At 41.7% G+C, this 288,358-nt stretch overlaps 6 protein-coding genes across 6 annotated transcripts; 5 read left to right on the top strand and 1 right to left on the bottom strand.

Annotated features, from left to right (window-relative positions):
• The first annotated feature begins 38,157 nt into the window (after positions 1–38,157).
• LOC128059630 (solute carrier family 7 member 13-like) lies at positions 38,158–54,362 on the top strand. The gene is made up of 4 exons (XM_052652036.1): positions 38,158–38,842; positions 40,766–40,897; positions 49,819–50,180; positions 54,072–54,362. Exons 1-4 carry the CDS (start codon positions 38,158–38,160, stop codon positions 54,360–54,362), a joined length of 1,470 nt encoding a protein of 489 aa, XP_052507996.1.
• Positions 54,363–57,319: 2,957 nt separating this feature from the next.
• LOC128059572 (solute carrier family 7 member 13-like) lies at positions 57,320–74,066 on the top strand. The gene is made up of 4 exons (XM_052651993.1): positions 57,320–57,986; positions 66,331–66,462; positions 69,474–69,835; positions 73,800–74,066. Exons 1-4 carry the CDS (start codon positions 57,320–57,322, stop codon positions 74,064–74,066), a joined length of 1,428 nt encoding a protein of 475 aa, XP_052507953.1.
• A 13,776-nt stretch (positions 74,067–87,842) lies between these two features.
• Positions 87,843–132,847, top strand: LRRCC1 (leucine rich repeat and coiled-coil centrosomal protein 1). Its single transcript, XM_052651833.1, has 19 exons — positions 87,843–87,950; positions 90,887–91,092; positions 91,364–91,429; positions 97,365–97,532; positions 99,442–99,617; positions 99,712–99,918; positions 105,210–105,406; positions 105,678–105,825; positions 106,917–107,065; positions 114,257–114,461; positions 115,211–115,350; positions 116,265–116,466; positions 117,049–117,234; positions 118,202–118,376; positions 119,310–119,473; positions 125,752–125,960; positions 126,048–126,185; positions 130,741–130,876; positions 132,693–132,847. Exons 1-19 carry the CDS (start codon positions 87,862–87,864, stop codon positions 132,813–132,815), a joined length of 3,084 nt encoding a protein of 1,027 aa, XP_052507793.1. The 5' UTR covers positions 87,843–87,861; the 3' UTR covers positions 132,816–132,847.
• Positions 132,848–141,157: 8,310 nt separating this feature from the next.
• On the top strand, positions 141,158–174,431 carry E2F5 (E2F transcription factor 5). Its single transcript, XM_052651605.1, has 8 exons — positions 141,158–141,295; positions 167,373–167,482; positions 168,314–168,475; positions 169,741–169,784; positions 171,414–171,478; positions 172,730–172,997; positions 173,508–173,555; positions 173,726–174,431. The coding sequence occupies exons 1-8, from the start codon at positions 141,158–141,160 to the stop codon at positions 173,833–173,835; spliced, it is 945 nt and encodes a 314-aa protein (XP_052507565.1). The 3' UTR covers positions 173,836–174,431.
• A 37-nt stretch (positions 174,432–174,468) lies between these two features.
• RBIS (ribosomal biogenesis factor) lies at positions 174,469–181,880 on the bottom strand. The gene is made up of 4 exons (XM_052651606.1): positions 181,736–181,880; positions 177,084–177,200; positions 174,868–174,984; positions 174,469–174,603 (listed from the first exon to the last, which is right to left on the bottom strand). Exons 2-4 carry the CDS (start codon positions 177,195–177,197, stop codon positions 174,532–174,534), a joined length of 303 nt encoding a protein of 100 aa, XP_052507566.1. The 5' UTR covers positions 177,198–177,200; positions 181,736–181,880; the 3' UTR covers positions 174,469–174,531.
• Positions 181,881–206,426: 24,546 nt separating this feature from the next.
• Positions 206,427–243,936, top strand: CA13 (carbonic anhydrase 13). The gene is made up of 7 exons (XM_052651788.1): positions 206,427–206,463; positions 212,102–212,299; positions 222,954–223,072; positions 229,506–229,601; positions 230,865–230,927; positions 231,445–231,600; positions 243,817–243,936. The coding sequence occupies exons 1-7, from the start codon at positions 206,427–206,429 to the stop codon at positions 243,934–243,936; spliced, it is 789 nt and encodes a 262-aa protein (XP_052507748.1).
• The last annotated feature ends 44,422 nt before the right edge of the window (positions 243,937–288,358 follow it).

Here is a 288,358-nt window from a genome sequence, read left to right as displayed (position 1 = left end):
GTGGTTGTTACTGATCTTAAAAGAGCAGTTTTGGTGAAATGTTGAGAACAAAAGCAAGAGAAGGCATAATCAGAGCTTTCAGTCAGAGTTCTTAGCCTACTTTCAAGAACCCTATTGTAGGAGGGAAAGAGATGGAAGAATAGCTTCCATCAAGCTATGTCAAGGGAAGATGTGTGTCTACAAGAGAGAAGAGAGTGGAAAGGGAAGCATTTCAGTGGCAGAAAAAGAGACAATAAAATATTCGAAAGACAAGGGCCAGCATCAGGACACAGGGGTAGGGACCATGTTTGTGAAAAAGGAGAAATATTTTTTCCTCAAGTAGGAATAAATTATCAGTAGACTGGAGAAACAAAGGTTAACTTTATGGCAGAGAGAAGATAAAGTCCCAGAAGCTGTCACTTAGGTTCTCATTCTTGATAAAGAAGACAAAAGGACACACGGCGATTGAATTGTCACAGTTTCCAAGAATTTTTCCGATTTTAGCGCTGAGCGTTCCACTTTGTGGGAGACCCAGGCAAGCAGGGATGGTTGGTAACCGTAACTGTGTGTCAGTTGAGTGCCGCTGATGTCAGGTGGGTGCGGGTTAGTATTGTTGAGATTAAGGGAAAATTTTCAGAATAATTTGATGGGGAAACTTGATAGGAGTTCATTGAAGATGGATGAATAGAAGCCTGAGCTGCAGGGACAGACTGTCTCACGTCACATCAGAGGACAGGAATCTGTGATGTCATTCATTAGAGGCGCTCAGCTGCACAGGCTGGTGCCTGGCGGTGAAACAGCATGAGCAGTAAAAGAGAAAGCAGAGGAGGGCATGGAGGAGGGCGTGGCAACCCATGCCAGGATTCGTGCCCAGAGAGTCCCACGGACAGAGGAGCCTGGCGGGCTACAGTCCATGGGGTCGCAAAGAGCCAGACACGACTAAGTCACTAACACACGCACACACACACACACACACACACACACACACACACACACACACATACACAGGAGTGCAGTGCAGTGCAGTTTAGGGGATTTGTTTCAGCTTATTGTAGGTAATGCACATAAATTCTCATGACTGTCTTCAAATGTGGGAAAGCGCCAGTTTCTTCTGTATATGAGCTGAAAGATTTTGAAGAATGTTTGCCAGTTAATTTCTGGCTCTGATGATTTTCCACTTTTTCCTCCTCTACCTTTCTCCCTCTGATGTTGAGCACCAGAGGACCGGTTCACAGCACAGCGTGACTCCTGGCCTTAGAGTTTCATGCGTTGCTAGTCAGTGAACTACTTCTGTGGATCGTAGCATTCCTGGAAGTCACTCAGACAGTGAACAGAAACTTAGCTGTACACAGAAATGACTGTGAACCACGGAAGCTTACTCCACTTTAGTCAGATAAAAGGCATGCCCAACTCTTCTTCCTCGGGGCCAGATACAAATTCCCTGTGAACCTGCACCACCACCCAATCCGGGAAATACAACGAAGCCGAGTCAGGATGAAAAGAGGTCATCATGTTAACCAAATGCGGTTAAAATACTTTGGCAACATTTATGCAAACACACAAGCTTCTAAGCACATTGATAAGGCCTCTCCCCAGGCCTTTGGAAGGCGCTCATGTGACCGAGGGATGCTGAAGCTCCATGAGCTTATGCTCAAATCGGCACCAGGGCACCAGGTTCGTGGCCAATGCTTGGAGCAATGCTGCCTTACACGCACATGCAGAACTTATGGTTGAGCCTTATTAAAAGTCTATGGTTTCTAAAATAACCTTATTCCTTTATGCCTTTACACAGATGGCTGCTTCTCTCTCAGAGAGTTTTCTAGGAGTCTGCTTTCCAGATGAAAGGAACAGCAAGTAGAAAGCCCCTAAGGAGGACACAGGTTTGGTGAATACGCGGCTTGTCCATTTGGGGTTCAAGGAACAACAAAGAAGCCACTGCTGTTGGGAAAACACGAGAGGAGAGTGGGACAATACGGAAGCAGAGATAGGGCCAGGCGGGACCTGTCTCCCTGTGGACACTGCAGAGACCTTGACTCTTACTCCAAGTGAGCTGGGAAGCCAGGGAGAGTTGTGGGCAGAGTACTGACATGAACTGACACGTGATTTTAAAGTATCACACGGTTGAGAATAAACTCTGGCAACAAGAAGAAGAGTTCTAGCTTATTCATCTCTGAGGTAAGGGTGGTGAGGGAATATTATTTTTAAAGCTGGCAACAGATTTCCTCTTGAGGGGAAAACATTTGTTTAGAAAAATAAAGCCCTGGGGACAAAGGCCACAGTGAACTCAGACAAAGGTACCAAGGACTGAGTGGTTCCACGTGATAGACTTGGAGAAACAGCGCGCGCTGGGGGATGCGGGAGATGGAGGTTCCTGGGTAGGGAGCCTTTGGAGAGAGGAGGGCAGCCCAAGGCAAGAGGACAGACGATTCAGGAACGAAGCTTCCTGCAGTGGGAGGAAGAGGGACACTTAGGAGGAAAATATGAAATAATCCGTTTTGGATCATCTGAAACACGATCCCCTGATTAGGAAACCCTTCAGAAGAAACATGATCCCCTGATTAGGAAACCCTTCAGAAAACAGTCTAACTCACACAGGTGCTTTCTGTGAGTGCTGTCTTGAGGAAATCAAGTGTTTTGAGGACCCTGACCATTTGGGGTTGACTTGAGGGAAGAGAAAGGGAAGTCGCTCAGTCATATCCAACTCTTGCGACTGCATGGACTGTAGCCTGCCAGGCTCCTCTGTCCCAGGGATTCTACAGGCAAGAGTACTGAGTGGGTTGCCATTCCCTTCTCCAGGGGATCTTCCTGACCCAGGGATGGAACCCAGGTCTCCCGCATTGTGGGCAGATACTTTACCATCTGAGCCAGCAGGGGTGCTGCTGAGGGAAGAAAAAGCCTTGTAAATAGAGGGCAGTACGTGAATATAGCTGATAGCTGAACAAGTATAAGTAGAAGCAAGAGAGGAATATAGAAACATTTTCTTGGAAAAGATACTGGGTAGCTAAGAGTTGGACACAACTGAGCGACTTCACTTTCACTTTTCACTTTCATGCATTGGAGAAGGAAATGGCAACCCACTCCAGTGTTCTTGCCTGGAGAATCCCAGGGACAGCGGAGCCTGGTGGGCTGCCATCTCTGGGGTCGCACAGAGTCAGACACGACTGAAGTGACTTAGCAGTAGCAGCAGCTCATCATGGCAAGAAGGATTTAAACCATGACTTACCTAAGTAGTAAAGGAAGGTCAGCTCTAATGCTCAATGGCTAGAGGGAGGTAACAGCCAAATATGACCACTGGGGTTACATTAGTATTCACAATGTACTGTGCATAAGTTTTAAAAAGGCAAGAATAAATTAATCAATCAATGTCAAGGAATAAAATTCATTTTAAAAATGAATTTTGAAACAGCTAACCATGATTTCTTGCTGAATCATACAAAAAATGTTATATCTAATATGTATCTATATGAGCTTTATATTTCCATTATATGTTTACTTCTCAAGCAACATTTATTTGAGCTTACTGTATTCCAAACCCTATGCTAAGAGCGCTGTAAGAACTCTATAACCTAGATATCATTGTTGCTGTTGCTGTTGTTGTTGTTTAGTAGCTAAGTCGTGGCTGACTCATTGTGACCCCTTGGACTGTAGCCCTGTCCCTGGGATTTCCCCAGGCAAGAATACTAGAGTGGGTTGCCATTTCCTTCTCCAGGGGATCTTCCCGACTCAAGGATCAAACCCAAGTCTTCTGCCTTGGCAGGCATTGGCAGGCAGATTCTTTACCTCTGAGCCATCAGGAACTCAGGCTAGGTATCATTACTACCTCTCTTTAAATATCGGAACACCAAGTCTCAGATAAAGTAACTTTGTCAAGCATGTATATCCCGTAAGGGAGGAGAGCAGGGCACAGCCAGAGCTTGAACTCAGGCTGCAGAGTCCATAGTCTTCGTGCCATCCCTGGATACTTCCATTTCACATGTCTCACATCCATCATCATGCTTTAACTCACACACATGCCATTAACTCAAAACACGGAAGAACCAAATCTACTTGAAAAGAAATCTGTAACAGATCCTAACATGTTCCACTGGAGGATATTCAAATCCTGTGGGGAAATTAACAAGTGTTTATATTAGAGGAAATCTAAATATTGTACTACGAAGGAGAAATGGACAAAGCGATCTATTCCATGGGAAAGAAAAAAAGAGACAAGAAAAGGAGAAAAAGCAGGTGAAGTCATTACAGCTTTGAAGACGTACATTTTCTAAACATTTTTTTGGGGGGAGCTCCATGTTTTTAATATAATTGTTCTACCAGTTCTGATCCAGGCACTGATGCTGTGGTTATGGTAGTCTGGAGACAAGGGGACTGGAGATCGTATAATTCATGATACAGGAAGAGAAATTTTAACCAACAGTTGTTGGCCAGGGTTTTTATTTCTTCTGGTAGCTGCTTCCAATATAAATTCAAAATGATGACTCAACCATCCTGGTCCCGTGGAAAGCTCACAATCTCATGGTAACATGATTAGATAATAAGGGAAAGGACAAACTGTCACGAAGAGATTAAGAAAGGACAGCCCTGAGATGCTGATAAGACTTAAACCTATATTGGCTTTTTTTTTTTTTTTGTAACTGAAAAATGTCACAGCTTATAAAAGTAAGTTTGACGCAGTAATGAGTTTTTTGCCCTTGAAATACTTTTTTGTTGGAAAAAACGAAATGTATGTAGTTCAAGTTTTATGATATAATTGACTCTATAAGGAAGAAATAAAATATCTTTGGAAATTAATGAGTGCCCAGTATCTTGAGTACTTCTATGACTCTTGCCCCCAGGGTTGTCAGCTGTCTTCTAAAAGCAGGACTTTGGAGGCATCCTTCTCTTTCATTGCAAGCTCATGTGACATGGCTACTTTCACTGAGCACGTGAACCTGTGAAACACTAAGGACACCTTGAAAATTTATTTGTTCACCTCACAAATAACAGGTTGAGCACCTACTCTGAGGTGAGCATTAGAACTTGGGACCCAAAGTTAGAGAGACACAGTTCCTAACCTTGACTCACAGTCTAAAGGAGAGTTAAACACACAAACAATCAGAACTGGTACTTGGCCAGCGTGCACCAGATGACCTTTCGACCTGTTTACACTTCTGGTGCTTATATGATGTTAGTGTCTATACCAAAGTGGTTTTTAAAGATTTTTAATATCACCCCCATGAGCAACTACAATTATGGTTATGTGCTATATTAAAATCACATATTTGATGCCAAAGAAACAGAGAAAAGACATTCATCACATCTTAAATTTAAATGGAAATAATGAACAGTTTCACGTGCTCCGTGACACTCCCCAAATGTACCTTCCCACAGCAGTATGGATGACGATTTCTAAGGTTGGGAATGACCTTAGAAACTAGCTAGACCAACCTCTTCATTCTGCCACGAAAGAGACGAAAGGGCAGAATTCTCCAGCGAGCTCCCACAGTCCCCCACCCAGTTAAGATCAGAGATGGAAAGAGAACCAAGTCTTCTCATTTCTAGTCCCCAAAATCTGAACTGCTCTCCCATGTTAGTCAGTAACTCCGTGTCCTTACCTGATCCTTGGTTGCTTTATGCTCACTGCCCTGCCTTCCACATTTCTTCCCTAATGGCTAACAGCTTCCCCACTGGGATGCCAGTTAGGCTGGAGCAAAGGCCTGGGCTTACGGTTTGGAGTCCAACCCCTGTTCTGCCCCAGCCTGGGAGGCTGTGCACTCTGGTCTCCAGCCACAGCAGGTCCCACGTTCACAGGGAGCCGGGCAGCAGGAGGAGAATATGACCCTGTCCCTCCAGCCACAGAGACGGTCACGGACCCGGTCCCCGCGGCTGCAGCAGACACACCTGCACACCCAACGGCCCTATACGCCGCCGAGGCACCTGCAGCTTTGGTCTCACTCTCTCCTTCCCCCAAGACGTCAGTGGAGGGCGTGACCCAGGCAGCCTTAAATGCAACAAAAACACCTGTCCTCGCAGTATCCCAGAGGGTGACACCCGGCACAGACAAACAGCAGGAGAGCACAGTGACCCCGGAGGCACAGCAGGAACAAGGACACCAGCAGCCCCTCTGTTAATCCCCAAATACAGCCGGAAGCAGCTCAGGTAAGACAAAACTGCTGTGTGACGCCATCTACTGAAAAACAAAAGAAAGACTTCTAACTACTAACTTGCAAAATTGTTATAATCAAATTTTAAAAAACTTACCTAAAGAAGAAAGGTATCTGCTGTTAATACTTCAGATGCACTGGCATTGGGAGAACTCATCAAGTACCATGAAAAAAATGCATATGTTTTCCTAGAAACCAAACTTAAAGTCATGGAATATTGTGACTATAACTGATAAAGAATACAAAACATGATCATGAAGAAACTCAGAAGCAATAAGAATACTCAGAAAGGCAGTTCAATGAGCTCAGAAATGAAATTACTGAGTTAAATAAATATTTTACCGGAGAGATTAAAACGCAATAAAGGAACCAAACAGAAATTCTGGAGCTGAAGAACTTGATAATCAAGACATAGAATGCATTAGAAAGCACCGGAAATAGAACAGAATATACAACAGAGAATTAGAAAGTTGTAAGATAGAAATCTAGAAATAATACAGGTAGAAAAGGTGAGAGAATCGAGAGTTTTAAAAAATAAAGAAATTCCACTAGAAATATTTGACTTAGTTGGGAAGAACAGCATAAGACAATGGGTATCCCAGAAAGAGAAGAGAGAGAAGGGAGCAGGGAGTTTCTTTAAAGAAACAATAGCTGAGAACTTCCCAAGCCTGGGGAAGGAGCTGGATATACAACTCCATGAAGCTGAGAACACAATTATCTCAACACAAAAAGATCTTCTCCAAGACATGTTATATTAAAACTGTAAAGAGTCAACCAAAAAAAAAAAAAAAGTAGCCAGGAAGGAAAAAAAACAATAACCTACAAAAAAACCTCCATTAGGCTAGAAGCAGAATTCTCAGAAGAGACCCTAAAGGCAGGGAGAGAGTGGAGTGACATTCTCAAAGTGTTGACAGATTAAAAACTCTCAGCCAAGAATGTTGTACTCAGCAGAGTTCTCATCCAGGTGTGCAGGAGAAATAAAGGCTTTCCCAGACAAAAGCTGAGGGAGTTTATCACCAGCAGATCTGCTTCACCAGAAATATTAAACGGAGCTTGTCCACCTGAAACAGAAAGACAACAGTACACAGAATTCTGAGTAGGACAGCAAACAGGCAGAAATCATAAAGTTGCAACTCTGCATCAGAACAGGTTGTTAAACAACCATAGCATAAAGTTTGCAGGAAAAATTAGCAATATAGAAAAGGGTCATTTGAGTCAATAAAATCGTAAAAGAGGAAGAGAGAGGCAAGTGAAGGTAAGATGCTTTCAGCAGGAAAAGTACTATCTTATCTATGAGAGGTTTGATACAAACTTCATGGTAACAACAAGATATAAATATAGATAAGACACAAAATTGTTTTAAGGGAAACAGAAAACTTCATAGAAAACTACTATGGAGAACAGTGTGGAGATTCCTTAAAAAACTGGAAACAGAACTGCCTTATGACCCAGCAATCCCACTGCAGGGCATACACACTGAGGAAACCAGAATTGAAAGAGACACGTGCACCCCAATGTTCATCGCAGCACTGTTTATAATAGCCAGGACATGGAAACAACCTAGATGTCCATCAGCAGATGAATGGATAAGAAAGCTGTGGTACATATACGCAATTGAGTATTACTCAGCCATTAAAAAGAATACATTTGAATCAGTTCTAATGAGGTGGATGAAACTGGAGCCTATTATACAGAGTGAAGTAAGCCAGAAAGAAAAACACCAATACAGTATACTAACACATATATATGGAATTTAGAAAGATGGTAACGATAACCCTGTATGTGAGACAGCAAAAGACACACGGATGTATAGAACAGTCTCTTTGACTCTGTGGGAGAGGGAGAGGGTGGGATGATTTGGGAGAATGGCATTGAAACATGTATAATATCATATAAGAAACGAATCACCAGTCTAGGTTCGATGCAGGATACAGGATGCTTGGGGCTGGTGCACGGGGATAACCCAGAGGGATGGTATGGGGAGGGAGGTGAGAGGGGGGTTCAGGAGTGAGAACTTATGTACACCCGTGGCAGATTCATGTTGATGTATGGCAAAACCAATACAGTATTGTAAAGTAAAAAAATAAAAAATAAAAAAATAATAAATAAATAAAGTAATAGAAACACAGGTAAAAAGAAACAACTGAGATATAGAACAACCAGAAAACAAAACATGAAATGGCAGTGCTGAGTTCTCACTTGTCAGTAATCACCTAAGTGTAAGGGCTCCCAGGTGGCTCAGTGGGTAAAGAGCCTACCTGCAGGGGAGGAGATGCAGGGGACGTGGGTTTGATCCCTGGGTCAGGAAGATCCCCTGGAGGAGGGCATGGCAACCCACTCCAGTATTCTTGCCTGGAGAATCCCACGGACAAGGAGCCTGGGGGGGCTACAGTCCATGGGGTCACGAAGACTCAGACAGGACTGAAGCCACTGAGCACACACGCATGCACGTATGTGTAAAGGGACTGCATTTACCAACCAAAGACACAGAGTTTCCAGATGGCTTCAGAAACAAGACCCAACTACATGCTGCCTACAGGAGGTTCATCTCAGCCTAAAGGTAAACGTGAGCTTAAAAGCAAAGAGATGGAAAATAATACTCCAAACAAATGGCACTTGAAGAAAGCTAGTATAGACATACTTATTTCAGACAAAATAGACAGCAAGCCAAAAAGTAACAAGAGACAAATATGGACAGTATTCATGATAAAGGGACAATTCATCAACTATTAATATAAATGAACCTAATGTAGGAGAATCAAAATATATTAAGAAATTATTAGCAAACCTAAAGGGAGAAATTGACAGCAATATGATAATAGTAGAAGAGTCTCTAACAACCTGATTCCATCAGAGAACAGGTCATCCAGACAGAAGGACAACACAATGACCTCCGCCTTAAAGGAAACATTATATCAGATGCACTTAATAAATTTATGCAGGACAACTAATCAAGATGCAGCAAAATACACGTTCTTCTCCAGTGCATGGGAAACATTCTCAAGAACACACTGTGTCCTGGGGCACCAAAAAGAGTCTCAATAAGCTTAAGAAGACTGAAATCACATAAGTATCTTTTCTGACCATGAGGGTATTAAGTTAGAAATCAACTACCAAAAAAAAAAAAAAGCTGGAAATATCACAGACACCTAAAACTAAACAGCATGGTACTGAACAACTATTGGTTCAATGAAGAAATCAAAGGAGAAAATAAAAAAAATCTGGTAACAAATATAAATGAAAATATTACATACCAAAATCTATGACATGCACCAAAAGTAGTACTAAAAGGGAAGCAGAGAAGAAATACAAGAAAAATCCCAAATAAACAGTTTAAACTTATACCTGTGCTGTCCTGTGCTTAGTCATGTCCAATTCTTTGTAACCCCTTAGACCTTAGCCTGCCAGCCTCCTCTGTCCATGGGAGTCTTCAGGCAAGAACACTGGAGTGGGTTGCCATCTCCTCCTCCAGGGGATCTCCCCAACTCAGGAATCAAAACCAGGTCTCCTGCATTGCAAGAGGATTCTTTACCATCTGAGCCACCAGGGAAGCCCAAGAATACTGGAGTGGGTAGCCTATCCCTTCTCCAGGGGATCTTTCCAACCCAGGAATCAAACTAGAGTCTCCTGTACCGCAGGCATATTCCTTACCAGTTGAGCTATTAAGGGAACTAGAAAAAGATTAATAAAAGAAGCCCAAAGTCAATAGGAAAAAGGAAATAATAAAGATCAGAGCAGAAATCAATGGATCAATGAAACTAAGAGCTGATTCTTTGAATAGGCATACAAAATTGCAAACATTTAGCTAGACTCCCTAAGAATAAGAGCTAAGACTCAGATAAACAAAACCTAACATGAAAGAGAAGAAATTACTAACCAATACCACAGAAACACAAAGGATTAAAAGAAATTACTATGAAAACTATATGTCAACAAATTGGACAACCTAGGAGAAAATGGATAAATTCTTAGAATCACACAAACTTCCAAGACTAAATCATGAAGAAATAGAAAATCTAAGTAGAACAATTTTTCATAAAGAGATTAAGACAGCAAAGGCTATCAAAAACACAAAAGTCCACTATCAGATGGCTTCACAGGTGAATTCTAACAAGCATTCAAAGATTTAATACCCATCCTTCCCAAATTCTCCCAAAACAATGGGCAAGGTGGGAACACTTCCTAACTCATTTCATGAGGCCAATAGTACCAAAACCCAATAACAAAACCAAACAAAGACAACATTAAAAAAATGAAAATTACATGACAACATATCTGATGAACATAAATGCAAAAATATTCAACAAAATATTAGCAAAACAAATACAAGTGTACATTAAAAGGATCACACACCATGATCAAGTGGAATTTATTCCAGGGATACAAGGATGGGTCAATATCCATAAATCAAGTAATGTGATACTCCACGTTAACAAAACAAAGAATACAAATCATCTGATCATCTCAATAGATGCAGAAATAGCATTTGACACAAAAAATGATAAATATATGATAAAAACTCTCAATAAAATGATAGAGATGGAACTTACATTATCATAATAAATGACATACAAAACAAACCCAGAGCTAACAGCACATTCAATGGTGAAATGCTGAAAGCTATCCCTCTAAGAGCAAGAAAAGACAAGGGTGCTCACTTTTATCACTCTTAGTCAATGCAATATTGGAAATCCTAGCCAGAGCAATTAGGACATAGAAAGAAATAAAAAGCATTCATACTGGAAACAGAGTAAGTGTCATTCACAGATGACATGATTGTTTATCTATGCATATATATGTATGCATGTATATGACCCTAAAGACTCCACAAAGGAGTATTAGAGATAACAAATGAATACAGTAAAGCTTCAGGGTGCAAAATCAGTATACAAAATCTGCTCCCTTTCTATGTGCTAATAACAAACTAACTGCAAGAGAAATTAAGAGAAATAATTTCACTGACAATTGCAACAAGAAAAAATATCTAGGAACAAGTTTACCCAAGGAGATAAAAGATCTGTACACTGAAAACTATAAGACATTGTTGAGAGAAACTGAAGATGATGCAAACAAATAGAGAAATATCCTGAGTTCATGTATTGGAAGACCTAGTATTGTTAAAATGTCCTTATTACCTAAAGAAACCTACAGATTCAGTGTAATCTTTATCAAAATCCCAAAGACAGTGTTCACGGAGGCAGAAAAAAAAGTTTTTTCCTAAAATTTATATGGAACCAAAAACAATCCAAATAGCCAAAGTAACTTTGAGGAAAAAGAACAAAGCTGAAGTATCATAGTCCCTGATCTCAAACTATACTGCAAAGCTACAGTATTCAAGACAGCATTGTATGGACAGATAAACAGACGTACAGATCAATGGAACAAGACTGAAACAAATCCACACATACATGGACAATTAATTTATGACAAAGTAATGAAGAACATACAATGGAGAAAGGACACTTCTTCAATAAATGATGCTGGGAAAACTGGATAACCACATGCAAAAAAGAAGAAGGAAGAAAGGAACAAAAGAAAGAAAGAAACTAAACCCCTATCTCACACCATAAACAAAAATCAACTCAAAATGAATTGAAGTCTTGACTGTAAAGCCTGAAACCATAAAACCTCTACAAGGAAACTCAGGAAATAGGCTTTGACATCAGTCTTTGTAATATCTTTCTGGATCTGTCTCCTTAGGTAAGGAAGACAAAGGCAAAAATAAACATATGGCGCTTCAACTAACAAAATTTCCTGCAGAGCAAAGGAAACCATGAAAATAAAAAGACAACCTACAAAATGGTAGAAAATAAATGCAAGTCATATCTAATAAGGGGTTAACATCCAAAATAGATAAAGAACTCGACAGCAACAACAAGAAACCCCAAATAACTTGATTTTAAAAATGGGCGGACATTCTGAATAGACATTTTCCCAAAGACATACAGATGGACAACAAGCATGTGAAAATAAAAGTTCAACATCACTAATTATCAGGGGAAAGAAAATGAAAACCACAATGAGAGGTCAACTCACAACTTTTAGAATTACTATTATCTAAAAGGCAAGAAATAGTGTTAAAGAAGATGAGATGAAAGGGAATACTTGTGCACTGCTGGTAGGAAGGCAAATTGATGTAACCACTACAGAAAGCAATATAAAGATTCTTCAAAAAATAAAAACTAGAATTACCATATGATCCAGCTATTCCACTTTTCAGTATTTATCCAAAGAATAGAAAAACACTAATTCAGATAAATATATATGCACCTGATGTTCACTGAAGCATTAGTTATGATAGCCAAGTATGGAAACAACCAAAGTGCCCATCTATATATCTATCTATCTATATATCTATATATGTATCTATCTACATATACAAATGTATCTATATATACAAATCTACATATCTATACATAGATAGATACATACACACACACATACGTAAAAAACATACACTACTCAGCTATAAAAAATGATGAAACCTTGTCCTTTGCAATAACATGGATGAAGCTTGACAGTATTATGCTAAGTGAATTAAGTCAGATGGAGAAAGGCAAAAGCCATATAACTTTGCTCATACGTGGAATATAAAAACAAACAAGAAACCAAAGAAAAAAGAAACACATGGATACAGAGGACAGAAAAGCAGTTACCAGAGGGGAAACATAAATGGCTAAAGAGGGGTGATTACATGGTGACAGACGGAAATTAAACATGTGGTGGTGAGCCCAGCGGAGTATGGACAGAAAGCATGATGTTGTGCACGTGGAACTTATCTAAATGCTTTAAGCCAATGTTACCTCAATAAATGTTTTCAAGAAAATGGAAATAACAGGACTTCACATTTGTGAGACTTAAACTATGCAGATAAAAATCCCTTAAGATTCCTGGCCTTCAGTCCCCTCTTACTTAAGACCATTCCCAAAATGATCTTTCTAGTACAAATCCAATCAAGTTATTACTCTGCCCAAGAGAGAGAAAGTTAAGCTTCTAAACAGCAGACAAACCTTGTCTTAGCTTTCTTTGCAATCTCATCCCCCATCACTTCCCATAATATCCTGTGTACCATGGGCATCGAACTGCTAACTCGTATTTCTCAAACACCCAGTGCTGTCTACGTCTCTGTTTTCATGTGTATTTCTACTCCCTGGGATGTCCTCCCACCTCTAGATCCACCCCTTATTCATGGATTTGTCTTCAACCACCCTTCCAATTAATTATTAAAGACCTTGCTTTAATGTTTGATGTTTTTACAACTAGAAAGTGTTTATGTACTACTTTTGTAACAAAAGATTAAATATTCTACTCCAAAGAAAAATTATGGCCCTATTTAAATATCAAAATTTCTGTCTTAATTAGTGTAGCTAATTATTTTGCCAATTCTTAACTGAAAAATATTTTGCTAGGCCTTTTCTACCACTTTCTGTGTAGTGTCTTTCTAAATTCTTCTTTAAAAAGAGTCAGAAAAAAAATTAGATATTTATTTACTTGTAAGGGACTATGGCTACCATCATTATATTTAAACATAGACCTAAACAAAGCAGTACAATTTAAACAAGAAAACTATTTTATCACATGCTAGTACAATATTTTCTTTTTCTCTCATGAACCCTTTGTGTAACTCTTAATTCCAGTTTTTTCTGGGAACTCTGTTTCTTATTAAAATGGTTGGGCTTTCTCATTAAAACAATTCACACAAATTCATTTAGAAACCAGCATAGCTGTGTAGTGCATGTAATTAGTGACTGGCTTAGACTATGTGTCTAGCTTCCTTGTTAGCTCAGATGGTAAAGCGTCTGCCTACAATGTGGGAGACCCAGGTTCGATCCCTGGGTCGGGAAGATCCCCTGGAGAAGGAAATGGTAACCCACTCCAGTATTCTTGCCTGGAAAATCCCATGGACTGAGGACCCTTGTAGGCTACAGTCCATGGTGTCGCAAAAAGTCGGACACAGCTGAGTGACTTCATTTTCACTTTAGACTATATGTCTAGGGGCAAGACATCTATTTATTCCACTAGTACCTGGAAAAAAGCCTTTAACAACCATTGTTCTCAGTGACCTCTCATGAAAATTCACATATGGACAAAATCAGTGTTTTTCCATCTTTGCAACAGCATAAAACTCTCTTCACAGACAATATTTCACCAAAGCTCACCAGATAAGCAGTGTTTCTCCCGAGGTAAAAGGAAGAAAAGGAGGCAGAGAATTGCCTGCTTGAACCATCATCTGCTTCCCAGGGAACTCCGTGATAACTGAAAGGAAGTATTCAAGATTCCATAAAACAGTGTGAAATCCACAAAAGAAAATATGATCACTAAGATCATTTCTAACTCTAAACCTCCTATAAAAAGTCTGTAACGTGTTCCTACTGGTTGCTGCTGCTGCTGCTGCTGCTGCTAAGTCACTTCAGTTGTGTCCAACTCTGTGCGACCCCATAGACGGCAGCCCACCAGGCTCCCCCGTCCCTGGGATTCTCCAGGCAAGAACACTGGAGTGGGCTGCCATTTCCTTCTCCAATGCGTGAAAGTGAAAAGTGAAAGTGAAGTTGATCAGTCATGTCTGACTCCTAGTGACGCTGTGGACTGCAGCCTACCAGGCTCCTAGACCAAATGAAGGCTCAAAAGGTAATGGCTATGCTAGTACAAACACACAGCAGACAATACTATTCTGTTTTCCATAATATCATTTCAGTTCAGTTGCTCAGTTGTGTCCGACTCTTTGCGACCCCATGAATCGCAGCACGCCAGGCCTCCCTGTCCAAAACCAACTCCCGGAGTTCACTCAAACTCACGTCCATCAAGTTGGTGATGCCATCCAGCCATCTCATCCTCTGTCATCCCCTTCTCCTCCTGCCCCCAATCCCTCTCAGCATCAGAGTCTTTTCCAATGAGTCAACTCTGCATGAGGTGGCCAAAGTACTAGAGCTTCAGCTTTAGCATCATTCCTTCCAAAGAACACCCAAGGCTGATCTCCTTCAGAATGGACTGGTTGGATCTCCTTGCAGTCCAAGGGACTCTCAAGAGTCTTCTCCAACACCACAGTTCAAAAGTATATTATGGTTTCCATAATATAAGAGATGAGAAAAAGCAGACAAAGTTATGCCATTTTAACTCTTTCTCAATCCCTTCACATTTCATGATGTAATCAAAACTGAATGTCAATTTAAGATAAAGTACTATCAGAAAAAATAAAATAATCATAATATAGGTCACATTGACTATGAGCATTTAGCTTTGGTGATACACACACACACACGTATATATCACACATATCCATACATTATGTATTTATACATTCATAATTATTCATGCCTACTATATATATTCATACATTTGTATATATATTCCTCTTCCAAAGTTTCCTTTGATTATTTCGTTTTGGGAACTTCTATGTCTCTAGCCAGATTCTAAGTTAGACCCTCAAAGCCACTGCTCCTATACCCTAATTGCAAGTATCATTTGGTGATAATTATTAAATGGTTTGAAAAACTTAAGAAAAGCTGAAAACTACAAAATCTAATCAAAACAGCCAGGAGAAATATCAATTACCTCAGATATGCAGATAATACCACCTTAAGCTGAAACTACAAAATCTAATCAAGACAGCCAGGAGAAATATCAATTACCTCAGATATGCAGATGACACCACCTTTATGGCAGAAAGCGAAGAAGAACTAAAGAGCCTCTTGATGAAAGTGAAAGAGGAGCATGAAAAAGTTTACTTAAAGCTCAGCATTCGGAAAGCTAAGATCATGGCATCCAGTCCCATCAGTTCATGGCAAATAGATGGGAAAACAGTGGAAACAGTGGCAGACTTTATTTTGGGGGGCTCCAAAATCACTGCAGATGGTGACAGCAGCCATGAAATTAAAAGACGCTTTACTCCTTGGAAGGAAAGTTATGACCAACCTAGATAGTATATTCAAAAGCAGAGACATTACTTTGTCAACAAAGATCAGTCTAGTCGAGGCTATGGTTTTCCAAATAGTCACATATGGATGTGAGTGGTGGACTATAAAGAAAGCTGAGTATCAAAGAACTGATGCTTTTGAACTGTGGTGTTGGAGAAGACTCCTGAGAGCCCCTTGGACTGCAAGGAGATCCAACCAGTCCATCCTAAAGGAAATCAGTCCTGAATGTTCATTGGAAGGACTGATGCTGAAGCTGAAACTCTAATACTTTGGCCATCTGATGGGAAGAGCTGACTCATTTGCAAAGACCCTGATGCTGGGAAAGATTGAGGGCAGGAGGAGAAGGGGACAACAGAGGATGAGATGGTTGGATGGCATCACTGACTCGATGGACATGGGTTTGAGTAAACACCAGGAGTTGGTGATGGACAGGGAGGCCTGGCATGCTGCGGTCCATGGGGTCGCAAAGAATTTGCACGACTGAGCGACTGAACTGCACTGAACTGAGCTGGAGTGCTGTGCTTCAAACACTGCATAGCTTCCTGCCTCAGGATGAAAACCCAAGACTCTCCCTGATTTGACCCCGTGGAACTCACCAGCCTCATCTCGTCCCCCTAGCCTGACCCCCCAGAGGTGGCAGCTTGGCCTTTTCTCAGTCCCACATTCTCTCTCGTGTCACTGAGGCCTTGGTTGCACCATTGCTCAGCCTGGAGACCGAGTCTTTGCAGCCAGCTGCTACAGCAGTCTGCTCATCCTGCAGACTTCAGCTTGGGCCTCTCTTCCTTGGAGAAGACTTCCTTGACCCAGTCTACACTAGGTATCCCCTATGGATTTCAATAGCACCTTATATCTTTTCACAAAGCTTTACTTATTTGAAACTGTTCAGTATATCATTTTCAATTATTCATTTTGTTTCTGAATTCTTGTTGCCAGGAAATTCCATGTAGAAGAGACCACATCTACTTAGCATATCCACACAGCCACAGCATTTCTCATAGTAACTGGCATTTGGTAGATACTTAATAAACATTTATTGATAACAAAGTGCACTTGGAAAATTCACAAATTTCTGAATTCATTCCTTAATGGCTCACAGTGGTTTTTAACTCACTTTTCTAAAAAAAAAAAAATTGTTTTATTTTTTAAATTTTCTTTTGTTATAAGATTCTATGATCACTTCAAATTCTTGAACTAAAGGAAATGCTCTGAATATATATGCTTTTATAGAGCCATCTAGTGTCCATTTTGTTTAGTGAAGCTAAAAGTAAAATAAGGCAATATATATATATATATTTTTAGCAGTGAGGAATACATAATATCCATTTGGCAATAGCAATTTAACGCATCAACTGGCCGCTTGAATAATTTTTTTTTCTCCTGCGCTTCCTCTGCCCTTCAATATAGACATGGTATCAGTCATTCTAGAATTCTGGTAACTAAAAATTTGATGAAAGATCTTTGGCTAATGTGATATATTAGAACAAATGTGCTATTATCTGCTCCTTCCTGAAAATTAAAACATTAGGAAATGAATAAAATATGCATAACTCTATAGATAAAGAGAAGTTAGGAATCAGTAGCAGATAAGAGATGTAATAATATTTTGGAACTTAAAAAACAAGAATGGATGGTAATTTACACCACCACTAGAGAAAGCCAACTTATTCACAGAGTACATCATGCAAAGTGCCATCCTGGATGAATCACAAGCTGGAATCAAGATTTCCTAGAGAAATATCAACAACCTCAGATATGCAGATGATACACTCTGATGGCAGGAAGCGAAAAGGAACTAAAGAGACTCTTGATGAGGGTGAAAGAGGAAGAGTGAAAAAACTGGCTTAAAACTCAACATCCAAAAAATTAAGCTCATGGCATCCAGTCCCATCATTTCGTGGCAAAAAGAAGAGGGGAAAGTGGAAACAGTGAAATACTTTATTTTCTTGGGCTCCAAAACCACTGTGGATGGTGATTGCAACTACAAAATTAAAAGATGCTTTCTCCTTGGAAGAAAAGCTATGACAAACTTAGACAGTGTACTAAAAAGCAGAGACATCACTTTGCCAACAAGAATCTGTATCATCAAAGCTATGGTTCTTCCAGTGGTCATGTACGGATGTGAGAGTTGGACCATAAAGAAGGCTGAGTGCCGAAGAATTGATGCTTTCAAATTGTGGTGCTGGATAAGATTCTTGAGAGTCCCTTGGATTGCAAGGAGACCAAACCAGTCAATCCTAAAGGAAATCAACTCTGAATATTCACTGGAAGGACTGGTGCTGAAGCTAAAACTCCAACATTTTGGCCACCTGTTGCGAAGAGCCAACTCATTTGAAAAGACCCTGATGCTGGGAAAGATTGAAGCCAGGAGGAAAAGGGGACGACAGAGGAAGGGATGGTTGAATGGCATCACCAACTCAATGGACATGAGTTTGAGCAAACTCCAAGAGACAATGAAGGACAAGGAAGCCTGGCATGCTATTTATGGCATTGCAAAGAGTCAGGCCTGACTTAGCAACCAAACAACAACAAAAGCTATGGAAAATAGTAGGTGAAGCCAGTAAAAAGAAAAACCTAAGAACACTTCAAAAATAAAAGATATAGTAAACCCTTCTCAAAAAAGTCCTATAGGATGTATACTCCAGCAGAGTATAAACAAAAAAAAAAAAGAAAGAAAAGTGAAAATATGGTATCCAACACACAGAATATACAAGAAAGGAAAGAAATAAAGCAAATTTCCAGGATGGTCAGGAAGGGAAGTCTCAGAACTCCAAGAAATATATATATATATAATCTGCTGTTTGAATATATAGAAAGGATATTATAGTTCTTCCAGAATATTCAGGAATGAATTAGTCATAGGTAGAGAAAACATTTAGAAAAAGATTTTAAATACAAGAAAAAATATTAAAATAATAAGTGCCAAGCTGGCAATTATATATAAAAAGTAATAATAATGTAAAAGCTAAATATTGACTTTATCAATTGTGATATAACTGCATTAGAAGATAAGAAGAGGGGAAACAGTGGGTGTAGTGGGGGCATAGAAGAGAGCTAAATTTCTTTAGCTAAATATTTGAATATCTGAACTAAAAAAAAATAGCAATCAATTACATCGTTTAGATACATGGAGATGAGCTCAGGAAGTAACTTTGAGATGATCAAGATGGGCAAATAGGAGGGCATCGAGGTCACATCATCTTAGGAACTCATCAGAAATACCTATCCACGTGGAGCAACTCTCCCTGAAGGCAAACTGGAGACCGGCAGAAAGACTCTTTCACAGCCAAGGCTGTGAAGAAAGAGCTCAATAGAGTCTGGTGGGAAGGGAGGCAAAGTCAGGACCCATGCCCCTCCCAAGGGACAGAGAAGAAGGAGGTATCACGGGCTTGAGGACATTCTCTGTGGCGTGAGGAGTCAAGCTGCATTTCAGGGTCTGATGTCAGGAAAATGAAGTTACCTTAGCTGACCTGAAAATCATCAGGACAGAATACAGAGCACCCCAATCAATTTCAGTATCTCTCTTCCCCTCCCTGACTCCTTACACTTGTGAACTGGAAACACCATCACACTCAAATCTAAGTAGGAGCAGCCTAGGAGTAAACCCCTATCCTAACAGAGGAAATTTAACCTTTTAAAGTGTTGTCAGACATCCAAGAAAATTATATTAACAATTGCTAATATAATTTAAAATGTGTTTTAAATGTCCTAAGAGTCTGTAAAAATAATTTTTTACTTCCCTTTTGCCTGTTTCCAGCAACAAAACTCACAATTGGAAAAGAAAGCATTGAACCATCAGTAAGAATACAGTTTACAGTTTTACATGAATATTGGTTTATGTCTAGTGTAGCAATAGCAACCTGTGTTAGTTCTTGTTGTGAATATAAAATATAGCTCAACTATTAGAAAGGCCCCTAATTCTGGGAAAGATTGAGGGCAGGAGAAGTGGGCAACGAAGGATGAGATGGTTGGATGGCATCATTGACATGAGTTTGGGTAAACTCCGGGAGATGGTGAAGGACAGGGAAACCTGGGGTGCTGCGGTTCATGGGGTCGCAAAGACACGACTGGGTGACTGAACTCAGCAGGAAAGCAAGACTCCTCCAGTGGAGAGCACACACATTCGGGCTTGTTTATCCCAGGGACAGTGCTGAGGACACGGACTGAAGGCTAGCTGGGGCTCTGGCCACACCTTCCATGACTGCCAGAGCACTTCCCCCAGCCTGAGCAGGCGCCTGCCTGGCCCTCTTGCTCCAGCACTGTTTTCAATCAGACAGAAGTGCCAGTGCTGAGGACAGTGGGCAAATGAGAAGGAAAGTAACCAGCTCAGGATCTTACTCTCAGGGTTTACGGTCAGGACTACGTGCCCCATCCCCACTCCCAATATGGAGAGTGATGGCCACTCAGCAGAAGCGAAGCCCCAACTCACACCTGATTCCGGCTCGAGTCCCTCCATCACTAGCCCACCTCCCAGCAAGGCAGTAGATGCCAGCACACCCCAGGGAAAGAAGAGATGCATTCCCACTTTAGACCTAGCTATTCTGTCAAACCACTGGGCACATAAAGACTGCCTGAGGATGCTCCCACACAATGACACAACTTCACGACAGGGAGGTAACCGTTTCATCTCATTGCACAGGGACCGCGAGAGATAAACAAAATGAAAAGACAGAAGAATAATTTCAAAAGAGAAAAAGAAGAGAATTTTAGAAAATAACCCTGTTATGTGTGTTACTCTCAGTCATGTCCGACTCTTTGCAGCCCCACAGACTGTAGGCTTCTCTGTTCGTGGAATTCTCCAGGCAAGAATACTGGAGTGGGGAGCCATTCTCTTCTCCAGAGGAACTTCCCAACCCAGGGATTGAACCCTGGTCTCCTGCATCGCAGGCAGGGTCTCTACCATGTGAGCTACAGGGAAGTCCTAAAATAACTCCAAAGAAACAGAAATAAATAATTTGCCAGATAAACAGTTCAAAGCAATAGTGATAATACAGCTAACAACTTGGGGAAGAATAGGTGAACACAGTGATAATGTTAACAAGGAACTAGGAAATATAAAAAAGAACCAGAACTGAAAAAGACAGTGACTGAATTTTTTAAAAAATTTAAAGCAGACTAGGTGATAAAGAAGGCAAAAGCAATCTGGAATATAGAATGATGAAAATCACCCAATCAGACCTGCAAAAAAATTTTTTTGCTGTGAATAGTTTGAAAGTTGTATGGTGCAACATCAATTATACTAACATTTGCATGGTAGGAGTCCCAAAAGGAGAAGAAGAAAGGGTCAAAAATATATTTGATGAAGTTATGACTGAAAACTTCCCAAAGTGGAAGAAGGAAACAGATTTCCAAGTAGGGAAATCAAAGACAGGCCCAAACAAGATAAATTCAAAGATATCCACAAGAAGACATACCACAATTAAAATGGCAAAAGTAACACTGGAGCCGATCATACAGAGTGAAGTAAGCCAGAAAGAAAAACACAAATACAGTATACTAATGCAAATATATGGAATTTAGAAAGATGGTAACGATAACCCTGTATGCGAGACAGCAAAAGAGACACAGATGTATAGAATAGTCTTTTGGGCTCTGTGGGAGAGGGAGGGGGGCATGATTTGGGAGAATGGCACTGAAACATGTATAATATCATATAAGAAATGAATCACCAGTCTAGGTTCGATGCAGGATACAGGATGCTTGGGGCTGGTGCACAGGGATAACCCAGAGGGATGGTATGAGGAGGGAGGTGGGAGGGGGGTCCAGGATGGGGAACACGTGTACACCTGTGACAGATTCATGTTGATGTATGGCAAAACCAATACAATATTGTAAAGTAATTAGCCTCCAATTAAAATAAATAAATTTAAATTTAAAAAATAAAATAAAATGGCAAAAGAGAATTTTTAAGGCTTCAAAAGAGGACAAAGAGCTACATACAAAGGAAGCCCCTGTAAGGCTATCAGCTGATTTTTCTGCAGCTATTTTGCAGGACAAAAAGGAGTGGCATAATATATTTAAAGAGCTGAGAGGAAAAAAGCCTAAAACCTAGGACACTCTAGCCATAAGGTTATCGTTCAGAATTAGAAGAGAGATAAACAGAGCTTGTCAGACAAGCGAAAACTAAAGGAGCTCAACGATACTAAACCAAAATTACAAAAAGTGTTAGAAGTTTCTCATTAAGTGTAAAAGATAAGGCTACAAAAAAGATAGATTTATAGGAAAGGAAAAATCCCACTAGTAAGGCAAAGAATTAATACTTTTGAACTGTGGTATTGGAGAAGACTCTTGAGGGTCCCTTGGACTGCAAGGAGATCCAACCAGTCCATTCTAAAGGAGATCAGTCCTGGGTGTTCTTTGGAAGGAATGATGCTAAAGCTGAAACTCCAGTACGCTGGCCACCTCATGCGAAGAGTTGACTCATTGGAAAAGACTCTGATGCTGGGAGGGATTGGGGGCAGGGGGAGAAAGGGACAACAGAGGGTGAGATGGCTGGATGGCATCACCGACTCAATGCACATGAGTTTGAGTGAACTCCAGGAGTTGGTGATGGACAGGGAGGCCTGGTGTGCTGCAATTGTTGGGGTCACAAAGAGTCGGACACAACTGAGTGACTGAACTGAACTGAAGGCAAATATACAGAAAAGTCTATGGGTCAACCACTAAAATAAGCTGGCACAAAGACTTAAAATTGGGATTGTAAAATCAACTATAACTACAATAAGCAGTTAAGAGATAGACATGAAGATGCAAAATATAAAAAAAAAAAATACAAAATGTGGAGAGGACACAGGAGTAAAAATGTAGATCTTTAAAATGTGTTTGAACTTAAATGACTACCAGTTTAAAGCAGCCGAACCTCTAAGTATAGGCTGAAATATATAAATCTCATGGTAACCACATCAAAAACCTATGATAGATATATAAAACTATCATATATGTTTTATATCACTAGATATATATCACTAGAGCAAATCATCAAATCAAAAGGGAAGAAGCTAAAAGAAGAAAAAAACAAAGAAGAACTATGAACACAGCCATAAAACAGGTAACAAAATGGCAGGAAGTACAAATTATCAATAATCATAAGTGCCGATTGACTACATGTTTCAAGCAAAAATCATAGGGTGACAGATTAGATTAAAAAAATAAGACCTATTTATTTGTTGCCTACAAGACTCATTTCAGAACTAGACACACATAGATTGAAAGTGAGGGGATGGAAAAACATATGCCACACAAACGGAAACCAAAGGAAAGTTGAGGTAGCAGTATCATACAAGACAAAGTAGCCTTCAAAACCAAGACTACAACAAAAAACAAAGAAGGGCACCGAATAAAGCTGAAAGAGGCAACACAGGGAGGATACAGCATTTGTTAACATATATGCACATAAAATTGTTGCTATTGTTGCTTAGTAAGTCACGCCTGACTCTTTGTGACCCCAGGGCATTGGCCCACCAGGTCCCTCTGTCCATGAGGTTTTCCAGACAAGAATACTGGAGTGGGTTGCTATTTCCTTCTCCGAGGGATCGTCCCAACCCACTGATCAAAGCACCTAAAATATGAGCACCTAAAAATATGAAGCAAATATAAACAAACATAAGGAAAGAAATTGGCAATAATCCAATAATAGTAGAACTTAACACCCCACCTGTCAATGGACAAATCATCCAGGCAGAAAATCAATAAGGAAACAGTATTCTTACGTGATGTATTAAACCAACTGAAGTTGATAAGTGATTGCAGTGCATTCCATTTAAAACAGTACAGGACACATTCTTTTCAAGTGCACATGTAACATTCTCAGCACAGATCATGTGGTCGTCCACAAAACAAGTATCATCAAATTTAAGAGGTTAGAAATTATACCAAGCATTTTTTCCAACCACAGCGGTGTGAAACTAGAAATTATTTACAGGAAAAAAAAACCCGACTAAACATTCTACTAAAAAAACAGTTGGTTGATGAAAAAAATAAAAGAGGAAATCAGAAGATAACTTGAGACAGATAAAACAAAACTTTCAGGAACACAGCAAAAGAAGTAACAGGAAGGAGTATTTTAGAGATATAAGCCTTTTACAATAAACAAAAAAGCCCTTCATATAAGGAAAGTTATCACCAACCTAGATAGCATATTCAAAAGCAGAGACATTACTTTGCCAGCATCCTTCTAGTTAAGGCTGTGGTTTTTCCACAGGTCATGTATGGATGTGAGAGTTGGACTGAGAAGAAGGCTGAGCGCCGAAGAATTGATGCTTTTGAACTGTGGTGTTGGAGAAGACTCTTGAGAGTCCCTTGGACTGCAAGGAAATCCAACCAGTCCATTCTGAAGGAGATCAGCCCTGGGATTTCTTTGGAAGGAATGATGCTAAAGCTGAAACTCCAGTACTTTGGCCACCTCATGCAAAGAGTTGACTCACTGGAAAAGACTGATCCTGGGAGGGATCAGGGGCAGGAGGAGAAGGGGATGACAGAGGATGAGATGGCTGGATGACATCACCGACTCCATGGACGTGAGTCTGAGTGAACTCCAGGAGATGGTGATGGACAGGGAGGCCTGGCGTGCTGCGATTCATGGGGTCGCAAAGAGTCGGACACGGCTGAGCAACTGAACTGAACTGAACTGAACATACCATATAATACAACTAGAAAAAGTACAAGCAAAGCCAGAAGTCAAAAGAAAGAAGGACATAATAAACACTAGAGAGGAAATAGAGATTAAAAAAGAATAGAAAATATGGATGACAAAGACAAATTTTTTTATTTTAAAAACTGATAAGCCTTTAGTCAGTTTCATTAATATAAAAGAGGACAAAAATAAAGTAAGAAATGAGGAGAAATGACAACTGCTATCACAGAGATACTAAAAATCATAAAAGAACACTATTTATAGCTAAATGCCAACAAATTGGACAACCTAGAAGAAATGGAAAAATTTCCAGAAACATACGGTCTTCTAAGACTGAATCAAGTAGAAATGGAGAATCTGAGCAGGCCAATTACCAGTTATGAAATTGAATTAGTGATCAAAAAACTCACAGTAAACAGAAGTCCAATACTGGAAGGCTTCACAGGGGAATTCTACCCCACATGTAAGGAAGACTGAATAGCTATCCTTCTCAAACTTTTCCCAAAAAAATTGAAAAGGAGAGAAACTCCCAAATTCACTATACAAGGCCACAGTACTCCAATACCAAAGCCAGACAAAGATGCTACAAAGAAAAGATAATTATAGGTCAATATTTATATTTCATAGAGATGCAAAAAGTCTGTCCCCTCTACCAGCTCTGATGAGAATTTTAATCATGAATGAATGTTGGTTTTTGCACCTGTTGAAATGGTCATGTGATTTTTATCTGATGTTTTGTCAATATGATATGCCACAGTGATTGCTTTGCAGATATTGAAACATCTTTGCATCCCATTTGATCATGGTGCATGATCTGTTTAATATATTGTTGAATTCAGTTTGCTAATATTTTATTACTTCATGACATTCACATTTTTTCAGTGTTCCTTAATTTAGATTTCTCTGAAGTTTCTCTGTGGATAGATTCAGTTAATATGTTTTAGCAGGAATAACCACTGGCTGTACATTATTTCATGACATTAACATTTTTTAGTGTTCCTTAATTTGGATTTCTCTGAAGTTTGTTTGTGGATAGATTCAGTTTATATCTTTTAGCAGGAATAACCACTGGCTGTACATTGTTCCATTACTGGTTAGGTTAGTTACTTTTGAAAACTTGGCTAAGATAGAATTCCTCCATTTTCTCCAATTCGGCTACTAGTTTTTCCACTAATATTAGTAAATAATTTCTGGGGGAAATCTTTGGAACTGTTTAAAGATTTTATCAAGTTTTCACTCAAATTTTAACAGCCATTGAGCGTTCTTGTTTGAATCAATTATTATGATGATTACAGCAAAATGATTTTTAACTTCATTTTTTCTTCTAATTTTACTAATTGATATTCTGTTGTGCAGATTTTTTTTAATCTCTCACATAGCACTGGATCCTTACACTCAGTCCCTCTCTGAAACATGGAAGAAAAAAAATAGCATTACTTGGTCTAAAACCTGATTTTACAATATTTTTTTAAATATAAAAAGTTCCTAAAGTCTACCAAGCATAATGTTGGTAAAAGGTTAAATCCAATATTTGTTTAATGTTAAACATTAAAAGCCAGCATTGTCCTTTTTACCTCAGTTGTATTTCTTGTGTTCACCAATTAACATGACCTACACTTTTTAAAACACATTAACCACAGTATTTCTGAAAAACAGAAAAACCTGAGTAAAAGTACATGTTTTGTAAGATGAACGTTGCTAAAGCCCAGACAGATTTACAGTTGTCTAATTCTCACATTTTACAGATGAGGAAACAAAGTCCCCGTGCAGACAAGTAATTTATACAAGATCTCATCAATAATTAATTTAAAAAATAGTTCCAGAGCCAAGATCTACTGTTTTTTTATATGCTAAATTATCTAAAAGGCATGATAATTAACCAAAATAAAATTTTATAACAAAATGGTTAAAAAAAACAAGCTTCCTTATTTCTCTTCAAATAGTTATGTGAGATCTTTTGACAGACAAATAGGGACAAAAATGGTCATCACCAGTGACTTTGTGAAAACTGTTAAAATTGAAAAATAGAGACCATCAAGCTTCCAAAGGCAATGGATTTTTTGTTTCGGGAATCAAGGATTTCAGAAAACCAGGTGTGGGAACCTCTCTGTCTCCCCGAGACACTGAGATGCTTCTCACTCAGGGAGAGAATCGTCACAGCTCTTCGGGCTGAGTGGTCAGCGGTCTCCACGCGGGCTGCTCTTGGTCATGCACAGACGGGACAGCTTTCTGGAAATGGAGCACAGTGCTCTGCTCGCCACCTTCTGATCCGCTGATGTCTCAGCAGCACGAGGTGCCTACAGAACATCACAGCCAGTAGAGCTTATAACCTAGCCTTTCCACCTCTGATATTCCAAAGTGGATCTCCTCAGAAAGGATTTTGTTTGGTGATTTTGCAGTCTTGAGAAAGTTTGATTTTTTTGAAGCTTCAGTACGTGGTTTCAGTGTATATGGGAATAGCTGTTGTCCACTTTATTTCTTTAACTGTAAAGTGCTCAGGTGCTGGAAGAAATGAGTCTGGAGAAGACTTGTGAGCACTCTCAGTGACAGTCTCCTGAAGATCCTGACAAAGAAAACTGAAAAAGGCATAAGTAAGTGGAAAGCTATTCCACATCTTTGAAGCTAATAAACAACCTCATAAATATAGAGGACAGATAGGGGTTTGCCAGAGGTTAGATTGATGGAAAGAGATTCCATTCTCATGGCCTAGAAAAATCAATACAGTTAAAATGTCCATACAATTTACAAACAAGTCTAAAATTTGCATGGAACCACAAAATACCCCCAAGAGCCAAAGCAATCTTGACAAAAAGAAGAACAAAGCTGGAGGCATCCTGGTTCCTAATTTCAAACTATATTATGAAGTTATTAATATAATGACCAATAAGGTATTGGCATAAAAACAGACATATAGATCAATGGAACAGAGCCAAAGCTCAGAAGTAAACCCACACATTTTTGTTTTTTGTTTTTTTGAAAGTCGCTCAGTTGTGTCCTACTCACCATACATGGAGATTAAATTTATGTATTAAGACATCATTCAGCCATGAAAAAGCAAGAAATCTTGCCATTTGCCATGATATGGATGGACCTTGAGGACATTATGCTAAGTGAAATAAGTCAGAGAGAGAAAGACAAATACTGCATGATGTCACTTAAACAAATAGACAGACTCTGAAGTATAGAGGATGGACTGGTGTTTGCCAGAGAACAGATTGACGGGAGCTGGGTGAAATAGGTGAAGGTGGTCAAAATGCATTACAAACTTCCACCTCTAAGTAAGTCACGGCAGAAAGTGAAGAGGAGCTAAAAAGCCTCTTGATGAAAGTGAAAGGGGAGAGTGAAAAAGTTGGCTTAAAGCTCAACATTCAGAAAACGAAGATCATGGCATCTGGTCCCATCACTTCATGGGAAATCGATGGGGAAACAGTGGAAATAGTGTCAGACTTTATTGTTGGGGGGGCTCCAAAATCACTGCAGATGGTGATTACAGCCATGAAATTAAAAGACGCTTACTCCTTGGAATGAAAGTTATGACCAACCTAGATAGCACATTCAAAAGCAGAGACATTACTTTGCCAACAAAGGTCCGTCTAGTCAAGGCTATGGTTTTTCCAGTAGTCATGTATGGATGTGAGAGTTGGACTGTGAAGAAGGCTGAGCACTGAAGAATTGATGCTTTTGAACTGTGGTGTTGGAGAAGACTCTTGAGAATTGCTTGGACTGCAAGGAGATCCAACCAGTCCATTCTGAAGGAGATCCAACCAGTCCATTCTGAAGGAGATCAACCCTGGGATTTCTTTGGAAGGAATGATGCTAAAGCTGAAGCTCCAGTACTTTGGCCACCTCATGCGAAGAGTTGACTCATTGGAAAAGACTTTGATGCTGGGAGGGATTGGGGGCAGGAGGAGAAGGGGACGACAGAGGATGAGATGGCTGGATGGCATCACCAACTCGATGGACGTGAGTCTGAGTGAATTCTGGGAGTTGGTGATGGACAGGGAGTCCTGGCGTGCTGCGATTCATGGGGTCGCAAAGAGTCGGACACAACTGAGCAACTGAACTGAACTGAACTGAACTGAAGTAAGTCATGGGGACAGACTATTTAAATGTTGCTAAGAGAATAGGTCCTAAAAGTTCTTGTCACAAGAAAAATTTGTAACTATATGTGGTGATGGATGTGAACGAAACTGACTGTGGTGATCATTTCACCACAATACTGCTGTACACCTAAAACTAACATCACGTTATGTTTCAATTACATGCCAATTAAAAAGAAGAAATATAGGTTTCGAAATCTGAACCAGATTATGGATGGCAGAGTATGGGGTCCTTTCCATCTCAGTGGGATGACTATGATATCTTTGAAGATTGTTTTTATCTTAAAAAGCATGTTAATTTCACTTTCTGCTCCATAATATATGCATGCTTGAAATAAGTGTTGCAAAATAAATTTAGAATGCTTAAATAAATGCTTCAAAAATTTTCTGAAAAAAATGTACTTTGTGGAAGATGAATGACATTGGTCCCGTGGCTTCATCTACTCTCTGGCACATAGTTATTTGAGCAATGAGTATTTCAGTTTGAGAGTTATAGATGAAGTCCTGCGTCATTAATTTATAAATGACAGAAACAAGTCCGCTGAAAACAAAGGAAATTTCTAAGATTACACAGTCGGCCAGAACAAAGATCCTGTGCTTCCAATATGACAGATATTCCAAAAACCTAGTTTATTGTTAACACGGAAAATCTAGTGCAGTCAGGGTGTTTGTAAAAGTTATTCACAAGCGCAGTCAAACCTAAACACCAAAATCAAATAACTATCTTAGGAATTAAAAGCATAGAGATGAGGGGAGAGTTACAAGTGCTTGTGTGTGTGCTCAGTCGTGTCCAGCTCTTTGCACACCCTGTGGACCACAACCCACCAGGCCTCTGCCCATGGGACTTCTCAGGCAAAAATACTGGAGCAGGTTACCACTTCCTCCTCCAGGAGATCTTCCTGACCCAGGGATCAAATTCACATCTCCTGCGTCACCTGCATTGATAAATGGATTCATTACCACTGTGCTACCGGGAAGCCCAGAGTTACAAGTAAACAGCTACAAAAAAGCAATCAGCATCTTTTCATGTACCTGTTAGCTACTTTTAAGGCCGCTGCCAGCTTTTAATTAGACTCTTTTTTTTGCTCTTGAGCTATATAAATGAGTTTCTTATATATTAGATATGAACCCTTATCAGATAGATGGTTTGCAGATACCCCATGCTGTTTCATTTTGCTTGCTGCTTCTTTTGCTGTGCAAAATCTTTTTAGTTTGATGTAGTCCTATTTGTTTATTTTTGCATTTGTTACTCACACTTTTGGTGTGATATCCAAAAAAAATCTTTGGTAAGACCTAATTGAGCATCTTATTTTCTCTTTTCTTTCAGGAGGTTTACACTAGTAACTGTTATGTTTAAATCTTTGATCCCGTTTTGAGTTTAATTATTGTGAGCATGCATGCATCATGGTATAAGATAGGTATCTAATTTTGCATGTGGATATTCTATTTTTCCAACACCATTGATTAAAGAGACTACCCCTACCTCACTGAGTATTCTTGACTTCTGTGTCAAATACTAGTTGACTATAGATGCATGCATTCATTTCTCTATTCTGCTCCATTGGTCTGTGACTGTTTTTAAGCTACAAAAGTATAGACTATTCCCGAGTTTTGCTGGTAACTGTGGAAATATGCCTTTTGCTGTTCAGTCACCAAGTCATGTCCAACTCTTCATAACCTCGTGGACTGCAGCACGCCAGGCTTCCCTGCCCTTCACTCTCTCCTGGAGTTTGCTCAAACTCATGTCCATTGAGTCAATGATGCCATCCAACCATCTCATCCTTTGTTGCCCCCTTCTCCTCCTGCCTTCAATCTTTTCCAGCATCAAATCTTTTTCCATGAGTCAGCTCTTCACATCAGTGGGCCAAAGTATTGGCACTTCAGCTTCAGTATTAGTCCTTCCAATTAATATTCAGAGTTGATTTCTTTAGGATTGACTGGTTTGATCTCCTTGCTGTCCAAGGGAGTCTCAACAATCTTCTCCAGCACTACAATTCAAAAGCATCAATTCTTCAGTGCTCAGCCTTCTTATGGTCCAACCCTCTCATATCCATACATGGCAACTGGAAAAACCATAGCTTGAACTAGATGGACCTTTGTTGGCAAGTGATGTCTCTGCTTTTTAATATGCTGGCAAGTTTTGTCATAGCTTTTCTTCCAAGGAGCAAGCATCTTTTAATTCTGTGGCTGCAGTCACCATCTGCAGTGATTTTAAAGCCTGAGAAACTAAAATCTGTCACTGTTTCCACTTTTTCCCATCTATTTACCATGAAGTGACGGGACAGGATGTCATAATATGTCTAGTGATCTTCAGAATACTGTTCTACAGCCAAGACTTGAATTAAAGTCTATTTATCGAGTTGCAATAACCTGTGCTGACAGGCCATTGTAATTGTGCCACTTGTGAGAGAAGGAAGAGTGAGGATGATAGTGTGCTCAGAGCTGTGTGTCTGACTTGATACTGCAAGTTGTTTCTTGGTTCCTTGTGGCTTTATGGATTTCTTTTCAAGTAAAATCATAAATATATATTTAAAACTTGTAAAGTACATTAAATTAATTAAAGTGAATAGTTAGGTAATCTTGGCAAATTACTTATTATTCCTTAATTTCCTTATCTATCTGTACTATATCACAGGTTGTCGATTTGACTTAAAGAATTAATGTAAGTGTTTTAATATAAGTTTTTAATATAAGTTCTGGACACACAGCAGGTGCCAGGCAAATGTTAGCTATTAGTATTATCACACTGAAGCTCACAACCAGTATTAAAAAGTCTGCATCACCGACTCGATGGACGTGAGTTTGAGTGAACTCCAGGAGTTGGTGATGGACAAGGAGGCCTGGCACGTTGCAATTTACGGGGTCGCAAAGAGTCAGACACGACTGAGCGACTGAACTGAACTGAACTGAACTGAATTTATATACATCTTCTCTAAACAGTAGCTTTTGGAGGATAAGAACTGTCAAAACAGATTTACTGAGACATATCATGTAACCTGAGCTGGGCCAGGTGCCAAAGTAAACTGGTGAAGATCCAGACCGTGTCTCAGTCACTCCTGTACATGCACTGATTCACACGGTACCAGGCAAAAAGCAGATGCTCAGTAGAGTGTGCCCTAAATCAGACTAGACGGGGAAACAGTGGAAACAGTGTCAGACTTTCTTTTCTTGCGCTCCAAAATCACTGCAGATGGTGACTGCAGCCATGAAATTAAAAGACACTTACTCCTTGGAAGAAAAATTATGACCAACCTAGATAGTATATTCAAAAGCAGGGACCTTACTTTGCCAACTAAGGTCCTTCTAGTCAAGGCTATGGTTTTTCCTGTGGTCATGTATGGATGTGAGAGTTGGACTGTGAAGAAGGCTGAGCACCGAAGAATTGATGCTTTTGAACTGTGGTGTTGGAGAAGACTCTTGAGAGTCCCTTGGACTGCAAGGAGATCCAGCCAGTCCATTCTGAAGGAGATCAGCCCTGGGATTTCTTTGGAAGGAATGATGCTAAAGCTGGAACTCCAGTACTTTGGCCACCTCATGCGAAGAGTTGACTCATTGAAAAAGACTCTGATGCTGGGAGAGATTGGGGGCAGGAGGAGAAGGGAACAACAGAGGTTGAGATGGCTGAATGGCATCACTGACTCGATGGACGTGAGTCTGAGTGAATTCTGGGAGTTGGTGTTGAACAGGGAGGCCTGGCATGCTGTGATTCACGGGGTCGCAAAGAGTCGGACACGACTGAGTGAGTGAACTGAACTGAACTGAAATCAGATTAGCTGAAAACATAGAACAGATTAATAATACTTAAAAGATTAATCATGCCCCTACTAGAGTATTGACCAGGAAAATGTAAAACTCTAAATATGTGTACAAAGTGAGCTGTTTGTCAAAAGTGAAGTCTAATTTGCAACTAACTACAAAATGTTTTTTAAAGATCTTACATAAAAATAATAAAAAGTAAAATAAAAGACTTTAAAGAAGCTGAAGAACTCTGTATATAATGCAGATAGTGATAATTAAAATAACCAATTATTTTGGTGGCTGCATGGTGCTGGAGAAGCGAGCAGCCATGAGGAGATGCCCCACGTCCAAGGTCAGAGAAACCCCAGTAAGATGGTAGGAACTGGAGCGGCTGTGAGGAGTCACCCCACGTCCAAGGGCAAAGGAGAAGCCTTGGCAAGATGGTAGGGGGGCGAAATCATATTTAGAATCAAACTACATCCCCACCAGAGATGCTCAGAGGGCTCAAGCAAACCTTGTGTGCACCAGGACCCAGAGACCCCACAGAGACTGAGACAGAACTGTGTCTGGGCAGCTCCTGTGGAGGTGTGGGCTGGCGGTGGCCTGCCTCAGGGACAGGGGCTCTGGGTGCAGCAGACCCAGGTGTGGCATAAGCCCTCTTGGAGGAGGTCGCTACTAACCCCACCATAGAGCTGCCAGAACTTACACAGGATGGGGAAATAGACTCTTGGAGGGCACAACAGAACCTTGTGCACCAGGACCTGGAGAAAGGAGCAGTGACCCCACAGGAGACTGTCCTGGACTTGCTGTGAGTGTCCACGAGTCTCCGGCGGAGGCGTGGGTTGGAGGCGGCCTGCTGCAGGGCTGGGGGCGCTGAGTGTAGCAGTGCATGCATGGGACCTTTTGAAGGAGGTCGCCGTTATCTTCATCACCTCCACCATAGTTTAGGGCTTCCCTTATAGCTCAGTTGGTAAAGAATCTGCCTGCAGTGCAGGAGACCTGGGTTCGATTCCTGGGTCGGGAAGATCCCCTGGAGAAGGAAATGGAAACCCACTCCAGCACTATTGCATGGAAAATCTCATGGACAGAGGAGCCTGGTAGGCTACAGTCCATGGGGTCTCAAGAGTCGGACACAACTTAGCGACTAAATTACTACTACTACTACTATTATTATAGTTTAGTGAAGTCGCTCAGTCGTGTCCCACTCTTTGCGACCCCGTGGACTGTAGCCTGCCAGGCTCCTCTGTCCATGGGATTTTCCAGGCAATAGTACTGGAGTGGATTGCCATTTCCTTCTCCAGAGGATCTTCCCAACCCAGGGATCGAACCCAGGTCTCCTGCTTTGTAGACAGACGTTTTACTGTCTGAGCCACCAGTGAAGTCCACCCACCATAGTTTGGCCCCAGGTAAATAGCAGGGAGGGAACACAGCCCCATCCATCAACAGAAAATTGGATTAAAGATTTACTGAGCATGGCCCCGCCCATCAGAATAAGACCCAATTTCCCTTCAGTCTCTTCCATCAGGAAGCTTCCATAATCCTCTTATTCTTCTCCATCAGAGGGCAGACAGACTGAAAACCACAATCACAGGAAACTAACCATTCCATTCACATGGACCACAGCCTTGTTTAACTCAGTGAAACTATGAGCCATGCTGTGTAGGGCCATCAAGATGGACAGGTCATGGTGGAGAGTTCTGACAAAATGTGGTCCACTGGAGAAGGGAATAGCAACCCACTTCAGCATTCTTGCCTTGAGATCCCATACTAAAAGGCAAAAAGATAGGACACTGAAAGATTAACTCCCCAGTTCGGTGGGTGCCCAATATGCTACTGGAGATCAGTGGAGAAATAACATCAGAAAGAATGAAGAGGAGTAGCCAAAGCAAAAACAACCCCAGTTATGGATGTGAATGGTGATGGAAGCAAAGTCTGATGCTGCAAAGAGCAATATTGCATTGGAACCTGAAATGCTAGGTCCATGAATCAAGGCAAATTGGAAGTTGTCAAACTGGAGAAGGCAAGAGTGAACATCGACATTTTAGGAATCAGTGAACTAAAATGAACTGGAATGGGTGAATTTAACTTAGATGACCATTATATCTAATTACTGTGGGCAAGAATCCCTTAGAAGAAATGGAGTAGCCATCATAGTCAACAAAAGAGTCTGAAATTCAGTACTTGGATGCAATCTCAAAAATGACAGAATGATCTCTGTTCATTTCCAAGGCAAACCATTCAATATCATGGTAATCCAAGTCTATGCCCCGACCAGTAAAACTGAAGAAGCTGAAGCTGAACAGTTCTATGAAGACCTACAAGACCTTTTAGAACTAACACCCAAAAAAGATGTCCTTTTCATCATAGGGGACTGGAATGCAAAAGTAGGAAGGCAAGAAACACCTGGAGTAACAGGTAAATTTGACCTTGGAGTACAGAATGAAGCAGGGCAAAAGCTAATAGAGTTTTGTCAAGAGGACGCACTGGTCATAGCAAACACCCTCTTCCAACAACACAGGAGAAGACTCTACACATGGACATCACTAGATGGTCAACACTGAAATCAGATTGATTATATTCTTCACAGCCAAAGACGGAGAAACTCTATACAGTCAGCAAAAACAAGACCTGGAGCTGGTTGCGGCTCAGATCATGAACTCCTTATTGCCAAATTCAGTCTTACTTTGAAGAAAGTGGGGAAAACCACTAGTCCATTCAGGTATGACCTAAATCAAATCCTTTATGATTATACAGTGGAAGTGAGAAACAGATTTAAGGGACTAGATCTGATAGACAGAGTGCCTGATGAACTATGGACGGAGGTTTGTGACGTTGTGCAGGAGGCAGGTCTCAAGACCATCCCCATGGAAAAGAAATGCAAAGAAGCAAAATGGCTGTCTGGGGAGGCCTTACAAATAGCTGTGAAAAGAAGAGAAGGGAAAAGCAAAGGAGAAAAGGAAAGATATAAGCATCTGAATGCAGAGTTCCAAAGAATAGCAAGGAGAGAAAGCCTTCCTCAGCGATCACTGCAAAGAAATAGAGGAAAACAATAGAATGAGACAGACTAGAGATCTCTTCAAGAAAATTAGAGGAACACTTCATGCACAGATGGGCCCAATAAAGGACAGAAATGGTATGGACCTAACAGAAACAGAAGATATTAAGAAGAGGTGGCAAGAATACACAGAAGAACGGTAAAAAAAAAAAATCTTTGTGACCCAGATAATCACGATGGGTCAACACTCACCTAGAGCCAGACATCTTGGAATGTGAAGTCAAGTGGACCTTAGGAAACATCACTATGAAAAAAGCTAGTGGAGGTGATGGAATTCCAGTGGAGCTATTTCAAATCCTGAAAGATGATGCTGTGAAAGTGCTGCACTCAATATGCCAGCAAATTTGGAAAACACAGCAGTGGCCACAGGACTGGAAAAGGTCAGTTTTCATTCCAGTCCCAAAGAAAGGCAATGCCAAAGAATGCTCAAACTACCGCACAATTGCACTCATCTCACATGCTAGTAAAGTAATGCTCAAAATTCTCCAAGCCAGGCTTCAGCAATAAGTGAACCGTGAACTTCCAGATATTCAAGCTGGTTTTAAATAAGGCAGAGGAACCAGAGATTAAATTGCCAACATCTGCTAGATCATGGAAAAAGCAAGAAAGTTCCAGCAAAACATCTATTTCTGCTTTATTGACTATGCCAAAGCCTTTGATGTGTGGATCACAATAAACTCTGGAAAATTCTTAGAGAGATGGGAATACCAGACCACCTGACCTACCTCTTGAGAAAACTGTATGCATGTCAGGAAGCAACAGTTAGAACTGGACATGGAACAACAGACTGGTTCCAAATAGGAAAAGGAGTACGTCAAGGCTGTATACTGTCACCCTGCTTATTTAACATATATGCAGACTACATCATGAGAAATGCTGGGCTGGAAGAAGGACAAGCTGGAATCAAGATTGCCGGGAGAAATATCAATAACCTCAGATATGCAGATGACACCACCCTTATGGCAGAAAGTGAAGAACTAAAGAGCCTCTTGATGAAAGTGAAAGTGGAGAGTGAAAAAGTTGGCTCAAACCTCAACATTCAGAAAACTAAGATCATGACATCCAGTCCCATCATTTCATGGCAAATAAATGGGGAGACAGTGGAAACAGTGGAAACAGTGACAGACTTCATTTTAGGGGGCTCCAAAATCACTGCTGATGGTGATTGCAGCCATGAAATTAAAAGATGCTTATTCCTTGGAAAGAAAGTTATGACCAACCTAGACAGCATATTCAAAAGCAGAGACATTATTTTGCCAACAAAGGTCTGTCTAGTCAAGGCTATGATTTTTCCAGTATTCAGGTATGGATGTGAGAGTTGGACTATAAAGAAAGCTGAGCATTGAAGAATTGATGCGTTTGAACTGTGGTGTTGGAGAAGACTCTTGAGAGTCCCTTGGACTGCAAGGAGATCCAGCCAGTCCATTCTAAGGGAAATCAGTCTTGAATATTCATTGGAAGGACCAGTATTGATGCTGAAACTCCAATACTTTGGCCACCTGATGCGAAGAGCTGACTCATTGGAAAAGATCCTGATGCTGGGAAAGATTGAAGGCAGGAGGAGAAGGGGATGACAGAGGATGAGTTTGTTGGATGGCATCACTGACTCAACGGATATGAGTTTTGGTAAACTCTGGGAGTTGGTGATGGACAGGGAGGCCTGGCGTGCTGTGGTCCATGGGATCACAAAGAGGTGGACATGACTGAGGGACTGAACTGAACTGAACTGAACTTAAAATAACCAACTGACAAAACTAACTTTTATGGATCCCTAAAATATGTTAGGTGGGGCTTCCCAGGTGACTCAGTGGTAAAGAATAAGGCTGCCCTAGGAGGAGACGCAGGAGATGTGGGTTCGATCCCTGGGTCGGAAAGATCCCCTGAAAGAGGAAGTGGCCACCCACTCCAGTTCTCTTGCCTGGAAAAACCCATGGATGGAGGAGCCTGGTGGGCAGCAGTCCAAAGGGTCATACACACCTGAGCACACATGCAAACTGTGTTAGGTATAGTACTAGGAACTCTGTACTTCATCAGTAAATTACCTTATTTAATTCTATTAAAGAAAAAAATAAGATAAGGATTATCAGTCCCATAAAAAAAAAGTGATGTGGATTTTCTAGTAAGTGGCAGATGTGTGTGTGTGTGATTCAGACCAAGAGCTGCTAACAAGGGGCAAACTTATGATTCAGACCTTGTATTTTTGTCATTCTTTGCAAACTTCCTTAAAGTACAAAGTTTCAAAGAATTACTTGTTTAAGGATCAAAATGAATGTGGTTACATATCCATAGAAGAAACCTGACTGGGAAGTTTTCATCTCTTATTCCCAATTAGCTGTGTCTAACTTGTTTAATTGTGTTTAACTTTTAAAATGTTTAACAGAAAAACATTTTAACCCTAATTTTAAGATCTCATAAACTTTAGTTTAATTAACTTTACAAGTTAACTTTTTTTTTTACTATTATGCTAAGTGCTGTGAGGAAGTCTATTTGAGCAAGAGAAGAGGAGGGAACCAAAGCATTTAACTGTAAGAAGATCACAAGTGTCACAGAGTAAACAGTGAATTTATGTTAGCTTTGGACATTAAGTGTTAGACTTGAGAAAATGAAGGTGGGAGAAAGCACTCAGTTTCAGCGGGTAATAGGATATTTCCATGGGACAATTTTTTTATTCAGTATCATCATAGGTGCAGGAATATTTGTTGCTCCAAAAGGGGTGTTAAAATACTCTTCACTCAACGTGGGGGTGTCTCTAAGTATTTGGGCTGCTTGTGCCGTGGTGTCTATGCTGGCTGCCCTGAGCCATGCAGAGCTGGGGACCACCTTCCCTAGAAGTGGGGCACAGTATTATTTCCTGAAAAGGTCTCTTGGACCCTTTATTGCTTTCTTCTACCTCTGGAACAATCTATTCAGTACTCCCGCAGGAATCGCTGCACGTGGCTTGCTACTAGCGGGGTACATTATGCAGCCTTTCTATCCTGGGTGTTTTGTTCCTGAGATGCCAAAGAAATGTTTGGCACTGGCTATCTTGTGGTGCTTGGGAATTCTGAATGCTCGGGGAGTGAAGGAGGTGACGTGGTTTCAGACTGTCAGTACGGCTGTGAAAATGACGGTTCTCGGCTTCATCTCTGTAACTGGAATTGTGCTGTTGGTGAGAGGAAGAAGAGAGAACCTAGCCAGGTTTGAGAAAGCTTTCGATGCTGACGTTCCGGATGCTTCACAGGTTGCTGAAGCCTTCTTACAAGGATTGTTTGCATATTCTGGTTGGGGAGTCCTTGTCCAAATAGCAGGTAAAGTTATTATTTTTAAATTATAAAGAGCTCCACCAGGCTATAAACATGCAAGGGTTAATCAACTTAATTCTAAGAAACACATTATTTCTCTATAATGTATGTCTCTCTTCTATCAGGTGGGTGGAAATGCATTAAACGCTCTACAAATGTGGGTTTCTAACTTTGGAAAGCAAAATGTTTTCTAAGTGTTTACAAATTAAAACAAGTAAGTGTAGAATTAATACAGCTTAAGGACTCAACAGCAATTTTTTTTTACTGAACAAATATTTTAATAGCACAAGCTCATCAGAGAAAAATTTAAATACAGAAAATATAAATTAAAATGAAGATTACCAATTATCTCGTATGTACACACATGCAGGGGTCACACTTGTACATATACTCATCATTTATTTTACTTAAGGCACATAGTGAGAATTCATAAGTATTATCAAATATAAGTGCTTTTAAATGAATACACAACATTTTATCATATGCAATTTGACCATTTTTCAAGCATCTCCCATTGTTGGATACCAGAATTTTTTCTAGTTTTTCACTTTGAAATTTTATAGTTATTGTTCCAATCAGCATCCTTTTATATAAACCTTTGTGCATCTCTCATTGTTTTATTAGGAAAAAAGTCTTGAAAAATCTTGGTAAAATTACTAAGTGAACCATACAAATATTTAGAAATGTCTTGAGAAATATTGCCAAATTGCAACCCAGAAAGGCTTTACGAATGTCTATTAGTGTGAATTAAAATGATGACACCTGAAGTCATCAAACATTTTTCATTTTTTAGTCACTTAAAGTTGTGAAAATAAAATTTCATAACTCATTTTTTCTTCAATGTCTAGTGAGAGGGCAGAGTTTTGCGAATGTTAATGACCAATTTCTTCCTTGTAAGACAGGGAAATGGCTTTCTTAGTTTGTTTTCATTAATCTGTCTGTCAAGTCTTGGTTGCGACCTGCAGGATCTTTTGTGGTGCACGGGCGCTCTAGTTGGGCATGCGGGCTCAGTAGCTAAGGCACGTGGCCTTAGTTGCCCTGCAGCATGTGGGATCTTAGTTCCCTGGCAAGGATCAAACCCATGTCTCCTGCATTTCCAGGTAGATTCTTAACCATTGGACCACCAGTGAAGTCCCTGTTGTTTGGCTTTTTTTTTTCTTCCATTTTGTTCATAAGATTTTAAAAATTTCAGTCTTAAAGACTAGAAGTTTAATACCAAAAGTATTAAACTATCTATCTTTTAACTTTTCATTATCTCCAAACTTGAAAAGTCTTTCTCCATCTCAAGGTTTAGATAAATATGTACCTGAGCTTTTTTTCTCTAAATCTTTATGTTCTTTAAATTTTTCTTTTTAATACATGTGAATTATTTTGAGGGAGTTGCATACTGTAAATTGAAAATTTTCCAAGTAGTTAAACATCTGTGTCAAATTGCTGTTGGCAATATACAGTCAAGTTTAATCTAGTCTAGATTTAGCTAGTTAGAAACTTAACCCAAGGAGGGAAAAGAGCAGGGGCATCTACTCAAATGTCCTAGACTGTCATTACCAGATTAGCAGATTAGCTATTCCAACCCTTCATTAACACAAACTTGTACTTCTATAGTGTTGGCCATATGGTAAGGGAATATTTGCTCCAGTCCTCCTGGCCTAGAATCCAGGTTTTCTGAGTTGTTTTCTTATCCAAAAAGCTTATGTCGGGCACATCAAAGATACAAGAGTAAAACCCAGAATTCAGCAAAATTCCATTGCTGCTAAAGTTCATACTTTGTCTAAACTTGGTAAATAAGCATTCAACAAAGTGAACTCTTGCTGTGTGTAGTTGAGCCTATTTCTTTTAGTTTTTGTATGTTATAATGAAGCTACTTCCAAAGATGATCTGATTAGTCATTTTTTTCTGAGTGGCACTTTTTTTTTTTTTTTTTTGCAGGAGAGTTGAAAAGCCCTAGTGAGAATATCCCCAAATGTGTGGTCACTGCACTTACCCTCGTGGCCCTGATCTACTTACTGGTTAACGTTTCGTACCTAGCCGTCCTGACCCCAAAGGAAATCATGTCCTCAGGTATGGTTGCACAGAGCCAGAAAGAAGACACTCTGTTTCATTGTCCTGAATAAAGGGAGTTTCAAGTGTATAGTGGGTCTTTTTGCATACTTCAAGAGAATTAGGCTAATTTGGTTCATGTCCGGGTTATTTATTTATCTATTTATTTAAAGGTAGATGTTCAAAAGGTCAAGCAATTTCTTTAGAGCATATAGTAAAGGGTAACGTCTAGCAGCCAAAAATACAGAAAACACCAAGAAACATAAAAGGAAAAAAAGGCAGAACCCAATGTTTAGAGTAGAATAGAAAATGTGAGAATACTTACAAAGTCTCTTGAGATATACTTCACAAGGAGCAAGTGGGTGCTCTGGGTCAGCATTTGCCTCCAGGAAATATAACTCATACACTTTGTCTTCAGACATATCCCCAAAATCTATACAGAGCTTGAGTACATGAATCCTTCCATATATATATATGAGAGACAATTTCAGTTTATCATAAAAATTATTCAGATTTTTCATATTTTTAAAAATTACTACCTTATTGTGCAGAAACTGATTTTTTGCTCTAAAAACAGATAAATTGAAAGAAGCTCAATTCTCAATTGAACTTAATATATCTATATAAATATATTAATAAAATAAATATTTTTTAAACTTTACACTTTGTTATCGGAAAAATAAAAGAAAATCAGTAATAGACTTTCATTGAAAAGAAAAATAAGGTTTATCCTACATCCAAGCTTGACACTCCCCAGTTATCTCAACTCTAAAATGACACTCCTTACAATACCACGCATGCAACCTAGGTGTCCACCAACAGATGAATGGATAAAGAAGACGCAGTAAATAGATAGACAGATAAATACTGTGTGTGTGTGTGTGCTCAGTCAAGTCTGACTCTGTAAATCCATGGACTGTAGCCCCCCAGGTTCCTCTGTCCATGGAATTTTCTAGGCAAGGATACGGCCATTTTTCACACCAGGGGATCTTCTCAACCCAGGGATCTAACTCGTGTCTCCTGCATTGGCAGGCAGGTTTTTTACCACTGTGCCACCTGAGAAGCCCCAGATAGACGTTCACAGGCATAAAGCAGAATGAAATGTCACCATCTGCAATAACATGAATGGACGTGAGATTATCGTGCTGAGTAAAGTTAGTCAGACACGTGTTAGACAAATATTATATGATATCACTTATTTGTGGAATCTATGAATTTATTTTACAAAACAGATAACAAACTCACAGGCATAGAAAACAAAATTATGGTTACCAAAGGGGAAAGGGGGAAGGAATAAATCAGGAATATGGTGTTAACAAATACTCACCACTACACATAAAATAGATAAACAACAAGGATTTACTATAGCTTAGGGAACAATATTCAATATCTTATAATAACCTATAATGGAAAATAATCTGGAAAATATATATATATATAACTGAATCACTTTGCTGTACATCAAAAAAGTAACACAATATTCTGAGTCAACTAATACTGCAATTTTTAAAAAATGCAAAAAGTAAAATGAGATGAGTGTATATTATTTATCATTTCATGTATTAGTAGTAATAGTGAATGTGAAAATGTATGTGAAGGTACTCTAACAAAAACTGAAAGAATTCATTGCTAGCAGAATTACTGAAGGAAATTCTTCAGACTGAAAGAAAGTAACTTGGATCAAAGGGAAGGAAGAAGAAGAACCAGAAATATTAAATATATGGTTAAATATAAAAGACTCCATAGGTGTGTACACACACTTTTTGAATTCTTTAAAAAGACCTTAGATTATTTTATGTAATGACTCTGAAATTTAAATGTAGAGTTTATTAAATATATAAATATAACATATATGACAACAATAACACAAAGAGAAGGAAATGAGCTATAGAAGCAAAGTTGTCGTATTTTACTGAAAGTAATTGGAAATTGAGTTGGATTAATTTAAAGGTGGATACTATAATTACCAGACCAACTACTGAGAAAATAACTGAACAAATCAAGAAGGAATTAAATGGCACATTAAGAATATCTCTTTGGGAAATTCCCTAACAGTCCAGTGGTTAGGCACTTTCACTGCCAGGACCCCGGTTAGATTCCTGGTTAAGGAACTAAGATCCCACAAGCCATATGGTATAGAAAAAATATCTATTTAACAATAAATAGATAAAATAAACAAGAAATAAATGATAAAAGATAGCAATAAATAAAATAAAATTAAAATAAACAATAAAATAGAAGAACAAAAATACATAAGACATAAAAAAACAAATAGCAAAGTGACATAGGTAAATACAACAATATCAATAATGTTAAACGAGAACATACAAACACAACCATAAAAGGCAGAGATTGTCATACTGGATAAAATCATCAATCCAACTATATGCTGTCTATATGAGACACACTTTAGATTCAAAACACAATCAGGTATAAAGTAAAAGAATGGAAAAGTTTATCATGCAAACATCAACTGTAAGAAAACTAGAATAGTAATATTATTAAGACAAAATAACTTAAAGACTAAAAGATTACTAGAGACAAAGGGAGGTGTTTTGTAATGATATTAATAAAAGGATCAATGCATGAAGAAGATGTAACAATTATAAATGCATACACCTCTAAAAAACACAGCCCCAGAACACATGAAGCCATACTAATGTAACTGAAAGGAGAAACAGACATTTCAGCAACTATAGTTGCAGATGTCGGTACATCACTCAATAACTAGACAGAAAATCAATAAGGATATAGAAGATCTGCATACCACTATCAATCAAACTGATCTAATCGACATTTATAGAACGCTCCACCAAACAGAAGCAGAATATGCATTCATTTCAAGCACTTATGGGACATTCCCTAGGACAGACATAATGTCAGGACATAAAACAAGTCTCAAAAAATTTAATATTTCTATCATACAAAGCACTTCCTTCAACAGCAATAGACGCACAATACCAACCAGCAACAGCATGTACCTTGAAAAATCTCACATACTTGAAAATTAAACAGCACACTTCTAAATAACCCATGGGTCAAGGAAGAAATCACAAGACTCTCAACAACTATGAAAAGTCTGAGATTTAACCTCCTCATAAGGTAGTTGGGCACAGTTTCATGCATGCTGGCAACGGAGACAAAGACAATTTATTTTTCATATAATAGCAGTAGCTAGAATGTCATTTATGCTGTTCCCCAAACACTGATTCCCAAAAGACAAAGCAAGGAAGGCCAAGTGATATCTCCACCTAACAGAAGAAGATCCTCAAGCTTAGGGAATCCAAACCTTTTATAAGTCTTCCTTCCGAAGACAGGTCCCAGGAGTGGCTCTAAAAGACAAAAGGTCACTGTTGTCCTTCCAGCCCCATGGTTTTCAGTCTAAATATTCCCTTCTAGAAAGCCACAATTACCACTGTAAGAGGACTTAGTGAAGAGCGTACTCAGTCAAGTGGTCATTATCTTTACAATCTATGACCACATCAGTCCAAAAAGAGAATCCAGGTGTGTGAACCAAAATAGATTTTGAATCCTCTTGGCTTCTTTATGGCCATGCTGCTGCCCAGAGGCTATACCAACCAGGTAGGTTGGGGGTTGCTGTGTGAGGAAAAGAAGAAGCATAAAATCCAGCAATAATCAGGAAAGCCTCTTGAGTTTTCAAAATAGGAATATATAACTAACTATGCTATTCTCCCTGACCATCACTCAGGAAGCAGCCAAGAGTAGGTGATCACTCTCTGAGAGTGAAAGTGCTAGTCACTCGGTCATGTCCGACTCTTTGCGGCCCCACAAACTGTAGCCCACCAGGCTCCTCTGTCCTCGGGATTCACCAGGCAAGAATAGTAGAGTGGGTTGCCATGTCCTTCCCCATGCTGCTGCTGCTGCTGCTAAGTCACGTCAGTCGTGTCCGACTCTGTGTGACCCCTTAGACGGCAGCCTACCAGGCTCCCCCATCTGTGGGATTCTCCAGGCAAGAACACTGGAGTGGGTTGCCATTTCCTTCTCCAATGCATGAAAGTGAAAATTGAAAGTGAAGTCGCTCAGTCGTGTCCGACTCCTAGTGACCCCATGGACTGCAGCCCACCAGGCTTCTCCATCCATGGGATTTTCCAGGCAAGAGTACTGGAGTGGGGTGCCATTGCCTTCTCCATGGGATCCTCCCAACTCAGGGTCCTTGCATTGCAGGTAAATTCTTTACTGTCTGAGCCACCAGGGAAAATCACTCTCTAGGGCTTATTCAGTGACCAAACTACCTGACCAAGGTGTGTGCACCAGAAGAATGTGAGAGAAGTAGAGTCAGAAATATTTCTGGGTTGATTTTTGAGGAAGCCATCCCAACATTAAACAACATCAGATGCATTCAAATGGTGTATATGAAAGATACACTGAATACCTTTGCCTTCAGCACGTTTATGTGCTTTTGTGATGTACAGCTGTCACATTGTGAATGGCCAAACACATAACACAGAGTAGTTTCAAGGGCCACCGTGGCGTGGCTACAAAGGGCTGATCAAATTGGAACAGCAACGCTGCAACCTGGAAAAGTACCAACAACTATTAGCTGTCGTCCCAAGAGAGGGTCAAAAGTACAAAGCAGACACTTTGCCAGAAGTGAGCAGGGACATCTTGTGCAAACGGCCTCCTTCACTGTGAACAAATGGTCAAATCTTGGCAGAAGGCACAGCGTAACATTTGGTGTCAGCCTCTGTAGCAAAAATATGGAGTCCTTTTTTCTAATTCTACAGTCTTTTCTATTCTATAGTCCTTATTCCAGATCATATACTGGAGTCCTTTTCCAGTATATGAGTCAGTGTGTTGCCATGTCTAGAAAGATGATGGATTCAGACATTGTCGCGGCAATCTGAAGAGCTCAGTATCAATCAACAGTTTTATTCCAATTATTCTCATCAGAGAATGGGCTCCATGGACAGAACTTAAGGCTGTTCTCATAGCTCTGGCCAATTCCCCTCTTGATGAACCATGCTTGCATTTCTAATGACATGAACTATTGTCGACGGCCTGGGTGTTTGGTCTGTCACTTGGAAAGCCACAGAGTGGCAGACTAAAGACACCCCTCTCCAGGGCCATAAACTATAGAAAGAAATCAAGGCTGCTGACTGAGTAATCTGATTTTGATCTCCAGTTCCTGAGTAGAATATCCTGTCTGTTTTCCATTCTGCATAGCTGGTGCTGAGGCTCGCAGCTGTAGCAGCCTGGCGGGCACCACAGGGCTTCAGCTTAGCTAAACCGCCAGTGGACCATGACCGTATATTTACAGGGACCCTTGTGAACAGAGGGCCCTGCTGAACCAGCAACCCTGCTTCAGTCAGCAAACTGGGATGTAATTTGCACTTCTTCATGCAAAACCAAGAAGCCACTGGGCCAGGCTAGTTGTGTTCTTGAATACACCATTTCCACCTGATAAGAGAGATTTTGGGGTCTCTTCATACCTTTTCAATAATTGGATTCAATTTGATTCATCCTAAAATGAGATTATCAGGCTGGAAAGTCATAAGGCCTCCATGAGTCAGGTGTTCAGTTTTACAATATCCCACTGCTACTTGCTGAGCTAGTATTATTTTTTCAAAAGGAATTTACCTGGTAGCTGTTATCAAGGAGGAAACAAGTAAAAAACCTCAAGGGGAACCTCCAGCTATAAGGTGCCTCTCTGTGCTGGGAAATGCAATAGATAAGGGGCTTCCCTAGTGGCTCAGACAGTAAAGAATCTGCCTGCAATGAAGAAGACCATCATCAGTCAGCAGAGACTTCTAAGCCAAAGCAGTAATTATGGCTGTGGATCCCTACGGGTAGAAGGTGTGCTAGCTGGACAGCTTTCAGCACAGTCTGTTTATCTGATCCTCCAGTTAAAGGACATTGATCTGTGAATTAGCTGATATGGAAGACTAAGTAGAATCCCCAGTGAGACACATGCTAACTATAACACACAAAGAATTCATAAGGTGCTGAGGCTTCTTTTAGTAGTAGGGGACCAGAGACAATTTTTTTTGACTACCAGTGGGAGTAAGTGTTGCAAATTTGGCCACATGTTTCCAAGAAAACTTACTTGGCAAGCAGTACCCTTAATTTTATTGGGGTTGATCAGCCTGTTGGTAAAAGTGTAATAATACCAAGTCAGATCTTTCTAGACTGAGGATTTTAACTTGTCAACCAACTGATCATGAACAATATAGTATAAATTTTGGATCTCGGATGGCAGAGGCACTCTTGAAAAATCCTGAAGACCAGCTGGGGGCAAAGAGCGGGGGAGTTTAGGAATCCTTAGTAACAATCACTTAGTAACAATCCCCTGTAAACCTGCAGCTCCCAGTAGCTTTTGTCACTGGTCACATCATCGTTAGATTGAGATATTGCATCCTTTACCACCACCATCGCTGCCTTGAAGTTTTCCATCAGGTCTGTGCTCTTTCTCCCACTGAGATTCAACATTATTTTTTGAACCGCACAAGGAGGGAGAAAGGAAAGGGGTTTCGAAGGAACTCACATGTCCCATTATTCTCTCTACACACACCTCTACCTAAAATATCAATACCAACAAATAGCCAACAGGGGAAGCTGTGAAACTGTAACACTCTGGGTGGACCCAAAGGGGTTTATTCACAAAGGAGCTTCTGTGGGTAGAGGCCTTCCCTTCTGCATTGTGAACTCAACCTAGATCCCCTTAGCTGAATCGACCTTTCACTCCACAGTCCTGGGCTTGTTGATGACTTGGGAACCCATATCTAAGAACTGTCATAAAGTTTCCCAGCCTACTTGGATGGGAACAGCCTTTGGAGTAAGGAGACCTCAGTCAACCCCTAGCCATCGTTCTCCTCAACCAGAGGCTGAGGAGAAGGGGAGAGGCCATGGAAAAGAAAGTGGCTGTGTGCCACGGAGTACTTTTTGTCTCTCTTGAGTTAATAGAACTGCCTCCAGAACACATAAAATATATGAATCAGTTCAGTCACTCAGTCGTGTCCGACTCCTTGCAACCCCATGAATTGCAGCACGCCAGGCCTCCCTATCCATCACCAACTCCCAGAGTTCACTCAGACTCATGGCCATCAAGTCGGTGATGCCATCCAGCCATCTCATCCTCTGTCATCCCCTTCTCCTGTTGCCCCCAATCCCTCCCAGCATCAGAGTCTTTTCCAATGAGTCAACTCTTTGCATGAGGTGGCCAAAGTACTGGAGCTTCAGCTTTAGCATCATTCCTTCCAGAGAACACCCAGGACTGATCTCCTTTAGGATGGACTGGTTGGATCTCCTTGCAGTCCAAGGGACTCTCAAGAGTCTTCTCCAACACCACAGTTCAAAAGCATCAATTCTTTGGTGCTCAGCCTTCTTCACAGTCCAACTCTCACATCCATACATGACTACTGGAAAAAGCACAGCCTTGACTAGATGGACCTTTGTTGGCAATGTAATGTCTCTGCTTTTGAATATGCTATCTAGGTTGGTTATAACTTTCCTTCCAAGGAGTAAGTGTCTTTTAATTTCATGGCTGCAATTACCATCTGCAGTGACTTTGGAAAACTCAGCAGTGGCCACAGGACTGGAAAAGGTCAGTTTTCATTCCAATCCCAAAGAAAGGCAATGCCAAAGAATGCTCAAACTACCACACAATTGCACTCATCTCACATGCTAGTAAAGTAATGCTCAAAATTCTCCAAGCCAGGCTTCAGCAATACATGAACCATGAACTTCCTGATGTTCAAGCTGGTTTTGGAAAAGGCAGAGGAACCAGAGATCAAATTGCCAACATCCACTGGATCATGGAAAAAGCAAGAGAGTTCCAGAAAAACATCTATTTCTGCTTTATTGACTATGCCAAAGCCTTTGGCTGTGTGGATCACAATAAACTGTGGAAAATTCTGAAAGAGATGGGAATACCAGACCACCTGACCTGCCTCTTGAGAAACCTATATGCAGGTCAGGAAGCAACAGTTAGAACTGGACATGGAACAACAGACTGGTTCCAAATAGGAAAAGAAGTATGTCAAGGCTGTTTATTGTCACCCTGCTTATTTAACTTCTATGCAGAGTACCTCATGAGACATGCTGGGCTGGAAGAAGCACAAGCTGGAATCAAGATTGCCGGGAGAAATATCAATAACCTCAGATATGCAGATGACACCACCCTTAAGGCAGAAAGTGAAGAGGAACTAAAAATCCTCTTGATGAAAGTGAAAGAGGAGAATGAAAAAGTTGGCTTAAAGCCATGGCATCCAGTCCCATTACTTCATTGCAAATAGATGGGAAACAGTGGAAACAGTGTCAGACTCTAAAATATCTGAATAGATCCATATTAAAAAAAAATGAGTTAAAAATCTAAAATCTTTCCACAGGTCAAATCCCAGGCCCTGGTAGCTTCACTGATGAATTGCATCAAACATTGAAGAAAGAAATAATACCACTCCTAAACAAACTCTTCCAGAAAAGGGAAGACGAACACATCCAAATTTATTTTATGGAACCAGTATTTCTATGACACCAAAGCCAGAAAAATTCTTTACACAAAGAAAGAAATCACATACACATGTTGCATACGACATGCATTGCTCCGTGAACTACAGTGTAACACAGTTCTTATAAACACTGGTAAACTGAGTCCAGCAACACACAGAAAGGAGCATACACCACGAGCAAGTGAGGTTTATCATTGGTTGGTTTAGCATCCCAAAAGCAATTAATACTTTACTATATTAATGTGATAACAGACAAAAATCACATTATAATATTAAGAGAGCCATAAAATGCATTTGACAAAATCCAAGATTCATTCGTGATTTTTAGAAAACTTTGGCAGTTTCAACCTACTACTTACACCAGTCCTTGGTCTTTGCTACAATGATAATTTAATACTTTCTGAGCTAATTAAAAATACTATGCAGTATACATCCTACATCAGCTGTGTAATTAGTGGCTTCTCTACTCTTTTACAGACGCTGTTGCTGTGACTTGGATGGATAGAGTAATCCCTTCCTTGCAATGGGCCATTTCCCTTGGTGTTTCTTCCTCAATAGTTAGCTCCCTCAACTGTACCGTATTTTCAACATCAAGGTTATGGTATATGGCAAGCCAGGAGGGTCAGCTACCTTCGATCCTCTCAACTTTGAATATTCACTCTTGTCCAGTTGCAGCCGTGATTCAGATGCTCATCTTTGCCTCCATCTTAATTATTCCCTCAGACTTAATCCTTTTAATAAATTATGTGGGATTCACAGACTGGATTCAGCTTGGGCTAATGATGGTGGGCTTGCTTAAACTGAGATTCCAGGAGCCCAACCTATCCAGACCTTACAAGGTAAGTCAAACCAAGAAAAAAAAAAAAAATCCGATATTTTTTTTAAAGCGCATTTTGTACTTTTAATCCTTTTTTCTTACACCTACGTAAAAAATCTTTTAACCCACTGTGACCCCATTTTAGGAACATTTGAGAATAAATTTTATATTTAGGATATTCTATTATATCACAACTAGTGAAATTTGAGTCAAGAGGGACCATGTGTGGGATGCATGAGGCCTGTACCCGGTCTCAGTGTATGAGACTGACCCGTGTCCAGGGCCAATGATTATCTGAGTGTCCTCTTAATGGTACTACCTTAGATTGCCTTGTAGGCTTGCCTAGGGCTTTTCAGGCTTATCAGTTTAAATGTCTATCAGTATATAAGTCTCCAGCTTTAATGGCCAATACAGAAGAGCGGCACTCTAGGTATTTGTGATGTAGTCTAGTTGCAAACTCATTCATCTCAGAGACAGAGTATCTACGAAAGATTGCGGGATAAGTACTCTGTTGATTTCTCAAACCACCAAAACCTCTGTCTACCTTAACTGCATTTGAAATGTTTCATACAAGCTTACAGAAGTTTTTTTCTTCTTCTAATTGTCTACTATAACCCATCTATCTATATTGTGGATGTACCCAATATTCTGTTTAACCAAACAACCTCCAGCAACTCATTCCTATACTTGCTGCAAAGAGATTAAATGGTTTATTTTTACATTATGCTACTGTGTTAGACCCACCAAAGAAAATTATTTCTAATATTTATATCAAAAATACTTGTGTTTCTAGAAGATTCGTTAGTTTTCTTTACAGATCTTGATACCAAAAATCAGACTGTACACATTGGTATCAAACCGAATCTTGTAGACAGAGTTTGGGTAAAGTAGAAAAGAACAGCTATATTGCTTTGCCGGGCAACGGGGGCCACAGTGGGCTAATGCCCTCAAGACTGTGCCCCAACCTGATGTCAGGAGAGCTGTGAGGAGTCTTATAGTGGAGGGACAGGGTTGCTGATAAGGGTCAGGGGGGCTGCAGGGCCTGCCTTCCTTCAATCCAAACATCCTCTGACATCTGGGGGTTTCGTGATGACTTTCTAAGACCCTCTCTCTCGAATGAAGAATGCTTTATCAAGCAGTTAAAAGTCTTCCATCTGGTGGTGGTTTCAGTTCTGCAGAAGAGCTCAAAGATATTACCACGCATATCCCTTGAGGGGAAGCTGGGCCCCGCCCCGGTGCTGCACTCCTGCCTTCCGACTGCTTCTCCCTTTTCTCTGCATCCCCGCTCCTCTCTGACTATCAACTGTTTGAACTGTGCTTTGGAACTCAGGGAAGGTCATGGAGGCTGAATGAAGCCTGTTTCCTACAAATAAGAAATGGGGGACACAGAAAGGCTTTTGCACCGAGGAGTCCCTCAGGGCCCTGCTCAGCTTCGGTACTTAGACTGTAAGATCATGCTTCCCTTTTCATGTAGGCTGCTAGAAGCTAAGTTAGTGGTTAGTCACTTAGTCAGTTAAAAGGCTTACGGCATGCATGTCTTGCTATATTACCTTTTATTGTTAGGCCTATAAGTCATTTTTAATGGGGGTAGGTTTCAAATGATCGGTTTTTTATCAGTGCATCCTATTCTAAACAAATCAAGAGTCCTCTTTTGTTACGGACCTTGTATAAGGTAAAAGGATATACCAGAATACCCACAGAAATACCGCAGCAGTACACAAAGGTGCAGGGTCGACTAGAAAGTGAAAAAGGAAAACCAACAGAATTTAATAACTAAGATTTTTAAAGTCTACTGTGAAAAAAAAGAATACCTTTCGAGTTTCTTGTATAAACTCAGTTTCCTAGACATCATCCCTGAGGATTCTAATGTTTAGGGTGAGGACCAGAAATCCACCTTTCAAAATTGAAAAAAAAGGAAAGATAATGATAATCTTGCATCTGAGTCACTTAATGATCCAATAAATACTGAAGCAACTACTAAGGAGCTACTATGTAGAAAACACTAGTCTAAACACTTTAAAGATAGATGGATAAATTGCCCATTAATAATGTATCAATAACTTCTTAGTCTAATAGGAGAGAGAAGAGTTACACAAAATACAGTCATAGGCAAGGATCAACAGCATTTAAGTAAGCATTTTACTGTTTGCAATTGCTACTCTTTGATTATATATAAATGTGCATGTTTGTGTATTCTTTAATTATCCAAATTAAGATGCACAAATTTGAAAGATATACATTGTTAAGATCCATATTAAGGGAAAAGTGAAGATTAGAGAAAATGAATCCAACCCTGTGGTCCTTTTATGATAAAAACATTCCCCAAAGGAATTATATATAGGTTCAGTTCAGTTCGGTCGCTCATTCTTGTCCAACTCTTTGCGACCCCGTGGACTGCAGCATGCCAGGCCTCCCTGTTCATCACCAGCTCCTGGAGTTCACTCAAACTCACGTCATAAGTTACTCAAACTCATTGAGTTGGTGATGCATTCCAACCATCTTATCCTCTGTCATCCCCTTCTCCTTCTCCTCCTTCTCCTGATCTTTCCCAGCATCAGGGTCTTTTCCAGTGAGTCAGTCCTCCACATCAAGTGGCCAAAGTATTGGAGTTTCAGCTTTAGCATCAGTCCTTCCAATGAACACCCAGGACTGGTCTCCTTTAGGATGGACTGGTTGGATCTCCTTGCAGTCCAAGGGACTCTCAAGAGTCTTCTCCAACACCACAGTTCAAAAGCATCAGTTCTTCGGTGCTCAGCCTTATTTATAGTCCAACTCTCACATCCATATGTGAGTACTAGAAAAACCATAGCTTTGACTAGATGGACCTTTGTTGGCAAAGTGCTGTCTCTACTTTTTAATATGCTGTCTAGGTTGATCATAACTTTCCTTCCAGGGAGCAAGCATCTTTTAATTTCATGGCTGCAGTCACCATCTGCAGTGATTTTGGAGCCCCCAAAAGTAAAGTCTGTCATAGTAGGTTATATATAGGTTGTGTATTACATCATTATGAATAATATTAGATCGAGGTACAAAAATATTCATTTTGATATTGCTTGAAAATAAAAAGTTAGAAAAAATTTATAATGAAAAAAATGCTTTATGGTAATAGTACGGAATGTTCCCGAGGGTCATTATTCAAGAGATCTGAATGGGGCTTCTCTCGTGGTCCAGTAGTTAAGAATCTGTCTGCCAGTGCAGAGGACACAGGATCGATACCTGGTCCAGGAAGATTCCATATGCCACAAGGCAACTAAGCCCACGAGCCGTGCCACTCAGCCTGTGCGCCAGAGCCACAAGCTGTGCCACTCAGCCTGTGTGCCGGAGCCCATGAGCTGTGCCACTCAGCCTGTGTGCCGGAGCCCATGAGCTGTGCCACTCAGCCTGTGTGCTGGAGCCCATGAGCTGTGCCACTCAGCCTGCGTGCCAAGACTGCCTGAAACCAGTGTCCTCGAGCCAGTGGCCTGCAAGCAGAGAAGTCTCCACAGTAAGAAGCCCACACACTGTAGCTGGAGAGTAGCCCCTACTCGCCAGAACTAGAAAAATCTTGCATGCAGCGATGAAGACCCACACAGTCACAATAGATAAAGAGAGCTAAATGGACAAGTGGCATGGACTTGTGAAAAAAAATCAAAGGAAGAGCAAAATGTTGAAATTATTAGGGAAAAGCTTTCACACTCTGAGGAGATTCCCTGCAGATTGTTTTCTCTTATTTAAAACTAAGGAAGACCTGGTAGGTAAATACGTTTTTTATCAATGAAACCAACTTCCTCCATATTAAACAAATGTTTGTACATAAAATATTTTACATTATTATTTGTAATAACTTCCAGTTCAGTTCAGTTGCTCAGTTGTGTCCGACTCTTTGCAACCCCATTCCAAGTCCACTCTAATACAAATTTATGTTTGTTCTCAGGTACGTTTGCCATTTGTATTTGGAACCATGGCCATATCTTTGTTCTTGGTTTTGACACCCATCATCAAGTCTCCTCAGATATACCATATCTACGTTATTCTTTTTATCCTCAGTGGACTTCTGTTTTATTTGCCTTTTGTGCATTTTGATTTGGGTTCTACATATTTCAACAAGATAACTTGCTTTTTACAGTTACTACTAAATGTTTCACCTGGTGATGACATTGATGAATATATTTCAACAGGAGGAAATGTACAGAAAAATCCACCTGCAACTGCGACCAAAAAATAATTTAAAAATTATGCATATTTGGCAAATGATTGACTTATTGAAAGCATCTTTCTCTTTCAACTAGAATATTCCTAATACACATACATATTCCTTATGTATATTTGTATACATGCCACATATGTAACACACAACCAGCACAAAATACTTGATGTCCAGAACTTTAACACTTTATCTCTTGTTGTTTGTACCCGAAACCTTACTTCTCCAATAAAGCATGCTGATTCCCAATTTTCAAAGACTGTAGTAGATGTCCCTCTTTGTGCATTAATGTTTCTGAGTTTACTATTAATATGTCAGAGTCCACACACTTTTTTAATTGTCTACTTACTTTTTCCCTAAAGACAGTGAGCTCCCCAAAGGTAAGGATTATTCCTTAGCCATTTAAAATTTTTTAATTATATTTCATTTATTTAAATTTGTATGCACTCTCCCTAAGACAGTGTGTGCATAAAAATAGACAACCTATAAAATAGATATCTGAATGCACAGGCAAGTGAGTGAGTAAATGAATGGGCTGCCAGTACACAGCCCTGTAGAGGGCATCTCCCTTGATGACCTGTCTCAATCTGGGTGTTCAGCAGCACCTCAGAAGCGTTCCATTAATGATTATAGCTCTACATTTCAGCATGACTGAGGCTGGAACACTATATAGAGATGGTACCAAAGAAGAGTTTAACTAGTTCTTACAAAATATTTATTCTTTTGCACCTAACTGACTTCTCTGAAACTGCTTTTGTCAATATAGCCCTACCAGTGTCAACATAAATGTGTCCATTTGTGTTTATCACAGTGGTCACTGGGGACCTGACATCACTATTCCAAACATCACTGCAAACCATTTTTAGTGATAGTATTGAAAGGATTAATACAAATGAAAATCAAATCCTAGAGAGGGCAAATAGGTATCAGAGAACCTAGGCTGAGGGAAAAAAACCAAAAAACAAAAAACTATGGGTAATTGAGAACAAAGCTAGGTATAGCATATATACTCTCTTACTACAGGAATGTGTGAGGGTGAACACTTAATAAGACAGAGCCCCTCTCTGCCATTCAAATTTTGTCTCAGTGCGGTTTTTGACAAAATGTGTCTGACAGAGAAACTCACAAATAGTAGGTATCTGAACAGTGTGTAGTCTATAATCTGTTTGAAAGTTGATTCAGATGTTCTAGAATATAGGCGTTTGAGTTTAAAATTTGACATTTTCTAATAATAACTAGGGAGTCTGGTTTGTAGGATGCAAGTCAAAGGAAAACCTCACAAATGACAGCTTCTGGAGACGCAACTTACAGGTACAAGGCTGGTAGACTGCAGGCAGTCACACGGACTCAGGAGAGCCAGCAAGGCATGTCTGGCTGTGAGGAGGACAAGAGGGCTGGAAGCACCGGGGGCTCCGTTCTAGGAGACGCCTGACGGCCTGCCACCTCGCATTTCCACGGGAAGGCTGGGAAAGAGCAGAGACGTGACTGTGTAGAAGGACTCTGAGCTTAGCAGCTAAGGTGTCAGTCCAGCAGGCATGAGCAAATGCAAAATAGTACTAACTGCTGCTGCTGCAACTGCTGCTGCTGCTGCTGCTGCTGCTGCTAAGTCACTTCAGTCGTGTCCGACTCTGTGTGACCCCAAAGACGACAGCCCACCAGGCTCCGCCGACCCTGGGATTCTCCAGGCAAGAACACTGGAGTGGGTTGCCATTTCCTTCTCCAGTGCATGAAAGTGAAAAGCGGAAGTGAAGTCGCTCAGTTTTGTCCAACTCTTCGCAACCCCATGGACTGCAGCCCACCAGGCTCCTTCATCCATGGGATTTTCCAGGCAAGAGTACTGGAGTGGGGTGCCATTGCCTTCTCCGATGATTATCATAGATAAACTCAAACATATATTAAAGAAGAAACTATGCTCCTGTCAGAAGAAAGAATGTTCCTGCCACACTGAATTTAATAGTGAAAACAAGTTTATCAAAAGGCAGATAGATACATTCTATAGATATAGAAGGAAATGTAATATTTGTAATGACACTTGAAATTACATTTGTAATTCCATTCTATTTACATAAACATAGAAGGTAAATGTAACATCTATAATTACATTTGCAATTATATTCTATTTACATAAATGTAAATAGAAAACTGTAAAGTCATCTTCATTTTTCCAGTTGCAAGGCCCAGATGGCTTGGCGAATCTTATTCTTGTCAATCTCTCACACCCCCACATCTAATTCAAAAATATATCAAGAGTCCAATCACTTCAAACCTCTAGTGCCAACATTCTTGTCCCTAAGCTTAAATACTTGCTAGTTCTATATACTTGGAGTGGTCATCCTCAGTTCCTTTTCTAATGTGAAGCTCTAATTCCAAAACTACAGGTTATACAATAGATAATCCAGACAGCCAGTTATTACATGCTTAGGACCATCCTTGCATCAGCAATCAGTGATAGAAGCCTCATTTATCTCCAGTTGCAATAAGTTCAATTCAGGGCAAAACTTCCGTCAAGGATGCCTATGGTAGAGATATAATTCATATACCATATGACTCACCCATTTAGAGTGTACAGTTGTATGGTTGTTTTTTTTTAATTATGACTCTTAAAACTTGTGGCAAAATGCAGAGAACACAACATGTGCCACTTGACCACTCTGAAGTGTGCGGTTCAGTGGCAGTAATCACATTCAGAGTATTGTGCAACCGTCAACAGGCATAACTGAATTTTTAAATAATTAACGTGTGGAACATTTTAACTTGGGCCTTCAGAAAGATCACAAGATTTTAGAACTCTTCACAAGTTAATCATTTTTAAAACCAAGTTAAGTGCAGTAATAAAATGCTTATGTAAGGACCATGGCTAAATCACAAAAACATGGTGCAGAAGCATCATGAGAGGAATGTATAAGAGTTAGCAATCCACATGAGATTTCAAAATTATTTCCCAGGATTAAGAAAACAAACAGGGAAAAGGCAAAAGCATGCAGCTCCTAAGGGCAATAGGATTCTTCCGAGGAAACATTTTAATCTTAAGCGCCACAATAGGGGCAGGAATCTTTGTGTCTCCGAAAGGGGTATTAAAATATTCCTCACTGAATGTGGCCGTCTCCCTGAGTATCTGGGCGGCTTGTGCAGTGCTGACTTTGGTCTCCGCTCTCAGCCACGCAGAGCTGGGGACGACCTTCCCTATAAGTGGGGCACAGTATTATTTCCTCAAAAGATCTCTTGGAGCCTCCGTTGCTTTCCTCAATCTTTGGATCAAACTATTTACTCATCCCTTAAGGCTAGCTACTGAAAGCTTGTTATTATCAACCTATACAATTCAGCCTTTCTACGCCGGGTGCCCAGCTCCAGAGCTACCAAAAAGGTGTCTAGCATTGGCTGTTTTGTGGTCTTTGGGACTTCTAAATGCTCGAGGGGTGCAAACTGTGGCTTGGCTTCAAACCGTCAGTACTTTGGCGAAGATGACTGTCCTCTGCTTCATTTGCCTCACTGGGATCGTGCTGTTAGGGATGGGGGAAAAGGAAAACGTGGCCAGGTTCGAGAACGCTTTGGACGCTGAGCTTCCTGACGTCTCACAGATTGCAGAAGCCTTCCTACAAGGATTATTTGCGTATTCTGGCACGTCGATCCTGAACAGCATGGCAGGTAAGTCTTTTTCTGACATACTTCTGCTGTAGGCATAAAGTTTTGCCTGCAGCCCTCTGGAGAAGGACAATATCCAATTTGTTTCTTTGGGAGAAAGTGAATCGACTCTGCTCTGCTCTACATGCAAGCAGCAGAGTTTAATCATCATTAAGCCTTGGTAGATAATTAGCTACATAAAATACTGAGGATTTAGTGCTTTTCTGGTCATCCCGTTTAAACAAACTCGGGAAAAGTTTGCTGGAGAAAAGATCACTCTCAGATTTTACTGTAATTTAGTCTAGCAATTTTTCAAGACATTTTGAGTTAAATATCAATTATATTAGAAATATGTTAATATAATGTTAATTTTTTAAAAATGAAACCATCAGATTTTCACATCCCCTGCTGCACTGGTAAAATGCTGCATCCTAATTTTGATTCCACAGTATGTCTTAGGGAACTTTCCATAGTAGCTCTTAGTCACCTAACACATTCTTTCAACTGTTGCATAGTATTCCTTAGAATGGCTTTGCTGCACTTTCACAATAGTGGACACTTGAAATGCTTCCCTTCTTCACAATTACGAGGACTGGTGTAATATCAACGCTTCCCTGTTAATATGCGCTGTTGTTTCTGCAGGGCAGCACTGTTGCCCCTGACGTCATGGCACCAAATGATTTTGGTAATGCTTGCACAGCTCTCTAGAGTAAACAAAAGAACTAAACAGAAAATAATTCTTAATATTACTTTTTGGTTATAAAATTATAGGACTATAAAATATTAAGGATATATTAAACACAAAGTTGTATAAAATTCCAAACAAAATCTTTACACAAATTTTTGAAAAAAGATCAATCTTCGAATTACTGAAACTTTCATGTTATTTTTTATGTTTTTTATGTTGGTCAATGAGATGCTTTGTTCACTCATGTAGATTACTAAAATTTAATCATTGATATAATTCTTTAGTAATTTAACATTTTCTTTTTTAATTGGCAGATGCAATGTTGAAATTTCTCACTATAAAATTAATAGATTGTTAAATATCAAGGTTTTTCAAATAATGATGAGAGCTGAATTTATCTAGCACAAATTAATTATGACATAATCACCTTGCTGCTAGCTTGGCCATTAAAAGGTACCTGAGTGCAAAGTGGAAATCCTGGATATACGTGGAGGCAGTCTCACAGGTCACTGCTTGTGCATCTGCCTCCTCCAGAGGTCACCTGGTCAGTTGGGGGGGGAGGGGGTCGGTTCTGCAAAATTAAATACCCAGATGTTGGAGCACCCCTTCTAAAGAAAAGCATCACACGGAGGCAAGCAGAGGTGTTCCTGATAGTGATCCTTACCTAAAGACACGGCACAGTGCAGCTTGAGACTCAGTTCTGTTTGAAACACTTATCTCATTCTCCTCCTGCTCCCGGTCTGATTTGTCATCAAACAAGTGAAACCTTGAATTAAGGACAAGAATCTCATAACTGGAGCTGGTCGGAGAAATGTGAGCAACCTCAGGTGAATATGGCTGTGTCTGAAAGGCCCAGTGAAACTTCCAGATCTGCAGAGTAGTAGGGTGTGCTCAGTCACTCAGCCAGGCCTGACTCTCAGAGCAGAAGGCCGAACACCAGGAGTGCAGTAATAGGGTCAGAACTTGGGGCTAATTGCATGGGGCTGGCTATCAGAGCCAGCACTTTATTAACTTGCCAGATTTAGAGATCTGGCTTCTTCTGTGTCAAAATCAGGTGATCCTGGCTAGAAAGAACTAGCTCCCTCGGGATTGGTTCTCAGGGTTTCTGAGCTGTCGTATTCCTGACCAAGTATAAACAGAAGAGACAGCTTGCATCTAGATTCTTGTGCCAGGGCCTCCTGAAGGAATAACACTGAATCCCAAGCACCACTAGACATCTTTATATTTAATTCTGAAATAAGGAATTTTATTAGGTTTCCTTGTGGCTCAGCTTCGGGAAGGAAATGGCAACACACTCCAGTACTCTTGCTATAGAATCCCCTGGGCAGAAGAGTCTGGTGGGCTGCTGTCCATGGGATTGCACAGTCGGACACGACTGAAGCGACTTAGCAGTAGCAACAGTGGCTCAGCTGGTAAAGAATCTGCCTGCAATGCAGGAGACCTGGGTTCAATCCTTGGGATCAGAAAGTCCCCTGGAGTAGGGAAAGGCTACCCACTCCAGTATTCTGGCCTGGAGAATTCCATGGAGTCTATAGTCCATGGGGTTGTGGAGTCGGACACGACTGAGTGACTTTTACTTTCATTAGGTCTCAAAGCCATCAGTGCAGCCATCTTAGTAGCAGGTCTGACAATATTCAAAGAAGTCTCTAGTGATATTGAGAATTGCTGGACCTGAGTTCTAGCCACGCAACTACAAAAGGACAAAAGGTCTCTGCTTCTGTAACATGACTTGTGTGACTTTTGCAAGGAACAATCCTTGCAAGGAAGCATGATATGCTGTTTAGAAAATCAGGATTACATAAAACACATTAATATTGGGAGCAATTTAAGAGAGCCTCAGATTTCATAATCTGCCCAGCATTGCCATTGTTAGTGAACGGAATTTAGGAGGAGAAATAGATAGCTGCAGTTTTGGTTGACCCTTAGGGAAAGCTGCAGTAATAATGACCCCACTAGCTTAGATTTGCATCCACTCCTCTCCCAAAGCCCTGAAAGCGGACTTGAAAAGTCTAGTTCCCCAGTGCTGCACACAAGGTTGCCCAAAACAAATTCACTTTTGGCCAGAGCAACACCCTGATTGGCTGCCTATTAGAGGAACTTTTCAGAGACAGAATATACATACATACTTGGAAACCCTCCTCCTGACATTGAGCATGTTGCAATATACAGTAATCCCCCCTTATCCACAGCAGATTCATTCTAAGACCCCCAGTGGCTGCCTGAAACCATGGATAATACTGAATCCTATATATATTATGCTTTTTCCTATCCCAACAACACATATACAGCGTGAACCCTAGAAACACGGGTGATTCTCATACTGGGAAGGACAAGCAGGATGACATGTGATTTCACCACAATACTCAAAATGGCATGCGATTTAAAATTTCTGAATTGTTTATTTCTGGAATGTTCCATTTAATACTTTCAGATCATGGTTAACTGCACATAAATGAAACCATGGATCATGAAACTGTGGCTGTGGGGGCTGGGGTGCTGTATATCAGTTTCAAGGGGAACAGAGGACTTCCTGAGGACTGGTGAGCCTGAAGCACCCATTCTCTTGCTAAGATGGAAATCTATGACAGACTTCATTCACCCTCAAGATTCCACGTTGGTCCTCCAGAAACTGAAGCTGTACACACATGGAAGAAAAAAAAAGGCTCGTTAGGTCTAATCTTCCTTCCGTTTATGGGAGACCAAGCAGGAAGTCTAAGCAGGCAGATCACTTCTCCATGGTTGGAAAGCAAAGGTCCTGGTCTCAGCTCACACTGAAGACAGGAATAAGGCAGGAAACACAACCTAACGAGTCTACTACTTCCCTGGACATACTTAAAATTTGATAATACTCCCAGGTCCTAAGGATCTGAGCAAAGTTGGGATCTGTTTGGGAGCACAAGGAATTTCCCACGGTAAAAACAGCCAGGGTGAACCAAGAGACAGTATTCCCAAAGGACTCTTTACAAAGGATGCTGTTTATCTGAACTGTGGTGGGGAAAAGGTAGGATGAAGAAGAAAAACTGTTACATTGGCACAGGCTAAATTTTTCTTATCTTTTACTCTCCCCTTCTTAAAGAAAAAAAGAATTCCATGTTAGATGTTAATGTGAGTTTTAGAACTTCCCAAAGTTGGAGTTAAAATTATTAGTCAATTTTCTTACAGTGTAAATTCAAAAATCATAAGTTTTCACAAACCATTAACTTATAAATAATCATATATGCATATAAAACTAAAGATTTTACATAAAATTCACTTTTTCTTGTTCTTTATTAAGTTCAGTTCAGATCAGTCGCTCAGTCGTGTCCAACTCTTTGCGACCCCATGAATCGCAGCACGCCAGGCCTCCCTGTCCATCACCATCTCCCGGAGGTCACTCAGACTCACGTCCATTGAGGTCACTCAGACTCACGTCCATTGAGTCTGTGATGCCATCCAGCCATCTCATCCTCGGTCGTCCCCTTCTCCTCCTGCCCCCAATCCCTCCCAGCATCAGAGTCTTTTCCAATGAGTCAACTCTTCACATGAGGTGGCCAAAGTACTGGAGCTTCAGCTTTAGCATCATTCCTTCCAAAGAAATCCCAGGGCTGATCTCCTTCAGAATGGACTGGTTGGATCTCCTTGCAGTCCAAGGGACTCTCAAGAGTCTTCTCCAACACCACAGTTCAAAAGCATCAATTCTTCGGCACTCAGCCTTCTTCACAGTCCAACTCTCACATCCATACATGACTGACTAGACAGACCTTAGTCGGCAAAGTAATGTCTCTGCTTTTGAATATACTATCTAGGTTGGTCATAACTTTTCTTCCAAGGAGTAAGCATCTTTCAATTTCATGGCTGCAGTCACCATCTGCAGTGATTTTGGAGCCCAAAAAAATAAAGTCTGACACTGTTTCCACTGTTTCCCCATCTATTTCCCATGAAGTGAAGGGACCAGAAGCCATGATGTTCGTTTTCTGAATGTTGAGCTTTAAGCCAACTTTTTCACTCTCCTCTTTCACTTTCATCAAGAGGCTTTTTAGTTCCTCTTCACTTTCTGCCATAAGGGTGGTGTCATCTGCATATCTGAGGTTATTTCTCCCGGCAATCTTGATTCTAGCTTGATTCTAGTGTTTCTTCCGGTCCAGCGTTTCTCATGATGTACTCTGCCATGTAAGTTAAATAAGCAGGGTGACAATATACAGCCTTGACGTACTCCTTTTCCTTTTTGGAACCACTCTGTTGTTCCATGTCCAGTTCTCACTGTTGCTTCCTGACCTGCATACAGATTTCTCAAGAGGCAGGTTAGGTGGTCTGGTATTCCCATCTCTTTCAGAATTTTCCACACTTTATTGTGATCCACGCAGTCAAAGGCTTTGGCATAGTCAATAAAGCAGAAATAGATGTTTTTCTGGAACTCTCTTGCTTTTTCCATGATCCAGTGTTGACTAATATATTGAACATATTAAATTTCACTAAAGAATATAACCTCATTCTTCTAAACTCTTTCAACTGTGTGTTAAAATGTATTTAATTTTTAAGCATTTTAAATGTCTGACTTGAAAAATCTTTCTAATCTCATATCCTGTAATGCTAAAACATTGCCTCATATAAGATGAATTTTATTTCCTTAAACACTTATATATGGTTTATAAACTTAATGTCTCCTATACTTGCAACGTTAAATCGCACATCTGAAAATTCATTTACATTTCAAATCTAAGTAACAAGGCTGTTCTTTCAGATGATCTCACATGTCAGATTCTTATAAAAATTAGACACTGGCGCCATTCGTATAATTTAGCAGAAAATAAATGGTGTCAGGGGCTGATCATTGTTGTACTTGATTTGAAACATTCCCATCTTATATTGGGTTAATGCGAAGCAAAGCCTGAGATGGGGATCCTTGAGGCAGCACTTTGTTGAGGACCTGACTCCCAGAGACAGCCATGAGGCGTGAAGGAAGCAGGACAAGGAAGGGAGAGTTGCTGAGCAGACGTGGTTTCAGCTGAAGTCTAGCCTCAGTCAGATCCTACAGAGCCACACTGCCCAGCCTGGTAGTCACCAGCCTTATGGAGCCAGTGAGCGTCTGAAATGCAGTCAAACCGAGGTGCTCCACAGATGTAAAATACACACCAGAAATCAAAATCTTGAATGAACAAAACATTGTCCATTGTCCAGAGCTCATTAATTTTTTACAAATGTTACATACTGCAATGATGAAATTTTGGATGTTTGGGGATAAATATATATTATTAATTCCATTTCACCTGTCTTTCTCTTATGCATCCACTAGAAATTTTAAAATACAATTTTGATTAGACAGTACTGCTAGAGTAGGAAAAATACAAAACGTTCCTAAGCAGTGGCCTTAGGGATGGACTTTGTACCTTTTATCAGTTAATCAACTACTGGGGGCTGCCTCTGAGGGGAGAAAGTAAACTTGTAGATTTTTCTAAGCAAGCCAGCTTACCCATCCCTGCAGAGCCACCCAAGGCCAAGGACAAATCTCAGGAGAAGGGGTCAGCTGTGGGGAGCCAGCAGCCATTGCTCCCTGAAGCTGGAGGAGGGGAGCACCACCCTGCCGTGTTATAGAGTCGTTGCATACACCGGGGCTCAGGGTCACTCTCCAGCGACTGAAGCTGCTGGGGGGAGATGCCAGCGCACACAGTCACTTACACTGCCCAGACTCCAAACAGAACATGGGATCCAAGCACTTCAGGACACATATGCACAGACTGGTTCCGTCACCCCATTGCTATGGTAATAGGGGACCCTGAGAGCTCACAAGTCACCTAACATTGATTTCATATCACCATCTCCTAATTTCTTCCCAGTTGGAATTTGGGTGGACAGACTCTTCTACATGGCTCACAACAAATTTCCTTCACCACTTGACTAGATTCAAGCAATCTCTTTATTGCCTAGTGGGCTCTGAATTGTTTTCCTCTTATAATTTCATTCATATTCCATAAGATGAATTCCATTCACACTTAAGCCTAGGTAAAGAAAAGCTTGCTTGGGAGAGTAAGGAACTTCCTCAGAGGTCCGTTTGCTTGAGGGAAAGAGATGACAAGAGAACCACTACTTCTGAAAAAAGGGGGAAAGAATGACATATCTCAGGTGGGATGAGGAGACAGGCTACATACTAAACAGTCTTTAACAACTGTACATTTTTTATTTGCACAGATCTGTGAACTGGCAATCTTTGTTGCCAACTGCAAAGCCTGTTTCCCAAGATCCAACAACTAGTGAGGGTTAGGGACAGGTTCAAGCCCCGAGCCCTCTAGCTCCAGAGCCTATGTTCTTAACTACTTCCCTGAACTTCCTTTTTAAGCAAAACAGTATGATGTCTAGGAATTTTGAGACAATATGCCAGTTTCCAGAATTCACTGTTGATGCGGTGTCTCCTCCCTTGAGATAAAAAGTGAAGGTGAAGTGGCTCAGTGACTCTTTGAGACCCCATGGACTGTAGCCTACCAGGCTCCTCTGTCCATGGGATTTTCCAGGCAATAGTCCTGGAGTGGATTGCCATTTCCTTCCCCAGGGGATCTTCCCAACCCAGGGATCGAATCCGGGTCTCCCGCATTGTAGACAGACACTTTACCGTCTGAGCCACCAGATAAGTCCCCTGAGATAAGGCCCCTGCAACTGACAAAAACTGACATTGTTAGGTGATTTGAGCTCATCCCTGCTATTGGTTTGAAAACATTATTATGTATCAGAGTTCAAAGATTTTCCCAACTGAGGACTTCTATCCAAGAAGTTGAGAGTAAGTGTCAAAATGGACTCTGCACCTTCTGTCCAAGAAACCCATCACCCCAAGGTCCAAGAGATCTAGCTACACCCAGGCTGGAGGGCGCAGTGGTTACTGTCTGGTGTCAGACTAAACGGCTTCAAATCCTTCCCTCACCACTTAGTTGCTGTGTGACCTTGGGCGAGTCTCTTGACGTCTCTGAGACCCTGCAGTTTCCTCTGTGTTTGAAATGCAGACACGGCCCAATATGTCCTTAGCGCCATGGCGGGTATTCAGTACCACACTGTGGAAGCCTCTGTGACAGGCAGAGACGTAAAAGTGCTCACAAAAAGTTGCTGGGGCGAGGTGGGGGAGGGGAGTTGTTTTCCTTCTTCACCTACTGTTCACTTTGCAGAGAAGGCTCCCTACTGGGATCTTCAAGTATCTCCCTCCCTCCCTTCCCTTAGGTCTTCCCTCCAATGTCATTTCTCGCATCTCATTTAATGCAAACTTTCTCCCCTACTCTGCTCTCACCTCTGTTCCATTTCTTTCTCTCTTTTACTGAGGCATAGTTGATTTACAATATTGTAGAAGTTTCAGGTGTACAACAGAATGATCCACGGGTTTTAAAGGTTATACTCTATAGTTATAAAATATTGGCTACATTCCATGTGCTGTACAATATATCCTTAGAGCTTATCATTTTGTACACAGTAGCTTGTACTATACAGTTTTGTCCATCACTGTAAACCCATAATCATGAAATGACTGGGATAATTGGATTTTTAGTATAAGATGGTGAGAAATCCAAGCTCTCAGGCAAAACTTGCATAGGACCAACGTAGAAACAGCCAAGCAGATGAGGAAACAACAGATATATGAGTAATACTTTTTCATACATTTTATCACAAAGTCTTCAAAAGTCTCATAACATGTCCTTTTCTGATGAGTTTATTTGTGTTTTTTAGGAGAGATAAAAAATCCTGGTAAGAACATTCCCAAATCTCTGATGACTGGCATTCCCATGGTGGCTGTGGTTTACTTACTGGCTAACGTATCCTACCTGGCAGTTTTGACTCCCAAGGAAATCGTCTCTGCAGGTATGAACGTATCTAGACAAAGAGGAAATAGTCACTACTGTCTTTTCTGAATAAATAAGGACTCCTATATACTACTGATTTGTTCAGTACACCCGTAAGAGTACAAATGTAATGGGTTCCTGCTTTGGTTTTTATAAGGAAAGGAAAAATGATCATCTAAAAATCTATAAAAGATGAGTACATGCTAACAGACCAAAATCAAAGGGTAGAAGACTGTGAAACAGAAAGAACTGGAAAGAGAAAGAGGAGAAGGAGAGAAAGAGAAGAGGGACACAGAAAAAGAGAAGGAAAAAGAGAAGGAGGGACACAGCAGAGAGAGGAAAGAGAAACAGGAGCCAGCAAGGCGAGAGGGCGAAGAAGCAACGCTGTTAGGAGACGCTCCACTCTTCAGGGCGCACCCAGATAACCACCCTCAGAACAGTCATTTGGAACAGGCAGTATCGTCTTCTTTTCTTCAGATGAGGAAACTGCAGTGCCTGGGAGTTAAGTAATGAACAAGCTTAATAAGATGCAAAAGTAGGTTCCAGTCATGCTCTTCTCATGATAAAATATTGCTTCTTGTCCAGGTTATTGCTAGCAATGGGTTGTAAATCTGGACAGCAGTTTACAAGATCTGACCTTCAAAAACTATATTCTTCCCAATTCTACCAAGTATGGTGCTCAAAGCCACCCAGCTCGTAATTGAAAAAGACAAACTCAAATCCATGTTAACTCCAAAACCTATGTTCTCAATCACCATACTAAAGTATGTCAGTATAAGCAAATGAAATCAAAACAAAGCAAGCAATCATATGAATACATATTAATATACATCAGGTGATAAATTTTATTAATGCATATTATTTTATAATATACACACATAGACATGACTAAATGGAAATATAATAAAAAGATAATAGTAAATGGTGCCATCTGAATGGTAAGATTATAAGAAATTTTTATTTCTTTTTTTATACTGTTCATATTTTCCACAATTAGCATCTTCTACTTACGATCAGAAAAAAATCATTTTTATAATACTAGGTAATTATTTCCACAGAATTAACTGATGATTTTTTAATGACAACATTCAGTCTTTTCCCCAAAAAATGTTAAATTATGTTCATTTTACTTTAAAAAGGCAGAGTAGTGTTTGAAATATATTGGAAAAATTCCCCCAAATTTTAATTTTTAAAAAATAGTTATTCCTGAAAGAAGTTTGGTCATCTAGAAAATTCACTTACTGAAAGTGACTAGTTCTTCAAATATTCTGGATAAAGGCCAAATAATACATCAAAAAAAATGCAGGCTACAAAAATGCTGTACATGCAGACAGGCACAGGGGCTTATGACCACGTGTGGTGTGTGTGGTCGTGGAGGGGCTGATGATGTCACTCCAGTGACCTGAATCCCCCGCCCTGGGTGTGCCCTCGAGACAGAGGTCACAAAGGATCAGTCTGCTGTCATCTGCACTCAAAGCCTTCTCCAAAGCCAGACGCGTTGAAATTCATTAAAAAAAAAAAAACCAAAAGCTCTACATGGCTCAAAAACACCAAAAGATGTATTTCTGCATCTTCTCTGAGACTAGTCTAAAAATGGTACATTGATTCTAAAAGAAAAAGAGAAATACAAATTTTTAAAAGTAAACAAAAACGTGCTCCTTGCCACAATTTGGTCTCACAGAAATACAGTAACACTCTGAAGAAGAATTCTTTTAACTATTAAACTGAAGGGGAGAGTTATACTTTGCCTTTCACCCCACTTCCAAGCCAGGCTGCCAGTTCTGTGGAGACCCACCTCACTCACATCTCTTCGGGTGTTCTTTCCTCTTCTTTCCCACCCCCAGTGCCCAGGCCCCTATTTTCCTCACTTCATTCGCAGCAACAACCTCCAAGTTTACACCCTCACCTCTAACTTTCTTCTTCTATCTAGCCTCCACTCAATCTCAAGAAATAATTCTCTGAGGGGCTTCCCTCGTGGCTCAGACAGTGAAGAACCTGCCTGCAGCGCAGAAGACCTGGGTTCAGTCCTGGGTTGGGAAGATCCCCCGGAGAAGGGTATGGCTACCCACTCCGGTACTCTTGCCTGGAGAATCCCATGGAGAAAGGAGCCTGGAGGGCTACAGTCCATGGGGTCGCAAAGAGTGGGGCTCTATAAAACACAGATATGATCCTGTCACCTCCCTGCGTAAGTGTTCCGCCATCTGTTTTCTTACGTCTCCTCCTAAGCGCACTCTCACCCCGTCATCACCTTCCTTCAGACCAAGTGTTAGCTCCTAAGCTGACCATGGCAGATTCTCCAAGATCTAACTGAAGCTTAACTTTCCATCCTCATCTCCTGCCTCTGTGCACACATACACCCTCGCCACACAACAGCCTTTCCAAACAGCTTACTGTTTCCAGAACAGATACTCTCTGCCTCCCCCATGGTGTCATCGCACCCCCCTCAGCCTGACTGAGATGCCTACCTCCTGCCTGATGTCGCACTGATTAGATTGATTCTAAGTTCAACACACTTGGGCTTCCCTGGTGGCTCAGATGGTAAAGAATCTGCCTGCAGTGCAGGAGACCTGGGTTCAATCCCTGGGTTGGGAAGATCCCTTGGAGAAGGGAATGGCTACCCACTCCAGGATTCTTGCCTAGAGAATCTCACGGACTGAGGAGCCTGGCCAGCTACCATCCATTGGGTCACAGAGTCAGACACAACTGAGTGACTAACACTCACTTTACTTTCACTTCAATACACTTTGAGCCCTAAAAAGTACTGAAAAGTGCCTCCCAAATCTTATGCACAAGCTAGTCTTAGAAAGTTTGAAATGAAGGGCACATTACCCCTTCCAATGCATTCCACTGGCCAAAACAGACCACAAGGTCAAACTGTATTCAAGAATAAGTAAAGAGACTCCCTTTCTTAGAATAAGCTACAAGGTTTATTACAAAGGGTATGGATGCAGGAGGAAGTGGAGAATTATTGCTACAATTTCAATCAAAGTCAAAATTGACCATTTTGAAATTTTTCTAAAATTTTTGTAGATGCCGTTGCTCTCACCTGGACGGACAAAATAATGCCTTCTATGCAATGGGCCATTTCTTTCGGAATTTCAACCTCAGTATTTAGCTCCATGTGCTGCACAGTGCTTTCAGCGTCACGGATGATCTACACAGCAAGCCAAGAAGGACAGCTGCCATTGATCTTCTCGATGCTCAATAGCCACTCCTGTCCAACCATGGCTGTTACCCAGATAATCATCTTAACTTCCATTGTTATTATAACATCAGACTTAATCAATTTAATAAGATATTCAGGACTAGCATTATGGTTTTTAAGAGGGCTACATATGATAGGTTTACTTAAACTAAGGTACCAGGAACCCAACCTACCTAGACCTTACAAGGTAAATCAAGTCTAAAAACTTAATATTAAACTTCTATTCTCTTTTTAAGAATATAATTTTTATTCTATATTGTTAGTGTTACTCACTCAGTCGTGTCCGACTTTTTGCAACCACATGAACTGCAGCCTGCCAGGCTCCTCTGTCCATGGGATTTCCCACACAAGAATATTGGAGTGGGTTGCCATTTCCTTCTCCAGGGGATCTTCCCAACCCAGGAATCGAACCCAGGTCTCCAGCAGTGCAAGTGGATTCCTTACCATCTGAGGGACCAGGGAAGCCTTTTTTATACTATATGGGATGCTTCTAACAATCATGAGTCAAACTTTGAGACATCTGAACCAGACCTCTATTTCCCAACTTACTAATGTGTAATTAACTGACTCATTGGAAATAAGACCCTGATGCTGGGAAAGATTGAAGGCAAGAGGAGAAGAGGACAACAGAGGATGAGATGGTTGGATGGCACCACCAACTCAACGGATATGAGTTTGAGTAAGCTCCGGGAGTTGGTGATGGACAGGGAGGCCTGGAGTGCTGCAGTCCATGGGGTCACAAAGAGTCAGACACAACTGAGTGACTGAACTGAACTGAATGTGTAATTGGCCGTATGGGGTGTGTTTGGTTTGATTTTTCTAGAGTATAATGTTGAAACTGATTCTCTATGAGGAAGATAAATGTTATCCTTTGCATCATCTTTCAGGAGTTAGGCAATAACACTTTTGAGGGAAGAATCCTGGCCCTGATCAAAAGCATCCCCTCAGTCCATGACCCAATGTCAACCCTTGTCGACCCACTACCCATGACGTGGCATTCTCTTCTTGAGTATCTCCTTGAACGGTCTTCATTTTATCCAACAAGATGGTAATCTAAGCCTCAGTTTAGTTGATTCTAAAAATTTTGAACCTGAACTTAGCTAACAAAATGGAATCACCATCCTCTAGGTAATGTTGGCAGGGCTACTGTAGGTTCCTAACGTGTCCTTGTGCTAAAAATAATAAACCACCCCTGCTTCTAGGCAGACACAGCTCCATGCCCAGACACAGAGCTTGGTGAGCAGAGCACAAGCTAGATATCAGCTCCCTTTTGCCCCCTCAGAGGGGTATGCCTGTCTGAGTAATGAGCTGCCTAAGCAACCATATGCTTCCCAGGTGGCACAGTGGTAAAGAATCCGCCTGCCAGTACAGCAGACGTGGATTCGATCCTTGGGTCAGGGAGATCCCCTGGAGTAGAAATGGCTACTTACTCCAGTAATCTTGCCTGGAGAATTCCATGCACAGAGGGGTCTGGCTGGTCACAAAGAGCTGGACATGACTGAGCAACTGAGCATGCATGCAAGCAACCATATGCAAAAGACATATGGTTGAAACAAAAATGAAACAAAGTCAAACTCTCATTTGAAAAAAAAGACCATTCTGACAATAGTGTAGGAAGTGTATTAGAAGGAGGCGTGAGCATGACCTGTTCAGGTCAAACAACTGGCATGGATTTTCTTCGTTTTCCTGCACTTAACTTCAGGAAAATTGGGGAGCTCAGAGACTCGGTAAAATTACCCTAGTCGAAAGGATCAGGGATGGGATTTAAACCACACGTTTAAACCACACATTTGATTTCAGAAACCAAATTTGGTTATATTTACTGAAAAGATAGTGATGAAATCTGTACTCCATAAAAGATCCACTGAGGAAATTTTCTCTGATTTTAGCATCAGGAATACTTGAGCCTCTTCTAAACAATGGTTTAGCCCATGCCTTTTGGTGGCCTGCTTCCAGACTCTATATGGGGCTACGTGGCATGCATTTTGTGAGCCAAATTCATTCCTTATCCTTATTTATTTCCCTCATTTCTCTCTCTTATTTTCATTTATTTTGCCTTGGTATAAAATAAGCCATACCTTGCTATAATGTAAATCCTAAAAGGTACCAAACAGTTTCTGTCATATTTTGTTTGGTTTTGTTTCTTGACTGTGCTGGGTCTTCATTGCAGTGCATGGGCTTTCTCTAGTTGCCACATGATGGCTTACATCCCCTGGCATGTGGGATCTTAATTCCCTGACCAGTGACCAAACCCACATGCCCTGCACTGAAAAGTGGATTCTTAACCACTGGACTGCCAGAGACGTCCCCAAGTAGTCTTTGTTTTACTCTTTAATTGTGTTATAATTATAATCCAGTGGTCAATATGGTTAAGATACCTCCTGGTTGTAGAGACTGTGTGGAAAATAAAACGATAGTCCCTTATTTCATACCACTGACCGTAAAGCCACTTGAGTATGTTTACTGAAATCTGAATTCCCAGACTCACCCCAGGGCTTCTAACTTACTAGATCTTAGTCAGGCCTTAGGAATCTGTGTATTTATCAATTATCTTGGGGATTCTTATGCAGAGAGGTCGACTGATTCTATTTTAAGAAACACTAGTTTAGACAATCTTGACTTTCTTCCCCCCCACAATGGATCCCTCTTGGCCACGCTTCATGTTGAAAAGAGTGAACAATATCTTGGATTTTAGTCATCCATTTATTCAATGATTATGCAGTGACTACCTGCTGTGTTTCAGTTATTTTAAAAATAAAGATGAATCTTTTCATTAAGAATCTTCTTAGTCCTGTAGAAGAGTAAGAAGTGATTACAAATTATTTTTATAAGGTTAATTAAGAAATGTCATTTTCTTGAGCACATTCTACTGAAGTACACTGTATGCAATTCTGACAAAGACTTTAGAAGACCAGAAAGAAACTCATTTTGCAAATGGGTCTAAGAGGAACCTTTTTTTTTTTTTTTAACTCAGATTTTAAATGCTGTGTGTGTGTGTGTTTAGTCACTCAGTCGTGTCTGACTCTACAGCCTCATGGACTGTAGCCCACCAGCCTCCTCTGTCCGAGGGATGTTTGAGGCAAGAATATTGGAGTGAGTTGCCATTTCCTTCTCCACACAAAACACACATACTTCACGAATATTTGCTTGAAAACCCCTGAACATATTTATCCCTTTGCACCTGCTGACCCACCACGTCCTTCCTTCAGGGGTTGGGGAGGTGTGGGGCCCTGAGGATCTCACTATGCAGGGTTTGGGGTCTCCTTGGGGAGACCACCAAAGAGACTTGGGGAGCCACCTGCTGGCTGTTCTCTGCAAATGGGTCTGAAGATCAGATTAAGTAGGTAGACCAGTTACACTGCTAGATTCTGGCACTGAACTCCAATGAAAAAAACCTTCTTTATCTGTTTTAAATATCTCTGAAGAAGGAAATGGCAACCCACGCCAGTATTCTTGCCTGGGAAATGCCATAATGGACAGAGGGGCCCGGTAGGCGATAGCCCCATGAGGTTACAAAGAGTCAAACACAACTTAGCAGCTAAGCACCAATAACAACAATCCATAGCACAGCACATGCCATTTAGAATTTCAGTGACTACTTCTCAAAAGAATGAGCAGTTAAAATACCAGAGGTTACATTTCTGAGTCCAGCGTTCCTGCTATTTCTATTACTTGATGCTGCGCTAAGAAAGACTGGCACATACCCCATTAAAGAAGCATTATAAACAAATATAACAGTTATGACATGACTGGGTTTCCATATTCCCAAAAGTAGAAGTGCTTCAATGGCTAATACTAGGATGACACAGCTAATTTTTATCTATGATGATGATGCTTAAATGTATTTTTCCTATGCTTGAAAATAAAGCACTAATCTTAGTAAATAAATGACAATATCTGATGGCTAGAGCAGGCATTCTTGATAAGTATAAAATTAAATAGTTTTACTTTTTCCATTCAGTCTGCCTTTGATTTACATTTTATAATGTGATACTGATACTCTCCCTCTAAATCTATTTGAAAATATATTTGTAGTTTTCTCTCTGGTGTTTGGAAACACTTGCTCCAAAAGAAAGAGATTTTTCTCACGTTGTTTACAGAAACTTTTAGACAATGTCATCACTAATCCTAATTTTTTTTTTAACTTTCAGGTGCCTTTGCCATTTATATTTGGATCCATAGCTATATCTTTGTTTCTGATTTTGACGCCATTGATTAAAACTCCTAAAATGGAGCATGTTTATGGGCTTATCTTTATAATCAGTGGACTCTTGTGTTACTGGATTCAGGTTCATCTTAATCAACGTTCTGTGTATTTTGTCAAAGTCACCTGTTATTTACAATTACTGTTTAATGTTTCACCACCTGAAGACCACATTTCAACAGAAAAACGTGATCTTAAAGAAATCTTCTTGTAAATAAGAAATTTTGTAATGTAAAATTTTTAGTGAATGAATACGTTTTGAAAGGTAAATTCTGTTTTAAACTATGCACTCATAAACACAAAGCCTTCTACCTCCTGCCCAGTTCCCAGCTGCACATATCAGATTTACCTCCCACTCAGTTATGTACTCAGATTCTTTACAGTTCAAATTATTTTCCTTGTAATTGAAGCTCTAGCTCCCTAGTGTCCAATATGTTTCTCACTACTTATTTTCCTGGTCAGAAATTTTAAATGAATGCATGCACACACAAACACACCCAAAGTTAAAAGGGCATACTAGGACTCAGTCACTTAATTACTGCCTATTTCCGTGTGTAGAAAATATTACAATGCTGTATGCCTGAAATATTATCATATTGTATACCTGAAACTAATAAAATGTTGTATGTCAATTATATATCAATAAAATAAATAAACAAATAAGCAAGCAAAATAAAAACAAAACAAAGAATCATCGCCAGAAAGAGAAGTTCGTTGGTGAGCAGTGCTTAGTGTATAGCAGCCAGTTAATATCTGTTGAATGAATGCAAGGTGTATCTGCAAAACTAACAGAAAATATTATAATCTGAAATTTATATTAATAAATATTATTGCTTCCTACTCACTGGTCTAAACTCTTCACAGTGATATCAATTAAAAGAAAATATTTTAATTTTAGGCCTCTGGTGTTTAGCCTTTGTAAAGCAGGAAACGCTAAATTATGGCCCTCAAAAATATGTCCATGTCAATTAAGTCCATAACTAGTAAGAGAAGCTTGTCAAAATGTTTCCCAAATTCTGTGGGATCCTAAAATCAATGCATTAAGTGGCATTGAAAGGGGAAGAAAAGACCATGACAACACTGAAGCTTCTCAAGTCCAATAATACTGAATTGACCGTGACTTTATCTTATTCTATTTCTAGTGTAAACAAAAATAAAACATTATTTTTTTTTAATGTGGACAGTGACATGAAAACTTGTTAAAGACTTTGAAATTGGGATGAGGGGAGGATTACTGGATATCCGGTAAAGCGCACCTTTCTGAGTTACTTGCACCTTTTATTGTCTTTAAGCTATTTTTAAACATTGTTAAGTTGCAGAATGGGCGTCACGGATGGCTCAGTGGTAAAGAGTCAGCCTGCCAATGCCTGCAGCCTGTGCTAGCACACACAGGCCTTACTGGGGCAATACTGTGCTTTGCAAGACACTTTCCAGAGGCCACAGCAAGTCACCATCCAGGCAGAAGGGAAAGTAAGAAAATTCCTGGGAGGAAGAAGAATCTGACAGGGGGCTTGCCTGTCTAGAAGGCGTCACTCAGCAGCACAGCAGGCAGTCTCTGGGTCAAAGAGCCCCCAGGGGCAGCAGTGATGGGGGGTCTTTATTGCTCTGAGCTTATCTTCAGTCCAGTTCAGTTCAATTCAGTCGCTCAGTTTTGTCCGACTTTGCAACCCCATGAATTGCAGCACACCAGGCCTCCCTGTCCATCACCAACTCCTGGAGTTCACTCAAACTCACGTCCATCGTCCATCGAGTCAGTGATGCCATCCAGCCATCTCATCCTCTGTCATCCCCTTCTCCTCCTGCCCCCAATCCCTCCCAGCATCAGAGTCTTTTCCAATGAGTCAACTCTTTGCATGAGGTGGCCAAAGTACTGGAGTTTCAGCTTTAGCATCATTCCTTCCAAAGAACACCCAGGACTGATCTCCTTTAGAATGGACTGGTTGGATCTCCTTGCAGTCTAAGGGACTCTGAAGAGTCTTCTCCAACACTTGTGGCTAACAGATGAGCTCTGCAGTTTCAAGGGGCATGCAAAGCAGGCACGTTCTAAATGGTTAAGTATATCCCTTCTTGGGCTATATGTTAAGCAATCGAATGTTGAAAAGCTTGAGTTGGGTGCCTGCTGGCTTTAGGGCTCATGGGTCTCAGCCTGCTGTGAGGAATCAAACAACCTAGAATCCAATATGCAAGGGTCACCTTTGGCTCCCTCATATAACGTGGGTGAAATGGACAAAACATCAGCACACCTTAATTTCTCTGTGGCTGATCCTGCCACCAAATTAGGGCAGGAATAAATGTTTGAATTAATGAATAAATACACATTGGCTAAATTAACACATATATATTAGGGGAAGAGTAGTAGCCCTATATAAATTTAATACTAGATTGGTTTGCATGTATCCTCAGGGCCAATAAAGATATTCTAATTAATCCTAACTGCAGAGTAATTATCTCTAATATGTGAGAAAATCAGTGGGTATGTCACATATATTATCTCATTCAATACTATGGAGATGATCCTACAATATTAAAGTGTTATCCTCATTTCATGGATGATGAAATGTGGATTCTTAAAAAAAACACACACACACACAAATTGCTGAAAACCATGCTGCAGGTAAATAGCAGACTGGAATTCAAACCTCTGCTGGCTTGAATGCAAATCTTACATTCTTTCCTTTAAACTACAACTTCTTCCCTAGATACTCATCTACAAAGGACTATTTCAGAGTTAAATAATATCATTGCTATACCTCTGGAGCAGACGTCTCCACTCAGAACTTTTGAAACTTCCTTTCTTAATTACCCGTGACTAACTTTTTCAATGGCCTAAGTCATTTAAAAAATAATAATAATTAACATGAAAAACATTTTAACTCTGGCCTTCAAAGAGGTCACAATATCCTGTAACAATTCGCAAGTCAATCATTTTTTAAACCAACTCAGTCAGTCAGTTCAGTCGCTCAGTTGTGTCCAATTCTTTGCAACCCCATGAACTGCAGTACACCAGGCCTCCCTGTCCATCACCAACTCCTGAAGTTCACCCAAACCCATGTCCACTGAGTCAGTGATGCCATCCTACCATCTCATCCTCTGTTGTCCCTTTCTTCTCCTGCCCTCAGTCTTTCCCAGCATCAGGGTCTTTTCAAATGAGTCAGCTCTGCCCATCAGGTGGCCAAAGTATTGGAGTTTCAGCTTCAGCATCAGTCCTTCCAATGAACACCCAGGACTGATCTCCTTTAGGAAGGACTGGTTGGATCTCCTTTAGGAAGGACTGGTTGGATCCCCTTGCAGTGGGGACTCTCAAGAGTCTTCTCCAACACCACAGTTCAAAAGCATCAATTCTTCAGCACTCAGCTTTCTTCACAGTCCAACTCTCACATTCATACATGACCACTGGAAAAACCATAGCCTTGACTAGACGGACATTTGTTGGCAAAGTAACGTCTCTCCTTTTGAATATGCTACCTGCTGCTGCTAAGTCGCTTCAGTCATGTCTGACTCTGAGAGACCCCATAGACGGCAGCTCACCAGGCTCCCCCATCCCTGGGCAAGAACACTGGAGTAGGTTGCCATTTCCTTCTCCAATGCATGAAAGTGAAAAGTCAAAGTGAAGTCGCTCAGTCGTGTCCAACTCTTCGCGACACCATGGACTGCAGCCCACCAGGCTCCTCCGTCCATGGGATTTTCCAGGCAAGAGTACTGGAGTGGGGTGCCATTGCCTTCTCCAGAATATGCTATCTAGGTTGGTCATAACTTTCCTTCCAAGGAGTAAGCGTCTTTTAATTTCATGGCCACAATCACCATCTGCAGTGATTTTGGAGCCCAGAAAAATAAAGTCAGCTACTGTTTTCACTGTTTCCCCATTATTTGCCATGAAGTAAGGTTTAGTAATAAAATGCTTGCAGAAGGATGAGATGATAAAATTCAGGGAATGTCGCTATTTGGGGTGCCTTCCAGGAATATGAAAGGAAAATGTAAAAACACAGTAATTCACACAAAATTTTAAAATTATTTTTCAGGTTTTGAAAAAAGGAGGGGGATGCAAAAGGTAAAAGCATGCACTCCCGAAGGCAATAGGATTCCTCCTTGGAAACGTTTTAGTGTTGGGTGCAGCAACAGGAGCAGGAACCTTTGTGTCTTCCAAAGGTGTATATGCCTCGCTGACTCAGCTCAGTGCTCTATGCCAACCTAGAGGGGTGGGCTCGAGGGTGTGAATGGCGGGGAGAATTAGAGGAAGGGGATATACACATACTTGCAATTTACATTGTTGAACAGCAGAAATCAGCACAGCATTGTAAAGCAATTAACTCCCATTTAAAAAATTTTAAATGGGGCTTCCCTTGTGGCTCAGTGGTAAAGAATCCGCCTGCCAATGCAGAAGAAACAAGACTGATCCCTGATCTGGGAAGATCCCACATGCCATGTGGGTGTAATGAAGCACAGTAGAGTCTGTGCTCTGGAGCCCGGAAACCTCAACAAGAGAAGCCACCACAGAGAGAAGTCCACACACCGCGGTAGAAGTCCACACACCGTGGGGAGGAGTCCACACTCTTCCGGGAGGAGTCCACACACCACAGCTGAAAAGTAGCCAGCACTCACCACAACGAGAGAAAAGCCCAAATAGCAACGAAGACCAGCACAAAATTAAATAAATTAATTAGAAATAAATAAAATTTAAATTAAATAAATAAAATTATTCTAAAAAAATTTTTTTAAAAGAAAGGAAAGTGAAAGAGGAAGGGAAGCAAAACCATTTTTCTCTTTAGTGTACAGGTCTCCTATTCCTATGCCTGTGTGTGGGCTCGGTCGCTTCAGTCCTTTCTCTTTGCGATGCTTCGGACAGCAGCCCACCAGGCTCCTCTGTCCATGGGTATTCTTCAGGCAAGAATACTGGAGTGGGTTGCCAGGCCCTCCTCCAGGGGACCTTCCCAATCCAGGACTGAACTCGCATCTACTGTACTGCAGGCAGATTCTTTACCCACTGAACCACCTGGGAGTCCTCTATTCCTATAGGAACATAAAACACCCTTTTGTTATAGGTGAAAAGTGAAAGTGAAGTCGCTCAGTTGTGTCCTACTCTTTGAGATCCCATGGACTGTAACCTACCAGGCTCCGCCATCCGTGGGATTTTCCAGGCAAGAACACTGGAGTGGGTTGCCATTTTCTTCTCCAGGACATCTTCCCAACCCAGGGATTGAACCCGGCTTTCCTGGTGTCTCAGAGGTTAACGCGTCTGCCTTCAATGTCGGAGACCTGGGTTTGATCCCTGGGTCGGGAAGACCCCCTGGAGAAAGAAATGGCAACCCACTCCAGTATTCTTGCCTGGAAAATCCCATGGACAGAGGAGCCTGGTGGGCGACAGTCCATGGGGTCGCAGAGTTGGATACGACTGAGAGACTTCACCTCACCTCAGAGGTTAAAGCGTCTGCCTGCAATGTGGGAGACCTGGGTTCGATCCCTGGATCGGGAAGATCCCTTGGAGAAGGAAATGGCAACCCACTCCAGTATTCTTGCCTGGAGAATCCCATGGACAGAGGAGCCTCGTGGGCTACAGTCCATGGGGTCGCAAAGAGTCGGATACGACAGAGCGACTTCACTTTCACTTTCACTTTCTCCAGCATTATAGGCAGATGCTTTACCATATGAGTCACCAGGGACGTAAACTGCATTAAATCCAGGTTTCCCAAATTGAAAAAAAAAAAATCTTAGTGAAGGTAGCTGTCTCCCTGGGTATCTGGGCAGCTTGTGTAGTGTGACTTTGATCTCCACTCTCAGCCATGCAGAGCTGGGGAAGACCTGCCCTAGAAGTGGAACACAGTATTATTCCCTCAAAAGATCTTTTGAATCTTCTGTTACTTTCCTTGGTCATTGGATCAAACTTTTGTTTAGCCCTTAAGAATGACTGCTCAAACCTTATTACCATCTGCCTATATACTCCAGTGTCTGTGACAGGTTCTAGGTGTCCATGGAGCACAGGTAGGGAAGCAGTGAAATGTATAGCAACAGAAGATGGGGAAGAAAATAATTCTGTAAAGTTATTTTATTGTTTCCTCATGTGAGCAAGGTTTCTCACTGATGGTCACCATTAAGAACTTGAAGAGATTACAAGTTTTTGAACTAAAATGTTAAGTGTGTGTGTGCTTTGTCACTCACTTCTGTCCAACTCTTTGAGACCCCTGGACTGTAGCCCACCAGGCTCCTCTGTCCATGAGATTTCCTAGGCAAGAATACTGGGGTGGGTTGCCATTTCCTTCTCCAGGGGATCTTCCAGACCCAGGGATCAAACCCACATCTCCTGTGTCTCCTGAATTGCAAGCAGATTCTTTGCCTGCTCATTTTCAATATGAACTCTCTTTTAGCTTCAAAATTAATTTTTGAAACCATATCAATTCAGTTCAGTTCAGTCACTCAGCCATGTCCGACTCTTTGCGACCCCACGGGCTGCAGCACTCTAGGCTTCCTTGTCCATCACCAACTCCCGGAGTTCACCCAAACTCATGTCCATCGAGTCCGTGATGCCATCCAACCATCTCATCCTCTGTCATCCCCTTCTCCTCCTGCCTTCAATCTTTCCCAGCATCAGGGTCTTTTCAAATGAGTCATTCTTCTCATCAGGTGGCCAAAGTATTGGAGTTTCAGCTTCAGCATCAGTCCTTCCAATGAATATTCAGGACTGATTTCCTTCAGGATGGACTGGTTGGATCTCCTTGCATTCCCAGGGACTCTCAAGAGTCTTATCCAATGCCGCAATTCAAAAGCATCAATTCTTCAGTGCTCAGCTTGCTTTATAGTCCAACTCATGACTACTAGAAAAACTGTAACTTTGACTAGACAGACCTTCATCAGCAAAGTAATGTCTTTGCTTTTTAATAGGCTGTCTAGGTTGGTCATAGTGTTTCTTCTAAGGAGTGTCTTTTAATTTCATGGCTGCAGTCACCATCTGCAGTGATTTTGGAGCCCAGAAAAATAGTCTGTCACTGTTTCCACTGTTTCCCCAACTATTTGCCATGAAGTGATGGGACCAGATGCCATGATCTTAGTTTTCTGAATGTTAAGTTTTAAGCCAGTTTTTTTCACTCCCCTCTTCCACTTTCATCAAGAGGCTCTTTAGTTGAAACCATATGCATTTTAGAATAATTTTGTCAAGTTCCATTAAAGATTCAGCTGGGACTCTCATAATGGAATTTTATTTGAAGTTTTTTAGGGAAAATTGGCACCTTTATGGTCATGATTAAAGGTTTCTCTTGACTAAACTTTTTGAGGGAGCAGGAGGAAGCTTTTCTCTAAGCTTCAGTTTCTTACACAAAACTTTGCATACTTCCTGTTAGACTTATTTCACAGCTTACAATTTTAGTTGCTATGTTGATTTAGAAAATCCAAGAAAATTATTTCTTATGCAAATGAAAGAAGTTTATCTCTTATTTTTAAATTCTTAAAACATATTTTTTTTCTTCCAGCATCAGTTCTAGTTCATTTCAAAAGAAAAACAGGAATCCTGAATTTGCTCACGACTTCAACGAAAATATTTCCAGGGTGTCATATTAAGTGTGATATTTCCCACAGGCGTTTAGAAAATGCTGTTTAGTTATCTATACCATTGTCTACTCTTCACTTGCTATGATTTTAATTATGAAAAAAAATTGAATCTACTAAACAACACTTTCTTCCTTAAGATAACTATGGTTTCTTCTTAATCAACTAATGTAGGAAATATTTTGCTCATTTTTGGCTTAATGAGTCTTCCCTCATTTTTTCTGTTAGTCCAACAGTTTCTCCATTTTATCTTAACAAAAAAAAAATAAAAAAGAAAAGAAACCAACTCTGTTTGGTTGAGTTCCCTACAGGTTTCTAGGCTCTAGGTCTCTTTCTTCAGGAGCCCATAGCCTCTTACTCCCTCTGGTGTACGACCTCTGTACAAACTCATGGCCAGGGTGGGAAGGCATTTCCACAGTCCTCACTTCCCTGTGAGATGCCTCAAGTCCGGGCTTTCTCTCAGCCTAGCAGAATTGTGCCTGGATGCCCAACAAGCCTCTGGTCTCTTTTTTTTTGTTCTTAGCTCCCCACCCCATTCCCCCCCAACCCCCCCCTCCCCCGCTACCCCGCAAAGAATGCCAAAGCCAGCCCCTCTAGCACTCCATCAAAGACGAGGATGTTCTGGCACGCTCTGTCCCTTGTTTGGAGAAGTATAAATGGAATTCATGAGTGATGTAGATATTTGCAAGGCCACAAGTTACAAAGGAAACTGATCTTCTGTGCCCATGTCATTGCCCTGATGTTCTGTACTGGGATCTGAAAGGATCACGTCATCATAACGTTTTAAAAGCTTTGGGTTTTATTTTGCAAAAAGCTTGTACACACGTTATGTGGTTAAAAAGAAAAATGGTTTTGTAACTTGTCTGAAAAAATTGTCATAAAAATGCCAGTAGAGTCTAACAGAAAAAGACAAATGTAAATGATAGGATGTGTAACACCACCATTACATTTTGGTCTCATAGGTATGCGGTAAAACACAAGAGGATATTTAAAAAGTATCAAGATGAAGAAAAAGTCAACAACTATAGTTGTCTTACACCCTGCATCCAAATCAGTCAACAAAGTTTGTAACATCTAGGATATTCTTCTTTCCTGTCAGTCCCACCCCTAGTGCCTTCGTCCAGGTTTTCATTTTCGTCCAGGTTTTCACCTAGTTTATGCACCTGTATCTTAATTTATGCACCCACCACCAATATTTTCCCTCCAATCCAGCCTCCACTCAGTTTCTATACATATTATAAAACACAAATCTAATCCTGTTACCTTCCTACTTAAATATTCCTCCTTCTCATTTTGTTGCATCTTCTCCCAAGCTTCCTCTCACCACCGTGTGACCAGCACACCATCACCTCATCATCACCTTTCTTCAGACCAAATATCAACTCCTAAGCTGACCATGGTAGGTTCTCCAAGATCTGATTCAAGCCTAACTTTCTACCTTTCTGTCCTCATCTCTTGCCTTCTGTTGCATGCACACATACACACACACACACACACATGCCCACACCACACACCAGCCTTTCTACATAACATTTACAGAATAGATACTATTATCTCTACCTTCCCAACAATACCAGCTCATCAACCTGACTGCCTATCTCATGCTTGATTACACATTGATAAGATTGCTTCCAAATATATTGCTCATTTTGCAACCACAAATGCTTCATAGATATCATGTAAAGCAAGTCAAAGGCAGACTGAAGTGCAATTCAAAAATGCAAAATATAGGGACTTCCCTGGTGGTACAGTGGATGGGAATTGGACTGCCAGTGGGGGAAATGCGGATGCAATCCCTGGTCCAGGAGGATCCCACAAGACGTGGAGCATGTACAGCCAAGTGCCACAACTACCAGTGCTTTAGGGCCAGCAAGCTGCAACTTCTGAGCCCACAACCCGCAACTACGGAGCCTGTGTGCTGCAACTACTGAAGCCTGTGCACCTAAAGCCTGTGCTTCACAACAGAGAAACCTCCACAAGGAGAAGCCCGTGTGAAGCCAAGAGGGGCCCCAACTCACCGCAGCTAGAGAAAGCCCATGCACAGCAACCAAGACCTAGCAGAGCCAAAAATAAACAAATAAATAAACTTTCTCTAAAAGGAATTTTTTTTCAACGTTCAGTTCAGTTCAGTCACTCAGTCGTGTCCAACTCTTTGCGACCCCATGAATCGCAGCACGCCAGGCCTCCCTGTCCATCACCATCTCCCGGAGTTCACTCAAACTCACGTCCATGGAGTCGGTGATGCCATCCAGCCATCTCATCCTCGGTCATCCCCTTCCCCTCCTGCCCCCAATCCCTCCCAGCATCAGAGTCTTTTCCAATGAGTCAACTCTTCACATGAGGTGGCCAAAGTACTGGAGCTTCAGCTTTAGCATCATTCCTTCCAAAGAAATCCCAGGGCTGATCTCCTTCAGAATGGACTGGTTGGATCTCCTTGCAGTCCAAGGGACTCTCAAGAGTCTTCTCTAACACCACAGGTCAAAAGCATCCATTCTTCGGCGCTCAGCCTTCTTCACAGTCCAACTCTCACATCCATACATGACCACAGGAAAAACCATAGCCTTGACTAGACGGACCTTAGTCGGCAAAGTAATGTCTCTGCTTTTGAATATACTATCTAGGTTGGTCATAACTTTTCTTCCAAGGAGTAAGCGTCTTTCAATTTCATGGCTGCAGTCACCATCTGCAGTGATTTTGGAGCCCAAAAAAATAAAGTCTGACACTGTTTCCACTGTTTCCCCATCTATTTCCCATGAAGTGATGGGACTGGATGCCAAGATCTTCGTTTTCTGAAGGTTGAGCTTTAAGCCAACTTTTTCACTCTCCTCTTTCACTTTCATCAAGAGGCTTTTTAGCTCCTCTTCACTTTCTGCCATAAGGGTGGTGTCATCTGCATATCTGAGGTTATTGATATTTCTCCCGGCAATCTTGATTCCAGCTTGTGTTTCTTCCAGTCCAGTGTTTCTCATGATGTACTCTGCATAGAAGTTAAATAAGTAGGGTTACAATATACAGCCTTGACGCACTCCTTTTCCTATTTGGAACCAGCTTGTTGTTCCATGTCCAGTTCTAACTGTTGCTTCCTGACCTGCATACAGATTTCTCAAGAGGCAGGTCAGGTGGTCTGGTATTCCCATCTCTTTCAGAATTTTCCACAGTTTATTGTGATCCACACAGTCAAAGGCTTTGGCATAGTCAATAAAGCAGAAATAAATGTTTTTTTTTTCTTCTGGAACTCTCTTGCTTTTTCGACGTAAAATATAAAATAAAATTGCAGTGTCATTGCTGAAAGGGGTTGATTACAGATTATTTAGCATGTTTTTTTTTAATTTAGAACTGAGAACGCCTACAGAAACTACTTCAACAATCCTTTTTGCAGATAGAGAATTAGAAGCAAAACTTCAGGTTTCTAAGCATTAGTGATTTTAACAGCTAAATAACAGAAATATAATTCACCAAATTATCATTCTGAAAAAAAATCAATCTTTCAGTACTGAGGCAATTCAGATACAATCTACAAGTTTTAAACTTTAACTATAATAAATATTTTGATTAATTAATTTACTGAATTATAATGCACTTAATTTTGGAGGAAAGATCTGGTACATTTAAAATCAAATGATTTGTTTCTTATATCAGTTGTTTGTTTAAGGTTAGACTATAATACTTATCACAATTGAAAAAAATCTCTATTTTAATTAACATTCAGTTATTGTATAGTGACTTACCTGTCATCTAATCCTATCTCCTCCATAATTTACTGACCTAAAACAAAACTGTTTATTTAGCTTCTATTTCCATTATTTGGCAATTTGCACTTGTTCAACTAAGTGCTTCCAGGTTCATGCACGCATTTGTCTGTCCTTAGCTGGGGTGACTTATTTCTGCTCCAAGCTTCTTCTTCTTGAAAGAAGGCAGTCTTCCAAGAGACAGAGCAGAAACATGCAAGACATCTTGAGGCCCAGCACTACAATTTCAATGAATTCTACTGACCAAAACAAAAAGTCACATATAAACCCAGAATCAAGGAGCTAGCAAAGAGTTCATACCTCCACCTTTTGTTAAAAGGAGCTGCAGATACATAGTAAAGCACATAACTGTAAGAAACAGCGAATTGTGGCTACAAGCTTTAGAATATAATAGGTACATCTATACAGCATGTGACTAATGACAGTTAAGTCTGTAAATATTTTCCATTTTAGATTAGAAAGTTGGGTCTTTCTTTAGATGGCCAATGTTGACACTGTTAATCAATAAACCATCTATAATAAGAATAGGAAAGAGCTTTATTCCAACCAAACTAAGGATTATAGCTCAGTAAGCACAGATTCAAGAAGAACTTAAATAATGTTCTGCTAGGCTGAAAGTCTATATAGGCAAAAACAGCAAAATTATATAAATTGGTTGCCCAGAATTAGGATTGGAACTGGCAAGAAGTATGGATGCTTATTAAACAAGGATTCTTTGGGATCTGAAATGGTTGCATAGTTACAAGGGGAGATTTGTGACCATAATGTTGCAGCTGGTGGCCACTAGAAGATAGTGTTTTGAAAACAGCTGGTGGTGTCCTAGAGTTTGACAGAGCACAGAAAATTCAAATTCTCAAAGATGCAGGAATGTGTTTGAAACCACATCCACAATGGCCACTCAGCTCCATTTTGAATGCATGAATCAGTTAATCCATTTTGATTTTTAAATGCACTCTCTCATTTAATGGTGAAAGCAAATGTACACTGCATGTTTGACATAACATAGAAGTTCTAGTTAGCATAAAGACAAATCATATAAAAGCCAGAATGACTTCTGCATGACTTAATATATGAAAATTTCTTCCATTACTAATGAGGAACCACTGAAGATTTTAGTTCAGGACAGTGGCAGGTCCAGGGTTGAGCTATAACTTTTGTCTCCATTTAAAGATATTCCCAGTGGCCTTCCCAGGTGGCACAGTGGTAAAGAATCCACCTGCCCAGGCAGGAGATGCAAGAGATGCTGGTTCAATCCCTGGACTGGAAAGATCCCCTGGAAAAGGGAATGACACCCCATTCCAGTATTTTTGCCTAAAGAATCCCATGGACAGAGAAACTTGGTGGGCCACAGTCCGTGGGGTCACAGAGTTGAACAAAACTGAGGCAGCTAGGCACACAGATCAACTGAAGTGAACTGAGCTGAAATGAATCTCATGGTTATTTTAGCCATACTATGGTTGTGTAGGGCTTCCCAGGTGGCACAGTGGTAAAGAATCTGCCTGCCAATGCAGGAGACATGAGATGCAGGTTTCATCCCTGGGTTGGGAGGATCCCCTGAAGGAGGGCATGGCAGTACACTCCAATATTTTTGCCTGAGAATCCCATGGACAGAGGAGCCTGAAGGGCTATAGTCTATGGGGTCACAAAGAGTTGAACAAGACTGAGTGACCGAACACAACGCAACAAAATTTTTCCCATGCCACATAGAATAATCTAACCAGGAGTGTTCTTTGACCTTATCTGGCCCCTGTTCGTTTACCTGGAATGACACTCTGTACAGAACACACTGTAACCTAGTAAGATCCTGCTCGGGCATCTATTGATGACCTCATTTTAGAAAATTTCCTCGCTACCCACAGGAACTGTGCAGTTGGCCGTAAATGCTACTGTGCTATTCTAAGCAACAGCATTGCCGCCTTCATTTCCTCTACTGAACTATGAATGCTTCCAGGAAGGAAAATGGGCTTCATCTTATTCCTTATCACAAGGTGAAGTCCCTGGCACATGTAAGGCATCCCACAAATGCCTGTGGAATCAATAGGAGAGCCCATAGTCCCGGGGGCGGGGGGGGGTGGGGGGTGGGGTGGGGTGTCAACTTATAGATATGGAAGCCTATGCTTTGGCCAAAGAACTGACTCACCGGAAAAGACCCTGATGCTAGGAAAGATTGAAGGCTGGAGGAGAAGGGGACGACAGAGGATGACATGGTTGGATGGCATCACCGACTCGATGAACATGAGTTTGAGTAAACTCGGGGAGTTGGTGATGGACAGGGAGACCTGGGTGCTGCAGTCCATGGGGTCGCAGAGTTGGACGCGACTGAACTGACTGAACTGAACAGAAAGCCTATACATCTGTAAGAACAAGCTGCTGTGAAATCGCCTTCAGAAGTCAGTCGCCCACAATGCAAAAACCAATACGGAAGAGCCACCCAGGAAAGACCTATTTATTCCCCAACAACCCAAAGGCCGGCAAAAAATGTCTCGCTTTACGGCAAGTCCCTAGCGTTCGCCATAGATGCCGTAAAAGGGAAGGACGCCCTCTGTGGAGAATCTCCGGCTTCCGGCTTCGCGACGCCGTCCGGGCGGGAAAGGCCCTCCGTCGGTTGGAGGTGGGGTTTCCGCCCCGCCCCGTCGGGCCGGGCTTCCGCCAACCCGGGAGGCGTGTTCCGGGCTCTCAGGCCCTGCGCTGGGCGCCGGTTACGACCCCCTCCCCGTCGCCGGTGCCATGGAGGCCCCGGGGGAGACGGAAGTCGAGAATGAGGACGCTGACAGCAACTGCGGGGATTTGTGCTTCATGGACAAAGGCCTGCGGAGGTAAAGGGCGCTCCTGCCGCCGGGAGCGGCCCGCGCAGCCCCGGGCGGGGGTCGTGGGCCTCGGGGAAGAGCGGAGGTGCGGAGCGGCTTCTCCGAGGCCGCGCCCGAAGGCGTCTGGCTTGGGCCGCCGCTCCGCGCCACAGCCGCGCTGCTGAGGGGCCAGGCCCGTGTCCAGCGGGGCCGCCCGCCCTCCGCCCCCGGGACTGCCCGCGTCCCTGCCAGCCTTCGCTGCTCCTCTCTTCACCGCTGCTGTTCGTTTGCTCGCTCTGTCCTCTCTGCTCCTTCCTTGTGACGGAAAGTGGCAGCGGAGTGTCCCTGGGAGTTGTGAAGTAAGACTTGGCTGCTCTTCATTGGTTTTGCCTCGGTTCTTTTGCCCCCATTCTGAATTTTCCTTTGCAGAGCGCTGTGGTACGTGTATTGTTCACGCTTTTTGAAAATGCTAAACCTATTTAGTTTACCGTTTTCTTCTTTCATGCAGCCCAAATGTGTGCACGATACTAGGCTCTCGGTTCTGCGTTGCTGATTGGCCCCGTGTGCTTTTTTTGTCTCACCCCTCTCCTTTTTTCCAGTTGACACCCTGTCATTAGGCACACTAAAGCCCCAAACAGGCAGTTCTGTGCCATAGTAGGCTTGTCTTTGCCTTTCCACATACATGGTTTTTTTGTTGCCTGCGCTCTGTGCACACCCTACCGATAATCAAAGCAGCTTGTTCTGGATCTCGATCTAAAATTTGCCAGAAAATTCCACGAAGGTGTTTTTTCAAAGAAATATTTACGTTTATATTTAATAATAGCTGCCACGTTGAATGCCATCTCTGTGTGTGACTGTATTATCATCAATTCTCAGAACTGTGCAAGGTAGTAATATTACAGGGGACCTATCTGAGACTCAGAAGATCTTTATAACTTTCCCAGCTTCATGCAGCTGGTGGACTAAGTTTGAATTCAAAATCATTTCTGTCTAATTTCACAGCCTGCTTTTTCAGATAACTATACTACGATATCTGCACAATATTAGTTTCCGGAAACAATGTTTCAGAAAATAAATGGCTGTCATTAGGAGCATGTGTTACTAGCATACGGTCTGGCACTAAATAATAGCTCATCCTGGGTCTCCTGCATTGTAGGCAGATTCTTTACTGTCTGAACCACCAGGGAAGCCCCAGTAAATGACAGAAGCTAGACAACTGGAAAATATTAGAAATAGTCACATTCAGAGAGTGCTAGTATGAAATTTCACAGAAGGCAATGGCACCCCACCCCAGTACTCTTGCCTGGAAAATCCCATGGACGGGGGAGCCTGGTGGGCTGCTGTCTGTGGGATTGCACAGAGTTGCACACGACTGATCGACTGAACTGAACAGCACCACCATCATCTATAAATGTTTTTCACTTAGTCTGGTACCCTCTGGAAGCTGAGTTTTAGAAAGTTAAACAGGCTGATCGTAATTAACCAGGGCAAACTATGAAAGCGCCAGCGGTAGTGATTGGGTAAGCACCTCTTCAGCAGCTTTTTATTTTCAGAGACTTACACACACACACTCCGTCTACTCTTAGGGATTCCCTGGTGGCTCAGCTGGTAAAGAATCCGCCTGCATTGGGGGAGACCTGGGTTTGATCCCTGGGTTGGGAAGATCCCCTGGAGAAGGGAAAGGCTACCCACTCCAGGATTCTGGCCTGGAGAATCCCATGGTCAGAGGAGCCTGGTGGGCTGCAGTCCATGAGGTCGCTAAGAGTCAGGCACGACTGAGCGACTTCACTTTAACTTTTCACTTTCATGCAATGGAGAAGGAAATGGCAACCCACTCCAGTGTTCTTGCCTGGAGAAAACCCAGGGACGGGGGAGCCTGGTGAGCTGCCGTCTATGGGGTCGCACAGAGTCGGACACAACTGAAGTGACTTAGCAGCAGCAGCAACCTTTTTCTGCCAGGGGTTCTTATGAGCTTCAGTCTGAAGAGTAAAGCATAAATTGAATGATCTTACAACATATTCAAACTTTATGTGTTTCAGTTTTAAATTTGAGGTTCTTAATACTAATTTGGAAACAAACCTGAATTCCTTGTTTTCCTTTTTTACTCCTTGACTGCTAACTCATTTTCCTGCTTTGAGATTTCCTACAACTTTACTGTAGCTGCTTCAAAACATGGAGGAGATGCCCCTGATTTCACGTGTCCCAGTTCCAGCATATCTGAATTATGTGCACTGTAGCTTGTATTCCTGGAACTCCTATCTTCAGAAGAGACTCTAGTTTAAAATAGCAGCAATTCAGAGAATGAAAAGATGAGTTCCATCTAGAGGAGATGCAGTCCAAGTTTCAGCAAGGGAAGACAGGGACTTTTTCACTGCAAATGGCAAGAGTTAGTGGTTTATTTGAAATCAACTACATTCTGGGTTAAACAGACATTGCAGACAGTGATGAGAGTAAGATTGTAAACTCAAGTGTCAGATCCATATTTATCCTGGCCCAATTAGGTGATTTGCACAAGAGCTTGGACAAGGTACCTACTTTCTGTAAATCGTATCCTTAAATACCTACTGCTTGGAATTGTGAGAATTAAATGAACAGGGGGAAACAGGTTTAGAGAGACTAATTCATTTACTCAAATAGCAAAAAAAAAGTGCAGATTTGAACTTTTATAAATATTGCTTTTGCTTTATACTGATGACTGCATATGAAACCAAGAAATGCCCAGCATTCCTTTCCTTTCTTGATTGAGTTACTTATTTATATAAATGGTACCAAATGCTGGCTGGTTGTAAGAAACATTGCACCTAATGAGACATTTCAAAGCTACCTTAAATAGGAAGAATTTTATTATAGAATGAATAGAGTACCTGCATACTATCTTTGTGCTCTTTGGTTAATTTTAGTTTTTTAGTCATGATTTTTAAGAACATTTTTTACTTGTTTTTAATAATATGTGTTTTCCTTTGTAGCATTTCAGAGTTATCTTTAGATTCAGCTCTTCATGCCATCAATCTTCATTGCAATAACATCTCGAAGATCACATCCATTGATCACATTTGGAATTTACAACATTTAGATCTGTCATCTAACCAAATAAGTCAAATTGAAGGACTAAACACACTGACAAAACTATGCACTTTAAATTTGTCCTGCAATTTGATCACAAGAATAGAAGGTTTGTAAGTGCTTTTTATGTATTACTTTGTGTAAGGGAGATGATAAATATTCATAAGTTTTTCAACACTGACTCTAAAAGTCATATGAAAAGTTTTTTTCTAAAAAAGTTACCAATTTTTTTAAAAATTATTTTGCAAAATATCAATAAAATTGATTTCATTGTTATCAACTGTAGATGTACTTCAAAGCAATCTGAAATAGTATTGTAATAGTATATAACCCTAATTAGTTGATTATTTGAATCTTGTAATGACTTTATTTTATTTTAGGTCTTGAAGCTCTAAGTAATCTGACCAGATTGAATTTATCTTACAACCACATAAATGACCTTAGTGGTAAGTAGATAAGCTTCTGTTTTCTGTAAAGCTGAGCATTGGCCACATGTGATGAGTGATATAGCTCTGCATGTTGTAGAACTGAATAATCCAATTTTTGACTTAAAATCTCATCTAGAGTGTTTCTTGGTCATATTTTTTTGTTGGGGCTGAACCTAAGCTAAATAAAAACCCAGGAATAAAAACTAGAGTAACAAGTTACAGGAAAGATTAGGTTAGGTAGGACAAACTTTGGGAGGGATGTACTTTTAATCTTAGAGAATTGATGAGTTATGTTATCAATATATAGAGAGGAATAGTTCCAATAGAACTTTTCACAGTGATAAGAATACTCTGTGTGTGTACTGTCTGGTATGGCAACTAATAGACAGATGTGCCTTTGAGCTCTTGAAATGTGACTAGTACACTGAGGAACTGAATTTGTAATTTTAGTTAATTTTAATTAAATTGTTATTTCAATTTAAAAAGCCACATGTGGCTAGCTCTACCACGCTGGATGTAGCACAGGTGTGTAGCATTCCAGAGGCTATAGCAAATTGACTATCACAGAAGGTTTTTTCTTTTTGACATTTCCATGTCTAAGAGCACTAAAAACTGTTAATCTTTTAATGACTTACAGTGATACACTAACAGAGTGAGCAAAGTTTTATGATTATTCTTAATGTCAGAACCAGGGAAATTCTGTAATTATCTTCATTCTGCTGCTTATCTGTTAGTCAGTCACGTCCAGCTCTTTGCAAACCCAGTCCCTGCCAGCCTCCTCTGTCCGTGGGACTCTTTAGGCAAAAACACTGGAATGGGTTGCCATTCCCTCCTCCGGGGGATCTTCCTGACCCAGGGATCAAACCTCTGTCTCTTGCATCTCATGTATTGGCAGGTGGATTCTGGGACGCTATCTGGGAAGCCCCTAATTATCTTCATAATCCTTATCAATATGGTATTTGAATCAGTGTTATTTCATTTGTTAGCTTTTCTCCCCTGCTAGGAAAATGCTATCCTATGCCAGGAATCTGGGTTCGATCCCTGGGTTGGGAAGATCCCCTGGAGAAGGGAAAGGCTACCACTCCAGTATTCTGGCCTGGAAAATTTCATGGACTACAGTCCATGGCGTCGCAAAGAGTCGGACACGACTGAGCGACTTTCACATTTCACATGCCAGGAATTTAGTACACAAAAGATAAAATACAGTAACCTAGTCCCTACCCTTAACCAAAGTAGCAACAGTATTTTAATTTGTAAAAACAAGTTTTCCCCCAAAATGTGAAAGTATTAGAATTGAGTATTAACCATAGCTCTGTCTCTGCAGTATGATGCTGGGCAAAGTATATTGTTCTTTGGATGCAGCTTCCTTAACTGAAAAATGTGAATCTTGGATATGATAGTTTTACTCAACAGATATTTATTGAAGATCATTCTATCAAGCACTATTCAATAGTGATGAAAAAATATTATAACAGATAAGTTTCTTGTCACAGGGCTTACATTGTAGTGGGGAAGTAAAACAAATGAGATCATGTCAGCTCCCTAAAAAAAATAAGCAAAAGATTTGAGCAGACTCTTCTCCAGAGGCTATCCAAATGACAAGTATCAAAAAAAAAAAGTTTTGCATCCTGAGTAATTAAGGAAATGCAAATTAAAATCACAGTGAGATCCATTTCATACCTCTAGACTAGATATAGTTTAAAAAACTTACAAAATGTTGATGAGATAGATTAAAGCTTTCATACATTACTAGTAGAATTCAAAATGGTAAAACTAAACTTTGGAAAATAGTTTGAAGGTAAGCATATAATCATGCTTTTCTACTCCTAGGGGTTTACCTAGCAGAAATGAAAACATGTCTAATCAAAGACTTGTATGTGAATGGTAAAACGATTGTATTTCTTTTTAAAATTATCATGTTTATATGGTTATTCATAATCTCCCAAATTAGAAAACACCCATATGTCTATCACCTGGTAAATAGATAAACAAATTGTGTTACATCCACAGGATGGGTTATTACTTGGCAGTAAAAGGGAATGAACTATGGGGTCGTCTTTGGCAGTCCAGTGGTTAAGACTCCATGTTTCCAGTGCAGGGGATATGGGTTGGAGCCCTGATCAGGGATCTAAAATCCCATATGTACAGCCAAAAAAAAAAAAGAGAGTGAATTATTGATATATGCAGCAACATAGATAAATCTAAAAATATTGCAGTAAGTTATACTAAATGAGGACTTCCCTGGTAGCTCAGTTGGTAAAGAATCTACCTGCAATGCAGGAGACCCCAGTTCAGTTCCTGGGTCAGGAAGATCCACTGGAGAAGGGGTAGGCTACCCACTCCAGTATTCTTGGGCTTCCCTGGTGACTCAGCTGGTAAAGAATCCACCTGCAATGAGGGAGACTTGGGTTGGCTTAAAACTCAACATTCAAAAAACGAAGATCATGGCACCTGGTCCCATCACTTCACAGCAAATAGATGGGGGAAACAATGGAAACAGTGACGGACTTTATTTTCTTGGGCTCCAAAATCACTGCAGCCATAAAATTAAAAGATGCTCCTTGGAAGAAAAGCTATGACCAACCTAGACAGCATATTAGAAAGCAGAGACATTACTTTGCCAACAAAGGTCCATCCCGTCAAAGCTATGGTTTTCCTAGTAGTCACGTGTGGATGTGAGAGTTAGACCATAAAGAGAGCTGAGCACCGAAGAACTGATGCTTTTGATCTGTGGTGGTGGAGAAGACTCTTGAGAGTCCCTTGGACAGCATGGAAATCAAACCAGTCAATCCTAAATCAGTCCTGAATAATCATTGGAAGGATAGATGCTGAAGCTGAAACTCCAATCCTTTGGCCACTTGATGTAAAGAACAGACTCATTGGAAAAGACCCTGATGCTGGGAGAGGTTGAAAACAGGAAGAGCAGGGGATGACAGAGGATGAGATGATTGGATGGCATCACCAACTCAATGAGTTTGAGTAAGCTCCAGGAGTTGGTGGACAGGAAAGCTATAGTCCATGGGGTTGCAAAGAGTCGGACACAACTGAGGGACTGAATGGAACTCATTCTAAGTGAAGGGAGGAAATCACAGAAAATTATATTGTATGATCCCATTTGTGTGATATTCTGACATAGGCAGAGATACAAAGGGAGAAATGAGATAATTAGTTAGTTACCAGGGATTGAAGATGAGAGAAGACTGATTTACATAAGGACACAGTGATTTGAGTGATGAAAATGTTCTTCATCTCCATTGTAAGGGTAACATAACCATATATGTTTGTTAAAGCACGTCAAATTCTATGTATGGATATAATTTTGTTGTTCAGTTGCTCAGTCGTATCCAACTCTTTGTGACCCCATGGACTGCAGCACACTAGGCTTCCCCGTCCTTCACCATCTCCCAGAACTTGCTCAGACTCACGTCCATCGAGTCAGTGATGCCATCCAACCATCGCATCCTCTGTCATCCCCTTCTCCCACCTTGAATCTTTCCCAGCATCAGGGTCTTTTCTAATGAGTCGGCTCTTCACATCAGGTGACCACAGTATTGGACCTTCAGCTTCAACATCATTTCTTCCAGTGAATATTCAGGATTGATTCCCTTTAGGATTGACTGATCTGTCTGCAGTCCAAAGGAAAATATAAAACTATAAGTTCTAATAGATAATTCTTGGAATGACATTTTATATGGTTAAAAACACTTCATTGGGTAATGACAGTTTATATTATTAAGCACATGCAGAAACACGAAGGTGTGATCAAGCTTGCCAGGATAAGGAACAGGAAAAAGGCTCCTGCAACTAGAGTGTAGCAAATGATGGATTAATGTGCTAAGAAAAGAGGTGGGAAAGTAGGCAGAGTCAGATCACATAGAGCTTCATAAGCAGGGTGAGAAATTGGCATATTCTAAGAACAGTGGGAAGCCATTGAAAGGCTTTAAACCAGTAAGTACTTAATCTAATCCATCTGCTTAAAGAATCACTCTGGCTGCTGAGTGGGTGAAGAATGAAGTTTGGTAGGACAGGAGTGAAAGGCCAGTAGCCAGTTAGAAAGCTCTTCCTGTGGTCTTGGTGTGAGGTGATGGGGCCTTGGACTAATATGAAAATAGTACAGAGGTGTAAATACATAGAGTTTACATGTGGAGTTCATAGAATTTGCCGATAGATTGAGATGAGGAAGTGAAGGGAGTGGATGATGGTGCTATTGCCTGACATAGGAAAGATTGGAGCAGGGATAAGAATTGTGGATTCTCAGATTTGAGAACCTTGTGAGGTATATATATGTATGTGTGTGTGTGTACAGGGGTAGGAATTAAGGATTCTGTCTTAAATTTGAGGACCTCGTTGGGGGTGTGTGTGTGTGTGATCTGCAGTTTGGGGGTAGGGCATCACAGTGGGTGTTGTAGATTCGGGACTTCAGTGGTGTTTGTTGCCATCAATCTGGGAGATTCTGAATCTGTGGCTAGAGAAGGAGGACCTGGAATGAGTCCCCAGGGGCACTTTAAAATTGAGACATAAAAGGGAGGTGAAGTTGCAGCTTAAGAGAAATAATGGGTAACAGGGAACTGGAACTCAGAAATGTGATGGTAAATTGAGAAGAAATGTTGAGTACGCATAAGAATACATGACAGGCAATCTGATCTTGTAGTGAGTGGTCAAAGAAGACTTCTGAGGGTGTGACAGATGAACAGAAGTTAGTGATAAAGCCTATGAAGAAAATAAGAGAGGCAGCTCTGTAAAAAAAGATAAGTAGAAGTTAGCAAGAAACAGAGATCATTGAGGAGAAAAGAGTATTCCAGTCAGGTTGAAGAAATGGAAGAAAGAAAAGAAAGGTGAGTCCTCTTACATTATTATCAGTAGTGTTAGTATAGTACTATAATGGTCTTCCAGAATCCCCTGCAATGCGGGAGAGCCGGGTTCAATCCCTGGGTCGGGAAGATCCCCTGGAGGAGGGCATGGCAACCTCTCCAGGATCCTTGCCTGGAGAATCCGATGGACAGAGGAGCCTGGCGGGCTACAGCCCATGGGGTCACAAAGAGTTGGACACGACTGAGCAATTAAGCACAGTACTATATTGTGTACTTATCCTTTTATTATTATGTTAGGGCAGTTTTTGTGTTAATTTTTTATATTTTTTCTTCCTATTTGTGTTAATGTTTTCAGATAACTAGAAGTTTGTGTATTTATGAATGGAGAGTACTAAGCCAGGCAAAATTCGAAAACTAAGACCTTCAGTGGAGCAGAGTAGAGAGGTCCTTTTGAAAGAATGGCCCTTCCGAAAGAAGGGAAGCTAGGGCCTGCCGCCGCGGGTGATTCTCCTCTCGTTGAGGGGCACTCCTGGAGGTGTTTTGACTGCCTCACACTTCTGGGTTAAACCTTGCTCAGCACACTCGGTTTTGAGTAAAACTCTGACCCCTGTGCCCCGCAGCTGGGGCTGAAGTCAGGCCAGCCAAGGGCTGTGCTGGCACCAGAAGCCTCTACTGCAAATCTAGTTTCTGACGTCACCTTGCTCTAGATGAGTTTAGGCGAGAAACGTTACCCAGGGAACTAAATCAAAGGGATGCTATTGGTGTTTATTTTATACTCAACCCAATAAAATTGGAGTATTAGCTTATATCTGATAATTTAAAAAGGTGTGTTGGTTGAGAACTTGGAAGCCATTGCCTTATTCTCATAAAAGTGCATGGGCCTGGGGAGGCCCATTTTTTTGTTGGCGGAGAACCAAAGCCTAGGTACCCAGGGCTCTGGCCTCGAGAGATGCCAAACCCTCGTTTCTTCAAAACAACAGCTCACTTTGCTGATACCCTATTCGTTGGCTAGCTGTTTGCAGCAGCGTCTTACTAATGTAGCTCCTTTGCCTGTTTAAATAAAACGAATATGAAAGTTATTTTTAATTAGCTGTTAGAAAAATGGATGCTGTGACATCACAAGAGCATTGTTTGTATTGCAGGTTTGATGCCTCTTCATGGAATTAAACACAAACTTAGATATATTGACCTGCATAGTAATTGTATCGATAGTATCCATCACCTACTTCAGTGTACAGTAGGATTACACTTCTTGACTAATCTTATTTTGGAAAAAAATGGAGAGGATAATCCTGTCTGTCATTTACCAGGTATGAATGATTCACATAATACTTTTTATAACAATATTAAAAGCTTCTTTATTTTTTGAAAACTATTGATGACCTCCTTGAATTTGTCTTAAATTTTGCAGCTTAATATTTTTGGAAGAATATAATTACAAATAAATTATTTTATTAAGACTGAATTACTGTTGAAGAGGGATACAAGCTGAACAGATAAGAAATTGTATTTAGACAGTTTTATATTTAATAAATGATGCTTCAAAATTAAATTGTTAATGATATATTTGTATAATACTAAGCAACCATAAAAAAAAAAGAATATAGAATCTCTGTAGCTATTGAAAGGCGTTATCTCCAAGATATACCACTGTTAATAGAAAGAAAAGCAAGCAAGTTGCAAAGCAGTGTGTTTAATAGGCTACTATTTGTGTTCAAAGGATAACTGTGTGTGTTTGCTGACTATACATACAAAGTAGCTAGAAGGATTCACAAAAAAGCTGATAATAATTATTAGCTTCAGAATTTGGTGGGTGGGGATCAGGAAATGTGAAAAGAGCAGTGGAAAATCAATAAATGTTAGAAAAACTTTTTACTGTCTTCTGAATTTTACACCATGTGACTGTCTTAAATTACTAATAAGTAAATGATTTTTTTAAGAAGAAAGCTTAAACTTAATATGCTGTGTAGAAGATGCTACTGAAATGCCGTTTGATCTAATTCAAAATCATTGAGATCCGTGAAGATAAAGCAGACCAGACTGCCATTTCTAGAACTCATTTGTCTCAAATTGCTTAACCTAACAACAAGATTCAAATGTAGAATATGAACATAAATTCTTAAGATCTTTTTGGATAGAAGTTGGCTGAAGAGGCTCTAGTCTCATTAATATGCAGTTATAAGAAGGCTTTTCCCAGAATGGAAACCTGTTTTGATAGTTTTACTTTGCAGAAGAATATGTTAGGTTTGAGAGCACCTGTTTTCCTACATGATAATAGAATCTCCCTGAAAATCAGAACAGATTTCTGTTTGGGAGGGAAACCCTTTTCTTAGAAGAAAACCTTATCCCTAAGACAGTTTATTTTCCTTTACTAACCCACAAGCTGGATTTATTTTTTCTAATAATCTCATCTCAAGAGCCTCTAGTTCCAATAGTTTGAACCCTTGCTTTTCACTTTCTTTCCTAGATGAGATATTTCTCTGAACACAGTTGCCCACTCCCCAGAGTTATTTATTACTGAAATTACTTTTCTTTCCTTAAAATTTCTGATGTTAATTTGCTAGACTTCTTTCTTTTGGAGTTTTTTCCAACCACTTTACTTGCAGTTGAGCAAAATTAACTAAAGCATTTTTGTTAGCCTAAAAACCAAATTAATGTTCATTTTCCAGATTTCTCCTATTTTATTGTACTTAAGGAAGATGATCGTATTCTTAAATACTCGATAGATTGCCTATTTTAATCCTAGTTGTATGTAATGTAAGAGGAGAAAGTGGAAATGTTTAAGCTGGTTAATACTTACAGCCTCACTAGCAAAATTTTGATCTCTGATTGTTATTCTTATCATCCTGATTTACATCTGTACTAGTTTTATTACAGATAAGCAAAAGGTATGTTTGGCCTCCTGTCTAGAGTACATTGCTACTGGTTTTGTGCATTTATACCTTTAAGGCAGTTTTATGAACAATGCAGAAATGATACTTTCTCATTTCATCAGGAGGACTGTTTGGGAGGGATTTGGGCATAGTGTTTTGTTTGTTCTGTATTTAATGATTGCACACTGGAGAGGATGAGTAGTTTTTTGTTAGTTTATTAGTTCCATTCCAGGACTAATTTTATCATTCAGGTGATATATGTGGTAGCTGATAGGTTTACTTTAGTCTAAACGTAGTTAACCTTTGTTTTATGCTTGAGTTTTCATTTCAACGATTTGTTTCCAAGGATACAGAGCAGTTATGCTCCAGACTTTGCCGCAGCTCAGAATCCTAGATTGTAAGAACATATTTGGTGAGCCAATAAATATGGCAGAAATAAATTCATCACACCTACAGTGCTTCGAAGGTCTTTTGGATAATTTAGTTTCTTCTGAGTCTCCCCTAAATATAAGTGAAGATGAGGTATAGTACTGTTTTGTTTTTTCTAATGTAAAGGATGTTTTCAGGTTTTAATAAATGTCAATGTAAAGGGTTCTGGTTTGCCTCCGTGTCCCAGATCACTGACGGGATGCCAGTGGCGCCCCCCGTCGGCGACACAGCGCCCTTGGATCAGTTTGCAAGCACACCGACAGACAGGGGTTTGACGTCGCTCATGTCTGTGTGTCCCTCTTCCGAGCCAGAGAAAGTGAATCATGAAAATGATCTTCAGAATGAGATGAAACTGCAGAAATTAGATGATCAAATTTTACAGCTTCTCAGTGAAGTAAGTATTTTTCTTGCTTTTCTAAGCAGTGTGTTTGTTGAAGAAAGAGATTAAGAAAATGGGCAAAAAATTGCCTACAGGCTGACCAACCAGAAACAATCTATATTTCTGGCATTGGTGAGTATGTTTATCTTTTTCCTTTACAATTGGATTGTCTTGTAGTACTAGCAGTAACACATTTTTCCCACTCATTTTCCTTGAGGGTCTTCTTCACATCTTAGGTAATTCATTGGGTGTTCTGTACTTCGCATTGGTTCCATCCATCTACCTTTTACTTCAAATAAACAGAACTCTTTGGATTCAGTGCTTACTAACACAGAGGATGTCTGAGCAACTTTGGCCTCTACTTTCTCTTCAGTTGTTTTTATAGTCAAAACCACTTCTAAAACTTATAGCTAAGTGGCAAGTTAAAATTCCTGCTTCGATTCCTGAGAGTGGGTAATAGAAAATGCTTATGGAATGATTATGGTTCACTGGTTTGTAGTAATTCTGAACTATTATCTTTTAACACTGGCAATGCTTAATAAACATGAGATCTACCTTAGGTGAGTATGTGCATAAGACTGTAAGGATCCCGTGTGCCAGAAATCCATGGAGGTTTCAGCTTGGGCCACAGGTAGATGAGAGGAGAGCTGGGACGGGAGAGCTGGTGGATGCATTCCTTGGCATCGCTGATAACACCCCACCAAGCTGGTAGGACCTTCGTCTCCTCAGAGCTCATCGTCCATCTTTTCCAGTGGCCAACTCTTCTGCCCGTGTCAGAGCTTAGATTTAAGCTTAACGTTGTCTTTCAGAGTGCACTTTTCAGCTTCTCTTAGGCCATCCTCACGACAGTTCAGTCAAGTAGATAAGGATTAATATATTGTTGTTGTTAAATAGAATAGAAACTCAGTTTATTTGAGTCCTTTATTTTAGTGAGGCAGAGTTGAACTTCAGACTCAAATCTCGTAAAATCCACTCTGGTATCCTTTCCGCAGTCGTGTGTCTCACTCAGTGATAATTCTTCTTACTTTATGACTGAGAACAGGAATCTAGCTTGTGGGGGCGGGGAGGGGCGGCGGGGGAGAGGATGATTTATTGCTACGAATGTGAAAAATGTTTGAGAGAAGGACCTCTTTTGTGCAGTGCTGTGCTGTGCTTAGTTGCTTAATAATGTCCATCTGTGTGACCCCATGGACGGTAGCCTGCCCTGGTCCTCTCTCCATGGGGATTCCTCAGGCAGTAATACTGGAGTGGGTTGCCGTGCCCTCCAAGGGATCTTCCCAACACAGCAATCGAGCCCAGGTCTCCCACATTGCAGGTGGATTCTTGACTATCTGAGTCACCAGGGAAGCCCAAAAATACTAGAGTGGGTAGCCTATCCCTTCTCCAGGGGAGCGTCCCAATCCAGGAATCGAACCCAGATCTCCTGCATTGCATGTTGATTCTTTACCAGCTAAGCTGCCAGGGAAAAGTGAAAGTGAAGTCGCTCAGCTGTGCCCGACTCTTCATGACCCCGTGGGCTGTAGCCTACCAGGCTCCTCTGTCCATGGGATTCTCCAGGCAAGAATCCTGGAGTGGGTTGCCATTTCCTTCTCCAAGGGATCTTCCCGACCCAGGGATTGAACCCAGATCTCCCACATTGCAGGCTTTAACTTCTAGCCACCAGGGAAGCTGCCAGGGAAGCCCTTCTTTTTTACTACCTTAGTGTAAAGGGTAAACATACAATTTGAATTTCAGTTGATATATACACTTAAATTATAAGTAAAGTCATAAAGTTACTGAAAATGTGCTATAATATAGTGATAGTTATTCTTCCTAATTATTATACTTTAATTATTACACTAATTGTGAGAATTCTTTCTGTGAAAGACTGCTTTGTCTTAGATTTTCATTTTTCAACACCATTTTATTATGAATGTTTTAAAACTTAGAGCAATATAAGAGACTTTCTTGGTGAATACCAGTATATCCACCAGTTAGATTCCACTACCAACATATTACTGTATTTATTTCATCATATGCCTATTCATTTTTCAAACTTCTATTCTGTCACACAGTTCAAAGTGAACTACAAGTCAGTAGTCTTCCCTCTGTAAATATTTAAGCCTGTGTATCTTTATGGAGTTCAGTGTTTTTTTTAAAGTATTTACATTTACTTATTTTACTTTTGATGTAAAATAGAGATGTCGTGTTCTCTGAATTGGTTCTACAGCTCTCTAAATGGCCTGTTAACGCAAAGGATATAGTCAGTCTGATTTTGGTGTTGACCATTTGGTGATTCCATATGTAGAGGTGTCTCTTGTGTTGCTGGAAAAGGGTGTTTGCTCTGACCAGTGCATTCTCTTGACAGAACTCCTGTTAGCCCTTGTCTTGCTCCATTTTGTACTCCAGGGACAAACGTGTGTTACTCCAGGTATCTCTTGATTCATTCCAATCCCCTGTGATGAAAAGGACAGCTTTTGTTAGTGTTAGTTCTAGAAAGTCTTGTAGGTCTTCATAGAACAGATCAACTTCAGCTTCTTCAGCATTAGTGGTTGGGGCATAGACCTGGATTATTGTAATGTTGAATGTTTTGCCCTGGAAGTGAACCAAGATCATTCTGTTGTTTTTGAGATCACACCCAAGTACAGTATTTTGGACTCTTGTTGACTACATTTCTTCTAAGTAATTCTTGCCCATTCCCTTCCATTTTAGTCCTTAATTCCTAAGATGTTGAGATTCACTCTTGCCATCTCCTGCTTGACTATGTCCAACTTAGCTTGGACCTAACATGGACCTCAACATGGACCTAACATTCCAGGTTCCTATGAAATGCCGTTCTTTATAGCATCAGACCTCACTTTGACCCCCAGATACATCCATGACTGAGCATCATTTCCCCTTGGCCCAGCCGCCTCATTCCTTCTGGAGCTGTTAGTAATTGCCCTCCACTCTTCCCAGTAGCATATTGGACACCTTGGAGGGGCTCGTCATCCAGTGTCATATCTTTTTGGCTTTTCACAGTGCTTCATGGGATTCTCGTGTCAAGAAAACTGGAGTGGTTTGCCCTTCCCTCCTCCAGTGGACCACGCTTGTCAGAACTCTTCACTGTGACACATCCAACTTGGGTGGCCCTGCGCGGCCCAGGGCTTCCTTGAGTTACACCAGGCCCTTTGCCACAGCAGGGCTGTGATCCAGGAAGGGAACTGAACAGCAGCGGTAACAATGCGTGTTACCCAGACTTACAGGGAGGTAAACATCACCGTCGTCTTAGAATGTTCCCTCACGCTGCTGTTCACAGGCAGTCCTCTCCTGCATTCCACACCCCATCCCCACCGCACAATCACTTTTCTTGTGTTTTTTACCATAGGTTATTTAATACTTCTTCCAGAACCTAATGTAAATGTTATTATACAGTATGTAACACTTTTGTGTAAGGCCTCTTTCACTCAGCATCACCTTGAAATCAGTCTGTTATTATGTGTATCAGTAGTTTGTTTTTACTGGTATGTAGTATTCTGTTGTATGAGTATTCTAAAGTTTAGTTTTCCATTATCTCTATTGATACGCCACTGAATTCCTTCCAGGTTTGTGAATAAAACTGAATACAGTGCAAGTCTTTTTGTGAACTTTTGTCTCCATTTCTCTTCAGTGAATAGCCTAGAACCAGACTTTCTAGATGACAGGGTAGGTGTTTATTCAGTTAAATAGGACACTGCCTGGCTTTCCCAAGGTGAGTGTTCCATTGCACGCCCGCCAGCAGTGTATGACTGTCCAGTTGCTCCACAGACTCAGCAGGGTTTACTGTCAGCATGGATCTTATTTATCCATTCTAGTGAGCGTATACTGGCATTAGTTGTAATTTTAATTTGCATGTCATTGATGAATGGTGATGGTAAGCACTTTTTCATGTGCTGATTGAATTTTTTGTGAAGTGTTCAAAAATCTTGCCCATATCTTTATTGAGTTGTTAGTCTGTTACTGGGTTATAAGAATCTATTTTGTATCTTGAATACTAATGTTTTGTCAGATACCTGTGAATTGCATGTTCATTTCCTTAATGCTCTATTGATAAGCAGCAATTTTTATTTTACTGATTTTGGGGGGTCTATTTCTTGGCATTCTCTCAACATTTGCTTTTTATATTTTAAAAGCTCTATATTTTTTCTAAGCACATACACATTTATGGCTACTTTTTCTTCCTAATGAACTGACCCCTTTTATCATTCTTAAATGTACATTTATGTCTTTCCTCAATTTTGGAATTTTTAGACATCATTGCTTCAAATATTTTCCTGTCCCATTCTCTTTCCTCTTTTTTCAAATTTCATTTAGGCCTTTTGATGTATCCCACAGTCCCCTGTGGCTCTGTACATTTTATTAAATTTTTCCTCTGTGTTCTTCATATTGAATAATTTCACTGAGCTATCTTCAAGTTTACATATTCTTTCTTTTATCATCTCATTCTCTGTAGTGTGGTCAGTCAATTTTTACTTCAGACATTGTATTTTTTCAGTTGTAAAATTTCCATTTTTTAAATAATTTTTACTTTTCTGCTGAATTTTCTTTTCTTTCATGATAAGCATTTTTTATATCATTGAGCATAGTTATGATCAGTATTGCAAAGTTCTTCTCTGCTTATTTTAACATTTAGGTCTCTGAGGTTAGGTCTCTGTTGATTGCCATTTCTCTTGAGAATAGGTCATATTTTCCTGGTTCTTCCTATTGTGAGTAATTTTGGATTTTGTCCTGGACAGAGTGAGTGTCATTTTGTGGAGACTTTAGATGCTGCTATAGGCCTCTAAAGAGTGTTAATAATTCTATTATAGCAAGCATTTAATTTGCTTTGATTTAACTGCTGCTCTTTTGAATCCTTTACTGAACTTCCTACTCCATACTCTAATTCTTCAGACTCAAAATTTTGTCTGTGGTTTCTCCACTTGAGTTTTAAGACTCCCTATATAGTGCCAATTGTGATATGTTCATAGGCTAAAAACTGTAAGGCAGAAACAATTAATTCTGGTCATTTTTTCAAGGGTCAGCTCTTCTTTAGAATAAGCCTGCTCTAGTTCACTTTCCAGGATCTCTAGGTAGTTTTGGTTTGATTTGTATTTCTGCCCCAGTTTGTAACTGTGATCGTGAGAGAATCGAATCTCACAGGGTCGTATTTGTCCATACTAGAAGCTGATTCCCGTGTCTTAAGTTGCAGACATACCTAGTTTATAAATCCTTAAACTTGTGAAAAGTTCTAACATTTTAGAAAACAAACTATATTCTTTTATACCAAAATGAACTTTTAAAATACTTTGTTGTTGTTCTTTTTATTCTAGACTTCTAATTCTATAATAGATAATGTTCCTGAGAAAGATCCCAGACCAAAAAGAGACACAGATGTGACTTCTGAAAGTGACTATGGAAACAGAAAAGAATGTAGTAAGAAAACGTCTCGAAGATCAAAAATCCCCTATTATTCCAAAACTATTCAGACTATTAAACACCACAGTAAAAACAGCAGTACTTTTATAAGGTACTTCTTTTAGTTCTAGAAATTTAGATAAGACACACAGACGTTTATACTCCCAACTCCTTCCTTAAAGCTGCCTTGTGGTCTTATTTTTTTTTTACTTTCCTAATGTCAAAGATTTGACTTTTCAGCCTTGCCAGCTCAGGTTTGGTCAGTATATTCATATAAATTTACATAAAAGGATCTCTTTATGCTAGACTGTCATTACCCAAGTTGTAAAAATTATAAGTGTCATACATTTTTTTGGGTTATTAACTGTGTTTTTTATTTGCAGTTGTAATCGTAAAATGAAACCACCTTTCCTTAAAGAATTATATATAAGTTCGTCTTTGCCAAACAATAGTACATTAGAAGAATCAGAAAACCAGAAAACTGAAATAATGAAATTAAACAATGATGGTTCAGAAGATACCACTTACCGGGTATGATTTAAGAGATTTAAGAAAAATTGAATATGAATAATCTTAGTTTTAAATACAAGTTAGCCCCAGAAAAATAATGCATGTTTTTTTGAGCACAAAATATTTTATTGAGGGGATGAAGTTGGGTTATTTTCCCTGTCCTGATTTCCAGATTTTGTGTAATGTCACTATTTTTATAATTTTTAAAGGAATGCAAATTACACATTTTAGATGAGATTTTAATGAAATCATTTTGCCATATGCTTCAGAAGGAGAAAATAGGTCTAAATTTTCAAATTCTTCCTAAAACAGTGATTCCTAACTTAGGAGTCTTAGAGTGTCTTAAGTATCTAAAGAAATCTATAGTCTTCCCAGAGAAACGTTCTTAGAGAAACTCATTAAGTATTTGAGTAATATTTTGAAAATAATTTCACGGTTTTCATGGACTCTTTTGAAACCCAATTTTGGACACATGGTTTCCAGATTTAGAGTTATTTAGGAATTTTTAGTACAGATTGATTTATAATTTTTGCCTTCTTTCCCTTATTTTTACTTGTGAACAACTGGTTATACTTTTCATCGTATAGCACACTTTACTTCCAATATTATGCTGTTGGTTTTATCCTCTTGTTCTCAGTTATAAAGGCCTTAGTATTTAGAAAATAGTAATAGTCATTATGACAGTAATAATAGCAGTTAACATTTATTGAAGGCTTTGCAGGTGGTGCTAGTGGTAAAGAACCTGCCTGCAAGTAACAGATGCTGGTTGATCCCTGGGTCAGGAAGATCCCCTGGAGGAGGGCATGGCAACCCACTCCAGTATTTCTTGCCTGGAGAATCCCAAGGAGAGGAGCCTAGCAGGTTATAGTCCATAGGGTCACAGAGAGTCAGACACGACTGAAGTGACTTACACACACTCACACATTTATTGAGTGGTTATTTTATGCCAGGCGCTATTCTGCATGCTTTACTTCCATCTTTTGTTTAATTCTCACCATAGCCCTTTGAGTTAGATACTTTTATTCCCGTATTATAAATGAAAAAATTGAGGCAGTGAGAGGCTACGTAACTTCTCTGAGTTCACAGAACAAATATATTGGTGTATTTTTTAGGCACTTGTCGAGGAACTAGATGAAGAGAGAGAGAAGAGATGGAAAGCTGAACAAACTGAAAAGAAGCTTATGGATTATATTGATGAACTGCATAAACATGCGGTTGAAAAAAAAGATATTCATAGCCAGGCTCTTCTTACTACAGACAGGTAAGGGAAAAGTCTGTACACCTAAGTTTATCTCGTAGGACGAAAAAGTGCTAAACTTGGAACTGGAATGCCTTCAACTAGCTGCAGTATGATCGAAAACTATGCATGTGGTTTTAGTTTGAATTGAACTAGTTTTATTTAAAGCCTTCGGGCTTTATCAGCTTTTTATATAAACAAAGGATTCAGGATATTAATTTGAGCCCTCAAGGTGGAAAATGTCAGATAGATAAAGTATTTCAAGTGAAAAACAGGAAAAGCATAGAGCAGGGATTGGCAGACTTGTTCTGTCAGTGACAGGGCTTGGCATACTTTTTCTATAGGTTTTCTGGGTCATAATCAGTCTCTGTGTGCTATTCTCCACAATGGACTCTGGTATCAGATAACCCAAGTTTCTTAATTCTAATGTTTTTATGCAGTCTTATTTCATTTCCCATTTTATCTTTTTTTTTCTATGTTGTATTATGTAATACAAGAATGTCTTATTCTGATATGTGAGAATACCACACAGTTTTTTGAAATGACAATAACTTTTTTCTTTGGTTTTCTGTAGGCAATTATTTCTAAAGTTATGCTTTCTCTCAAAAGGTTAAAGGTTTTGTCCATGGAGTTCCTTTTGATTTTTATCTCTTCTGACCCTTGAACAAGCACTAGATTTCTAGACTTGGTATTTGCCAACAAACAGGCATTAGGAAGTTGCTCTTGGTTCCATTTCCTACCTACATATACAGTAGATAATTCCCTTTCTACAGTCTTCATTGATTAGTACGTTTGTATACATGGGCCCCAGCCCAATTCCCAGATTCTGTTTATACATATAACTAGTAAAGTTTGTGGTCCTGATGTGGTATTTTCTAGCAGATTCTCTCATTCTTTGTACCTATGGAATATAAGGAAAATTGCAATACGCACCATGTGTTCTATGGAAACCTCTGTAATTAGGCAAACTATGATGCTTTATGCTGTTACTAGACAATCCACCACTTACCCATCAATTTCTTACCTTATATGTTTTGGAAGTTGCTATTCCTGATAGAATAAGATGCTGGACAAAGGTAACAACAGAATGGGTAAGTAACAGTCCTGTAACCACTTAGAAGAAACAGCACTTTTATTTGCAAGAGGTGCACAGGTAGCCAGCATAGTTTAATGATAGATACATACAGACTGTGTGACTTGATGAGTCACAATCAGACAGTGAAAGAGAGGGATTTATCTTCCTTTTTCATTTAGTTCCCTTTGCTTATTACTGAAATTCCTCCCAGATTTTGGCATTGTGTTTTCTCTTGTTTAGAGTCATTTGTAGATGCATCTTTGTTTTTCTCTGCTTTGTAAATATTATCTGCTGCTGCTGCTAAGTCACATCAGTCATGTCCGACTCTGTGCGACACCATAGATGGCAGCCCACCAGGCTCCCGTCCCTGGGATTCTCCAGGCAAGAACACGAGTGGGTTGCCGTTCCCATTTCCAGTGAATGAAAGTGAATAGTGAAAGTGAAGTCGCTCAGTCGTGTCTGACTCTTAGCGACCCCATGGACTGTAGCCTACCAGGCTCCTCCATCCATGGGATTTCCCAGGCAAGAGTACTGGAGTGGGGCCATTGCCTTCGTGGAATATTAAAGGAAGCTGTGTCTGGGATTGCGAGCCAGATTCTGTTTTGATTGGAAAGCTTTGGACATGCCTCATCTTTATCCTTCTTTAACCTCTGTTGTTGTGTCATGTTTCCCATGTTACATATTCGTTGTTTTCTTGAAAACTTAGCTTCAGTCTGTTCTGGTTCATCTATCCCCCAGAATGGGTTTTGGAGATCAGATCCTCACCAGTCTTCATATTCCCTTATGTGACTTGGTAGGGACTCTGTATTCTTCGTACCTATACAGGGTCTGACATTTAGGTACCAAGCTATGAGTACATATTATCTCAAAAACTGAATCTTCTCTATTGTTTCAAGTCCCTAAGCTGTATCTGACTCTTTGTGACCCCATGGACTATAGCCCATCAGGCTCCTCTGTCCATGGGATTTCCCAGGCAAGAATACTGGAGTGGGTTGCCATTTGCTTCTCCAGGGCATCTTCCAAACCCAAGGATCAATTCATGTCTCCTGCATTGGCAGGTGGGTTCTTCATCACTGAGCCACCTGAGAAGCCAAATCTTTGATCTGTCTCTACTGTGCTTTTAATGGCAAGCCGCTTCAGTATTCTTGCCTTGAGAATCCCATGAACAGTATGAAAAGGCAAAAAGATATGACACTGAAAAGATGAACTCCCCAGGTCAGTAGGTGCCAATATGCTACTGGAGATCAGTGGAGGAATAACTCCAGAAAGACTGAAGGGATGGAGACAAAGTGAAAACAACACCCAGTTGTGGATGTGACTGGTGATGGAAGTAAAGTCCAATGCTGTAAAGAGCAATATTGCATAGGAACCTGGAATGTTGGGTCCATGAATCAAGGTAAATTGGAAGTGGTCAAACAGGAGATGGCAAGAGTGAATATTGACATGTTAAGAATCAGTCAACTAACATGATTAGGGTGAGGGTTAGGGTTGGAATGGGAAAATTTAATTCAGATGACCCTTATATCTACTACTGTGGGCAAGAATCCCTTAGAAGAAATGGAGTAGCCCTCATAGTCAACAAAAGACTCTGAAATGCAGTATTGGGTGCAATCTCAAGAATGACAGAATGATCTCTGTTCATTTCCAAGGCAGACCATTCAATATCACAGTAATCCAAGTCTGCCCCAGCCATTAATGCTAAAGAAGCTAAAGTTGAACGGTTTTATGAAGATCTATAAAACCTAGAACTTACATACAAAAAAGATGTCCTTTTCATCATAGGGGACTGGAATGCAAAAGTTGGAAGGCAAGAAACACCTGGAGTAACAGGCAAATTTGACCTTGGAGTACAAAATGAAGCAGGGCAAAGGCTAATACAGTTTTGCCAAGAGAACGCACTGGTCATAGCAAACACCCACTTCCAACAACATAAGAGAAGACTCTACACATGGACATCACCAGATGGTCAACACCGAAATCAGATTGATTATATTCTTTGAAGCCAAAGATGGAGAAGCTCTATACATTCAGCAAAAACAAGACCGGGAGCTGATTGTGGCTCAGATCATGAACTTCTTATTGTCAAATTCAGGCGTAAATTGAAGAAAGTAGGGAAAACCACTAGACCATACAGGTATGACCTAAATCAAATATCTTACGATTTTACAGTGGAAGTGACAAATACAGTCAAAGGATTAGATCTGATAGACAGAGTGCCTGAAGAACTATAGATGGAGGTTCATGACATTGTACAGGAGGTAGTGATCAAGTTCATCCCCAAGAAAAAATAATGCAAAAAAGCAAAATGGTTGTCTGAGGAGGCCTTACAAATAGCTGAAAAAGAAGAGAAGCTAAAGGAAAAGGAGAAAAGGAAAGATATACCCATTTGAATGCAGAGTTCCAAAGAATAGCAAGGAAAGACAAGAAAGCCTTCTTGAGTGATCAATGCAAAGAAATAGAGGAAAGCAATAGAATGGGAAAGACTGGAGATCTCGTCAAGAAAATTAGAGATACCCAGGGAACATTTCATGCAAAGATGGGCTCGATAAAGGACAGAAATGGTATGGACCTAACTGAAGCACAAGATATTAAGAAGAGGTGGCAAGAATACACAGAATAATTATACAAAAAAGATCTTCATGACCCAGACAACCATGATTGTGTGATCACTCACCTAGCACCAGACATCCTGGAATGTGAAGTCAAGTGGGCCTTAGGAAGCATCACTACGAACAAAGCTGGTGGAGGTGATGGAATTCCAGCTGAGATATTTTCAAATCCTAAAAGATGATGCTGTGAAAGTGCTGCATTTACTATGCCAGCAAATTTGGAAAACTCAGCAGTGGCCACAGGACTGGAACAGGTCAGTTTTCATTCCAATCCCTAAGAAAGGCAATGCCAAAGAATGTTCAAACTACTGCACAGTTGCACTCATCTCACACACTAGCAAAGTAATGCTCAAAATTCTCTAAGCCATGCTTCAACAGTATGTGAACCGCAAACTTCAGACGTTCAAGCTGGTTTTAGAAAAGGCAGAGGAACTAGAGATCAAATTGCTAACCTTCGTTGGATCATAGAAAATGCAAGAGAATTCCAGAACACCATCTGCTTCTGCTTTATTATATAACCAAAGCCTTTGACTGTGTAAATCACAACAAACTGGAAATTTCTTAAAAGGATCGAAATACCAGACCACCTGACCTGCCTCCTGAGAAATCTGTATGCAGGCCAAGAAGTAACAGTTAGAACCAGACATGTAACAACAGACTGGTTCCAAATCGGGAAAGGAGTACATAAAGGCCATATATTGTCACTCTGCTTATTTAACTTATATGCAGACTATATCATGCGTAATGCCTGGCTGGATAAAGCACAAGCCAGAATTAAGATTGCCGAGAGAAGTATCAGTAACGTCAGATATGCAGACGACACCACCCTTATGGCAGAAATTGAAGATGAACTGAAGAGCCTCTTGATGAAAGTGAAAGAGCAGAGTGAAAAAGTTGACTTAAAACTCAACATACAAAAAACAAAGATCATGGCATCTGGCCCCATCACTTCATGGCAGATAGGTGGGGAAACAGTGGAAACAGTGAGAGACTTTATTTTCTTGGGCTCCAGAATCACTGGAGATGGTGACTGCAGCCATGAAATTAAAAGACTCTTGCTTCTTGGAAGAAAAACTATGACCAACCTAGACAGCATATTAAAAAGCAGAGGCATTACTTTACCAACAAAGATCCGTCTAGTCAAATCTTTGATTTTTCCAGTAGTCATGTATGGATGTGAGAGTTGGATCATAAAGAAAGCTGCTGCTGCTGCGTCACTTCAGTCGTGTCCGACTCTGTGCAACCCCATAGATGGCAGCCCACCAGGCTCCGCCATCCCTGGGATTCTCCAGGCAAGAACGCTGCAGTGGGTTGCCATTTCCTTCTCCAGTGAATGAGAGTGAAAAGTGAAAGTGAAGTTGCTCAGTTGTGTCTGACTGTTCGCAACCCCATGGACTGCAGCCTACCAGGCTCCTCCGTCCATGGGATTTTCCAGGCAAGAGTACTGGAGTTGCCACTGCCTTCTCCAAAAGAGAGCTGAGTGTGGACGAATTTGAACTTGGTGCTTGGAGAAGACTTTTGCTTTTGAACTGTGGTGGTGTTGGAGAAGACTCTTGTGAGTCCCTTGGATTGCAGGATCCAGCCAATCAATCCTCATGGAAATTTAGGATTTCCAGTGAATATTCATTGGAAGGACTGATGCTGAAGCTGAAACTCCAATACTTGGGGCACCTGATGTGAAGAACTGACTCATCTGAAAAGACCCTGATGCTGGGAAAGATTGAAGGCAGAAGGAGAAGGGGACAACAGAGGATGAGATGCCTGGATGGCATCACTGACTCCATGCACATGGGTTTGGGTGGACTCCGGGCATTGGTGATGGACAGGGAGGCCTGGCGTGCTACAGTCCATGGGTCACAAAGAGTTGGACATGAATGAGTGACTGAACTGGCCTGATGCCTTTAATACCTAATCCAAATCTCTTATCTGTTATCCAGGCCTTCTTGATTAACAGATTGTACATCTAATCATCTACTAAAAATTTCTTGTCTACATTGCTTTAAGTTCCTAGGATCAACATATTGCTAGGTCAACTTTTCCTGCTCCCTTATTTTATATTCCTTGTTCTAATAAATGACGTTTCATATCGTCAGCCACCAAAGCTAGAAATTTCAGAATCATTTTTTTGCTTCCTTCCTCTTTCTCAGACTTCGTAACCAATAGGCATTGATACCCTCTTCATTCTACTTAAAAGGTGTTGAACCATTTTCTCCCTGTCCCCAAACTGTTGGATTAGTTTAGGCCCTTATCTCCTGCTCAGAGGATTACTCTAATTCTTTTTATTTGTAGCTTCTCTGCCCCTTCCCCCATATATGTCACAGACTAAAGTCTAATATTCTCTCATATAACGTACCAAGCTGGAGTTGAAAAACCAGTTTGGAGACCACTCTCAAAGGCAAGAAGAGAGATATTAAGAACAAAAATTGGAGCAGTGACTCTCGTGTAGGAGTTGATAGGTACAGGGATTTTTCTCAATTATGACTTGGAAATTACACACTGGAGTGGCTGCCTGGCCCAGAAATTCCTTCATGAGGCTCTGTCTTTGCTATTCATTGTCCCCTTTTCAAACACTCCTATTGTGTCATGAACTGCCTCTCTGCCTATAATATTGGTCAAGAGAGAACCCCTGAACTACGATGGGTAAAGGTAAACCTTAGTCATGGCCACAGTGACTGGTGCATGAAGCGAGCATATGAACCAGATTGGAATAACCAGGGCTTTTCCCAGAACTCAGTTCAAAGTTGAGCTAGAGAAAAGTAATCTCTTCTGTTTGGTTCTCACTGCTGTCAGAACATGAGTCTAGAGATGTTTGTAGCCTTCCCTGTCTCCCCTGAGTGCATTATAAAAAACATGCCATGGGAAGAATTCAGACCAGCCTGTAGGGAATCAGAGAGACCTTATGGTGTTTCATATCCTTTTTTTCAGTGGTCCCTCAGAATAGTGCCATCCCTGCCTCTGAATTGGTTAGTTATATGTTTCACTAAACTCTCCTTTCTTCCTAAAACTGAGAATTTTCAGTCAAAAGACTCTGAGTAACACCGAGCTAGTATAATACTAGGATGTAATACTTAATGTCTAGGGAAGATGCAGGAAGGTCAGAGTTGCTTCTCTTCTGTAGCTTTATAAATGGATGTCTGTCCTCTGCCAGATGTTAAGCTCCTTGAAGGCCAGGCTGTATCTTAATTATCTTACTTGCTTTTAAGCCCACATCTAGCACAATGCTTGAAACAAATAAGGTGCTTTTAAGTTTTGCTGTCAAATAGTAAAGTTCACAAAAGATAAAGATTCATTAATTTATGTAAAATGTTTGCCCTTTGACACAATGCTAGTTTCACAGATCAGGGGTATGGCATACTGTTTTTCAGCTACTTTTTTACTCTAAGGAGAGTTTGGAAGATACTTCAAATCTTCCTCTCTTCTGTGTCCCTACCTACAAATCTTCCTCTCTACTTCTTCTCTAAGCTTAGTGTTTAGTACAGTTTTCATCTTTTTCATATGTATAGTATACTTAAAATGTGATTTATGCTTTAGGCTAAAAGAAGTTATTTTTAAAGAGAGAAATTCCAAGCTGCAGCTGGAAATTATGGTTCACAGACTTCAAAATGAAATTAAAAAATTAACTATTGAATTAATTAAAGCAAGAGATCAACAAGATGATCACATTAGACACCTGAGAACCCTGGAAAAAGCGCTGGAGAAAATGGAGAGGCAGAAGGGGCAGCAGCAAGCCGCACAGGTACACTCTGCCATCTGCGCTCCCACGGGTTACACGCTCATGGCGTCTCTCCTGAAACACGCTACGTCATCATACGCAGACAGAGATGTTAGGTTGGATGCAAAAATTACACATGCCAGTCATTTAACCTGCGGAATTATTTCTTGAAGTAAGGCCGCCAGCATTCACAAAGCAGTTATAAGAAGAGTTGGTGGATATACTGCTAGTTGTTAGGCTTGTGTTTTATTAGAGCCAGTTTTTAAATGACTCCTTGGGGGTGTTTGAAGGCTTTTAAGTTTTGTGTTTTCTGAATAGAAATTTTTTTAAGGTTCATGGTGCAAATAAGATTTAATGCTAATATGTTTGATGCTTCTGCATATGTGCTGAGTCACTTCAGTTGTGTCCAACTCTTTGTGATCCTGTGGAGTGTAGCCCACCAGGTTCCACTGTCCATAGGATTCTCCAGGCAAGAATACTGGAGTGGGCTGCCTTGCCCTCCTCTAGGGGACCTTCCTGAGCTGGGGATTGAACCTGCGTCTCCTATGCCTCCTGCATTAGCAGGTGGGTTCCTTACCACTGGCACCGCCTGGGAAGCCCTTGATGCTTCTAAGACTTAACTTTATGTAACCACACCATTATTTAGTTAATTTTGGAAGTCAGCTTAGTCACTAGGTCCTGTTACTTAGAAGACACTTTTCTGTGGGTAACTGACATTAAAATAGAAACAGAGGAGATGATCTAAATACTGTAATTGTGTGTATTTTACTCAGATGCGTCTTATCCAAGAGGTGGAACTCAAAGCTGCTGCTGCTGATAGAGAAATAAACTTACTTAGGACTTCTCTCCATCAGGAAAAGGAACAGGTGCAACAACTTCATGAACTGCTTGCATTGAAAGAAAAAGAGCACCGGTAAGTGAAATATGTATATATCAGGAAAATACAGACATTTAAAAACAAGAAAAGTCACTTGGTTCTCTCTGCCCCTCCCCCGAGAACTAGACAGTGATTCAGCAATGGTGAAGTCTGACAGAATTAGCTCATGAAAAACGACATGTTTATGTATCCTTTAGAATCAGTCTTATTGTAAGAACTTGTAACGTAGAAACAAATCACTGACTTTGTTAAGGTTGAAGTATGGATTTATAGCAGTGAAGCTCATTTTACGTTTCCCTAAGCCCAACCAAAAGTTGATCATTATAATATAGAGAAAACTGTTTTAATTGACTTCCAAGTAACTACTTGTTAAATTATCAGTATACTTTATTCCTTTGAAGCAGGATTCAGCAGACTTTTTCCTGTGGAGGTCCAGATAGAAAATATTTCAGGCTTTTCAGGTCATGCCTAACTGTCTCTTTGTTGCCCAAAAGTAACCATAGACAATGTGTAAGCAAATGGATGTGCTGTGTTCTGATAAAAGTTTTATTTCCCCACAAGAAGGGCACCAGGCCAGATTTGGTCCAAGGGCTGTAGTTTTGCCCAGTAGACTGTATTTCTGTATATTAAAGACTCAAGCAACATGGAAGATGCAGTGAAACAGAACCTGACTCCTGTGAATATACCCAAAGGCTATTAGAAACCATACAATGACTGTGAGCTGTCTCAGTGAAGCTAAGACTTGGCATATCCCTGTCACCACTGAATGAACAGTCAAATAAAACTCATGTTCGTTCTGCATCTACCATCGTGTCCCTAGTTTTGGGTTTGAAAGTAAGGAGCTGATCTTTAACAACAGGGAATATAGAATATTTAGTACTTAAAGGCCTTTAAAGTTTTTCTTTCCATGTAAACAGCACCCTGTGTTTTTTATTTGTTTTTCATTCCAGGAAAGACATTGAAACAAGGGAGTTTTTTAGTGAAGCTGAGTTCCAGGAAGCCTTAGCTAAAGAAATTGCTAAAGAAGAGAGAAAGCATGAGCAAGTTATAAAAGAATATCAAGACAAAATTGATGCATTAAATCAACAGTATATGGATTTAGAAAATGAATTCCGTATTGCTTTAACTGTTGAAGCCAGAAGATTTAAAGATGTAAGAACTGGCATCTAGCTTTTTATTGAAAACAGAATCAGCAAGTTATGATTTGATAAGAGGACTACATTTTAGAATTCTAGCTCTATTTGCATGCTGCCTATAGGATCTTAAGCAAATTACTTAGGTTCTTAGAGCCTTATTTCTTCACATAAATAATAGCTAATCTTCAGTGCTGTTGCCAAAGCTAAGTGACATTATAAATGGTCAAGTAAAGAGAGCACTCAAATAGGAATTAGGAAACCTGCATTCTCTATTATTGAGTACTATAGAGCAGGGGTCAGCAAATTAAAGTCTCTGGGCTATTTTTGGCCCATTACCTGTTTATGTAAAGTTTTATGAGAACAGAGCCATGCTCACTTGTTTACACAGTGTCTGGCTGCTTTTGTGTCAAAATAGCAGGATCCAGACCTTAAAACATAAACACTATGGCCTGGCTGACCTGCGAAGCCAGTTATCTGTGAATTTCATTCTATTGCTAAAACTCAGATACTAAAAATGAAAAAAGTAAGCTGTTTCCAAAATCAGATATTTTCTAAATATTCTGAGAACTGCTATTTATAATGCAATTTTAAAATATAGGTTAAAGATGGTTTTGAAAATGTTGCAACTGAATTAGCAAAGAGCAAGCATGCTCTTGTTTGGGCTCAACGGAAAGAAAATGAGTCTTCCTCTTTAATTAAAGACCTAACCTGTATGGTGAAGGAACAAAAAACAAAACTTGCAGAAGTTTCTAAATTGAAACAGGAAACAGCAGCAAATTTACAGGTAAGACACTGTACCGTTATATTTCCTTTTTAACTTTTATGTCATTTTTTCAAGTCTGTTGTGATAATTTTAGGAAGTGTACAGTTGTGAACTAGATAACACTAAGTATATTTTTATGTGTGTGAAGACTAATATAATTAGGAGATAAACCATGGCTGCCCAGGTTGTACTACTTACACTAAAGTCGTATTTAAATAAGTAAGTGAGTTAATTTTAAGAAGTATACTAAGTAAACAGATACTAGTTTTACAGTGATACAGATGGTTGAAGTTTGCAAAATACCAAAGGAATTATTGATATTAATTTTGTGGTAGTGGACATCTTTACGTAGTAATATACCTACATTGACATTGACATTGAAGTTGCTCAGTCGTGTCCGACTCTTTGCAACCCCATGGACTATAGCCTACAAGGCTCCTCCGTCCATGGAATTTTCCAGGCAAGAGTACTGGAGTGGGTTGCCATTTCCTCCAGGAGATCATCCTGACTCAGGGATCGAACCCAGGTCTCCAGCATTGTAGGCAGACGCTTTACCGTCTGAGCCACCAGGAAGTCACTAATATACCTAACTATAATACTTTTTAATTACTTTATTTCTGTTGTCTCAGTTTTAAATATTAGTGATATTTTGCTCAAAAGGACTCACTTTATATAAGTGTCCTTTAGACTGTTGATGTAAATCCTTGGTGAGAAATTTTGAGTAATACATGCATAGTTGCTCTTTTAAAATATTAAATAAAATTCAGAGTTTTTACAGACATAGCCTCTTAAAATTTGACTTTTTATTTAATGACCTACATTTATTTTTAGTCAATAAAATTAAAGCATTTTCTATGTAAAATTTAGGAACATTACTTTGTATTTGCTTAAATAACATTTTTTCTCACTATAAAATACAGAAAGAAAATAAGTACTTAAATATAATAATTACTTTGCATTCTTTTCAATGTTTTTTGGTGGTATACAGAATCAAATCAACACACTTGAAATTTTAATTGAAGATGACAAGCAGAAGAGTATTCAAATAGAACTTCTCAAGCAGGAAAAAATGCAGCTTATTTCCGAGCTAGCTGCCAAGGAATCGCTAATTTATGGTTTAAGGACAGAAAGAAAAGTATGGGGACATGAGTTGGCACTACAGGGTAAAATTCTCAAATTTTCAAAAAATAGCCCATTCTGCTCATCCTGCAAACCGGTGTATTAGAAAAGGGAGGGTTAATTCTTAGACATCCCAGGAAAGAAGGTAACGCTTTATACTGAAGGGTAACTAGTCATTGGTCAGTCAGAAAGGAATGAAATTATACTAAGGAATTGAGAAGGAGTTTATTACACCCATTTTATAGTTATAGCTCTGATATTTTGCTGTCTCTGGTTTTCTTCCCAGTGTAATTTGGTTACGTTTCTGAACAGGTATACCTTTATGATGCTACAGCTGAATAAGTTATTGAAAACAATTCTTTCTTATCTAGTGATTTTAAATTGTTTGTACATATGCAGCATTCATTTTTTTGCTAACAAGATAAATGTTAGCAATATTTATCTTGTTACATGTGGAGAAATGTGAAATCAGTTATGAATAAAAACCATTTTAGGTTCAGGTAAACTTACCCTTAGTCTCACTCCCTTTCCAGTCACCATAAAGCAAGAGATACACACTTTTAAGATATACACTTAAGTTTTAAGGCATTCATGGAGACTTTATAAATTATGAATAGTAGGTGTTGGCCTAAATGGAACATTGCTTATTTGACCATTCCATGTAGGAATCTGTAATATAATTGCAAATTAATTTTGTTTGTATGGACAGCATAACAGGACCCATTAAATATTTTGTGACTCAGTTACTTGTTCACAAAAGTAGCTGCTTGCATGGTTACTGTGGTTTTAGGTTCTCAAACACCCACAGTTTTTAAAAGGTCCGTTTCTTCTCTTTCCACTTTATATTATGCTGTTACATATTTTGTTTCTTTATTCAGCTTCTTTTATTCATTATATCATACACTGTAAAATGAGATTCTCGTTAAAAACAAATCTCTTAAGGTCTTAAGGTTTTTACTTCGGTGTTTGTTTCTTAGGATCTTCTCTAGTCCAAAATCATGGGAGAGTAGAGGCTCAGCTTGAAAGTCTGTGTAGGGAGAATGAATGTCTGCGAAAAGCAAGTGAGCGTGACAGCGACACAATAAGAATCAAATGTAAAATCATAGACGACCAAACTGAAACCATTGGAAAATTAAAAGAAGTAAGTTTGACGTTTTATTTTAGGAAAAGCTCATAGGGAAAGTGTGAAAATGTGTGGATCAAAGTACCTAATAAATATTTGTCTCAATGAATCCTAACTGTTGTGGAATTTAAGACATACTATCGTGCTTTTTTAATAATGTTTGCCACTTTGCTTTTAAAAGTTATATATAACGTTTATTAACTTGAAATTACTTTTACCTCAAAATTTTATGGAGGGTGTTATTATGGCCCTTGGAAAGATCCCCTGGAGAAGGAAACGGCAATCCACTCCAGTATTCTTGCCTGGAGAATGCTATGGATGGAAAAGCTTAGTAGGTTACAGTCCACGGGGTCGCAAAGAGTCGGACACAACTGAGCGACTTCACCTTCACCTTCAAAGTAATTAAAACTAGCGTCCATAATGGGTGGTTGTTGCTCTTCAGTTGCTGAGTCATGTCCAGCTCTTTGCGACCCCGTGTACTGCTGCACACCAGGCTTCCCTGGGCTTGGCAGCGGTTGGAGTTCTGCGCACTCAGCAAGGACCAGCAGTGGGACGTGCAGGGCGCCAGACATGTTTTCTTGCCACGTGGGGTGGCGGCAGGGCCTGTCCCTGCTAGTCAGGGCCTGAGAAAGCACGGTCCACTGGAGGAGGACATGGCAAACCACCTCAGTGGTCTTGCCTTCAGTTCAGTTCAGTTCAGTTCAGGTCAGTCGCTCAATTGTGTCTGACTCTTTGCGACCCCATGAATCGCAGCACGCCAGGCCTCCCTGTCCATCACCAACTCCCGGAGTTCACTCAAACTCACATCAATCGAGTCAGTGATGCCATCCAGCTATCTCATCCTCTGTCGTCCCCTTCTCCTCCTGCCCCCAATACCTGCCAGTATCAGAGTCTTTTCCAGTGAGTCAGCTCTTAGCATGAGGTGGCCAAAGTACTGGAGCTTCAGCTTTAGCATCATTCCTTCCAAAGAACACCCAGGGCTGATCTCCTTCAGAACGGACTGGTTGGATCTCCTTGCAGTCCAAGGGACTCTCAAGAGTCTTCTCCAACATCACAGTTCAAAAGCATCAGTTCTTGCCTTCAGAGCCCCATAAAGGGTTAGGAATCAAAAAAAGGTAGCATTTTTATTTAAAATTTGTGCTGTTTAGTATCTTCCAGTATTGCTAAATCAGTTCTCAGAATTCTCTGTGACAAAACCTTGTTGTTCAGTCGCCCAGTCGTGTCCCACTCTTTGCAACTCCATGGACTTCAGCATGCCATGAATAGAATGCAAAAGATGATTAGTGCTTATTTCCAAGAGACTGATTTTACCCTCTTTAATATGGCCTGTCTTAGAAAATGAACAGGATCTCTTGTTTCAAAGTATATTACATGAAAATTCCCAGAGAAATATTCTGAAAGTTACCCTGAACTCCAAAATTTGAATCAAATTTGAACTCCAAAATTTTCCTCTGAAGATTATCTTCACGGTGTTAAAAAAAATAGCCCAAGAAAAGAGATTTTAAGAAACTTCTTAATGGGATTATCACCCACAAAGTTAGGAACTCATTCTCTCTCTCTTTCATTTTTTTTAAGGAACTCATTCTTTAATTATAACCACCTAAGATTTGATTTTTTCCCCCCTTAGTCATTTTTAAGACACACGACTTCATCAAGTACAGAAAATAAAGAAACATTATCACCATGTTGTTATATCCATAATTAGATTTAGACTATGAATGCTTGAACTGTGATTTTTGGTTTAAAAAAGTTTTCAGGTTTTCAACTCGTCATTTTTCTTTCTTTTCACAATTTAGTACATTTACTTTTAAAGACCATAGTATCAACCTCAAAGATAACGCGCATTAATGGTGCATCCCAGCTCATTACAGAACATACAGAGATAACTAGGTGTAATTTCTTATAGCAATAAATTCACCATGTGCTCAGTTGCTCAGTCGTGTCTGACTTTTTGCAACCCCATGCACTGTAGCCCACCAGGCTCCTCTGTGGGATTCTCCAGGCAAGAATACTGGAGTGGGTTGCCATTTCCTCTTCCAGGGATCTTCCCAACCCAGGTATCAAACCTGTGTCTCCTGCATTGGCAGGAGGATTCTTTAGCACTGAGCCACCAGGGAAGCCCAAATATTTCACCATAGCTAATAACTTAAAGGGATGAGGACCTAATCTGCAGAATTTGGAGTTCAATATTTTCAATTAAGTAGATTCTAAAACAGGACTTTTGAGGTTTGGTTTCTTCATGTGTATTATTTTGGTACTTTTAAGTATGGGTCACAAGATTCTCTGATGGTTCGGTTCAGTCGCTCAGCCGTGTCTGACTCTTTGCGACCCCGTGAATCGCAGCACACCAGGCCTCCCTGTCCATCACCATCTCCCGGAGTTCACTCAGACTCACGTCCATCGAGTCTGTGATGCCATCCAGCCATCTCATCCTCAGTCGTCCCCTTCTCCTCCTGCCCCCAATCTCTCCCAGCATCAGAGTCTTTTCCAATGAGTCAACTCTTCACATGAGGTGGCCAAAGTACTGGAGCTCCAGCTTTAGCATCATTCCTTCCAGAGAAATCCCAGGGTTGATCTCCTTCAGAATGGACTGGTTGGATCTCCTTGCAGTCCAAGGGACTCTCAAGAGTCTTCTCCAGAACCACAGTTTAAACGCATCAATTCTTCGGCGTTCAGCCTTCTTCACAGTCCAACTCTCACATCCATACATGACCATTGAAAAAACCATAGCCTTGACTAGACAGACCTTTGTTGGCAAAGTAATGTCTCTGCTTCTGAATATGCTATCTAGGTTGGTCATAAGTTTTCTTCCAAGGAGTAAGCATCTTTTAATTTCATGGCTGCAGTCACCATCTGCAGTGATTTTGGAGCCCCTAAGAATAAAGTCTGCCACTGTTTCTACTGTTTCCCCATCTATTTCCCATGAAATGATGGGACCAGAAGCCATGATCTTCGTTTTCTGAATGTTGAGCTTTAAGCCAACTTTTTCACTCTCCTCTTTCACTTTCATCAAGAGGCTTTTTAGTTCCTCTTCACTTTCTGCCATAAGGGTGGTGTCATCTGCATATCTGAGGTTATTGACATTTCTCCCGGCAATCTTGATTCCAGCTTGTGTTTCTTCCAGTCCAGCGTTTCTCATGATGTACTCTGCCATATAAGTTAAATAAGCAGGGTGACAATATACAGCCTTGACGTACTCCTCTTCCTATTTGAAACCAGTCTATTGTTCGATGTCCAGTTCTCACTGTTGCTTCCTGACCTGCATACAGATTTCTCAAGAGGCAGGTTAGGTGGTCTGGTATTCCCATCTCTCTCAGAATTTCCCACAGTTTATTGTGATCCACACAGTCAAAGGCTTGGGCATAGTCAATAAAGCAGAAATAGATGTTTTTCTGGAACTCTCTTGCTTTTTCCATGATCCAGCGGATGTTGGCAAGTTGATCTCTGGTTCCTCTGCCTTTTCTAAAACCAGCTTGAACATCAGGAAGTTCACGGTTCACGTATAGCTGAAGCCTGGCTTGGAGAATTTTGAGCATTACTTTACTAGCATGTGAGATGAGTGCAATTGTGCGGTAGTTTGAGCATTCTTTGGCATTGCCTTTCTTTGGGATTGGAATGAAAACTGACCTTTTCCAGTCCTGTGGCCACTGCTGAGTTTTCCAAATTAGCTGGCATTTTGAGTGCAGCGCTTTCACAGCATCATCTTTCAGGATTTGAAATAGTTCAACTGGAATTCCATCAACTCTACTAGCTTTGTTCGTAGTGATGCTTTCTAAGGCCCACTTGACTTCACATTCCAAGATGTCTAGCTCTAGATTAGTGATCACATCATCATCATTATCTGGGTCATGAAGCTCTTTTTTGTACAGTTCTTCTGTGTATTCTTGCCACCTCTTCTTAATATCTTCTGCTTCTGTTAGGTCCAGACCATTTCTGTCCTTTATCGAGCCCATCTTTGCATGAAATGTTCCCTTGGTATCTCTAAGTTTCTTGAAGAGATCTCTAGTCTTTCCCATTCTGTTGTTTTCCTCTATTTCTTTGCAATGATCGCTGAAGAAGGCTTTCTTATCACTTCTTGCTATTCTTTGGAACTCTGCATTCAGATGCTTTTATCTTTCCTTTTCTCCTTTGCTTTTCACCTCTCTGTTTTCACAGCTATTTGTAAGGCCTCCCCACACAGCCATTTTGCTTTTTTGCATTTTTTTTCCATGGGGATGGTCTTGAGACCTGCCTCCTGTCCAGTGTCACGAACCTCATTCCATAGTTCATCAGGCACTCTTATCTATCAGATCTAGGCCCTGAAATCTATTTCTCACTTCCACTGTATAATCATAAGGGATTTAATTTAGGTCATACCTGAATGGTCTAGAGGTTTTCCCTACTTTCTTCAATTTAAGTCTGAATTTGGCAATAAGGAGTTCATGATCTGAGCCACAGTCAGCTCCCGGTCTTGTTTTTGTTAACTGTATAGAGCTTCTCCATCTTTGGCTGCAAAGAATATAATCAATCTGATTTCGGTGTTGACCATCTGGTGATGTCCATGTGTAGAGTCTTCTCTTGTGTTGTTGGAAGAGGGTGTTTGCTATGACCAGTGTGTTCTCTTGGCAAAACTCTATTAGTCTTTGCCCTGCTTCATTCCACATTCCAAGGCCAAATTTGCCTGTTACTACAAGTGTTTCTTGACTTCCTACTTTTGCATTCCAGTCCCCTATAATGAAAAGGACATCTTTTTTGGGTGTTAGTTCTAAAAGGTCTTGTAGGTCTTCATAAAACCGTTCAGCTTCAGTTTCTGCAGCGTTACTGGTTGGGGCATAGACTTGGATAACTGTGATATTGAATGGTTTGCCTTGGAGACGAACAGAGATCATTCTGTCGTTTTTGAGATTGCATCCAAGTACTGCATTTCGGACTCTTGTTGACCATGATGGCTACTCCATTTCTTCTGAGGGATTCATGCCCGCAGTAGTAGATATAATGGTAATCTGAGTTAAATTCACCCATTCCAGTCCATTTTAGTTCACTGATTCCTAGAATGTCGACGTTCACCCTTGCCATCTCATGTTTGACCACTTCCAATTTGCCTTGATTCATGGACCTGACATTTCAGGTTCCTATGCAATATTGCTCTTTACAGCATCGGACCTTGCTTCTGTCACCAGTCACATCCACAGCTGGGTATTGTTTTTGCTTTGGCTCCATCCCTTCATTCTTTCTGGAGTTATTTCTCCACTGATCTGATGGTACAATGTTATTTTTATTAGCAGGGTTATTTCATAAGAATCTTCTGTAGCTTTTATGAATTCCTATTAAGACTGCTCTCCCCTGCGTACTTAAGTATGAGAGTTGTGAGGAGAAAATAAATTATAGAAATGTTGGTCAAGACTACCTGATATCGTTCCTTAGAATTTTTAGATGTATAACACACTAAGGAATTGAACCACATTTTCTAAAATACTGATGAATTCATTCCTAAATTAGCCTCATTCAGTATTCATTTTTTTGCTTCCATCATCTTCCCAAAAGGGAAAGAAGAAAGGCACGGTGGGGCAGGGGAAGCAGGACGAAAGCAGGAAGTGCTGATTCCGTTTTTTTCTCACTGGTAGAGACTGATACCATTAGCTGGTGTTACAGGGTTCTAGCATACAGGCATGCCCCTGTAAAGCAGATATGTTTGTTGGCATAAATAAGTCAGATGAGGCCTAATACCTGCAAACATTTAACAGTGCCTAAGGTAGTTTTGATCTTTCATTAATCCTCTGATTTGTAGTATGCAAATAGAGGATACAGTTGGCCTCACAGGACAGAAGATGAAGTTTGGGGGAATATAGAGCCTATTTTCATGTGACATTTCAATAGTGATGAAATCATACTTTAAAGTATTGGTTCACTCTAATGCAGAAGACACTTGTTCAGCAGAGTAGAAATAGTATTTTATGTCATACATGCATCGTGAATATCAATCTTTGCTATATTCCGTGTTAAATAAAATTGTCATTGTACTGTTTTTCTTCCCATGTACTCCTTTTGTGTGGTTGGTAGTAACCTAATGAAATAAAAAGTGTACATAGTGTATGATTCTTAATGGCATGTAGAAAAAGTAGTGGTGCTATTCCTTATTGATGGTGATTTTTAGAATGTTCTGTAGAAATCTTTTCTAAAACATTCACTGAACATTCAATTTATTTTTTAATCTGTAGTTTTTATAATAACTTTAAACAATACTGAATTCGGAAATAAGACATTTAAGATTAAGAAAAATGTTTTTTAATAATGATTTATCTTCTGTAAAAATGAAGTGTTTACAGGAAAGAGAGGAACAAATCAAAATATTACATGAAAAAATCACTGAAATACAAAGATGTACTCAAGAACAACTTGAAGAAAAAACTTCACAACTGGATGAAATAGTTGAGAAACTAGAAAGACACAATGAAAGAAAAGAAAAACTGAAACAGCAGTTGAAAGTAAAGGAATTAGAACTTGATGAAATCAGAAAAGCTTACAGGTATTATACAGTATTTCATATTGAGAAATAACGTGGCTTAATAATTTCATGTAACCAGTTTTCTTTAATTATTTCTTTTCATATTAGTACACTTAATCAGAAGTGGCATGATAAAGGAGAACTTCTGTGTCATCTTGAAATGCAAGTAAAAGAAGTGAAAGAAAACTTTGAAAACAAAGAAAGAAAACTTAAAGCGGAAAGAGATAAAAGTATTGAACTACAAAAGTAAGCATTAAGGCCTAAAGTATGTGGGATATCTTTAAAGAAAACTGAATTGGGATGGGTAGGCATGAGGAAGGTAAAAACATTTTGGACATAGTTATTTGCCAAGAGCTTAATTTCCATTCCATCTATAAAATGATTATAATAGTTCCTCCCTTCATATTTGATGGAAGTTTAAACTTTGTGTATTTATGTATGTATATGATTTGTATGGGCTATTTAGCATTTAAATAGTGCCCAATGCATAGTAATTGCTGTATAAATATTTAGTTTTTATTACTAGAATTACTGTTTTCAAATTCTGTTTGAATGGAAACAGCTAATATTTTTGGCTGTTGTATGTGGAGTTGTGTGTGGAGTTTTGGCTTCCCTGGTGGTTCAGCACTAGGAGACCAGGATTCAATCCCTGGGTTGGGAAGATCCCCTGGAGAAGGAAATAACAACCCACTCCTGTAGTCTTGCCTGGGGAATCGCATGGACAGAGGAACCTGGCAGTCCATGGGGTTGCAAAGAGTTGGACACAACTTAGCGACTGAACAACAACAACATGTGAAGTTTAGAGGAAAAAACTCACTGACTACCAGGGACAGAGCGCTCCTGAAGAATCTGAAACAGATGTCGGTAGCGGTTAGCCTGCAGCAGCTGAGGATGAGAACTGATTTAAATAAGGGGAAGAAAATCTCTATGCATATGCCGTTGCTGTATGGATTTTATAAAATACTCTAGAGGAAATGAGGGTTTTACCTTATAAACTACATGACTAGACTTGTTAAAATAATTTAAAGTTAACTGAGCTAAAAAATAGGTAGCATGGTTTAGTGACCAGTTCTCATGTCAAAATACAGAATGGTGTAGATAATGTGGCATGTAGGTAGCCCCAAAATTTCATATAGAGGTAGGTTCCCCATTATATCAGATCTAGTAGAACCTCGAAATTTGATTTTTCATATTTTAACTCAGTGTAAATGGAAAGATGTTATACACCCCAGAAGTTTTAATTGACAATACAGTCAGTTGTCTGCTAATGGACCCTGTTATACTTTGCTTTACAACCAAACATTAATGCAACAAAACATTGACTTAGATCCTGTTTTCTTTCCTGCTGGTCACAGCTTTGCAGTGTGAAGTCCTTTTGATCCTAAAAGACACAATCATTTAATATAACTAAAAGTTCCTAAACTTAATAAAAACCATAAAGCCTGATAATTTTTAGAATCTCTTATATTGTTTATTGTGTTTTTAAGAGCAAAACAATAAAAAGGCCTGATTTTTACCTTAATGCTCTTATGTCTGAGATTGGTAGGTATGATTTTTAATTTAATGGAACTTTAATAAATCATTGTTCAAAAGAAAGATTTTATTTGCATAGCTTTTTATAACATATAAATTGATTTTTTTCTTATATCTTACTTTGAACCCAGCAGTAATTCTGTGAGATTAGCCAAACAGGCAGGATTATCATGTTATAGTTGACAGACTTTAAATCCAGAGGTTGTAAACTTGCCCTTAGTCACATAGCTACCAAATGTTGCAACAGGAATAAAAGAAAGGCTTTTGATTCATGATCCTAATGCTGAAAGTTCAGTCTCCCTACAGTGTGCCCAATGAAGTGTCAGAAACAAGAGTTTTGGGTGATGTAGAAAAGGATGGCTTTGCTGCTTTGCCAAACAAAAGGGGATGCAACAGGCTGGTGCCTCAAAACCTGTGTCCCAGCGCAGGAAGATTTGGCAAGTTTATAGCAGTGGTTCAGGGGTGGAGCTGCTATTAAACAGTAGGGTATGTGTAGGGCCTGTATTCTTTGGATTGCACCTAAGGCGGTCTTCTCCCTAATCTCTGCATCCCCTCCCTTTCCTGATGAGGGACTGTTCAAATCTACCCTTGAAACTCAGGGAAAGTCTTGAAGGCTGGAGTCTATTCCCTGCAAACAAGAAACGGGGGACACAGAAAGGCTTCCATGCCCAGGAGCACAGTTTCAGTACTAATATTCAGTCCACTGTTGCAGTGGGCTGTGCCAAAACCAGGAAGCTTGTTCATTATGAGCTTAACGTTTTTAATAAAATTATTCAAGGTCAAGAAACACCTGGAGTAACAGGCAAATTTGGCCTTGGAATGCGGAATGAAGCAGGGCAAAGACTAATAGAGTTTTGCCAAGAGAACACACTGGTCATAGCAAACACCCTCTTCCAACAACACAAGAGAAGACTCTACACATGGACATCACCAGATGGTCAACACCGAAATCAGACTGATTATATTCTTTGCAGCCAAAGATGGAGAAGCTCTGTACAGTCAACAAAAACAAGACCGGGAGCTGACTGTGGCTCAGATCATGAACTCCTTATTGCCAAATTCAGACTTAAATTGAAGAAAGTAGGGAAAACCTCTAGACCATTCAGGTATGACCTAAATCAAATCCCTTATGATTCTACAGTGGAAGTGAGAAATAGATTTCAGGGCCCAGATCTGATAGATAAGAGTGCCTGATGAACTATGGAATGAGGTTCGTGACATTGTACAGGAGATAGGGATTAAGACCATCCCCATGGAAAAGAAATGCAAAAAAGCAAAATGGCTGTCTGGGGAGGCCTTACAAATAGCTGTGAAAAGAAGAGAAGCAAAAAACAAAGGAGAAAAAGAAAGATAAAAGCATCTGAATGCAGAATTCCAAAGAATAGCAAGAAGAGATTAGAAAGCCTTCTTTAGCAATCAGTGCACAGAAATAGAGGAAAAGAACAGAATGGGAAAGACTAGAGATGTCTTCAAGAAACTTAGAGATACCAAGGGAACATTTCATGCAAAGATGGGCTCGATAAAGGACAGAAATGGTCTGGACCTAACAGAAGCAGAAGATATTAAGAAGAGGTGGCAAGAATACACAGAAGAACTGTACAAAAAAGATCTTTACGACCCAGATAATCATGATGATGTGATCACTCATCTAGAGCCAGACATCCTGGAATGTGAAGTCAAGTGGGCCTTAGAAAGCATCACTACGAACAAAGCTAGTAGAGTTGATGGAATTCCAGTTGAGCTGTTTCAAATCCTGAAAGATGATGCTGTGAAAGCGCTGCACTCAAAATGCCAGCAAATTTGGAAAACTCAGCAGTGGCCACAAGACTGGAAAAGGTCAGTTTTCATTCCAATCCCAAAGAAAGGCAATGCCAAAGAATGCTCAAACTACCGCACAATTGCACTCATCTCACATGCTAGTAAAGTAATGCTCAAAATTCTCCAAGCCAGGCTTCAGCTATACGTGAACCGTGAACTTCCTGATGTTCAAGCTGGTTTTAGAAAAGGCAGAAGAACCAGAGATCAACTTGCCAACATCCGCTGGATCATGGAAAAAGCAAGAGAGTTCCAGAAAAACATCTATTTCTGCTTTATTGACTATGCCCAAGCCTTTGACTGTGTGGATCAGAATAAACTGTGGGAAATTCTTAGATGGGAATACCAGACCACCTAACCTGCCTCTTGAGAAATCTGTATGCAGGTCAGGAAGCAACAGTGAGAACTGGACATCGAACAATAGACTGGTTTCAAATAGGAAGAGGAGTACGTCAAGGCTGTATATCGTCACCCTGCTTATTTAACTTCTATGCAGAGTACATCATGAGAAACGCTGGACTGGAAGAAACACAAGCTGGAATCAAGATTGCCGGGAGAAATGTCAATAACCTCAGATATGCAGATGACACCACCCTTATGGCAGAAAGTGAAGAGGAGCTAAAAAGCCTCTCGATGAAAGTGAAAGAGGAGAGTGAAAAAGTTGGCTTAAAGCTCAACATTCAGAAAACGAAGATCATGGCTTCTGGTCCCATCATTTCATGGGAAATAGATGGGGAAACAGTAGAAACAGTGGCAGACTTTATTCTTAGGGGCTCCAAAATCACTGCAGATGGTGACTGCAGCCATGAAATTAAAAGATGCTTACTCCTTGGAAGGAAAGTTATGACCAACCTAGATAGCATATTCAGAAGCAGAGACATTACTTTGCCAACAAAGGTCTGTCTAGTCAAGGCTATGGTTTTTCCAGTGTCATGTATGAGCGCAAGAGTTGGACTGTGAAGAAAGCTGAGCCCCGAAGAATTGATGCTTTTGAACTGTGGTGTTGGAGAAGACTCTTGAGAGTCCCTTGGACTGCAAGGAGATCCAACCAGTCCATCCTAGAGGAGGTCAGTCCTGGGTGTTCATTGGAATGACATGCTAAAGCTGAAACTCCAGTACTTTGGCCACCTCATATGAAGAGTTGACTCATTGGAAAAGACTCTGATGCTGGCAGGGATTGGGGGCAGGAGGAGAAGGGGACGACAGAGGATGAGATGGCTGGATGGCATCACTGACTCGATTGATGTGAGTTTGAGTGAACTCCGGGAGTTGGTGCTGGACAGGGAGGCCTGGCGTGCTGCACTGCATGGGGTTGCAAAGAGTCAGACACAACTGAGCGACTGAACTGAACTGATGCTTCCATTAAAATATGAATATGAGTGCTTCCATGTTAAAAAAAAAATCCTAATTTTTATACATCCAGGTGGATATGTGGTTTTGTTTTGTTTTTAAGGGATGCAATGGAAAAGCTTCATAGTATGGATGATGCCTTTAAGAAACAAGTTGATGCAATTGTTGAAGCTCATCAAAATGAAATAATACAACTGGCAAATGAAAAACAGAAATGTATTGATTCTGCAAATTTAAAGGTACTGTAAGTAAAATTCACTTTGATAATCAGTATTAAGTTGTTATAGCTAAGTAAAGTTTATCTTCAGCAGTGATAAGGAGAACAGGCAGCATGATTTAATGACCAAATAGATACGAAGAATGTTACTAATACAATCATGAAGCCAGACCAGCATGTTGGTAATACTTAGATTAGTTGTAGAACAGAATTTTAATGAAACCAAGATTATAAATTTGATCCTGATATGCACCTGCTCCATGAGCTCTGGATAAAAATTTATATATCATTCACCAGTTTCAGCTGAAAGCCCTGTTGGTTACCCATAGGCAAGGTGAGAATGTGAATGTATTAAGTATAATCCATTACTGCCTTGGACAAGTTCTCAAGGATTGTTTTATTATGAATTAGAGTTCAAACTGTCAAATTTCTCATTGACAAAGGAATGGGTTTAGGATGATACTAAATGACAGGGAAACATCAGAATTAACTTATGAAACTTTTAAATAATACTTATGTATGAGTGTTCCCCTCATACTTTCATTCACTAAGACTAGGTTCAAACCTAGATATTTTAAAAACTCAACAGTTGATTCTCATGTGACTTCACTGTTAAGATCCACTAAATGAGGCAGTTATGAACTTTCATTTTTCCCAGATTTTGAATTGTTAATAGGAAACAGATATCTTTAAGACTGGAAGTTCAGAAATCAGCAACTAGAAAAGGAAAGGAATACTAAATATTTTATAATCAAGGTTGTGTAGTTAAATGACATTAAAGGAGCCTATATAACCAGAAAGAGGGAATTAGGTCTTTGAAAATAATCACAGTTAATAAAGAAATGCAATTTGTTCAAAATTTAGTTTTTTATTTCAGTTCAGTGGTTGTTTCAGATATCTACTGTGTTGAATAAGAGTACACTAGGTATTATTAAATAAGCTATGATATTAGGCCTTTAGCTCAAAGCAAAATACTGTGTTTGATTTTGGACATCTTGCCAGTATGATGTAATATCATAGGGAGGTGTTTGTTAGGGATTTAGAAAAATGGCACCAAAGTTAAAATGTGGTAATCGTGAAAAAGGGCATCACATACAGGTGATCATTTAAGTTAGGAGAAATGTTAATTTTTAGAAGGAAAAAAATTAGGAAGTCTATATTAAGAGATTAGGAAGAGGGAAGTAGAACAGATAGGGAGGACTATATTGGCAGTACCCTTAGGAATGTTGTATAATAGGAGAGAGTTTCAAGCAGAAATTAATTGTATCAAATACACTGAATCCTAGGAGAATCCTAGGAGAATAAATATGGGTTAACAGTAAATCATAAAATTATCTCTCAAAAAGATGATAATGTATAACCACCACAAGCAGTTTTAGAAATGCAGTGTTTAAAGAGTTTCTTTGGGAAGGGAGGTGATTTCAGTTTTGAAAGTTTGTAAGGATAAGTCAAGAGTCATGATTTGACATTCATAAGCAGCATAGGACTGCTTAGGAATGAGAAGATTAAGTCAGAAAACTGGGTTTCATCCAGATATGCTACTGAGAAGCACTAAAACCTTGAACAAGTTTTCTGAACTATAAAATAGCTAAATTAGCATGTGTTCATTACAGGAGCCTATGAGAAATAAATGGATAGTGTATACGTGTGAATATTTTGTATATAGTATGACATCGTTTTCCATATTAGTATTTGAATAGGTTAACATTTTATTAACCTCTTGCTTTAAATGAACATTACATCACAAATTATAAAATGTATACAAACCTTTTACTTTCTGTATTTTTTTAAATGCATTTTCACTGAGAAATTTAAATGTTATGTACATATTGATTTAGGTTCATCGAGTTGAAGAAGAAATGCGTGGACTTCTGGAAGAAACATGCAAGAACAAAAAAGCAATGGAAACAAAAATTAAGCAACTTGCTTTTGCTCTAAGTCAAATTCAGCAAGAAATTTGATGGTTCTGAGAACAAATTTAATTGAAATGGATCGGCAGGCCTATTGTAAAAATGATTAAATATTGTAATAGTAGTAACTGCTGTGACTTTGAAATGTCTCTTTCTACACATTTCATTCTGATTATATTTTAAAAGACTTTTGATCAAGTATTAATTGTATATGTAGGTTTTTTTTATAATAAATTGACAATTATGTGTATTAGAAAAACCTATCAAAATAACTAGACTTAAAACACTTTTTCTTGTTTCTGTGCTATACATTGTCTGGTCATTACACATTTGCCTATAAGTATGTTAATGAAAATTTAGTATTTTGACTACATGAGGGAAAGTATTTTAATACTGTTAACCTTACTGAGTTGATGAACTAATTATATTTATTGGTTTCCTTCAGTTGAGGTAGCTCCATTCTTTTAAAATGCTCATAAGTATAGCCAAAAAATATTTTAAATCTGTATAAGAGATGTGGTATTTTTAAGAGTGCATATATATGTCTCCACATCATTCATAATGACTCCTTTTTAGTTAATGAGAATTCTTATTTTACAACCTAAAACACTTTTATTCCATTTCATATCAGTTCAATTATTCCTATTTCAATTTTGTCATCTCTTATGTTTCTGTGTATGCAGAACAAAGATCTGAATACTATTCTCCTTACCATTTCTGAAAGAAAGAGAATATAATACCAAACTCTAATAGCCAGTGAACTGTTTTTTTTTAAATTAAATGCATTATCAGAAAAAATGTAAAGAGAGGGCCCCGTTTGTTACAGGCGAGGTTTATACTGAAATCTGTGGGAGATCAAGCATGTCAGCATGTAATGGGAGCCTGTAGGGGGCTGGGAGGACATAAGAAATATTGGGGAAAATAATAGCTGGAACCTTCCTTAATATGATGAAAAAGATGATCCTACATGTTCAAGAACTTCAGTAAAACCCAGGATAAATAAACAAAGAGAACCACACCTAGACACTTTACAGTCAAACTGTTGGGGGAAATCTTGAAAGTAGCAAGAAAATATGATTTAATGTAAAGGAATAATCAGCAGTTGAGAAATTTCTCTTCTCATGAGAAATAATGGAGACTAGAAGGCAGTGATGGACATATTTTAGGTACAGGAAATAAAAGAACAATAAGTTGAGAATTCTACATCCAACAAAACTATCCTTCAAAATAAAATGCAAAACACACTAGATGCAGTGGACTGACAAAGTTTTCAACAACAACCAAAAAATCAGCTAAGAATTCTATATCCAGCAAAACTGTCTTTTAAATGAAGCCAAAATAAAGTCATTCTCAGGTAACAGCTGGGAAGTATGTTCCTACCAGACCCACCTTAACAAAAAAGGCTGAAGGAAGTTCTTACTTCAAATCCTTTCAGAATGTGACCCTAGAGAGTAATTTGAATAAACATGAGAAGAAGAAATACTCATAAAGTGAAATATAGAATTATTAAAAAATATAAATACATATTTTCCCTTCATCCCTTAACTGATTAAAGAATCAAAAAATATAAAATGTATATAATTATATTATTGGGAGTAAAACAAAATGTAACATCTCTCCATATCAGCACAAAGGTGGATGGAAGCAAAGCTGTATTGGGAAGTAAGGAAATAGGAGATAGTAACTTGAAACCCTAGGAACAAGTGACAATAATGAGTTATAAATATGAAAATTAATTTATGAATATATATTTGCTGTCCTACTTAGACTTTATATAAAACAACCAGTTTCATAACAAAAAGAGGAAGAAAATAGAACTAAGTAGAAACATTTCTACATTTCACTGAAATTGGGTTAGTATAAATCTGTTGTATATGTAAATTTGTGAAGTCATTAAGGATGTAACTCATATAACCAAAAAATAGTCAAAGTAAATTAAAACGTTACACTAGAAAATATGTGTGTAATACAAAAGTAGGAAAAAGCAATAAAGTATTAAGTAATTTTTAAATGCAGTAAAGAAAAGATAGAAAACAGTAAAATGGCATAGATAAATTTTAAAATTTGCATAATTTATATCAATAATTACGTTAAGTGTGACTGGATTAAATGATCCAATCAAAAGAATGGGTAAGAAAACAAGATCCAACTACATAACACTTTCAAATATGCAAATAGGTTGGAAATATCAGTAAAAGGATAGAAAACAGCAACCATAAGGAAGATGGAGTGACTAATATCAGACAAAAGAGACTAAAAAATTGTACTAGAAGAAAAGAGATGGAACAATGTCAATTCATCAGGAATAAGTATAGACATGGATACACCTAACAACATAGTCCCCAAATTCATGAGGAAAAACTGACAGACTTGAAGGCGGGAATGGGGTGGGGGACGAGATTATTCAATAGGAACACAGACCCTCCCTGGTGATTCAGTGGTAAAGAATCAACCTGCCAATGCAGGGAACACAGGTTTGATCCCTGGACCAGGAAGATCCCATGTGCCATAGATTACCTAAGCCCATGCGCCAGAGTTACCAAGCCTGTGCTCGAGTTGGTGAACCACAGCTACTTCAGCCCAAGCGCTGCAGCCGCTAAGCCTGTGCACTTTCAGCCCAAGGTCTGCAACAAGAGAAGCCACCCCAGTGAGAAGCCCATGCACTGCGACTGGGGAGTAGACCCTGCTCCCCACAACTGAGACCCCACGCTCAGCAACAAAGACCCGGTACAGTCAAAGAAACGGTAAGAAAACACCACTTTCAACAGGGGAAAGTGAAGCAGATCAGCAAGAAAATGGAAGACTTCAACAACACTAAACCTACTAGGCCTAACAGGCAACCGTAGAACACTAAGAGCAGAATCTTCACATCCTTCCAAAGTGCACCTGGAGCCTTCTGCAGTACAGATGAGACGCAAGATCAAAAAGTAAGCCTCAGTGGATTTGGAATTATTGAAATCACACAAAGTAATACTTTGGCCACCTGATATGAAGAGCTGACTCATTTGAAAAGACCCTGATGCTAGGAAAGATTGATGGCAGGAGAAGGGGACGACAGAGGATAAGCTGGTCAGATGACATCACTAACTCGATGGACATGGGTTTGGGTGGACTCCGGGAGTTGGTGATGGACAGGGAGGCCTGGCATCCTGCAGTCCATGGGGTTGCAAAGAGTTGGACATGACTGAGCAACTGAACTGAACTGAACTGATGCTCTCTGAACACAATGAACTGAAATTAGAAAAGAATAACAAATTTGGGAAATTTACAGTGTGGAACACTACTGAATCAAAGAATAAATCATGAAATTAGAAAAATTCTTTGAGGCGAATGGAAATAGAAAATACGAGATGTAGCTAAAGTAATTAGGAAATTTTTGTCTGCAAGCAACTATATGAAAAAAGAAATATTTGAAATCAACATCTTAACCTTCCACCTATAGTGTTAGTCACTCCGTCGTGGATGACTCTGCAATCCCATGTACGATAGCCCAGCAGGCTCCTCTGTCCATAGAATTCTCCAGGCAGAATTCTGGAGTGGGTACCCTTTCCCTTCTCCAGAGGATCTTCCCAACCCTGGGATGGAACCTGTGTCTCCTGCATTGCAGGCAGATTCCTTACCATCTGAACCGCCAGGGAAGCCCTCCACGTATGAGATACTGAAAAGGAGGAAACTACAGCCAAAGCAGACAAAAATTAGAGTGAAAATCAATGAAAGAAAAAACGCACCTAAATTTTTGACTTTGAAAAATTGACAAATCTTGAGGTAGATTAATTAAGGGAAAAAAGGCTTAAATTACTAGAATCAAGAATGAATACATGGAAATAATAAGAGTGGGAGGAAACTTTGGAAGCTGACGAATATGTTTACTTATGATGGTCATAATTTCATATGTGTATACTTGTTCTCATCAAATTGTGTAGAATAAATATGTACAGCTTTTACATGTCAATCATACCTAAATTGGTTTAATTTTTTTTAATTCCATTGACAATAAATTAAACATAAAATTCTTAGGTTTTTATTTAACAAACATTCAAATCTCATACTCTGAAAACTACAAAACATTATTGAAAGACAAATATTCATGGAATAGAAGACTTAATATTGACAAAATGGTAATTCTCCCCCAAATTCATCTACAGATTAAGTGCAATCCCCACCAAAATCTCAGCTAGCTAGCTTATTTGCATAAGCTGACAACATGTCTCTAAAATTCATGTAGAAATTCAAGGAATCTAGGCCAAAACAATCTTCAAAAAGGAAAAGCTGGAAAAGTCACACTTCCTCATTTAAAAACTTAACAAGAAAACTACAGGAGAAAAGCAGTCAAGGTGGTAGAGGTGAGGAACCTAAGCTCACCTCCTCTCAGGAGCACCCCAGAATCACAACAATCTGCAGAATAACCATCATTTTAAAAGACCAAAACCTACCAGAAAATATCTACAACTAAAGACAAGGAAAGAACCAAATGAGACTGGCAAGAGAGGCAGACCCATGATATAATAAAATCCCATACCCACAAGGTGGGCCACCCACAAACTAGAGAATAATTGTATTACAGAGGTTTTCCCACAGGAGGGAGAGCTCTGAGCCCCTCATCAGGGCCCCCAGACTGGGAGTCCAGCACTGGGAAGAGAAACCTCCAGAGCATTCAGCTTTGAGGACCAGTGAGGCTTGACTGCAGAAGCTTCACAGGGTTGGGGGAAAATAGAGACTTCTTTCTTAAAGGGCACACACAAAATCTCACAAGTACCAGGACCAACAGAGAAAGCAGTAATTTGATAAGTGCCAAGGCTAGGCCTACCTGCTGGTCTTGGTGGGTTTCTTAAGGAGGCAAGGGGTAGCTCTGTCTGGCCCTGGGGACATAAACAGTGATGGCAGAGATACAGGGGAGTGTTCATCTATGTGAATTCACTGGAGGCAGACATCTTGCTTGGATCATTAGACTTGGCTCCACCCAACAGCCTGTAGACTCTAGTGATGGAATGCCTCAGGCCAAACACAGCCCCACTGGTCAACAGACAGGCTCCTCAAGACTTCCTGAGCCCACAGCCACCATGGTCCTGCCCACCATGGAACCAAGACCCAGCTCCACCCCTGTGGGGTAGGTACCAGCCCCTCCTGCCTAGAAGCCTGCACAAGCCTCTCAGTCAGTTCAGTCACTAAGTCGTGTCCATATCTTTGCGACCCCATGAACCGCAGCATGCCAGGCCTTCCTGTCCATCACCAACTCCGGGAGTTTACTCAAACTCACATCCATTGAGTCAGTGATGCCATCCAACCATCTCATCCTCTGTCGTCCCCTTCTCTTCTTGCCCTCAATCTTTCCCAGCATCAGGGTCTTTTTCAGTGAGTCAGTTCTCTGTATCAAGTGGCCAAAGTATTGGAGTTTCAGCTGCAGCATCAGTCCTTCCAATGAACACTCAGGACTGATCTCTTTTAGGATGGACTGGTTGGATCTCCTTGCAGTGCAAGGGATTCTTTTGAGATTCTTCTCCAACACCACAGTTCAAAAGCATCAATTCTTCAGCACCCAGCTTTCTTTATAGTCCAACACTCACATCCATACATGACTACTGGAGAAACCATAGCATTGACTACACAGACCTTTGTTGGTAAAGTATGTCTCTGCTTTCTAATATGCTGTCTCGGTTGGTCATAACTTTTCTTCCAAGGAGCAAGCGTCTTTTAATTTCATGGCTGCAGTCACCATTGGCGGTGATTTTGGAGCCCAAAATAATCAAGTCTGTCGCTGTTTCTACTGTTTGCCATGAAGTGATGGGACCAGGTGCCATGATCTTAGTTTTCTGAATGTTGAGCTTTAAGCCAACTTTTTCACTCTCCTCTTTCACTTTCATCAAGAGGCTCTTGATTTCTTCTTCACTTTCTGTCATCATAAGTGTGGTGTCATCTACATATCCGAGGTTACTGATATTTCTCCCAGCAATCTTGATTCCAGCTTGTGCTTCATCCAGCCCAGCATTTCTCATGATGCACTCTGCATACAAGTTAAATAAGCACAAGCCTCTAGACCAGCCTTAACTACCAGGACACAGATACCAGAAGTAAGAAAACTAAAGTCCCAAAGCCTGCAGGCTGAGTCTGCACATGCAGGCCAGACTCTTTCCTGGGACCAGCTGGACCCTAGCCTTTGGGTGACAGGAGGGGAGGACACTGGGGCCACACAGGAGGGCCAGCAGGGACAGTCTCCAAGGTAGAGAAACATAAAAATGACTCCACTGGTAGAGGGTGTGCACAAACTATCATATACTTGGGACCCAGTGCAGAAGCAGTGATTTGAAAGGAGCCTGGGTCAGACCTACATGGGGATCTTGGGAGAGCTTCCTGGAGAGGAAGCAGGCAACTGGAGCTCGCCCTAGGGACTTAGACGCTGGCAGAAGCCATTCTAGGGAGTTCATTTCTACCTCATGGACACTGGTGCTGGCACGTGCCCATGTAGAATCTTCCCTCAGCTCATAAGTCTCAGGACCCAACCCTGCCCCTACCCACCAGCCTACAGTCACCAATACTAGCGGGCAGGCACCCGGCCCTGCCCACCAGTGAGCCTGTTCTAGCCTTGGAACCATCCTCAGAGGCCAGAGGGCTAATCCTAACCCCAGGACAACTGAACCCCCACAGTCTATGAACCTAGCCCACCCACTAGCGGTCCAGCATGAGCCCAGGGATGGGTGGGCCTTGGCCTCACCCACCGGCAGGCCCACCCAAGCTACAGAACATGAGAGGGGTGTCAGGAACCAATGCTATCCAACATCAGTTCTGGGACTCCTGCAAGTGGGCCTCAGGATGTGGTTATGCCTGCGAAAATGTTAGCACTAGCCCCAAGTTCACCCACCGGTGGGCAGGAACCAACCCTGGGATCTCCTGGAAACTGATCCAGCCCACTGCACTGGTGAGTGAGTATTAGTCCTCTGAGCTTCTTTAGCCAGCTACCTCATGACCTGGTCTCAACAACCAATGGTCAGCAGCCTCCACACAAGGCAGGGCCTGGCCAGCAGCTGGACCAGGGACTAATCAAGCCTACCAGACTGCCCACAGTAGTCAGCCTGCCACAACAGAAGGACCCTAGCAGCCCACTTCGAGGTACCCCTAGAGCAACAAGAGGGAAGAAGACTGCTGGGACTCATGGCTGTGTCTCCTACAAAAAGCTACTGCTGGGAAATATAAGCAACCTACCAAATACACAGAAATAAAACATCTAGTCAAGCAAAATAAAGTGACAGAGGAACATGTTGCAAATGAAGGAACAAGATAAAACTCCAGAAAAAGAAGTGGAGATAGGCAATCTACCTGGAAAGAATTGAGGATGAATGATTTTTAAAGATGATAAAAGAACTTGGTAAAGAATGGAATTCTTTAGTGCAGAACTGGAAGTATTTAACAGCAGAGTTAGAAAATACAGATAACAACCAAAGATGAATATAATAACAGAAATGAAAAATACGCTTGAAGAAATCAACAGTAGACTAAATAATACAGAGGAATGGATCAGCAACCTGGAAGACAGGGTATTGGAAATCACTGATGCTAAACAGAAAGTTGGACTATAAAGAAAGCTGAGAGCGGAAGAATTGATGCTTTTGAACTGTGGTGTTGGAGAAGACTCTTGAGAGTCCCTTGGACTGCAAGGAGATTCAACCAGTCCATCCTAAAGGAGATCAGTCCTGGGTGTTCATTGGAAGGACTGATGCTGAAGCTGAAACTCCAATACTTTGGCCACCTGATGCGAAGAGCTGACTCATTTGAAAAGACCCTGATGCTGGGAAAGATTAAGGGCGGGAGGAGACGGGGACGGCAGAGGATGAGATGGTTGGATGGCATCACCGACTCAATGGACATGAGTTTGAGTAAACTCCGGGAGTTTGTGATGGACAGGGAGCTGGCGTGCTGCAGTCCATGGGGTCGCAAAAAGTCGGACACGACTGAGCCACTGAACTGAAGCCCCTTTTCCCAGTCGCGGAATCCACCTCCCGCCCCGCCCCTCCCGCTCTGCCCCCTTCTTGCCCCGCCCACCCTCCCGCCTCGTCCCTTATCGCCCCTATCGTTTCGCCCCGCCCCGCCCAGCCCTCCCCTCCCGCCTTCAGCGAAGCGCGTTTCCCAGCGCCAGCGCGCCGTGCGTCACTTCCGGCCATTTAAAGGCGGGCCCCGCCCCCGGCGCGCCGGCTCGCGCTCGCACCCCGCCCCCGGTCGCGGCCCCCTCTTCACGGCCCAGGGCTTGGGGAGGGGAGGGAAGGGGTGGAGGCCTCAGGTGGGTGGGCGCCGCGCACCTGTAGCTGCCAGGAGCCCGCGACCCCTCGTCCCGCCCTCGGCGGGCGGCGACGGCCGCGGCCGCCGCGGGTCCGGCCCGGCAGGTGGCGGAGCGCGGGGACGCGATGGCGGCGGCCGAGCCCGCGAGCTGCGCGCCGCCCGGGGCCGGCAGCAGCCGGCACGAGAAGAGCCTGGGGCTGCTCACCGCCAAGTTCGTGTCGCTGCTGCAGGAGGCCAAGGACGGCGTGCTGGACCTCAAGGCGGTGAGCGCGGGCCGCGGTCTCAGGAGGAGGAAGGGCGGGCCGCTGGGTGAGGGGCGCGGGGCGTGAGCAGGGGCCGCGCCGCCGACAAAGAGCCGCGGCGCCCGCGTGGCGTTCACCTCAGCGCGCGGGGCCTGAGCCGGGGCGCCCTGGGGGTCTCCTCTGGTGCGGACTGGCGGCTATTGTAGGCGATTCCTGTGAGGGCGTCTGTCGGTAGTTGAAAACACGCAAGCAGGCAAAACCCGAGTTTGCCACCTCTTCTGGATGAAACAAACAAAACGTGAACTCTGCAGTCCTCCTCTTAAAATAAGAATAGTAAATAAAAGCGCCTCTCCCTCTTAAAGTTCTTGTCACAATCCTGGTGACTAAGAGGGATGTTTGATTTGTGAGTTAATTTGGTATCTGAAGCAAGCAAGCGAAACCGGTGTTTGCCACCTCTTCTGAATGAAACAAAAAAGTCAACTCTTCAGTCCTCCTCTTAAAATAATAATAGTAAATAAAAACTCCACTTTCACACTTTTCACAATCGTGATGACTAAGAGGGATGTTTGATTTGTGAGTTAATTTGGTATCTGAAGCAAGCAAACAAAACCCGAGTTTGCCACCTCTTCTATGAAACAAAAACGAAGTGACCTCTTCAGTCCTCCCCTTAAAATAATAATAGTAAATAAAAACACCTCTGGCTCTTACACTTCTTTTCATAACCCTGATGATTAAGGCATGTTTGATTTGCGACTTAATATGGTATCTGATACACATGTGTAAAAGTGAGACTTGCCATCACACGACGAGGGGATGTTCTATAACTTCCACCAAAAGAGATGGAAGCGCCGCGTAAACTCTCCATCACGGTTTCCCGAGACCGTGTGCTTGGTCTGTTACTACAGTTTCAGAATTTTCAAACAACAACATGCATCAAAAGCTGTTCTGTTAAACAAAGTGACTTAACCGTTCCAGGCCGGATTTGGAAGGATTCCACACCGCGGAGGAGCAAGAGAATGTGATCACTTGAATTAAAATTCAGCCAGCACACCCAGTTTAAGAACGAAAGCTTTAAGAACAAACGAAAATTTAATGAGTCAGTAAGCATCGCAGGCCTTTCCTAGGCATTACCCCTGAATCTGGTCTGACACGGGGAATTGGGCCTAGCCCCTAAGGGAGTGCTGCGACAACCTTACCTCCCTTGAAGGCTGCCGTTACCAAGACTGTGCTGAAAGTAGGCTGCAGCGTCTGAGCAGAGAGGGTCTTCTGGTTCTCCCCAGAAACTCAAAAAAAAGAGGCCAACTTGATGGCCCCTGCTAGGAGCCCTCCTCTCAGGTTGCCCTGAGAGCTGAGGTGTGTCTTGAAATGTTCTCTCCATCTCCTGGGTGTAGTAGGTGTTCAGTAAGTGATTTTTGAGTTATCTGAATTGTTCTACTTTATACAAACAAGGCGTAATGCACAAATTGTGCATTTTTGGAAGTGATTTCTAGTCTTTTTTTTTTTTTTTGAAAGTGTTATTTCTAGAATTTTCCTACACCTTTTGGAGATTCTGGCCTTTTTCTTCCCTGTCCCCTACCCCCAGCTCTTTCTTCCATACTTCTCTCCCTCCTTAAAAGTGGTTTACAGCATATATAATAGTTGTGAACTAAATTGGATTCTCTTTAAAAGAATGTCACAGTAAGTCATGAGGTCATTGATGAAAGCCAGGGATGTTACACAACACAGCTTGCAAACTGCTATTCAGAATCTAGAAATTCAGTTGTAGCCTGTGACTTCAGTGCGGAATCAGGAGAATTTGGGGTTTTCCAGATGAAACTGAGCTCTAAGGGCTGACTGTTAGGGCTTCTACAACTTGCCTTTGATAGGATGGAACTTTGCCCTTGCTTTTCTCTCAATTCTTTGTGTTCTTCCTGTTTCATCTGTGGTCATGTTTTGCTGTCCAGAAGTCAAAAAGGCAGTGAGTGGGAAGTGAAGTTTTAATATTTCATAACAACTTTGTTTCATTCATCCTGAAACTTTCCTAAAAGTTCAAAGGTTTCTGCAGTAACAGTAGGTCTCATTATATTAATGACTTTTTACTTGTAGAGAGCAGTTTGAAAAACCAGTAATCTTTTTTACATATATATGATCAGTTTGTAAATTTCACTTATTCACTTTTGCTTATATATGTGTGAAATCTTATCTTATAAAAATCGTATACTGAAATCTTTCCAAAGATGTTTTTTACTGTGCACCACTGTAAAAGATCATAACGACTTTTGATGATACATGTTGAAGATGGATTAACTCTGATAAGTTTCTCTAATTTGAAATTAATTATAAAATCATTTTATATTCTTACTTGGGAGTAGTGTATTTCTTACATTCTTACTTGGAGGTGGTTTATTTCAACCTTATACACTAGATATTATTTAAGAGCAATTAATGAAAGATTTCTGTGAATATCATGAATATAAAAAATATTATTTTTTACTTGGATGTGTATTTAACCAAGTGTCTTAGATATCCATAAAATATCCACACCAGGTACATGCTATTTTTTTCCTAACTTAGGACATATACTATTGAAAAATAAGAACATAATGCTGTATCTTAGTGAAAACTTTCTTCTTAGTAATTTAACTAATTGAGGACATAGCTTAACAAAGCAAACACATTCTAATAAAGATAATCTAGTATAATTTAACCATAAGGAAGGAATGGAAACACCTTTGAAGTAGTTTAAGATATTTTTATTCAATATCTTCCTCCTACACCCCCACCGTATGGCCTCATTTACAGCAGTGGGAGTGGGGTAGTTACTCTGTTTATTCCAGTGAGATGACAAATTACATCATGGTCCTCTCCATTTATGCAGTTTGTCAATTTATGCTGTTAGTAGTTGGCATTTATTGCAAGTTTAGTACATGCCAGGCATTTTACACATGCTAACTCATGTTATCCTCCTAACTTTAAATTTGGGCTAATCATCCCCAATTCACAGATGAGAAAGCTGGTAGGTTAAGTAACTTGCCTAATGTCACACAGTAGAGAGTGACAGCTGTGACTTGAAACTAGACCATTTTTTCTTATTTTCTAGGCTATACGGCCTTTCAGTACTCCTAAAAAAGTTAATTTCTTACTTACGTTTTTCATCTGTGTAAGGGCATGGAATCTTTCTTGAAAGAAAAATACATGATTATTTTTATTATACTTCTACTCATGATAGAAGAGAAAGTATTAATCTCCTGCATTGAAAATGAAGATATTGATGGCAAATTCCATAATATATCATAAATTAAACTAGTCCTATTTGTCTAGAACTAAGAATTTAAGTAAGTTAAGATAGTTATGACTGTCTATATGTTGTTGTTAAAATTCCTATTATAACTAGGTTTTCATATTTGCCATTTTGATGCCATATTCAAGTTTTTAAAGTATGCTTGATTGCTTATCTTTTTTATTATAATTGTTAAAGTTATCAATTGCCTGAATCATACCTGGATTCATATGATAAAATATTTATGGTGTTTCTTATCTCACAGGTCCTTGACTCACAGCCATTTATGATTAGCTGATTAATACACATCCTGCAAGAAACACATGATTTAATAGGCCTCAGTTTGTGACACTGAGCAAAGATGTGATGTTAGAGAATAAAGCAAGGATTATCCTAGGGAGAGAGATTTAGATGAAACAGCCAGAAGTTTAGTATGTGCTTAAATCTTCACAGGACAATTTAACTTGTGAGTATATACCCCAAATAATTGAAAACAGTGTCTTGAACATATACCTGTATACTATGTTCATAGCAGCATAATTCACAATAGCCGAAACGTGGACACAACCCATGCACAAATGATTCAGATAAGCAAAATGTGATAATATATACGTATAATGGGAGGTTATTCGACCTTAAAAAGGAAGGGATTTCTGACACATACATAGATGAACCTTTAATACCTTCAGTTCAGTTCAGTCGCTCAGTCATGTCTGACTCTTTGCGACCCCATGAATCACAGCACGCCAGGCCTCCCTGTCCATCACCAACTTCTGGAGTTTACCCAAACTCATGTCCATCAAGTTGGTGATGCCATCCAGCCATCTTATCCTCTATCGTCCCCTTCTCCTCCTGCCCCCAATCCCTCCCAGCATCTGAGTCTTTTCCAGTGAGTCAACTCTTGGCATGAGGTAGCCATAGTATTGGAGTTTCAGCTTTAGCATCAGTCCTTCCAAAGAACACCCAGGGCTGATCTCCTTCAGAATGGACTGGTTGGATCTCCTTGCAGTCCAAGGGACTCTCAAGAGTCTTCTCCAACACCACAGTTCAAAAGCATCAATTCTTCGGCGCTCAGCCTTCTTCACAGTCCAACTCTCACATCCATACGTGACCACAGGAAAAACCATAGCCTTGACTAGACGGACCTTTGTTGGCAAAGTAACGTCTCTGCTTTTGAATATGCTATCTAGGTTGGTCATAACTTTCCTTCCAAGGAGTAAGTGTCTTTTAATTTCATGGCTGCAAGTCACCATCTGCAGTGATTTTCAGTTCAGTTCAGTTCAGTCGCTCAGTCATGTCTGACTCTTTGTGACCCTAGGAATCGCAGCACACCATGGCTCCCTGTCCATCACCAACTCCCAGAGTTCACTCAGACTCACATCCATCTAGTCAGTGATACCATCCAGCCATCTCATCCTCTGTTGTCCCCTTATTCTCCTGCCCCCAATCCCTCCCAGCATCAGAGTCTTTTTCACTGAGTCAGCTGTTTGCATGAGGTGGCCAAAGTACTGGAATTTCAGCTTTAGCATCCTTGCAAAGAACACCCAGGGCTGATCTCCTTTAGGATGGACTGGTTGGATCTCCTTGCAGTCCAAGGGACTCTCAAGAGTCTTCTCCAACACCACAGTTCAAAAGCATCAATTCTACAGTGCTCAGCTTTCTTCACAGTCCAACTCTCACATCCATACATGACCACTGGAAAAACCATAGCAGTGATTTCGGAGCCCCCAGAATAAAGTCTGACACTGTTTCCCCATCTATTTGCCATGAAGTGATGGGACCAGATGCCATGATCTTAGTTTTCTGAATGTTGAGCTTTAAGCCAACTTTTTCACTCCGCTCTTTCACTTTCATCAAGAGGCTCTTTAATTCTTCACTTTCTGCCTGTAAGCGTGGTGTCGTCTACATATCTGAGGTTATTGATATTTCTCCCGGCAATTGATTCCAGCTTGTCCTTCTTCCAGCCCAGCATTTTTCATGATGTACTCTGCGTACAAGTTAAATAAGCACAAGCCTCTAGACCAGCCTTAACTACCAGGACACAGATACCAGAAGTAAGAAAACTAAAGTCCCAAAGCCTGCAGGCTGAGTCTGCACATGCAGGCTAGACACTTTCCCCAATTTGTTACACCTTTTTATAGCTGCGGTGGTAACTTTTATTTTCTCAAATTGTAAACATAAATTTTGAGAGCCTCAATTTAGAGTTGTTGTCAAGAACTCACCATTGTTATAGGTAGGTATATAAGTTGATTCTAGGTTTCTTCCATTTCATTCAGTAAATATGAGTTAACTGGTTTGCACCCTGGCCCCTTCCTTAGTAGCCTTGACTAGATGGACCTTTGTTGGCAAAGTAATGTCTCTGCTTTTTAATATGCTATCTAGGTTGGTCATAACTTTCCTTTAATACCTTAGCTAGTCACAAAAAGACAAATGCTGTATGATACCACTTATACGAAGTGATCGGAGTAGTCAAGTTCATAGAGACAGAATGCAGCGTTGTTGCTAGGGGAGGGGAGAATGGGAAGTTGCTGCTTCGTGGATGTTTTAGGGCTCAGTTGTGCTCTCTCAAAATCTCTCTGTAAAAGTCTTTACCCCAGGTATATTAGAATGTGATTGTATTTGGAGACGGGTCTTTGAAGAAATGATTCTGTTAAAATGAGGCCATTAGAGTGAGTACGAAGCCAATCTGACTGGTGCCCGTGTGAGAAGAGGCAGTGTGGACCCACAGGCACTGGGGACGCCCAGACAGAGGGAAGCGCGGGTGAGGACACGGCGAGGAACACCATCTGCAAGCCAAGGAGAGAGACGTCAGAAGAAATCAAGCCCGCCCACGCCTTGATCTTGGACTTCAAGCCTCTGGGACTGTGACAAAATTAATTTCTTGTGTTTGAACAACCCAGCCTGTGGTATTTTTATTATGCAGCCCTAGCAAACTAGTAGTGTGGGTGTAGAGTTTCAGTTGTGCAACATGAGAAGAACTCTGGAGAACTGATTGCACAGCAGTGTGAAGGTACTTAAAAGTACTTAACTGTACACTTGAACAAGGGTTAAGATGCTAATTTTCATTTCAGTTCAGTCGCTCAGTCCTGTCCTACTCTGCGACCCCATGAATCGCAGCATGCCAGGCCTCCCTGTCCATCACCAACTCCCAGAGTTCACTCAGACTGACGTCCATTGAGTCGGTGAGGCCATCCAGCCATCTCATCCTCGGTTGTCCCCTTCTCCTCCTGCCCCCAATCCCTCCCAGCATCAGAGTCTTTTCCAGGGAGTCAACTCTTGGCATGAGGTGGCCAAAGTACTGGAATTTTAGCTTTAGCATCATTCCTTCCAAATAACAGCCAGGACTGATCTCCTTTAGGATGGACTGGTTGGACCTCCTTGCAGTCCAAGGGACTCTCAAGAGTCTTCTCCAACACCACAGTTCAAAAGCATCAATTCTTGGCACTCAGCTTTCTTCACAGTCCAACTCTCACATCCATACATGACCAGTCGAAAAACCATAGCCTTGACTAGATGGACCTTTGTTGGCAAAGTAATGTCTCTGCTTTTGAATATGCTGTCTAGGTTGGTCATAACTTTCCTTCCAAGGAGTAAGCGTCTTTTAATTTCATGGCTGCAGTCACCATCTGCAGTGATTTTGGAGCCCAAAAAAATAAAGTCTGACACTATTTCCACTGTTTCCCCATCTATTTCCCATGAAGTGATGGGACCAGATGCCATGATCTTAGTTTTCTGAATGTTGAGCTTTAAGCCAGCTTTTTCACTCTCCTCTTTCACTTTCATCAACAGACTCTTTAGTTCCTCTTCACTTTCTGCCCATAAGGGTGGTGTCATCTACATATCTGAGGTTACTGATATTTCTCCCGGCAACCTTGATTCCAGCTTGTGCTTCTTCCAGCCCAGCGTTTCTCATGATGTATTCATTCCAATGCCAAAGAAAGGCAATGCTGAAGAATGCTCAAACTACCACACAATTGCACTCATCTCACACGCTAGTAAAGTAATGCTCAAAATTCTCCAAGCCAGGCTTCAGCAGTATGTGACCCGTGAACTTCCAGATGTTCAAGCTGGTTTTAGAAAAGGCAGAGGAACTAGAGATCAAATTGCCAACATTCACTGGATCATGGAAAAAGCAAGAGAGTTCCAAAAAAACATCTATTTCTGCTTTATTGACTATGCGAAAGCCTTTGACTATGTGGATCACAATAAACTGGAAAATTCTGAAAGAGATGAGAATACCAGACCACCTGACCTGCCTCTTGAGAAACCTATATGCAGATCAGGAAGCAACAGTTAGAACTGGACAGGGAACAACAGACTGGTTCCAAATAGGAAAAGGAGTACATCAAGGCTGTATATTGTCACCCTGCTTATTTAACTTATATGCAGAGTACACATGGTTACTAATAGCTAATACTAAGTGACTGGCACTAGACCAGGTGCTTTACTTTTAACAATACATTTCATCCATGTAACAAAACCATAAATGAGTCATTATACTTGCATTTTGCTCATTAGGAGATTGAGGTTTAATGAGGTTAATTGGCTACAACCAGTATCCACAGAAAAGGAGGTAAGAACCCAGATAATCTGATATCAGACCTGCCTCCCTCCAAAGTTTTTGTGTAATGTGAAGAACAACTCTTTTTAGAGAACAAGAAAATACACACAAAAAGAGAAACCAACGGTCTCATTTTCCAGTTCTGGACAGGCTTAGAGCTAAAAGCGTACTAAGAGTTCTGCCGCTTGTCTACAATGTTTCTTGGCTATGTCCCGTATCCTTTCTGTCTTACCATCAAGGTGGAAGTCGGAAGAGGCATGAGCCATCCTAAGTGGTGGCAGTAGTTGTGAACTGAGAAGCATCAGGCAGGTTTTCAGTTCAGTTCTGCTCAGTCTCTCAGTTGTGTCTAACTCTGCGACCCCATGGACTGCAGCACACCAGGCCTCCCTGTCCACCACCAACTCCCAGAGCTTGCTCATACTCATGTCCAGTGAGTCATTGACGCCATCCATCCGTCTCATCCTCTGTGGCCCCCTTCTCCTCCCGCCTTTGATCTTTCCCAGCATCAGGGTCTTTTCCAATGAGTTAGTTCTTCGCATCAGGTAGCCAGAGTATTGGAGTTTCAGCTTCAACATCAATCCTTCCAGTGAACATTCAGGACACCTTTAGAATGGACTGGTTGGATCTCCTTGCAATCCAAGGGACTCTCAAGAGTCTTCTCCAACACCACAGTTCAAAAGCATCAGTTCTTTGGTGCTCAGTTTTCTTTATAGTCCAACTCTCACATCCATATGTGACTACTGGAAAAACCATAGCTTTGACTAGACGGACCTTTGGCAGATTTTATCTTTGTGCAAAACAATAGGCTCTCCACCCCAACGCTTCAAGAAAGCTGGACGCCTTGAAAGGGATTATACCGACTTTCTCAGTGTGTAGACAAAAGGTCAAATGCATCAGCATCTCCTGTATCTTTAAAGAAAATAGATTCTAACATCGGACCTAGGAAATCAGATCCTGTAGGGCTAGAGAAGGAGCCTAGGAATTGGTATTTTTAAATAGATACCCCCAAGTGGTTTTGATACATACTGACATCTGAGAACCGTGGAATGAACTCTCCTGCCGCCTCTTTTCTGCCTTATTCATGAATCAAAAAGCACTGTTCTGGTAGTTCAGTAAAATTCAGTCACTCAGTCGTGTCCGACTCTTTGCGACCCCATGAATTGCAGCATGCCAGGCCTCCCTGTCCATCACCAACTCCTGGAGTTCACTCAGACTCCTGTCCATTGAGTCAGTTCTGGTAGTAGAAGGAGTTAAATGTTGGAACATAATTGACCCTTGAGGAGCTCACTAAAACTGATGAGAGCTACTCTTGGGGAAATGTTGGAGGCTACAGATGGAAGAAATTACTCTTTTATATGCTCTGGAATAGTCTGCTTATGTCTGAATAGCAGCATATGGTGGCCAGGTTTGATCCCTGGGTTGGGAAGATCCCCTGGAGGAGGGCATAGCATAGATCCCCTGGAGTGGGAGGGCATCTAGGAAAATTACAAGATTTAAAATTGTATATTGTTAAAAAGAACAAGATTGGCATAACTGTGGCTGGTCATCATTTGTGTTCCAGGGGACTGAGCAGCGGATGAGGTGATGCTCACATGATGCAAGGCCCTCCATCCCTGGGGAAGGTTCTCTCCGTGACTGGAAACTGTGTAGGCACAACTGGAGACATGTTAGGTATATTCTCGTCTAGGGGAAGAGTCAGAGAAGGCAGTGGCACCCCACTCCAGTATTCCTGCCTGGAGAATCCCATGGACGGAGGAGCCTGGAAGGCTGCAGTCCATGGGGTCGCTGAGGGTTGGACAGGACTGAGCAACTTCACTTTCACTTTTCACTTTCACGCATTGGAGAAGGAAATGGCAACCCACTCCAGTGTCCTTGCCTGGAGAATCCCAGGGACGGGGGAGCCTGGTGGGCTGCCGTCTGTGCGGTCTCAAAGAGTCAGACACAACTGAAGTGACTTAGCAGCAGCAGCAGCAGGGGAAGAGTAAGAAGGATTTAGTTGAGACCCTCAGTTAACAGAGATTTCGTTAGCAGAGTGCCCACGTATTGAGCTTTTGCTAATTTTATGCATCATTTTCTTTTTAGCAACATCTTGTTACATTTTTAAAGGTAGCATTGCTGTTGTTCAGTCGCTAAGTTGTGTCCAACTCTTTTGTGGCCCCATAGACTGTAGCCTGACAGGCTCCTCTGTCCATGGGATTTTCCAGGCAAGAATACTGGAGTGGGTTGCCATTTCCTTCTTCAAAAGGTAACTTAACAGACTAGAGACACACTTTGAATTACTAGTTCACAGGGGAAAAAATAACAGAGAAAGCTGTGAAAAGGATAAAAACATAAAATGCATGAAAGCATAATACACAGAAAATATCAAATGAGTAATAATTGAAACCTACTAGTTTCTCCAGTATGTGAATGTATCCAGTTCCTTTCTCCTTAGTAAGGTGGTTTAGATGGAAAAAATTCAGGCATCTGTTGTCTAAAAGAAAAGCACCAACGAAGGAATAAAAAATTTTTAATTGCAGTATACCAGGCAGAGAGAAACCCAGAGTGAAGGTACTAATTTCCAGAGAAAGTCTACCTTAATATCAGGTGCACTCAATGGTATAAACTGATAGAGATCATAATCCAAAGGTGAATCGTAAAAGTCATTGTTTAAATAGTGCATAGCAACATGGATCACACGTGCATTTGTCTGGACGTGTGTTCTACATTATTCTTTAGTATGGTAAGTTTCGGTATGACAAATATTTCTTATAAATATATTTCTTTTAGATTTTGCCATTTAAGACTAAATTTCCCCAATTATTAGTTCATGGATCTCCCTTTCTGTCTTAAACTTAATATGTTTGTACAAGGGAGGTTTACCTTTTTAAAGTTAAAGTATATCTGTTGAAATAGCATATAAATAGTAGAAAACTTGGGAAAAAATGAATATAGTCCAGAATAAAAACTACCCAGTACACCACTACCCGAAGAGAGCCACTATTTTCAATTTTCAGTATTTCCCCAGTTTGTTACACAACTGAGGTATTAACCTTTATTTTCTCAAATTGTAAACATAAATTTTGAGAGCCTCAATTTAGAGTTGTCATCAAGAACTCACCATTCTTATAGGTTGGTATATAAGTTGATTCTAGGTTTTTTCCGTTTCATTCAGTAAATACGAGTTAACCAGTGTTCACCCTGGCCCCTTCCTTAGTAGCTTGGAGCTTACAGCTGTGGGGCAGAGGGAGGGAGACGGGACCCTTCTCTGCTGGGAGCTGGACCCTTCTCAGGGCTCAGAGAGGTGTGGCCGCCCTGCTGAGCCCGGGACCACGACGGAGAGTCTCCAGGTGCCTGTGAGGGGCGAGCCGGCTCCACAGCCCTCAGAGACTCTGGTGCTGTTGTCACGTATGAAGTGTGAGCATTTAAGTTCAGGTGGTTCTCCTTAGGGACTTCCCTGGTGGCTCAGACAGTAAAAGCATCTGCCTACAATGTGGGAGACATGGGTTCCATCCCTGGGTTGGGAAGATCCGCTGGAGAAGGAAATGGCAACCCACTCCAGTATTCTTGCCTGGAAAATCTCATGGATGGAGGAGCCTGGTAGGCTACAGTCCATGGGGTCGCAAAGAGTCAGACATGACTGAGTGACTTCACTTCGCTTCTGTCTACCATCACTGGCCTGAAATCACAGATGTGAAAGAATGTGATTATAGTCACCGTAAGCATCTAACAGATGGTTCTCTCCTTAGAACAGCATCCAGCGCCTCAAGGACCCAGGCCCCTCCAGGCGTCTACCCCCACCCACCCGCCTCCGCCCCAGCCTCTTCCAGCACCCAGCCCTCCAGCCGTAGTCCTTCTGGGGCCTTGCCCTCTACTCCTGCCCTAGGGCTGCAAGAGCAGGCCTTCCTTTCTGCCTGGAGCAAATGGTTATACACACACTGCCCCTCCCCCTTCTGCCTGGAGCACATACACACAAATACACACACACACACACACACACAGGGCCCTCTTCCCTTCTGCCTGGAGCGCATTTTGACACACACGCACTATCCCCACCCCACCTTGGCTGATTCTCTAAACCCTGTGGTCTCAGTTTAAATGTTTTCTTAGATGCTGTGATAGATAGAATATGACTCCTGAAAGATACCCATGGCTTAATGCCTGGGACCTGTGACTGTTACGTGCTCAGCTGCTTCAGTCGTGTCTGACTGTGTGACCCTGTGGACTATAGCCACCAGATTCCTCTGTCCATGGGATTTCCCAGGCTAGAATTCTGGAGTGGGTTGCCATTTCCAAGGGATCTTACCAACCCATGGATCGAATCCACATCTGTTATGTCTCCTGCATTGGCAGGCGGATTCTTTACCACTGAGCCACCAGGGAGGCCCCATGAATGTGATCAGTTAAGGGAAATTAAAGTTGCTGATCAGCTGGTATTGTTAAGATGAGGAGATTTTCCTGAATTGAGCCCACTGATAATTACCAGGGTCTTTAAAAGTGGAAGAGGCTTCCCTGGTGGCCCAGAGGTTAAAGTGTCCGCCTGCAATGCGGGAGACCCGGGTTCAATCCCTGGGTCAGGAAGATCCTCTGGAGAAGGAAATGGCAGCCCACTCCGGTATTCTTGCCTGGAGAATCCCATGGATGGAGGAGCCTGGTAGGCTACAGTCCATGGGGTCGCAAAGAGTCGGACACGACTGAGCAACTTCACTCACTTTCACTTAAAAGTGAAGAGGGAGGCAGAAGAGATGAAGCCAGAGAGATGGCCATATGGAAACAACTCGGCCAGACCATTGCTGGAGGAGAGAGGGAAGTGAAGTCACTCAGTCGTGTCTGACCCTTGCGACCCCACAGACTGTAGCCCACCAGGCTCCTCTGTCCATGAGATTCTCCAGGCAAGAATACTGGAGTAGGTTGCCTTTTCCTTTTCCAGGGGATCTTCCAGACCCAGGGATTGAACCGGAGTTTTCTGCACTGCAGCCAGACTATTTACCGTCTGAGCCCCCAGGGAAGCCCTAGAGGAGAGAAGCCATTGGTCAAGGAGTGCCACAGACTGGAAGCCGAGGCAGGGTCTGCGCTAGAGCACCCCGAAGGAGCACAGCTTCGCCATGACTTGAACTCAGGGAGGCATGTTTGGACTTCTGTTTACAGAACTCTATGATAATACATCTATGTTGAGTTCAGTTGAGTTCAGTCGCTCAGTTGAGTCTGACTCTTTGAGACCCCATGAATTGCAGCATGCCAGGCCTCCCTATCCATCACCCACTCAGATCTTACCCACACTCATGTCCATCAAGTCGGTGATGCCATCCAGCCATCTCATCCTCTGTCATCCCCTTCTCCTCCTGCCCCCAATCCTTCCCAGCATCAGAGTCTTTTCCAATGAGTTAACTCTTGGCATGAGGTGGCCAAAGTATTGGAGTTTCAGCTTTAGCATCAGTCCTTCCAATGAACACCTAGGACTGATCTCCTTTAGAATGGACTGGTTGGATCTCCTTGCAGTCTAAGGGACTCTCAAGAGTCTCCTCCAACACCACAGTTCAAAAGCATCAATTCTTTGGCGCTTAGTTTTCTTCACAGTCCAACTCTCACATCCATACTTGACCACTGGAAAAACCATAGCTTTAACGGACCTTTGTTGGCAAAGTAATGTCTCTGCTTTTGAATATGGTATCCAGGTTGGTCATTACTTTCCTTCCAAGGAGTAAGCGTCTTTTCATTTCATGGCTGCAGTCACCATCTGCAGTGATTTTTGGAGCCCAAAAAATAAAGTCTGACATTAGTGGTAATTTGGATAGCAGCAATAGCAGACTGGCTCAGATGCACTTTCTGGCTCTTTTCCTTTAATCTGAAGTGGCTGAAGTTAGTTCCCGTTTATCCTCTTTGTCAGTTACCTGTTCTTTTTCTTAATACCCTTTATCACAAATGGGGTTGATTCTTCCTTTATTTATTTGCCTGTGGTTCCCTTCTAGACCAAGTGCCCTGTGAGGTGAGGGACTGTGTACACACAGTACCAGTACACACAGGACATGGACTGATCCAGCCAGTCTGTCGTCAGCTTCCAACAAATAGAATGGATGTGATCAAATTTGACTTAGGTGAAAAGGCATTCCCAGCAGGGTATTAAGTGCCAAAGGCCAGTGAAAGAGATAGTACATTTACGAAGCTATAAATCAGATGACTATTTAGAGAATGTGGTTGTCATTTAGGCATGATTATAGGCCTGAACTAAGGTTGTTCAGTCGCTCAGTTGTGTCCAACTCTTTGCGACCCCCTGAACCACAGCACGCTAGGCCTCCCTGTCCATCACCAACTCCCGGAGTTTATCCAAACTCACGTCCATTGAGTCAGTGATGCCATCCAACCATCTCATCCTCTGTAGTCCCCTTCTCCTCCTGCCTTCAGTCTTTCCCAGCATCAGGGTCTTTTCAAATGGGTTAGCTCTAGAGGCAGTGGAAATATAAAGAAGTGAAGAAATATTTAGTTTTAGAAGGGACAGAACTTGGAGGCTGAGTCTAGGCAAAAGATTGCCGAGTAATGGCGTGGTCATCAGAGTGGATGGTGGTCATTTTCACTTAGAGGTTACAAAAAGAGAAAAGGAATTTGGAGGAAAGGGAAGTTCAGTTCTAGACTTGTGTGAGATGCCTGCAGGCCATCCTTAAGTGGATATTTGGCGACCTGTGGGATTTATGAATCTGGAGCCCATGAAGAGACCAGGGTTACTAGTTTGATTTGGAAATGATTGGTTTATGAGGTTTAGAGTGGACAGAGAACTAAGTGAAATTCTGGGAAACACTCACAGCCCAGAAGCAGCAGAGAAAAAGGAGACTTGAGAGAAAACAGCCTGAGACTGAGGAGGAAATAAACCTGTGGACTGGAGGCAGCAAGGCCAGGGAACAGTGTTTGAGGAAAGAGGGAACCAGAGTCAAGTGCTTTGGAGGATACAAGACTTCGTAGTATCCACTGGATTTAGCAACAGATGTCCAGGAAACATTTTTGGCATTTAGACATTTTGAATGATTTCTGCTTATGATAATCTAAACAATGACTAGACAATGACTAGATCAAAGATATTAAAAATGCAAAAAACTTTGATGGCTGTTGCCAAACTGCTTTACAAAACAATGATACTTACAGTCTGCTAGATACTTACAGTCTACTAGAAGCGTGTAATCATGACCAGGAACTCTCACCACCTCAGGATCAGCCCAGTGGCTAAAAGGTCAGCCCACCAGCTCCTCTGTCCATGGGCATTCTCCAGGCAAGAATACTGGAATGGCTTGCCATGCCCTCCTCCAGGGGATCTTCCTGACCCAGGGATCGAACACAGGTCTCCTGCACTGCAGGCAGATTCTTTACCGTCTGAGGCACCAGGGAAGCCTACATCCTGACTCTATTCACCATGTTCAGTGGCCTTGGGCAAGTTACTGAGTTTACTTTCTGCTTTTACAAAAATGGTGAAAATGGTTGTTATATAAATGGCTAAAGGGAGTTCTACGTTTAAAACACTGAAAGTGCCCAGCATATTGTAAGTGCTGTTTCCAAGTAGATAACTGGGGGTATTCTGATGTTTTCATATTCTGGAGATTTGAAGGGTGATGAATGATACTATCTCTGCTTTTTTTTTTTTTCATCAGCTTTATAAAGATATGATTTCCACCCATTCAGTTCAGTTCAGTCACTCCCTCGTGTCTGACTCTTTGCTCCCATACAATGAGTCTGACAAAGGCTTGTACCTGTAACCACCACCACAGCCAGGTGTAGAGAATGTCCATCACCCCAAACAGCTCCCTTTGCCTTCTCCCAGCCACACCCCAACCTCCACACCCCACTGAGGACCATCGCTCCGTTTTCTTTTCCATGGATTAAAACTCAGAGCTTCACAGGAATGCTCTCACACAGAATGCGCTCTGGCTTGAGCTGCTTTCCTCACGCCCGTTGTTACCTGTATCAGTAGTTCATTTCTTTCTGTCCCTGATTGGTATTTAGTTTTGTAGCTATACTTCACTTTGCCTACCCATTCACCTGCTGTTCCCAAATTTGGGCTTTTATTCAGGTACAAGTCTTTTGTGTAGAGGTGTATTTTCATTGTTTCAATTTGCATTTCTTTATTCTTTTGTTGACTTTTTAAAAGTTTTGAAAACTTTTTTAAGGCTGTTAATTTGGGGATGTGAAATGTGTCTTTTGCCTGTTTTAATTTGTGGTTTTAATGCTTTCTTATATGTGAGTTTTAATTATTGAAATACTCAAATCTTTATCTTTTCATTTTAATTTCTTCTATATTTGACATTTAGAAGTTTTTGGTGAAGGAAATTTTTGATATTTTGATGCATATACGTGTGTGTGTGTGTTTGAGACAGATCCCCAGTTATTTGGGGGTGGGGGTTAATCAGTCTTCAGAATAGGCTGCTGGTCACAGTTACGAAGGAAACTGATACGAAAATGGAGTGTAACTCAGCCATTGGTCACATGCAGTGTAATCCCTTTGAGATATTTAGGTTCATTTTAAAATCCGACTAGTGTATCCTTGAATGTGACAAGTCCAGGTACTCTGAAACCATTGTTTATCCTTTACATAATAAGATTTTTGTCCATAGCAGGAGTTTTCTGATTAGCTAAGGGTTTATGTCTATTAATAATGTTTCTTATAGAAGAATATTTAACCATTTTGGTTTGAAAAATTTCCAAAATCCATTACATGTCTGCAGTTTAAAGCTGAAAAGACTGCGCTTAGTTTTAGTGTAACTCAAATTAGTCATGATGAATATTATTCTTCGTATCCTTTAGAGGTGATAACCCCGAAGCTTTTCTAAGTCTGGTGGATTATTGCTGTGTCCAGTGGCCTCAGCTTTGTCTGCTTTGTGAGTTTTTTATCCTTTCTATAATTTCTGCCACATCCTTTGATGGTTGTTGCGGTTCCTCACCAGTGTCCTTGATGGTACTTCGTTTTCTTGTGCACATTGACATTAAATAGCCCCACCGTTAGGAATCATAGAAAAGGAATAAATAGGATCCAAATGAGTGAACTCTTTTTGAGTAGTAAAATACAGGTTTTTGCTTCTACAGAAGCCTGCCCTTCTACTTCATTGTGCTTGACTGTGTTCTGAAGTGTTAAAGTTGCGGATAAATAAAGATGATCTTTACATTCCATGATACGTTTTTCAGAGGTCAGTGTTTTCTTACTATAAGTGAGAAACTGGATCAATAATAGTCATAATGACTAACACGATGTAATACTTGTGCAAGGCACTCTCCTAAGTATTTTGGATATACTCGTTTAATCTCCTCAACATCTTAACTGCTATCTCACAGCCTAGCCCATGTCCCTGACTTCTTTGCCACTTCTGTGGTTCTTAACTTCTAACCATTAGTTCAGTCGCTCAGTCATGTCCGACTCTGCGACCCCGTGGACTGCAGCATGCCATGCCTCCCTGTCCATTACCAACTCCTGGAGCTTACTCAAACTCATGTCCATCAAGTTGGTGATGCCATCCAACCATCTCATCTTCTGTCCTCCCCATCTCCTCCCGCCTTCAATCTTTCCCAGCATCAGAGTCTTTTCAGATAAGTCAGCTCTTCTCATCAGGTGGCCAAAGTATTGGAGTTTCAGCTTCAGCATCAGTCCTTCCAATGAACACTTAGGACTCATCTCCTTTAGGATGGACTGGTTGAGTCCAAGGGACTCTCAAGAGTCTTCTCCAACACCACAGTTCAAAAGCATCAATTCTTTGGTGCTCACCTTTCTTTATAGTCCAACTGTCACATCCATACATGACTAACCATCAGGGTTATAAAAAATACGTAGATGCAGAGCCGGGTGGTAGAATAGTAGATGCTGCTTAGTTTGGTTCCTGGTTTAACAACGTAACATACATGAGAATTTCAAAGCATGCAGCTGGGGACTTGGCGAGCAATCTCTAGAACTGAGTCTTAGCAGGCTTTTCCTACTTAGATATTTTATCAATTGTCTTCTTTTTCCTTTTGAGAACTCTTTGGTGACTTGTGTAAGACAGTACAATTAAGCTTCTTTTTAAAAGCTTATGCAGAGTCTGTTCAAACATTTTAAGAATTAGAACAAAATTAAAACTTGTGCACTTGAAAATATCATATACAGTAGCAGTTTTGGGATAGTGAAAGCACCGCAGACTTTTAAGGAGAGATTCCCTCAGGAAAAGGTCACTGATTGAAAACACTTGCATGCTTAGTGCTGCTTCTGGAGGGAGCAGTTTGTTTCCTTAACGTAAGTAAGTTATTTCGTGGTGTTTAATTTCCTTATTAATTTAACATGTACAGATGCCTTGAAAGCACAAAAGCAGCCTCCTCCAGGAACTCTGACCTTTTTGCCCCCACCTTCAGTAATCTCTCTCTTTTCAGTCTCTTATAAGAGTTCACTTTCCAGAGCTGTTTCATTTTTTTCAGCCTCATTCTGGAAGGTGGTAGCCATGGTCTCGAAGTCTTGAATATGTTTACAATGTTTTTTACTGGTCATCATTTTAAAATAAATAAATACATGGAAATGAAGATCTTTCTGCTTTTTCAGACCATTTTTGTACTCTCAATGAAACCATCAGTGGTACTTGAATTGCTATTCAGTGCATCTGTATAGCTTGGGAACTTTTGACTGTCTACCACATGTATTTAAAGTCTTTTAAAATGATAGCCCATTTGAAAATATTTTGCCACAAATTTGTTTCGTAAATGTATAATTAATGCCAAATTCCATCTGACTGTTCATTAGCCTTCTGAATTGTTTCCTAAAAAACAGGGAGAATGATACCTACTTTACAAAGCAGTTGTGAACATTAGATAATATCTGTGAAAGATCCTATTACACAATTATCCCATTACTGGCTTATAAATGATTCTTCTTAACTGTGGGTTGAAATCAAACATTTTACATCTCAATTATCTTTAACAGTGTTTGAAATGAGTAATCTTATCAAGAGATAAAGCAAAATAACAGTATCGAGCACAGATGAAAATGAATTTGCTCAGGTTTTTAAAAAGTTCTCATTAAAATATTTTATAAGCCATCTTGTTGCGTCACTTGAGGTCCTCCTACCTTATTTTCAGGATCCCATCACTTGTGCTTGTTTGTGTGCATGTGTGGATTCTAATTGTGTTTCTGTTGCACAGTTTTGATTTTTGCATCTGGACCTCCTCGCTGTAATGTTAGTCTCAGAAGCACAGTAGCTGAGACATCGAGTGCACGTGTGTCAACAGTTGTGGTCCTGGAAGAGAGTGAAGTTTCTGCTTTGCAGATGGAGAGCCTGAAAGACAGGACGTTTCCATAGTTACGGTGTTTATGTCAGCCCTTTTGAATGCAGTGTCAGGCTCCATGAGGATAACATCCTTGAGCAAATGAGCTGCAACTAATCCTAACGCAAATAAAGCTAGCAGCCATCTCTCCATCCCCGGGTCTTACTGGAGTCATCTGCTAAAGTGAGGGGGCGGGGCCAGAATGTCCCTGAAGCCCTGTTAGCACTTACTTGTGATCTCTGTCAGCTCTCTGGGTTGTTTGACTTGTCTACCTCTTAAAGCATCACAGGCTCTTAGTTTGTTCCAACTATGGATATCACTTGTTTACTGGTGGTGACAGTTTTTGCTGGGAGCCAGTGTGGAAAATCCCACCCATGGCAAAGGTCATGAGGAAGAGGCCTGACAGGCAAAGGCGAGATCAGGACTCAAGGGACCCCCTGAACTTGCTCGAGCATCTACCCCCGAACCAGAATCTGTCTGTCTTATTATTTTATGTCTTTCACCAGCTCTTCTGACATTAGCAGGGGTCTGTCCCTGACCAAAAGAGTTAACTTAGGCCTCTAGTTGATAAATCTCCTGGGCATGAAAGAAGTGTTTTAAACCCCCTGTTAGCATTCTAGCTTACTTGGCAGCTTTATCCAGACTCTAGCAATATTATTGAGCCTATGCAATGCTTGCTGCCAAGTTCTCACATCCCTTATCCATTGTGTTCCTGGGAGTGCATATAGTCAGGATGTAGAAAAAGCAAGTAATAGCCTTAGCATTAACAACATTAGACTTTGAGTTAATAAGTTCTTTCTTTGCTATAACCCGCTGAATCTTTGCTCCATAAAAATGTAACTCTGTACTTTAAGGGTGACACAGGCTAAAAATTTAAAAAGAAACACTTTAAGGAAAAATCATTGTTCTGGTGTTCTGGCTGACCAACCTTTATCAAAAGGAGGTCATGGAATATCAGCAGGCCTCCGGAATAGAAGATGATGCACAAAAAAAGACTTTTACAGGAAGGAACCTGATATCGATAAAAGTTATTACTGATGGAGTGTTGAGTTGACTCTGCATTTTTCACCTTGCTGTATGTATAACTCAGGGTATAAAAGCCCCGAGAAAAATAAAGTACACAGGCCTTGCTCGAAGAAGCTTAGTCACCCCGTGTCTCTTTCTTTATCTCTTTATCTATCTTTCTTCATTCACCGACGTCGTCCATCCTGAGGATATCCCTGGACTCTGCTGAGGCAGGACCCCGGCAGTTTTTAGGAAAAGATCTCATATTTGGAGGGGAGATCTGTGTCAAAGGGTTCTGTCTGTCCTGAAAACTCAAGCATCTAGTAGATGCTTCCTTTATGGCTTATGCTCCCCTTTTATGGTCAGGTGTTATAATAGTAAATGTAAACTTTCAGAGTAAATTTGCTGCGTTTGACACTTGGGCATTTATTCAGTGCTATAGGGCAGCATGGGATGAAGCCGTGCCCGTTTTGTTCTCTCTGTCCCTCGTCAACACCCCAGCAATCTGCAGGGCCTCAGGGAAATGCCCAGTAATGCCAGTGGCTCTCACTTTAAATTCAGGACCACTGAGCCCAATGGGGCCTTAGTGGGGCCCAGCATTGCTGCTCCAAGGCTTGCTTACCTCGGGCTCTCCTAGACAAGGATCACACTTTCTCCTCTCTCAGCCACTTCTCTCCTTTCTCTCCTGGAGGAAAAGCACCCAGAAGGAGGTGCCTAACCTCTCACTGTATCTACTATCGTATAACTATTGCCATATAACCTGTCTGTATCTACCGCCGCGTAACCTCTCACCTCATCTACCGCCACGTAACCTCTCACCTCATCTACCGTCGTTTCTCACCGTATCTACTGTCGTGTAACCTCTCACCGTGTCTACCGTCCTGTGACCTCACCGTGTCTACCATCGTGTAACCTCTCACCTCATCTACCGTCGTATAACCTCTCACAGTATCTACCGCCATGTAACCTCTCACTGTATCTACCGCCGCGTAACCTCTCACCTCATCTACCGTCGTGTAACCTCTCACCTCATCTACCGTCGTGTAACCTCTCACCTCATCTACCGTCGTTTCTCACCGTATCTACTGTCGTGTAACCTCTCACCGTGTCTACCATCCTGTGACCTCACCGTGTCTACCGTCGTATAACCTCTCACAGTATCTACCGCCATGTAACCTCTCACTGTATCTACCGTCGTGTAATCTCTCACCGTGTCTACTGCCGTGTGACTTCTCACTGTATCTGCTGTCATATAACCTCTCACCGTGTCTACTGCCGTGTAACCTCTCACCTCATCTACCGTCATTTCTCACCATATCTACTGCTGTGTAACCTCTCACCGCACCTAACGTCATGTGACCTCTCGCCTGTCTACCGTCGTGTAACCTCTCACCACAGCTACTGCCGTATAACCTCTCACTGTATCTACCGTCTTGCATGCCTGCGCTCCTGCAGAGCTCCGGTTGGTAACGTGCCCTCTTACTGTCTAGGGCTGATCGCCCCTGCTCGTCTGGTCACGTCCTCCACTGCCCACCTTCCGCTCTCTCTTTGGTGGCTGTCCCTTCTCTCTCCCGCATCATGAATTATCCCCCTCCCCCCATGACCAGGTCATTCCTCTCAGCATCCTCACGTGTGGAAATCATTCCCTTTAAAAGGAAAGAGAGATGAAGGAAAGTGGAAACTTCCTGGGGAGGCCCCATAGTTTCCTGCAACCGCTGTCCCACTTCTCTGTTCCTCTTCCCAGTAAATATCCTCAGAAGAGCTGTCCACTCCAACTTTCCTTTCAGTTCAGTTCAGTCGCTCAGTCGGGCCCGACTCTTTGCGACCCCATGAATCACAGCACGCCAGGCCTCCCTGTCCATCACCAACTCCTAGAGTTCACTCAGACTCACATCCATCGGGTCAGTGATGCCATCCAGCCATCTCATCCTCTGTCATCCCCTCTCCTCCTGCCCCCAATCCCTCCCAGCATCAGAGTCTTTTCCAATGAGTCAACGCTTCTCATGAGGTGGCCAAAGTACTGGAGTTTCAGCTTCAGCATGTGACTGGTGATAGAAGCAAGGTCCAATGCTGTAAAGAGCAATATTGCATAGAAACCTGAAATGTCAGGTCCATGAATCAAGGCAAATTGGAAGTGGTCAAACAGGAGATGGCAACAGTGAACGTCGACATTCTGGTAATCAGCGAACTAAAATGGATTGGAATGGGTGAATTTAACTCAGATGACCATTATATCTACTACTGCGGGCAGGAATCCCTTAGAAGAAATGGAGTAGCCATCATGGTCAACAAAAGAGTCCGAAATGCAGTACTTGGATGCAATCTCAAAAACGACAGAATGATCTCTCTTCGTTTCCAGGGCAAACCACTCAATATCACAGTAATCCAAGTCTGTGCCCCAATCAGTAACACTGAAGAAACTGAAGTTGAACAATTCTATGAAGACTTACAAGACCTTTTAGAACTAACTTTCCTTTACTCTGTCTTAATCTCTCCAAGGAGGCTTTCTAGTCTGTTGCTATCAAAACTGGCTGCAAGGTCACCATGATGTCTGCATAGTCAAACCCACGGATGCAGTCTTGGTGAACTGGCTCCCCCTGCCAGCAGCCCTTGACACACTCGCTGTTTCTTGGCTCTTGACTTTCAAGACCCCACTCTCCCTACTTTGCTTACTTCAGTGCAGCCTGCTCCTCATTCCTTGGATCTTAAACTGCCAAACCCAAGGGTTGGCCCTTAGACGTCTTCTGCGTCTGTGCTCCCCTCCTAGGCGAATCCAGCTGGTGCCATGCTGTGTCTTAATGTGTCCTAATGGCTTACTTACTGATGACTCCTGATACTGTACCTCCACTGGGACTTCTCCCTTAACCCACACACTTCTCATGTCCAGTGGTCTTGATTTCTCCCCTGGGGTGTCCAAACGGCCAGAGCAGAGTTCCAGATTTCCAGCGCTCTGAATCTGCCCCTCCTGCAGCCTTCCCGTCTCCAGCTGCCCGCGTCAAAAAGGGAAGAGTCATTGTCGATTGCTGTCTCAGTATCGCCCGCTTGCCGTACCTTCAGAACAGGTCCTGGATGCCACCATTTCTCAGTCTCCACGGCTGCCTCTTGAATGGATTGTCACAGCTGCCTCCTCACTGGTTTCCTTGCTTCCACCCAGAGCAGCCCCAGGGAACCTTTTAAAACCTTGAGCCAAGTTCCCGAGCACTCAGAGCTTTCCAGTGGCTTTCTGTCTCGGCGGGGGGGAAAAGCCGGTCTTCATGGCGGCTGGCATGGTCCTGCCGCCTTTTCTTCCTTGCCATCTCTGTCTCTCTCTCCCTGTCTCTCCCCTCCCGCCTCCTCCCTCCCCGCCTCCCGCTCCCCCCGACTATTCCTCCTGTGCTCCCCCGCATCTCTTCCAGGTGTTCCTGGGGTCACTGTCTTCAGTTCAGACTCACTTTATCAGGGAGCCCTTCTCTGAAAAGTTTGTCAAACACAGTACCGGCCTAAATGCGTTCCTCCTAAGAGAATACCTACATTAATACACTATTCACTGCCTCCCTCTTTTGAGGACAGGGGCATTGTTCTGTCACCACTGTATCCTCAAGACCCAGAACAAGCCTGGCACCCCGTGGGAGCTGAAGAAATGAATGAAGTTGGAGATGATTCATGGTATGGGTTTATGAATACAGAGGTCTTGGATTACTTAATAAAATTAAGAATTTAATGCAACTTTTTAAAACCCTATGTGAAAAATATGATAGGTCCATATCCACGCCAACTGTAACCCTTGATCCCTTGTTTCAACCTGTATTTGATGATGAGGCTGTTACCAACATTTAAGTATAAATTACCTAGATCCTGCATAGCCCCCACAATTCAGCATATGTTATTATCCCATTTTATGAAAAGGAAGTGAGGTTTAAAGAGCCTGAAGCCGGTTGAAGACAGGAAGTGGCAGGGCTGGGCTGCATCTGGAGCTGGTGTGCCCAGCTCCAGAACCAGACTCCAGGTGATGCAGCTGCTAAAATAAAAGCCTCCTGGAGAGCCTCTTCAAGTTTGGTCATTTGTATGTTTATATGCTTTAATAGCTTTTTAAGAAATGATACTTCGTTTTGGGAATCAGGGATTCGATTTTGTAATTGTTCAGTCACCCAGTCGTGTCCGACTCCTTGTGACCCCATGGACTGCAGCACGCCAGGCTTCCTTGTCCGTTACCAACTCCCAGAGTTGTAATTGTTAAGCAGTGATAAATAATAATGGAGAAGGAAATGGCAACCCACTCCAGTCTTCTTGCCTGGGAAATCCCATGGACAGAGGAGCCTTGCAGGGTACAGTCCATGGGGTCACAGAGTTGGACATGACTTAGTGCCTGAACAACAACAAATAAACTGTAAATGAGATACTTTTTACAAATTTTAAACTAAACTTGAGATCTCATGCCTCTTTGCCTAGTGACCTAGAATAGCTCTGTGACCTGGTTCATACCTGGTGAGCTGTTGCTAAGGTTGTAATGGCTTTGGTGTGTGAGTCCATAGCTACGGATAACGCAGAACTGGGAGTGCTCTGGCTACTTCTCAAGAGGGAAATGAGACATGAATTCACAACTTAAGATTCTTATAGTTAGCTTTGCGGCAGACGATTACTCTTGAGAAAGACAGCCTTGCACTCAGGACAGAAACTCTGCTGGTAGATGAGACAGGGAGGGAACCGCCGAGTACAGTGAAGAGAGTATAGGTGAAACTGTGGCGAGCCCTCTTCGTTTCCTCGTCTTCTAGAAGAGATGAGCCACGTAGTCAGAGCTGGGGATTCAAACAGCCTCATGCCCTGCTTCTTCCTTCTCTCTGCCACATCCAGTCACCCGTCTGGTCTGCTCTCTGAGGCGCAAATCCCCTGCTGAAGACCTCAGAGGTTGGCAGCAGGCACTTGGTGTTTCTGGTGATACAACCACCAGATCTCACTTAGAGGTTCCAGATGCCTGCAGAGTGAGCCATTGTTGGTCACACTTGCTCCCTGTGGAAGGAAACAAAATGCTGCCCTGGTTTTTGTAGGAGGAACTTTATATATATAGAATGAAGCAGTTAGTGACGCCCTGGGGTAGCCAGTAACTAATCATCTGAGACTAAATTCTGTAGATAATGTACTGAATATTGTCAGTAAGGATATGCATGTATTTTCTTGTTACTACCGTGACTCTTAAATGTGACTCCACATTCAAAATAGCCTACTGAATCTACTCTGAAAAAAGAGCCTTCAGGTAACCTCTTCTTTGAGGTTCTGTTTATACTGGTGGGGAACAGATGTCAGAAATGTGAGTGAGAACTAATTAGAGGCACTATAACAGCATTCCTCAATTCATTCATGACATGGTAGCATGAAATATTTTTGTTGGTCTTACCTAATGTAAGTGACACTACCAAGCTTTTGTATTTGCTAGTACCACAACCTTATGCAATAGGTTTTTATTTCTTGTCAATTTTATGCTTTGTTTTGGGATGGCATGATTCATTCCCCTATTTTTATTGAATTTAGAAAATGCAGATTGTGTATTTCAAGGTATTATACAATGTGTGTATAATTTAGAATTTTCTCCCAAGTATCTTGACTTCATTATTTAAAAATCGCTGAGATATAATTTTTCAGTTTCAAAAAAAAAAAGGTAACTTAGCTGTCTTTAAACAAGACTGTTTATGAACAGAGAAATAAGATAGGAAGTGACAGGGGCAGACAATTAGCAGCGCCTCTTAAGGATTAGCCCATAAGGTGATATGAAGTATTCTCATTGTGTTCTTTTATTTTTGTGGGCTTTGTGTCATGACCTTTTCATTTTTTTCCTTCGTTCCAACATCTGCTGGCTTTTAAATGGAATCATTTCTTTGGTATTTTCAGTGTTTGAGGGTTGCTTTGCACATACCCTGCTATTGTTCCCAAGCAACTGACCGGGTCAAATTTAAGACTGGGCTCTCATGCTGTGACCTTAATAACTAAAGCCTTTTTGGCCTTAAAATATGAATTGTAATTTATTTCTTTGTTCACCTCCCCCCCCCCCCTTTTTTTTAAAACAGGCTGCAGATACTTTGGCTGTGAGGCAAAAGAGAAGAATTTATGATATCACCAATGTCTTGGAAGGAATTGACTTAATTGAAAAAAAGTCAAAAAACAGTATACAATGGAAGTAAGTTACAAACTGCTCTAGTCTACCTTTTTCTTCTCAGTGCTCTGTGAACGCTGACCTTTCTGCTGTGTATGTCTCCTGAGTCCTCTGTCCCAGCCATCTACACTGGTCACACGGCCCCTCGCGTGTCCGTGGCACACCTCTGGGCTTCTGTGTCCCTCCTGTGTGACACGGGATGGCCCGTGGCTCACTCCGCTGTTTAATTCGCAAACTCTCGAAGTTCAAGGCTTCCTCCAGCTGCTCACTTAGTACACACTGCATCCTGCTCTGTATCATTAATCCTTCTTTGCCTGGGTGTTCTATGTACTCACCTAATATAAACTCCTTGAAAACAGGAACTAAGTCTCATACATACAAGAATATGTACTTTGTAAATAATGATTAGTTGAAATGCATGTTGTCATTTGTTAACTGTTGTATGTTTGACTGTAACAAACATGTTCTTTTCCACAAATTTGCCCCCCTTATCCTTCACGTTTCAGTTTATTTTAGCCAAAAATCCCAACAAAAGACTAAAAGATGATAATCTGTTTTACCTGCATCTCAGTCCATGTAATGAGACTACCAGTGTGACCACTCGACTCCAGCATCCTGTGGTGCCTCAGTCACCAGTCACCCTTCTAGATGACAAAGAGCACACTAGGACAGATTGAGAATTTTGTAATTTGGGTGTTTAAGTTTTCTAAAGATTTTAATGGTTAATGGTTTTAGAAGAGTGTAAAGATTTTTGTTTTAAATATATTCAGTGAGTTTTACAATTTTTACTAAAAAAATTAAATGATGTTAACCTGGGTCTAATACTGGGGATATTAATTTTCATATGTTTTTAAGAGGTGTAGGTGCTGGCTGTAATACTAAAGAAGTCATAGATAGATTAAGATATCTCAAAGCTGAAATTGAAGATCTAGAACTGAAGGAAAGAGAACTTGATCAGCAGAAGTTGTGGCTACAGCAAAGCATCAAAAATGTGATGGACGACTCCATTAATAATAGATATCCTTTTAAATCTTTAAATACGTAGATATATGTATTTATATATTCTTTCAGTCTGAACATCAGTTACTTTATTCTAGTGTTTTTAGAGACTTCAGTTTTGCAAGGGATTATAACATTTTAATTTTGTAACATTCTTCTAATAATTTATGTGAATATTTTTAAATTTTTTACTTTTGTAAGTCATATAGTACATCTCTTAGCAAGCAGATGTGTCTGTTGCAAGTTCCCCTATCTTTGGTCTACCCATTGACAGGATACAGTACGCTAGCTAGTGTGTGCTTACAGGGAGTCTGCGAATTTGGAGGTTGTTGTTAAATCATTGTTCTGAAGCTAAATCATTCAGTGTTTCAAAGTGGTTAAAAGTTCAGCAACTCTTCAAAGTTTTTAAAAAAATTAATTTTGGTTTGAAAATGAAATATCACACAGGCCTGCAATCAGTCCAGGATACATTCTGCCTCATATTAACCCAAAGACAGTACTTTAGTAGAGCGTAGGGTCCCAAGGCTGGTGTATCTACCATATTTGGGGAAAAACATTAGTGATATACTCCATGTGTTCCCTTATGACCACTGAGTTCTCTCAGATATGTGACTGTTGATTTGTGACTTACCCGTGCTCATATGGAACATTTTAACTACATTTATCTTGTACCACCTCTCATGAACTTTTGACTGTGTATATAATTTATTTTTCACGTTGTCTTGTCTTTGGTGAACAAGTTCATGATGTCATTTGTTATTTCCTTTCTAGAATCAGAACTCCTTAACAGTTTGATAATAATGGGGGTTTTCAGCTGTGCCTTGTGGAGCCCCGAGATTCCAAAAAGCACTGAACTAGTTGACCACGCACTTTGCTGCACTGCTTGCCAAGATCGTGGGCACTCCCAGTTCCCCTGACCATGACCCAAGAAGAGTCTCGATGCAGCGACTTCTGTAGTTGACTCTTCACCCCCACCGACAGCATCTTTCCCCCCATCAGTGTACTTCCCCCAGAAGCTCCTGTCTCCATGGACTGTGTTTCCTTTCCTCTCCCAAGAGTCCTCAGATGACACAGAAATCCAAAGTGGCTGCTTCTTAGAGCAAAGGATGAATACTTCTCTTACGGATCTTTGCCTTTTCAGACAAAAGACTTGTGTTCTTTTTGATCTGACCATGTGTGACAGTCCCTTCATGCATTTGGTCACTTTGGCCTTCAGATTTATTATCTTAATTTATATATCCAGGCCTTGATATAAATGTTGTTCCTTAACTCTCTGACAGTACATTTTCCTATGTAACTCATGAAGACATCTGTAATTGTTTTAATGGTAAGTACTGTTAGTAAACTTATGTTCTTCCTTTGATCAACATATTTAGTGTAATGTGATTTAAAATGCCCCATGCAGTCACCTCAAGTCGTTATTTTCTGGATTTGTGGACATTTTTGGTCTCCCTCTATAGTGCTATGTGTTGATAGGCTGCTGTCATTTCTGTTCTCATGACAATAACTGCTTTTCCCAGCTTTCACTTCATTTCCTGCCTTGGTAGGTATAAACTCTGTGTGGGAGAGGCAGCTAAGACAGAGAGGGAATAAATAACAGTCTCAGAGTCATAGAATCACAGAGTCAATGACTAAACTTGAACTAGAACATGGTTCTCATTGGTACTGTTTATAAAAATATATGTAGCAGGTGAGCTGGTAAAAAATGCACAAAAAATGCTCAAAGAAAGCATGAGGACACAGTAAGGTTTATCCATTTATAATCTGGAATATTCTTCTTCACCGTATTCCATCCCCGGCTTCCATGTTTTCCCCTTAAGATGATATGCTCAGTTGCGTCCAACTCTTTGCAGCCCCGTGTAGCCCACCAGGCTCCTCTGTCCATGGAAATTTTCAGGCAGGAATACTGGAGTGGGTCGCCACTTCCTACTCCAGGGGATCTTCCTGACCCAGGCATCGAATCTGCATCTCTTGCATTGGCAGGCAGGATCTTTGCCACTATGAATAACTAAAATGGGGGTGGGGGCTGAATTCCCATAATATATATAACACAAGTAAAATATGCATGGGCTATTAAAAGGACAGTCTGGTATCATGCACACACCAAAAAAAAAAATCTGCCAAACGCTTTGCCAAGTAGAAGCTGACTCTAAGACCATGCTGGTTTTACATGTGGCCTTATTGCTCTACTTTGTCACCGTATTTCCCAAGCTTTCAAAGAAAGTTTGGGAACATACTCTTAATGTTCAGCCCAGCAGATACTGCTGTAGAATCTGGCTTCAAAAGGTCATGTAAGCTTAAGATTTCACTGTATCATACCTATTTAAGTAGTATAAATACTTAACTACACAGTGTTATTTAACTAAGGCCAAAAGGAAGTTTTGAGAGTCTCAGACATGACATGAGCTTGAGTGAAAGCAAAATTAACTTGAGCAGAATTTGTTAATGAGAATAGAGTGAATACATTTGCCCTGTTGTAAGACTTACTAACACATCTGTGTGTTTAGTCGCTCACTCATGTCTGACTCTTTGTGGCTCCTATGGACTGTAGCCCACCAGGCTCCTCTGTGCGTGTAATTCTCCAGGCAAGAACACTGGAGTGGATTGCCTTTCCCTTTTTTAAGGGGTCTTCTTGACCCGAGAGTGAAAACCAGGTCTTCTGCGTTGCAGGCAGATTCTTGACCATCTAAGCCACCAGGAAAGCCCTTGAGGATTAAACGACATTATAAATATCTGTATCTCTCTATATAAAACTGACAAGATATATTACCTCATTTAATCCTCAAAAACCCTGTGCAGTTAAGTTACGTCACCTCCATTTTACAGAATAAGAACCAGAGCCTGAGGTCACCAAGTCCGAGCATTCTGATTCCACAGCCCACTCTCTTGGCTGAGGTATTGCAAGATCAATAGTGTTCCTAAAATGTAAAAATATTTCTTAATTTTTTTTGACCAGGTGATACACTTTTGGCCATTCAAGCACCTTCTGGTACACAACTGGAGGTACCTATTCCAGAAATGGTACGTATGTAGGATAGCTTTTGTTAAAATGGATCTGCTGTGTCATGAGGGACAAACATTTTCTGGAGCTGAACGTGAGCTAATTGTAAACACTTTCAAGTTACTGCTTTTAAGTTGTCTGTAAGTATCCATATCTGAATTTAGATGTCTTCAGTACTTTTGCAAAATTATGGATATGACTGATCATTTAACATTAGTTTTTAAAAAATCTTATTTGAGCTAGAAGACATCAAGGAATGAGTGATGATACAGTTAATAACCTTAAAAAATGACCGATCTATAGCCAATATAACAATCCTGAGGAAAAAGTTCACTTTAAATATCAACAATAATATACTGCTTTAAATTAGGTCTTTTAAAAAACATTTTCTGGCTTATTGAGTCAAAGATATCTGTTGACTCTATGCTAATTTAAATTTCATGACTTTCATTTTCAAATTTCCTCAAATGGATTTGAAAACTAACAATTTTAAAAGGTAGAAAAATATTACTGTTATCTCCTATTACCTCCTTTGCTTCTCCCAGCTATCCTAGAAGTTTGTATTTAGGCATTTATAGTTTCTGAAGCCTCAGGATACAAATTACCTTTTTGAAATGGAGGGGATTTACATTTATATCTCTGTAGGAAAAATCAGTTGTCTTTGTGCTTTGCTGAATGGAAACAAACTTTGCCTTGTGCTGTTTAAGACCACATGTTGAGATGATCACCATAAGCATGACTGCCGCCGCCAAGACATGACATTCCACAACTGAGGGGAATGCTCTGAGCACTGCCGAGCACGGAGTGTATCATTACAGCAAAAATAGATGCCTTCCAGCATTCTACAGCTGGGAGTTTTCGATGACCACTATTTGAGAAAAGCTTACTTTCTAGGGTCAAGGGCTTTGTAGTCCTCAATATCCCATTCTACTCCTGGTTGCTACACTATTTTGACTTAATGACTTTTGTTGTAGTCAGTCAGTCCCTATAGCTTTGCCTCTTTTTTTTTTTTTAATGAAAATATGGTAACACATTTATAGTAGACTTGGAAAAAATAGAACAAGGTTACAGGGTTGCACCATGTATGGATGTTCCATTAGTTATTTTAAGTAAATAAAGATTTTTAGTTGGAGTTTCAACATGAAACTCTCAAGAATAGAATGCATACACAGAGAAGCAGGATACAGTAGTTGCCTGTCTCATTTTTAATGTTTCATGTTGGTTAGAGATGTTGACCTTTGTTCATTTGTTTATGCCCAATAACTTCAAAGGGTCAGAATGGACAAAAGAAATACCAGATCAATCTAAAGAGTCATTCAGGACCTATCCACGTGCTGCTTATAAATAAAGAGTCCAGCTCATCTAAGCCCGTGGTTTTCCCAGTGCCCCCACCAGACGACCTCACGCAGCCTCCCTCTCAGCCCCCAACCCCAGTGCCTCCACACAAGTCCAGCACGGCCGTTCAGAGCCTGCCTGAGCCAACTGTCTCTGAACGAAGCCAGACTCTTCAGCACACGCCGGCCACAGACTTGTCTTCAGGTGAGTTCAGAGCCATTGTTTTCAAAAGCAGAGGAGAAAATAAGAAGACTGCATTGGACAAGTTAGAAAGCATTTCTGAATCTCTTAGTTGTGATGTTCTTATCTAGTATAGGAGGCAAAATAGTAACCCTAATCAACAATAATTTTGTGTCTCCTATGTGCCCAGCACTGGAATAAGTATTATGAGGAAAATTTAAAAACAGATCCTGTCTCTAATTACAGTTGTTTGTTTAGTCGCTAAGTCGCGTCTGACTCTTTTGCGACCCCAGGGACTGTAGCCGCCAGGCTCTTCTGTCCATGGGATTTTCCAGGCAAGAGTACCAGAGTGGGTTGCCAGTTCCCTCTCCATTTAATTGTATTACCACTACTTGTTTCATAGACTGTGTAAATATCTATGTATTTACAGTTTTCCTTAGGATTCCATTTTGGAATTAAACCATATTTGTTCTTTTTGCTGTTAAAATACATAAAAAGAAATGTAAAAAAACTTTATCACATTTCTTTTTCCAGCAGGATCTATTAGTGGAGATATCATTGATGAGTTAATGTCTTCTGATGGTAAGTAGTTAAAATAACTAACCTTATATATTAATAATGCTTTTCTAGAATTTATGAGTGGCATTATGATTTGAAAGACTTGGCTTGATGTTTTTGACGGTATTTATCGTAGACATCATTACCTGTACGCAGAAACCATCTTTAACACTGCATTTGTGTTTCGCTTGCAGTGTTTCCGCTCTTACGGCTTTCTCCGACCCCAGCAGATGACTACAACTTTAATTTAGATGACAATGAAGGCGTTTGTGATCTGTTTGATGTCCAGATACTAAATTATTAGATTCCATGGAAACTTGGGACTATTATCTACCTCTAACTGTGTAACATTTTAGACTTAATAACCTGAGTATTTAAAATAATGAATGTAACACCTTTTTAGTTCACGGATTCTTCTGAAATGTTCTTCCCTAATACTTTCTTTTTGCTTCACAAAACTTCAACCATAAAAACAAAGGATTCTGTTTCAGGAGAAAAAATGACTTCACATCCACCAACCCTCCACCCTCAAGTAATTACTTACTGAAATTTCAACTTTTCTTCCCATTCTGAACCCATCTGTTTTTTTCCCCTTATATGAGAAGAAAGTTAAAGCAGACTTCAGGTCACGAAAAACAAAAAAGTTGGCCAAGGGCTCCTCAGTTGTTTTGTCTTCCACGTTTACTGCCGCAAGACGGTTGATGCTTCTTTGTGTCCTCCGGGCCAGATATTCACTGCCACTTGTAAAGTGAAGGGGGTAAACTAGGGTATACTAACTGTCTCAGTGAACAGAGTTTGTGAAGTGCCTTCTGTTTTAGCACTTTATCACATTTTGTTGACTTCTGACATTCCACTTTCCTAGGTTATAGGAAAGATCTGTTTATGTAGTTTGTTTTTAAAATGTGCCAATGCCTGTACATTAACAAGATTTTTTAAATAAAATTGTATAAAAGATTAAATTTATTGGTCTTTTTGGGGAATTTGATGCATCATTGGTGTATTACAACTGAGCCATTAACCTTGTAGCTTCATCAACGTTAACTGGTACGTTTTCATGACACTGCTGAGACATCTAAAGAGAAAAAATTACATTTAAAAATTTAGATAACAACTGCAAACAAAAATGACACAGTCTACTGACGTATAACCTATTGTCCAATATGATTTCTTCCAGTTGTACTTTTGGAAGTAGAAAATTCCCATGTTTAGACTCAATGTTTTAAAATATGCATGTGCTATACATACGACAGAGCCAAGCACTAAAAATTACAATCAATATGGGCTTTGAAAATTTGGAATTTATTAGCCAGAACAAAAGCAAGTGATTTCTACTCACCAGTTGCTTCTGCAGAGGTTCAAGGGAAAGGCCTTTTGAGAAGTTTGCCAGTTCCTTCTGTATATCTATAAAAGCTTTATTCACTCTGTTAACTTTTTCATCATTCATAATGTTTATCTTTTAAAAAAAGAAAAAAGAGCAGTAATTCATGATCTTAAAACTATTACAGATAACATATAGGCAACTTTAATCTTATTAAACCCCCAAATCTATAAACTTATCCATCCTACCAATTTGTGCAGATAATTCACACTAAAATTTTTGCAGTCTTATTGAGACACTATAGACAAAAGGTTCTGTTTAAAAAAAAAAAATTATGTAGCTATACCTTCTACCTTGACTTTCCTGGTATAAACAGGCCAAAACACATGCCTATAATCTTTCCAGGCTATGATGCTACCATCTCTTATCTGTGAAACGAGGACCCTGGATAGAACCCTTCCAGTCCCAACAGCGCCTCTCCAAATCCTCCTTGACGGCAGCACCTGGCAGTCTCCTGAGAACAATGGCCCATGCAGCCCTCCGTGCCTGAGTCTACAAGGCGGGGGTGGCATTCGGTTCACCGCTGCACCCCAACCGTTTCTCCTTCAAAATCCCAGCTCCTCTGCACCTTACGCTCAAGGACATTCTGACATCCTTCTCACTACTGTCACCTACCTAAACCATGATTACTTCCTCCTTTGTGAAAGATCTCAAAAGTTGGCTCACTGATCCGCCTCGTGCCTGGCATCACTGCTTAGCGGCCTCAACAAGAACCGATCCGATAGCTGCTTAATCTTTTCAGGTCCTCATCTCCAGGGATCTTTCCCATGACTTACCTTGCCATCACTGCCATGCGGTGCCTTAGGCTGCACCACCTCCTGTCCCTCTAGTTCACTTAGTTTATTATAACTCTTAAATCTCACTGAAACCTTTTCTAAGTTCACTACTGTTCACATTTTCCACCTCCACTTCTTCCTTTAGCCTACACAGATCCCATGACCACTCGTCAGTCACTCCTTATACCCTCTTAACTCTCCTCCTTTCCCTTGATCAGACTTGCGTGGCAACTTGGTTAAACTCAACCATTAGCCTTTTCTGAGCCTGAAACGGAAGCTGTAGCGAGTCACAACTGGCCGCCTGGCTTTGTGTAAGTTCATTTCCACCAACTTAAATTTACCTTTTTTATGTGCTGCCTGGCACTCTTACCCTAATAAGTTAGGCTACTTTCTGAGAAAATTGTTTGATACTTTCTCCAACCAGGCTGCCTACCCACAGGTCTTTTCCAGTAGCATCCACAGAGTTTCTAGGACTTCTTCTCTAAACAAAGTAATCTTTCTCAAACACACTAAGCTCTTTCCCAGCTGGAGGCCTTTGCACTCACTCTTCTTCCTGCCTAGAGCATGCTGCTGCTCCCAATACTTAACTGCTCTTGGCGTCACTAGCTCCTGTCATGCAGGTCTTGGCTTCAGCATCAACCTTGAAGACAAATCTACAGTTGTCACCCCCAAACTCCAGTCATATCATTCAGCTTTATTTCCCTTTTAGCATTTCCAAAGACACGAAACTGCTCCACCAAAAAATTTAATTCATCTAGTTCATGAAGACGGAAAGATAAAATGTTACATTTCTACGGAGGATTGTTAAGTCCTTGAGAGCTGACTCCATCTAGTACTTAAGCTTGAAAACATTTCCTTGAATCATCTTCTTAAGGTGTCTACTTGAAGAAATTTCTCATTCCCCAAATATTTTGAAAAGATAAAGCAACTCTTCATTTTGTATTTTAGGAAACAAAACATTTTATCTATTTTCAGGTTTTTATTTGAGTTCTAGGTATATTCACAGAGAAGTAAGAATTAACTGAGGAGAAAAAGAATGGGTGCTGACTGACAGTCCATGTCTTGGCTCTGTTGAGAGCTTCTTGAATATATATGAGTTTAGAGAGAACTTTTCCATAACACTTTTTTTTTTAATGATTTCCAGGCTCTCAGAATTAACTGTTACTTGGAGGCTCATACATTTGCAGTTAAAATGTTTTCCTTTCACACATTTGGGTTCAAGAAAGGGAGGTTATTTTTCTTCATCATTTTTCTTTTTAAAACAAATACTTAAAATCATCTTGCTTTTGTAGGAAAAGTTAAGAACCTATTTTAAATATCAACATTCAGGTTTTCAGTAGCTTTACAATTGTGCTTTGCTTGTAAACAGTAAAGTCAGAGTGCTTAAGTGATACTCACCTTCTTAAGATTAGTGGTAACTGGTTTTGCTTTATTTTTAACCTTAAAGCTTTTTTGACTGGCTATGTGGAATACATTCCTGGACTTCTGCCCTCTTAGTTTGTTCTTCGCCATTATCTAGGAAAAAAAGAGCTCAATTAAGTTGCCCACATTTATGAACTGTAAATCAATTAAAATTTAGGAAGTAAAGGTACTGATTAAGAAGATCCACCTTACTCCTGATTATTTTTAAAACTGCTACTTGTATTAAATTCCATGTCTTTTTGTCCTACAGATTCTCTTGTTTGAGTGCAGAGTATCTAATTCTTTTCTGCATCTCCAGCACCTGGACTGTGAGAGGTTCCACATTAATTTCTGCCAGTTAGAAAAATTAAGTAATATTATCAACACAATTGTTTTTTTTCAACTTTCTGTGGCATCTGACAATGCTAATAACCATCACCACCTATCCTTCTGCTAGTTTACATACTGGTATTCCACTGGGGTTCCTTTCATACTCCAAGACTGACTCTCTTCTTCCTTCTTTCTTTCCTTTTTACTTGCCCCATTTTCACTCCTGTGTGCACCTCCTCAAAGTTAGTCAATCCATCATGTCTATGCAACCCCATGGACTGCAGCCCTCCAGACTCCTCTGTCCATGGGATGCTCCAGGCAGGAATACTGGAGTTGGTTGCCATGCCCTCCTCCAGGAGATCTTCCCAACCCAGAAATTGAACTCTGGTCTCCTGCACGGCAGGAAGATTATTTACCTCTGAATTACCTACCAGGGAAGCCCCAGCTCCTCAAAATCAATACTTAATCTCACACATCCAAATCCCAGCCTTACTTTCATGACTTCCATGACTTCATCACTTCTGTGTGAATGGCTCTTGCCTAAAAACTTTAGATGTTATCTTTGTTCTATAGCTAAACACACTAAGGCTATACATTCTACTTCTGATGTTGAGAAATCTCTCAAACCTGTCTTTAACAATGCATGTGAGGAACAATTTCAAAAATATTAATAGTTAAGATTTATTAAGCTTTGACTACATGTACAAGCACTATGCTAACATTTTATGCGCGTTTTAACTAATTTACTTATTACAAAAATACTTTACGGGAGGTACAATTTCATCCTCATTTTATGGATAAAAAAACTGATGCAGAGAGAAGTTAATCTACCCATTGTCACACTTTAGTAGTCAGGGGATGCCACGATTCAAAGCCAGGAAGACTAGATCCTGAGCTCTCATTATGTGACACGGGCTCACATATACATAAAAATAAAACACAAAACCACGATTTAGTACTGCCTAGTTCAGGACGACGTTATTGCTTTAGTCCCTAGGACTATTTGGTTAGACTCTGGGTTGGACAAACTTTACCCACATGCCAAGAGCCAGCGTGAGGAATTCCACCTGTGACAAGGTCATGCGGCAGAGCTTTGATGGCAAGGCTAATCAGACCTCAGGTTTTCCCCCTGAATTTCCTGAGCATCCACCCCCCAAAAAATAAGAATCTGCCTGCTTTTCCACTCTTCTGACATTCTCTGGAAAAAAGTCAATTCAGGGCTTTAGTCTTCTGCATTTGAAAGACTGTTTCAATCCAAAAACCCCTCCGATGGCTTTCTGGCCTGCCTGCAGGACTCGTACAGCTGCGGGTGTGACTGAGGCCTCCTGACCGCAGGAGGCACGGGAAGCTTAAAACATCCTAGGAATGTAGGGGCTTCCAAGGAGTCAAAGTGACTAGAATAGGACTGATTAAAAGTTTCATTTGCTGAGCCAATACTTGCTGCCAAATTTTCATATCCTTTATTTTTAGATAACTTGGTATATAGAAAAACAAGTAGTAGACCTGGTATTAGCAACATTAGATCTTTGAGTTAAGTACCTTCTTTGTTATAACCCACTGCACCTTTGTTCTATAGAGATGTAACTTTAATGCTTCAAGGAGATGCAGATTAAAGAAAAACACTTCAGGGGAAACGAAATTAACATTCATTAAGGAAGAGAGCCAAAAAGTGTTAACAAGCCTCTTGGCCAGAAGATAATGTAAATCACCTGAGACCTTTTGTATACAAAAAGATATACAGAAAGAGTCTGGGCTGCGAACACTACATAATTTTGTATTACCCATTGATCTCTGTGTATAATCAAAAGTATACAAGGCCTTGAAGGACAATAGAAGGAGAGCCAGTCGCTGGACTGGTTTCCCCCGTGTCTCCTCTTTACTCTAATTTCAGGCTGAATTCCCATCTGGGGCGTGGAGGCTCGCTATGTCTACTTACTTGTCCCGGCTTTTAAAATTTATAAGAGAGAGAGCCCAAGGTGGGGCACTCTCCGATATTCAAACGGGCGCCAGCGGCCTAAACGTAGATGGTGCAAGCTCCTTGTCTGGAACTTTATTGGTTTTCCACGTAACCCAAGTTAATCAGCCTCTTCTCTCCACTTAATCTTCCTACTACACTATTTCTTCCTAATCTAATCTTATATTAATAAATAAATAAGTTTTCCTCGCCGACTCCATCCACCCTTCGAATTCCCTGGATCCACCCGGGGCTGGACCCCAGCACCCACAGACCAAATCAGGTCAGGCACCTGCCTCTGTAAATGACTGTTTATTAGAACGCAGCTCTGTCCATTTAATTATGTATGTATTGTCTGTGGCTGCTTTCCTGCTACAACTGTGGCTTGCAAAACCAAAAATCCGTACTATCTGGCCCTTTAAAGAAAGACTGTCAAGCCCTGGCTTAAGCCATAAGCATTCAAGTCTATCCTGCACAGTGGTACGAAATGAACAGTCCCAATGTTAAAATCCTTCAATGGCTTCTCCAACCCACAAGCAATATTCTCCATCCTGACATGTTGCAGGAAACCTGATTCTAGCATAAATGTGTCAAAGGTATCTTCTGCTATATCTCTGTAGCCACCTTCAGGTTCAGGTTCAGTCACTCAGTTGTGTCTGACTCTTTGCGACCCCATGAATCACAGCACGCCAGGCCTCCCTGTCCATCACCATCTCTCGGAGTTCACTCAGACTCACATCCATCGAGTCCGTGATGCCATCCAGCCATCTCATCCTCTGTCGTCCCCTTCTCCTCCTGCCCCCAATCCCTCCCAGCATCAGAGTCTTTTCCAATGAGTCAACTCTTCACATGAGGTGGCCAAAGTACTGGAGCTTCAGCTTTAGCATCATTCCTTCCAAAGAAATCCCAGGGCTGATCTCCTTCAGAATGGACTGGTTGGATCTCCTTGCAGTCCAAGGGACTCTCAAGAGTCTTCTCCAACACCACAGTTCAAACGCATCAATTCTTCAGAGCTCAGCCTTCTTCACAGTCCAACTCTCACATCCATACATGACCACAGGAAACACCATAGTCTTGACTAGACGGACCTTAGCTGGCAAAGTAATGTCTCTGCTTTTGAATATACTATCTAGGTTGGTCATAACTTTTCTTCCAAGGAGTAAGCATCTTTTAATTTCATGGCTGCAATCACCATATGCAGTGATTTTGGAGCCCCCCAAAATAAAGTCTGCCACTGTTTGCACTGTTTCCCCATCTATTTCCCATGAAGTGATGGGACCAGATGCCATGATCTTCATTTTCTGAATGTTGAGCTTTAAGCCAACTTTTTCAGTCTCCTCTTTCACTTTCATCAAGAGGCTTTTTAGCTCCTCTTCACTTTCTGCCATAAGGGTGGTGTCATCTGCATATCTGATGTTATTGATATTTCTCCCGGCAATCTTGATTCCAGCTTGCGTTTCTTTCAGTCCAGCATTTCTCGTGATGTACTCTGCATATAAGTTAAATAAGCAGGGTGACAATATACAGCCTTGACGTACTCCTTTTCCTATTTGGAACCAGTCTGTTGTTCCATGTCCAGTTCTAACTGTTGCTTCCTGACCTGCATACAGATTTCTCAAGAGCCAGGTCAGGTGGTCTGGTATTCCCATCTCTTTCAGAATTTTCCACCTTAGAATACTAATTAATCTCTGAAGACTCTTGGCACATTCTTCCTTTTTTCCCTTTGCTCACATTGTATCTCTCCTTCAATGTCACACTTTAGGAAACAACAGAAACGGCAAAGCTTCCCCAACCCTAATAGTACTCCTAATTTTAAAAAAAAGAACACAGTAGAAAATACGTAATATAGAAGCAGGAAATACACATAGAAAGTCACTCCAAATTAATCTAAAATCCTTCCAATAAGTAACCAGAGTCCGATCATTCATTAACCAATTACTATGTGCCAAGTGCGGTACAGAACTCCTATGCATCATATGAAACATATACAAACACAAGACACATAGACAGGGGCTGAGACTGGCAACATAAAGCGGAGTGAGCAAACGGAAAGATCCATCGGGCCTGGGGACTCGGGGAAGGCTCGTGCAGAAGGTGACAGCTAGCGGGGGGCAGGGCGGGAACAGGGGTCGCCCGTGACGACCCCGTGGAAACGAATGACAAAACAACGACTGTACACTGGTCCCCCGCCCCGGGCTGAGGGCCCCGGACTCGGCCTTCCGGCCTGAGCCCGCGGGCCGGCGGCCGAGGACAGCCGCCCAAGGCAGAGAGCGACCAAGCCGACCTCCAGACGGCAGCGGCCCGCAAGGCCCGCCCCAGCCCCACGAAGCTTCGCGCTGGCGCCCGGGAAGTGACCTTCACTAACCTCTCACCAGGCCTCCGACACCCTCGGGTAGCCTCTCAGGTTCCAGGTGCTGCCATATGCACTCGCGAGGCCCGGAAGTTCCGGGATGAGAGGGCCTATCAAAGGGCCTCCTCAGGGCCGCGGTTCCGCCCCCGGACGAAGTCCCGCCCACAGAGCGTGTTTACGTCCCAGAGCTGGGGGGGGTGGGGAGACGGAGGTAAGCCCCGCCCACAGAGCGTGGTCCCGCCGCAGAGCTCGGTGGGTAGACAAGGGTAAGCCCCGCCCACAGAGCGCAGTCCGGTCCAGGAGCTTGGTGGGTAGACAGAGGTAAGCCCCGCCCACAGAGCGCGGTCCCCCCGCAGAGCGCGGTCCCGTCCCACAGCTCGGTCTGTAGACGAATATAAGCCCCGCCCTTTCCGCCCACGCTGGTTCCCACCCACTCGACGTAGGGCCGCCCATAGGGCCGTCTCCGCCGCGGAGCTCCCGCCCCCGAACGCCGCGCAGCCTCTTCCGCAGCGCGACGTCCTGCCCGCCGGGTGAAGTCCCGCGCGGTAGCGTGTCTGGCTCGGTGCTGCCTTGAGGAGCTCTCCCCGGGGAGACACGGAAGACGCGGCGCGCCTCGAGCTCCTCGCGCAGGCTCGCGTACAGAAGCCAGGCGGCGCGTCTTGGTCACCAGAGCCGCGCGGGCCGTCTCACAGGGGTCGGCCCTCGGCCGCGGCCAGCGGGCTGGCCGGGCCGCACCTCCCGGGACGCGGCGCCGCGCGCCGCTGGGGGCGCCCCAGGCTCGCTGGGCGGCGCAGAGCGCCTAGGGTCTGAGCGGATGCAGGGCTAGCGCTGGGACTTCCTAGGGGAGGACTGTAATGAGCTGGAGTTGAAGTGCTTTCCTGAGTCAGATGAGAACTTCTGACAGTACGGCAGACACACAGGAAAGTAAACTAGCCGTGCGGCAAGAATGAAGTGAGAGCCGCCCCGTCGTGTCCCTGGGATTCTCCAGGCTGGAACACTGGAGTGGGTATTTCCCTCTCTAGTACTGAAAGCTACCCTTCAATGAAATATGCGTTTCTTGTGAGGAGCCAATTAATTGTCATGAAAAGCTTCATGATTGATTATAGGAATGCAGAGTCTTTTCTTCCTTTAACCCCTCAGTGACAGAAGAACTTATTTTCAGACTAAGTCATGCCTGACTCTGCGACCCCATGGACTAGCCCATCAGGCTCCTCTGTCCCTGAGATTTTCCAGGCAGCGATACTGAAGTGGGTTGCCATTTCCTTCTCCAGGGGATCTTCCCAACCCAGGGATGGAACCCGGGTCTCCTGCACTGCAGGCAGATTCTTTACCTACTGAGCTGCAAGGAAGCCTAATCATTTATAACATATTCTATATAATAAAGTAGAGCAGACAGGACCTTCCATCTTTTTGTCAAGGTCAGGTTCCTGGAAATATCTGTAGGGTAAGAATCAGAAACACTCTGCAGTGAAGGAAAAACGACACTTCCTCAGTTCAGTTCAGTTCAGTTCAGTCGCTCAGTCCTGTCCGACTCTTTGCGACCCCATGAATCGCAGCACGCCAGGCCTCCCTGTCCATCACCAACTCCTGGAGTTCACTCAGACTTGCGTCCATCGAGTCAGTGATGCCATCCAGCCATCTCATCCTCTGTCGTCCCCTTCTCCTCCTGCCCCCAATCCCTCCCAGCATCAGAGTCTTTTCCAATGAGTCAACTCTTCACATGAGGTGGCCAAAGTACTGGAGTTTCAGCTTCAGCATTATTCCCTCCAAAGAAATCCCAGGGCTGATCTCCTTCAGAATGGACTCGTTGGATTTTCCTGTAGTCCAAGGGACTCTCAAGAGTCTTCTCCAACACCACAGTTCAAACGCATCAATTCTTCGGCATTCAGCCTTCTTCACAGTCCAACTCTCACATCCATACATGACCACAGGAAAAACCATAGCCTTGACTAGATGGCCCTTAGTCGGCAAAGTAATATCTCTGCTTTTAAATATACTATTTAGGTTGGTCATAACTTTTCTTCCAAGGAGTAAGTGTCTTTTAATTTCATGGCTGCAGTCACCATATGCAGTGATTTTGGAGCCCCCCAAAATAAAGTCTGCCACTGTTTGCACTGTTTCCCCATCTATTTCCCATGAAGTGATGGGACCAGATGCCATGATCTTCATTTTCTGAATGTTGAGCTTTAAGCCAATTTTTTCAGTCTCCTCTTTCACTTTCATCAAGAGGCTTTTTAGTTCCTCTTCACTTTCTGCCTTATGGGTGGTGTCATCTGCATATTTGAGGCTATTGATATTTCTCCCGGCAATCTTGATTCCAGCTTGTGTTTCTCCCAGTCCAGCGTTTCTCATGATGTACTCTGCATATAAGGTATTCTAAAGCTGTAGGAGGTGGATCACAGGCTTTATATTTTTATTATTTATTTTCTATAACTTAAATATCATATTACTGGTATGTATGTTTGTCTCTCAACTAGTCCATGTACTCTTCAGGGGCCAGGTTCACTACTCACCTTTATATTTCCATCCAGGATTCCATATTTCCAGTGCATGGAAGGTGTGGGCATAAACATTTGCTGAATGAAATACAATTTCCTTAAGCATAAGAAGCAGAGAAGAGATTGTAGCCAATGCACTAAAAATGACTTTAAAGCTCTATCAGCTTTAGCACGACTGAAAAATACCCAGAACACTTCTTTTTAGCTTCTTGTAGTACTGTTCCTTGGAAGTGATATGTGTTTGACAAATATGTTTTTAATTTAATTAAGCAGATTTTATTCAGAGTAATATCCTGGCCAAATGCTTAGAAATCCTGAACCTGAACTAATTACAATCACAAAGGATGGCTTGTGTATGAAATATCTGAAGGTGAGGAACAATGAAATCCCTATCACAAAGGCAATAAAGATATTCAAAGAGTACATGAAATCCTTTCACATTTTTTGTGATACTAGGTTAAAATGCAAGCAATGGTTAAAAGTTATAGGAATTGGGGAATACTTAGAAAATACATGTTTAAAACAGAAAATTGGTAACTGCAAAGGAGGCAGTGAGCTATTATCATTTGGCACTCCAGATTTCAACAGTGTTTAAAGCAAAATTAAAGGCTGCTGTGATTTGTAATTACCATGTTTAGTTGACAATGTAAACACTCAAGTTGCCTAAAGCTCAGCAATGATTTTGAGATTTTTTTCTGTTGATATTGTTCTGTTCAGAGTCTATATGAGGCAGGAGGCATATGGGCTCCCCAGGGTAAAGCAATCTACTTTACCCCAGTGTAAAGCAGAGATTCATTCTCTACTGACCAAAATGCCAAGACAAGAATAGCAGGGCAATCAAAGGGAGAAGATTGGACCCTGCACAGACCACATATTTCTCGTCCCAAGGTCAGGAGACCCTCCCTGGCCGCATATACACATAAAAGGCTCCTTTGCTGTTCTACCCAGATGCCTTTTTGGTAGGATTCATCTTGGCTAAGATGCGTGCACACACATGGGAAGATCCTGAAATATACAGAATATGGACTGTGAACCCAGGCAAATCAAAATGAGTGGCCAGAGGAAATCTGGAAGAAATGCCGCACACAAGTGATTTAAACTGCCACCAGGGCACAACTCGGGGACTCTGTCTCTGAGTCTGCCCATGTGTCTATCCATACGTACTGTACTTTTCCTCCTAATAAATACGTGCTTCACCACTTTCTGTCTTGTGGAAGTTCTTTTCTGCAGGGCCAAAGGGCCGGGGCCCTTGTCACTAACTGCTGGTCTAGTCCCTGGGATCTGGTGCTTTCGCTGCTGTGACCCAGCCTCCATCTCTGGTTGGGAGCCCCAGCCATGCTCCAAGGCATTGCAGGCCCAGGCCACCCAAGATCATATCTAGACTGAAGTCGACAGTTTCCGACTGTCTTTTTGTGTGTTGTTTGTTCAGAACTATGTTGTTCTGAAATCCTACTAAGACTTATGTAATTGTCTATATTTTTTAAAATAAGATAGAAATTATTGAAAACTATAAGGATTTCATGAACATCTTTTTATCCTTTTGGATTAGAAAAGTCATGAAGAGTGCTTGTAGAAATTCGGGAAATTCAGAAAAGCATAAAGAAGGAAGTGAACAGCCAGCAGTTACTGCATTCTGCCTTAACTCACCACAGTCTTTCTCTCGTTTGGATTACTGTAATAGCTTCCTAACTGGTTCCCCTGCTGTAATCTCTACCCATCCCAGAAGGAATCCTGCTAAGATGTTAATCAGATCATGTCATTCCTTAGCTCAGAAGTTCCAGTATTTCCCACATCACTCAGGATAAAGGCCAAAGTCCTTAAAATGGCCAGTGAAGCCCTATTTGACAACCTTCCTCCCCCCACCTCCTCACCCCACCCCTGAACTCTGAATGCTTTCTTACTTCTGTGCCTGGAGTGCTCACCCACTAAATATCTGTAAAGCTCCTCCCTCTCCTCTTTGAATGTGTGTTCAGTCACTCAGTCATATCTAACCCATGGTGACCCCGTGGACTGTAGCCCACCAAGCTCCTCTGTCCATGGGATTTTCCAGCAAGAATACTGGAGTGGGTTCCTATTTCCTCCTCCAAGGGATCTTCCCGACCCAGAGAGCGAAATGCACCCTGCAGCCCACCCTCCGTCAACTCCCACCCAACTCCTGCGTCTCCCAGATTGGCAGGCAGATTCTTCGCCTCTGTGCCACCTGGGAACCTCTTTCCTGTCTTCCCTCATACGCCCTTGATTTCAGTGAGGGCTTCACGACTACGTCTGTAAAACTCCAAGGCCTCCCACATCCCTGCCCTCCTTCTCCACCGTCTATTATCACCACGTAGCATCCCATATGTGTGTTTACTTTGCCTATTACCCGTCTCCTCCTGCTAGAATGTGAGCTCCATAAAGGCAAAGCATTTTATCTGGTTTTATGTGCTGCTGTATTTGTTCTCTGAAGCATAATGAATCGCTCCAAAATTGATTTGCTCAAAACAAGACTCTTCATTTATTTTCTCATGATTTCAGTGGGCTTGGAATTTGTGAGAGGCTTGGCTTGATGGTTCTGGCCCAGGGTCTTTCACGAGATTCACTTAGATATTGGCCGAGGCTTCAGGCATCTGAGGGCTTGGCTGAGACTGGAGGGTTTTCTTGCAAAGCAACTCACATGGCAGCAAGCTGGTGCTGGCTATTGCCAGGTTGCCCCAAATCCCCTCCTGAACTTCTCTGCTGGACTGCTTCAGTGTCCTCTGCTGTGGAAGTGGGCTGGTCCCAGACTGAATGACCCAAGAAAGCCAGGGAGAAACTGCAATATCTTTTATGCCCTAGACTCAGAAGTTGTACACCTTTGCTTCCACTGAATTTTTACAGTTATACCTGCTGGCCCTATTCAGTGGAGGAGACTACAAAAGGAGCTGAACTCTAGGTGAGGATCATTGAAGACTATCTTGGAAGCTGGTTAGTGCAGCAGCTGTATCCTCTGTGCCTATAACAGTGACCGGCAAGTAAAGGGAGCCCAACAGATAGTTTTGAACAATGAATAAATTCCACCACTTAACTTTCTAAAAATATATTTCTTTGCAGCCTTTTTTTTCTAAACAGATAAACTATGTTGTTTCTTAAAAATTGGAATTTTTCTTTAGATAATTTATAATTTATAAATGTAAACATATACACTTACTAAGCATATTTTAAAATATACTTAGTATCTTTCTAAAGTTACATCTTGTTGATGTTCGATATTATTTCAATCATCTTATCATTATCATTTCCATTGTTTCTAGATTTCTTCTGTTATGAATATGTTGTGATGAACACCCTTCTACATAAACCTTTGAGCAATCTAACATTTTCTTGGAGAGCATGATGATGAATAAGATCTAAGATTATAAATACTTAAAATACTTGATTTAAGTTACCAAATTGTTTCCAGAAATAGAAATGTATATTTTATGTTTCTACCAATAGTTAGAACTGGACATGGAACAACAGACTGGTTCCAAATAGGAAAAGGAGTACGTCAAGGCTGTATATTGTCACCCTGCTTATTTAACTTATATGCAGAGTACATCATGAGAAACGCTGGGCTGGAAGAAGCACAAGCTGAAATCAAGATTGCTGGGAGAAATATCAATAACCTCAGATATACAGATGATACCACCCTTATGGCAGAAATTGAAGAGGAACTAAAAAGCCTCTTGATGAAAGTGAAAGAGGAGAGTAAAGCTCAACATTCAGAAAACTAAGATCATGACATCTCGTCCCATCACTTCATGGGAAATAGATGGGGAAACAGTGTCAGACTTTATTTTGGGGGGCTCCAAAATCACTGCAGATGGTGACTGCAGCCATGAAATTAAAAGACACTTACTCTCTGGAAGGAAAATGATGATAGCATATTGGAAAGCAGAGACATTACTTTGCCAGCAAAAGTCCGTCTAGTCAAGGCTATGGTTTTTCCTGTGGTCATGTATGGATGTGAGAGTTGGACTGTGAAGAAAGCTGAGCACCGAAGAATTGATGCTTTTGAACTGTGGTGTTGGAGAAGACTCTTGAGAGTCCCTTGGACTGCAAGGAAATCCAGGGCAAGGAGATCAGCCCTGGGATTTCTTTGGAAGGAATGAGGCTAAAGCTGAAACTCCAGTACTTTGGCCACCTCATGTGAAGAGTTGACTCATTGGAAAAGACTTTGATGCTGGGAGGGATTGGGGGCAGGAGGAAAAGGGGACGACAGAGGATGAGATGGCTGGATGGCATCACCGACTCAATAGATGTGAGTTTGAGTGAACTCCGGGAGTTGGTGATGGACAGGGAGGCCTGGCATGCTGTGATTCATGGGGTTGCAAAGAGTCGGACACGACTGAGCGACTGAACTGAACTGAACCAACAGTGTATGAATATGCCTATTTCACTGCATCCTTGTGAATATGGAATGTTGATGCCTTTTAAGAAACTGAAGTTTTGGTTAGGAAGAAAGTGCATAAAGACCTTTATAGAATTCTATGTCTTTTGAACTTCATTATATGTTTAAAGTGCCGTTTTCTTTCTCTTATGTTTTTGTCATATCAACAGGTTGTTTAGGAGTCAAAATTGATAAAATTTAGAGGTGAGGGGAGAGGCAAGTTGGAAATATGAGTAGCAGGTTTCTGCCTTGCGCAGCTGAGTGTGTGGTACTGCCATTTAATGACAGAGCGAAATTTGTGTGAAGGAGAATGGGGCGGAGGAGGGGGAGAAGTCATTCCTTACTGGACAGCTGAACTTGCAGCAGTTGAGTACAGTCCAGGGGATTCAGAACTGCACTGCCCAGCATAGTAGCCACTGAGCCCATACAGCCATCAGTCACTTATAATAAGGCGGGGTGAACAGAGGCAGTCTGTCAGAGTGAAATACAAAATCAGGTTTAGAAGACTTCCTAAGAAAAAAGAATTTAGAAGATACAGTGTTTCACTTAAGATCCAACCAGAAGACAGAAATCACACAGTAACTTGAACAGGAAACGTTTACTGTAAAGAATTATTAACTCTTAAAGGGAGTAAGATGTCAGAGAACACTCAGGAATACCCTTCGGCTAAGGGAGAGTTTGCAAGGAAGGACAAGCTTGGTGGTTGGCCTCCTTTCCGAAGTTAGGACTCAGATCAATGGAGAAGCCTGGTTGCTGCCCATTCGATGGAAGAGAAGTTTCAAGGTGGCCCAGATCAGAGCTGGTCCATAGATGCCAGGCAAGCAGAAACACCCTTCCAGGGTACAGAGGAATACGTCTGGCGTGCAGGTTGCAAATGGGACTCAGGGATGGGAAATCAGCTCTTGTCAGGGCGATACACAGCCTAGAGTGTATGGTACAGGTCCTGGTCACGAGCACCGTGGTGGATGCTGTCTGTGGGGCATACCGCCTGAGGCTGGTGAGCAGCTGGGCACAGCGAGTGGGGGCGTCTCTGTGCCAACAGGGTGGCATGGCAGCTGGGCCATGTGGGGTCCGCCCTGGGAGGGGCAGAGAGACAGTCACTGGGCTGGGGCTGAGGCTGTGAGCTTGCCGAGTGACTGCACACGCTTGGTGTGAGGCTACAGCAAGGCGCCCCTGCAAGCACACTCACACCTGTCCCTGCCAGGTGCCCAAGAGGAGCAAGAAGAAAACATAAAAAAACACAGCATGCCAGAACCAGGAAGGCAGTCTCCCCCCTTACAGGGTCCCTCCACAGAGAACACACCCTTTGTGCTTGCTGCAAAGAGACTCTTAAAGCTCTGTTATCACAGAGCAGGCAGTTCAATGCTGAATTTCATAATGGCATTTAATCTAATATTAATCACTCTAATAATAAACTGATAATTGGCACACTCATTAATTTTTTGTATTAATTCATGTTGAGACAATGAGGTTTTGGATATATCGGGTTAAATAAGACACATCACTTAAACAAACGTCACTTTTGTTTCCACTTTTCTAAAAAAAAAAATGTAAACAGTTGAGAATGTAAAATGTGGATAATGCTGGAAGAGCATTATCCATCATTAGTGGATATCCAGCAAAAGTGGATATCTGATCTCTGGAGATTATATCCTGGAAATTGATGGAAGGACCTAGAGGAGCATGCAGAGAGAGGAGAGATCCTGGGGGGAGGCCCAGTCCCCCAAAATTTAAAGGTTTGTGTGATGGTTAATTTCTTCTGTCAACCTGACTGGGTCACGGGGTCCCAGGATGTTTGGTCAAGTACTATCCTGGGTGTTTCTATGGGGATGTGTTTGCATGAAATTGGCATTGAAATCAGTGGATGGAGTGAAGCAAATTGTCCTGCTCAATGTGTGTGGCTCTTCCCCTCAACTGAAGGCCTGAATGAAACAAAAAGACTGAGCCTTTCCCAAGTAAGGCAGACTTCCTCCTGCCTGACCACCTATGAACCAGGACAGCAGCTTTTCGCCTCCCTCGGACTGGGACCGAAACACTGGCTCTTCCCGGGTCACCACTGGCCAGCCTTCAGACTGGGCCTGCACCGTTGACTCTTCAGGGTCCTCAGCTTGCTGGGTCATCCTGCAGATCTGGGGACTTGTCAGCCTCCATAATTGTGTGAACCAATTCCTTATAATAAACGTCTTTACAACACAGACACACCAGCACTCTGTGCACCTGTATCTCTGGATAAAACTTACTAACATAGTTGAATAGAAAGAGAAAAGGGCTTCCCAGGTGGTGCTGCAGTACAGAATCTGCCTGGCAATGCAGGAGATGCAAGAGACGCAAGTTCAATCGCTGGATCAGAAAGATCCCCTGGAGAAGGAAATGTCAACCCACTCCAGTGTTCTTGACTGGAAAATTCCAAGGATGGAGGAGCCTGGTGGCGACTGAGTGACTGAATACACATGGAGAGAAAAACCCAAGAAACACCAGAGGCGATGGGTGGGTAGCCAATGGGAGCTGTAAGTATGTGCTGGGAGAAACTTCCCCCTAAGAGAGAAAATTCTAGAACACATTCTTAGTATGCTGATGGCAGTGATGACAGTGTGGGGTTGGTAATGTCGGTTATAAAGGATATAATGGTGTGCAGAGTGGGAGGTTTTGTTAGGTGTGCAAGGGTAGTGCATCAGACCTTCAGTAGTGGAATGGTGGGGTCCAGGTGCGGCTGTATCAAGCCTTGCTTGGTACTGAGATGGAGATATGGGCACTGTTCTTGATAGAATAGACTTCCCTTTCCTAGAGGACAAAACAGGACAAATAAGCTTTAGAAGAGCTGATGACAGAATGTCTGTTAGCACCCAAATTTATCTCTGTCATTATGTTTCAAAATGTTGGCAGGAATAGAATGACATTGACTTACTCATTCCAAGTCAAGGAATAACTAAATTCTTTGGCACTTGAATTATTCTGGCATCAGTTATCTGGACTTTTCAACACCGTTCTGATGTTTATGCAACTTCCTTTTCTTTTAAGTAATCTTGGCTCTCTTTTGTCACTCTTTATCTGCTTTTATACTACATTCAAATAAGACACAAAATACTATAAAATAGCGTATGGATACATTTCTACTGCTTTAAAAAGCAATCTGAGATTAAACAAATGACCAAAATGTAGAAGGCAGGGTTCTAGTAATGTGCTCTTCTCTGATCCTAAGGGACAAACTGTTTAGCTTCTGAAAGTTGTAATCTGGGAAGTAACTTAAGAATTGACTCTTGATAGACACTTTCCAGTTCTGATCTGAGAGTTCTCATCCAGGTGTGAAATCTCAGTCCCTTGAACAAGACCTTTAGATCCTTTGGGCCTCAGTGTAGTCTCCTGGAGAGCCTGCCTTATGCAATTCTAACCTCAGGATAACCTTCAGTTCAGTTCAGTTCAGTCGCTCAGTCGTGTCCGACTCTTTGCGACCCCATGAATTGCAGCACGCCAGGCCTCCCTGTCCATCACCAACTCCCGGAGTTCCCTCAGACTCACATCCATCAAGCCCGTGATGCCATCCAGCCATCTCATCCTCTGTCACCCCCTTCTCCTCCTGCCCTCAATCCCTGCCAGCATCAGAGTCTTTTCCAATGAGTCAACTCTTCACATGAGGTGGCCAAAGTACTGGAGTTTCAGCTTTAGCATCATTCCTTCCAAAGAAATCCCAGGGCTGATCTCCTTCAGAATGGACTGGTTGGATCTCCTTGCAGTCCAAGGGACTCTCAAGAGTCTTCTCCAACACCACAGTTCCAAAGCATCAATTCCTCGGCACTCAGCCTTCTTCACAGTCCAACTCTCACATCCATACACGACTACTGGAAAAACCATAGCCTTGACTAGATGGACCTTAGTCGGCAAAGTAATGTCTCTGCTTTTGAATATACTATCTAGGTTGGTCATAACTTTTCTTCCAAGGAGTAAGCATCTTGCAATTTCATGGCTGCAGTCACCATCTGCAGTGATTTTGGAGCCCCCAAAATAAAGTCTGCCACTGTTTGCACTGTTTCCCCATCTATTTCCCATGAAGTGATGGAACTGGATGCCAAGATCTTCGTTTTCTGAAGGTTGAGCTTTAAGCCAACGTTTTCACTCTCCTCTTTCACTTTCAGAAGGGGCTTTTTAGCTCCTCTTCACTTTCTGCCATAAGGATGGTGTCATCTGCATATCTGAGGTGATTGATATTTCTCCCGGCAATCTTGATTCCAGCTTGTGTTTCTTTCAGTCCAGTGTTTCTCATGATGTACTCTGCATATAAGTTAAATAAGCGGGGTGACAATATACAGCCTTGACGTACTCCTTTTCCTATTTGGAACCAGTCTGTTGTTTCATGTCCAGTTCTAACTGTTGCTTCCTGACCTGCATACAGATTTCTCAAGAGGCAGGTCAGGTGGTCTGGTATTCCCATCTCTCTCAGAATTTTCCACAGTTTATTGTGATCCACACAGTTAAAGGCTTTGGCATAGTCAATAAAGCAGAAATAGATGTTTTTCTGGAACTCTTTTGCTTTTTCCATGATCCAGCGGATGTTGGCAATTTGATCTCTGGTTCCTCTGCCAGATAACCTTAGGAATAGAAAGTTAAAGACAGCAAAATTGCCTTACCGTATCAGCTCCATAAAATCAACACTTTCTGCAAGACATCAAACAAGCAAATGATAAGACAGTCTCTTGGTTAATCAGTCTCAGGGCTGCAAATCACAGGACTTGGTGACTGAAGGAAACGGGTGCAAAGTGAGAGCACCCTGGACTTGGGACTCTGCAGACTGAGGCAGTGTTCCTGCCTGTGAGGCTTGCCTCTCTAGTTAAGCGAGGAATAGGGAACCTTGCTCGTGTTGCTTTCCTGATAGGTAACTCCTAGCTCAGCTGGTAAAGAATCTGCCTGCAATGCAGGAGACTTGGGTTCAATCCCTGGGTTGGGAAGACCCCCTGGAGAAGGGCATGGCAACCCACTCCAGTATTCTTGCCTGGAGAATCCCATGGACAGAGGAGCCTGGTGGGCTAAAGTCTCTGGGGTCACAAGAGTCGGACACGACTTAGCGACTAAACCACAGCCAAAAGTCAGATGAAAATAGCCACTTCAGTTGACATTTAGACTTTCTAAAAAGAATCCCTGGATAAAAATGTGTATTTCAGAGAAAGAGTCTGTGTATGTCCCCTAAGAAAAGAATTTAAATTCATACTTTGATATTTCTTTAATCTGCTGCTATGTTTAATCAAATATTTGCATGGCTAGGGTGAAAACTTACGTAGGAGTGCCACACATACGTACAGTCTGTGATTCAATGAGGAGAGGTGATTTAAGCACGCTTTTCTGCAAAGGAAGGTTGTATTGGATTAACTCATTCGAGGGTGAAGTGGAGGGCATGACCATGTCCTCGGTCAGGGTTTCTGGGTTCTCTGGCTAGTGCAAACCTCACTTTACTTGACGACTGTGATCTCAGACAGAGGCTTCTTGTGAATGAAAGTCCACACAGAGTTATACAATTACCTAGCAAGTTAACAGGTTCATTGCTTTGAGGAAGTAGAAGGTTTTTGTCCCCACAGATTGTTTTGGAAAGCTAAAACCCACAGAAAAAATGGCAAGGATGGCATCATTAGCTTCCAGACATCCCTCAACTAATGTCCCAGTTATTGACTGAGACTCAGTGGCCAGCATCAGGTAGTTCAGCCTTAGAGCTTGAACATTCATTTCCTAAAATGCTCCACCATCACACCTATGAAAATTCACGTCATTTCAGTATCACACAGCATCTCTGCTTATATTTCTCCAGTCGTCCCCAAAGCATCTGTGACAGCTTTCCCCCCAGTCTACAATGTAACTGAGGTCACACATTGTGGGGTTTTTTTAAGCATTTACACATTGTGTATTGGTGATGTGTACCTTTCGTCTCTTAATCCTAGGTAGCTTATTCACCAATAATGAAATCTTCCACCCAGAAGTTTTAGCACCTGCTCCTGATCTTTGCCAGAAATGGGCACAACATTGGCCTTGCAAAAGTGGCTGCTTAACATCCTATCATTTCCTCTGCATGAGTTCCTATTCTTTCATAAGGGAGTTCATGCCCTCTCACTGTCTCTCTCGTTCTGTATCACTCTGGACCCCTGGACATTTGAAGGAGAGGTTTAATGTACTAGTATCATTTTTCTTTCTGATGGCCAAATTGTCCCAAGTTTGGCAGTGGGACCTCCTGTAAGCTAGATCACATGGCGGGGCTGCGGGGGTGGGGTGGGGGGAGGCGTATGTGTTTTACATGACCCTAGTAGTTTTCTTATGGGTCCATTTCATAATGATTTATTTTGGGGTGGCCGTTTTAGGTTCACAGCAAAATTGAGAGGAAGGTGCAGAGAGTTTCCAAACACCCTTTACCTCTACACGTGCATAACCTCAACCACTTTCAACGGTTTCCCACCAGAGGATATCTTTGATGAGCCTACCTTGACACATCGTAATCACCTGAGGACCACCGCTTACATTAGGGTTCATTCTTGGTGTTTTACGTTCTGTAGATTTGAACAAATTTATAATAACGTGTCCATCATGGTAGTATCACACACTGTTTCGTTAGTGGTGATACTGTATGGATATTGCACTGTTTCAGGTGATTTCACTGCCCTGAAAATCGTCTGTGCTCTGCCTGTTCATCTGGGCGCCCCTTTGGCAACCTTTGACCTTTTTACTGTCTCCATAAGTTTTTTATTTTCAGAACATCATATAGTTAGAATCATACAGTATGTAGACATTTCAGATTGGCCTCTTTCACTTAGCAATCTGCAATTCAGTTCCCTCTCTGTCTTTTTATGATGACAGCTTATTTCTTCTTACTCCTAAGTAATATTATCTACTCACCTACTGAAAGACATCTTGGATGCTTTTAAGTTTTGATAATTATAAATCAAGCTGCTATAAACATCCATGTGTAGACTTCTGTGAAGGCACACGTTTCCACTCATTTGGGTAAATCCCAAACAAGTAGTGTAATAGCTGGATTGTACAGTAAGAGCATGCTTAGTTTTGTAAGAAACTGCCAAACTGTCTTCTGAAATGGCTGTTCCCTTTTGCATCCCCACTAACAATGAGTGAGAGTTCATTGTGCTCTGCATTGTTGCCAGCGTTTGGTCTTGTCAGTGTTCTGGGTTTTCACCAGTCCTAATAGGTGGCATCTTGTTTTAACCTGCATTTCCCTGATGACGTATTGATGTGCAGCCTCTTTGCTGTGCCTGTTGGCCATCCATATAGGGCTTCCCAGGTGGCGCTGGTGATAAAGAACCCACCTGCCAATGCAGGAGACGTAAGGGATGTAGGGTCGATCCCTGGTCAGGAAGATCCCCTGGAGGAGGGCCTGGCAAACCTCTCCAGTCTTCTAGCCTGGAGAATCCCGTGGACAGAAGAGCCTGCAGGGCTAGAGTCCATAGGCTCGTAAAGAGTCAGATGTGAGAAGTGACCTAGCCTGTATGCCATCTGTATACCTTCTTTGGTGAGGTGCCTGTTAAGCTCTTTAGCACATTTTAAAAATCAAGTGATGTTTTTCCTGTTAAGTTTTAAGAGTATTGTGTCTATCTGGGAAAGCCTTTTCTCCAGTTCTGTGGCTTATCTGTGTCTTGACTCAGTTTTTGAATACTTTCTAGGTTGCTGGCATAAAAAAATATGTTCTAGGCTCACTTGATCTTTCCTTGTTCTGTTTCTGAAAGCAGCCACTTCTCCAAGGGACTCTGAGTCCTTGTAAAGAGCAATCTGGGTACCTGGTGCTCCACAGCAAGAGGGAGGTGCAGATTTGCAGAGTCTGAAGCTAATATACTGAGTTGGCCGAAAGTTTCCTCCCTTTTTTTTTTTAAGTCAAAATGAAAGACACATTTTTCATTTTCACCAAGAACTTTATTGAACAGTGTATTCATCATTTTGTTCCACGACCTTCTGCCATTTTTCAGGCAACCTCATAATTCCATCTTCCCAAAACTTATCTTTTTGAGCAAACAGTTGTTCCGGGTACCTTCTGCAGTCTTCCAGGAAAATGACATTTTTTCATTAAAAGTTTTGCAAAGACTGAAATAGACATCTGAAAGTACAGTGTCTGGTGGGTATAGCAGATGAATCAGAACTTCCCAGCGAAGCTGGTCATCAAAGAAACATGGGGTCTTGCATTATCCTGATGGAGGATTATGCTTTCTCTGTTAACTAATTTCAGACACTTTTCATCGAGAGCAGCTTTCAGTTGGTCTAACTGGGAGCAGTACTTGTTGGAACTAATCATTTGGTTTTCCAGAAGGAGCTTATAACTGAAGACTCCCTTCCAATCCCACTATATACACAATATCATCTTCTTTGGATGAAGACTGGCTTTTGGTGTGGTTGGTGGTGGTTCATTTAGATTGCTCCACAATCTTTTCCTTTTCACATTATTGTACAGTATCCACTTTTCATCACCCATCACAATTTGTTTTAAAAATGGAATGTTTTCTTTCGTCATATAATTTTATTTATTTTTAAAATTAATTTATTTTAATTGGAGGCTAATTACTTTACAATATTGTGGTGGTTTTTGCCATACATTGACATTAATCTGATACGGGTGTACATGTGTTCCCCTTCCTGAACCCCCCTTCCACCTCCCTCCCCATCCCATCCCTCTGGGTCATCCCAGTGCACCGGCCCAGAGCACCCTGTCTCATGCATCGAACCTGGACTGGTCATTTATTTCACATATGGTGATATACATGTTTCAATGCCATTCTCTCAAGTCATCCCACCCTCACCTTCTCCTACAGAGTCCAAAAGTCTGTTCTTTACATCTGTGTCTCTTTTGCTGTCTAGCATATAGGGTCATTGTTATCATCTTTCTAAATTCCATATATATGCATTAATATACTGTATTGGCGTTTTTCTTTCTCACTTACTTCACTCTGTATAATAGGCTCCAGTTTCACCCACCTCATTAGAACTGACTCAAATACGCTCTTTTTTATAGCTGAGTAATACCCCATTGTGTATATGTACCACAGCTTTCTTATCCATTCATCTGCTGATGGACATCTAGGTTGCTTCCATGTCTTGGCTATTATAAACAGTGCTGAGATGAACACTGGGGTACACGTGTCTCTTTCAATTCTGGTTTCCTCAGTGTGTATGCCCAGCAGTGGGATTGCTGAGTCATAAGAGAGTTCTATTTCCAATTTTCAAGGAATCTCCACACTGTTCTCCATAGTGGCTGTACTAGTTTGCATTCCCACCAACAGTGTAAGAGGGTTCCCTTTTCTCCACACCCTCTCCAGCATTTATTGCTTGTAGACTTTTGGATGACAGCCATTCTGACTGGTGTGAAATGGTACCTCACTGTGGTTTTGATTTGCATTTCTCTGATGTGAAGAGCTGACTCATTTGAAAAGACCCTGATGCTGGGAAAGATTCAGGGCAGGAGGAGAAGGGGACGACAGAGGATGAGATGGTTGGATGGCATCATGGACTCAAGGGACATGAGTTTGGGTAAACTCTGGGAGTTGGTAATGGACAGGGAGTCCTGGCGTGCTGCAGTTCATGGGTTCACAAAGAGTCGGACACGACTGAGTGTCTGAACTGAACTGAAGCAATAATGAGTGATGTTGAGCATCTTTTCATGTGTTTGTTAGCCATCTGTATGTCTTCTTTGGAGAACTGTCTGTTTAGTTCTTCAGCCCATTTTTTGATTGGGTCATTTATTTTTCTAGAATTGAGCTGCATGAGCTTCTTTTATATTTTGGAGATTAATTCTTTGTCAGTTGCTTCATTCGCTATAACTTTCTCCCATTCTGAAGGCTGCCTGTTCAACTTGCTTATAGTTTAATTAGGTCCCATTTACTTATTTTGGCTTTTGTTTCCATTACTGTAGGAGGTGAGTCATAGAAGACCTTGCTGTGATTTATGTCAGAGAGTGTTCTGCCTATGTTTTCCTCTAGGGGTTTTATAGTTTCCGGTCTTACATTTAGATCTTTAATCCATAAAAATGGAATGTTTTCTTTATGTTTACATAGAGAAATAGGAGTCAATAAGGTTTTTTTCCTCTTAATTTATGTGGAATGCAAACATCACAGAGATAAATATAACCAGTACAGTTCAGTCGCTCAGTCGTGTCCAACTCTTTGTGACCCCATGAATCGCAGCACGCCAGGCCTCCCTGTCCATCACCATCTCCCGGAGTTTACTCAGACTCACATCCATCGAGTCCGTGATGCCATCCAGCCATCTCATCCTCGGTCGTCCCCTTCTCCTCCTGCCCCAAATCCCTGCCAGCATCAGAGTCTTTTCCAACGAGTCAACTCTTCACATGAGGTGGCCAAAGTACTGGAGCTCCAGCTTTAGCATCTTTCCTTCCAGAGAAATCCCAGGGCTGATCTCCTTCAGAATGGACTCGTTGGATCTCCTTGCAGTCCAAGGGACTCTCAAGAGTCTTGTCCAACACCACAGTTCAAAAGCATCAAGTCTTCGGCACTCAGCCTTCTTCACAGTCCAACTCTCACATCCATACATGACCGCTGGAAAAACCATAGCCTTGACTAGATGGACCTTTGCTGGCAAAGTAATGTCTCTGCTTTTGAATATACTATCTAAGTTGGTCATAACTTTCCTTCCCAGGAGTTAAGCGTCTTTTAATTTCATGGCTGCAGTCACCATCTGCAGTGATTTTGGAACCCCCAAAATAAAGTCTGACACTGTTTCCACTGTTTCCCCATCTATTTCCCATGAAGTGATGGGACCGGATGCCATGATCTTTGTTTTCTGAATGTTGAGCTTTAAGCCAACTTTTTCACTCTCCTCTTTCACTTTCATCAAGAGGCTTTTTAGCTCCTCTTCACTTTCTGCCATAAGGGTGGTGTCATCTGAGATTATTGATATTTCTCCCGGCAATCTTGATTCCAGCTTGCGTTTCTTTCAGTCCAGCATTTCTCATGATGTACTCTGCATATAAGTTAAATAAGCAGGGTGACAATATACAGCCCTGATGTACTCCTTTTCCTATTTGGAACCAGTCTGTTGTTCCACGTCCAGTTCTAACTGTTGCTTCCTGACCTGCATACAGATTTCTCAAGAGGCAGGTCAGGTGGTCTGGTATTCCCATCTCTTTCAGAATTTTCCACAGTTTATTGTGATTCACAATAGTCACAGTCAAAGGCTTTGGCATAGTCAATAAAGCAGAAATAGATGTTTTTCTGGAACTCTCTTGCTTTTTTGATGATCCAGCGGATGTTGGCAAGTTGATCTCTGGTTCCTCTGCCTTTTCTAAAACCAGCTTGAACATCAGGAAGTTCATGGTTCACGTATTGCTGAAGCCTGGCTTGGAGAATTTTGAGCATTACTTTACTAGCATGTGAGATGAGTGCAATTGTGCAGTAGTTTGAGCATTCTTTGGCATTGCCTTTCTTTGGAATTGGAATGAAAACTGACCTTTTCCAGTCCTGTGGCCCCTGCTGAGTTTTCCAAACTTGCTGGCATATTGAGTGCAGCACTTTCACAGCATCATCTTTCAGGATTTGAAACAGCTCAACTGGAATACCATCACCTCCACTAGCTTTGTTCGTAGTGATGCTTTATAAGGCCCACTTGACTTCACATTCCAAGATGTCTGGCTCTAGATTAGTGATCACATCATCATGATTATCTGGGTCATGAAGCTCTTTTTTGTACAGTTCTTCTGTGTATTCTTGCCACCTCTTCTTAATATCTTCTGCTTCTGTTAGGTCCAGACCATTTCTGTCCTTTATTGTGCCCATCTTTGCATGAAATGTTCCCTTGGTATCTCTAATTTTCTTGAAGAGATCTCTAGTCTTTCCCATTCTGTTCTTTTCCTCTATTTCTTTGCACTGATCACTGAAGAAGGCACACTGGTGCAAATGATATTCAACACTTGATTTGGATATTTTGAGTATGTTGGCTATCTCCTGCATAGTATAATGTTGATTGTTTTCAACTAATGTCTGATTTGATCACTATCAACTTCAACAGGTCTAGCTGACCCACCAGTGAGAAATCTGACCCACCAGTGAGAAATCTCCAGCAGAAAACTTCGCAAACCACTTTTGACATGTTTTATCAGTCACAGCACCTTCTCCATACACTGCAGAAATCTTTCTTAAAATTTTTGGTTGCATTTTTATCTTTCTTGAAATAATGAAGCATAATATGCTGAAAATGTTACATTTTTCTTCCATCGTCAACATTAATGGCTACAGAAACATTCACCAATTTTTTTATAATGTATGTTGACACAGTATTTAACTTACATGCAGTATTTAACTTATATGCAGAGTACATCATGAGAAACGCTGGACTGGAAGAAACACAAGCTGGAATCAAGATTGCTGGGAGAAATATCAATAACCTCAGATATGCAGATGACACCATCCTTATGGCAGAAAGTGAAGAGGAACTAAAAAGCCTCTTGATGAAAATGAAAGAGGAGAGTGAAAAGTTGGCTTAAGCGCAACATTCAGAAAACAAAGATCATGGCATCCGGTCCCATCACGTCATGGGAAATAGATGCGGTAACAGTGGAAACAGTGTCAGACTTTATTTTGGGGGGTTCCAAAATCACTGCAGATGGTGACTGCAGCCATGAAATTAAAAGACGCTTATTCTTTGGAAGAGAAGTTATGACCAACCTAGATGGTATATTCAAAAGCAGAGACATTACTTTGCCAGCAAAGGTCCGTCTAGTCAAGGCTATGGTTTTTCCAGTAGTCGTGTATGGATGTGAGAGTTGGACTGTGAAGAAGGCTGAGTGCCAAGAATTGATGCTTTTGAACTGTGGTGTTGGAGAAGACTCTTGAGAGTCCCTTGGACTGCAAGGAGATCCAGCCAGTCCATTCTGAAGGAGATCAGCCCTGGGATTTCTCTGGAAGGAAAGATGCTAAAGCTGAAACGCCAGTACTTTGGCCACCTCATGTGAAGAGTTGACTCATTGGAAAAGACTCTGATGCTGGCAGGGATTGGGGGCAGGAGGAGAAGGGGACGACAGAGGATGAGATGGCTGGATGGCATCACGGACTCGATGGATGTGAGTCTGAGTGAACTGTAGGAAATGGTGATGGACAGGGAGGCCTGACTTGCTGTGATTCATGGGGTCGCAAAGAGTCGGACACGACTGAGCGACTGAACTGAACTGCACTGAACTGACACAGTACAACTTACAAAATTGTTTCAAATGAAGTTAAAGACAACTAAATGGTACGATATTAAGTGCTGTAAATGAAGTTGAAGACAACCAAGTGCTACTACAGCCATCTTATGAAAAAAGTAAATGAACCTTTAAGCCAACCCAATAATTTTCAAAAGTTGCAAATATAAAATCAAGCATTGAGCCTTACAAGAGGTCCATCAACAATGAGCTATAAAATTTGTTTCCTTAGCTTCCCTGGCATCGGGGGTATTAATGCTTTCAGAGTCAGTGAACAGAATATTCAAATCCAGTACCACAGGGTTCATCTTAGCTTTTGCATTTCATATTTGTATTAGCCAGAATTAAAGTCAGTGTGTAAAGCAATATATTTACTCATTAGTCTTAACATAAGAAGTATACACAAAAATGATTTCTCAGTCACAACACTAACAGTATTATCAAAATTAAATCTGGCAGTAAAGTTCAAGACTGTTTTGTTGTTCTTCTTAATATGTAATATATTCTACTAAGGATATACAACCAGAGTACTCTATTCAAAACATACTTTTTTTTTTCTGTGTTATTATAGTATCACATTAATATACAGTTAAGTTCATTAGTTTCTGCAAAAATTCAATTTTAGGTTTTGTTTTTTATGTTTATTTTTTCTGATAATATAAAACACTAATGACTAGAAAGTTAAAAAGATGTACTGAGAAATCTCACTCTCATCCCTATACCTACACTCTATCCTCAGCCATCGCTATAGGGAACTGTTTTTGGTAATTTGTAGTTTATCCATTTTTTTTTTTTTTAGAAAATCTGCAAATATGTATGTGTGGGTGCATGCTCAGTCTTTCAGTCCTATAGGACTCTTTGCAGCCCCGTGGACTGTAGCTCACTAGGTGCCTCTGTCCCTGGAGTTTCCCAGGCAAGAATACTGAAGCAAGCTGCCATTTCCTTCTCCAGGGGATCTTCCTGACCCAGGGATTGAACCCATGTCTCCTGAGTCTCCTGCACTGGCAGGTGGATTCTATAACATTGAGCCACCTGGGAAGCCCATGATTATTTTAGTATCATTTACTAAAGAAGGAAAATACAATAGTTTTATATATGTTTGTGTTAAAGTGAAAGTCACTCAGTCATGTCCACCTCTTTGCGACCCCATGGACTATATAGTCCATGGAATTCTCCAGGCCAGAATACTGGAGTGGGTAGCCTTTCCCTTCTTCAGGGGATCTTCCCAACCCAGGGATCAAATCCTGGCCTCCTGCATTGCAGGCAGATTTTTTTACTAGCTGAGCCACCAGGGAAGCCCAAGAATACTGGATCGGGGAGCCTGTCCCTTCTCCAGGGTATCTTCCCTACCCATGGAAGCCCTGATAGCTCAGTTGGTAAAGTAGTTAATGCTAAAAACTTTAGAAGATCAACCATCTATCATCCAGGAGATGGTTGTGAGAATACTATTCCCTAAGCTACAGATGAAATGGTTGGATAATATCACCAACTCGATGAACGTGAGTTTGAATGAACTCCAGGAGTTGGTGATGGACAGGGAGGCCTGGTGTGCTGCAATTCATGGGGTCGCAAAGAGTCAGACACAACTGAGCGATTGAACTGAACTGAACTGAACTGAAGCTACAGATAACCAAGGTATGAGCTTATGAGTGTGATAAGCCCCTTATTTTCCCACTTGATAGTGATCCAGAATGAAAGGGAAGGCTTGAGGATGCATCAACCACTGATATTTTTAAATGACAAAAGGCAGGCCAGCTGTCATTTCCATGTAACGTGTGCTCACCCAGAAGTTCTGCTGGTAGTACTTTCCTGGTCTTGACAGGGCTTTTAGACCGGTCCATAAACAGTGGTGTCACCCCATACAAATCTAAGGTTGACAGCATGGCAAGACACGGCCAGTCCCACGCATGACCACGACCTGCAAATTGTCGACAGAAAGATCAACGTGCCCCGTGACATACTCTTTCCCATCACTTCCTTTCAGTATGACTCCCAACCTAAACCAGAAAGTCTGAAATTCTTACTTTTCTTTTTTTAAAAAATAAGAAAATGTAGCATACTGCATACATTCTTTTGCACCTTTGCTTTTTTTTCCTCTTCTTTTTTTCCCCTCACTGGATCTGTCCCAGGATTCATCCTGTCTCTGTTCATGGAGATCTTCTTCATTCTTTTCAACTATTGGCAGTAGCTGATTGTGCGGATGCTCTACGGATTATCTAACCAGTTTCTGTAAACGTTAGTCTGATTCCAATAGTTAGCTTGCTGTTTTGGAAAACTGGATAGAGTACACAATAAATTCAAGCCAGAGGACACTGTGAACCTAAGCAGTGAAATGAACAATTTGGGAAGGATTCGAAGCCCACTAATTGGAACTTCTTTAACAATTTTGGTCCATTCATTCATTTATTCATTCGTCCAAGGATTATCCTTGAGCACTAGGAACTGACCAGACCATCATTAACCTTGAAGTGCTAAGTCATCTGAGTTGCTGGAAATGGGGACACCAAGCTCCTTACAGAGAGGCTCCTTGAGTTTATAAAATATGAGACAGTTGATCTGAGACAAGGACGCCATGAGAAGGTGGCTTATGGAGTTTTGAGCTTTCACAATCTCCTTCACAGCATTCATAATATATCCCCAACTACATCTATAGACTTAGTGCAGACTTAGGGCACTTAGCTAAGTGACCCAGACTTAACTTTGCAAGACAACATTCTTAAATAAGTTTAAGATACTTATATGTATCTTACACATGTATATAAGTACTTTTATATCTTATATACACCCATGTATGTGTGCTAAGTCGCTTCAGCTGGGTCTGACTCTGCGCGACCCTGTGGGATCACAGGCTGTAGCCCCTGTAGCCCACCAGGCTCCTCTGTCCAAGGGATTCTCCAGGCAAGAAGACTGGAGGAGGTTGTCATCCCCTCCTCCAGGGGATCTTCCCGACCTGGGGACTGAATCCACACCTCTTACATCTCCTGCACTGGCAGGCGGGTTCTTTACCACAAGCACCACCTGGGAAGCCCCATGAAAGTGAAAAGAAGTGAAGTCGCTCAGTCAGGTCCCACTTCTTGTAACCCCATGGACTGTAACCTACCAGGCTCCTCCGTCCATGGGATTCTCCAGGCAAGAACACTGGAGTGGTTTGCCATTTCCTTCTCCAGATCTTCCTGATCCAGGGATTAAACCTGGGTCTTCTGCATTGTAAGCAGATGCTTTACCATCTGAACCACCAGGGAAGTCCCTATATGTACCCATATATGTGTAAATAAATACATATGTGAATATTGTCTTCTGTGGTGAAAAATAAATATGGATTAGACCTTATTCTTAAAAGTTTGGTTCCTATTATATTATTGGCATAAATGAATCCAGTTATGCCATAGAATGTGGAGTATGAAAGCCTTGGCCTTCTCCTAGGTGCAAAAGAAGCATTGTTTACTGTATTTAATTGCATTCTCTTCTATTCTGTTGCATTCTAACATCATTAAGATCTATACAAGCAGAAGGAGCTACTGGCTGACTATAGAGCATTTACATTAAGCCCAGAGAAGAACAGTTCAAATCCATCCTTAGTTAGTGGTCCCTGAACAATGAGTGGTTGCCTAAAGCTGGACCTCTGGGACTTGCAGTCACCACATTATGCAGCAGCCACGTGGGCGGCAAGAGAAAACGGAAGATTTTCAGTCATTCTTTCAGTCTCTTATGCAAGTGAGCGAGTGACAGTCGCCCAGTCGTGTCCCACTCTTTGTGACCCCATGGACTACATACACAGTCCATGGAATTCTCCAGGCCAGAACACTGGAGCGGGTAGCCTGTCCCTGCTCCAGGGGATCTTCCCAACTCAGGGATGGAACCCAGATCTCCCTTACGGGCTGAGCCACAAGGAAATTCCAAGAACACTGGAGCGGGTAGCCTGTCCCTGCTCCAGGGGATCTTCCCGACCCAGGAATCGATCCAGTGTCTCCTGCACTGCCGGCGGCTTCTTTACCAGCTGAGCCATCAGGGTCTATGCAAGGGTCCTGCCAGTTAGGGCCTTCCCTGGTGGCTCAGATGGTAAAGCCTCAGCTTGCAGTGCGGGAGACCAGGGTTCGATCCCTGGTTCGGGAAGATCCACTGGAGAAGGGAAGGCTACCCACTCCAGTATTCTGGCCTGGAGAATTCCATGGACGGAGGAGCCTGGCGGGCTACAGTCCATGGGGTCGCGAAGAGTCGGACACGACTGAGACAATTCACTGGTTCATGCCAATTAAGAAGCTCTTTGCACAAATCTGTTCATAAACTACACTGCATTTAAACATTAAATGAAACTCTATTAAACAGCCCAGGGGGCTCCCGGGTCCCCGACGGCCCGGGGGCAGCCCTTCCCCTCCCGCAGGACCCCTGCTCAGAAGCAGCCCCCAGGGCCGCCTTCCCCTGCTCCCGCTCGGTCTCTCCGTCTGCAGCCCCCGCCTCCCCGCCGAGACCAGTCTCTCCCCCTGGATCAAACCGACCGGACGGGCCCCGCGCCCCGCGCCCGGCCGCGGCCCCAGGGCGCCCCCAGCTGCACCCCGACACCGCCCCGGGGCGGGCGGAGCAGGGCCGGGCAGAGGAGGGCGGGCGGGGCCGCGGGGCCTGGAGCCGGGCCGCCCGCCGCTGGCTCCGCCGCGAGGGGCCATGTCGGGGTGCAGCTGGGGCTACGGCGAGCGCGACGGTGAGCGCCGCGCGGGCCGGGGGGCGGGCGGGGGTCCGCGCGCCGGGGGGCTTCTGGGGTCCTCCTTGGAGACAGCGGCGCTCCGCGGAGCCGAGCGCGGGGCCGCGGGGGCGCTGAGCGCCGTGCAGACGGGGACGGCGCCGGGGGGCTGAGCGCCGTGCAGACGCGGACAGCGCCGGGGGCTGCGGGGGGCTGAGCGCCGTGCAGACGCGGACAGCGCCGGGGGCTGCGGGGGGCTGAGCGCCGTGTAGACGCGGACAGCGCCGGGGCGCTGCGGGGGGCTGAGCGCCGTGTAGACGCGGACAGCGCCGGGGGCTGCGGGGGGCTGAGCGCCGTGTAGACGCGGACAGCGCGCGGGGTGAGGGGCTGAGCGCCGTGTAGACGCGGACAGCGCCGGGGGCTGCGGGGGGCTGAGCGCCGTGTAGACGCGGACAGCGCCGGGGGCTGCGGGGGGCTGAGCGCCGTGCAGACGCGGACAGCGCCGGGGGCTGCGGGGGGCTGAGCGCAGTGTAGACGCGGACAGCGCGCGGGGTGAGGGGCTGAGCGCAGTGTAGACGCGGACAGCGCCGGGGGCTGCGGGGGGCTGAGCGCCGTGTAGACGCGGACAGCGCCGGGGGCTGCGGGGGGCTGAGCGCCGTGTAGACGCGGACAGCGCCGGGGGCTGCGGGGGGCTGAGCGCCGTGCAGACGCGGACAGCGCCGGGGCGCTGCGGGGGCTGAGCGCCGTGTAGACGCGGACAGCGCCGGGGGCTGCGGGGGGCTGAGCGCCGTGTAGACGCGGACAGCGCCGGGGCGCTGCGGGGGGCTGAGCGCCGTGTAGACGCGGACAGCGCCGGGGGCTGCGGGGGGCTGAGCGCCGTGTAGACGCGGACAGCGCCGGGGGCTGCGGGGGGCTGAGCGCAGTGCAGACGCGGACAGCGCCGGGGGCTGCGGGGGGCTGAGCGCCGTGTAGACGCGGACAGCGCCGGGGCGCTGCGGGGGGCTGAGCGCCGTGTAGACGCGGACAGCGCCGGGGGCTGCGGGGGGCTGAGCGCCGTGTAGACGCGGACAGCGCCGGGGGTGACCCCGGTCCACACACCCCGGCCCCCCACCTTCCGACGCGTCTGCTCCCTGGCATTCGACCAGCCGAGAGCTGCCCCCAGCAGTAACCAGCGACCCGTCAAAGGCTCGCAGATCAGTTCACAGATCTGAGGGCAGACTTCTATGAGCTGAGGGCAAGCTTGCTTTTTTAGTCCCTTAAGCTCTTTATTCATTTAGGGGAGGCAAATCGTGGACAATATGTGACAATATACTTAAGAAATTTTAATGACTTGAATCCCAACACTGAGATTTAAGTTGTCTTCCTGGCCACCAACGGCCCACAAGTTTCTTAATAGCTGTTACTATTAAATGTTCCCCCAGCAACCTGCAGTTGGTTGCCTGGAACTGCTGATTTTAGCAAGATTTTAGGTTCTTTTTGAGAAGTGAAGTTATGTTTTAAACTACTTCTCCACACTTTTTGTTTCTCCTTCCACACTCATTCTTGCAGAGACTGGCGGTTAGCAAAGGATCATTGATATTTTAAGGCGTTGGTCGAAACATGTTTATTGATGGGAGCAACAGTAATAATATGTATACTTTTCTTCTTGTATAGTCCAAGTTATCAAAAGTAAACTATTTTTTCTTATTTTTACATTAAACTGATTATTTCAAATAGCCATTATGTGCAAAGTGACACCAAGAAAGTCTTACTCTCAATATTAGATCTGTGAATAATAATAGTAACAATACTTTCCTGGGATCAACATGCATGGTATTGAGCAGTATTGTACACTTAGTTTTATAGAAAGCTTAATTTCACAAAGAAACAGAAGAGTTTCATTTCTAATTGTAGCATTTTTGAGACTATGATAAACTTGCCAGTTGAAAAATGGCAGCAAGTGAAAGAGTTTTAATAATGAAAAGTATTATATAGGTGGATTTCTCTTTGATTGAGACTACAGTTATAATCTTACATTTTGCTAATCTTCAATTTATGTTTGGGAAAATTGAAATTTCTTTTAATTTCCCTCCGCTGGAATAATTTTTGTTGTTGTTATTTAATACTTGTGTGACTGCATGCTCAGTCCTGTCCAACTCTTTGCAACTCCAGGGACTGTGGCCCACCAGGCTCCTCTGTCCATGGGATTTTCCAGGCAACAATACTGGAGTGGGTTGCCATTTCCTACTTCAGGGGATCTTCCCTATTTAATAGTTTCTCGGTACTAACAGTGCCCTGACTATGATTAGGAAGGAAAAGGGTATTTTCAATAAATGAATATTGATTACTCTTTATTAATTTAGATTAGAAAATATTCGTTCCAGTGAAGTACATCTGAAGTTTTAAAAATCCATCTTAGAAATATGTGAGGGAGATTAAGAGGTACAAACTTCCAGTTACAAAATAAATGACTCATGAGGATGAAATGTACAGAGTGGGGAATGTGGTAGAACATTATGTCATACTTTTGTGTGCTGAGAGATGGTAATTAGACTTACGGCAGTCCTTTTGAAGTGTATAAAAACATCAAATCACTGTGTTGTGCACTAGGTACTAACATCGTGTTGTAGATAAATTATGCTTCAGAAACAAACAAGCATATAGAGAAAAAAACCAGATTTACTGTTGTTACCAGAGTCAGTTGGGGGCGGGGGGGGGGGGGGGAACAGGATGAGGGTGGTCACTCCAGTTATAAAATAACTGAGTGCTGAGGATTTAACGCACAACATGATGCATATAGGTAACATTGCTGTATGTTACGTAGAAAAGTTAAGAGAGTCTTAGTTCTCATCACAATGAAGAAATATTTTGTCTGTTCTTTAATTCTGTATGGATATGAGGTGATTGATGTTCACTAAACTCGTGGTAATCATATCATGGGTTATGTATTGTAAGTCAAACTGTTAAGATGCTGTACACCTTAAACTTACATAGTGCTGCATGTCAATTACATCTCAATAAAACTGGAGGAAAAAATTAAAAATTGAAAGCATAAAAGAAAGATCCTTCTTAGGAAAGCCATTAACAAGGAATTATTTTATATTTCTGCTAAGAATTGTAGGGCTGTTCCCTGCTTTTGACTTCCCAGTGGCTCAGACAGTAAAGAATCCACCTGCAATTTAGGAGACCCAGGTTCGATCCCTGGGTCAGGAAGATCCTCTGGAGAAGGAAATGAAACTCCAGGATTCTTGCCTGGGAGATCCCAGGGACAAAGATGCCTGTTGGGCCACAGTCCATGGATTTGCAAAGAGTTGGATACTACTGGCTAACACTCCCTGATTTTAGATTCAATAGCTTTCTGAGGACCACGCCTTTAAGTAGATCAACTTTGGCAAAATTCTATTAATGTACTGTTTCCTGACTGGGCAAGTTCTGTTGCTTGTTTTCAGTTTAGACTGGCAAGAGCAGTGAATGAGGAGATTAAAGGAAATAAACTGGGAATAGTAGCAATGATGAAATGGAACATCAAAAGGGGAGGCATTGGAAGGTGCCACCGCCTTCACAGACGACTTATAACTTCTCCCATGAACCTTTGACGATTTTACTAGTTAGGTTTAGGAAATGTGACAGTCATTGAAAACTATGTATCTCCACGGGTCTTCGAAAGTTCCTGAATCAATGAAAGAACTACCATGTATCTTTACACCTGTGTTTAGATGAGTTTTAAAGTTGCATGTTATGGAGAATTTATAAAAGAGGAAGGGGCGTTTTTAAGAGGCAGGGAAATGAACATACCATCATGTTTAATAGATAATATTGACTGATGCAAAGTGATATTATTTTTATTTTATTTTGGTTTGCCTCTGTTTTAAAAAGTAGTTCTGGCTATAAAGAACTAGAAATAGAAGCATAAAGGGATTAAGAGTAGAAAGAAACTCTTTCCTAATTAGAAAAATAGTTAACAACATACGATGACACACGTGTGTATTTGAAGTCGGATTCTCAATAGGTTGAGGCATACTTGTGGGCAGTGAAATAGAACATTTTTTTTTCACACTGGAAAAGGACTGGCTTGCGTACAAAAAGAGTGCTAGAAAGGTGAATCACAGTACTTAGTAAGTAAGGAAATGTACCTTTCCTGGAGAAGGCGACGGCACCCACTCCAGTGCTCTTGCCTGGAAAATCCCATGGGCGGAGGAGCCTGGTGGGCTGTAGTCCAACGGGGTCACTAAGAGTTGGACACGACTGAAGCCACTTAGCAGCAGCAGTAACTTCCTGTAATAAGATGTAACCGAAGAATATTGGTTTTCAAGTTGCTTCCAAGTCCAAAGTGTATGATTCATAAGAGAACAATGTCTAAGTTATGTGTGTGGTATGTATTCATGTTCTGACTTTTTGCACCTGATGCATGTATGAAGTAAAGAATTTATACTGTCTCCTTTGCAAAGAAGATGAATAAGAAGGAACATTGATTTAGAGACTGAAGCTATTGATAACTCTGATATATTTGTACTTCTTGAAATTTCATTCTAAATCTTATCTTTAAAAAAAATATTTCTTGTTGTCAGTAGCAAATGCTTAATTCATTGTCATGCTGTGTCATTTTAGTAAGCACTTGAGTTTTAGAAAAATCAAGTAAGTTGCTTAGTGAGCAGGGAAAACTTAGTCAGCAGCCTTCTCTACTGGCCTGGTAGAGGTTGTGCGGATTGCAGGCAGAGAAGAGAAGGTGAGAAGAACCTCTAGCCTGTAAAGTCTAGCTTGGAGCTTATTTGAAGTTGTGTCTTGCTGTTGATTTTAAGAGGCAGAGCTTGAATGAATCTCCCAGAGACATGATGAGGCTGGACAAGGGAACTGCCAGTTTATTGGTTCACCTCAATTTACCAAACATGCTTAATTTGGGAATTTAATGCAAGTTTTACTATAAATGCAGGACTGGGATGACAGTTGTTCCTTGGGTGGGAACTCAAATGTAGTATTGGCAAAACAACCATGGAAGGACCTTCTGGAATATAGAAAGAGAAATAAATTGTTACTTGATTCTATTGCAGAAAACCAACCATATTACATTTCCTGACATGGTGGAGTCATTTTACATGGATTATGCTATGTGAAAAATTTATATACTTCTTTAGTTTGTCTGTTGCATATTATTTACAGGAAATTAAATTGAGGCCTGGGTGATACCCAGGGATACAGTGAATGAAGAAAAGTGGGAAGAACATTTGAAAGAACGACACCCTTTCTTCACTAGACCGCTTTCTCCGCGACGTTAGCTCCTTTAGCTCATGAGCCTGACCTGTGCCATGGCCACAGTTTGTTCTTGGAGCTGAGCCTGAGTCTCGTTGTTTTCAGTGATGAACTGTGCCGTTTTTTTTTTTAGTTTGGTAGAAGGCATTTGCAAAGTACTTTGTGAAACTTACATATTCCTTTGTCAACAAGGGTGAGTTTAACTCTGAAGATGAATTCAGTCAAACCAAGAGGTTTGCATACTTATAATAATATCACTTGGTCTTGTAAAATGAAGCAAAACAGTCAGATGTTAAAGTCCTGAAGGTAAAGGTCGTTTTTTACTCATCTGCGTGTTTTCGTCAAAGTCAAGTACAGCACATGGTACTCAACAGGCCTTTGGTTGAACGAAATAACTTACTGTTTCTTTTGTGCTTGGTCCTGTGTATTGAAGGTCCTGTTCATTGGAATGAATTTTTCCCTATTGCTGATGGGGATCAACAATCTCCGATTGAGATTAAAACCAAAGAAGTGAGATATGATTCTTCCCTCCGACCTCTTGGTATCAAGTATGACGCCAGCTCAGCTAAAATCATCAGTAACAGTGGCCACTCCTTCAACGTTGACTTTGATGACACGGATGACAAATCAGGTTGGCTCTACCCTTTTTTTTTTTTCGGTTGGGGGTGAGGAGCTTGAATGATTGGATGGCGCATTCTTCTTCTCTTTTAAAAAATTTCTTTATTTTTAATTGAAGGATAATTGCTTTACAGGATTGTGTTGGGTTTTGCCAAACATTAGCATGAATCAGTGGATGGCTCATGCTTATCCTCCACATTTGAAACACTTGTGTGTTCCTTGTTAGTACTCTGCTAGGACTTGTAATAAAGTTGTGTTTGATTAGTTCACAGGATAAGGTCTTTCACACTGCAAATAAATAATGGGCCAACCGGAAAAAAAAAAAAAAAACAACTAGGATATTTGTTAACTGAATGAAGTAGAAAAGAGCGTTTCCTGAAAATGAACATTTAATCCTCCTTCAGGTATACTTCTTGCCTAAAGAATAGATGATACCAAGTTTAAAAGTAGATGAAAGAGAAAATTAGAGAGAATCATATTTTGGAATACCTTAAAGGTATCTGACAATTTTTTTTTTTTAAATTTTTAGTCTAACACTAGGATGATGCTGTATTTATTAATGAAAAATTGTTAGATTATAAAAATCCTTATTTAGAAGTCTTCATGCATTCGTTATTTTGGGCTTGCCACTTGACCTGAGGAATCTTAGTTCCCCAGCCAGGGATCATACCCAGGCCCTCTGCAGTAGAAGCATGGAGTCCTAACCACTGACTACCAGGGAATCCCCCATTTATTCATTAAGCTTAGATTTAGATAAGTAATAATGTCTTCTTGTGTCTATATAATGTTATGTTGTTAGCAAAAATGATATGACCATTCCATTTCTTCCTCATCTTTCTTAACTTCGTAAAAGTGATTCATTTTCATCAGAACATTTTAGTAAATGCATAAGGGAGGGGAGAAGCAACCTCACTTTTTACATGTATTAAATTGTATTTCAAGCCCTCAACTTTATGAACCTGTATTAATAGACATGATTTATGTGGTAGGTACACTATAGTAGTCCAAGGTTTCTTCGTACAAAGTTTATACCCTCGTTAGTAGTTTGATACTGTTTACGATATCGCAAGCAAAAAACTGAGGCCATCCATTCCGACTTTTAGAGTAAGAACTGATTAGCTTGTACTTCATCATAAAAAACTCAGTTACGAAAAATTCCCCCTCTAATTTGCCCAGTGATGATCTGGGCCTTCCCACTCCCTTTCTTTCCCTCTCTCTTTGTCTCATGTTAATCAGTGGAATCAGTTTGTCTGTTTCTACCTTTGACGCTGGGTCTGTGATAGGTAGTGTGTGCCTTCACCCATGAGAGTCTCATTCCTATCTAGATCACAATGAAATTACCAGGGTTAACTGGCAATCACCATATTTGTATTCTTCTGATCCAGAAGCTGCATAAATAGAGGTCATGATCCTCATTCTTTTTTTCTCACGATAAATGAAGGGGATGTTTCATGGTGATTTGAGGGGTTAAATTATTTAGAAGGTGGAGACCACCATAGCTAATACAAGCGATAAAAAACAGATACTTCTGTAGCAGGTCACTTTAATTTGAATAAAGCGGTTTCCATTTTGTAAAGAAGCAGTTCTTCCCCAAGCTAACTCTGAATCCCACCAGTCACAGAATCATAGGCAGGAAGCTTTCTGCATGGTCCGGGCGGGGCTTCTTTGGCTGGGCTGGTGCACAACCAGTGGTTAACCTGGGGGAGCTGCCTTTCAGGACTTTAATGGTCCTGTAAAAGGGGGACAGGTGGATATGAAATTCACCCAGGAAGAAATTTCTTAGGAAGAACTCCTATCGGCCATAGGAAGGGAAATAATAATCTGATGAGGAAAGACAAGAGTGCTCTCACCCAAGCTTCTGGTTTTTCTGAAACCAGACAGGATCCCGTCTCTCCGGGAATCTCACCTGACTGGCTCCTCCACGTGGTCTGTAGCATCCCAGACTCCTTCCTACAGAACTTCCCACACTGTACTGTGACTGCCAGCTGTTTCTTTCCACTCAGCTGAAATGAGCAACAGCTGTGTCTTACTCATCTACCTAGCATGGCGCCTAGCACACAGAAAGTAATCAATAAAGGTATGTTTCAGTTAAAAGCCTATTTTGGGGGGATGAATTTTTTTGAAGGATATGGAAAATACCATGATATGGCATTATGGCATATATAGGCAAAGGTGCTGTGCTTAGTTGCTCAGTTCTGTCCGACTCTTTGTGACCCCGTGGACTGTGGCCTGCCAACTCTCCTGTCCATGGGATTCTCCAGGCAAGAAAACTGGAGTGGGTTGCCTTTTTTTTCTCCAGGGGAACTTCCCAAACTAGGGATTGAACCCAGGTCTTCCTCATTGCAGGCGGATTCTTTACTGTCTGAGCCGCCAGAGAAGCCCTATGTAGGCAAAATCTCAATAAAACTATAAACCACCAACAATCAATTAATATTTACCATTTGATACGTAAATAGCTTAAACATTGGTGGATTATTCGTTGTTCAAACATCGAATTTTTTATAGACTGTGGTACTAATTTTGAAATTGTAAAAAGTGAAATAGCTCCCGGAATATAGTAAATAACAGCCCTGTCTTGGCAAAGGGGCTCACGTAACTCAATGAAGCTGTGAGCCATGCTGTGCAGGGCCACCCAAGACAGATGGTTCGTAGTGAAGAGTTCTGACAAGACGTGGTCCACTGGAGGAGGGAAGGGCAACTCATTCTGGTATTCTTGCCACGAGAACCTCATGGACAGTATGAAAGGCAAAAAGATAGGACACCGACGATGAGCTGCCCAGGTTGGAAGGTGTTCAGTATGCTACTGGGAGGAGTGGAGGACAATTAACTACTAACAGCTCCAGAAAGAATGAGGCGGATGGGCCAAGGGGAAATGGTGCTCACTCATGGATGTGTCTGGGGGTAAAAGTAAAGTCTGATGCTGTAAAGAACAGTACTGCATTGGAATCTGGAATGTTAGATCCATGAATCAAGGTAAACTGGAAGTGGTCAGGTAGGAGATGGCAAGAGTGAACATCGACACGTTACGAATCAGTGAACTAAAATGAACGAGAAATGGAAAATTTAATTCAGATGACCATTATATCTACCACTGTGGGCAAGAATCCCTTAGAAGAAATGGAGTAGCCATCATAGTCAACAGATGAATCTGAGAAGCAGTACTTGGGTGAAGTCTCAAAAACAACAGAATGATCTCGGTTAACTTCTAAGGCAAACCATTCAGAATCACAGAATCCAAGTCTATGCCCCAGCCATTGATGCTGAAGAAACTGAAGTTGGCCAGTTTTATGAAGACTTACAAGGCCTTCTAGATCTAACACCCAAAAAGATGTTCGTCATAGGGGACTGGAATGCAAAAGTAGGGAGTCACGAGATACCCAGCATAACAGGCAAGTGTGGCCTTGAAGCAGGGCGAAGACTAGGAGTTTTGTCAAGAGAACATGCTGGTCATAGCAAATGCCCTTTTCCAAAGCACAAGCGATGACTCTACACATCACCAGATGATCAATACTGAAATCAGACTGATTATGTTCTTTGCAGCTGAAGATGGAGGAGCTCTATGTAGTCAGTTAAGAAAAAGGGAGAGAGACTTTGAGCTGACCAGGGGTCAGGTCCTGAACTTATTGCCGAATAGAGACTTAAGTTGAAGGAAGACCTAGGGAAAATGACTAGGTCATTCAGGTATGACCTAAATCAAATCCCTTAGGATCTTACAATGGAGGTGATGGATCGATTCAAGGGATTAGATCTGGCAGACAGACTGCCTGAAGAACTAAGGACAGAGGTTTGTGACGTTGTACAGGAAGCAGTGACCAAACCATCCCCAAGGAAGAGAAATGCAAGAAGGCAAAGAGGTTGTCTGAGAAGGCTTTACAAATAGCTGAGAAAAGAAGAGAATCAAAAAGCAAGGGAGAAAGGAAAAGACCTACCCAACTGAAGGCAGAGTTCCAGAGAATAGGAAAGAGAAATAAGAAGGCCTTCTTAAATGAACAATGCAAAGAAATAGGGGAAAACAACAGAATGGGAAAGATTAGCAATCTCTTAAAAAAATTGGAACTATCAAGGGAATATTTTATGCAAAGATGGGCACGATAAAGAATAGAAATGGTAAGAACCTAACAGAAACAGAGGAGATTAAAAAGAGGTGGCAAGAATAAACAGAAGAACTGTACAAAAAAGATCTTAATGACCCAGACAACCACGATGGTGAGCTCACTCACCTAGAGCAGGACATCCTGAAGTGTGAAGTCAAGTGGGTCTTAGGAAGCATCACTATGAACAAAGCTAGTGGAGGTGATGGAATTCCAACTGAGCTATTTCAAATCCTAAAGATGATGCTGTTAGAGTGTTGCAATCAATATGTCAGTAAATTTGGAAAACCCAGCAGTGGCCACAGGACTGGAAAAGGTCAGTTTTCATTCCAATCCCCAAGAATAGCAATGCCAAAGAATGTTCAAACTACCGTACAGTTGCACTCACTTCACATATTAGCAAAGTTATGCTCAAAATCTTTCAAGTTAGGCTTCAGCAGTACGTGAACTGTGAAATTCCAGATGTACAAGCTAGATTTAGAAAAGGCAGAGGAACCAGAGATCAAATTGTCAGCATTCATTGGACCATCAAGAAAGCAAGGGAGTTCCAGAAAAACAGCTGCTTTTGCTTCATTAACTATGCTAAAGACTGACTGTGTGGATCACAACAAACTGTGGAAAATTCTTAAAGAGATGGGAACACCAGACCATCTTACTTACCTCCTAAGAATCCTGTGTGCAGGTCAAGAAGCAGCAATTAGAACCAGACATGGAACAACAGGCTGGTTCCAAGTTGGGAAAGGAGTGTGTCAAGGCTGTATATTGTTGCTCTGCTTATTTAACTTACATGCAAAGTGCTGCAGTGCTGTGCTAAGTCGCTCATGTCCAGCTCTTTGCTAGGGACTGTAGCCTGTGAAGCTCCTCTGTCTGTGGGATTCTCCAGGCAAGAATACTGGAGTGGGTTGCCATGCCCTCCTCCTGGGGATCTTCCTGAAACAGGGATCGAACCCACATCTCCTGTGTTGGCAGGTGGGTTCTTTATCACTAGCACCACCTGGGAAGCTCTATTTGTAAAGTACATCATGCAAAATGCCGGGCTGGATGAATCACAAGCTGGTGTTATGATTGACGATTGATGGAAGAAATATCAACAACCTCAGATATGCAGATGACACCACTCTATTAGCAGAAAGGGAAGAGGAACTAAAGAGCCTCTTGATGAGGGTGAAGGAGGAGAGTGAAAAAGGAGGCTTGAAACTCAAAAGAAAACTAAGATCATGGCATCCAGTCCCATCAGCTCATGGAAAATAGAAGGGGAAAAAGTGGAAGCAGTGACAGATTTTGTTTTCTTGGGCTCCAAAATCACTGCAGTCGGTAACTGCAACCATGAAATTAAGAGACAGCTGTTTCCTGGTGACTCAGATGGTAAAGCATCTGTCTACAATGTGGGAGACCTGGGTTTGATCCCTGGGTCGGGAAGATCCACTGGAGAAGGAAATAGCAATCCACTCCAGTATTATTGCCTGGAAAATCCCATGGACAGAGGAGCCTGGTGGGCTACAGTCCATGTGGTCACAAAGAGTTGGACACGACTGAGCGACTTCACTTCACTTTCACTTTGTTCCCTGGAAGGCAAGCTATGACCAGCATAGACAGTGTATTATAAAGCAGAGACATCAGTTTGCTGACAAAAGTCTGTCTAGTCAAGGCTATGGTTTTTCCGGTGGTCATGTATGGATGTGAGAGTTGTACCACGAAGAGAGCAGGGCCTTGAAGAATTGATGCTTTTGAACTGTGGTGCTGGAGAAGACTCTTGAGAGGTTCTTGGACTGCAAGGAGATCCAACCAGTCCATCCTAAAGGACATCAGTCTTGGGTGTTCATTGGAGGGACTGATGCTGAAGCTGAAGCTCCAGTACTTTGGCCACCTCATGTGAAGAGTTGACTCATTGGAAAAGACTCTGATGCTGGGAGGGATTGGGGGCAGGAGGAGAAGGGGCCGACAGAGGATGAGATGGCTGGATGGCATCACTGACTCAATGGACATGAGTATGGGTAAACTCCGGGAGTTGGTGATGGACAGGGAGGCCTGGCTGCTGCGATTCATGGGGTCGCAAAGAGTCGGACACGGCTGAGCAACTGAACAGCAAAGGAATACCAGTCACTTGATGGATTCAGTGGTTGTAGTTTAATTTTTTAGCTCTAAAAATTGTCAGTTTCTCAGTTATAATCCTGTTAACTAGTTCTAGGTAACTGCCCGAAGTTAACCAAGTGTACAGGATCTCAAATCACACATTAAAAAAGAAGAAGCAGGAGCAGTTAAGGGGCGTGTGAGCACAGCTTAGTCATGCTCCCCACCCCCTTCCCAGCCAAGGGACAGAGATGGCGCTGCTCACGTGTCCTTACCCTGAGCACAGTTGCTGGCCCACTGTAAGCTCTTAAGGGTTGCTGTACGAATGAGTGAGCGGAGAGTAAGCTGACATGCGTGTGCTCAGAGGAGAGGAAGCCAGACTAGTGCAGACTTCCCGGATCAAAGAATTCAAGCCCCAGCAGCTGGGACCGTTCCTGTCTCCTCTCTCTCTCTCTCTCGCTATAATCCCGGCGGATTTGTGCTCTCTGTTTCCTCTTTTCCGAGATTCCAACCAAAACATAGGCGTGCCGTTCATTTACTCTTACTTCAGAGAGCTGTTCGCCCCACCATGATCAGGACACGGCGCTCATTAGATTCACCAAGTCCTAAGACTGTGCTCTTTAGCGGCGCCCAGGCTGCTTCAGTAGCGTCCGTGCGAACTGACGGTTGTGAAGGAGTGCCTCTCTTGCTTACTTTATGACGCTCACTGACCCGGGCACCGCCATCCACGCTGGTTATCCAGGAGAATGAGGCCAGTGCTGCTCTCAGGGGGTTTGTATCCTAGCGAGATAGACGGTAAATGCGTGGACAGACAAGTGTTTCGATTTTAAAATTAATTTTTTTTAAAATTTTGTTTTGCCAGCCTTGCTTATCATTTTGGGCAACTGACTACCGTCTGCTAGCAATTTTAAAAAGTTAAGTTCAGCTGAGTAACACGTACGTTTCTGGTTGGTCTTTGCAGCACAGAGCAAATGACTGATATCTATTTCCTAAAGTCTTACAATTTCCCAAACTTTAAAATTAACCCGGCTTTCTTAATTGGTGTAGACCTCTTATTGAGTTTTACTTGAAATAGTTTTTTAAAATCTTATTGGAGGCATATATACATATATGAGGCTTCCCTGGTAGCTCAGATGGTAAAGAATCTGTAATGTGGGAGACCTGGGTTTGATCCCTGGGTCTGGAAGATCCCCTGGAGATCATATATATATATATGGTTTGGGTGAAATAATTGCTAATTTTCAAATTTAAGATGGCAACAATATATATTTATTAATCTAGGTTGAAAAGTAAGATGAATAATTTGACTTTTGCAAACACTAAATCATCTTCATTAAAAACAGTTTTTGTCACCATTATTCACTTTATAGCATTGTTGAACTGTTTTCTTATAGACCATCTCAACACTTGTGATGAGCCTTGGTATTTGGACTCATTTATTCCCACTCTGTGTTTCTTCGGTAGAGTACTGCTCCTCGAGAATGGTCTTTGTGATTAGACATTTGCTGATCATAGTCCCAGGTTGGACATTTTAATCGAAACAGAGTCCAGATACGTAAAGAGTAAGGCAGTCTCCATTGCTTAACTAAGCAGAGTTGTGCTAATCTGGCTTTTAAACCCTGGATTCAGAGCAAGCTTTCAAGAGATCACCCAGTGTTCTTGGACATTCCCTAATAACGTGTGTGTGACTTTTATATCACTGTCTTTCTTGAGCCAGCTTGTTCGCATCTTCTTCCAAAGCTAATTCTGTGTTGATCCCTCAGGCTCTCTTATCTGGTTTTTATATGTGAGGGAATGACTTCATGGTTCAGCTCAGATCTTCTTATGCAACAGCAAGGGAAAAGAGACAATAGGAGTGTTGGTTTCTTTCTGTTTGAAATGCCACCACATCCATGCTGTATGGAGTCACATAGGGAAATGTGCCTTTTAGACTAATTTATCTGTGAACCATCCTTGCAACTGTTTGTCTACATACAAATGAAATATTTTATTCATCCCTTCATCAAATACTTACTCCTCTGTGATGGTTACCCCACTAGATGGGGGTGCGGCAGGGATCCCAGCAGAGAGTCTGTCTTCCTGTCCCGTGGGAGGTGAAACTACAATTTTCTCTTTGTGTCAGAGTAACAGAAGAGTGAGCTCTAGAGCTTGGTCTAAGTGGTTCTCTCTTCCCTTCTGTTTTTCAGAGGGCTTGAAACACAACGCTCTTTATCTGTCTTAAAGAAATCTGGACATAAATGAATCTAAAGGAAGTCCCAACCATTCAGTCTCACAAAATATTTTATTACATATGCCCCCGATTTGTTTTTCCTTAGGCAGTTTTGGGGATCGTAGAAGTTAAAGAACATTCAGTCCAATCTCCTAATTAAAAATAGTCAAACAGTTACAGACATAGACAAGAGCTGAAGCCCATAGACGCTTAAGTGAGTTTTGAAAGATGGCACGGTTTAGTTGCTGAGCTGAGAGTATTCCTTGATCTTAATCACCAACTCTTAATCACTGGTGTTCAACTTCAGCTGAGTCAAACTAAGCAAAGGAGAAATGAATTCACTTGTACTGGTCAATACGGATGGAGTCTGGATCATTCTTTCACCTACAGAATAGCTGGGAGAGGAGTGTGCCTTAGGCAAATGTATTACCTTGTCTTTCTTTTTTTAATGTTGATATTTTTTTATTCTAACTGGAGGATAATCACAATATTATGATTTTTTTTTTTGCCATACATCAGAATGAATTGGCCGTAGGTATACACGTGTCCCTTCCCTCCTGGTTGTGCCAGAGCACCAGCTTTGGGTGCCCTGCTTCATGCACTGAACTCACGCTGGTTATCTGTTTTACATACGGTAATGTATGTTTCAGTGCTCTACTCTCAAATCATCCCCCTCCTCCTCCCACTGAGTCCAAAAGTCTGTTCTTTACCTCTGTGTCATTTTTTTGCTGCCCTGCATGTAGGATCGTCGATACCATCTTTCTAGATTCCATATATATGTGTTACTGCTGCTGCTAAGTCGCTTCAGTCGTGTCCGACTCTGTGCAGTTCCATAGACAGCAGCCCACTGGGCTCCCCCGTCCCTGGGATTCTCCAGGCAAGAACACTGGAGTGGGTTGCCATTTCCTTCTCCAATGCATGAAAGTGAAAAGTGAAAGTGAAGTCGTTCAGTCGTGTCTGATTCTTAGCGACCCCATGGACTGCAGCCCATCAGACTCCTCCGTCCCTTTCCAGGCAAGAGTACTGGAATGGGGTGCCATTGCCTTCTCCAATATATGTGTTAATATACAGTATCTGTCTTTCTCTTTCTGACTTACTTCACTCTGTATAATTGTTTTGTCTTGTATTTCTTGTTGTTTGTAGAAAACTTTATGATGTTGCTTAACATCTTTTGCTGCTTATATGAGGTGGCTCATTCTTGATGAGTTTCGAGATATATATGTATATATGTTTCTCCTGAAGAGGAGGGTCATTTAAATTAAACTACTGTTTAAGGCTGCACCTCACCGATCCACAGTCAAGCCTATTGGTGTTGATGAGAGATTAGTCGTGCTTTTGATGTAATCAGCATACCCTGCTTTCTTATCCTCACATATTCTTTGAAGATTTGTCCAATAAAGATTAATTGGGAGGAGACAGTTTAGGACTGTTTTCTGCTAAGAAGCTTATACTTAAGATATGATTCTGTTGGCATGGTTTTAGAGATCATATGTGTTGAGGCAAAGGACTAAAATATACTCTGCCAAAGTGACAAAGATGTGATGGATTAATTTAAAAGAGTTAATTTTGTTTTGTATTTCATGCTTCTCCGAGAGGATGGGATTCAAGTATAGAAGATGTGCTTACTTTGCCAGTTTCTGTAGTGATCGTAACCACAGTGAAAAAGCAGTCACAGCTAACGTGTCCGGCTTGCTGCCTCTCTGCCAGGCGGTGATAAGTGCTCTGCCTCCAGTTTTTGTTCTGTTTTCACAGCAACGTTAGGAGGAGATATACTCTTCTTGAAGTTATAGACAGAAAAGCTGAGGTTGCAAAACTAGAGGGTGTGTGCAAGACGACCCAGTAAATAGAGTGTGAGCCCAGGTCTTCTAACACTGAGGCCTGTTCTCGGACTGGAATGCTGGGCTGGTCTCCCGAGTTCAAGGTGGGCCTCTTTGCAGTTCACATTCTTATTTAGAGAGGCTGACTGCCTCCATTTCACAGAGCAATTCTTTACCTCTATGAACTCCCAGTTTTTCTACTCTCTAACCAGCCTGTCTGTTTCCCAGACATCCGATTTCCCAGATATTCTGTAAAAATCTATTGTGGATTCTCTAACCTTTTAAAACACTTGGTTTTACTCCTTGCATACCTAAATGTTGTATTCTTGCCAGCAAACTGAATGACACATTTATAAAAGAAATCCCTTGGAGGACATGGAGATGTTGGATGATCCAGGGTGATGCTGTGGCTTGTGGACAGGATATTTACATGTTTCTTTTTTTTTTCTTGCTAATAATTTAAACTGTATTGATGTGTAGTTCTGCGTGGGGGCCCCCTCACTGGAAGCTACAGGCTACGGCAGTTTCACCTTCACTGGGGGTCTGCTGATGATCACGGCTCTGAGCACGTGGTGGACGGCATGAGATATGCCGCAGAGGTGAGTCAGCAGCCATGTATTCGTGGCTCAGAGTTTTTCCCTTCTGTTTTAATTTGATTTTTATTTCCTATTGGAATATAGTTAATTTACAAAGTCATGTTACTTTCAGGCATACAGCAAAGTGATTCAGTTACGCATGTGCATATATCTGTTTTTTCCAGATTCTTTTCCATGTAGGTTATTGCAGAGCATTGAGTAGAGTTCCTTGTGCTATACAGTAGGTCCTTATCATTTTAAAAAAATTTTATGGGAGTACAGTTGTTTTAGGATGCTGTCTGTTTCAGGTGGTTCAGTTATACATATTCACGGAGCTTGTCTTTGTGATGGGATTTAAGGGACGCATGAGACAACTCTCTTTACACCAGATTCATTTATCTCAGTGGCTGAAATTGCTTTATTGTGTCAGTATGAGAGTTTATCAACATGAGAGCCACAAATTTGCCCCTTCTGAGCCTTAAAGCTTAGGGTTATTGTGCCCAGTTTAGAAATGGATAAACTGCAGACAGATTAAGTGGAAGGAAGGGAAAGAAACATTTGTTTCAGGCCCAACTGTGTACACACATGTAAAGTCCATATTATAAAGTTAATTGTAAATGGCAACATTCCTCTAGGGACAAAAAGTAAAGTCACAAACTCTACTGAACTCTACCTTACCTCTACAACCCCAAGTATTAAAATGTAGTCTCTGTTAATTCTTCAAGTCCTTAGTAAAGTAGAACAGGATGAAGTGTTCATTGACTTGTTTTTTTCCACTGGGGAGTTACTTCTTTTCCTTATACCTGATATTCATTAATTATATTCTGCTTTTTCTAATCCTCTGGTTAAAGGATAAAGCATAATATTCTTCGAGTTTTAACATAGTTAAATATTGCTAACACCTAGTTTTACCATGAGATGCAAGTGAATCATTGTAGGATTCAACCAAAGCTACTTAAGTGAAAATATATAATGTGTCCTGTGAGTCATCTCAGCAAGACAGAGCAATGTTACCAGGCAGGTTCAATTTTTCTTCATTTTTCTCTTCAATACTGAGTTGTGGAGTTGAGATATGCTTTCATAGCCCTGCTGATGAGAGAGATTCAGATTCAGACTTCTTTCCAGTTTTCTTTTTCCACTGGAGTGTACAGCTGCTCTCTGAAGCCATCAATCAAAGCGCCCTTTTCACCTACTAAAGCACTTTTGTTTGAGGCCGAGTGCTTAGGGTATGTGGCCTGCCCTGTCCCTGGGCTGGAGGAATAAGATCTACATCTAAAATGGACCAAAAAAAAATGCCAGGAATGTGGAAAGTGGGACTCCTGCATCTGTATGGCATCTCAGTTTATATCACCTACTGAATAGTTCTCATGTTTGCTTCCTAGAGTTTTGTGTTCCAAATGTGACATCTTGTTCTAAACCTCAGGAGCTTTGTGGGGATTGAGAGCTGGCTTTGGGTCACCGTCTTGTAACTTTCCTAAGTCACTTAGGCAAGCCAGTCGCGTTGCTTTATGGTTACGCCTTCTAGCCTCCTACACTTGAAAGCACACTCTGAGAGAGGCTGACTGCGAGCTAGCAAGTGGCCTCCTGCAAAGGGCCCTCAGATCCTGCAGCCCGCCAGCGGCTCAGAGTCCTGACTTGCAGAGCAACGACCATCTTCTTAGGTGTTCCTTCTTGACTAGGCTGAAGCTTTGACTGGAATTTCATGCTGTTCTTAGTGTGTATTTCAGGCTGTTTATTTCGTCTGCTCAGGCATGCGCTCATTCATGCATTCTTTTGAGATCCTAGCCTGTCCCCAGTCCTCCTGGGAGAGGTTTCTAACCGCAGGCCTGAAGGAGGAGCCGGAGTGAGCCAGGCAACACGGAGAGGGAGCTGCAGAGACTCGTGCGTGAGCACTCGGGGCGGGGAACAGTATCACCTATTGTCACACATTCGAGGAACAGAATGGCCGCTGTAGATGGAGCATGAGGAACAAAGCGGGGGTTGTCAGGGGTGAAGTCGGGGAGGCCGAGGCCGGAGGGGCCTGATCGTTCGCAGGTGAATCGTGTGCGTATCACAAACACTTTCAGTGCAGCGGGAAGCCGCTGGCTGTCTTTGAATCAAGAAGTGATCATCTTTGTGCTTTAAAAATACCAATTTAAGCTACAGTTTGCAAACGGATTGGGTTGAAGCAGGGGTGGGTCAAGGGAGTCAGTGGGGAGGCTTTGGGGGCAGTTCCAGGGAATAGAAGAGGGTGCCCTTGGAGCGTTGGCCGGCGGAGGTGCTGCTTCCTTGGGGTTTGGTGATTGATCGGAGGCGAGGTGGGGCGGGGCGAGGAGGACTCAGTGTTTCTGGCGAGAGACAGGAAGGCTACTGGAGGGAGGGGCGGTCTGGGTCAGACCTCGGGGTCGGGGGTGTTCGGCGGCGACAGTAAACAAGTAGATAAATCGCACGCGGTAAGGTCTGTCACAGGAACACCGCCATATGATCTGGTGGAGTGACTGGGTGCTTACGGAGGGCCTCTTTGGGATGACGTGTGATCACCTTTGAGACTGAATGGCCGGAAGAAGCCACCTGGAGGAGACCCAGGGAGATCTTTCTAGTGTAAAAGGCTCTCAGGCAAACGATGAGGTTGGCATGTTCAAGAAGAGAGACCTTGGCTTCCAGGATTGGAGCGAATGAGAGAAGTTTTAAGTCGTGTCCCGGAGAGGCCACCGGGACCACGCTGCATCGGGCTTTGGGGGCTTGGCAGACAGTTTGCAGCTTACCTCTGTGTAGCAGGACCAATCCGTGGAGGGTTTCAAGTAGGGCAATGGCATATTCTGGTTTGTATTTTATAAAATATAGCTAGCTGTTCTGTGGCAAAGAGGTTGGGCAAACGTGGAGGAAGCAGGGAGACAGACTAGAAGGCTGTGAATGTGTTCACATGTGCAATGATGGTGACTTGTGTTATGGGGTAGTGGAGGTGAAGAGAGTTAAACAGGTGCGGGGTATGTTTGGGAAGTAAAATCCCTGCGACCTGTCCAGGAGAAGGGCGTCAAGACTGAAGGAAAGAAAAAGAGAACTCAAGCCGAAAGACTCAAGCCACAGTCTTTTGGCTCGAGCAGCTGTGAGGATGGTTCTGCTTTTGCTGAGATGGGAAAGTTCAGGGAGGAGCAGGCTGAGACAGGAATTAACTGCTGGGATGTGTTAATTTGGAGATGCCTCGGGCTTACCTTCCCAGGTGGCTCAGTGGTAAAGAATCCACCTGCCAGTACAGGAGACTTAAGAGACGGGTTTGATCCCTGGGTGGGGAAGTTCCCTTGGAGAAGGAAATAGCAAGCCCCTCCAGTATTCTTGCCTGGAGAATCCCAGGGATAGAGGAGACTGGCAGGCTACAGTTCATGGGGTCACAAAGAGTCAGACGTGATTTAGCAGCTGAACAGCGACAACATAGATATTCCAGGCTCACGTTCAAGTAGGGTACTGGATACAGACCTGAGTCTAAAGAAGAGGTCAGAGCTGCCAACGGAGGCATTTGGGAGTCATTTGCATTTGGTTTCAGTTCAAAAGTATCCCTTTGTGCTTGGCTATAGAAGTGATTCCAAAGAGTTTCCTTAGTTTTTCCAGCTACTTTTGTACCTAACTTCAGAATTATCAGCAAGTTGTATCCCCTTAAAAAATAAAAATATGAAGAAAAAAATGAAAGGGAAAACCATTTAAAGCTGTGAGTGAAAATCGCTCAGTTGGGTCTGACTCTTTGTGACCCCATGGACTATACAGTCCATGGAACTCTCCTTTTCCTTTTCCTTCTCCAGGGGATCTTCCCAACCCAGGGATCAAACCCAGGCGGATTCTTTGCCAGCTGAGTCACAAGGGAAGCCCTTTAAGGCTGTAACCTATATAAAAAGTTTAATTTGGAGCCTAATCTAATGATTTGTGACATTACAGAGATTAAAATAATCTAAATCATGGAAGACTTTATCTCGAGTTGCATATCTATTAATAAAAAAGTAGGCTAATAGTCCATTGCATATTTAGAACTTTATCTGATTATAATTTATACCAAATCTATGATAAGCAGATTAACTATGTAGTTGATAGTAAAATTATGATTTCAACATTAATGGGGACTTTCAGCATAATGAGCTCATTTTATGTATCAGTAGTATGCAATTTAAAAACACCAAAGTTGAATAATGCTGTTATTTAGAAACTGCTTTTCAATAGAGGAGAGTCTTATTTCCATTTATACATCGGCTGCGAAGACTTTTTGTCATTCAGTTCAAATCACTGTGGCTGTCACTGTTTGGAAATGTGCGCTTGTTATTTGTTTGAAGTTTAGTTCGCATATGAATGCTAATAAAAGTTGTGTCAGTTCCCCTTAGGTGACACTTCCAGTTAAGCAAGGTGTGTGGGAGCGAGAAAGACTCGTTTAAAAGAACAAAAGATTTTTCTTGCTTTAGTTTCCCACAGTATTTCAAATACTTGTTGCTTTTTAACCAGTGGAAAGATGCTAGATGGGTTTACATCTTCCTAGCGGCACATTCCTTTTCTAGCCCTTTGGGGTTGTGAACCTCAAGAGGGCAGTTCACATCGGTCTGTCTCTTTGCTCTCATCTCTTACCAAGTGAACTGCTGTGTTGCCTTGGAGCCGTTTCAAACAGCTTCAGCGTACCTGCCTGCCCCTCCCTCCCTGTGGAACAGCGTTGCTCTCCTGTGAGCCAGATGAATTTTGTTTCCTCATCCAATGCTTTCAGGTGCTTTGCGCTTCCCCCCACTACCTCAAATCCACATGAAACATGGCACCGCAAGAATCCGCCCTGTGTTATCTGTCTGGGTATTCCAGTCTTCCTTGATTGTTTCTGGATGGTGCACTATTTTAAAGTTTTTATAGTTCACAGTTGAGGAGAATTCTTATTTATCTAATAATCTTCCCATATTAGTTGCCTGTAAGATGGGAAGTTATGTTTAAAGGAATGGCTAAAACCATTCCATTGATGGTACTAAATCCTCTCTGTAACAGCTAGAAGGGTGATCTGTGCAAGAAACCCTTCACAGGCGTTTCCTCCCTGAGCGCCAGAAGGGCTCCTTTGATGGAGGGCTTACCTGAAGCCCGTCCTTCAGGGAGGGTCCTTGCTGAGCAGGGCCGAGCTGTGACCTAGGCCGAGTCAGGTGGGTGCCTCGCGGTCCCCTGGCTTCTGCCTCAGTTTGTCCTTCCCTTAGCCAGGAATGAAGATCCTCCAGGAAGGATTTTCCGCCTTGCTGTCACTCTATAGCCCTTCACACTTGTTTGTGAGTTGGGGATTCTGCATTGCGTCCCAGATGGGACATGGAGCACACCTCTGGAGCTTGCGGTCAGCCGCTACTGCGGGAGAGCCGGACGCGGGTGAAGCCTGTCTGCTAGAGCGCCAGGCCTCCACGTGCTTGTCTCCCTGATTTCCCTTTTCCCCTCGTCTGTGGCAGCAGCTGCCTCTCATTTTCTTCCTGAGATGGCTCTGTTTGGAATACCCTGAGGCCTCTTTTTCCTGTTAAAAGTTCCTCTCAGCAAAGAATTTGAACATTCATAGAAAGTAGAATATATGTAACTATTGCTAAAAACAATTATTCTTAAGGTGAATTTGCGTTTTCAAGGCATAAATAGCCTTAAACGTTTAAGACTTAAAACTTTTCAAGGACAATTGAGCACTGCCCTTAGCAGCAGGATCGTGCCCAATTACCTTCTGTTGGGGGGTTGACTTCCCCACCCATCCGTGAGCGTGAGCTTGTGTGCTGGATTCAGCCGCCAGCGGGGGTCTGACAGAAGGCTGCGCAATTGCAGTTCCATCTGTGGACGTGGGTGTTTTGAACTGTGGTGCTGGAGAAGACTCTTGAGAGTCCCCTGGACTGCAAGGAGATCCAACCAGTCCATCCTAGAGGAGATCCGTCCTGGATGTTCTTTGGAGGGACTGATGCTGAATCTGAAACTCCAATACTTTGGCCACCTGATGTGAAGAACTGACTTACAGATCCTGATGCTGGGAAAGATTGAGGGCAGGAGGAGAAGGGGACGACAGAGGATGAGATGGTTGGATGGCCTCATCGACTCGATGGACATGGGTTTGGGTGAACTCCAGGAGTTGGTGATGGACAGGGAGGCCTGGTGTGCTGTGGTTCTTGGGGTCACAAAGAGTCAGACATGACTCAGTGCCTGAACTGAACTGTGGACACGGGGGAGCCCCAAGTCTCTTGGGAGCAATGGTTGGTGATTTTTTGGGCTAGAGAGGCTTGGCAGGATGCTCTAGAACCTTCTATGATGTAGACCTCAGCACAGGACACCACAGACCAGCTAAGTGACAGGATCCTTCCCTTGTGTAGTTTTCAGACCAAAGTAAATAGGAGGATTCTGTCCAAGGTTCTCATGCATAGGACAGGAAGATATATAGAAATGTTTTATTTGCATTTATGTTTTTAAAGGTGTTTAAAAAATAATGTTTGAATTATGTCTTGTTCCTCCCTTTCAGCTCCACGTTGTTCACTGGAATTCAGACAAATACCCCAGCTTTGTTGAGGCAGCTCATGAGCCAGATGGACTAGCTGTCTTGGGAATATTTTTACAGGTGAAAAAAATCCACTGGTTTCGTTTTGAATAACTAGTCAGTCGTGTTGGATAAAGAGTTTCATTGTGGAGTAGTCTACCACTTTCTACTCAATAATAGTAAACTTGTTCTAGGCTTGCAGTTTTCCTTTTGAAGTGAATATTCACATTTTATATGTTAGTTTATGGTCCATCTAAGACTACCCTAGGAGGCTTGTCTTATGATTCATCTTATTGTCCACAGATCAGTTTTATGTGAATAGCAAATGTAGCTGCAATAACAATAATATCAGAAGTATTACCTAATAGCAGAAGTGTTACACTGATACCTTGAGAAGAAAATCTTTATGATAGGCTCTTCCTGATTGCTCAATATTTGGAGATACAGGTTAGGGTAAAGTTCAAGTTCCTGATTCTTGAAGCACTAGTTTGACCACTAGTTTATTATGGTTTATTATCCCAAACGCACTGATCAGTTTTAAAGATCTTGTTGTGTTTCCCTTTGTCTGGGATTCATATGAGGTAGACAAGTGTCAGTGTCCTGATACCTGTGCAAAGGGCAGGGCGGCTCAACCCCCACTGCGCCAGATTCTTTAGGGTGTGCCCTCTTGTGATGCCAGCAGCTCTGCATGTGGTGTAACTTGTTGCATGGGGCTGGGGGAAGCCGGGGGCAGAGCGGAGACCAGCCTGCACAGCAGCAGCTCCTTCTTTTGGTCCCCAGGTCTGGTGGTGGCCGTGAAGGCCAAGTGGGGAAAGGCATTATACTTGAACCCTGAATGACTTACCACCTTCAGATAACTCAGGACACCTCAAACAAAGGAAAATAAATATATATATATTTTCTGAAGGCTTCTCCTCATGATGACAGTCTGTTGATTCAGAACCTCAAATCATTTTATGTGGAAAGTGGGAGATGTTCTCCTCTAATGTTTGATGTCACCAAGAATCAGGGTCTGAAAGTCACATCTAGTTAAACAGTGCAGGTGTTATGGAGGAGTTTCCTAAGCAAGGTTTCTCTCGAGAGAACCTGTACCCTAAACGTTCATAAAGCTGGAAGAATATGAAACCATTACTTCCAGCTTTGGAATCAAAGCCAAGGAGCCCTGTAATAGTATCTTGTTGTTTAGATTTTTCTGGTGTGATACGGCTGGCAGGTGAAAAAGAGCCTCATTATAGAACAATCACTGCTTGTTCTGAGTTGACTTAGGGTTTAAAAAAAAAATACAAAATAGTGAATAAAATGAGTCAGACAGTAACCATTTCTTTTGCAATTTCATGTTTTCAGATTGGTGAACATAATCCCCAACTGCAAAAGATTACTGACATTTTGGATTCCATTAAAGAAAAGGTAAAATTAATTACTGTTTACCAGTGACTAATATGTTCCCTGTTTTCTCCTGAATTCTCTTATCTTCTGTTAGACTTTGACGTAGCATATGCTGCTGGCTTGAAAGCGGGTTTGAAACATCTTTGACCAATAGAGCGGAAGTAACATTGCCACTTATCTCTTGAAAATTATGAAGGGATCTTAAATTATCTAAAACAATAATGTAAAGTATTAAAATTTACATTAAATTTTATGTAAATTATCTAAAATTTCTAAAATTATCTAAAACAAATAATGTCAGGCCACTTACATTAAAAAGAAATCCAGTGCTGCTTAAATAAATCTAGGTGAGGCGCTAATTCATCTTCAGTTTTTAGAGTAAGGCAGATAGATTTTTTTAAAGACCTAACAGCAGATACTAAATCATTCCATGAATTATAGAATTCCAGTGAAATACCATTTCACAGATATTTATTTTTTAGAGGTCTGTGTAAAGCTTTCCCATTGTCATTTATGAGAATTCTCTTTTCTTCCTCAGGGTAAACAAACTCGGTTCACAAATTTCGACCCGGAATGTCTGCTTCCTCCATGCCGGGATTATTGGACGTATCCTGGCTCTCTTACGGTCCCACCTCTTCTGGAGAGCGTCACTTGGATCATTTTAAAGCAGCCCATAAACATCAGCTCTCAACAGGTACATCGCTTCCTCCACGCTGACCCTGATTCTCTAGAGGAGACTGGGCTGAATCTTGTGTATGTGTGTGTGTCTGTCTGTGTTTCAAACCCTGCCCTTCGTTTCTGCTGTTATGAAGCCTGTGTTTTCCCTTCATTAGTCAGATGAGTGGTTGAACCCAGTGAGGTTTCTCTTCCTTTCTTGTTTGACCTTCTATGATTAGATTATTTCTTTCCCAGTTCCTAGAAATGTGATGTGCAGACAGGCATGGATGGACGTGCCATGCCCCCTTAAGGGCTCTGTTCTTTCTTCTCCTGTGTGGCCCGAGGTATTAAAGGTCTGCGCGCGATACAAAAGGGAAAATCAGAAGCGAGTCTTCCTTCAAAGGGCCACATTCTCCTTTTTGACCTCGGTGCCTGGACCTGCTCCCCCTGCAGACTCCACGTTCAGGAACGAAACAGTGAGAACAGCCGTGGGCCCGGCACTCTGTACTTGCTAGATTGAGGAAATCTGTCTGATCTTTTGGCTTTTGTTGACAAAGCTATTGTGAAGCTGGCTGAGGGGCTTTAAAGCATTTGCCTAGAAGCTGTGGGTGGCCGCCTGAGCTCTTCCTGGGAACACATTTCCTCTCTCGTTCTTCTGATCAGGCTCCCGGGGTCGGTGGGCCCAACAGTCGGCAGGTTCAACGTGTCTTTGATGCCTAGAGGCTCCAGATAGAGCTGTGACCCCCATGGTGGTGGTGTAGTCACTCAGTCCTGTTCCTCTTTGAGACCCTATGGACTGTAGCCTGCGGGGCTCCTCTGTCCCTGGGGTTCTCTAGGCAAGAATACTGGAGTGGATCGCCGTGCCCTCCTCCAGGGGATCTTCCCGACCCAAGGGTCAAATCTGCAGCTTCCGGGGAAGCCCACCATGGGACTGACCAGTCTGCCAGGTGGATGCTATTTGCCTAATGGATTTGGTTTTGGTTTTGTTATTGTTTTCTTTTTCAAATTATATGCTGCGAAATCTTGGCAAGAACACAGCCTGGTAATTTTTGCAGCTAATGATGTACTCCCGTTGTGGGCTGGCCCACACACCTAACTGTTTCATCTTTCCCCTAAGCAAAGACTAGAGTTGGTTCACCTTTACGAAGGTCGCATCAGGTAACGTTTCCCCTTGTGGTGTTGAATCATCCAACTTCTGACCTTGTGTTAAGGATGAAAGCCAGAAAATAATCTGGCTCATACTTATTAAAACATTTTATAAAAATCTGGGTAGATAGCCAGAGCTTGACTGACATGGAAATTCCTGTGGATTTTTTTCCGTCATAAATAACGTGAGTTGCATCATGGGAAAAATGACCTCTCATGGACTCAGCAGCTTTATTAATGCAGTTCATTTTTCTCCCCTTCATGCACTAAGTGGTTTGCTTTACTTGTCTTTATTAAATTTGAACAGGTTAATAGTAAGAGTTAATAAGGTAGTAATAATAAGGGAATCGTGTTTTTTCTCATATTTTAAGAATTAATTTATCCATTAAAACCAGTGGAAAAATATATTTTTTTAATCCACCTGTGATTTGGAAGAGAATATATCAAAATATTATTTAGGCACATACAATACATACATTTAACCTAATCAAAAATAACACCCTGCAAATGTACAAATGACTGCCTAGATGTGAATTCACTATTGTACCTCATTTTAATCATTAACATTAATTATTAATGTAGTTTTTATGCAGTTTATAAAATGATAACTGTATTTAGAACTTTAGTGTGAGCAATAATTCATTTTGAGGTTCCATTTATTAATATTAATTATTAATGTGGTTTTTATGCCATTAGAGTTTATAAAACAATAGCTGCATTTTAGAGCTTCAGTGTGAGTGGTAACTTATTCTGAGGCATTCACTTAAATCTTCTGTAGCAGGAACACTGTCAGACATTTTCAGTCAGATTGAAATGATTATTTGAGTAGTAATCACAATTATTATGATGACTATAATAGCTTAGTAATCCAAATTATTATGGTGGTTTTAAGATTTAAAGAATGAAGTGAAAGATATTTTAAAAGTTCAGTCCCATCTTAACCATGAGAAAAGCATCAGGCAGTGCCCAGTTCTCAAAATATCTGATCAATAATCATCAAAGCTGACAAGGTTGTGAAAAACATAAAAAATTGTCATCATCATGAAATACTCATGCAGACAAGACAACAAGTATGAATTTACTTCCTGATAGGATCCTGGAACAGAAAATGATATCAGGTAAAAACAGAAGAAATTGAAATAAAGGGTGGACTTCAGTTAATAATATTAGTATTGGTTCACTAATTGTTAAAAATGTATCATACTAATGCAGAATGTTAATAACAGGGGGCACTTCTTTGTGCATTCTTTAAGAGTGAAAGAAAAAAAAAACAACAGGGGAAACTGAATTGTGGGATATACAAGAATTATTCTATCTTTGCAGTAATTCGGTAAATCTGAAACTGTTCTAAAATAAAAAGCAGATTTTAAAATATTCCATCACATGAGAGGGTTGATAAGATTATTTAGTTGCTTAGCTCTTTTGTATAAAGTAAAATGAAGGTCCTTTTTGTGTACACCACTGACTTGAGAGTTACTTTACAAAAGATATTTTTAATATTAATTTTAGCGGTCCTTATTTTAGAAGAATCTGGAAAATATTGTTTTTATTTCATTTCCTATTCCACTATATAATGTCACGAGTTGTGAAGATTAAATCCTCTTTTTAGTAAGTTGGTGCCGATTTTTTCAAGGTTTTTTTCCTGCTTCTATTTCTTGCCAAGTCACTGTTTGACCTAAAGGGCAAATCAGATGGTTTCCATTTCCTTTTTCTTGATTCAAGTCCATTTTTCTCCCTAGAGTCATTTACTGAAATGCTTGATTTAACTGCCAGGCCAGTAAAAAGATACACTGTTTTTGATACTTCTCATAACAGATCTGTCATCCTTTGGAAGGCTGACGTCTCTTGCCAAGTCTCTGTGGTTTATCCCAGATCATCTAAATTGGCTTCCTCATCTGCTGAAATTTGATGTGCAGAATTTAGTTCTGAGCTCCTTTTTTTGGAAAAAAAAAAAAACAACCTTTGTCGTTTATTATGATATTTGCATACAGTAAGATTCATATATTTTAGTATGCAGGTGATGATTTTGATTATTGCAACAACTACTACTGCCATCAAAGTATGGAATAGATCCCTTGGCTGAAAAAGTTTGCTTGTGCTCCTTTATAGTCCACCTTCTTCCTCACCCATGCCCCAGGCAACCGCTGAGATGTCCCAAGAATTTTGTCTTTTTTACAATTTTATTAAAATGGAATCATATAGTACACAGAGGTAAAGAATCCACGTGCCAATTCAGGAGATGCGGATCCCATCCCTATGTCGGGAAGATCCTCTGGAGAAGGAAATGGCAACCCACTCCAGTATGCTTGCCTGGAGAATCCCATGGACGGAGGAGCCTGGCGGGCTACAGTCCACGGGATGGCAAAGAGTTGGACACGACTGAGCGACTTCACTTCACTCATTTCACATAATATTTTTAAGTTATATTGATTTCCTCTTTGTTACTGAGTAATATTTATGGGCCTTCCAGATGGCGACTGTGGTAAAGAACCCGCCTGCCAAAGCAGGTTAGATAATGAGAGATGCGGATTTGCTCCCTGGGTTGGGAAGATCCCCTGGAGGAGGGCTTGGCAACCCACTCCAATATTCTTGCCTGGAGAATCCCATGGACAGAGGAGCCTGCCGGGCTACAGTCCATGGGGTCTCAAAGAGTCAGATACGACTGAAGCAACTTAGCACACACGCATGCAATATTTATGGTATGGATACACATTCTTTTTAAATCTGTTCACTAACTGATTAGCCATTGGGTTGCTTCCAGTTTGGGACCATTATAAATAGCAACTACCCATATTTAGCTGTTAGGAATAATTGGCATATACACTTCCGTGTGGACCCATATTTTCACTTCCTGTGGCAATACCTAGCACTGGGTTACTGGGTCACGCCTACTTTTATAAGGGACTGCCGTGTGGCTTCCTGACGTGACTCTTCAGTCTTCTGTTTGCACCAGCAATGTAAAATATTTCTAGTTTTTCTACATCCTTGTTAACACTCGGTTTTGTAAGTAATTTTAACTTTTAGCCATTCTAGTGGGTATGTATGGTGTATGTGATTTTTAATTTGCATTTATCTGATGACTAATGATGTGGAGCACTTTTTCATATAATTACTGATTATGCTTATATCTTCTTTTGTGAAGTATTTGTTCAGATAATTTGTCCACTTTAAAATTAAACTGTTTGTCTTCTCATTGTGGAGTTGCAAGGGTTTTTTTTATACAATCTGGATAAAAGCCCTGTTTTCAACATTTGCTTTACAAAACTTGTCTTTTTTGCCCCCACCATGTCTTTTGAAGAGCCAAAATTAAAGAAAACTTCTTAATCTTGATGAAGGTCATTTTATCAAAATACCTTTTACAGTGTGTGCTTTGGTGTCCTGTTCAAGAAATCTTTGCCTGGCTATATGCCACAAAATATTTTTCCTACTTTAAGTAATAGTTTTAGCTCTTACCTTTTAGTCTTGTATTATTTATGAATCAATTTTGTGTATGCTATGCTCCATTCTCTTTCCGTCTGATATTCTTTTTTACATTGAAGTGTAGTGTGCTTACAATATTGTATGTTTCAGGTGAACAGTATAATTATCTAATGTTTTTGTTCATGTGAAGTTGCTGGGAAGTGCTGGCTGCACTCCCTGCCCTGCTCCTTATATCCTTGTGACTTCTTTATTCTGTGCCACCTGATGGTTTGTGCATCTGATCACCTTCACCAGTATCGCCTCTCCCCCACCCTTCTACCTTCCATAACCACTAATTTTTTCTCTGTATCTGTAAATTTGTTTCTGTTTTCTGATAGTCATTCATTGATTTTGTAGATACAAATATGAGTGTAAACACACAATATTTGTCTTTCTCTGACTTATTTTTTTGATACTCTCCAGGTCTGTTCCTGTTGCTATAAATGGCATTTTCATTTTTAATGATGAAGTAATATACTATTGTGTATGTGTGTGTGTATATATATATACACACACACACACACATATGCACCATATGTATATATGTACCATATATAATACACCCCACACCTTTATCCATTCATCTCATGATGGACTTATAGATTGCTTCCATATCTTATATTCTAATTATTCATACATTTGACCTGTTCAAAACAGATCCCAAGGCTCTATTAGTTTCAAATATTTTTAAAATTTCTGCTCTTCACAATGGGTGCCAGGCTGGGTGAAGCACAAGCTGGAATCAAGATTGCTGGGAGAAATATCAATAACCTCAGATATGCAGATAACACCACCCTTATGGCAGAAAGTGAAGAGGAACTAAAAAGCCTCTTGATGAAAGTGAAAGAGGAGAGTGAAAAAGTTGGCTTAAAGCTCAACATTCAGAAAACAAAGATCATGGCATCTGGTCCCATCACTTCATGTCAGATAGATGGGGAAACAGTGGAAACAGTGAGAGACTTTATTTATTTGGGCTCCAAAATCCCTGCAGATGGTGATTGCAGCCATGAAATTAAAGACACTTACTCCTTAGAAGAAAAGCTATAACCAACCTAGACAGCATATTCAAAAGCAGAGACATTACTTTGCCAACAAAGGTCTGTCTAGTCAAAGCTATGGTTTTTCCTGTGGTCATGTATGGATGTGAGAGCTGGACCATAAAGAAAGCTGAGCACCGAAGAACTGATGCTTTTGAACTGTGGTGTAGGAGAAGACTCTTGAGAGTCCCTTGGACTGCAAAGAGATCCAACCAGTCCATCCTAAAGGAAATCAGTCCTGAATATTCATTGGAAGGACTGATGCTGAAGCTGAAACTCCAGTACTTTGGCCACCTGATGCGAACAACTGACTCACTAGAAAAGACCCTGATTCTGGGAAGGACTGAGGGCAGGAGGAGAAGGGGACGACAGAGGATGAGATGGCTGGATGGCATCACCGACTTGACGGACATGAGTTTGAGTAAACTCTGGGAGTTGGTGATGGACAGGGAGGCCTGGCGTGCTGCAGTCCATGGGGTCTCAAAGAGTCGGACACGACTGAGCGACTGAACTGAACTTACATGGATAGTGTCTATTGATCTATAGTCAAGCTCATTTGTTCTTTCCCCTGTCATGTCAATTTGACTGTTAATTCTAGCCACTGAATTTCTTGCTTTAGAGATTATAGTTTTTAGTTCTAAAATTTGTTTGATTTTCTTATTTCTATTTCTTTTCTGAGAATTCCCATTACTCTACTGGGATTTCTCACGCACTAAGAAATGTGCTTTGTTTAACTTCATGTAGCTCACAGTTAGTGAAAGTATTCACTCTAAAATCCTTGTGAGTTCCACATTTGGTTCATCTTGAGTCTGACTTCATTGATTTTTCTTTGATCATGTTTACATTTTCTTGGTTCTTTGTATATTGAGTAACTTTGCATTGCAGCCTAGATGTTATAAACATTAAGTTGTGGAGATTCTGGATCTATTGTTTTTCTCTGATGACTATTGTTTCCTTTGGATTAGCAGATACATTTCTTGGCTTGACTTGAATTGGAAATTTTTTCTCTCTTGCAGTAAGTAGTTCCAGTCTCAGTAAAGCCATGTATGGTTCTTGGTATAGAGTTTGGGGATCCTCTCTCTGGCTCTTTCCTTGCAAGGCAGGTATGCCTCCAGTGCAGACGGCACCTGTCCAGCTGAAAAACTGTAGAGACAGGAACTCACCTTTCTGAGTGAACATGAACTTCTCGTCTGAATCCTTGTACTTCCCTTCACTCTTCAGTACCTGCAGCTGGCTGTTTTTTTGTATTGTGTTTGGGTTTTAGAGTTATCTTCTATAGGAAGGTTGTCTTCAGGGTTCTTAGTCCGATATATCTGGAATCAAAACTCTAATGTCCTTTTTAATAGTAAAATTTTGTATTTTCTAATGAATGATAATTAACAGTCTAGGAAAATTTTCCTAACTTCTGCCTCATTTGACTATGGTGAAATGGGGAAAAGAATTCATGCACTTCAACATTGCTTGACCTAATATATAAAACTCTATCTACTTAGCTTTGCAATTAAAGTTTTAAATCATAGAAGACACTACAAGTCATTTCTGGAATTGTTTAATAATGGCCAGTTCTTACAAGGCATGATGCAAGAGATACAGACAAGTGTTTAAAAGATCCTTGTTCTCCAGCAGTTTAGAATCTAAATCAGAGGATACAATAAAAGCATAAAAACTATAACACAATGGCTTTGCTTGGTACCTTGAGAGGATGATAAGGTATAGGGAAGTTCACATGGGGAGAGACTAGTTCTCAGTGGAGAAATCAGGAAAAGACTTCATGAAAGAGCTGACATTTGGGTTGGTTTCAAAAGTGGGAGCTATTTGGGGGTAAGAAGAAAGGGGGGATTTCAAGAAGGAGTAGCATAAATAAAGGCAAGACCTTCCCTATACCTTATCATCCTCTCAAGGTACCAAGCAAAGCCATTGTGTTATAGTTTTTATGCTTTTATTATATCCTCTGATTTAGATTCTAAACTGCTGGAGAACAAGGATCTTTTAAACACTTGTCTGTATCTCTTGCATCATGCCATGTGGGTAACTTTGCACCTGTGGTTCTCAAAGTTTAGTGTATGCAAAAATCACCTGACAGGGTTCCCCTGCTGGCTCAGTGGAGAAGAATCCGCCCACCAGTGCAGGAGACACCGGGTCAGCCCCGATCTGGGAAGGTCCCACATGTCTCGGAGCAACTGAGGCCGCTCACTGCAACTACTGAGCCCGCGCTCTAGGGCCCACTGCGCTGCAACTGCGGAGCCCGCGTGCCCCAGAGCCCCGCCCTGCCACGAGAGAGGCTGTGAAATGAGAGGCCCGTGCACCGTAAGTGGAGAGCGGCCCCCCTGGCCGCGGCAATAGAGAAAGGCTCACAGCAACAAAGACCCAGCACAGCCAAAACCAGATACATAAATGAAGTTATTTATATATGTAAAGAATCACCTGAGAAAGCTATGCGGGTCCTTGAGCCTTATTAGAAAACTGATTTAGCAGTCTGAGATGAGGTCCTGGAATCTGAAGTTTTAAGAATAACCTAAGTCTTTTCATTCAGATTCTCTGAGTCCCCCTCCCCACCCTCTTCACAAGACTGCCTGGGACCTGTGCGTGCAATAATAGAAGACGATTTAGAGAGATGATTTGGAACCAGGTGGCCAAGAGGCTTAGCAGCTGTGCCCACAAGTTTGTTTTGGGGCCTGAATAAAGTTCAAAATGTCATGTATGTTAGAGATATATTTCGAAATGTTTATACCTGAAATGACAGTTGAAATTGGCTTCAAAATACTACGATTTGGGCAGGATTCAGAGATGGAGAGAGAGAATGGGTGAGAGTGTGGATGAAACAGAATTGGCCATGTGTTGATGACTGCTAAAGCTGGCGACGGTTTATCATGTTGCCCCGTCCACCTTTGTGTATGTCTGAAAGTTTCCCTAATAAAAAGTAAAAGATCAGAAGAAAATGGTGAAAAAAAACAGAACAAGAAAAGCAGGTAGAGATGCAGAAGAGTGCTGTGGTTAGTGCCTGTCTTACTTACCAGATGGTTCATTTGCAAGCCCCTCACCTTTAGAATAGGGATAATAGTATGTTATTGGTAGGGTTGCTCAGGGGATTCAATGCAATATGTAATGTGAAACACTTAGCATAGTACCTGGCCCATCATATTTTAGAAGAGAGCTTATTTTCATTATTACTCAACTTTGGCAGGCAACGGAGAGCTATTACAGACGTTTGAGCCCGAGAGTGACTAATCAGAACTGTTTCCAAAACATTAGAAAAGCGATATCTGCTTACTGGGGTTACTAGAGAAGAAACGCAGGCTTTCAGTATTAGAGCCCAAGAAAACAGTAAGACAGGTCATACCTTCCTCAGCCTTCCAACTGAGCTGCGGAGGTTCTTGCAGGAGCTGTGAAGGGGCTGTGTCAGCCTTAGGAACAGAGGGACAGGTTTTCTGCTGGAATGAAGCCAGAGGCTTGGGGAGGGCAAGGGGCCGGTAGCGGCCAGTCAAGGGGCTGCATTTTGCAGCCAGTGCGGCGGTGGAGGACCCCACGGCCAAGACAAACCAATGTAAGCAGGGCCTGGGAGATGCAGGGTCTACCAAGCTGGACTAAGTGACTGGGAGGGCGAGCCAGAGCCAGAAAGGGAAGGAACTTGATGAGACATCAGGACAGGCTCAGAGACTTTCAGCAAAATGAGCAAACTGGTCAGAGAAAGATCTAGAGTTAAGTTCCAGCTCTAAACTGATGAGGCTAAAACGCTGCAGAAGTAGGGAGCCACTATCAGTTTACAGGGGCATTGAAGAGGGCTAAGGGCGTATATTGGGCTTCCCTGGGGGCTCAGCAGTAAAGAATCCTCCTGCAATACAGGAGATGAGGGTTTGATCCTGGGGTCGGGAAAATCCCCTGGAGAAGGAAATGGCAACCCACTCCAGTTTTCTTGCCTGGGAAATCCCATGGACAGAGGAGCCTGATGGGCTACTGTCCATGGGGTTGCAAAGATTTGGATACAACTTAGCAACTCAACAACAACAACTTGACTTTCAGTTCAGTTCAGTTCAGTCACTCAGTCATGTCTGACTCTTTGCGACCGCATGAGCCGAAGCACACCAGACCTCCCTGTCCATCACCAACTCCTGGAGTCCACCCAACTCATATCCATTGAGTTGGTGATGCCATCCAACCAGCTCATCCTCTGTGGTCCCCTTCTCCTCCTGCCTTCAATGTTTTGAAGCATCAGGGTCTTTTCAAATGAGACAGCTCTTCGCATCAGGTGGCCAGAATATTGGAGCTTCAGCTTCAGCATCAGTCCTTCCAATGAACACCCAGGACTGACTTCCTTTAGGATGGACTGGTTGGATCTCCTTGCAGTGGGGACTCTCAAGAGTCTTCCAACACCGCAGTTCAAAAGCATCAATTCTTTGGTGCTCAGCTTTCTTTATGGTCCAACTCTCACATCCATATGTGACCTCTGCTTTTTAATATGCTGTCTAGGTTGGTCATAACTTTCCTTCCAAGGAGTAAGCGTCTTTTAATTTCATGGCTGCAGTCACCATCTGCAGTGATTTTGGAGCCCTCCAAAAATAAAGTCTGTCACTGTTTCCCCATCTATCTGACATGAAGTGATGGGACCTGATGCCATGATCTTAGTTTTCTGAATGTTGAGCTTTAAACCAACTTTTGCACTCTCTTCTTTCACTTTCATCAAGCGACTTTTTAGTTCCTCTGCACTTTCTGCCATAAGGGTGGTGTCATCTGCATATCTGAGGTTATTGATATTTCTCCCAGCAATCTTGATTCCAGCTTGACTTTACCAGAGAATTATTTATGTCTCATCTTGCTTTTGCCATAGTGACATGGTCTGATGAAACATGAGTAATAGCAAGTTGTAAATATTTATCTTATACTCCTCATATCTCTACTCTTTGAAAAGATACTCAAAATATCACTGTGGGAACACATAACTGCTTGTGTGATACTTGAACTTATCTCCGTAGAGCATGGTTATAAGAAGGACAGCTATCACCTCTGTCTCCTATCCTGGCTAGTCCTGTAAGAGAACTGTTTTAGGCTGTAGATAAATGGTAATGATGGAAACCTAAGTGACATGTCCTGATCTGAATTTCTGTGGCTCTTTGATTAGATGACTATCAAAGCTTAGAGAATAAAGGCTGTTTCCAACAGTTTAATAATTTGTGCACATGCAAACAGCAAAGCACCAAAAACTTACTCATGTGGCAGCATGTTTTCAGTGAGTGTTTTTGAGACAGCAGAATTATTCAGATACTTTACCCAACTTTCATTTTATGACTATAAACCTGTTCTTAATCTTAGTAATGTTAAATCACCAAGGAATTCCTGAATAACTCATAAACATGCTTATAACATAAACTTTTCAACAATTAAAACAAGTAGACTAATATCTATTGACATGCAAAGGATATATATTAAGAGAAAAAATAACGTTTCAGATGCGTAAATATCTTGAGCTTATTTTGCACTGAAACTGTCAAATGCGTGCTCCAGTGTATAGCATTTATACACAAAGAAACTTCTGGAAGGATATACTCCATAATGTGAACAGGGGTTAAATTTTGTGATGTGATTACTAGTAATTTCTATTTTCTTCTTGACGCTTGTGTACTATATGAAGGTTATAAGGTAAGCAAGCATTTTGTTGTGTGTGTGATATGAAAAAGTAAACGTTTGTGTTGAGAAATATGCCTGTATCACTTAAATTGTATTGAAATAGTGTCAGCAGTTGGAGGACTCTAGGCTTTCCCCCTAGTTATTTGCTTATAATGCACAGTTATGGTGAGGGATAAATCACTGTTTAAGGAAAAAAGTCCATAAAAGATGGACATTGTATAGGATGAATAGCGTGTGGCTCCCATTATATTGGAGTGCTTTAAGTGTTGAGTGTAATTCTAAGAACTGATGGCTCCTGCTGAGGTTATCTAATCCAGGGCTTCACTTTATAGGGGAGGAACTGAAGACTAAAGACAGTAAGTGAATTTCCGAGGTCACTCAGCTCGCTAGTAGCAGACGAGGAGCGGGACCCCCACCTGGAAAGCCCTTCCCACTTTCATTCTGCCACTGGAGGTCACATTTTCTGATTTCTACATATGTTCTCTCTAAACCACATCCTAAATGTTTTTTCTCCCTTATTTGATCTTCAAATGAAGACTGCTTCTATACTTATTTTTGAAGCCATAGGTATTTGTATAGTGGTAAGACTCATGCGAAGGGTTGACTCATTGGAAGACTCTGATGCTGGGAGGGATTGGGGGCAGCAGGAGAAGGGGACAACAGAGGATGAGATGGCTGGATGGCATCACTGACTCGATGGACATGAGTCTGAACTCCAGGAGTTGGTGATGGACAGGGAGGCCTGGTGCGCTGTGATTCATGGGGTCGCAAAGAGTCGACATGACTGAGTAACTGAACTGAACTGAACTGAAGACTCTGGCAGAAGAGTTGCTTGATGACATATGAGCCATAACGTAGAAAATTTTCATTGAAATACATTTAATTTCTAGTAGAAGAAAGCTTATAAGCTTCTTAACTTTCCAGGCAGAGCAGTTCATTAACACTGGTGTGACTTTCTCTGCTAATAATTCTCCTCTTTTCTTCAACAGCTGGCTGCATTCCGCACCCTCCTGTGCAGCAGGGAGGGTGAAACAGCAGCTTTTCTGTTGAGCAATCACCGTCCACCACAGCCTTTGAAGGGCCGAAAAGTGAGAGCCTCTTTCCGTTAAAAGTCGTCGCCAAGAAACCACCCCAGACATGCCTGTGGAGAGAAAACAAAACAAATACAAAACTCCCGACTAACTGTTCTTTCCTAGAATTGTAATTTATGGGGTGATGTTTATGGGGTGACATAGCCATTTTGCCATCAGCTTGTGCCCAAAGAAAATCAGATCTTTTGAATCAAACTGACTTAAGTCACCTGTCTCAGATTTGCACTCTTAGGTTTATAAGCAGCAGACATTGTTTGATGTGTTAAAGCCCATGGAATACCTCTGTTTTAACCTGTGTGACCACATGACGGGCATTGTAAACCTCAGAATGTGTTAGGAATCGTCCCTTGCCATAGAGACTGATCAGTCACATCTCTCAGTGGTGTTGGCAATATACCTAAATTCATTCCCAGAATAATAGGATTGTGGTACCTTTTTCTAAACAAGTGATTCTGCTGGATATCTTGATATCATTCCAATTCATAAAAGTAGATACTATTTCCTTTTCAAGTGAATTTTCATTTGGATTATGCTGCTGGTTTTCATTGCAGAGTACTTCTAATAAACCAAACAGAATGAGAGCTATGGAGAGATGGCATACAGTGAATTTAAGCATCTATCCCACAGCTCAAGAAGAGCCCATCCAATTTTGGAGAGGACTTGCCTGGTATATAAGAAGCTACTTAAACTTTAATGACTTACACCATCTATCTCATTCACTTGGTGATGCTAATAGTAAACTGGCTAATAACTGATCAGACACAGTGATTGTCAGTATATGGCATAAACGATGTTTAGGGCGTGGTTTGAAACTAATGAGGTGCCATGCATGCCCATGGGCTTGAGGGACAGACTGCCTAATTTTGCTCTGTGTTTTGACAGCAGAGCAGAGAGCAGTCCTGTGAAGATCACTGTTTTATCAACTAATGGGGAAAATTACTTGAGTCTCAAGTATTTTCTCAGTCCACAGTCCCATCAACCCATTTCCATAGCAACACCTATCTCCCCTGACACAAGTGTCCCTCCATCTCTTAAGCAGTTTTGTAAGTTGGCTCTTGACATTCACTTTAATGAGTGTCATTACAGTGAGGTCCTTCTGCTCTTTCTGGTACAAAGGCAGTGACACTCAGCATTAACTTAATAATCAAATTTAAGACGAACGCATAGTCCACTCTGCCATCTTCTGAAAGAAGTTAATTGAGTTTCCTTAATTGTGATGATTTGTTTCAGACACCTGTCTTCCTCTGAATGTAAAGTATCATAATTGAAAGAATCCAGTAGAAAGTTGTGCAATAATGACATATATATTTGCATTAAGATGAGTTCCTAAGACAAAAGCTCCTTTGATTTTCTTTTCCGCTTTACGTTATCTAGCTTGAGGCCTTGTAGGAGATTGACATATAATAAATATGTAATTCATTGAATATTTTAAAAACTTTATTTTGTGTCTTCGGTAGTTATCTTGCTGCTTGCAATCAAATGCACTGTTAAGTTCAGGTAACAAGTAAAGTGCAGTTTATCTCTTGAAAATTATTTTTTTCTTAAAGGAATACTTATTAAATCTGCCTGTGTAACCAGAAGTTCTAATGGCTTTAGAAAGACCGGTGTTGAATGAATTTCTTTAGTTTGGAAAGAAGCTAAAGTGAGTGAGTCAAAGAAGTCTGTTTTCTCAGAGAAAGTAACAAGTATGCAAGACAGGGATTCTAACTACTGTGTATGAGCATTACCACTTTGTAATTCACGGTTTCTGCCACAGTATTCCATCAGTTCTATGCTACAAATTGGACTTTAGTAGACTCAAAAAGTCTCCACAGCACGGATTTCCTTGAAAATTATCTGCTAATTTATTTATCTCTCAGAGGCAAAAGGTCTAAGTGTTATCCAAAATTGTTATCTTTTGAAACGATTAAAGAGTTGTAAATACTAATCTTTTGTTTCCCACCTAGATTGGATCTATATTTGTTAAGCATTTTGTATTTCAACTTAAATTGGATTCAATTGCATAAAGAAAATGAGAGAAACTTTGAACTTGTTTATGCAAGATACAGAATGAAATTACACTTTTATACTCTGTATTTAGAAGACAATTTCAAATTCACAGAAAAACTGTAAACACTTTTTTTTTCCTCTGAATTTGAGAGTAAAGTTGCCAACAGGTTACTGCATCATCTCAGAAACTTTAGTGTATATTTTCACAAGTTAGGACATTACCCTACAGAACTGGTGTGTGTGTGTCCATGCTCAGTCACTCAGTCATGTCCAGCTCTTTGCAATCCTATGGACTGTAGCCCGCCAGGCTCCTCTGTCCATGGGATTCTCCAGGCAAGAATACCGGAGTGGGTTGCCATGCCCTCCTCCAGGGGATCTTCCCGACCCAGGGATGAAACCTGTGTGTCTTCTGTCTCCTGTACTGGCAGGCAGAATCTTTACCATTGTGCCACCTGGGAAACCCTACACAACTATGGCTAAACTAGCTATGAGATTCAGTTCAGTTCAGTTGCTCAGTTGTGTCCGGCTCTTTGCAACCTCATAGACTGTATCATACCAGGCTTCCCTGTCCATTGCCAACTCCTGGAGCTTGCTCAAACTCATGTCCATTGAGTTGGTAATGCCATCCAACCATCCAACCATCTCGTCCTCTGTTGTCCCCTTCTCCTCCTGCCTTCAATCTTTCCTACCATCAGAGTCTTTTCCAATGAATCAGTTCCATGAGGTTAACCTTGCTTTTTTATCACTGCCTATGCCATTTGAAAGTAACTCAGTCATTTCAGTTCAGTTCAGTCACTCAGTCATGTCTGAATCTTTGTGACCCCATGCGCTACAGCAGGCCTCCCTGTCCATCACCAACTCCCGGAGTCCACCCAAACTCAAGTCCATGGAGTCAGTGATGCCATCCAACCATCTCATCCTCTGCGGTCCCCTTCTCCTCCCACCTTCAATCTTTCCCAGCATCAGGAGCTTTTCCAATGAGTCAGCTCTTCCCATCAGGTGGCCAAAGGATTGCAGTTTCAGCTCTAACATCAGTCCTTCCAATGAACACCCAGGACCGATTTCCCTTAGGATGGACTGGTTGGATCTCCTTGCAGTCCAAGGACTCTCAAGAGTCTTCTCCAACACCACAGTTCAAAAGCATCAATTCTTCAGCACTCAGCTTTTTTATAGTCCAACTCTCATGAAGTGATAAATGGGTCCTTTCCCCCAGTGAGAGGGAAGAACAGAGATCGGCAGATGTGGTACCCAAGGTGGAGCCAGAAAACCTGGGCTATGCGGGACAGAGACCCAGCAGATCAGTGGGTGCTCCGTGTGTAGACACCGGCTTCTGACCACTGTGGTCTGTCTCCCGGTGAGCCCTCAGGTTCCCGGGAAGCAAGGTGTCTCAGTTAGATCTTGTCCTCAACTCTTTCAGCCTCCTTCGGACTTGCCCATCAACCGGTGCGGAGTGATGATGCCTACTAGTCACAGGGCTGTGTATTTATGGATGGCTCAAGAAGCATTTGTTGAAAGAATTAACCAGCCAACATACGAATGGATAGCTGCTCTGATTTTGTGTAAACTTAGCACATCCTGAAATGTGTCCTTCCTCAATAAACTGGCAAATGCCCATAAGTTACTGATCTGTACTCTGTGTGTTAGTTGCTCAGTCGTGTCCAACCCTTGTGACCTCATGGACTGTAGCCCACCAGGCTCCTCTGTTGGAATCCTCCAGGCAAGAATACTGGAGGGGGTTGCCATGCCCTCCTCCAGGGGGATCTTCCTGCCCCAGGGATCGAACCCGGCTCTCCCCTATTGCAGGGAGATTCTTTACTGTCTGAACCACCAGGGAAGCTAAAAATCCAAGCAATTTGTTCTGTAAGGGAAATATTACTTTACCAGTTGTGAAATTAAGCCAAGATAAATGTGTAGGGCCTATGGGTTGCATTGTTGTGTTGTAACTAAACGGGACGCCCTCTCCCCAGGATGTGCTGTGCCTTGTCGCTCAGTCGTGTCCGACTCTTTGTATCCAGGTCTCCCGCACTGCAGGCAGATTCTTTACCATCTGAGCCACCAGGGTCTCCAGGACGGTCTCCAGACAGGTTCTTGCCAAAGCCCAGGTTCTCATACCTCTCCTCCGAGTAAAACCTTCTACCGCCCTCATCTGGACAACTAGAGAATTACCTTCCACAGCACATGGTACATACCAGCGGCATACCAGCGGCACTCAGTCTGAAGACCCCTGAGGGTTCTGAGACAGTTTCAAGGGGTCAATGAAGTCAAAACTATTTTCTGGATTTCCCTGGTGGTCCAGTGACTAGGACTCTAGGCTCTCCACGCCAGGATCCTGGGTTCAGTCCTTGGTCAGGGAACTAAATCCCACATGCCACAACCGAAGATCCCACGTACCACTGAAAATACGGAAGATCCTAGCACAGCCAAATAAACCAAACAAAACAAGGACTTCCCTGGAAGACCAGTGGTTAAGACGTCACCTTCCCAGGCAGAGGGTTTGATCCCTGGCCAGGGAACTAAGATTCCACGTGCTTCACAGCCAAAAAAACAAAGCATTAAGGAAAAAAAAAAAAAGGAAGCAGTATTGTAACAAATTCAATACAGATAAGCAACAAACAAATGAGCAACAACAACAACAACAACAAACCCAAAGAAAAAGAAAACCACTGCCTAATTGCCCAGGAAGCTATCTGCCTTTTTCACTACTGGACAGTTGCAGTGCTAATGCAAAAGCAATGATGTTTAAAACTGCTGGCTTCTTAGCGTCAGGGCTGTGACTGTAAGTGGTATGTAAATAGTATTCGTAGTCATACATGCGCACGCATGGGTGCTAAGTCGCTTCAGTTATGTCCGATGGACTGTAGCCCACCAGGCTCCTCTGTCCATGGGATTCTCTATATAAAAATACTGGAGTAGGGTGCCCTTCCCTCCTCCAGAGGATCTTCTTGACCTGGGAATCGAACCCACAGCTGTTAAGTCTCCTGCATTGGCAGGCGGGTTCTTTTCCACTAGCACCACCTGGGAAGCCCATGTACGCACATATATATGCATTACTCACATAGAAACTGTAAATGGTAGTCATATGCTGCTGCTGCTGCTAAGTCGCTCCAGTTGTGTCCGACTCTGTGCGACCCCACAGACGGCAGCCCACCAGGCTCCCCCGTCCCCGGGATTCTCCAGGCAAGAACACTGGAGTGGGTCACCATTTCCTTCTCCAACGCATGAAAGTGAAAAATGAAAGTGAAGTCACTCAGTTGTGTCCGACTCTTAGCGACCCCATGGACTGCAGCCCACTAGGCTCTTCCGTCCATGGGATTTTCCAGGCAAAAGTACTGGAGTGGGGTGCCATTGCCTACTCCATAGTCTCAGATTATTTGACATAGGATTAATCACTTAATTTCAGGTACTTCTAGATTTATTCTTCCTAATATCAAGTTCAAGGTCAAGAAATTTGCATTAATTCCTGTTTAGGTGCTAAAGGAACAACATAATTTTTTCCTAAATTTAGGTTAACTCCTTGAATTCAGCCCACACTACTTACTGTAGTCACTCGAGTTATATAGTAGTTCCCTGGGTTCTGCTAACAGAAATTTTCCACTGACTTTTTGCTCCTAGCAAACTTCTCTTCCTTCTGTTATAAGTACTCAGTTTGGAAAAATTCTTTCCAGCCCTTTCTGTTTTTCCGATTGGGTGTTTCTGACCTTCAAGTTTCCTTGTCACATCCTTTCCTAACCCCGTCTTTTACATTTAATGATCCCCTTTCCGTATCTCTTTCTCTTCCATCCTTAGGGAATTATCTCTCCAGGGCCTCTATCTTCCAGTTCTTGCTTCTCCTCTTGGAAAAGAGTAGCTGTCTTGTCAGGTTAGTTACGATTCTGCTTTCTTGCTGGGTCATAGCATTACAAGAGGGCGATGTGCAGCCAGGTGTTGGCCATCACAATACTTTCCTAAGAAGTCTCACGAGCTGATCTGCCTTGATGGGACTCTCCAGGTCTAGACACAGGGCTCAGCTCTGCAAGGTCTGAAACCCAATTTGTCACCACAATGAATGCCTTTTTCAAGTGCACACCCACAAAAAGTGAGTTTGCAAGGCTGTTATATAAAACAAAACTCAAGTTATTAATTTAGGAAGAGTGATACGAGTCTTACCTTAGCTTGGGATATTCAAGCTGGACCTTGAGTATGGTCCTTAGCTGGGTCATTCATTCAAGGGACATTTACTGAGTTCCACTAGGAAGGCTACCATACACAGAAAACTGAATCAAACGTTTGCTTGGTGAGTATGGAACTCAGAACAAAGAGGATAAGCAGAAGCAGTGAGCGTTTCATATGACTAGACCTGGAAGAGCAGGAAACATCCAAGTCCCTTAAAGGGTGCTTTTAAATGAGACCATAATGATAGAATTTTGTTGGTTGTATCTACACAGCACTGCCTCTAAAATACGGATAATTTTGGCAGAAGAACTTTGGTCTGTTGGCTAATATTTTCTCAGCGTTGGGTCATGCTTGGATAAACTTTATTAATATGCGCCTCTGCAATTTTCCTTTTTTCTGTTCTTTTGTGACTAATCAACCTTTTCCCCAGTTGGCACTTGTTTTTGGACAAGTCACATTCACTCAAGTTAGAGTTTAAAATCTGAAGGCCACTCTGTTCTTTAAGGAGAGTTTTCAAGTGTCTGCTCTTATTCATAATATATAGATTACAAAACCAAACTCGTAGACGTATTTAGCTGATATGTAAACTTTTAAACTTATTTTTCTTATTCTCAAGGCTTTTTATTTTCCCTTGGAAAGTCTCAGTAAATCTTTCAAGACTAACAATGGTATTATTTGAATCTATTTACTGAATGGATATAAAAGAAAACAAAAAATGAGACAGCATATTAAAAAGAATTCAATATATCCTGTTCCTTCATTTTATTCTGTTTTATTTTTATGGTGATTTTCTCCTAGGGAAACAGCATTTTATTTCAGTTCAGTTCAGTCACTCAGTCGTGTCCGACCCTTTGCGACCCCATGGACTGCAGCACACCAGGCCTCCCTGTCCATTGCCAACTCTTGGAGTTTACTCAAACTCGTGTCCATTGAGTCGGTGATGCCATCCAACCATCTCATCCTCTGTCCTCCCCTTCTCCTCCTGCCTTCAATCTTTCCCAGCATCAGGGTCTTTTCCAGTGAGTCAGTTCTTCGCATCACATGGCCAAAGTATTGGAGTTTCAGCTTCAGCATCAGTCCTTCCAATGAATATACAGGACTGATCTCCTTTAGGATGGACTGGTTGGATCTCATTGCAGTCCAAAGGACTCTCAAGAGTCTTCTCCAACACCACAGTTCAAAAGCATCAATTCTTGGGTGCTCAGCTTTCTTGATAGTCCAGCTCTCATATCCATGCATGACTACAGGAAAAACCATAGCTTTGACTAGATGGACCTTTGTTGGCAAATAATTTTATTGAAGTGTAGTTAACTTGCAATGTTTTGTTAATTTCTACTGCACATTAAAATGATATGTGTATATTCTTTTTCATATTCTTTTCCGTGATGGTTTATCACAGGACTTTGCTGTTATTCATTCGGTATACCATTGCTTTCATCTCCTAATCCCAAATTTTCAATCCATCCCTCCCTCCCCACCTTGGCAAAGGCAGTTCTGTTCTCTCTGTCTGGGAGTCTGTTTCTGTTTTGTAGATAAGTTAATTTCTGTCATATTTTAGATCTCACATATAAGCAGTATCATGTGGTATTTGTCTTTCTGACTTACGTCACTTAGTACGCTGATCTCTAGATCCATCATGTTGGTGCAAGTGGCGTTGTTTCATTATGTTTAATGGCTGAGTGGTATTCCGTGGTGTATAATACGTACCACATCTTCTTTTAGATTCATCTATTGATGGACATTTAAGTTGGGCAAACTTAATATGTGATACAGACAGATGCACTGTTTACTGAGTCGGCCAAGATGAGAAACCAAAGGGTGAAATCAGGGATATAGATGGGAGGCATCGACTGTGGTAAATATAAATCAGACTATTCTCAATTCTGAGACTGAAGACTTTGCAGGTATAAAGATTTTTAAAGACAATTTTCAGGTCTGTTATACAATAAAGTAGGAAGTCAAGAAACACTTAGGGTAACAGGCAAATTTGGCCTTGGAATACAGAATGAAGCAGGGCAACGGCTAATAGAGTTTGCCAAGAGAACACACTGGTCATAGCAAACACCCTCTTCCAACAACACAAGAGAAGACTCTACACATGGACATCACCAGATGCTCAACACTGAAATCAGATTGATTATATTCTTTGCAGCCAAGATGGAGAAGCTCTATACAGTCAGCAAAAACAAGACCAGGAGCTGACTGTGGCTCAGATCATGAACTCGTTGTTGCCTAGTTCAGACTTAAATTGAAGAAAGTGGGGAAAACCACTAGATCATTCCGGTATGACCTAAATCAAATCCCTTATGATTATACAGTGGAAGTGAGAAATAGATTTAAGGGCCTAGATCTGATAGATAGAGCGCCCGATGAACTACGGGCAGAGGTTCGTGACAGTGTGCAGGAGACAGGGATCAAGACCATCCCCATGGAAAAGAAATGCAAAAAAGCAAAATGGCTCTCTGGGGAGGCCTTACAAATAGCTGTGAAAAGAAGAGAAGTGAAAAAGCCAAGGAGAAAAGGAAAGATATAAGCATCTGAATGCAGAGTTCCAAAGAATAGCAAGAAGAGATAAGAAAGCCTTCTTCAGCAATCAATGCAAAGAAATAGAGGAAAAGAACAGAATGGGAAAGACTAGAGATCTCTTCAAGAAACTTAGAGATACCAAAGGAACATTTCATGGAAAGAAGGGCTCAATAAGGAAAGAAATGATATGGACCTAACAGAAGCAGAAGATATTAAGAAGAGGTGGCAAGATAACACAGAAGAACTATACAAAAAAGATCTACACCACCAAGACAATCACGATGGTGTGATCATTCACCTAGAGCCAGACATCGTGGAATGTGAAGTCAAGTGGGCCTTAGAAAGTATCACTATGAACAAAGCTTGTGGAGGTGATGGAACTCCAGTTGAGCTATTTCAAATCCTGAAAGATGATGCTATGAAAGTGCTGCACTCAATATGTGAGCAAATTTGGAAAACTCAGCAGTGGCCACAGGACTGGAAAAGGTCAGTTTTCATTCCAATCCCAAAGAAAGGCAATGCCAAAGAATGCTCAAACTACCGCACAATTGCACTCATCTCACATGCTAGTAAAGTAATGCTCAAAATCCTCCAAGCCAGGCTTCAGCAATATGTGAACTGTGAAATTCCTGATGTTCAAGCTGGTTTTTGAAAAGGCAGAGGAACCAGAGATCAAATTGCCAACATCCTCTGGATCATCGAAAAAGCAAGAGAGTTCCAGAAAAACATCTATTTCTGCTTGATTGACTATGCCCAAGCCTTTGACTGTGTGGATCACAAGAAACTGTGGAAAATTCTGAGAGAGATGGGAATACCAGACCACCTAACCTGCCTCTTGAGAAATCTGTATGCAGGTCAGGAAGCAACAGTTAGAACTGGACATGAAACAACAGACTGGTTCCAAATAGGAAAAGGAGTCCGTCAAGGCTGTATATTGTCACCCTGCTTATTTAACTTATATGCAGAGTACATCACGAGAAACACTGGGCTGGAAGAAGCACAAGCTGGAAGCAAGATTGCCGGGAGAAATATCAATAACCTCAGATATGCAGATGACACCACCCTTATGGCAGAAAGTGAAGAGGAGCTAAAAAGCCTCTTGATGAAAGTGAAAGAGGAGAGTGAAAAAATTGGCTTAAAGCTCAACATTTAGAAAACTAAGATCATGGCATCTGGTCCCATCACTTCATGGGAGATAGATGGGGAAACAGTGGAAACAGTGTCAGACTTTATTTTTGGGGGCTCCAAAATCACTGCAGATGGTGATTGCAGCCATGAAATTAAAAGACACTTACTCCTTGGAAGAAAAGTTATGACCAACCTAGATAGCATATTCAAAAGCAGAGACATTACTTTGCCAACAAAGATCCGTCTAGTCAAGGCTATAGTTTTTCCAGTGGTCACGTGTGGATGTGAGAGTTGGACTGTGAAGAAAGCTGAGCCCCGAAGAATTAATGCTTTTGAACTGTGGTGTTGGTGAAGACTCTTGAGAGTCCCTTGGACTGCAAGAAGATCCAACCAGTCCATTCTAAAGGAGATCAGTCCTGGTTGTTCATTGGAAGGACTGATACTAAAGCTGAAACTCCAGTACTTTGGCCACCTCATGCGAAGAGTTGACTCATTGGAAAAGACTCTGATGCTGGGAGGGATTGGGGGCAGGAGGTGAAGGGGAAGACTGAGGATGAGATGGCTGGATGGCATCACCGACTTGATGGACATGAGTCTGAGTAAACTCCAGGAGTTGGTGATGGACAGGGAGGCCTGGTGTGCTGCAATTCATGGGGTCAGAAAGGATCGGACACGACTGAGTGACTGAACTGAACTGAACTGATACAATAAACATCTTTGGCATCCAGGAGACTCTTCCAGCCCTGATCCCAAGTGGTCTCTCGAATAACATTTACCTCACTGTGCTTTTTCCTCTTGTCACAGGAACTCTTTTATGGGGTGTGGGGTTTTCTAGCCCCCACTCAATCCTGAAATAGAGCAGGGAAAAATAATTCCTAAAGCTCCTTTTATTTGCTATGTGGTCAATATACTTTCTGTGTTTTACCTTTAGAAATGGGAGCCTGGGCAAACACAAGCTTGAAGTCCTCCTTCCTCAAACAATGGAAGGTTCTGTCATGCTTTGGAGCTACCCAGAGGCACGCTTTTTGGCTGAGTATACTCACTTATCACTAGAGTTTGAGATTTGAGCCCCCATTATTCTTTCACATAATAGAGAAGGAAAATCCAAATCTGGCTTTGCAACCAATATTAAAGAAAGGAAGAAGCAGAGAGCTCTACTTACTGTCTTCATTATGAGGATACAGTACATTTCTATCCATGCAAAAAAATCTCTGTCACATTTAATGAAGATGATTCCTTTTAAAAAATTAGGAAGATTGACAAGGTTATGAGGCATAATCTTTAAAAAATATTTTTAATAAAGGAATAATTTCATATACATCTCCAAACTGCTAATGTTCAATAACAGTTCCTTCTTGAATTAGTCCCCATAACTGATTATGTGTAGATGTGTTAATTAATCACCAGGTCAGATAGTATGCTACAAATGACTTTGTAAAACTTAATTACCTTCTATTTCTCTGTAATAATTTCTGATATGTGGGCTTAGATGTGAATGTTCTGCAATGAAGTCATAAATCAAAGCCCCAAATTATCTGTGCTCCTTCTCCCCAGCCTTCCTTTAATCTCCTGTAGTTTTGGGACAAAATCAGAGAAACACTATGTGCCTAATTATGAAATTAATTATTTATTAATTAATAAGTAAATAATTCAAAACGAGACATGGATATACATACACGGGCACACACATATACATCTATATACACACATACATACCTACACACACGCACACACACACTCACACACACACACACACACACACACACACACACGCAGACCTGAAAGTGAAAGTGTTGGTTGCTCAGTCATGTCTGACTCCATGTGACCCCATGGACTGTTGACTGCTGGGCACCTCTGTCCTTGGAATTCTCCAGGCAGGAATACTGGAGTAAGTTTGCCATTCCATGCTCCAGGGGATCTTCCCTACCCAGGGATTGAACTGGATCTCCTGAGTTGCAGGCAGATTCTTTACTTCTTGAGCCACCAGGGAAGCCCCACACGGACCCCTACACACATGCACACACACACGTGTGTAGGCATCTCTTCACTTTTTTGAGACACACCTCTTGGTTTCCTCTGTACTTTCCAGCTGTATCTTTCTCATCTGGTCTTCTCACTACTTCACTCCCTCTGTGGGTGAGTTGTTTTCTTGTTCCATGACTTAAAGCAACATTTAAATATACTGATGATACACTTATGTATATTCCAGCCCCAGCCTTTCCTCTGCACTTCTAATTCATATATCAACTGCCTGTAGGACCGCTTCAGGGGGTTTCTGATGGCCACCCACAATTGACACGTCCAGACAGACCCCTGCTCTTCCCTACACCTTGCGCTTTCCCAGGAGCTTTGTCCCAGGGAGGGGCACCAGCTGCTCCAAACTCACAGTCATCTCTCAACCCTCTCTTTCAAACCACATCAGTCTCTCAGCAAGCCTTGTGGACTCTCAAATAACAGCTCCTAAGTGGTTTCCCTCTGGTTTCACTCAGAACAAAAGCCCGAGTCCTCGCAGGGCTGGGGGCCCCGCGACACCATGTGCTGGCTGCCTCTCTCTCCACTGTCCCCTGCCTTCTACCTGCTGTTCCCGCCGCCCGCACGCCCCGGTGCTTCCTGCAACAGGCCTTTCAAGTCCTTACATCTCACAGCCTCTTCACCTTTAAGGCCTTTCTCTGGATCTTCTCATGGGTCACTCTTTCATTCATCCACAGGCCACGCCCTCAGAGAGGCTTTCCCTGACCACACTGAGGCAGCACCCATCAGTCTCTTTCTCCTTACCCTGCCTATTTTCTCACAGCACTTAATATAACATAATATTGTTCAATTCTAATGTCATCTTCTTCTATGAGAAGGTTAACTTTCTTAGGAAGAGGGCTTTTACTTTGTGAACTAGTGTTTTGAGCACTGAAATAGTCATTGGTACGTGATAGACATAATAAATATTTATTTGATGAACAAATGAATATTTTTTCACCCAAATTTAAAATCAACATAGTCGAAGGGCACCAACTTGCAACTCGAAAAAGAAAATTCTGAAGATCTGATGCACAGCACCATGATTATAGACAATGCTACTGTGTTATACATTTCAAAGTTGCTGAGAGACTAGACCTTAAATGCTCTCACCATATAAAAGAAGTGATAATTACGTGGCATGAGAGAGGTGTTAGCTAATGCAATATATGAGTATATCAAATCAACACATTGTACATCTTAAAATTATACAGTGTTGTATGTTAATTATATCTCAATAAAAACAAGTAAAATAACACCATGATTCACAATATAATCTTTAATTTTCTGGAGCAGTTTTGTTCTTCTGTAGAAGACTGAGTGTAGATTTACAATTATATGTCAGCTTTGGATTCAGTATTCCTGAATTCCTTTGTGCAGTATTCCTTAAAAAGCCTTTCTCAAGATTTAGCAGTCTTTAAGGTGTGAGTTAGTACAGTAATGCATATACATATATGTGCACACACTATTTGCAATAGTGCTTTAGTGCTTTGAATGATTTTTGCAAGTTTTCATGCAATGTATGAGCGTATAAATCTTACTGTCAAGTCATTGATTCCCTCCAAGATCCTCCATCATGGCTGAATGGATGACGTATTTCCAACTCAGGTGGTCACTTTGCCCTGGACCCCAGACCTTCCAGAACAATGTGGCTAGTGTGAGAGAGACACTGAGAGACGACCTTCCAGAACAATACTGCCCGTGTGAGAGACACACTGAGACGACCTTCCAGAACAACGCTGCCTATGTGAGAGATACACAGAGAGACAATCTCCCAGAACAACGCTGCTCATTTGAGAGACACGCTGAGAGATGATCTTTCAGAACAATGCTGCTCGTGTAAGACACATTGAGAGACATCCTTCCAGAACAACGCTGCCTGTGTGAGACACCGGGAGACAACCTTCTGTAATAACATTGCTCATGTGAGAAACACACTGAGAGACGACCTTCCAGAAAAGCACTGCCAGTGTGAGAGACACACTGAGACGACCTTCCAGAACAACGCTGCCTGTGTGAGATACACAGAGAGACAATCTCCCAGAACAACGCTGCTCATGTGAGGGACACTGAGAGACAACCTTCCAGAAGAGCACTGCTAGTGTGAGAGACACACTGAGAGTCAATCTTCCAGAACAACACTGCCTGTGTGACACACCAAGAGACAACCTTCTATAATAACATTGCTCATGTGAGAAACACACTGAGAGACGACCTTCCAGAAAAGCATTGCCAGTGTGAGAGACACACTGAGAGACGACCTTCCAGAACAACGCTGCCTGTGTGAGACACTGAGAGACAACCTTCCGGAAAAGCACTGCTAGTGTGAGAGACACACTGAGAGTCAAACTTCCAGAACAACGCTGCCTGTGTGAGACACTGAGAGACAGCCTTCCGGAATAATGCTGCCTATGTGAGAGACATGCTGAGAGAAAGGAGAGAAAGGACACGGGAGAGGATGCGGAGCAGGGAAACATGTTCTTGCAGTAAACTGTCCACATCTGAAAGGGAGAACATTTGGCGAAAGAGTATTTTATCAGGAATTTAAAAATATATGTATTTTAGAGGAAAAATTTGTGTGAGCAGACTCTCCCCAAAGGTGAAAAAGGAGGAAGCCACCAGACCTGTTCCTTTTTTATCCCCCAGATGGTGCTGTTGGAGAAGGAGAGCGGAGCAGATCCCCTGGGAGCGGAGAGGCTGCAGGGAGCCGGCCCATCCTGGGCCTCCTTCCCACCCCATCCCACCCATCCTGGGCCTCCTTCCCACCCCATCCCACCCATCCTGGGCCTCCTTCCCACCCCATCCCACCCATCCTGGGCCTCCTTCCCACCCCATCCCACCCATCCTGGGCCTCCTTCCCACCCCATCCCACCCATCCTGGGCCTCCTTCCCACCCCATCCCACCCATCCTGGGCCTCCTTCCCACCCCATCCCACCCATCCTGGGCCTCCTTCCACCTCCTGGTGCAGGATTCCAGCCCCTGCCACAGGCGCCCCCTCCTTTAGTTTCTAGTGTGAGACCGAGTGCCTCCGTTGTACGCGGGTCTAAGTCAGCTCATACTTGGTGTCCTTAATTCCTTCTCTTTTGTTCTTAGCCCCTCTTCTTCTTCTCCCTCAGGTACGTCTCCAGGCTACCGTGCCCTCGGGGTGCAGCCCTGCCAGCTGCTCCGCGTGCCTCTTAATCCTCTGAGCACTGTACAGATTCCACTGCGCTGCCTCTGTGCCCCTGCCAAGGCAGAGAAAGCTGAGGAAGCACCCGTTAACAGTGAACATGGGATGTCCCTGCCCTCTGCAGTCCACCTTTACTAGCCCGAAACCCGGGAAGCGGCCTCAGTGTGCATGACATTTTCCTGCAGTCAGGCCTGCTTTAATGCTGAGCTGCAGCTCTTCACTTCTGTAAATATGTCATCTTTTATTCCTGTTGGTTTGTTTTAACGAATGGCATAAGGTCTCATCTGTGAGTGCTGTTCTCTTTCTGTGCAAAAGGGATGGACGAGGTCAGGGATCTGTCAGCAGCGTTCAGGACGTATCAGCAGGTATCAGAAATTTACCTATTAAAAGTGTTCTTATCAGACGCCCACTTATGAATGCATCTGTGTCATTTTTACCATGTTGTCCTTCTCGTTGGCACCACCTCAGATAGCTCAGTCAGTAAAGAATCCGCCTGCAATGCAGGAGACACCCATTGGATTCCTGGGTCGGGAAGATCCCCTGGAGAAGGAAACGGCTCCCCACTCCACGATCTGGCCTGGAGAATTCCAAGGACTGTATAGTCCACGGGGTCGCAAAGAGTCAGACATCACTGAGCGACTTTCACTTTCACTTCACAGTCTTGTTGAGGTTCTTGGAGTTAGGCGAGTTAGGAGTTAGGAGACCAGCTGGTATTCTTTCTTCAGTCCTCATTCTCTTCTGTATCAAAGCGTCATCCCTGCCTTCAAGGCTCAGAGATCATTCAAGGCAGTCTACCGCCTTGCTCAGCCTGGCTTTCCTCCCGCAGATCCCCATTTATCTATCCACAGCCACACACCTCCTCTCCTCCCAGGCATTCTTCTAATTCAGTTCAATTCAGTTCAATTCATTTCAGTGGCTCAGTCGTGTCCAACTCTTTGCAACCCCATGGACTGCAGCACTCCAGGCCTCCCTGTCCATCACCAACTCCCGGAGTTCACCCAAACCCATGTCCATTGAGTTGGTGATGCCATCCAGCCATCTCATCCTCTGTCCTCCCCTTCTCCTCCTGCCCCCAAATCCCTCACAGCATCAGGGTCTTTTCAAATGAGTCAGCTCTTTGCATGAGGTGGCCAAAGTATTGGAGCTTCAGCATCAGTCCTTCCAATGAACACCCAGGACTGATCTCCTTCAGAATGGACTGGTTGGATCTCCTTGCAGTCCAAGGGACTCTCAAGAGTCTTCTCCAACACCACAGTTCAAAAGCATCAATCCTTCTGTGCTCAGCTTTCTATATGGTCCAACTCTCACATCCATACATGACCACTAGGAAAACCATAGCCTTGACTAGACGGACCTTTGTTGACAAAGTAATGTCTCTGCTTTTCAATATGCTGTCTAGATTGGTCCTAATTTTCCTCAAGAATCTTCTCCAACACCACAGTTCAAAAGCATCAATTCTTACAATTAGGAGAATTAAAAAACAACAACAAAAAAATTCACAAAAAAATGTCTACCAAAAGGGAGCATAAGTAGGGTTTTTCTAGTCATAAAATTCTAGAGATATCAGATCACTACTTCCTCATATAAGAGAAAAGTGATTTTTAAAAAAAATCTTTTACCAAAAAGATAAACGCTTTTGAAAAGCCTTCAGGGTTTCTGGCTCTACCTTCCCACACTGTATCACCCGGGGCTAATCTGAGATTAAGACTGTGGCTGCCCAGGGGCATGGCTTCTCATCAGAAGAGAGGGGGAAGTTTAATGGCTTGTGAGTACCAGCAAGTGTCTCAACTTCTTCAGGTCTCATTTTGCTAACCCACAAAAAAGGAAGAGAAAGGGATTTGGCCCAATGAGTTGGTTATGCAACGTAGGCAAGAAGAGGCACTTAAAGGAGTCATCACAGAGGGCCTCAAGGAACTTCATGCTTGTATGAGCCCAGTCCGTCAGCCAAGGAGATGCAACAGCAATCTAGGAGTTCCAGATTCCTTTTAGACTCAGGCACTAGATGTCACTGCTGATGTTTGCTACTTTCCAAGTGGAGGTTAAAAAAAAATGGTCTAAAGGAAAAAGAGGGATGGGGCCCGGGATTTCTTTCTTAAGAATGTAAGCCCGGAAGCATTTCTTTAAATACCATAATAATAGTGAGTCAGCTTTAGAAAAATCATGACTTTAATCAACATATTTAGACATCAAGTAAGCCACTTATGGTTTGCTGATTAACCAGTTAAGTTGGTACAAGAATAAATACTGACTGAGCGACTTCACTTCTTCTTAGGGCTTCCCTGGTAGCTTGGAAGGTAAAGCGTCTGCCTACAATGTGGGAGACCCAGGTTCGATTCCTGAATCAGGAAGATCCCCTGGAGAAGGAAATGGCAACCCACTCCAATATTCATGCCTGGAAAATCCCATGAACCGAGGAGCCTGGTGGGCTACAGTCCATGGGGTTGCAAAGAGTCGGACACGACTGAGTCACTTCTCTTGTTCATATTTAAGATGCCGCTGCTTCTGATGTAAGCTTAAAGCAAGGGAATCAGCCTCAGAAATTAGAGGCTTGGATGAGACGATGGAGGGAAAATGTTAGCAAACAGATGAATAATGGAAGTTAGAAAAACAATAAGACAGAAAACATCCTACTGATTGTACTTATATGACAGATGTCCTATAAATAAGATCTTCCTCTTCCCACTAAATATGCAGTCCATGTACTTAAATATCAAAGCCTTGTTTCAAGTACCTTCTCTGGTCTGTGTGTGTAGAACATCAGATTAAATGAAAATAATCTATAGCAAAAATTCCACAATTCAGTATACACCCAAGAAGAATGAAGGTTCATGTTGTGCTGATTTTGTTAACTGCATTAGAGGTTTGAGAGGAAAACACAATTTTAATTGAGTATTAAAAAGAGGGGTGCTTGGAAATCTAGAAGCCTCTGCAGCGGTGGAGAGTCTTAGATCAGCGGCGGCCTTCCATAGCGAACGTGGCTGATGTTTACTGCGTTTAGCGAAAGGGAAGGGAGATGGGCAGCTGGCTAAATCTGAATGCTTCTCTTTTGCTATCACTTTTACACTCGAATGTTGTTGTTCAGTCGCCAAGTCATGTCCGACTCTTTAAGACCCCACGGTACCCCACTTGAGTGTGCTGTGCTTGACTCTCCCAGCCAGAATACTGGAGTGGGTTGCCATGCCCTGCTCCAGGGGTCTTCCCCACCCAGGGGTCAAACCCAGGTCTCTCGCGTGGCAGGCGGATTCTTTACCAGCTGAGCCATCCGTCCCTTACACCACTTGCATGCAAGGGACTGATGATATCACGAATAATGGTTAATATCTATCGAGCCATTGCTTTATGCTCTGTACACAAAACAACCCATTGGAGGCTCACTGTAAGCCCATGATTGCCATTTTAGACATGAGAATGCTGAGGGAAACCACGTTAATTGCCTAAAGCATTAGGGCTCCTCAGTGACATTGATAAAATACATTTCCATTAAGTCTAAAACAACCTTGTAAGATGAGCCCCGGAGAAGGGAATGGCAGCCCAATCTGGAATTCTTGCCTGGAGAATCCCATGGACAGATGAACCTGGGGGGCCACAGTCCATGGGGTCACAAAGAGTCGGATATGACTGAGTGACTAAGCACGAGAAAAGACCAGTTATGTCCCCCTATCTGCCATCTTTCCAGTTGCCTTAACTGTGTGCATTTTATCCAGCTGTATGTATCTGTGCGCATAGTGTGCCTGAGTTCCTCTCTACTCGTTTATCATTACTTAGTAGCATTGTCTCAGAAACGTTTTGCTTGCGTGGCTGTACACTTATTTTAGTGACAACAGGTACGGTGCAGCGTTGGTTTTGCCCCAGCTCCATGGTGCCCTGTGGCTGCCTCAGAGTTGGCCTGTGGCCCCATGCAGAGTGGAGGGTGGGTGGGGGCACCAGCTGGAAGGCCTTGGGTCCTGCCCTTCCTCCTGCTTCACTCCGAGCAGTTGGTATTCAAAAATATCTTCCACCAACTTGCCTATTTAGCTTATGTATAATGTTTCAATGAAGATGTTCCTGCTGCTCAACCAAGTTTAAATTAACTATATCATAGCTTATAATTCCTCTAGTGAGCATTCAGATTAGCTGTTTTTTATTGTTATAAATGATACTCCTAAGAACATCTTTTTCTATTTAATTTTTCCCTTTTGCTTTAATTTTTTTTCTTTTAAAATATGTAATTTATAATTCCTCTAGTGAGCATTTAGTTTAGTTCCATTTTTTATTGTTATAAATAATGCTCCTAAGGGCATCTATTTTTTCTTGAATTCTTTTCCTGTGTACAAGCATTTTAGGCAGTAAGCTTCTGTCTGAGGCAATTTAAAATTTACCCTGCCAACCACAATGTGAGCACAAAGCCAGCCAACTCGCCACCCAAAGGTAACAATTTTGAAAAACAAAACAACAGCAACAGGCAAAAGCAAGCAAAACCCCAAACAAGCAAACCAAAAATCGACAATGTGAGTTAGTGTATTCAAACTAACCTAATTGAAAAGGCAAGCTGTGCCTCAAACGGGAGGTTGACTGTGGCTCAGCTGGGTTGGCCCAGAAGAATTTTAGCTTGCTGAGAAGCTGTGGGAGGTGGCCAGAGAGCCGGTGGGAAAGCAGCCTGACCCTGAATAAGGGATCTATTGAAGTAGAAGACGGTCAGGAGCCACTCACAAAGGGCTATTCAGGGACTGCAGAAAAGGTGAGAGACCCTGGCCTCCTGGAACTGTGAGGGGCCATCCTGGAGGGGAGTGTGACTTGGAGAACTGGCTTTCCAGAAGATATCTTGCCTCTGAAGTTTAGACCGACAGGATTTACTTGGTGCAGCCCATTTACAGGCTCTACTGGGAAAATGTTAATACATTTAACACATGTAGACAGCAGCTTTAAAATATCACTTATCGAAGACAAGGGGAAAAAAAGAGAAAAAAATCACTCATTTTCTTACTTCCACACCAATAACACTCTGACCATTTTGCCTTTTTTAGTATTGAGACAATGACCCTCTAGTGCATCTTGCTTTTATCAATTTTTGATAGTTTGTTTTACTTTTTATAGATCGGATAATGCAGTGGAAAATTGAAGGTATCAGATAAACTGATTGTGACTCCATGCTTGTAAGTTCCAAATTTGCAGAAACTTAAAATGTATTTTATAATGTGAAGGATAAAGGCTATTTTTTTTTTTAATCCAAAAGCTCTAGTTTACTTTCCTCAGTGAAACAGAAACCCTCCAGCTGGCATCTCTTCCTGCAAGCTCAGCAGAGAGAACGGGAGGAAAAATTGTTCTATTTTCTCACCTCCACATGACATCATCCATGGCAGGGTAGTGGCAAATGGTTGAAGCATGTTGCACAGTGCCCTGCGGTGCTAATCTCTCTTCTCATAAAGCAGAGATATGCAGTCTATGGTGTCACACAGAGGCAGGATTAAGGGTGGAGCAAACAAGGAAAGAACATGCCTTTTTTGTTACATAGGTGAGCAAAGAGTCGCCAGGATTTTGACTAGCAAAAGTCATGCGTTTGCCGTTTTGCACAGAGAACTCCGTTTTAAGTTTGGCTCTGTGGGATGCAGTGGGGACTGGAGTAATGGGGCTGTTGAGTGTCTGCCCTTCACAGCTTCACCCAGAGCCGCGGGCTGGGACATGTGTTTGCTCCGGGTCAGTGCTTGATGGTTCTCACCGCCCCTTCTCTTGCCCTCTGCCCGACAGCCTCCCCTCTGTACTGATCACTTCTCTGCCACGCAGACCTGCCGGTTCTTCCCCAGCTGCACACCTCTGATGGGGCGGCACAGCTGGCAGAGTGGAGTCTTAGCATCAAGGGTTTTTGCCCTCAAAGGCTGCACTCTCTGCCTCCAGCCCCTTTCCAGCCTCATTTCCTGCCACTCAGTGGCAAGCACCTCGCCCCCACTCCCAGCGTCTGGACTTTCCAGACAACTAACTTGCCGAGCTCTAAGCAAGCCCTGTTCTTTGCTCCTTTTGTTTGGGCTCATGCTTTTTTTCTTTGCCACTAGATTCCTTTTCTCCATCCCTTTATCCTTTAAGGACCAGCACAAGCAACCTCCTCTCAGAATCCTTCGGTGAGCATCTCTGTCTGCTGGCAGAACTAAGAGCTTTTTCAACTCTGCTTCAGTCTGTTTCATTTGCGACCCTGGTCCACCTTTTAACACAATTCTTTGTATTTGCCTCTCCCACTGCTGGCCTCCTGCCACTCTTCTGGGGCCGGGCTGTGTCTGTTTCATGATTTTATCCCCAGTTTTAACATGGTATCAGACACATAGTGCTTGCTGAATGCTCTTGGACAAACTCATTCATTTATAAATAGGTTATAGTTACTGGTGAATTAATAAAAAGTAAAGGTTTAGTTCAGTCGCTCAGTTGTGTCTGACTCTTTGCAACCCCATGAACCACAGCACGCCAGGCCTCCATGTCCATCACCAACTCCTGGAGTCCACCCAAACCCATGTCCATTGAGTCGGTGATGCCATCCAACCATCTCATCCTCTGTTGTCCCCTTCTCCTCCTGCCCTCAAACTTTCCCAGCATCAGGGTCTTTTCAAATGAGTTGGCTCTTTGCATCAGGTGGCCAAAGCATTGGAGTTTCAGCTTCAGCATCAGTCCTTCCAGTGAACACCTTACCAAGAATTGGTGTTTATTCAACCATTCTTTCCTGGTCCCTACTATGTGTCAGTCGTTGTGGTGGTGCTAGTGGTAAAGAATCCACTTGTCAATGCAAGAGACATAAGAGATACAGGTTTGATCCCTGGGTTGGGAAGATCTCTTAGAGAAGGGAATGGCAAATCACTCCAGTATTCTGGCCTGGAGTATCCCATGGACAGAGGAGCCTGGCAACCTACAGTCCATAGGGTTGCAAAGAGTCAGACATGAATGAAGCAACTGAGCACACAACCATTCTTTCCTGAGTCCCTACTATGTGCCAGGCATTGTGATGAGCACTGGTATTGGAAGCTGACTAAGACATCGCTCTTGACCTGAAAGGGTTCACAGCCTTGTGAAAGAGATGACCGTATAAGTGTGGAGTCTATTCATTTACTTGTTTTGTAAAATAGAAAAATGTTCTTAAACTTGAATTTTTTTTTTCACCATGAATTTAGAGTCGGAAATGGCATCTTAAGAGTGTAAGTAGCAAAAACATATAAACTATATTTAATTTCTGGGCTGTACTACTCAGAAAAAGATATATTTATGAGTAATTCCTCTTTCTTTTATCAGCAAGAGCACAGTGCTGGGTGTTTGTACTGCCAGGGAGAAGAGCAGTGGTGCTGGAAATACAGAAAGAGAGACACACACACACACACACACACACACACACACACACACACACAGAGTTTCTGTCCTTCACTGCCAGAGCCCTGTTGAGATTCTCTACTGTTCCAGAAACACTAGCAGCAAGCAACTGTATCTCCCCAAACATCCCTGGCCTTCTCTTGGTAAAGTGAGAATTTAACAAGATAACTATAAAAGAGTCTTACATCAGGCTTTGCTTTCAGTGGAAGCCGGCCTCACAGGCTAGCAGGGAGGGCTTGCGAGAGGCTTCCTCTCTTTGGTCAAGCGACACGGGGAGTCCCAGTTATTAATGACCCATGACATATGAAAGGACAGCCCGAGAGACTCAGCTGGCATTTAGGAAAGGTCAGAGGTTACTATAAAAGGAATTATGACATAGCAATCCCACTCCTGGGTATGTATCTGAAAACAAAACAAAACAAAACAAAACATAACAAAAAGCACTAGTTTGAAAAAATACAGGCTCCCTGTTGCAGATACTCAGCCTCTGTTCACAGGCGCTGAGTAGAAACCCAAGGTAGAGTCTTGGGTAAAGTGGGAAAGAGTTGCTTTTATCACTTTGCCAGGCAAAGGGGGCCGCAGTGGGCTAACGCCCTCCAGGCTGTGTCTGGAGGGGGCAGTGAGGGTTTTCATAGCATTACAGGGGCAGAGTGTGATCAGCTGGTGGGCAGTCCTTGCGTTGATTGGCAGCAAGGTGACGTTCCAAGCATTACCAGCCTTCTGGTGCCAGCCAGTCTAGGGTTTGCTCTTGTCAGAAGTTTCCATCTGGAAGGGGGTCTGCTGCCTGGAAAAACAGCTTTGGAATGTGTGTCCAGCCCTTATCTATTCTTTCAGGGAACCAGGATTCTGGTGTTTCTGCTGTGTGGCTGAATTATAGTCTAAATTGTTGCCATTTCCCTAGTCCAACAGCCCTTCTTCGTTTCTACATCTTCACAATTCCCAATCACTAATTCTTCATCACTAATTCTTGAGTCAGCAATGTACTTCAAAAGACGAGGACACAGGGGCATGTTTCATCCTCAGTGTTCATAGCAGCATTATTTATATCTGAAAGTAAAGTCGCTCAGTTGTGTCCGACTCTTTGCGACCCCATGGACACCAGGCTCCTCCTTCCATGGGATTTTCTAGGCAAGAGTACTGGAGTGGGTTGCCTTTTCCTTCTCCAGAGAACTTCCCGACCCAGGGATCGAACCTAGGTCTCCCGCATTGTAGACAGGCGCTTTACCGTCTGAGCCACCAAAAGCAACTAAAGTATCCATCAACAAACGAGTGGAGGGGGCTTCTCTGGCAGTGCCATGGTTGAGCGTCCGCCTTCTAATGCAGGGAGCTTCGATCCCTGGTTGGGGAACTAGGATCCCACATGCTGCTCAGTGTCACCAAAAAAATAAATAAATAATAGATGAGTGGATAAAGAAGATGTGGTATATTTATATCACGGAATACTACTCAGCCATAACAAAGAACAAATGTTTGCCATTTGCAACAACATGAATGGAATTGAGGGGCATTATGTTAAGTGAAGTAAGTCAGACAGAGAAAGACAAATACTGTATGATAGATATCACTTAACATGGGGAATTTTGAAGTTTCAATAAACTAGTCAACATAATAGGAGAGAAGCTGACTCACAGATATGGAGAGCAAGCTATAGTTACCAGTGGGGAGAGGGGAGGGGCCTTACCGCGTGGGAGACTGGGAGGCCCAAGTCACTGGATGTAAGATAGGCTCAAGGGTATGTTGAACAATGTGGGGAGTATAGCCAGTATAGTATTTTGTAATAACTGTAAATAGTAACTTTTAAAAATTGCATAAACAATAAAACATTAAAAAGATAAAAACAAGGACTTGTGCAGAGGCAACAGTCTTTCGCCCACTATACAGGAAGTAAAATCCAGATACGTAGGATCATAAGACTACAAGGGATCCCAGAAAGAAAGACAGTTCAGCCCCTGCTTCTAAAAAGGAGGGCATGCAATCATTCAAAAAACCATGAGCAAAGAGGATGAACTCTATAAACCAGATCCTATTTTTGGAAGTCAAATGTTTTCCGAGCAAATGGCTTAGTTATCACCTGCGTGGTATATGAGCTGGTGTTCTAAAATAGCATGGAACTCTGAAGACATTTTACAATTTTCTTACCAGTATTATCAGTTTTCTTGAGTGAGGTTTTTTGAATTAGGAAAGATAATGCAAAGCTGCATCTATTATATCAGGACATGATACAATGCAACAGTGAGATGCATGCTCTTGAAGATTCTGTAGAAACAAATGTCACCTCCACTGTAGGAGGAAGTGAGCTGCTTGTCTCCTTGGAGGTATGGGGGTAAGTATTGGCTCCAGGTGTGAAAATGCAAAACTATAGACCCAGAGTTACTAGAGCATCAGGAGAGTCTATTATAAACATTTTTTTCTTTTTGCATAGGCACAGTTCAGTTCAGTTCAGTTGCTCAGTCGTGTCCGACTCTTTGCAACCCGATGGACTGCAGCACACCAGGCCTCCTTGTCCATCACCAACTACCAGAGTTTACTCAAACTCATGTCCTTTGAGTCAGTGATACCATCCAACCATCTCATCCTCTGTCATCCCCTTCTCCTCCTGCCTTCAATCTTTTTGTGCATAGGTACAATAAGCTCTTTATAGTGTTAGGTAATACTACTTATTAATTACCGGTTCTGTGGTGTTATTTTCAACTATTTTAATGCATTATCTTTCTTCTCTCCCTTGTCAGCTTTCCCAGAGTTTGAATACAGCTTCTAACAAAGTCTTGTGCCTCTTACTATCATTTTCCAGAAAAGAGTAAAAGGCATATTGGAAATTAAGTCCGTCACTCTGTGATGTAGGAGTCTGTAAAAAATTGACTTGGGTAAGGACAATAAGGTAGGTTTTGGTTTGGTTGTAGAAGATGTAACTTAAACCAGTGCTCATTTGGACTAGGTTCTGGGTTTGAGATCAGAGCACCCTATTGGATGTATGGAGAGGCATGCTCAGAGCAGGCGTTGCGTGGAGGTGTATATCCTCACTGTTATAAAATGGCCCTGAAAGATGCTCATATCCGAATGCTCAGAAGCTGTCAATAGATTAGCTCACATGGTGACAGGGACTTCACAGATGTGAATAAAGGAACAGACATTGAGATGGGACGGTATCCCAGATAATCCAGGTGGGTTCAATCTGATCACACAAATTCTTAAAAATGGAGAACCATATCTACTTGTGGTTAGAGACAGAGATGTGACCGAAGAAGAGATGACACTTTTTGTGATTTGTATTAATTAAAATTTTAAAATAATTCCCTTCTTCGGCTTTATTGAAGTATGACTGACAAATAAAAATAATATATCATTCAGTTTTTAAAGATGCATAATGTAATGACTTAATATATATATTATATATATATATGCATTGTAGAATGATTATCATACTCAGGTTAATTAGCATATCCATCACCTTACATTGCTATCTTTTTTTTGATGGTAAGAACTCTAAAAACTTACCATTTTAGCAAATTTCAGGTATATAATGATATATTATTAATTACATTATTATTAACCATGCTGTACATTAGACCCCCAAAGCTTCTTCATCCATTCATGCAAACAGAAGCTTTCACTCTTTGACAAACATTTGCCCACTTCCTCACTCCTTCAGCCCCTGGAAGCTACTATTTAACTCTTGGCTCCTATGAGCTTTACATTTTTTCAAAATATTTTTATTGGAATATTGCTGATTTACAATGTTGTGTTAATTTCAGGTGTACAGCAAAATGAATCAGTTACACATATCTTTTTTAAAGATTCTTTTCCCATATATGTCATTACAAAGTATTGAGTAGAATTCCCTATGGTATGCAAGAAGTCCTTATTAATTATCTATTTTATATACACTGAGAGTCCCATGGACTGCAAGGAGATCCAACCAATCCATTCTAAAGGAGATCAGTCCTGGGTGTTCTTTGGAAGGAATGATGCTAAAGCTGAAACTCCAGTACTTTGGCCACCTCATGCAAAGAGTTGACTCATTGGAAAAGATTCTGATGCCGGGAGGGATTGGGGGCAGGAGGAAAAGGGGACGGCGGAGGATGAGATGGCTGGATGGCATCATCGACTCAATGGACGTGGGTTTGGGTGAACTCCGGGAGTTGGTGACGGACAGGGAGGCCTGGCGTGCTGCGATTCATGGGGTCGCAAAGAGTCGGACGCGACTGAGCGACTGACCTGAACTGAACTGAACTGAGTGTGTATATGTCAATCCCAATCTCCCAGTTCACCTCTCCCCACTTATCCTAGGCATCTATAAATTTGTTTCTACACGTGTGACTCTATTCCTGTTTTGTAGATAAGTTCATTTGTACCCTTTTATTAGATTTCACATATAAGCGATATATGGTATTTGTCTTTTTGTGTCTGACTTATTTCACTTAGTATGACAATCTTTGTATCAATCATGTTGCTGCAAATGACATTATTTCATCCTTTTTTATGCTGATTAATATTCAATTGTATATACTCACAGCACCCTCCTCATCTATTCCTCTGTTTACAGACATTTACATTGGTGACACGTCCTGGTTACTGTAAACAGTGCTGCAAAGAACATTAGGGTGCACATATTATTTTCAGATTATGGATTTCTTAGTATATATGCCCAGGAGTGGGGTTGCTGGACCATCTGACAGCTCTATTTTTAGTTTTTTAAGGAACCTTCATAATATTGTCCACAGTGGCTATATTAATTTACATTCCCACTGGCAGTGTAGAAGGGCTCCTTTTTCTCCACACCCTCTCCAGTGTTTATTGTTTGTAGATTTTTGGATAATGGCCATTCTGACTGGTGTGAGGTGATACCTCACTGTAACTGTGATTTGCATTTCTCTAGTAAGAAAACAAAAAAGATCTTCATGACACAGGTAACCACGATGGTGTGATTGCTCAGCCAGAGTGAGACATCCTGGAATGCGAGGTCAAGTGGGCCTTAGGAAGCGTCACTAAAAACAAAGCTAGTGGAGGTGATGGAATTCCAGTTGAGCTATTTCAAATCCTAAAAGATGATACTGTGAAAGTGCTGCACTCAATATGCTAGCAAATTTGGAAAACTCAGCAGTGGCCACAGGACTGGAATCGGTCAGTTTTCATTCTAATCCCAAAGAAGGGCAATGCCAAAGAATGTTCAAACTACTGCACAATTGCACTCATCTCACACACTAGTAAAGTAATGCTCAAAATTCTCCAAGCCAGGCTTTAACAATATGTGGAACTGTGAACTTCCAGATGTTCAAGCTGGATTTAGAAAAGGCAGAGGAACCAGAAATCAAATTGCTAACATTGGCTGGATCATAGATATAGCAAGAGAGTTCCAGAAAAAACATTTACTTCTGCTTTACTGATTAAGCCAAAGCCTTTGATTGTGTGGATCACAACAAACTGGAAAATTCTTAAAGAGATGGGAATACCAGATCACCTGATCTGCCTCCTGAGAAATCTGTATGCAGGTCCAGAGACAATAGTTAGAACCAGACATGTAACAACAGACTGGTCCCAAATTGGGAAAGGAGTACCTTAAGTTTATACATTGTCACCCTGTTTATTTAACTTATATGCAGAGTAAATCATGAGAAATGCTGGGCTGGATGAAGCATAAGCTGGAATCAAGACTTCCGGGAGAAATATCAATAACCTCAGATATGAAGATGACACCACCCTTATGGCAGAAAGTGAAGAGGAACTAAAGAGCCTCGTGATGAAAGTGAAAGAAGAGAGTGAAAAGCTGGCTTAAAACACAACATTCATAAAACTAAGATCATAGCATCTTGTCCCATCACTTCATGACAAATAGATGGGGAAACAATGGAAACAGTGACAGATTTTATTTTCTTGGGCTCCAGAATCACTCCAGATGGTGACTGCACCCATGAAATTAAAAGACGCTTGCTCATTGGAAGAAAAACTATGACCGACCTAGACAGCATATTCAAAGGCAGAGACATTACTTTGCCAACAAAGGTCCGTCTAGTCAAGGCTATGGTTTTTCCAGTAGTCATGTATGGATGTGAAAGTCGGACTATAAAGAAAAAGCACTTTTGATGCTTTTGAACTATGGTATTGAAGAAGACTCTTGAGAGTCCCTTGGACTGCAAGGAGATCCAACCAGTCCATCTTAAAGGAAATCAGTCCTGAATAATCATTGGAAGGACTGATCAGTTCAGCGCATTTCAGTTACTCTGTCGTGTCCGACTCCTTGTGACCTCATGGACAGCGGCACGCCAGGCCTCCTTGTCCAGCACCAACTCCTGGAGTTTACTCAAACCCATGTCCATCGAGTTGGTGATGCCATGCAACCATCTCATTCTCTGTTGTTCCCTTCTCCTCCCATCTTCAATCTTTCCCACATCTTTTCTTTTCTAATGAGTCAGCTCTTCGTATCAGATGACCAGAGTATTGGAGTTTCAGCTTCAGCATCAGTCCTTCCTTGAACAGCAAGGAGATCCAACCAGTCCATCCTAAAGGAAATCAGTCCTGAATATTCATTGGAAGGACTGATGCTGAAGCTGAAACTCCAATACTTAATACTCCGTTACATGATTGAGCAACTGAGCTAAACTGAACTGATGACCCACATGGGAAAAGAATCTAAAGATGAGTAGATGTCTGTACATGTATAACTGGTTCATTTTGCTGTGCACCTGAAGCCAAGACAACATTTTAAATCAACTATACTTTGATAATGACTAATGTCAAAAACAGTTGTGCTGGAAAAAGGAGAAAATAAAATCTCTAGCCACTGCTTGAGATATCTAAAAATGATCAAATTTTCTTGAGCTGATTCTTACACGGTGTTCTTGTTCACTGCTGAGAATTAACATGCTATTGATCACTTTATAAAATATTTCATTTGATCTTCACGACTACCCTAATTTGTATTATTCTTAGGAAGACTGTGGATAAGAAGTTAAGCAAAACTGAAAAATGTTAGATAGTCCATCCAAAAAGTAGGGGAAGAATACCCAAAGCCCATCACAATGCCCTGCAGACTGTCCGTCATCCTCAATACAGATTTTTTTCCCGTATGTTTGGGTCAGTCTTTTTCCTAATCTTATTACATATCCTTGAGTATTGAAACATAATAAAGATTTCCTCCAAAAGTTGTGCTTTGTTTTCTATGTCTGGTGCAAAAATGAGTATATATTATTTTCCCCAAACTAGTTTTTGAAAATATTTCAAGAATTAAAAAGTTGGAGTTACCTCCTCAGCCTTAGGTTAGCTGATTTTTGCTTCCATCATTGAGAGTGGTTTTCACCCTTTTCACAGCACAAAGCCTATGTGCTTAGTTGCTCAGTCGTGTCTGACTCTTGCGACCCCATAGGCTGTAGCCCGCCAGGCTCCCCTGTCCTTGGGATTCTCCAGCACGAATCCGAGCTCTGATGAAAACCATCCGTATCAGATATCGCTTTATTCGGGGCTTCCCTGGTGGCTCAGGTGGTAAAGAATCTGCCTGCAGTGCAGGAGACTCCAGTTCAGTCCTGAGGTTGGGAAGATCCCCTGGGGAAAGGAATGACTCTCCACTCCAGTATTCTTTCCTGGAGAATCCCATGGACAGAGGAGGCTGACGGGTTACAGTCCGTGGGATCGCGAAGAGCTGGACACAGCTGAAGTGATGAGCACGAATGTACGCGTGGCATAGTGCAGGTAGGGCGTTTTCCTGTGCTATTGGGACCTGTAGGTGGAAAAGAAAGATTAGCCGCTGAAACCTAATTTTAAAAATATGTTCAAATTTGCCTGTGCTTTCTTCTTAACGAAAGTAATTCAGATGCAAAGAGGGAGAATTTTTATGAGAACTAAAAAAATAACACTATTCAGATAGAGTCCACATACCATTACAATTCACCCTCTTCAGGTGTGAATTCAATGGTTTTTGGTGCATTACATTTTGACTTCTTTCATGGCCATAAAATATACAGAACTACCATAAAATCCAGGTGGCACTAGTGGTAAAGAGTCTGCCTGCCAAAGCAGGAGACCTGGGTTCGATCCCTGGGTTGGGAAGTTCCCTGGAGAAGGGAATGGCAACCCACTCCAGTATTCTGGCCTGGAAAATTCCATGGACAGAGGAGCCTGGCGGGTTATAGTTCATGGAGTTGCAAAGATTTGGACACGATTGAGTTACTTAGCACGCACTTAATCTGTCATTTCAATTGTTGGATTCAGTGGCATTAATTAAATTCACAATATTGTGCAACCATCACCACTATTTATTTCCAAAGCATTTTCATGACCACAAATAGAACCTCTGTTACCATGAAGCAATAACTCCCCAGCCCTCCCCCCTCTCAGACCCCGGAATCTCTAGTGTGTTCTGTTTTTACAAATTTGTCTATTTTAGATAGCCCATGGTAGTGGAGTTCTTTTGTGTTTAATCTGTTTATTCAGCACAACGTTTTGAAGATTTATCCATGTTACAGCATATATTAGGACTTCACTTCTTTTATGACTGAGATATTCCATTGCATACATGATGCACTGATCTGTTTATCCATTCATCTGTTGATGGACACTTGCATTGTTTCTGCGTTTTGACAATTGTGGATAATGCTGCAGTGAACACTGGCATAAATGTCTGTTTGAGGTCCTGCTCTCAATTCTTTGGGTCTATACCTAGTTATGGAATTGCTGGATCACATTGTAGTATATGTTTCGCTTTGTGAGGCACAAACTGCTTTTCAACGCTGCTTTATCATTTTATATTCCACCAACCATGCACAAGCATTCCAATTTCTCTATACCCTCATCAACACCATCCTGGGAGACATAATGTGATATCTCATTATGGCTTCGTGTAAATTAACTTTTGACTCAAAGCAATTGCTGAAAATTTTGAGTACAATCAGCAGAAAGTGTTTATGTCGCTTTCCATGGTGTTTGCTACTACTTCCCAGGTTACCCCCAGATCGTTAGTGATCCAGTTCCTGCCCTTTCTCGGAAAGACTCAGATCCTCTGGAAGGAGACTCAGGAACAGATGTAGGAATTCTGTGCAATAGGGAAGCGCATGCGGTAAATAAAAGAGGGTGAGAAGGGAGTGCCTGTAAAAAGGTTTATAGTTTATAAAGGATTATAAAAATTACATAAGAGAGAAAGCATGGGTGGATTCTTGGAAGCGTGATAGAGAAAATGGTAAGCACAAGACAGTTGCACCCTGTGACTATGTCACAGCTGGAAGAACCATGCTTCAAAGCTGGCAGGGCTGTGGTCTGAGGCTCTATTGTAGAGAGAAGATGGATGTGGATTTCCTAAATCCCACTTAATGAAGAATGATAATGTTCCCTTTTTCTCCCCTAGGGCAGGCAGGTAGTTCCTGACACCTTGTTAAAGATAGGAATTTCTCATTTCTCCAAGCCACCTTCAACTGTCACAGGTTGTCAAACCTGGCCCAGTGGGTACGCTGAGGGTGACAAGGCTAGTCTGCAAGGTTTAGGGAAGCTCAGATTTCCTTCAAATGAGGACAACAACCTGGTGATTTTTCCTAAGGAGATTCCCCTTTCACCATATTTGGTAGATTGTCCCTGAGCAACGGCAAATCTGGTCGTAGGACACCAGGCGTGCCTCTCAGAGGGAATGATGCACCAAAAGCTTGAAATGGGCCTCTTCTTCCAGCTTCTGTGAATTTACACCAACAAGGAAGAAGCTAAGTGTGTAAATATTTATGTACGTGTTTTGCAATATGATCACCACATAGTGGCCTGTCAAAACGAAACTGACAACAGCCCAAATGTCTAACTCTAAAGGATTTGAGGAATGGCCCGTGGCACACCAGGACACTAGAGCACTGGTTTGTGATTAAAGATTACCTGATGGAAATGTATTAGTTGATATGGAAGAACATTCAAGGATTATTGACAAATGAAGCAAGCCAATCATAGAAGAATAAGTCTTAACTTGTCCTTCTCCCCTTCCTTCTTTTCTTCCTCCTTCTCTCTCCTTTTCCTCTCTCTCTCCAGTTGACTCTGCGTATCTACAGATTGTGTACCAAAATCTGAGTAGTTGTCTTTGGGTAGTAAGATTACTATGGTTGTTCAGTTGCTAAGTCATGTCTGACTCTTTGCAGCTCCATGACCTGCAGCATGCCAGGCTTCCCTGTCCTTCACTATCTCCTGGAGCTTGCTCAAACTCATGTACATTGAGTCGGTGATGCCACCCAACCATCTCATCCTCTGTTGTCCCCTTCTCCTCCTGCCTTCAATCTTTCCCACCATTAGGGTCTTTTCCAATGGGTTAGCTCTTTGCAGAAGGTGGCCAAAGTATTAAAACTTCAGCTTTAGCACCAGTCCTCCCAATGAATTTCAGGGTTGACTTCCTTTAGGATTGAGTGGTTTGACCTCCTTGCTGTCCAAGAGTCTTCTCCAGCATTAAAGAAGGTGCTCAGCCTTCTTTATGATCCAACTCTCACATCCATACATGACTACTGGAAAAACCATAGCTTTGACGCTATAAACCATTGCTGGCAAAGTGATGCTGCTGCTTTTTAATATGCTGTCTAGCTAGGTCATAGCTATTCTTCCAAGGAGCAAATGTCTTTTAATTTTGTGGCTGCAATCACCATCTGCAGTGATTTTGAAGCCCAAGAAAATGAAATATGACACTGTTTCCACATTTACCCTATCTGTTTACCATGAAGTGATGGAACCAGATGCCATGACCTTAGTTTTTTGAATGTTGAGTTTTAAGCCAGCTTTTTCACTCTCCTCTTTCACTTCAACAACAAGCTCTTTAGTTCCTTTTCACTTTCCGCCATTAAAGTGGTATCATCTGCATATCTAAGATTATTGATATTTCTCCTGGCACTCTTGATTCCAGCTTGTGATTCATCCAGCCTGGCATTTTGCATGATGTACTCTGCATATAAATTAAATAAGCAGAGTGATAATACACTGCCTTAACATACTCCTTTTTCAGTATTGAACCAGTTCGAAGATTATGGATACATTTTATTCCTTCATTAGGATGATTTGCATTTTACAAAGTGAACCTGTATTACAATCCTACTTCCTGCACATCCTGGAAAATGACAGAGGGTGGCAACTTCACAGTTCTGTTTAAGAAAGGGAATGCTTCTCCTGCATGTATATAGCATCACATTTCCTAGTCTCCATATATTCAGAAGACTAGCATGATATTCTGGGTCTCCTTTAAAAGAGTTCTCAATTCTTCTTAGAGAAGACCAGCAAGCTACAATGATACAAGGCAGCAAATGCTGATGGGGAGAGCAGAAGTGAAGATGGCTCAGCAATGATCAATTGTACTGGTTTGGTTACAGAAAAGCAGAGCATTGCCAGTCCCCGTAGTCAGGATTCCTTTTGTGTTCTGCATGGTGTTTTTAGCTCAAGGAGTATCAAAGTAAGGTTCCCACGCCAGAACCTTAAACACGGCATGCCCACCCAAATTCAGAACTCACTGCAATTACTATCAGCTTTTAAAAACTTTGCTAGATAAGGACCTAACTCTGGCCAACAGACTCTGTTCTTAAGGACAATGTTTGTTCAGGAAGTAAGCAAACAGTATTATGGTGACTTTAATGCACCACAAACGCATTTGTTCAGGGTCCGTTTCACCATAGTATAATCTTTCAGTTGCTTTGCTACTAAAAGGTTCAGATTGTCTTTTCCACACGGACACTTTACATACTTGGCTCTTAAAGTCTGTGGGTGTCAAGGAGACACACAGGACCTACTGATCTAATTACCGTTTATGCCAGTTAAATGTTACACCACAGAGTGGAATGTATAGCATTTTTATAATTAATTTTGAAATTACTGGTGAAATGTCCCTTGAAAGAGGCTGGGTTGAGCCAGTATTTAATCTCAAAACCTGTTTTTCCAGAGGTTCCCGTTAAAAGGGCTTCCCTGGTGGCTCAGATGGTAAAGAATCTGCCTGCAATGCAGGAGACCAGGGTTTGATCCCTGGGTCTGGAAGATCCCCTGGAGAAGGGAATGGCCACCCACTCCACTATTCTTGCCTGGAGAATTCCATGGACAGAGGATCCTGGTGGGCTGTAGTCTATGGGGTTGCAATGAGTTGAACATGACTGAGCAACTAACACTTTCATTTATTAACAAGCTCCTGAAGGGAACCGTGACAAATCTCAGACCATCAGGTCACAGGTTGAGAAAGATGTTTCAAAATGGCTCCACACAGATAAGAGCAAAGTTCTCAACTCAGGCAGGTTGAGTGTGTGAGGAAGCATGTTTGTTCCAGTAAACTGGAAAAGGATTGGAGAACTTTCCTCAGGGAGAGTGATCTGGGAAGTCCCTTAGCAAGCACTTCAAAATGATCATCTTGAAGTTTTCTATATCCTAGTTCTCATTTAAACTTCAGACAACTTTCTCTCTTCCTCCTGGAAATATCTCTTCTAAAGGACAATATTTGTACTCATTAGATTCAATGAGACTTATTGAATGTGGACTATGCATCCGTTTCTTTTATACCTGAATATATATATATCCAGGTCTAATTATAATCTATAATTTATTCTTTTAGAATACTCTTTAAAAATCACTCTTGTCTCAGAATAGTCTCAAAAAATTATCACCAGTTTGCAGTTGAGCAAATGAGGTGCAGAGGTCTGTCCACAAAATGGTTTTCCTTCCTGCTGTCTTTATTGTTGCTTTAGTCACTAACTCGTGTCCAACTCTTTCACGGCCCCATGGACTGTAACCAGTGAGGCTCCTCTGTCCACAGGATTTCCCAGGTGAGAATACTGGCGTGGGTTGTCCTTTCCTCCTCCAGGGCGTCTTTGCGACTCAAGGACTGAACCTGTGTCTCATGCATTGGGGTGGATTCTTTACCACTGAGTTCCCAGGGAAGCCTGTCTTGCCCCATTCCAATCCATCCTTTTCTTGCTGGTCATGTTTCTTTAGCTGGACTTGTTCCATATGTGAAATTTAGGAAATGGAAGAGTTTGGAAATTAATAAAGAAAACCAGTATGTTCTCTATGGAAGCCTTGCTATCACCATATTAGAATTCTGGCAGTCCTTTCCTGTATAATTTCACAAATATGCTTTTTTTTTCTCCTCCAAGAACAATAAAATTTCATTCAGGACAAAAACAAAACAAATTTACCTACTGGCAAACAAATTGTCTACATCAGTGAACAAATGTTTGTGGAGTAACTACTATGTGTCAGGCAGTTGGAATGTGTCAGTGAAATGACACACAAGGCCCTGACCTCACGGGAATGCCAAACCTCGGTGTGTACTCATACGGGTGATGAGTGCTGGGAAGGAGGGCAATGTGGGGCCATCTGTTCCCTTTTCTCTTTCTCCTCCGTTAAGGGCTCCCCTTAAGAATTAATGTTGCGTCTTATGCCTCTGTGGTCTAGGTTCTACAGTCACTTTGTGCAGCAAATGAATTCTTAAAGAACATATGATGAGCTTATAACTATTATGGTGACTCAGAGAATTGTAAGAGTAACAGCCCAAGGCAGGTAAAGTACATCTTATTTCTGCAGTGGTGGTATTGGGTGTTTCTACTATGGCATCACCGTCTTTACCAAATCTCTTTCATCTGGACTGTTCTTGCTTCAACAGGGTGAGTGGCTTGTCCTGTTCCTTCATTATGATCCCTCTGTTGCCATTTGGCCTGTTTCTTAGTATGTTTTTCTGACTATATTATTTAGTTCATCCTGCCAGGGTAAACACAGTAATCCAACATCCCTATGTTTATAAGTTTAAATTTTTCCCATTTCTGGCCATGTTAGCAGTACATTTTATGTTTGTACTGCTTGTTTGCTTTTTAATAAAACCTCTGCCTGGCTATTTTGCTTTCCTATTACATTATAAAGTCATTAACAGTAGAGAATACCTCATATCATGTTTATAAGCTTGAGAGCATAAAACACAGTGACAACACCCTCAAATCTCATGACGTCGCTTGTAATACAACCCTATAGTGTTAGAGCAATTATATATAATTCAAAGCTATTCATTCTAATTCAATTCATTGTCTAAGCTCCAAGGATAACCTGACAGAATTCATTGCATTTCACTTTTTTTTCCCACCGGAAACTATCCATAATTCTTATATACTTCCTGTACCACAAAATAAGCATGACAATGCTCAAAAAATCCTTCAATATCTAAGGTCTTTTAGGTGGAGCAAACTGCATTTCTAAGGACTAATGACATAGATATTTACGCTCATTTCTTTTATTCACATTTAACAATAAAATATATTACCTTTTTTGACTTGCTACCTATTAAGCTTTTATTGATTTGCTGTTAGAATTTTTAAAAAACTTTCCCTTTGAAATCTTTTTAGAACATTATGACAATTAAAAAATAAAGTAAAATTTGGTTTCAAGAAAGCAGTTTTAAAATTTAAAATTTAAGAATTTTCACAATATATGTAATATTCAGTTCAGTTCAGTCGCTCAGTCGTGTCCGACTCTGCGACTCCATGGGCTGCAGCACGCCAGGCTTCCCTGTCCATCACGAACTCCCGGAGTTTACTCAGACTCATGTCCATTGAGTTGGTAATGCCATCCAACCATCTCATTCTCTGTCATCTCTTTCTCCTCCTGCCCTCAGTCTTTCCCAGCATCAGGTTCTTTTTCAATGAGACAGTCCAAATCAGGTGGCCAAAGTATTGGAGCTTCAGCTTCAGCATCAGTCCTTCCAATGAATATTCAGGACTGGTTCCCTTTAGAATTGACTGGTTTGATGTACATATATTTCTGAGTGATCGTATCTGGAAAGAAAATTCATTTGGTACTTAAAGGTTCAGGCTCTGCTGCCACAAAATTGCAATTCCAATCCTAGTTTTGCTAGTTTTTGGTTTTAACAATCATCTAAAACCTGTCAAGCTTCAGTTTCTTCATCTGTAAATAAGGATAATAACTGTACATAATTCATAGGATTGCTGTGATGAAATGAGATATTATGTCTAGTGAAACCTAAACAAATGTTATTTGATTTTATTTAGGGATTGATTTTGCAAATACTAACTACCTAATGTGCAGCCACAATTTTAAGTTTGAACTCATTTATCATTGCATTTAATACTTCAACCTTATGAAGTAGGCACTCTTGTTATTTCTATTTTGTAGGTGAGGAACTCAAGGAGCTGAGGGGTTAAGAGGTTACTACTCTTGATTAAGAGACAATATCAGAGTTGGGGTTGCAACCTGAGCAGTTAGGCTCAATAAGTTGTGTTCTTAGATAATGCTGCCTTGTTTTGCTTATGTATTAATGCAACCTATTTATTTAACTTCTATGTCTTGGGTTGCAACAACTGGATTACAAAAATGAAGTCTTTGCCCTGAGACTACCACAGTTAGAGCTAAAAAGAAGTTTGTGAAAAAAAATCGTAATACAATGCTGCACATCCGTTAAAAACAAATTGGCAGCCTTTAAAGAAGCACAGCAGAGAAAAAGCTTAACCCAGGCCCACTTGGAACATTTGAGGGGCTGGGAACAAGGACAAATGGAAAACAACATTCTTTATGCCAAAATATTTAAACATTGAAAACCAAGTTTCACAATGCTGCTTTTGTGATGAAAAAAATTGAAAAATGTTTAAATCTATGCATTTTGTATTACTAGAAGCTGGCACAATATCATAATCAACTGAATTAAATATTAGTGGGCATGTCTGTGTATTCTGCAGAAGAGCTGGCAATATTTGGATGAGTAACAAAATAAAAATAAGCACAATTAGAAATAAAATGCATATTGGTTCAGTTCAGTCACTCAATCATGTCCGATTCTTTGCAACCCAATGGACTGGAGCACACCAGTCTTCCCTTCCCTGGACTAAAATGTATATAGTCCATGAATGTATTTTTGGACTTAACTTTAGCAAAATAACTACTAATAATTTGATGACTGAGATTTTCACATACTTTGTATACTGTTGATGACTTAAATGTCTCAATATACACTGTCTTTACATTGCATACAATTTGAGCATATTTTCACCAAATTGTATGTTTAGGGCTTCTCTGGTAGCTCAGCTGGTAAAAAATCCACCTTCAATCCAGGAGACCCTGGTTCGATTCCAGGGCCGATCGGGCAGATCCCCTGGAGAAGGGATAGGCAACCCACTCCAGTATTCTTGGGCTTTCCTGATGGCTTAGATGGTAAAGAATCTGCCTACAGTGTGGGAGACTTAGATTTGATTCCTGGGCTGGGAAGATCCCCTGTAGGAGGAGACATAGCAACCCACTTCAGTATTCTTGCCTGGAGAATCCCATGAACAGAGGAGCCGGGCAGGCTGTATGTCCATGGGGTCACGATAAAAAATTTGACCATATTTTCATCAAATTATATGTTTAAACATGTACAAAATTTAAAATTCCTTTCAAATTTTTAAAAAATTATTTTCCATGTATTCAAAGTTATCTATTAAAAATAAAATAGAAAATAAAAGCATTAGAGTTTTTATTTAACCACAGCTGATATTTCTTATTCATTTTTTGAAGGTGTAATGAAATTGTAATAAACATTTTTAATCTATAAAAATCAAAGGAATCCCCATTCTAACAATCAGCAGTCATGTAGTTGTTAATTGGATCGATGAGTCACACATATTACATCTTGACTTACTTATATACAAATTTAAGAGTAATATGAATTGCAAAATTTTCCCAGCTGCCATGTGCAACTGCTGTGAATACTCACTAATTTTTGAGTAGCTCTGGAGGCATAAATTTGAGGCTATAGACAAGAAAATGGGTCCTTGGCTCTGCTGGGAACAGCAGTTTGTTTTGCAGGGATGAATGCTGTCTATAAAAAGCGATTGCAGTGGCCCTTCTCTTGTCTAAGTGTGGTTGCTGCTCAAATCCTCCCACACTGCAGCAGTGCGAGAGCCTACAACCTCAGGGACATTCAGACACTCCTGTCTTTTGTTTCAAGGAAGCAGAGACAGAGCTGTGGAGATCTCCTAGGGGCCTGAATCATGTTAGTCAGGAGAGCAGACACCTAGGGCTGTGGATATTGCTGTGTCAGTGCTGAGCAGCAGACCCCAGGGGACAGAGGTATCCACACGATCTTTCATAAATTTATTTATATTTGTGATGTCTGAAGTATGTTAGTTGTTCAGTCATGCCTGACTCTTTGCAACCCCATGGACTGTAGCCTACCAGGCTCCTCTGTCCATGATATTCTCCAGGCAAGAATACTGGAGTGTGTTGCCATTCCCATCTCCAGGGGATCTTCCCAACCCAGGGAACAGAAGACCCTGGTCTCCTGCATTGCAGGCAGATTCTTTACAGTCAGACACCAGGGAAGCTCTTATGATGTCTAACGGCCTCCAAAGGGCAGGGCCCAGCTCAGGGTCCTTCTAGCTTGGGTCTAAGGATGATGCTGTGTGACTGTTACCTCTGGGACCAAGGCAGTTTTGGATGAGGGAAATACCTGGGTGGCTCTTGGAGGAAACAGGCGGCACGGGGCATGTTGCTTTCAGCAGGTGCAGAGGCACTGAGGTTGGCTGTGTGGCCTGCGGGGAGCTGGAAAGAAGCCTGTGCGGCTGGGGCCCAGGGGGCCCAGGGGGAGTGGCGGGCGGTGAAACAGGAGAGACAGCAGGGGCACCTCACAGAGGTCGCAGGGCCATTTAGAACATAGCCTGGAACAAGGAGGAAGCGTGAAGGGTTTCTTACAGGGGAGGGATTTGTTTAGCTTGAACTTTGTGGTAGAGAGCCAGTACCAACTGGGGTGGCAGTTATTCCAGTGAGAAGCTGATGACCTTAAGAAAGCTGTGGTTGAAATGGAGATGATGAGAGAAACAGAGTGATTTGGGACTTGGCAAGAGGCCGGAGCTCTGGGTAGTCCTGGTACACTGTAGTGTTAAGAGATGTTTGTTGAAGTGAAGTGTGCTCCTGTTTCCATCGCCTCCAGCATTTTAACTACTTATACTATCACACGCCTTTGTCTCCCTGTGAATTAATTTGAATATGTTATTTTGATACTTTGAATTGCAAAGTGGGTGCATTCTTACTAAGAAAAGACTGATTCCAGGGAGACTCAGAACCAAGAAGTTCTCAGTGAAACTGGTCTGATGCTGTTACATGATTGTGTTCAGTCCCAGGATGAGCAGTTTCCTGGTTGCTGTCTCCTAGAGTCCCAGATGTTCATCTCACAGGCCCATCAGGTCAGAGATAATTGGGTTTTAATATAACTGCTCATCAAAAACTATTCTGCACATACGACATTGCCGTTCCGTTAGTTACTTTTGGTAAGACTCTTTGTCTGCTTTGCTCAGTGAGAAGTAGTTGGAATCCTTCTTGAGTTTTCTGAATAGACACTAACTGTAGAGAATGTTCCTTTGTTTTTAAAAAGTGCTGAATCATTTATTTTTAAATCCAGTTTAACCTAAAATGACTTTTTTGGGTTGTTTTGTTGTGTTTTATTTGACTTCATGTAACTTGTGGCTTCACGTGACTTGGAGAAGGAAAATGGCAACCCACTCCAGTATTCTTGCCTGGAGAATCCCACGGACAAAGGAGCCTGGTGGGCTACAGTCCATGGGGTCGCAAACAGTCAGACACGACTGAGTGACTAACACACACAACTTGTGGCTCAGACAGTAAAGCGTCTGCCTACAATGCAGGAGACCTGGGTTCGAGCCCTGGGTTGGGAAGTTCCCCTGCAGAAGGAAATGGCACCCTACTCCAGTATTCTTGCCTGGAAAATCCCATGGACAGAGGAGCCCAGTAGGCTACAGTCCATGGGGTTGCAAAGAGTCAGACACGACTGAGGGATTCACTTCACTTCACTTCAACTATCAGAGAAGGCAATGGCACCCCACTCCAGTACTCTTGCCTGGAAAATCCCATGGACAGGGGAGCCTGGTAGGCTGCAGTCCATGGGGTCGTGAAGAGTCGACAGGATTGAGGGACTTCACTTTCACTTTTCACTTTCATGCATTTGAGAAGGAAATGGCAACCCACTCCAGTATTCTTGCCTGGAGAATCCCAGGGACAGGGGAGCCTGGTGGGCTGCTGTCCATGGGGTCGCACAGAGTGGAACACGACTGAAGCGACTTAGCAGCAGCAGCAGCATGTAACTATTCAAAGGGATTTCTCTGGCAGCTCAGGGGTAGAGAATCCACTTGCCAATGCAAGAGATATGGGTTTGATCCCTGGGTTGGAAAAGTCCCCTGGAGAAGGCTATAGCAAGCCACTCCAGTACTTTTGCCTGGGAAATCCCATGGACAGAGGAGCCTGGCAGGCTACAGTCCGTGGGGTTGCAAAAGAGTCAGACACAACTTAGTGAGTAAACAACAACGACTTCTCAAAACTGACTGGGAGTAGATTTATAATACATGTAGCTTGAAGTTGGCCTGGAAGTTTGATAGTCACAGGCAATGAGGATTATGCTGTTTATCTTTCTTTAAAAATTCCTTCTTATCCATGCTTAGTAAGTCTTCCCATCATAGCTGGACCCACGGGACTGCTTGATGCCAATTTAATTCTGTTGGTCTCTAAAACTTATCCTGACCTTAAACAGAGGGATATGAGAAATCTAGCCTTAACCCGGGCCCCCACACCTACCAGCCCTGCAACTAACTACAGGGCAACTAACTACAGCCTTGTAACTACAACTTCAAAACTGCTGCTTTTGCCCAGACTCTGTAGAGTGAAGTCCAAGCAATGATAAGAAAATTCTCTTAGGATATGGATAATAATTGTTTTAATCTACTTTTTATTTCACTCAGGAATTGAAACCTGGCTTCTCAATCTCAGGTTTCTGTACAAGGCTCTTGATTTTGTGACTGCATTTTGGATTATGTATCTGGTTCTGGATGGCATGACTTTAGCTTTATCTTTTAGTATAGGTCCATTACTTTTTGTCTGTGTCTAACCTATTACATATTTTACTTTGCGTGACAAGATGGCATCTCTTCACTTCACTGAGTTAAGTCTGCTCTCTCTTAGCACATTCCTCACTCCAGAAGACAAGACTGAAAATAGATTCTAAACCCTTCTATTGTGTGCAGCTTGTTGAAGCAGGTTGGAGGTGCCTTGAAGGACGTGCAAACTAGGACCCGATGCATGCTCAAGCTGGATTAGAAAAGGCGGAGGAGCCAGAGAGCAAGCTGCCAGCAGCCGCTGGGTCGTCGAAGAAGCAAGAGAGCTCCAGAAAAGCATCTGCTGCTGCTTTATTGACTATGCCAAAGCGTTTGACTGTGTGGATCACAACAAACTGTGGGAAATTCTGAAAGAGGTGGGAATACCAGACCACCTGACCTGCCTCTTGAGAAATCTGTATGCAGGTCAGGAAGCAACAGTTAGAACTGGACATGGAACAACAAGCTGGTTCCAAATAGGAAAAGGAGTCCGTCAAGGCTGTATTTTGTCACCCTGCTTATTTAACTTATATGCAGAGTACATCATGAGAAATGCTGGGCTGGAAGAAGCACAAGCTGGAATCAAGATTGCTGGGAGAAATATCAATAACCTCACATATGCAGATGACACCACCTTTATGGCAGAGAGTGAAGAAGAACTAAAAAGCCTCTTGATGAAAATGAAAGAGGAGAGTGAAAAAGTTGGCTTAAAGCTCAACATTCAGGAAACTAAAATCATGGCATCTGGCCCCATCATTTAATGGCATATAGATGGGGAAACAGGGGAAACAGTGGCTGACTTTATTTTTTTGGGCTCCAAAATCACTGCAGATGATGACTGCAGCCATGAAATTAAAAGACACTTACTCCTTGGAAGAAAAGTTATGACCAACCTAGATAGCATATTCAAAAGCAGAGACATTACTTTGCCAACAAAGTTATGTTTAGTCAAAGCTACGGTCTTTCCAGTGGTCATGTATGGATGTGAGAGTTGGACTATAAAGACAGCTGAGTGGTGAAGAATTGATGCTTTTGAACTGTGGTGTTGGAGAAGACTCTTCAGAATCCCTTGGACTGCAAGGAGATCCAACTAGTCCATCCTAAAGGAGATTAGTCCTGAGTGTTCATTGGAGGACTGATGCTGAAGCTGAAAGTCCAATACTTTGGCCACCTGATGTGAAGAAACAACTCATTCAAAAAGACTCCGATTCTGGGAAAGTTTGAAGGTGGGAGGTGAAGGAGATGACAGAGGATGAGATGGTTGGATGGCATCACTGACTCAATGGACATGAGTTTGAGTAAACTCCGGGAGTTGGTGATGGACAGGGAGGCCTGGCGTGCTGCGATTCATGGGGTCACAAAGAGTCAGACACGATTGAGAGACTGAACTGAACTGATTAGGCAGAACAGTCTTGGTAGATGAAATTATAGGAAGCTAGATGAAGCAATAGGAAGTTAAATCATTCTCCTTGTTCTTCCCATAGCATTTTTTTTGTATTTATATTATATCACATTATATATTTAAACCTAATTTGATTTATGGTTGTTTACTTAGGTGTCTCCCACAATAGACTGTAAGCTCCTCTCTGACAGGGTCTATTTCACTTATTTCTGTATTTACCCAGCATACACAGTGTTCTCCAAGTGGCAAACACAGAGTAAATGACTGAAGAAAAAAGAAACACAAAATTAGACTTTATAAGATGCTTATTAATGGGATCTGTGTTCTCATTTCTTGATCCCCCACAGGTGAGTGTAGTGCTTTCAACATATGAAAATACTTTGTAAACATTTGAAATAAGAAGGAATAAGAATTCTAATTCAAATGTCTGGGTAAATAATTTACTGTTTGATATTTTTCCTTCATAGAAATCAGAAACCATACCAAATCAACTATTTGTGCTTAATGTTCACAGGCAATGTATTATTCCTTTTTTTATTGCCAGTTCACAGGCAATGTATTATTCCTTTTTTTATTGCCAGTTCACAGGCAATGTATTATTCCTTTTTTTATTGCCAGTTCACAGGCAATGTATTATTCCTTTTTTTATTGCCAGTTCACAGGCAATGTATTATTCCTTTTTTTATTGCCAGAATGGCTCTATTTCCATTCAAGTCAAGTGCATTAAATATGCATTATATGCTCTAATGTTTTGAGTTCTTCAGGGGACACCAAGGTGAGTGATAAAATGAATCACTGCCTTCTTGCTTTTTCTCTCTCGTTCTTTTCGGGAGGCGATAGTCTAAGAGATAGATAACGTGTACAGGAATTATGAAACAAGACCAAAAATAAGTGCTCATACAAGTTTCTTG

This window comes from Budorcas taxicolor, chromosome 14 (genome assembly GCF_023091745.1).
Source record: "Budorcas taxicolor isolate Tak-1 chromosome 14, Takin1.1, whole genome shotgun sequence".
Lineage (NCBI taxonomy): Eukaryota > Metazoa > Chordata > Mammalia > Artiodactyla > Bovidae > Budorcas > Budorcas taxicolor.
The sequence above is the reverse complement of the archived record's forward strand: the minus strand, read 5'-3'. Positions and strand labels throughout refer to the sequence as shown.

Bases quoted from the DNA above. Each gene is read 5' to 3' on its own strand.
- LOC128059630 (XM_052652036.1), top strand. From the start codon at position 38,158: ATGAAGGTGGGAGAAAGCACTCAGTTTCAGCGGGTAATAGGATATTTC. The intron at 38,843-40,765 runs GTAAAGTTATTA...TTTTTTTTGCAG, and splicing joins AGTCCTTGTCCAAATAGCAG to GAGAGTTGAAAAGCCCTAGT. The intron at 50,181-54,071 runs GTAAGTCAAACC...GTTTGTTCTCAG, and splicing joins ACCTATCCAGACCTTACAAG to GTACGTTTGCCATTTGTATT.
- LOC128059572 (XM_052651993.1), top strand. From the start codon at position 57,320: ATGCAGCTCCTAAGGGCAATAGGATTCTTCCGAGGAAACATTTTAATC. The intron at 66,463-69,473 runs GTATGAACGTAT...AAATTTTTGTAG, and splicing joins CAAGGAAATCGTCTCTGCAG to ATGCCGTTGCTCTCACCTGG. The intron at 69,836-73,799 runs GTAAATCAAGTC...TTTAACTTTCAG, and splicing joins ACCTACCTAGACCTTACAAG to GTGCCTTTGCCATTTATATT.
- LRRCC1 (XM_052651833.1), top strand. From the start codon at position 87,862: ATGGAGGCCCCGGGGGAGACGGAAGTCGAGAATGAGGACGCTGACAGC. The intron at 87,951-90,886 runs GTAAAGGGCGCT...TTTCCTTTGTAG, and splicing joins ATGGACAAAGGCCTGCGGAG to CATTTCAGAGTTATCTTTAG. The intron at 105,826-106,916 runs GTATGATTTAAG...TGTATTTTTTAG, and splicing joins CAGAAGATACCACTTACCGG to GCACTTGTCGAGGAACTAGA.
- E2F5 (XM_052651605.1), top strand. From the start codon at position 141,158: ATGGCGGCGGCCGAGCCCGCGAGCTGCGCGCCGCCCGGGGCCGGCAGC. The intron at 167,483-168,313 runs GTAAGTTACAAA...TATGTTTTTAAG, and splicing joins AAAAACAGTATACAATGGAA to AGGTGTAGGTGCTGGCTGTA. The intron at 168,476-169,740 runs ATATCCTTTTAA...CTCTGACAGTAC, and splicing joins GACGACTCCATTAATAATAG to ATTTTCCTATGTAACTCATG.
- RBIS (XM_052651606.1), bottom strand. From the start codon at position 177,197: ATGGCGAAGAACAAACTAAGAGGGCAGAAGTCCAGGAATGTATTCCAC. The intron at 174,985-177,083 runs GTGAGTATCACT...TTTTTTTAAAAG, and splicing joins TTACCACTAATCTTAAGAAG to ATAAACATTATGAATGATGA. The intron at 174,604-174,867 runs GTGAGTAGAAAT...TTTTCTCTTTAG, and splicing joins AACCTCTGCAGAAGCAACTG to ATGTCTCAGCAGTGTCATGA.
- CA13 (XM_052651788.1), top strand. From the start codon at position 206,427: ATGTCGGGGTGCAGCTGGGGCTACGGCGAGCGCGACG. The intron at 212,300-222,953 runs GTTGGCTCTACC...ATTGATGTGTAG, and splicing joins TGACACGGATGACAAATCAG to TTCTGCGTGGGGGCCCCCTC. The intron at 230,928-231,444 runs GTAAAATTAATT...TTTCTTCCTCAG, and splicing joins TGGATTCCATTAAAGAAAAG to GGTAAACAAACTCGGTTCAC.